The sequence below is a fragment of the Bicyclus anynana genome, chromosome 19 (genome assembly GCF_947172395.1).
Source record: "Bicyclus anynana chromosome 19, ilBicAnyn1.1, whole genome shotgun sequence".
NCBI classification, from domain to species: Eukaryota; Metazoa; Arthropoda; class Insecta; order Lepidoptera; family Nymphalidae; genus Bicyclus; species Bicyclus anynana.
The window spans coordinates 687,712-937,236 of NC_069101.1; the positions used below are offsets into that span (position 1 = coordinate 687,712).

The 249,525-nt window shown below is 37.6% G+C and overlaps 13 protein-coding genes across 24 annotated transcripts in view; 7 read left to right on the top strand and 6 right to left on the bottom strand.

Moving 5' to 3' along the window:
- Positions 1-140, bottom strand: part of LOC112055394 (calexcitin-2-like) — a 677-nt gene extending 537 nt beyond the window's left edge. The window contains exon 1 of the mRNA XM_024095477.2: positions 1-140. This exon is cut by the window's left edge and continues 537 nt beyond it. Coding sequence (XP_023951245.1) covers positions 1-140 — 140 coding nt within the window.
- A 2,370-nt stretch (positions 141-2,510) lies between these two features.
- LOC112055396 (calexcitin-2-like) lies at positions 2,511-3,243 on the bottom strand. Its single transcript, XM_024095479.2, has one exon. It carries the CDS (start codon positions 3,060-3,062, stop codon positions 2,511-2,513), a length of 552 nt encoding a protein of 183 aa, XP_023951247.1. The 5' UTR covers positions 3,063-3,243.
- A 15,130-nt stretch (positions 3,244-18,373) lies between these two features.
- On the bottom strand, positions 18,374-46,477 carry LOC112056436 (protein transport protein Sec31A). 3 transcript variants are annotated; one of them, XM_052887454.1, is made up of 27 exons: positions 46,398-46,477; positions 45,977-46,206; positions 44,091-44,227; positions 42,521-42,690; positions 41,977-42,059; positions 41,584-41,700; positions 40,134-40,278; positions 39,104-39,256; positions 38,439-38,597; positions 36,933-37,007; positions 36,724-36,824; positions 36,018-36,130; positions 35,260-35,342; positions 34,400-34,456; positions 33,571-33,652; positions 32,756-32,866; positions 32,136-32,333; positions 31,448-31,650; positions 30,717-30,875; positions 30,053-30,143; positions 28,789-28,863; positions 27,839-28,284; positions 22,428-22,556; positions 21,745-21,897; positions 21,106-21,225; positions 20,633-20,704; positions 18,374-19,636 (listed from the first exon to the last, which is right to left on the bottom strand). In XM_052887454.1, the coding sequence occupies exons 2-27, from the start codon at positions 46,177-46,179 to the stop codon at positions 19,448-19,450; spliced, it is 3,624 nt and encodes a 1,207-aa protein (XP_052743414.1). In that variant the 5' UTR covers positions 46,180-46,206; positions 46,398-46,477; the 3' UTR covers positions 18,374-19,447. The 3 variants fall into 3 exon arrangements, with proteins under 3 accessions (XP_052743414.1, XP_052743413.1, XP_052743415.1); XM_052887453.1 differs by having other exon boundaries at positions 30,053-30,146; XM_052887455.1 differs by lacking the exon at positions 34,400-34,456 and having other exon boundaries at positions 30,053-30,146.
- A 102-nt stretch (positions 46,478-46,579) lies between these two features.
- Positions 46,580-53,838, top strand: LOC112056435 (trichohyalin-like). The gene is made up of 10 exons (XM_052887457.1): positions 46,580-46,707; positions 47,530-47,699; positions 48,556-48,731; positions 49,285-49,488; positions 49,914-50,034; positions 50,416-50,586; positions 51,157-51,278; positions 51,452-51,595; positions 52,226-52,325; positions 53,301-53,838. The coding sequence occupies exons 2-10, from the start codon at positions 47,547-47,549 to the stop codon at positions 53,568-53,570; spliced, it is 1,461 nt and encodes a 486-aa protein (XP_052743417.1). The 5' UTR covers positions 46,580-46,707; positions 47,530-47,546; the 3' UTR covers positions 53,571-53,838.
- A 4,643-nt stretch (positions 53,839-58,481) lies between these two features.
- LOC112056434 (early endosome antigen 1) lies at positions 58,482-76,071 on the bottom strand. The gene is made up of 15 exons (XM_052887581.1): positions 76,063-76,071; positions 75,901-76,007; positions 75,592-75,727; positions 75,210-75,271; positions 74,924-75,064; positions 73,969-74,092; positions 73,665-73,826; positions 73,175-73,359; positions 72,484-72,607; positions 71,740-71,934; positions 65,988-66,148; positions 65,194-65,316; positions 64,556-64,662; positions 64,148-64,211; positions 58,482-63,867 (listed from the first exon to the last, which is right to left on the bottom strand). The coding sequence occupies exons 1-15, from the start codon at positions 76,069-76,071 to the stop codon at positions 63,765-63,767; spliced, it is 1,803 nt and encodes a 600-aa protein (XP_052743541.1). The 3' UTR covers positions 58,482-63,764.
- LOC112053101 (centromere-associated protein E) lies at positions 75,911-135,004 on the bottom strand. 5 transcript variants are annotated; one of them, XM_052887452.1, is made up of 26 exons: positions 134,837-135,004; positions 133,532-134,587; positions 131,319-131,965; positions 130,360-130,489; positions 129,869-130,012; positions 129,034-129,126; positions 127,470-127,532; positions 119,088-119,189; positions 101,043-101,155; positions 100,439-100,567; positions 97,695-97,951; positions 97,388-97,497; positions 96,702-96,829; positions 96,092-96,230; positions 94,871-95,038; positions 93,336-93,386; positions 92,431-92,790; positions 91,550-91,681; positions 90,954-91,115; positions 80,913-81,077; positions 80,226-80,343; positions 79,874-80,053; positions 77,579-79,284; positions 77,139-77,335; positions 76,514-76,624; positions 75,911-76,355 (listed from the first exon to the last, which is right to left on the bottom strand). In XM_052887452.1, exons 1-26 carry the CDS (start codon positions 134,879-134,881, stop codon positions 76,199-76,201), a joined length of 6,663 nt encoding a protein of 2,220 aa, XP_052743412.1. In that variant the 5' UTR covers positions 134,882-135,004; the 3' UTR covers positions 75,911-76,198. The 5 variants fall into 5 exon arrangements, with proteins under 5 accessions (XP_052743412.1, XP_052743408.1, XP_052743407.1 ...); XM_052887448.1 differs by having other exon boundaries at positions 97,388-97,494; positions 131,319-132,034; XM_052887447.1 differs by having other exon boundaries at positions 75,912-76,355; positions 131,319-132,034.
- Positions 135,005-135,932: 928 nt separating this feature from the next.
- On the bottom strand, positions 135,933-147,514 carry LOC112053105 (protein phosphatase inhibitor 2). The gene is made up of 3 exons (XM_024092404.2): positions 146,981-147,514; positions 144,942-145,054; positions 135,933-143,739 (listed from the first exon to the last, which is right to left on the bottom strand). The coding sequence occupies exons 1-2, from the start codon at positions 147,377-147,379 to the stop codon at positions 144,983-144,985; spliced, it is 471 nt and encodes a 156-aa protein (XP_023948172.1). The 5' UTR covers positions 147,380-147,514; the 3' UTR covers positions 135,933-143,739; positions 144,942-144,982.
- Positions 147,515-147,762: 248 nt separating this feature from the next.
- Positions 147,763-149,522, top strand: LOC112053107 (protein aveugle). The gene is made up of 3 exons (XM_024092405.2): positions 147,763-147,949; positions 148,161-148,274; positions 148,935-149,522. Exons 1-3 carry the CDS (start codon positions 147,911-147,913, stop codon positions 149,115-149,117), a joined length of 336 nt encoding a protein of 111 aa, XP_023948173.1. The 5' UTR covers positions 147,763-147,910; the 3' UTR covers positions 149,118-149,522.
- Positions 149,523-150,216: 694 nt separating this feature from the next.
- Positions 150,217-185,978, top strand: LOC112053104 (SET domain-containing protein SmydA-8-like). 6 transcript variants are annotated; one of them, XM_024092401.2, is made up of 11 exons: positions 150,217-150,545; positions 163,543-163,595; positions 177,889-178,028; positions 178,693-178,830; positions 179,361-179,522; positions 180,124-180,313; positions 180,880-181,080; positions 182,542-182,768; positions 183,459-183,718; positions 184,259-184,362; positions 184,990-185,978. In XM_024092401.2, the coding sequence occupies exons 2-11, from the start codon at positions 163,566-163,568 to the stop codon at positions 185,128-185,130; spliced, it is 1,593 nt and encodes a 530-aa protein (XP_023948169.2). In that variant the 5' UTR covers positions 150,217-150,545; positions 163,543-163,565; the 3' UTR covers positions 185,131-185,978. The 6 variants fall into 6 exon arrangements, with proteins under 6 accessions (XP_023948169.2, XP_023948167.2, XP_052743249.1 ...); XM_024092399.2 differs by having other exon boundaries at positions 150,218-150,545; positions 177,886-178,028; XM_052887289.1 differs by lacking the exon at positions 150,217-150,545 and adding an exon at positions 154,601-154,619 and having other exon boundaries at positions 177,886-178,028.
- Positions 185,979-187,822: 1,844 nt separating this feature from the next.
- Positions 187,823-193,917, top strand: LOC112053099 (SET domain-containing protein SmydA-8). The gene is made up of 10 exons (XM_024092390.2): positions 187,823-188,047; positions 188,449-188,712; positions 189,055-189,210; positions 189,596-189,850; positions 190,402-190,524; positions 191,119-191,306; positions 191,481-191,696; positions 192,124-192,311; positions 192,831-192,943; positions 193,720-193,917. The coding sequence occupies exons 1-10, from the start codon at positions 188,045-188,047 to the stop codon at positions 193,873-193,875; spliced, it is 1,662 nt and encodes a 553-aa protein (XP_023948158.1). The 5' UTR covers positions 187,823-188,044; the 3' UTR covers positions 193,876-193,917.
- A 1,248-nt stretch (positions 193,918-195,165) lies between these two features.
- LOC112053098 (toll-like receptor 2) lies at positions 195,166-201,147 on the top strand. The gene is made up of 3 exons (XM_024092388.2): positions 195,166-196,095; positions 197,419-197,683; positions 198,805-201,147. The coding sequence occupies exons 2-3, from the start codon at positions 197,444-197,446 to the stop codon at positions 201,145-201,147; spliced, it is 2,583 nt and encodes an 860-aa protein (XP_023948156.2). The 5' UTR covers positions 195,166-196,095; positions 197,419-197,443.
- Positions 201,148-210,357: 9,210 nt separating this feature from the next.
- LOC112053103 (protein spaetzle 4) lies at positions 210,358-225,158 on the top strand. The gene is made up of 5 exons (XM_024092397.2): positions 210,358-210,616; positions 219,442-219,618; positions 220,580-221,379; positions 222,617-222,778; positions 223,144-225,158. Exons 1-5 carry the CDS (start codon positions 210,452-210,454, stop codon positions 223,400-223,402), a joined length of 1,563 nt encoding a protein of 520 aa, XP_023948165.2. The 5' UTR covers positions 210,358-210,451; the 3' UTR covers positions 223,403-225,158.
- A 1,433-nt stretch (positions 225,159-226,591) lies between these two features.
- Positions 226,592-237,446, top strand: LOC112053100 (serine/threonine-protein kinase VRK1). Its single transcript, XM_024092394.2, has 9 exons — positions 226,592-227,003; positions 228,198-228,267; positions 228,769-228,965; positions 229,622-229,838; positions 230,410-230,580; positions 231,097-231,290; positions 231,880-232,078; positions 232,783-232,967; positions 234,066-237,446. The coding sequence occupies exons 1-9, from the start codon at positions 226,779-226,781 to the stop codon at positions 234,327-234,329; spliced, it is 1,722 nt and encodes a 573-aa protein (XP_023948162.2). The 5' UTR covers positions 226,592-226,778; the 3' UTR covers positions 234,330-237,446.
- The last annotated feature ends 12,079 nt before the right edge of the window (positions 237,447-249,525 follow it).

The window sequence follows — 249,525 nt, forward strand, 5'->3', positions numbered from 1 at the left end:
CCAGGCTCCCATCCTTTCGCCTTCGCGAGTCTCTCTATCGACAGCTCGAAATCTTTCTTCGTGATACTCCCATTGCCGTCGGAATCGAAGAAGATTTTGAATAGAAACATAAGTTTCTTTCTCTTGAAATCGGACACCATTCTTGCGGTTGTAATTCGGCAACTAATGCGTCACTGTGATTACCGTGTTATATATGACGATTAAAAGACAGCGATTAGAGATAATTTGTAATCTGCTGGAACCGCATCGTGATAAATTTAATCGGATTATCGCTGTTGCTGCATGCATTGTGCTTATAACCAACTTTTAAAAAACACAGATATGTTTTTGTGTTTTATAGTTCAAAAGCGAAATCCTACTAGCAAAATTCTCTCTAGATAAATTTCTCTTTCATTTGTGTTGTATATAGCTAGTTAAATATTATAATTTAGATAAGTGTAGTGAGACGTGGATATGACCTCTGCCTTCGATGATTCGGAGTGTAACTCCAACTTTTCAGTTATGTGCATCTCAAGAACTATTCAGTAACCAAGACAAATCCCAAAGAATCAGGATTGTATCAGTATTGGAAGCGCTCTTCCCAGTGGTAATAGAAACCGTAAGCACCCATACGCTGCGTCTCGTGCTGACAGATAGAGCGCATCTGTCATGGTCGCCGCCACACCCTCCACAAGGAACTCCGAATTCACAGGGCTTTTGGATAAGGCATTTGTAGACTGTGCCATAGTTTAATTTTTCTTCCTTCACATTTTTACATAAGCTAGCGCTGTACTAAGGCAGAGTGTTTCATATCTTTCGTCGACATCGACTTCTTAGCGGTGGAGTTCTCTGGGATGTCTAGCTTGAGTGAAACAAAACAAGTAATCTTGTTGTCTTACTGCCCGATTACTTGTGGTGTACCTATTTAAGTAAGCAACGGGTCGGCGAGCGAGATATGGCGGGACGGACAGTGCAGCGTGAAAGTGAAGCGTGTTAGCGTGATATAGATTTGCAAGTGTATTTAGTCCTACATACAAGACCCATATCTATATATACCTAAATAAAAATGGATCTGCAAAATGTATGCGCGCCCATAACTTTTGAACGACTGTGCCTATTTTTTTCTTGGTTTTACGATTCGTTTTTATTAGGACAAGGTTCGTAGCCTAACGGTAAGGTTTTTTTAAGATAGGGGTAGGGCAGAGTAGGGTTTTTTTAGGTTAGGGGTAGGGATGAAGTGCACATAAGTCAGAGTGAAGCTTGACCGTATATCCGCTAGTTTTAAATGTAATATGATCAATCAGGCTTTTATTTAATTGGAAGAGGTAACTTGGAGCTTCATTCCACAACTCTACTCTTATGCGGACCTTATACGTGGGCTTAAGGTGACAATTATAAATATTGTAACTATCAGATATTCCGGTGAATTTTGTTAATTAAATAAAAGCAAAGTATGCATCCTATACATTTTACCCTATACTTAAATAACTCAACATAATCAACCCTTTTATGAGTTTAAGCGAGACAAAAACAGCTATTAATTTTTTCGTAAGATAAAAAAATCAGCTTCATTTACCTTCTAAGTAGCTTAATGGCACACTAAATCCTTGAGGAATTACATATTTTAATGGCAACGGATCGGCCAAGTTTGCGCCAGTAAATCCATATTAAAGTCGACGCCAACTACCTCCTCATTCCCGGTTTAACAAGATTCCCTATCTTCTTACATCCGTGTACGAAGAGTAATGCGATAAAAGAGCGTTCTAATGGCGATAGCGGAGGGTGCGGGAGGGGGTGGAGAGGGCAGGGGAGGACACGCCACTCATTTGCCAAATTGTCCTGGATTATAGAATTTTTTATCGCCATTGCATCGGCCTAATGCGTTTACGGCGTCCACTCTATAAAATCGGTCGCAATGTCTGCATTTTATGGGGTCTGTGGCGGGAGATAATGCACCGAGCGTGGTAAATAAAGACGATCTGTAAATATGCGGAGCGGGGACGTAAATGCAGTTTGTATTTGATTTTTGTTTACTAAACCGACTTACTACTTGATATCAGAATGTTTAGTGCAATAACGAGTATATAAGAGTGGTTAATTTTATTCTAGCCTCAATAGCTCCTCGGTTAAAGTGCCGGTCTCATCACTGAGGGGTAGTGGTTCGATCCCCGCCCGCTGTCGTACCAACTCCAACTTTTCAATTATGTTTGAGAATGATGCCAAAAGATAATATGGCAAATATTCATAATAAAAAATATATCACAGTAATTTACCCTCTAAATCGTTAACATCTAAATAGAATTACTCGTATTATGTAATAACGAAATAATACTTTGTTAAAACTTTTATTAATAAAGTACATTTAATTTACATAACAAAATATCTTTTGCTTATCAATATTAATAAATGCCAAAAGTAACAATACTCATTTATACACATCACACTAATTAAATAGTTATTAGTTATAACCAAATTTCAATCCATACATATGTCAAAATAAGATCACGAAAAAATTCTGATTTTAAATCACACTAGAACTTTGCCTTTCCGAAAATGAAGTTTCCAGGGGCGTTGGGATCTTCGGTAGTGAAGTATTCCTTCCACAATTCCTGGAACTCGCTCCAGGATACATTAGGCTTGCCTTTTGACATGTTTCTAAAAGCCGCTAACGCGTCATCCTTGTTTAGTCCAAAGGAGGCGTAGACAGAGGAGAATTCCTCACCATCGATAGCTCCATCACCACTTGCATCCTCCAATTGGAATATGAACTTGCAGTACAAGGTTTGCCATTCGAGAGGGGCAGATGGATTCTTGGCATACTCATCCCACATCGAAATCCATTCATCCACACTCACCTCACCGTCTCTGTCAACATCTGCGCGGCTCTGCAAACCATCCCATATCTTCAACAAAGCAGTTTGCACTTCCTTATATTTCGCATCCCCGGCGCTCCAGCCTCGCAATTTGGATATATTCTCGATCGCTAGATCAAAGTCACTTTTGTCGATAGAACCGCTCGCGTTTCTGTCGAAAAATGAGTTGAAAACGTGCAAAAGCTTCTTCTTTCTGAAGTCAGACACCATTTTGAAGATTTATAGGATATCGATTAACACACTTCACTTGGAGAAGTCACTCTGTGCTGGAGTAAAGCTGGGCATCTGTTTTATAGTGAAGTGGTAACTGCAATTATATATCAGTTTTATCTTGTGTGTGAAGCACCGCGGGACGTCTATGACGCTCATCATTTATTATCACTTTCGCTATCTGTCGTCTGCATTGCAGGGAGTGTTTGTTTTTCTGATTAAATTATGACAGAGCAATGTGTTCTACAAATTACACATTGTATTTCCAAAATTGCGTAGTTCGTACAATTGTAGAAACAGCTTCTCGCTGCCGTTTTTAAACATCTTTAACATGGCGTTTACTAACGGGTGGGATAAATAAATTACTTAGAGGTCAGCAAAAACCTGACAAGGTCATGTTATTTACCATTACCCGTTAGTTCCCCTCGAGCACACCTCTTATCTTTGTTGGGACATGTTATTATACGAATTGAATGAATTATGTTTTTGCTAAACGAGTGGTTTATAAAAAACGTAATTTATATAAAATAAAATGAAATAAAAAAAAGTAATTTATATAATAATAACAAAAAAAAAATAATATCAGTTTAGAGTTAAATCGAAACTGATGGATATAAAATAATATTGGAGAGTATGTTCAAAACGCTGAGTTGGGGTTTATTCTAGCTTGTACTACTGTACGTCGCAGGGCATTTATTTATTGTTTTTACTGTTCGAGTGGTGATTTCCTATAATTGTATTGGATATAATTTAATAATGTTTAGCTAAAGCAAAACTTATAAATAGTTTTCTTTCTTTATTCTTAGATAAATGAGAAGCGTTCTGCGCAACATATCTTGTATAGCATCTCTGTTAATTAATTATCTATGTCGACAAGTATTTACACTGAGCACACTTATAGTTACAGCATAGTGATTAAATGAATACTGGAACTTAAAGACTCAGAAATACTGTAACTGGGCGCTTCTATAAGAATCTATACTTAGGTACAAATGTTGAGTTTTATGTACGCCTGAAAACTCAAAAAGTTCACAACTTGTTGAGCTATGAACAAACAACACGTCTCAAAATTTTTTTATTTAGAAATATCCGTTACTTTGTAAAAAAAAAACATCCTAATTCGGACAAAAAATTAAACTCGGATAATAATTTAAGCGTGTATACAATTATTATTAATGGCACAGTTATTTAAATAATTTCTTTCTGGCTACACGAATAGGGGGTTTTAAAATACTCATATTTAAATTATCATACTCTTGGGTTCAATCAAGTCCTGGCAGTTCAGAGTTGAGAAATAAGTTACAATAAGTCGGGCTCGGTTATAATTTAATATCTGATAGTATTACCAATCCGCATGGACGCAGAGTGTTGGGTTTAAGCTCCAAATCTCTATAAGGAGCGAGGCCTGGCGGTGTAGTAGGCTATTCAAATAGGCTGATAATTATGAACATTTTTTTTTATTTATTTTATTTTCTTACTTAAACAAGCTGTAGTTTACTATGTGGGCACAAGTTCTACATCCCACTTCTGATGTCAGAAAAGAGTTGACATCACAAGCAGATTTAAAGAGCAAAACACGATTATTGAATGGAAACCTATCAGTATCAGGTATAACAATTCCCTCTAAGAATGTTACCAATAAACCCTACATCCTTTGGTCACAAGTCCGGGGCTTCGCTCAAGATTATTCTCTGTCGCTCGAGGGTATTGGTTACATTCTAAATGGGAATTGTTAGACCTGATAGGTTCCCATTCAATAATCGTATTTTGCTATTAAAATCCGCTTCTGATGTCAACTCTTTTCCGACCACAGAAGTGGGATATAGAACTTGTACGAAGTTAAAAATACGTTGAGCAATCAGTGTTGACGCTTTCGTATCCTGGCGTGGTAGATGAAAAACCGTGCGATATATTTTACTCAACAATAACCATGCGTTCATTCCTACATGCATTATGTGTTTGCATTATCTTAAAACAAAAGGTTTAAATTAAAAATACACGTTTTCTTACGTACAACTTTATACGCACACGTGTAGGCATCACTTGCGTCTACTCCCAAGGAAGCAGCCTTAGGATACTGATATACTAAACTTAAGATTATTGAATTTATATTATATTATGAATAAAGAAGTAATTGTCTAACAGATAAATAAAATAATGTCGCACAACAATGTGATTACATACGTGAATAACGAAATAATAGTCTAACAAATAAATAAGAGAATGTCGCACAACAATGTGGTTATGCTAGATGTTGTTTTACTTTAACCTCCATTTATATTTTGCCACTTCTAAGATTTAGACGTTTGTAACCTTAAGGCACTCCAAGTCCATAGTTGCCTGCCGTACCGGGTAGCAACGACAGTGATTGTACAACCATGTAATAGGGGAACCCCCTCGAGTTCCCAGGACTTGTAGGTTTAAGCCTTTAAAGGATCCCTTTAGAATGCATTAACAGAAACCTCCCCTGACCGACATGTTCTCCATGCCCACACTAAACAATTTATGACCAATAATTACACCACAAAACATTACTACACACAGTCACTAACGCGATTAGCAGCGTGACGGTGTCTACGCTGCCTAAACAAAGTTTGTTCTTTGTTTAGAAACGTGAACACCGTCACGCTCTCAAATCATCATTTACCCTTTTATTTATACTATCACTGTCGTAGTAACTTTATACAAATAACTCATTTTTATAATAATATAAATAATTAATGTACTCAAGGAACTCATGACAATAAGCTGACAAACTTATAGCTTTAAAAAAGTCTGGTTATCACAAGCTATCGCTACGCGAAAAACATTGTTGATGATCTCGCCTGAGCTTGATGTAAATAATGAACTGTGTATCTTTGGCGTTTAGCTATCATCATCACATCAGGGCGAGGAAGGTTTTGTTCCTCCCGCGTCGGCCGGCTGATGTATTAGCGCGGCGCGGGCACGGACGGCTTTGAAGTGAGATTTCGAAGGATATAAGCGTGTACTTACTGAACTTAATGTTTTTTCTCTACGCCTATCCTTTGTCCGCTCGGACGAGAGTTAGGGCTCGTGCGAAAATTCCATTTCCCACACTAAGTATGTACTTTAGATCGTATTGTATAGGTAAATAATATATATAATATAATATAATAATAATATGTATTAAAGAACACTACAAAACATGTATGAACAAAAATACCACATCTCTTGTTGTGTAATTCTTTATTCTTTTTCTTTTCTTGGGATGGGCGGGGGGAGTAACTTGAGTGGAAAAGGGGAGTGTTTGTTAACAGGCAAAGGATCCTTTAACCCTACACACATCGTTTATAAGTGCGTGACTTCACTCAAGGTCCATTCTCTGCCATTTTAGGGTCTTATTTTGGTTACGGTTTGATTGTTAATTAAGTTGTCCGGACAAATGTTTTGAATCGTAACCTTTGTTTGACATTAGTTTTCTTATTTTTGTAATCACTTCTGAGTCTGCTAAAATAAGAAATTAAATATCACGTGTCTCAAACGGTGAAGGAAACACATCGTGAGGAAACCTGCATACCTGAGAATTTTCTTAATTCTCTGCGTGTGTGAAGTCTGCCAATCCGCACTGGGCCAGCGTGGTGGAATTGGCCTAACCCCTCTCATTCTGAGAGGAGACTCGAGCATAATGATGAAATGAAAAATAAGTAAACATCTATTTTTGTGATGTTTACTTATTTTTCATTTCATCATTATGCTCGAGTCTCCTCTCAGAATGAGAGGGGACTCGAAAAGATTTCCCTTTTCATTTATTTTCTATTTATTCAAATATCTTACTTATCTTGTACAATTATAGATTCTATGTATCTACACTTAACAGTACATAAGATAGAAATTACTAATCAAGGCAGGATCTTTAGATAGTATCTCCCTAGAAAAGTTATATGCAAGTAACATTTGCCCTAATAAAGAAGGCAGGATATTTAATGAGGCAATAACACCAGCTCGAGGCTTATCCGCAAATACCGTCGTTTTACGGCGACTTTACGGTGTAGGAATGTTTAATATGCGCCGCCGTAAGCTCTTCATAAATACGGTTTTATTTATACCATCGATTAAAACATTATTTATGATTAAAGATCATTCAAAATCAACTATATTAATATAACTGATGCCTCTTTTGACGCGGGGAAATCTTCAAAGATAACTCCGTGCCATTGGGGGGTGCGAAGGTTTTGTCGGATACTCACCAACTAAAGCCCCGGGTGTTTCATCATCTCCTTGCCTGGAAGCTGAGCTACGGGAATTTTGCGTTTACTGCCCACAGGGGCACATAGATGCAAAAATGCACTGACTACCGTGAGGAATGTTTACGAATCTACATTGGAGACTGAATTTTCCAAATTGTACAAATAGTACCTACATATAGTGCATACCCTAGTTAAACTTGTGCACACCACTGCGCAACCCAGACATCTTGTCGGCGGCTGGTTAGCGGTAGTAAACCAAACCCTCCGCTTAACCACATAAAAGGCGAGCCGAAACAAACAGCTAGAGTCGGGACCGTCTTGAGGACAGCACTCTATCGGGTTAACATTAATATCTGATAAAGATTGTAACAAGAGTTAGCTTTATAAAAGCAGAACCTCCAATCGATTACACAAAATACTGTCACAGAAAGTTCTATAACCATGGTCGAGCAAAAAAGAGGTTACGGTTTAATTTAAAATTCAAATTCGACCCCAAGACCGCGTATTTCAGCAGATCGTAGCCGAGTACCGCCATACGTCACACGTTATCTGTCGAGCAAAAAACCATCGCGCCTAACATATCGCAGTTCGCTAATTGCTTATTGTTTTATGAGTTGCCGGTTAACCCCACGTTAACCCTATTTGGGTTACGTACTTTGAATGAGTTTATGCAGTTGGGACGTTTTTGCTCAATTGCCGATAGAGGGTTATGTTTTTCGAGCACCTTTATTATTTATCTATATTTTGATCAAGCGAGTCGCAGGGATTTGCTGGATGCTGCACAGGATCGCGATGTTTGGAAGTCCCTAAAAAAGGTCTATGACCTGCAGTGGACGTCCATCGGCTGATATGATGATGATGATCTATATTTCTATGGTGAAGCCTAAACCGTTTGACAGATTTCAATATTTTCTTCTTGTTTTTTGTCTTTCTCTACATATGGTCATGACCATGACGTGTTGGCCATTGAGAATATATCCATTGATGCTAGTCCCTGCTGGAGTCAGTGGCTTGCCTAACAGGCCAACCAGGTCGATCGAGCCTATGGATTATTGCTGTGGAGTCCATATAGTAAACTAGGAGGGACTCTAAGCCAGTCATAAGATTATAATAAAGAACAGCCGTACAATAAACTACTCCAAACAATCTACATAGAACGTCGCACGGAATCGAAATGCAAATGAAAGCCCGTCATCCATACAAGCTGTAATGTACAAGACATACAGACAGATATGCCTCAATATTGTATAATATTTGTAACAAAACCTGCACCGTCTGAGTAAATAGCTGCGAGTTACTTGCATTTCATGTTTGTCTGTATGCCGCTATAGAACTTTGTCTAGAAGTGACATCGTGACATAAGCTATGTTATTTTATAAAGGGGAAAGTTTGACAGCATGGCATATCTTGGTAAATTCTTTATGCAACTACACAATTGGATCGTGGTGACTTTTAAAGGATGGACCTATATAGCAGTTTTCGAAACCTTCAATCATCCACTTAAATTCCTAATTATTTTATATTTCTACGTGATTTCTTAAGAAATCATATCACCAGTCACATAGCTTAGCGGCAACCCTTCGCTATATGCCCTAAAATATTGATTTTGAAACTGTTTTCCAAAGCCTACACCTACTACAGCCTACTTTAGCTTAACTTAGGCGCTAGGCAATAAGGAATCATACCTTTCTAGACTTTATATTTTTTTAATAAAAAAATCTTTAACTACTTACTAAAATTTTAACATAGCATTTTGATAATTAATTAGAAAATTATATTTAATAAATATTATATGACGTGTGTCATGTATTATTTGTTAAATATAAAATAATTTTGAAAATACCAGAAAATATCTTATCTAATTTAAGAATATGAGTCTTACTATCTAATCTAGGCATCAAATTAAGGTTTAAAATTATTATCTAATTAACAACAGTGTTCTAGAAATAACACGTAAGCGTTCGCCCATTGACGCAAACAGTTATCTCACAATGAATCATCTTATCTTTTGCAGTTTAGCGAATTGATAAGAACTTCTATATCATTCGGATTTTTGGGTAAATAATGATGATTTATGTTTGATAGTCGTAGATAGTGTATCTGTGTTCTACTAAATAGATTCTTACTATTCAGGAAAGCCTTAGAGGAGAGAGGAATTGAAACTTGGGCTCACTACACTGCTCCGATGCGGAGTGGTGGTGGTGGTGGTATGGTATTGATAGGGCGATATTGTTTGACACTTAAAAAATCACTATAAGTAGGAGCGAGTTAGGTACTTAGTGGCGTTACATCCTCTACAAGTCTACAGTATAAGCCTAATTTTATATAACTGACTATGACGTGACCTGGGTCTCAGCTGAAAGCTGAAGATATTGCATTTTTGCAATTCTGTGGTGTAAAAGCTCATTCTGTTTGGTGTCAGAGTCATATATTATGTAAAATAGGATGTGCCTACTTACTGTTTGTGACACTAAAATCTAAAATGCATTAATGTATTTTATTTCTTTCTTTACAGTTCTACACTCTATCTCCACCATCCTCCATAATCCATCTATCGGCTAATGATGATGATGATGAAGCAATAGTCTAGTTTATGACCCCTCCTGAAATATAGTCCTCAGTCCAGTCAGTTCTAGTGTTTATGGGATCTTTGTTAAAGTATTATTTTTAATACCGCTCACCAACCGCAGCCGCGCCGTAAGGCGACCTCGTTACTCGGGCTAATCCGAGACTGCAGTAACCGTGTCCATTGCTTCAAAGTTCACCGTCAGTAAACTGAAAATATTATTATTTTCTAGCAAAGCCCAAGCGGTTTCACTCACAAGAATGGCACTCATCAAACACCATATTTACTCCAAAAACTCTTTTGTTACCTACGTTCATTCCATCTTACTTTCATCCCTGGTCTACTACCTACGATCCTACCTACCTACGTCAATAGACCATTGGACAGGGATCTCAGCAGCTACCGCCGTATCAGCCGTATCAATGATACGGGGTCCCCGGACTATTGGGCCCCTTACTTGTGGAAGCAAAATTGGTTAAATGTAATCCACAATATCACTTAATCTGGTGTTTCGCGGAAAATCATATAAAAAACTACCTATAGAGTTTACTTCAGAAATGACAAAATTTAAAAAAAGCAATATTTTTTCCAGGATTATGGCTGCAGCCAAAAAATGGAAACATCCTGCATAGGTTAAGTCACTGTCATACGAGTATGTATTTTAAGCAAGCATTTACTGTTTATTTTTTGAGAAATCTTTACCGTGGGCCCAGCGGCGTGCACTTCATAGATGCATAAACGCAATGCATACCCTGAGAATTCATTATGAACTTGTATCGGAGGAGGAATTATCTGTTTTGTACAATTTGTACATATAGAGCCTCGTTAAAAACCTTGTGCACGCCACTACCTGGGCCCCCCCTAACTAATTTTGATAGAGGGCCCCTCTAAGGCACGCTACGTCACTGGATCTCAGGTTTGAGTCCTTCGCTTAAAAGTTTGAACTCCGAAAAAAAAACTGACCATTATTCTGGGGCTCTATCCATTGATGTTATCACGGGCCTCAGCCTCAAGTGGTATAGTTTCTTTTTTTTTTTTTTTTTTTTTTTTTATTGGTTTGCTAAACTGGCACAAATACTTAATCTAACATATATTAAAAAATAGCTTCTTCTCATCCTCACGTAATTGTGCCTACTTGAAGCAAACACAACATGCTTACATAGGGTACAACGCAAATTATTTACTTACTGTAATCAAAAAGGAAAAAAGACAAAGAAAGAAAAAAAAAAAAAGACACACAACAAAAAATAAATGCGAAGAAGAAATCCATTTAAGGAAACCTAGTCTTAATACTGCTAATTGAGTCACTGAAGATATCTATACGGTCTCGGACACTGTTTGCAAAAGATTGCATGCGGTATATTGGACTATGCTGACCAAGATTGGTCTTAGTACATGGCAAACAAAACGTTTTACGGTTATGTAGGCGGCTTCCTCTGCGAGGTACTATAAACTTTAAGCGTTCAAGCAACTCTGGTGCATCAATGAGACCTCTCAAAATCTTGGCCAAAAAAATTACGTCTGTAATTTTTCTGCGCTCCATGAGTGATCTCATTTTGTAATGCTTAAGGCGAGAGTTGTAAGAGAATAGTTGCCTACATTTCAGGTCCGCGTATGACAAGTGATAAAGAAAACGTTTTTGGATGCGTTCTAGTTTGTCACTGTGCACTTGATACCCTGGACTCCATACCGTACTACAGTATTCCAGAATACTGCGAACAATACTGTTGAAGACGAGTATTGACAAATTAGAATCATTGAATATTTTCATTTGTCTATATACCAATCCCGATATCTTAGATGCCTTTGATGTTATGTGTTCAACATGTTCACGAAAATTTAACTTAGAATCTACAATGACCCCCAAATCCCTAATACTAAACACTTCTTTAAGAGCAAAATTATTAATTTTATAAACATAATTAGTTGTTGTTTTCTTTCTGGTAAATTTAATGTGGTAACATTTATCTATGTTCAAAAACATGCCATTTCTAGTGCACCAGGAATAAATCATATCGATATCGCCTTGTAACTTATCTGCATCGTCTTGGCTATCAATAGTTTTGTATATTTTTATATCATCTGCAAACATTTTGAATTTTGAGTTTAAGTTTAAGGCCAAATCATTTATAAATATTAAAAAAAAGGTAGGACCGAGATGTGAACCTTGAGGAACACCTGATGGAATATTACTTTTGTAGGATTTATAACCATTGACAGCAACAAGTTGCGATCGATTTTCTAGATAAGACTCGCACCACCGTAATAATGAACCATGTATACCCAAGTACTCAATTTTTTTAATTAAAACACTGTGGTTAACCATATCAAAAGCTTTGCGAAAGTCAGTGTAAATTGCATGTACTTCTCCAGCAGCGTCAACAGTTTCAGCGACATCGGATATATAGCTAACTAGGTTAGAAGCTGTAGATTTATGAGGACGGAAACCATGCTGATGTGTATTTAAGCAAGGAGCGATATGGTAATAAATCTTTTTTTGGACAATACTTTCTAAAATTTTTCCACAAATAGATAATATTGATATGGGCCTGTAATTTTTAATATCTTTGGGATTACCAGACTTAAAGATCGGTGTGATATACGCAATTTTCCACTTGGTTGGGAATATACCGGATTGTAACGAACAGTTATATATATGGCTCAGTGGCTTAGCTAGCAGAGAAGCGCATCTTTTAAGAAAAAATGGAGCAAGAAGGTCTGGACCAGGTCCTCTGTTTGAATCTAGAGTAGATAACTGCTTTAACACTTCATTTTCAGTGACTCGACAATCACTAAGTGGTGCACCGGAAACAGTGTTAACTAAAAGTGGCATAGAGTAATTAACAAGTTGAGAGGTGCATGATTCCAGATATACTGATGCAAAATTCTTAGCAAAAGCGTCGCATATAGCTTGGCCTCCTTTAGCTATATTACCACTTTGCATCATTTCATTTGGAAGACTATTAGAACCATTTCTTTTTTGTTGTTTGAAGTACCTCCAAAAGTAGTCTGGATCTTTACGTATATTTTCTGCAATGCGTTTTTTAAAATTATCATAACATACTTTAATCATAACTGAACAACGTTCTCGCAGTAGCTCGTAGGTAACTTTATCCATGGGGTTCTTATATTTCTTCCATTTGTGATGAATTTTTGCTTTTTCTTTTATTGCTTTTAATAAAGGAGCTGTATACCAAATAGGGTAGTGTAAATCGCGTGGTTTACGCATTGGCGTATTTTTATATACAATAGGCATTATTGTCTCATAGAAAATATCTAATTGGGCATCGACTGATTTTTCATGATATAATAATGAGTACCAGTCAACTAGGTTTAGCTCATTAAATACACTATCATAGTCACACAAAAAGAAGTTGAGAAAAGGAGTACGGGACAGTTTCATATAACATTCATTCTTGGTGATTAGTAACTCAATTTCTAACGGTGGGTGATGATTATCGGGTGTAACCAAACCATTTACTTCCTTACATTCATTTATACAACTAGCTTTATTTGTAAGAATAAGATCTAAAATACGGTTGTTTGTGTTTGAAATTGAATTACATTGTTTAAGATTGTTAAAAGTCATATATTCAAGAAACAAGCTGTCGATATGACTACTAGTATGATCAGGTACTAAATCACGACTGTTATCATCTCGCACCCAGGAAAGGCTGGGCAAGTTGAAATCCCCTACGATAAGAATTTTTGATTCTAATATTGTTTTATTATTAAATATATTGGTAATATTTTTGAAAAAGCTTTCAATATATTCTTCTTTAACCGGTGGTGGGAAATAAACACCGCATATATATATGAAAAAACTATGACTTATTTTGATAGATAACCATAAGTCCTCACAGGCTGATTCCCACTCATATTTCCTCGTAACTTCATATTTTTTATTGATACCAATAGCTACACCACCACCATCTTTTTTTAAATTAGTAAGTGAACAAGAACTGCGATCTCGTCTGAATAAAACATACCTGCTATCAAGTATTTCATTATCAAACACCGTATTATTCAACCAAGTTTCGGTCAAAACTATTAAATCATAGTCATGCTGTAGGACCGCCGAATAGATATCTTCAGTTTTAGTGCGCAAACCACGAACATTTTGATAAAAAATATTTAACAAGAATTTTATTGTCAAACAATGTTAATACGTGCTTAACATAAATAGTAAATAAAATTATGCTACTTAATATTATTTAGTGTTTCATTGTTTTTTATCCACAATGCTGCGGCTTCATTATTTTTACGAACAAATATTCGATATAATATTCGTTTCGCCACTATGTAGGTAGGCCAAGTCTCTAGTGTAATGAGCATCTAGCAAATCATGTACCTAACCAGCAACAAAACAAAACCCTTCAGATCGGCTGTCTAAATTCTAAATGTTCCAGGTAAAAACGTTTGTGTTCCGTGCAATGGAGACAGTGGCTCGCGACGTCGATCTCCGGGACAATGGAGGCTTGTAAGGTAGACGTTATGTATAGCGTACCTCGCCGGTTACCTTCGCGGTTACGTTACTTCTATTATATTATATTTTAAACATAATTGTAATTAAATTGAAGCAAGCGATGCATTTCGGAAGATTAATGATGAATACCCATTTACTTAGTTAGGGCTAGGTACTTGGGGTTGTCGTTTTTAGTGTTTGATATCTGCTAACTTTTTTTTTATTATTTAATTTCTATGGAAAAACACCGGAATTAAATTCCAACAATATTTTGTTTAGAAACATCTTTATAATCAATGTCCTTATATTCAAAAAATGTATGCGAGGACAAAATTGGTAGGTATTATGATTTTTAGCGGAATGTACCTATGCAAAACAAAACAAATTTGTTCGAATTTACTTAGCTACCTATTCCCAGTATTCAAATGCGACGGAATTTTATTCTTTAACCTCATATTTATTATGGCTACGATAAAACCTACGCATGGCAAAGCAACACAATTCAGACAAAACAGTCACTTGTAAACTTTGAAAGTGAACATTGTCTTGCTAATATCCCCTGCGGATATCTACTCCGGTATCGAAGTGAATGGTGCATTGAACGTGTTTTATCGGATCTGTGACATTGGGAAAATATTTTTTTTATTTTAATGGTACAATAGGCAAGGTCCCCCTACAGAGGCTTCTTTGCCTATGGTGCAGGGGGTGCGATGCACCCGGGCGCCGCGATCTCAGGGGCGCCCAAGTAAGTAGGTAGTAAAGCAGTAGACGGATTTAGACTTAGATGTTCGCTACACAGGGAGTTTGTGGTAGCACACTTGAAGTGCTGTTTGTACCTACATATTCCATTATAACAGTGCTTGGCACGGTTAGGTACATAGAAGGCGCTATGATGATGATTGCACCCGGGCGCTATGTGAGTTAGAGACGCCTCTGTCTCCCTAAATCATATTTGCTATATGGATATGGAGCTAAAACCCACCACCCTGCTCCAATGCAATAGCGGGCTTAGGACAGTAATGATTGATTCTTACGTATATTGCTAACGTGCTCTCCGCAGCACGGAAGCGTAAACTACACAATACACATACACTTTCCAACTCCTGCCTAAAAATATTTAGGTAGGTACTAAAGAGACTTTCTTTGGTAAAAACTTAATATATCTGTATACATACTGTAAGTACCTATATTGGAGGTAGCGGAGTCCGTTACTATACGAGTAGTTTGCTGGTTCCGTATCATAAAATCATTATGCAAGTCTTCACTTACTTTACTTTAGGTGAAATCATAATTATTAAGCGCTAACTTGTCGATAATTAAAAAGAAATATTTTTTGCGTCGCCGATTTCAGAATTCCTATTATAGTAATCCAAGTTGTCATTTTCAGCTTTTAAATGCAGAAAAGCATGAAGAGATTTGTGCAATAAAAAGTAAAAGTATTTAAAACAGACTGAAGTCGTCGAAGCGTTTAGTCTCGCTGTCGTTCTCAAAAACTATTAAGCAGTCCTGTTTACATGTTACGACACGATAAAATGTAGCCTAAATAGAACCACGGATTTTTTTAATATGTACTAGCTATTGGTATACGATATTTGGTGGCTTACGATCTAAAGGTATCGTTACTTTACCAACATAAAATATGGCAAAACATAGTTGCTAATAGATACCTATTAAGAAAGAAAATTAAGTGACAACTTTTTTCAATATTATACTTTACAAGAAACTAAAAATAAAAATAAAAAAAAAAAAAAAAAAAAAAAAAAAAAAACATACATACAGCCGAACGTACAACCTCCTCCTTTTTGGAAGTCGGTTAAAAAGTCAAAGGTCATAAGCCTTGGAAGTCCCTACAAAAGGCCTGTCCTGCAGTTGACGTCCATCGGCTGATATGATGATGATGATAATGATGAAGAAACTAAAACGTTCTCTACAGAGGTTTACAGTCAATAGAATAGCTTAAAGATAAGAACTTTATTTATGGAAATAGTTACCTAGATGTATGGATTACGCCGCCACACACTTCATCACAATATTCCAAGTGGTATTAATGTCAGTTTGTATTACAATAGTTATTACACTCAAATTCAAGAGCTCTTGGTTTCAATTTCTATCTAACTGACAAAGTGACTAACTAGACTATTAGGTATAGATACTACGATTTATCTACTAATACCCCGTTAATTATTACATTAATATACTTTAAGTACGTACCTGTGTATTTTACGCTAGTGTTTATTTAAACACTGCTCTCGCTTGTTGCTCGCGTCGTTTGTCCACCGATTACAATTAGCCTATATTTTCACCGGATTCCGAAGTCCTTTTTCGATTAAATATTAAGATTTTCTTGCTTCCAATAAAATTCGCAATTCGGAGTTAGGAAGTTAGTGGTCACACCTAAAGGCCTCGGACAGCTCGTTTAACAGTAGCGGATTTGTACTCTTGGCCGCCCTAGGGTCCCAAAGAATCAGTTGTTCTCTCAGCACCTATCATATAGGTTTACTCGTGGCCAAAATCGAAACTAATCAAAAGTCTCTATCTATCTCTTGGCGGGTAAAAGAGATCACTAACGCTGGCAACATAATTGCGCCGCCATAGCACGCAGACTTACCTTGCGCGCACTCTAGTCGTTTAGGCATCGGTCCCGGCCATTTTTAACATATGATAGTGATTAGAGTAACAATCACCAATGATGTGATCGTTACAAGGGTAGGTATAATATGACATAAATCAACATTATCACCTTGCCCATCAACCCGTATTAAAACAGCGTGGTGCTCTGCTTTATGGAAGGAGTTATACCTGTTAGTAATGGGCCGTTAAATGACAAAACGCTAGTAAACATAAATATCGACAAAACTTGGCATAATCGTGTCGTGTGCAGTAAAAAGCCTCAAACTACCCTCTTGCTTGCTTTCCGCTATTCGAGCAATCATTGCAGCAACCATTCTGATAATTGCTGTTACAGGTTCGTTTTTAATGCACAAGTGTATTTAAAAGTGCAGTACAGCTAAAGTATACACGACGGGGAATAATGGCCTCAAAGTGCTCGCTCACTTTATTGACTCCACAGGGCACGGAGCACGGACTGAGCGAGCTTACTTTAGATTATTGAGCGTTTGTTTTGAAACACGACCTTAGTCCACGTATCTTTTAAAAATCTTTTTTAAAACTTCTTATAATATAGTATTTTTTTTAATAATTTAATAAATTTTAGTGCTATTTATACAAACTGAAGGGTCTAGTAGGCTTTGATTTTGCCGAACTTACTCGTATCAATAAATTAGTGATAACTAGGACTCTATAGGATAACTAGGATTTTTTTTTGTTCCATGTCCCTTTTTCTGTTAGTGTGAGGCCGTCAAAAATGTATTAAATACTGAACGAATAAGTCATTGCTTATATGTAGGTATTAATCCTACGAGTATATCTAATCCAAATCCTAGCTATTCAGGGGACCCCTACGGAGTTTGCTGTCCAATTTAAATCAGAGGCACATCCGAGCTATTCTCAAGGATGTCATAGCTAGTGCCTAAGCTACCGTAAAAATATAAAATAGTTCTATGACCAACATCAAAAACGTATTTTCAAAAATGATGCAGTGCGTAACCGCCCTAAACAGTGTGTGGAAGGGAGGAACATTTTATTAAAAAAAACCTTTTTTGTTTAAAAATATATTTCTCTATAGTATGAATATTATATTATGTAACTTATCATACATACATACATTACATTAGCCAACATGTCATTACTATAACTATTAGTACATAATAATGTGTATATTCACAATGGATTATTATTAATAATAAAAATAAACATTTTATATTGAACATACAAATCAATTGGAATAGCTGTCTTTGGACATTACATTTTAAAAGGTTAGAAATTATATTTATTTTTTATTCCCAAAAAGCTTTATTTTAACAGAATTGAAAATCGCAAAAAACAATTATAATTTTACTAAAAATAAAACTACCTACATTACCAATATAAAATTTACGTGCGTAATTATCTGATTTTTTTTATATTTTTTTAAAAACTTCAATTTATGACAAAAATAATAAAATTATTTATATATATATAATGGCGTTAGAATTTATTCGTAAGGCTTCTTACATGTAAATAAATATTTTTAAGTTACTATTAAGTATTGCATTTTAAACGTGTACTTATATTAACAAATTAAATGTAAAACAGACAATATTTTTAACTCACCGTGGAAAATTTTGATTGTCTGCCGAATAGATTGATATAAAATCGTACAATGAAACTATATATACCAATTTGGATATAAATCGGTTCACAAGTATGTTCGAGTATATTCCAAGTCAAAGTTTTCATGATAGAAATATTTTTAGAGCATTTAAAAAATGCACCAAATGCAATAAAGACAACCTTATTGACCTAACCTGTATTTAGTCTTTTATATTCTGAGCCATCTCATTACGCGTAAATCATGTTTCTCAATTTACTTTTTTTTTCTTTATAAGTTAGCCCTTGACTACAATCTCGCCTGATGGTAAGTGATAATGCAATCTAAGATGGAAGCAGACTAACTTGTTAGGAGGAGGATGAAAATCCACACCCCTTTCGGTTACATACTTAACAACAGCGCAAAATTACTTATTTTTATTCAGAGACACGGTTTTAGATATAAGCAGCACAAAGTAAAGGAATGTTAGCTCTTGACGCAGCAGAAAATATCAAAATAAAAGCGAAAGGTCACATTACGAAGTTGAAATTTGGCAGGGAGAGGGCGGGATTAAGGGGTCTAAGTGTCTTGTGAGTGTCCTCTAGCTATTAAACAATATACAGGGGGGTAGCACTGTGAAACCTGTTATCAATCAACCAATAATTGGAATTTATGCAGTTTATCGTATCGTAAAGTTACTGACTTGGAATTCTGCCTTCAGGAAGATGTCGGCCCTTTAACTGAGGTATTTTTATTATTATTGGCTTGACCCAATTAAGCATGTGAGAAGAACTTTATTTATAACAGATTACCAAGATTTCCGTTATGTTGTGCTATAAGGAAGAGGTTTTATTTATTTCTATTATCTTGCTATTATAAATCTATAGCCCCAATGACAAGAGCCGAATGCCTATGATTGGAACATGTGCAGGTAGATGTCGCCGGCGCCGTGCCCAGTTACCGTAAGCAGACCTGCAGCTGCTGAGCCATGAGGAAGAGCATCTTGAGGCCGGGCAGGAAGGCGGCCACGGCGGAGAAGTCCGGGCCGGTGGCCAGCGCGGTGACGGCGCTGAGGGCGCTGCCGTGGTCGTTCGCCTGCGTCAGCTGCGCGCACGTGTGGAGAGACGACAGCGCTGACTCTGATAGCTGCGGACAAATATATTGATATACTTCGTCCGCGTGGAATTTAGTTTTTCACAAATCCCTCGGTAACCATGGATTTTTCCAGAATAAAAAGTAGCCTATGTGTTAATCCATGCTATAATATATCTCAATACCAAATTTCAGCTAATTCGGTTAGGTAGAGTAGTCGAGGCGTGAAAGAGTAACAAACATTCATATCATTAAAATCATCAGTTTTCGCAAATCTCGGGAAACCATGGATTTTTTCGGGATGAAATGTAGCCTGTGTTAATCCAGAGTAAAACCCATTTCCATTTCAAATTTTAGCCAAATCGCTTCAGTAAAAATGAGGAGATCGTCCAACGAGTCGCGAAGCTAAAGTGGCAATGGGAGGGGCACATAGTTCGATTAGCCGATGTAGGTTAAGGGTCCAAGGTGCTGGTCTGGTGACTTCGCACTAGAAAGCGCAGTTTTAGTCGACCCCCTACCAGGTGGACTGACGACGTCAAGCGAGTCGCAGGGATTCGCTGGATGCAAGTGGCTCAGTATCGTGATGTTTGGAAGTCCCTACAAAAGGCCTATGTCCTGCAGTGGACGTCCATCGGCTGATATGATGATGGTGAGGTATAAACAATAAATACCAACATTTTCTATATGTACAGTGAAAACTTAACTGGCTTATTGTAATTATTAGAAAGGTAAAAACTATGTAAAATGCATAGATGTTTGTTTTTCAAATAAATGAAAAAAAAACTTATATTTTCGCTGACATCTCATCATCATCATCATCATCATCATAATTTTTGATCTGTGTCCAATATCCATGCTATGTTACTAAGCTCGAAACTTACTCAAACTTTGCGTACTTGCTTAGACTAGCTCGAACAGAGCTTATGTCGATGAATCTATAAAATTGTACTTTACTTAATACGTGATACATTTACATGACGTATTTATATTAATAAATGTATGTAAAACTTTCAAGTGTACATTGAGTATATCGACGGATGTAGTACGTACCCTATTTTCTCGCAGCATGTCGTAAAGAGTTTCCAGTCTTCTTTGAACGTCTTCCAGTTTCCTTTTCATTTGCTGAAAGAAATGGTTTTAGTTAGACGGTTAATAGAGTCAACTTTTTTTCACTACTTTTTCTTAAACCAGTTATTATATTTGTTAATTGAATGTCTAGTTTGAGGGTTTATTTATCCTTAATAAAGTATTTAATGTATAGACCGATTCTCGTTCCAGTCTGAAGTGTATGCCAATGAAATTACAGGCTAAAACCTACGCCTCGGTTTGAAGGGAAACTTGAAACGCAAAAACTCAAGATCAAGTCTAATTTGAAGACAAATCAGCAAATCTGAGTCCATATTAAGCATGGACCTCAGAGAAGCTTCAAATTCTCGTCCACTACAAAAGAAATGTCAGTTTGTACTTTATTGATTATGATAATGTTGTTGTTGGTGTTGTTGGTGGTGTTGACGAGTCGTTACCGGGTTGGCGGCGTGGTCGGAGCAGGCCGTGCGCAGCGCGTCGAACACGCTCTGCAGCACGGCGTGCGGCGCGGGCACCGGGCCCTTCGGCGCCGACGCCGGCTCTTGGGGGGCCTCCACCTGCGCACACAACGTTCGATACTGTTGTATGTAGATATGTCAATATGGGGGTCTACTTTTGTTTCGTCAAGGCGTTATGAGCGTAAGCCCCTTGATAGAAGCCCCATGCCTATGAATGGAGAGACATCGTTACTTATTTTTGTATGATAAAATGTAATGTTTCTTGCAAATAAATAATTCTGACTCAGATAGATTTTTAAATTTAACTTAAATTTTCTGTAATATTCTTTCTAATGATGACATGCATGCCAATAGAAGCAAAAAGAAGTTAAAGAATAGTTACAGTATAGATTTTAATTTAAACTGTCATATTTTGATTCTCTGCTTATATGAGTTATAACTCATCTTGAACTTGCCAAATTTGCCAAAGTTACTAACTAACACTAACATGGAAACGAACGATGTCACAACAATGTTACAGAATGTAGTTTCTAATTTTGGTACATTGCAGAAAATCTGTAGAAAAGTTCTATTTTCTTCACAATCATTTTTTTTCATTAGTTTCATTCAATACAATACCTGTTGAGGTGGATAGCCCGGCTGCATTCCAGGTGGGTACTGCTGATACTGCTGCTCGAACTGCTGGCCCGGGTACTGGTTCTGTCCCGGGAAGCCCTGGTGAGCAGGGAACTGCGCCTGTTGACTAGGGAGCTGCGTCTGGTGTGCCGGGTACTGGATATAAAGAGGAGTTTCGTATACTATTATTTTGACAAGGTAAATAATATAATAACAAGAAATCAAATAGAAAAAAAAATAAAAAATAATGTGCGTAAGGTCCGACGCACGAATGGATTTTACTCTTTCAAATCTGTCTAAATAGTGTATGTTGCCCCGCAGCAACTATGCTATGTACACTATGTACATCTCAATACCTACGCCTGAAAAGTGAAAGGTGCGCAACCGAGGAGCAGCAGGCCGTGACGTGTGCATCCTCCGACAGCATACGGTGAAAGGTGCGCAGAATAAGTTGCACACAAAAACGTAACGCTGTCAATCGTTCATCGAATTTTACTGCCCATATTTTTTACATACCGGGGGCTATATATGAAAAATCGATTCTTAAGGAGTAAACTCCAATAAAAATATCTTTGTCTTTGCATTTGATGGAACGAAAGAGAGAGCGGTGACAGTAACGGTGACAGTGACAGTGACGGGGTCGATAGGCTAGGATATGAATAAGAGCATAATAGAGACACCTGTACCTGTTCAGGCATGTACTGCGCGGGGTACACCTGCTGCGCGGGCGGCGCCAGCGGCACGTGCTGTGGCGGCTCCGCTCCGAACAGCGGGTGCGTTATGGGAGCCGGCGGCTGCGACACTTCTTGCTTCGGCTGCGGGGAACGAACATCATGTACATTCATTTTATTTGGTGATTTCTATCAGTACTTAATAAAATATGCTCTCGATCGATTCTTTTTTTGACAAGATCTATCCCATGTTATGATTAACCATATACGCAAGAGATATTATTGTGCGCAAACACAGGTGCACTCTCTATTCTCCCACTCTCATGTCAATAGAAACTACCATCGGTACAGGAGGTACAATGTCTTCTCGCAAGAAACATTTGAACAATATTGAATATTTTTAAATAATTATGTCGACAAACGAAAATAAAAACATCATGCAATAAAAAACAAAACTCAAAAACTTATGAAAAAATTAATGAAAACCATAAAACACAAGTTGTTGGGAGTTGACAATGCTCATCATTTCTAGTTCAGTTATTATTGTCAAAATAGTAAACTCATACCATACAATGATCAAATAAAATACGTGACTTTTGAAACTTTTAATCATAAAGATATGCAAGTAGTAACTGAGATCGTCAATGTCTATTCAGTTACTGAGACGTGTATTGTTTACTTATAAACATGTTTTTAAATTCATATTGTTAGTACAGATGTTGTAGCCAACTAGCGTAATTAGCCGTTCAATTAATAGCCTAGCTATTTTACTAATTAAATCCCTGAGTAACTTTCTAAATTATATTTAACAAGTCGTATACTGCCTACTTATATATTGCTATATATTAACTACTTAACCTTAATTTATTAGTTTAACAATCGCAACAACATGGCAGAAACCTAAGATAACTATGGCTTATTTTTTTAATGGCACCAAGAAATTTTCTGAAATACTGTCATTACAATTGTCTGGTCAATTAAAAAAAGTCATATTACTATCTTGTAGACAATATTTTCCTTTCCCCTAAAAAGGCGAAAACCTTGTACTAAAAATTAGATATTAAACCGGTTTGGAACCCAGTTTATTAACCATGACGAGTCCGTTCGCCCATCTGTAAGTTTGAATGGCTGAAAGAGCTATCGCGGTTTAGTAAAAAAGCTAGGCTTTAAGCTAGTTGTTACACATGTGTCGGTCATGTATTGAAATGGTATGTCAGCATGCGACACCAACCACGCTCGCGGTACCTCCTGTCGGCGCGCTATAGCGAGCCCCCACTGACGCGTGCCGGCGTGCAGCGCTGACATGTCTTCGTGGCTAAATTGCTGACGTCACATTTTCAAAAAGAAAACACTTTACATTCAACTAGGAAAATATTGAAAAGGTCTGAAGTCTGGTCCCTTAACCGTCCCTTAACCGTGCTTTATTCGCTTAGCTGTTTGATTGAATGGATGTATATCAAAAAGCTACCACAATTCATGGCGCGTGCATATGTATTCGTGGCTAAATTGTTGACTTTACATTACCAAAAAGAAAACAGTTTTAACACGACTGGGACTCCTACAAATTGTCTTTTTTTCTCATTGACACATAGAGTCTTGTATGATGTTCTGAAATCTTTGGGATATCTTCAAATAAAGAGTGAATATTCTAAGCAAGCGTGTCTCATCTTAGACGACATTTACAGTTACATTCAGGTAAGATCGTGATTAAACGCAACCGGAAATATCGCTATCTCGTTAATTGCGTTGGTACGAAAGAGATGGCCTGAACACCGAAAATTTTGTCTCTTTCGCTTCACTGGTCACATGTTAGCACCATAGAAATTCATTCATAAGAGACACCAAGTTTAAGTAGGACGCGATTGTTATTTTTATTATTTTCAGTGAATTAACAATAACTTTGTAGAGAAGCAAGCAACAGAAAACCAAAGTGATATACCTAAAGCAGCAAACAAGTGTAGTTATGCGAATATATAATTTATATTGAATAATAAATACCTATAGTCAGATCGGGTAGGTATTTTAAACAATGTAAATAAACAAAAACAGCTGACTCAGGGGTGCTCAACATTTTACTACAGCATTATTTACGAATATTGTCATGAAATAAAACTTCCTTTGATAACCAATATTTTTTTTATTCTATATTCCTATATCCTGTTATTTATCTAACAGATAATGTTTCACTTATATTCAGGGTTCCGTAGTCAATAAAGAACCCTTATAGTTTTGTTTTTTATTATGTATAAGCAAGCATAAGGTATCCTCGACATATTTAAACACATTAATCAAAACGGTTTTCTCGGAGGACGATAAGGGTGATAGCTTCGTACGTTTCTTTTTTGGTGACGGAAACGATAGCAATGCGGAATAACTGCTCCGGCTAGTACCAGGCTCCGCTTCACTCATTTTCGTACTAAACTAAATAAAATTAATAAATAAATTAATTAAACAAATAAAAAACCCGACTGCCTATATGATACAAAAACTGAAAAGAAAAAAAACAAGTTCAGTCCAGAAGTGTAGAAAAAAATTAGAAAACAGTCGGGACCTATTATATTGAATATAATGATTTACGTCTACATTTTTTAATAGGTCCCCACTTTAGTTTAATCAGTTTTTGTATCATTTATGCAGTCGGGTTATTCGTTTATTTAATTATTTTATTTCATAATTTTTAGTTAGATAGATGGTGAATTTCGGATTTATTTGTTACGTTTGTTACAAAGTACGATAGTGTATACCTACGTCCAATCGAAGATAAGTAAATATTCAAAAAAATCTACGGAACCCTCGGTGGGCGAATCCAACTCGCACATGTCGAGTTTTATAATCAATATATTTAATTTAGTCTATTTAAGGTATTTTATAACTACACTTCATAAACCTTATAGTCGTCCGCCTCGCGTATTATGTATATACAATTAATAAATAACGTTTTTCTAATTGTAGTTTTTTTTTGGCCATTATATACCATTTTGAAATTCTCACAAAAAGCCCTTGAATTTGATTCCCTTGTTGCAATATTTAAAAAAAAATCACCTCGATTCTATAGCATCTCACAGTCGTCTTGTTGGTTTTTTTTTAATTTCACCTATCTAAGAACACTTGGGTTATTAAAACAAATCTAAGGATATCTGAATTACGTAAATCCGTTCAGCGGTTTCGAAGATATGAGGTAATAAATAATACATACAAGATACGCGCGAAAAACAAACAACAAATAAACAATAATTAACAACAACAACGAAACGAGAACAAAACGAAATAATAAAAATTACAAAGGAAGAAAATACGCCCAACAGTCTGGATTTAGTTAACGAATACTGTGAGGTAGGAGTATTAGTCACAGACAACAAATAAAGTAGTGTTTTGTGCTGTGAAGTGTGTGTGTGTGAAATGTCAAATCTTCTTTCACTTAATAACACAAAATCAAAAAATTAATCATAGTATAGGGTATTTCTGCAATAAATGAAAGGTAAAATTCACATTAAAATAAAAGAAAACATCTTCTTTTGATATGAAAATACGACATTTATAAAAATTATTAAAGTTATTATTTAATTTTATAAATGCACATTTAATACCCATAAAACTCAATATCTTTATTTTTCATAATGGTTTGTGACTCATGTCTGCTTGGGTTCTTTTTATGTCGTTTGTATTGTTTTTGTGCAAACTCTATATATTTAACATAGAGGAATTAGAAATGGAAATGCATCGCACCCAAATGCAGCAACAAAATTGTCTGTCGTTTTTTGAAAGGGACGAGGTAAACTCAGTCATTGAAAATATTTAACAAGAATAAATAATAAAATATTTAACAAGAATAATATAATCTGTACACAGAACGTTAAATTAATGGATTGATGTTCTGTTCGTTCGCTCGTTAGAAGAATAGAATCGATTTTTCTTTTAGATATTGTTTTTATTACAAATTTATTATAAATTATAATTATGTTTTTGACGACCTCCGTGGCGCACTGGTACGCGCGGTGGATTTACAAGACGGAGGACCTAGGTTCGATCCCCGGCTGGGCCGATTGAGAATTTCTTAATTGTGCCAGGTCTGGCTGGTTACCACCCTACCTACAAAACGTATCGCTAAGCGATTTAGCGTTCCGGTATGATGTCGTGTAGAAATCATACCGTCCATCTTAGATTGCATCATCACTTACCATCAGGTGAGACTGAAATCAAGGGCTAACATGTAAAGAATAACAAAAATAAAATAGAAATATTTTCAAATTGAACGTCACGTCATCTTTTACTGAATTAGAAGTTGTTGGCCGTTTTTTATGCCATTGAACTACTTACTACACAAACCGGAATATTTAGGGAGTTTTTTAGACGATGAAAACGATTACAACAATGAAACATCGATACAATCGAACAATCTAACGCGTTTGTTAGTTTTTTTACACGCGTTAGCCGCTCAACTATCCCAGTCGATTTTACAAACACTTCTAAATGCCCCGCTCTATATAGATAGATCGTTGATTCTTTGACAGAGAGGTAACGTCTTGCGAGGTAGGTCCTTCTATTATTGGTCCGAGATAATTAATTTATTGTTTGTGAATCCGGGCTCAAAAGGGTTAGAACCCAGAGCCGTAAAGCTTATTATTAAAAATACAATGTATGTGAATCGAAACGAAAAGTGTCGCCCTAAAAGAACCTTTTTGAGAAGTGATATGGTTGTGTAAAAAGCCTAAAGTTGTGGACTATATGCAAATATATAAGAGTTATTATTAGCAAGCAATAGTATAAAATTCTTAATACAACAAGATTTTAAAAACAATACTGTTTGTAGCTCCGCGTTTATTTTACAAAATCAACCTCTCACAAGACTAAGTAATATATTCATATGTATATATGTAAAACCAAGTCGTGTTAGTACACGAACCCACAAACTATATGCTGAGAATGCCTGAGTATACCAAGTTGGCAGAAATATAGTCCACAATAGCACAAAGGCTACTTTTCCGATTTTCATACGCGTATAGAATCTACATGGATAGGACAACCGCCGAGTATAGCTAGTTTTTTTTTTTATTCTTTACAAGTTAGCCCTTGACTACAATCTCACCTGATGTTAAGTGATGATGCAGTCTGAGATGGAAGCGGGCTAACTTGTTAGGGGGAGGATGAAAATCTACACCCCTTTCGGTTTCAACACGGCATCGTACCGGAACGCTAAATCGCTTGGCGGTACGTGTTGCCGTTAGGGTGGTAACTAGCCACGGCCGAAGCTTCCCACCAGCCAGACTTGGACTAATTAAGAAAATCTCAATCTGTCCAGCCGGAGATCGAACCCAGGACCTCCGTTTTGTAAATCCACCGCGCATACCACTGCGCCACGGAGGCCGTCAAAAAGTATTTTATAGTAGTAGTATTTTATAGAATTTAACATAATTTAGTATATTCACCTTGTTTTTAGCGGTCATCATTGGGGGGTCGTTCCACCCGGGCGGGACAGGCTTGGCCGGCGTGGCTGCGACCGCCGGCTCTATGTTCTGGTTGCCATAGTAACCGCCGTTGAGCGTCGAGCTCATTGGGTTCAACTGTGGAGCTTGGTGAGGGTTTAACGGATTCATTGGATTCATATGACCCAACTGAGAATTCTGGTTTGACATTGGATTTAATGTGTTAATTGGGTTAATGGGATTCGATGGGTTCATCTGATTGATGGGGTTCGAATTGATGGGTGCAAAGTTGTGGCTAGGTACGCTGGGTGGGAATTGGTCTGGTAAGGGGCTGTTGTAGCCGAATGTGGGCTGTGATTGTATGGGGTTGTTGAAACTGTATTGGTTGTAGAGAGGCGCCGACTGTACCGATGGGTCCACTTTGTACTTAGACCGCCCAGGTTTGCCACCTACAAAACATTAAAAAACATAGTATACTAATTATTGTACTCCTACATTAATATGTCAAGTAATCTTTCCTATTTTTATTATAACTTTAAATAGTTTAAAAAACTAGAAAACACGCACTAAAAATTACAAATACTGAATTTAAGTCACGTGACTACTTTTTTCGTATTCCTGACAGCAGACCCTTTCATTTGATATTCATATCATGGGGGTGGATTTCAAACAGCCAGTCCGCCATCTTGGGGAGGCGGCCATATTGGATTTGTAATGACGTTTCTTAGGTAGTCATGTATTGTCATCAGCACTCAAAGTGTGTGCAAAATTTCATCCTAATCGAAGACCGAATTTTCCGAAACCGACCGATATTAAATTAAGAAAGAAGATTTGATTTTCTTACATAAATAGTTACAAGTGAAGCTAATGTAAGCGTGTTAAAAATAAATATTTGTTTAAAATTATAACTTTTTAAAAGTTTAATCGATTTTAATAGTATAAACAAGTCATACCGGGCTGCGACGAGACACTGGACGGCCGCGGCGGCATGTTGTTGGCATTCCACCCAGCCGCTTCAGTTGGTTGAGCTGTAGTTAAAAAAATAATTAGTAATCTATTTGAATCCTTAAACTTCCATTTAGTAATTATTATTATTTTCATAGTTCTTAACTTAGGTTAATTACTGCGCTATTTGGCACGTCCTAACATTTCAGATTTGGTTGGAACGTACTAGCTTCAAAGAGATGCTACAAATGCTACAATTTCGTGGTGCCATTTTTGAATCGCCAAGAATCTATTACCGATGAAATTGTCAATTGAGACCTGTACCTACCTACACAGATTAAAGAAGTAATCTGAATGCTATACCAAAGGTTAAAACTCCGAACATGTCAAGAATCATGACATCCTCTTAGTCATGTAATTTGGTTTGTTTACAGAAACCGTAAGAGGCACGAGAGGAATAATATACTTGTGCATCTTCCAAGTAAACCTGCTTCTATCTGACACTCACTTAACATCAGGTGTGATTGCAGTCAAGGGCTTTCTTGTCAAAGATTAAAATTGAATAATCATATGTCTCTAGGACTCGTAAAAAACGCTTTGCGTCTTTTAATATACGCACGCTAGGATTTGGAATGCCCTTCCCAAGTCTGTGTTTCCTGAATCTTATAACTTGGGTATCTTCAAAAAAAGTGAATAGGCACCTTCTAGGAAAGCGTATCCCATCTTAGACTGTATCTACACTTACCATCAGGTTAGATCATCGATTCCCTGGCGGGGGTCTACGTTAACGTGACATAAAAATGGGGGTTCATAATTCGTGAGCGGGGTCCACGAATATTTATCTACTTTCTTACCGAATGGGGAGTTTTCTAAATAAAATAATTTGTGAATTGATTGATTCCTTGTGCTGTGAGTAGATATCAAAATTTAAAATTGGCTGAAATAACTTTTTCTCTGGACAATAATTTCACTTTTTGTCATCTACTCACAGCATAATAAATTAACCATTCTCACTTTTTTTTAAACTGTTATTTCGTGGTGACTGTTGGTTCAGCTGCAACGAAAATTTCTATAGGTGAATCTAATTACGTTTTTTGTCGAATGTTTGGATAGAAATTTAGCAGGGAGTCCATAGGAACCAGTTAAATTAGAAAGTGGTCTGTGAAAAAAAAGTTTGGGATTCTCTGGATTAGATCAAGGTCACACGCGAGCCTATTAGCATAAAAAAAAATGAAAAAATAAAAAGAAAGTCTTCGGAGTATAGATAGTTACCTGTGTTGTACGCGTTGGTGTGGTCGTTGTGCGCGAACTGTGCGCGCGACTGCGACTGCGAGCTGACGGTGCGCGAGCGCGCCGCTGCCGGCTGCTGGAACATACGGACTTGGGTCACTGATCATTTGTTGGCTTTATTTACAGTTATTATGGCAATACATACACCAAATGTTATCGCCGCGTTGCAACGACTTGCGGTACGGAAGTCTTCAGTGTGCTCGTGGCGTTCGAGCCGACCACATCTCTTGTTGTGTAATTCTTTAGGGGTTACTTGGGATAGGCGGGGAGAGTGTGACTTGAGTGGAAAAGGGCAGTGTTTGTTAACAGTCAAAAGGTACCTTTAACCCTACACACAACGTTTTTAAGTGCGTGACTCAAGGTCTCACTGCCATTCTAGGGTCTTATTTTGGTTACAGTTTGATTTGTTAATTGAGTTGTCCTGGCAAATGTTGTAAAACATGCCCTTTGTTCGACATTAGTTTTCTTATTTTTGTAATCACTTTTGAGTCCGCTAAAACAAACAGCATTGTGCATTGTGTTTGATCTGATACGAACATCTGAACCGCATTTATTTACTTAAGCGATGGATTTGCAGCTTTTACTTTAACCCATGCTAGATATGATAGTAAATAACGAAAGGGGTTTTGATCTCATCAAGTCCTACCTGTGCGTGCGCCTGCGCCTGCAGGCCCAGCGCCACGGCCAGCCGCTGGCTGAGCTCAGTGGAGGAGCCCTGCACGGCGGCCAGCGCGCTCTGCAGGCAGCCCTGCGCCGCCAGCCGCGCGCCGTACTCGCTCAGCAACGTCTCCAACTTGCCGCCCGCCTGTGGAGATCGGCTCACGTCAGTCCTGGTCAGCCAGCTAAGCTTCTGAGTGAGCTTGGCCGACAGGAGATATATATATATATATATATATATATATATATATATATATATATATATATATATATATACACATATATCTGCAAGACAGCTTCACACTGTTGAGGTACCAAACAAGATGGTGACGCGAACTATCAATTCGTGCATTACGCTGGAGACGAACAGAAATATAAACGACAGATTTTGTTTTTTTCTCAACTTTTGAATGTTTTCTAAAAGAGTATGTAATGTCGACCCTCAGCAGGACACAAGTATCTTGTAAGGACGTAAAACACCACGGCTTGTGCCGCTTGCATCCAGCGGCTCCTTACAACCAGCTTGTCGTCGCTGGTAATGGAGAAGGTGACCCACATTACGCTCTTAGTTTATTATTTACCAATAATTACGAAGAAATGATGCAAAGCAATGAAAAGGTACATTTTCGTTTTGTATTTTTTTTTTGCGGAACTTCGCACATTAGGCAGCCAAATAATAATAAGCAGCCAAAGCCACCAAAAGTGGTAAGGAGTGGTGACCTGTACAGGGCGGCCCCTGGCGGCGGCGGCGGCGCGGGTGAGCAGCGCCAGCTCGGTGCTGCGCGCCAGCGCGTGCAGGTCACGCGCGGCCGCCAGCGCGCGCGCCGCTAGCGCGTCCCCGTGCGCCGCGCACACGTAGCACAGCGCGCCCGCCGCGCGCAGCGCCGCGTCCGCCTCCGCCGACAGCTTGTCGCCGAGCATCTCTGACATAGTCAATTGAAGCTAACGTTAATTCGCGAAAGTTCATAATGAACAGTTAAAGACTCATGTGATTTATTATTCTCCCGCTAGCCACCCGACGAATACAACAATTTTTTTCTTATCTACTCAGTTTAAATTATGTTTTAGTTAACGGATTATAGTTTAAAAAATGTGTTGAATCCCCGGGAAATTCAATAATACTAAAACATTCTCATTATTATTAAATCGAAAATTACTGAGAGGTAAATTTTAACGTGACCAAGTTCAGACAAGCAATAAAAATGAGTCTTCGACATTAAAATGGTGTTGTTTTAAAATGTTTTAAATAAGTACCTCAGACGTTTTAAAAGTTTATTTTGCAGAAAATATTTTTTCATTTAGGTATTTCACTTAAATCATTTTAGTATTTCACTTTTATCATTGTCTTGTTATTTCAGTAATTTCCCTGAAATATATTCCCTATAGCAGTCTTAAAATGATCTCTCACCGCAGTAATGTGCCAGACTCTCCCCCTCGCAGTGCGTGACCAAGGCCGCGAGAGTGTCCCTCCAGCTCGCGGGGGCGGCCGCCTGGATCAGCGTGTCCCATTTTGACCTCAACAGAGTCCCGGACACCAGAGACACGGGGTCCGATGCTGTTTTGTTGAGGTGGTACTTCTGCACTTTGTATAGTAGCTCTTGGCTGCCTGAATACAAACAAACAAAGTGTTAAAAAGAGCCCCCAGTTATTGAACAACAAACTGAAAATCTGTCAGAAACATAAAGTGGATGACAAAAACACAAAAGACCTGAGAAGTGGTTAATTTATGTGCCGAAGAAATACCAGCAAAATAACTCCATAACCTACTCGTACCTAAAAACTTTGGCCTCAATAGAGCTGCAGCAAGTTTTATATTAGATTTTTTTGAAATTCATGGGTGGAGGTGGTCACGACCCCTATACGTGAGGAAAACGACTGAAAGAGGATAACAGGGAAAACAGCACAAACGAAGAAGACTCTGCTCGGAGTTTTGCCCTCTGCCACACGACCGACTCGACACCCGTACGGTGAATCCTTGGAATGCTGAAATATTCGTTTTTCTCTATTTTAAGTTATAGTGAACATTACCCAGGGAGGCGATGATGAGTGCGTCCGCTATCCTCTGCGCCTCCAGGCACAGCTCCACGGCCTCCTCCAGGTTGCCGCACACCAGCGCGCGACATATCGTACTCGTCGAATCTGGAGAGTTTCAATGTATTACAAAACTTCTAGCAGAAACACATCAGTTTCACTATTAACAACCCATATTCAGCTCCCTTGTGAGTCTCGTCTCAGAATTAGTTGTTCAGGATAATAATCGATTGTCATGTCACTGTCCACGATTGTCAGGTGTGCAGGTTTCCTCATGATTTTTTTACTTCCAATTAACAATAATTGAATTCAGATGACTAACAGGTGTCGTGTCAAGACTGTTTATTTTTAATTTTAATAACTGATTTATATATTTAGCTATTCTTGGCCAAAACTAACGGATCGTTTACACTGAAAAACTATAGTTTTCAGTATCTGAGTAGTTTTGGACTTTGAAATATGTATGAGGGTATTTCATTAAATTTAGGTGTGAATGTTATTTGGATTTTACGAAAATTAGCAGTCTATTATAATTTTTTCATAATTATGGTCTTAATTATTAGGATCATGTGGTATTATAAATATTTAATTTTTTTGCAATAGTGTCATCGGGGATCATATTTTCAAACATATCTGTGTCTTCAACAGATATATTTTGTGAAACGCTAGAAGACTTATAAAATTAATACATACATACTACGAAAATATTAATAGAATTAAAGTTACCCCAAACGAAGACAACAATTAACTTTATCGTTCATTATAATATCATGATGGTCTTTTGTACATGTTGACTGTTTTGTTGATCTCACCTTCACCATTAGGAATGACGACATTGGCGACCGTCGGCTCCAAATCCACGCTTGCAAGTTTCCTCTCGATCAGTGTGGAATCCTGTAGATTCGTTTAAAAATTTGCATCACACCACGTTGCAATGTATGTTTTTCAATACGGGATGGAATTATTGTATTACTTTCACACCGTACTTTCCGATCCCTTAGATATATATGGTGATAAAATATAGTCTGTTACTCGCAGGTAGCTAGTCAATGTAGAAATGTTTTGGTAGTTTAAACGTGAAAGCGTAATAATTAAAACTGACATTTGCATTTGTAAAATCAGTTAGGATAAGTTCTTCTGTGAAGATGGAAGAGGAATCTTACTATAGAAGACTACAACCAACCTTACAAACGACTTTTATACTTTTTGAGGCGATACCTAATATCACCAACTTGTGCACGCAATAGGCCTAAGATGCGCACGACGACATATATCAAGACGGGAAGTAGACAAATGATGATCAATAGCGACGGAATCGGAAATACTGTTCTTTCTTTCCTCCAGACGCAATTTGACGGACAGCGATATTGGAAAATATTTAGTCTTTACCTGTTCTTGAACTATGTCATGGCACGCATCTTAGACATACAGGTAGACTAACATGCGACCAAACGTCGTATCTCGTGTAGATTAATAGACAAATGCCAACCAATAGCGGCGCAACCGGAAATTCCCATCTCTTTCGTTGCATTGAAACAAAAGCGATGGGAATGGGACTACTCCGCTGCCATTTTGTCTTAATCCCTTCACAGGATATGATATGTCGTTGGTCACATGCTAGGCTTACAGGTGAGGACTTACCGAGAGGTCAGTGCTGGTGTCAGTGGATAGTTCGGCCTCCGTCTCAGTGCTTTCCCCCTGCGCAGTTAGTGAGCGGAGTTAGACATTAGTGCGATATGTACAATGTACAGTAGGACTAGCATGCGTCAGTGACATAATCTCGTAAAGAGAAAAAGAGATTGACGACCAATAACGGCGGAGTAGAAATGTCGCTCTCTCTCTCTCTTGTTCCGACACAAAGAAAGAGCTATATTTGTGTTTCCACCGCTATTGGTCAATACTGCTTTTTCTCTCGTCTCAAGATAAGTCGCTGTACGCATTTTAGGCCTACTGTTATTAGTTTCTGAGACCAGGGTGCTATGCGGACAACAGTGTAAGTACTCAAGCAGAACGGAGATTAGAAAAGAAAGATTATTTCAAATTTGTTAAAGATATGAAATTAAACTTCCAGCTAAACTATTAAAGCTATTAAACTGAGGACAATAGTTTTCTTTTTAGATAAAATTCCCTAAAAAAGAATCATTGAAATATTAAGGGCAAGAAATAAGGGACCATTGAACGAAGTGGTTCAGTTCTCTATATTTATACAGGTCAAATATTTTCAAGCGATTGAAGTGAAAAGGAAGGTTCAAGATGGAGTAAAAATTAAGTCTGTAGGTTTGTTGATACCATAAAATCATACGATAATAATGTCAAGTGAGTTGTTAAAGAACAGAAACAGAATAGTTAAAGAATACAAAAGTAATTAATAAATTTAACACAAAGTTTATACAAACCAAATGGCTTGAAACTCTACTATATAATTAGTCACCAGTATACTTGAAATTTTGACATTTGCCATAAATGCTCCTGCATTTGTCAGGGTACGAAAGGACACTTACTCTGCTAAGTCCGGCCTGGCCAGGCACGCGCGCTTCACCGGCCTGACTCTTGAACTTTGACGGAATCTCGTCCTGTTTGAAACCTAAACACATAATGGATAACGCTGTAGGAACGAAAAACATTAAAATATGTCTGTGAATGCTGGCTAACAAATGGTTTTTTGGTTTCAATAGCACAAGCCTCCGTTGCTGAATCACTCTAAATAATTTAAAGTATAACAACTATACCCTCTGTTCAATCATGCTGCCTCTAAATACTACCGTTAGATGTACGAGTGGTGTACTCAGACCAATTATAGAAGGACCTGTATCGCACTCAGTCACGAAAAACATTGTCTGTCATAATCTGAGGAAAACGAGCTAAGATTTTGTATATATCTTAATATTAAACTAGAAGTTTTTGCCCGTTTTTTACACAATCCAATTATACAAAAATGTATTTTTCTTTAACCGACGAACACGATTACAACTATTTAACATCGATTCTATAGAACAGTTTTTATAATCGCATTAGATCGTTGATCATATACTTTGACAGAAAAGTAACGTCTAGCGAGGCAGGTCCTATAGAATAATTGGTCTGAGGTGGTGTATGTGGTAATGTGCAATGGACGATATTGAACAGGGGTGCGATACCGCTACTTTACACACAAAATGAAAATGCCACTAACAACGAAGTTGCCATGGAAACCAACGATGTCACAGCGCTGTAACTTTACGGAATGCAGGGGCTGGTAGGAAAGGCCACCAAGACTCACCAAGTAGGTTGAGGACTTCACTCCTGAACGAGGACAAGAAGTTGGCTCGCAGGAAGAACCACGTGTACCGCTCGTGCTGGTCTGTGGCCGCGTCGCCCTTCTCGCGACAGTACCTGGGACATAATAGTATTAAATAAATTGAACAAATTTGAAAACATGTGGATGTGTAGGATCACATACAAACACACAGGTACGTTTTATGTTGAATGCGTACCTAAGAAGATAAACAATAGTAAAAGGAGGATGGCGAAAGTGGGATTCACACTCAGAGGTGTCGTACACTGATACATTTGTATTAATTAAAACTATTATTTTATAAGATGTTTGTAAAAAAAATATAGAGATTTTACAGAATGGGAATCAAGATTACTTCTATACTTAGCACAGCTACTTGGTGCCTGAGACCGAAACCTTGTCTTATTTATAAAGCAATCACGCAGTTGCATATAAGCGGCGATGTTTTTCAGTATAAAATTCACATTTACTGGTATGAATAGATAGGGTACCTTCTAATTTTAAGGTATATCTCTTTTCTCCCTGCTTTTCAAGATTGGTTACCATTTAATTTTTTCTTAGTTTAATCACGATTAACAACTATTCATGGGTTTCCATTATGTACGCTACTTCTATCTGCTAGTCCCAAATTACATGCAACCTCGCCATTCTCCTTTTAAATATTTTAGACATGAATTTAATAAATTCTTACTCTGCCAATCTCTCCGCGGCTCCAGGCTCCTGACTCAGAGTGAGCGCGATGACCGAGTCCAACTCGAAAGCCTTCTCCACGATCTCCGGCTCGCTCACTACCTGCGATGTTAAAATATTTCATCACCAAAGTTTGTTAGTTTGATGAGGACAGACGGTATTTCTACATTTATTATGACATCAGGCGAAAATTATTCGTGTTTCACATACCTGACTGATGTAGACAAGTTTTTGAGATCCCTCCTCTTGCGGACATTTGTCGAACGTCACTAGTTTCCCACCAAACTGCAAACATAAAACAAATGACTGATGAAATACCATACAATGATTTTATTATATTAAACTAGCGGACGCCCTCGACTTCGCCCGCCTTTAGCCTTTAATTACCTCCTTAATCCAGCCCTTTCGCAAAATCCGCTCTTAGTGGACGTTTACTATTTATAAACTACCTTCCTGCAAAACTTTAAGTTTGTACGTCAACCGTTTTTTGGAATTTCGTGATGAATGAATCATTTATACAGTGTGTTATAGGAAATACCGTCCGGCCCTTAAGGGTGTACTTAGGTATCGTGTATACATTATTTTTATGCAGTCCTTATTTTTAAAGAAATACATTTTTTTCCCTGCACGAAATTAACATAAAAAAATGCAAAATTATAAAAACTTCATGGCAACACAAAAGTTGAGATAGGTTAATTATTAGTAGGCATTACTACAAAATAAAAACGCCGCCATCTATGTTTTGTGCTGCGTTTACACGTTTCTATTCAAAGCGATATTGAATGGGCAAATAAACACACAAGTACACACAACAAGGTGATGGGTTTGTCAAGGTGCTTTATCATCTTGTGCTATGTACAAGCATGCATGCGTGCTTGCATAACTCGCGTGTTGTGATGTGTGTAAACACGAAAAGTTAATTCACGCAGATGGACGATGGCAGATGAATTAATGGTTAGTGGATCATTTTCCACATTTTCCACTCCTTGAACATACATTACACCAGAAATTATCCCTTTTACTCTGGAACACAGTAATAGCTCTGTCGCAAATAGATCTACTACTACTAATTTAAGACTGCATTTTGGGCGAGTGGCTCAAGCAAACTAAACACAGCATTACAGACATCGCACGTGTCGGCGGCGGCGCAGCGTTTCAAAGACAGTGGGCGCCGAAAACGATGGTACCTACTACCTACCCTTTACGATATGCGGCGCGGCATTGTCAAAAGGCTTTCAATTTTGCCGACTTTTTTGCCACAGGTGTGTAGGTAGGAGGTAATAATCTAGATATACGTACCATAATTGATAGTACTGTGTTGTCACTTTTTAAATTTTCCAAGTTTTGGGACAATTTGTTTAAAATTAGAAACTTTATTATCACGATAAAAATACTTAATTATTGAATAATTTTTTTTTAATATTTTTTCTGTTTATAATATTATAATGCTTACACGCACATTTTGGATCGGACGGTATTTTTAAAACACACTGTATATTAAGCACGGAGTGTTATTGACGGTAATCTTTGTTAGCTTGTAGATGCCAATAAGTCATTCTACGTAATGACGCAAATACAATCTTTCATCTTATTGTGCGGTATAAGTCCGTACATTAGTGGTCCTTCGAGCCGGATAAAACAGATATGCCTTTGTGTGAGAACCAAGCTGCTCAGTCAAGAGTGCAGCATGTGCTACTGATCACCGTGACCGCTCACCGCGAACTTGGCGCCCGTGGGCCGCTTGAGCCAGCGCGGCGCGCGCGCGGGCTGCGCGGCGGCGGGCGGCGGCGGCGCGCTCTGCTGCACGGCGGGCAGCGCGGCGAACGAGTCCGCGCCTCCGAACGACTCCATGATGTTGCTTTGACTGCTCGCACTCTGAAAATAGCACAACTCAACTATACAGGACAACAGGCACCAAAGTATAAAAAATTTATTTTTATTCAAAGATAAGCCCTTGACTGTGATCTCACCTACTCGTAATGTTAAGTGATGATGCGTTAACTTGGAAGAGTTACAAGTTTACCCTAACCTAACCTCTGACGGTTTCTATGCGGCATCGCTACACAAACTGGTACACTTTGGCTGTACAAATATAAAATGGAATCGAATAGACAGAACTGCGCCACTTGGTCAATAAATAATAGTAATGATTCAATTCCTAAAATTAAAGCTGTTGCTTCTCATTAGCATTGGCTTTTTTGACCTGCAACTTTTAACTCTAACAATATAAAAAAAAATACATAAACTTAGTTTAGTTATTGTTCGCGATTTTTCAGATTTGATCTGGCTGTTGTCCTTTAAAGACGCCTGGTCATCACGGGCTCTTTATGCCTAGGCCACACTGATGAAGTCATCAGTAAGCAATGGCCAGTTGCACTGACCAGGTTGTGTTGCGTGCCGGTGTGCAGCAGGCTGTGCACGGCCAGCGACTGGTCGAAGGCGGCGGCCGACAGCAGGCCCGGCTCGCGCGGCGCCCAGCTCACGTCGAACACCCACGCCGACTGCCGGCTCACCTCCACCACCAACTCGCCGCCCTGGGGAATATCATCAGGCATAACAATCTGAAAACGACCGTAGGACCCCTTTGGATAAGAATAGCGGCAGACAGAAAACAATGAAAAGAGTTGGAAGAGACCTTTGCCATAAGGCATACTGAATTATGAGACATTCTGTAGTTTAAATGTAGCTTTAATTTTTTAATGTTACTTTAGTTTTAATATTTTCCCTTTGTATAATTGTAATGTTAATATTGCAAAAAATTAAACGACCGACAATGCATCCCAAGCAACACTGCGTATTCGACGGCGTAGACAAGGTCTCCAACATCTGACGACACCCAGACGTGAGTCTTTAACCCACGATCTCAAAGGCGCCCGGTCTGATAAATTCAGGCCAAAAACACCTTTCCAGAACGATCCTCTAAGCCGAGGTCCGAGTGTCATAGTCATTCAGCCCATATCGTGCTTCTGCCTTCGCTGGGCTGCAGCAGTTTCAGATGATACTTCTGAGCTCGCCCAAACCCCCCGATGATGCCACTAAGGTCACATTAGCGGCAGTTACACAACGGAAAAAAACATACAATCAAATAGTGATATATTTATCAATTCCGCCAAGTATCATCATACTAGTGTTATGACTAGCAGATCCCTGCGACACATTCATTTCGTCAGTCTACCTAATGTCCACCAACTCTGCAGATACAATATTAAATGGAATACTATCTTCACACTACTATCTTGACACTTTGCAAGGAACAATCTCTATGAACATATCCTCCAATGTGATACCTTCAATCATATATTTTAAACCTCATAAGATTGCAATTTCACCAGCAGCCACACTCATCATACAGTTTTTTCCAAAATCACAATTCCTAGGCCACAAAGAAAACAGCTAGTACGTACGACTCACCGGTTGAGTGTTGTTGGGATTCCACGCTAGTATCCTTCCGTCCTTGCCGCCCGACAGCAGCAGGTCGTGGTCGTGGGCGCTCCACGACAACGAGAGCGCGCCCTTCTCGTGCCCTTCTAGAGTCACCAGCGGCGACGCTGCTAGCCTGTAACGGCACATTCCATTTACTAGCACACTCCCGCGGTTGTGTTGTTCAGTTAGGCTATGAAATAGCTAAGCATTTCCTGCTTCCCCGTAAATTTGTCTGCTTGAAGGTGGAAAGTTAGTGATGTCACGTGTGCCGTATTACGGAGAGCACGTTCAGACATAATCACATTAATTATGTCGAAGAGGGACCTGTGGGCTAAATCTATCAAGATGCTAAATGATACGAAGATGTGTAGGTTATCTTAAGAGCGCGCAGCGCGTCGTTACGATATGCATAAAATTCGAAGCGCAAACGAGACGCCGAATTATGACTTTCACGTGAGTGAAAAGCACGGGGCGATTGACGCGCGACGCAAATTTTATGACGTGAGCGCCAAAACCATTTTTTCCTAATTGCAAGTAAATTAAACAACATAACGAAAAACAAAATGGCCATGTTCAAGATATATACCTAATTTTCTATACAAAACAAAAATTTAAGAAAATAAGTCACAAATTGTGTATTTTGTATAGTCATAACGAAGCTAACACTTTGAAATATCATTTACCCAAATATCAGGCTCCTAACTTTTACAGAATCTGAGATCGAGAACCATTTGTAACCACCAAATTACATATTGCACACTCTTAAGATTTTATGGGCGCCGAGTTAGTCACGAAGTAAAGAAAAAAATACCGAGTTTCCGAGACTTCTGACAAGGAGTGCAGAGTTGAGGGTATTAACACTAGTTAACACTTAGACTGCCAGTTTTATTGTCCCTGCCTAGTCTAATTTGATAGTATAGTAGGATAGGATTGTAGTTTATAAACTTAAGTACTCAAATTATAATCTAAGGTCGTAGAAAAATCCATTTCCATCACCATCCATGGAATCACCAGTGCAATGGTATCAGCAGTGCAATGGTATCAGCAGTGCAATGGTATCAGCAGTGCAATGGTATCACCAGTATGCTCTGTTAATATCAAGGTGACTCTAAGTTTTGTGTTTTACCTGACAAGCCATACTGTTAACCTGAGGTATTAATGATCTATCTAGGTTTGTCAATACGTTCAAACTTTGATAGTTTTTACAGAGCTGGCAGCATACGCCGGGCTTTTTCTGGACACATGGAGAGGACTCGCTGACTTCAAGACGGTTTACATATCCATTATTTTTGCATATAACGAAACCTATCTTTCACCTGGTGACATTGGTCTCGGCTTAGCGTAAAAACGTGGTTCCCTAGTATTGTATAGAGCGCTTAACGGCGTGCTTGTTGAGTCGCTGCCAAACAATATTTTACTGATACTCAGTGTAGTGTACCTCAGGTCCCACAGCTGTATGACGGGCGCCTGGTCGTCTTCCGAGGCGATACACAGCTGCGTGGCTACTGCAGGATGCCACGCCAGGGAGCGCCAGCGCGTGCGGAACTGCGAGTCGCTGCCAAATAATATCTTCACTGTATAAGCTTATACTATGATCTTATATAAAAATGTTTATGAAACTTTAAGTGGTGACCTATAATTCCGAACGTTGGTTGCAGAAATTAGGAGATCCGCAGAAGTGTCATAATCATCGCTGATAACATAATGATGAAGTTGGATTAGAAGAAACACGTAATTAAATAGGGGCTAGGTCAACTTTTTGGGGTAGGCAAATAAAATATAACAATTCGTTTTGAGGCCTTTTCTATAGATTTTATAAATTGTAACATACCTTAGTTTCATAATAGGTTCATTCTTCCGTAAATCCCAAACTAAACATCGTGTGGCAAATGTGGATCCCAGTATGTGTTGCACCTATAACAACCATTTCCAAAGTACAAATTGTATTTAATTACTACAAGGACTTCTTTTTTTTGATCTATTGAAATTCCTCCTCTTCTAAAAGGCTTTCTAAATTAAATAAAAAGGATGCTGTAGAAAAGTTTGTTTATTGTACTTATATGTATAAACTTTTATACTGATAGAGCCATCAAAGTTGATTCTAAGACGCATCGTCCATTAAGAAAACGCTGACTATGCATGTTCAAACAACTCATCAGGTTGATTGTGTATCAAGTACCTATAGATTTCGCCAAACTTTCGAGTCCGCTCTAAGCACGAAACATGCGCAATAAACAAAATCATATTTCAACCAGTTTAATAACAGCTTCAGACTCAAAGTTTAGCGCATAATATACAAGTTTTTCACTTATTTAGAAGAACATGGAAATTTATGGTTTTTGGGTTGTTTGAAAAAGACATGCTCATTTTTTTACCTGTTGGTTCCAGGCGAGCCCCTGCACGTGGTCGTAGGGCTGGCTCCTGTTGCCCGGCGCCATGGGCTGACTGGTGTTGTTGAGGTCCCAGATGAAGATCTCGCTGTCTGAGGCACCAGACGCCAGCAGGTTCTTCTGATATGGGTTGATGTCGAGGGCCGATACATTGCCTGGGATAGGCAAATTGACCATTACTGAATTGCCTATATTTAACTAGCGGACGCTCGCAACTTCGCCTGCCCTTAAACCTCTTAATCCAGCCCTTTTTAACAGAAGTAATACAGTAAAGTATGATTGAATTTGAAATTAGCTGTGTATTTGGCTATAGTTTCCTACTTAAGTTAAATAATATTTAGAGCTTATAATATTTGGAAATCCAATTACCCTTCTGAACAAAGACCTCCTAATCATTTTTATAATTCCCTGTCCCAGTGGCTCCCCCTAACTGTCTGTTTCTTTTTATTTGTTACACATACAGTATAGACAAAATTTCCCTAATTCATCACCACTCACCCATCCGATCAATAACATGATCATTAGTAGTTTCAAGTTATCCTCGTAAATAATGAGAGTGTGAGCAAAGTAGCTAAAGCTTTCTTCATACATTCTCTTATCTGAATTTCTATGACAACAATGGCTCAGTCATTCAAATCTGTACTGTATTTCAATAAATATTCATTTTTAATTGTCAGTGATAAGAACTGACTGTGCTTATCTTTGTACAGTAGCCATAAAACATTCATTGTGACAACTACACTGATAATAGTGACAACAAATACAATAATACTTTTAAATGTCTGACTCAGCTTAGCTTTAGCATAATTAAAAAAACCCTGGCTTGAGCTCAAATTTCAAGTAAGATTATACCTGTATCTTTGATGGTTTCTATGTGGCGTCATACCAGAACTCTAAATAGCTTTGCATACCGCAAAGCTGTCTGTTGTTAGGGGGGTGATTAGCCACAGCCCCTGTCAATATCGAAAATTCAAAATAATACATTGACCCAAACTGGGAATCACACCCAGGACCTCTATTGAATACCACAGCATTACTGTGTTAAAGAAGAAATGCTTAAGCAGTTTTTGGTTTTATGAACAGCATGCCAATTGAAATTGGTTTTTAATTTTACTGCAAAAATGCAAATGATAATTACATTTTAATGTTTAACTACAAATTAATCTAAATTGTAATTAAGATTTTTACATACTCATACAAGTTTAGACATTGTTACTTTATTACTATAGTATTTTTTAGGAAACAATGATAAATATTTCTTAATCATGGTGATAGAAATTATTGAAGACTTTAATGTGTGACTGATTTTAAAATTTTCTTGCGATCTTGGTTTCAAGTATTATATGAAACTGAACCATTAGTGATCAGACCCACAAATGTATAATTTAGCTACTTTACAGAGGAGACATAGCCATATATATTGTCATTTTATTTCCATATCATCCCCCTAACCCTAAGTCTGCCAACCTGAATTGAAGCACTAACCCACTAAGCTTCAAATACAGACTTGACCCTGATGTAGGCTAATGAAAAATTTGAGGATGATGACACCTACCATTATGTTTTGAAGTACTGCCAACAAGAGGATCATTGGCTTTCTTCAGCAAGTTATCTGCACTGTAGAACTCTAGCAGCCCTCCGTCACAGCCGCCCACAATTATGCCTGCCCCTGACCATACTACTTTCTGAAATCTGAAGCAAACAAGAATATAAATGTTAATCTGCAGAAATTTTATCATAAATATCTTTGGTCTTATCCTGTAATGTACCTCATTAGACCCTAAATTAAATTGAACTTTCTAAGCCTTGCAACTATTCCAAGCCAGAGGAATACTACGAGTAAATCTACTTCACCTTCAGAATGAAAAAAATACTTAATAATTGGACACCTTTATCTAGTGAAGACTACACTATATTAAACAACTATGACCAATAAGAACAGAACATCAATGAAAAATGGGAAATAACAGAGAGAATGCTTCTTTTTCAGAACTTCCATTGCCTGCACAGACTGTTAAAGTTACACAGAAAACATTTTAGACAAAATTATTTGTCAAAGGATTTAAAACAAAATTTGTAACAGCATAACTTTTTTAAAGATAACATTTGCCATGTGAACAAGTTGTAGATAAATATAAATAACTTTACTTTTAAGGCTTAATCAGAAATACATTAGGTGCTCAAAACTTGAAAGTCTTCTATTGACTTGGCATACAAATAGTGTATGTAATCATGTTAGAAGGCCTCATAGGCTTCTGATCATGAGGCACTGAGTTTGGCTAAGAAATATTGAGAAGTTCTTTGTTATAAATTTTCAGTAAGAGCCCAGAGTTGGGAATTGGTAGTTTAATACTAACAAGACCAAGTTATGTCTTAGGTTCCGTTGTCATTTATTTTCTCTCATTTATTTCTTTGTTCTTTTTTTAAAATTTTGATAATGTTAACATAATACAAAACACTATTAAAAATTATTAAATACATCAACCCTCCTGCTGCAGCACATGTGCCCAGGCAAGCGGTGATCAGGGCTCTGTGGTGGGTCTAAGGGTTCATTTACACAAGCAGCATGTTACCGTTGACTACTGTTGAAACACCACATGCAGTCGACATAGTGATGGTAGCAGTCGTCCACACCAGTTGCTTCTGCCGTTGGCAATGTGCTGCTTGTATAAATGAACCCTAAGCTAGAAATTTCCTATAAATAGTGGCGTGCACAAGGTTTTTAACTAAGGTAGGAACTATACATTATAAATATACCAGTCAGAAAATTGTTTCTCCAATACAGGTTCATACTGACTTCTCAGGAGGGTAGGCTGTGCATTTTCGCATCTATGGAGTGCACACCACAGACTGCAAGTCTTATAAGGAGGGAGTATGGTCCCATAGTTTAGTCATCAATAGGCTGAAGATATTGATGGTAGGAGAGTCAGGACACTTATGAAACATGACCAATGCTCAGATACAAAACTTCACAGATATTTTACATTATAAATATAGATAACATAGCAGTATTTATGTTTATGGAGTCTAGTATTTTTCTAAACTTACACTAATAATAACATTTAATTTAATTAAATTAGTAAATAATCATGTATTTTATATTCTACACAAAGTTTAAATAATGAAAGTTTTATTTAAATCTTATTAAAGTACAATACTTTTTTAATAGAAGTAATTCGCATATTCTAAATCTTAAATAATATGATAGGAGTAATTGAAAACAAACCAACATTAAAAAATCATTTCACTGGATTTTTAAACATTTTACCATTTTTTTAGTTGAGAACTAAACTCATCATCTAGATATGTAAATATATCAAACCTATAGCTCTAAATAAGAAACTAACTAACTTTAGAAGAGGTAAATCAAGCGTTTTTAATGAAAATCGTGCATTATAAGAAAATATTAAAAATAATCAATACTATGAAAGTTTTACTCACTTGTGCTGGGTCTGTATGCTTGATTTAAGCTCTAGGTCAGGGCTAGAGTCGCCCAAATTTAATGCATAGAGCTCTAAATAGGAGTTAGAGCTGAAATTGGCATCGACTTGCTGCGCGGCGGAGCCGGTCGCGAGCATAGACGGGTAGTGTCCCGCTGGCGACCAGCAGCTGTTCACAGTCCTCTTCAACTCTTTAATCTTCATTTTTAAGCACCAAACTCACTAAAACAACTAATACACACCGTTAGAGCCCGAAAAATTCATACATACAAACAGAATTATGTCACCGCTTTTCGAACACGTCACACGTAAAATTTAAGCATTTAATAGGTAATTTAGAACTCCTGGGTGGTAAGGGGTTTATTAATTTGTGGTTTTTGAGTGAAAAACATTGAAATTACACGTAAAATTAAGTTATTTACCATAAAAACACCGAGTTGGCACTTCCAACGTGGCTGACGTATTTTTATTTCTGATTTTGACAATTGATTGACAATGACATTAACTTGACATTTACGTTGTCAAATACTGATAATGACATTAGCACAGGCAAGAAATGCTGAAAATAATCTATGCTTTCAAAAGATTTTGACATAAATGTCACGTGAAAAAGAGCTTGAATAAATTGGTGCTAAATGGACACTGTATACAATCAATTAATTTCTAACATAAATTCAGCGATTATTTGCTTTTATTGTTATAATTGATCCATAATATTCTGATAAAAGTACTGTAAGTAACGTTACTTACTACCTTTTCGAATGTCAAATTATACGTAACGGTTTTTCCTATAGATTTACGATTCGGTACAAGTGGTTTTTCCTAAGTACGGGCTTTTCTTTTAATTTATAAACATCGAAAACTAATGGAGAAAGGACATATTTATTTAGGTATAATAATAAGCAGATATCCTACCTGGTCTCCACGAAACAAATCAATCTAGTGTGGAGACCTAGGCAATGTTATGATTTTTTTGAATCTATTTTTGGTTAATAAAGATTTTATTATTATTATATATCTCTCATGTTGTGCAGTGCGACTGCGAGGTCATGCCTTTATTAGGGTACTTAGCAGTTAGCACTGCCCTTAAGAAGCAGTACATCGGCTACCAACCCATTCTTCCCGAACCACAGCAAGGCTGCCTTACAAAAGAATTTAGACACAAATACATAGCTACGTTTTTTATAAATAGGAGGCTTGGGTCTGGATACAGCGTGCTTCAACACGCCACCAGTGCCGCAGGTCTATCTTTTTTGGTTCGTCTCTACGACACCCAAAATCTCTATAGCAACTGATAAAGTATCGATTCCATTGTAGAAACAATTTAATATGGTGAGTTTAGACCGTCATATTATGCACTAAAGGCTATCGACGGTTTATTTAAAAGGTAGATATTTCACTTTACTTAATAATGTGACACAATTTTCACTGTACCAGTATAGTTTCGGATGCTATATTACAAACAAACAAACCGAAATAAATCAATATTATATTTATATTGCTTTCATCGCAGTAAAGCAATGCTGCTGGAATATCAAAGAACAAATCTTGCAGGCCAGTTGTGAGCAAGTATGCCGATAGCGCTGTCTGCGGAGGAGTGGGCGCGGCTGGCGCGCACGGCGGGCGGCGCGCGGGACGCGGAGGGGGCGCGCCGGCGCGAGCACGTGCGCCGCATGAACGAGCTGAGCCAGCAGATGACCAAGTCGTGGCCCAACTCTTTGGAGGTGAGTTCTACACGGCGCTGAATCGAAGTATGTATTGCCATGCCATTGCCATAAGAAGGCTCAGAGTCACACAGCGGGCGATGGAACGAGCTATGTTAGGAGTATCTCTGCGTGATCCAATCAGAAATGAGGAGATCCGCAGAAGAACCGAAGTCACCGACATAGTTGCGAAGCTGAAGTGGCAATGGGCGGGGCACATAGTTCGAAGAGGCGATGGACGTTGGGGTCCCAAAGTGCTGGAATGGCGACCCCGCACTAGTAAGATCAGTGTTGGCCGACCACCAGTCCTCCTGGTGGGGGATCCCCCACCAGGAGGACGACATCAAACGAGTCGCAGGGATTCGCTGGATGCAGATGGCTCAGTATCGTGATGTTTGGAAGTCCCTACAAAAGGCCTATGTCCTGCAGTGGACGTCCATCGTCTGATATGATGATGATGCCATTGTTATCACTTTTGCTATCTTATAGGTGGTTTGAATTGATCCCTTTACCTACTTAAAAAAACCGTTCGGACGGAAATCAATGAAATCTTTGAAGGCACTTTGGACTGCCTCATCGGAGTTGAGTTTTTTTCTCTTGAAAGAAGTTATTAAAATTCGAATAATCTGTAGCCATGTGGCACGTCTATTTTCTTTCTACAAACGCCAACGCTTCGAAAACTAAGAAAATATATGGGAATGACACATCTGATTGAAACTTGTTCACGTGACCTGCCGGTAGCAAATGTCGCTATATGTTTTAACTTACGACGCGTTAGTCTTTGTAGAAAGGATAGAAAGACAGAAGAACAAGATTCGAGGGTGAGGCCTAAGTAAGTCTCCGTTATGCAGTCAGCTGAAAGTGTTAGCCATTTCAGAACGTGAACAAGCGCAACGAGGAGCTGCGGCTGGCGCGGCTGGCGGCGGCCGAGCGCGCCAACTCGCAGTTCTACGCGCGCTACGTGCGGCGCCGGCAGGCCGAGCAGCGCCGCATGCTGCACACGGCGCGGGACTCCTTCTTCAAGAACCAGGACGCGCCCAAAATGCTGCTGGGGTAACGGGAACATTCACTCGTGTAGAGCTAGAAGCCTTTTAAATTAGCGAGATAATTTCGGCCGAAATAAAGGAGATCTTGCTAACTTAACGAGATCGCACTTGAGCATGAGTACAACCGCTTTATCTCTTCCAGAGACATACGAGTATGTCATTGCAGTAAGATTTTTTAGAAACATTGACAGCTGCGTTCAAAAACCTATAGAAACAGAAAACTAACTATCCATTCGCTGTAGTTATTAATCAAACAGAAAACGAATTTATGAAAGTCCGAAGGATATCAAAAAGAACTTTAACACTTCGCGGATGACTACCTGAGATCTGTGATGTGGTGGCCAATTTAACTAGCATTGAAATTAGGTTAACAAGGCCAAGGATCTATACAGCAGCTGTTTATCTGGCCAGTGGTCAGGAAAATGAGACGCCGTTTAGCAGACGATTCTTTGGACAATTTCATAAAGAGCTTGACTGAAATTTAAAATAAGCTACCTATTTACCTAATTATAGTCAAGTATAATCACAATTCTTTAATTTCAATGGGTAATCTTTTCAAGGGCGGTAATAGAAACTGTGATACAAAAAGAGCGTGAGGAGCAAGTTAAGTTCAACAAGGAGCTTAAGAAGAAAGCCGCCGAGAAGAAGAAGGAAGCAGATGATGAGATCCTACGGAATGCGAAGGAATGGCACGCTTTGATGAACCTCAGGAAGAAAAGGAGATTTGAGGTCAATAAACAACACCAGAAGGAGATTTTGGATCAGTAAGTTTTGAACAACGCATTATTTGATCTACTAAACTAACTTAATATCTCCTAAGAATGCTCCATGTCGATGCTGCTTAGATTTCACGCGATGTAGCAAAATAAAGCAAAATATTCTTTGATAATAATTTTTCCGAACTGTCGCTACATTTGTAGTTTATGCCGCCGTCGCTGAGCTTTCTAAGTATAAAAATATATTGCTAAACTATATAGTCACCATTTAATATCCTCTACAAAAAATTGCACCCACACCTTAATTAAGCCCATAAAGTTCAATTATTAACGAGAGAACTAAAAACCTAATGTGGAGGCGTCTACTACCAAGCGTCTGTCATTTTGAGGTTCAAAAGAGGTATCTATCTTTTGAAGGCTTCTATTTATATCTTCCTAATAAAATAAAACTTGAAATTCATTTGAAATTTTAGAGCATACGAAGTATCAGAACGTAACCGCATAGAATATGAAATGGAGCTGAATCTGCAAAAGAATGACAACAAAAAGGCTCAGGAGCAGTTGGACACCATCAAGGAATTCGAAGAGGAATTCGTAAGTAACTTACGAGGTTTCCTCATAATCGTGCACTCTAGACAGAGTGGTCATCAGGGTCAACACGACTTTAGAATTTCCAATCCGCAAAATATTACATACTTCTAGAAAAAAAATAAAGTGTTAAATTAAAGTGGCCACCAACACCTAAGACTATAACAGTGTGGGGCTATACCTATTGTGTATATTGTGTGGGGATCATAATTTTTGAAACTAAAAACTTCGAGTACTAAATACATAGATAGAAAAGTACGGTATTTTCAAATATTTTATACAATAATCCTGAGGGGGACGGCCTTATGCATAAAAACTGTTAAGTAAAAACTGTCTTGCTTCCTTAAATCGGTCTTTCAGGTCTGATTATCCCATAATTTATTTTAGAGTAAGAAAGAGAAAGAGACCATCTTAGCGGACATGAAGCGCGCCAAGTTGGAGGCAGACATGCGACGCCGCGAGCAAGAAGCGCGAGACAAAATGGACGACCGCCTTATCGAAGTGCTGCAGAAGTCCAAAGCTCGGACTGAAAGGAAGAGACGAGAGACTGAGAAGAGGGTAAGGCTACGTTCACACGACTATGTCCTGCACGTATTTTTCTGGTTCGATTTTTAACGTGCAACCAGCTCGATGTTCACACGGTAGGCTTTCGTTGGTATTAGCTGGAGTTTTAACACAGTAGATGTCTACCACGTGCCAAGACTCAAGAGTTAAGTTCTAAAGAAATGATCTATTTGTCTCTTGGGATCACATCAATCGTACTCCAGGTTCGATGAGAGTCCGGTTGTCTGAATTTTGACAATGAGATTCGAATGCTTTTTGCTTTCTGCATAAAAACTATGGAAGCAAATTTAATTCAAATTAGATACTTCTCAACATTCCTCAAGGACATGTACCTACCTAAAGTGCTGAATATGTGTTTGAAAAAAGGATTACCTATCGCTTGAAAGGAAACCAAGCCTAAACCTCCAGAGTTTTTTTCTTTTTTAGATGTCCACTTACGGCTTATATATCCATAATCCACCTACTTGTTTATAGACTCTTCTAGCGACTACAAAAATATCAATACCTACCTACTTTTAAAATAAACCTCTGTAATAAGATAAAAATAATAGATAAAATTTGCAGATTCAAAAGGAGAAACAAGATGTGCTTGATAAAATAAGTCAACGGCTTGAAAGTGGAGACACAGCGCGCAATGCCAAAGAACAAGAAATCCTTGAAAAAGCTGTCAAAGAAAAAGAAGATATGTAAGTTTTGATCAATCAACATCTGACATCTGCGATCCTTCATATCACAACGATTTTCTAGGATCCCATTTGTTCAAACTTTGTTGACCGATTAGATAGTCTAAATTGTGTGGGCACAGCCGCGTAAAGTTAATTCTACTACCTACATAATACGTACTAATTACTCGGTTTAGTGAAGAAGCCCGTCGTCAGGCCGACTCGCGCCGCAAGCAGCAGTTCAAGCAGGACCGCATCGAGACGCGGAAGCAGTTCTTGGAGAAGGAAAAGCAGCGGCTGCACGAGATCGACGTGATGCACCAGTGGGAAGTCATGAACAGGTGAGTGCAAATTCAAATAAAACAATGTAGGAGAATCGACAAGGTGAATGGATGGGGTGTCAGAAAATGGTCACATTGTATTTTTAATGTTAGGTTCAAGGCCGTATTCTAGCCCATTTGCTAGCCTTGCATTCCCTTTATGCCACTGAAAGCAACCTCAGGGAGATGACACTTCAGGCTTTTATTGACATTGTTAAATATCTAAACCGAACATTTCCTATAGCTATATGCCTCCATCAAGTGCCAGTTGTCTCAGTCAGAAATTATGAAATAAGTGGACGTAAACATGTCATTGTCCTGGCAAGATACCTCCACACAAATACACCAATAGTTAAGAATTTATACGTCATGCGTCCGAAGTTTGAAGTAAGTAGGTTATCAAAAGGTAATTGATGTCATGTGCTAAGTAGTAAAGACAACGCAATGTCGTATTCAGACCTAGCGTCGAGTTAAGGAGATACAACATCTGGCAAAGTTAGTACCTACTTTGCGCGTCACGCGATTTGTGCTCTCACATGCACACAAAACTAAGAATGTCGCGCACCAGTTACGCAAAACTGACGTTCGTTTGTTCAATTGGGTAGAAAATAAATTCCTCACGATATTATGGGTTTCTATTTAAAATTACAGATTCAAGAATGATGAGCTGTACGCTGATTTTCAAGAGAAGCTGCGAGAAGAGAAGAGGCGCAAGACGCGAGAGTACAGAGACGACATCCTCAAGCAATGGGTCAGTAGTTCACCTTGTACATCAAACCGTTTTCAAGATTTCGTGACGAGCGACCTTAAATTAATAATATAATCATAGCTAAAACAAACTGAAGCCAATAACCATCAGCTGTCGTCTGGCAATATTCATTTGATAGCAGATTTAGATTCGTTCTTGTATCAGTTTTGAATTTTGTTTGTCCTCAGCAATACTCAATAATATATCAATACTAGCGGATGTCCGCGACTTCGTCCGCGTGAAACTCGATGTAAACTTTCAACTACCGCTACCCTACCCCTACCCTACCCCTACCCTACCTCTACCCTACTCCTACCCTACCCTACCCCAACCCTACCCCTACCCTACCCTATCCCTACCCTACCCCTACCCTACCCCTACCCCGTTTTCTAATTATTATTAATATGAACTTTATACAATAACAATAAAGCTCAAATTGACTACGTTTTAGTTACAAATCATTTGTATGTATAGTTTTTAATTAACAAATAAAATATAAGGGTTGATCGTAGAGGGGTGAAAATTTAGGGTTGTATGTATTTTTGTATGCTGTGTCATAAAAAAATAAAAACAAAAAATTTTGCCTAAAAAATAAAAAAAAAAATTTAGGGGTGGACTACCCTTAACATTTAGGGGTTTGAAAAATAGATGTTGGCCGATTCTCAGACCTACTAAATATGCACAAAAAATTTCATCAAAATCGGTCGAGCCGTTTCGGAGGAGTTCAATGTCGAACACCGCGACACGAGAATTTTATATATTAGATATCAATATGATCTCCCATCTCATTACAGCGACAACAGCGTCAGGGTTTTCGTAGAGATTTAGTTTAGAAAGTCCGAAATAAGCTCACCACCTCCCAGTAGTGTGGAGGTGTCAACGAGTAATTCCCCACGACAAAAAGCAATACCTGTTGTAATATTACCCCCATTCCTTTTAAGTTGACGCTGTTTATTTACCGAGTTAAAAAAATTAAAGCGTGAGCGAGACGAGCGTGAGTCGAACGAGCGTGCGGAATTGCGGTACTTCTACGGCACGCTGGCGGAGAGCAAGCTGCGCGACGCGGACAACAAGCTGCTCACGCACGGCGCCGAGCTGCTGCGTGAGGCGCGCGCGTGTGGTCGACCCGACCGCGCGCTACGGCAGGCGCTCGACGTGAGTGCATCCACAGCTCGTACAGTTCTACGGCTCGCTGGCGGAGAGCAAGCGGCGCGACGCGGACAACAAGCTGCTCACGCACGGCGCTGAGCTGCTGCGTGAGGCGCGCGCGTGTGGGCGACCCGACCGCGCGCTACGGCAGGCGCTCGACGTGAGTGCATCCACAGCTCCTACAGTTCTACGGCTCGCTGGCGGAGAGCAAGCTGCGCGACTCAGACAACAAGCTGCTCACGCACGGCGCCGAGCTGCTGCGTGAGGCGCGCGCATGTGGTCGACCCGACCTTGCGCTACGGCAGGCGCTCGACGTGAGTGCATCCACAGCTCGTACAGTTCTACGGCTCGCTGGCGGAGAGCAAGCGGCGCGACGCGGACAACAAGCTGCTCACGCACGGCGCCGAGTTGCTGCGTGAGTCGCGGAACTGTTGCGTGAGGTCGACCCGACCGCGCGCTGCGGCAGGCGCTCGACGTGGGTGCATCTACAGGTCTATTACTTTTATAAGTCTTCATCAGCATCATTATCATATCAACCAATTTACGTTGACTGCTGGACATGGGCACCATATATAGACTTCCAAACACCGCGGCTTTGAACTGCGTCGTACAATCTGTCTGATATCCTCGGGCTATCTAGCCGGGATCAGAAGGTAGCCATTGTAGCATTTTGGGATTCCAAAGCTCTTTGGTGACTTTGGTTGTTTAGCGAATCTTTTTATATGTGATTCGTCCGCGTAAATTTCGATGTCAACTTTACTACTACCCCTACCCTACCCTACCCCTACCCTACCACTACCCCAACCCTACCCAACCCCTACATCTACCCTACCCCTACCCTACCCCTACCCTACTCTACCATACCCCTACCCCCACTCTAACCCTACCCTACCCCAAACCTACTCCTACCCTACCCCTACCTTACCTACACCCTACCCCCATCCTACCCCTACCCCCATCCTACCCCTACCCTCCCCGTACCCTACCCCTTTCCTACGCCTATCCCACCCGTACCCCTATCTCACGCCTATCCTACCCCTACCCTATCACTTCCCTATCCTACCCGTACCTCTACCCTACCACTACCCTACCTCTACCCCTACCCTACCACTACCCTAAACCCGGCCCTAAACCTACCCTATCCCTACACTACCCCTACGCTTCCCTACCTGTACCCTACCCTACCCTGTAACTTCTCTATCTTACTCCTACCCTTAGCAAAATCGTTCCAGTCCTTCGAGAATGGTGGTATGACCAAGAGAAATATTTTGTAGAGACTTCTATGCTAATAATATAAAGAGGTAAAGTTCGTGTGGTTGTAGGAGGTAATCTCTGGATCTACTGGACCGATTTCGAAAATTGTTTTACCAATAAAAAGCTACGTTGTTTGCGAGTGTCATAGGCTATGTTTGATCCCCATATTCATACGGGAACGGGAACTACGTAAATGAAAGCGCCGGACGTCATATAGCGGAATTTCTGCGTCTTTTAGAAATTTTGTATTATCTCCGAAACTATTTAAGTAATTAACATACTGTAAAGGGCAAATCTTATCTCCATAATATCCTTGTGATTATTAAATAATTTATTTTAATAAGGATTAAAGTTTAGTTGTATAAATAATGACGTAAACCTAAGTATATAAAATAAATAATTTTTAAAACACAAAAGGTACTATATCTGCTAATATATAGAAGATAGATATATGGTGTCGCGGACTTTTTTGTAGAACTTTTAAAGATACATAAAGCCTCTATACATTAATTTCAATTTTACACAATAGTTAAGGCAGCGCATGCGAATAAGTCTGTTTAAGAGGATCTTCAGTCCGACCTGTATGACCAAAACTGTGATAACTCGGCTAATATATATGATACCAATATAAAATATAGCCTATAGCACTCCCCGATAATGTAGCATTCTACTGGTGAAAGAATTTTTAAAATCGGACCAGTAGTTCCGAAGATTACCCCATTTAAAAAATGTGACAAACTTACAAACTTACAAACTTTACCTCTTTATAATATTAGTATAGATTCCATCAAGCAGAGATCTCGCTTTGCTCGTGCTGCAATCATAGAATCCTCCGCTTGCTTGGTATTCAATACGCGCACTAAGAAGAATCAATTTCACAATGCAACCTAGCACAACAAAGAAGAACGATGTTTCATAAAGAATAGATTCCATAAACTACATTACACGGTAGTAAAACCGCCGTATACAAATACCATGGTGCGCGCTCGATAAGTTTAATCTATCTCTTGGCGGGAGAAAGAGATTACCAACGCAGCCAACATAATTGCGCCGCCAGTCACGCGCAGACTTATCTTGCGCGTACACTACAACACGTAATTTCCAGCGCTACTGCAAGCTGTACCGCCTGTACCCCGCGCCGGAGCTGCCGGCGTCGATGCAGGAGCACTTCCAGCAGTACCGGCCGCAGGACCTGTCGCAGCCCGACCCGGACTACAAGTACCCGACGGCGCCCGAGCCCGAGCCTGCTGAGGCTGAGGGCAAGCGAGATGGACTGCAGGACCCTGTGGTGAGTTTCTTTTTAAAGAATATTTGCCATATCATTTAAATATTATTAGTATTTGCATTCCAAAATGTCGGAAAAGTGTGGGTACAACAATAATTCAGCGAGCGGGGATCGAACCGCTGATGCCGACCCGTTGACGACTCGTTGAGCTATTGACGCTTCTATTTTTGACATATTAGCCCTACACTGTAGATAAGTATACCTATGTACCTACATATTAGTCATTTTAACAAGGCTGGGCAAAATACATTAATAGATACTGAGTATGTAGAATTACAAATTACAATTAGGTAGGTATTAAATTCAAATACCTATTGCTCAGCAAAGATATATAGATTAATGAGTAGGTTTTTACATTACGTTATATTTTTCGACGGATTTTGATAGATATACCTAATATTTTTAAGCAAGAATTTCATAGTCAAATCATACGTGGATAAACATCCTCACAATAGTTGAGGTAGATACGAGTATAGATTACCTTAGTTTCTCAGCTCAAATGTAAACTCAAATTAGAGGAAATAATGAAGGCTTTACCTGTTTTCTGCAGGCGGGCTCTTCAAAGGCGGCAATTCCATTAGCGGCGCCCTCTGACAAACAACCCGAGGACTACAAGAGGGCGGGGCCTGCTAACGGCTTGCAGAGACCAGCCGAATAGGTACATGTCTATACATAACATTATTTTCTATATGAAAGATCTTGAAGCGTAGGATGCGTGCAACAAGATATCTCGTGGCGAAAGAGACATATTGTCGACCAGTACAATAAAAATATAACTCTATTTCATCGTGATGGAATGAAAGAGAGAACAACACATATCGCTCCATATTGGTTTTGTTAGGTTGACAATGTCTATTTATCGTCATGAAATATGTCGTTTACGCATTCCTATTGTCTATTGTCCAAGTCTATTGATCTGGGTACGCATCGCCACGCTAGGTAGGTATCTATACAAATAAAATAATGATTTAGGTACTCGTTTATACTCCTTCATGATTAGTTAGCCTGGAAGAGATCACTATTAGTGATAAGGTCGCCTTTCACACTGCATTTTATCCTTAGTTTTTATATGTTTGTTGCAGTAAAGCCATTTAAATAAAATAAATAATAATGTCTGTCTGTCGAAAAAAATAGGGCGCTAGATAGTTGAAGTGCCATTATTTACACATGAAGTGACCTCGTAACTGTTTACTTTTCATTAGATCATTAACTGTCTGGGTGTGTGGTATTGCGACGGTAATGCCCAGTAACACTTGTACAAAGCTATAAATTATACTCACTTCTCTATTATCCAAATAAGAAGAGCAATGCGGTTAAGATGCGGTTGCGGTTGTTAAGTGGTAACTGGTTAGTACATTGAAAAGCTGACACAAAGAGCTATAAGTATGGGAATGACAGATATTGATCACGTGAACTGACAATAGCAAATATTTTTATAGTTTACATTATATTTTTATAGTTTTTGAAACGCTCGCAATCGTAGAAAGAGAATCGACGTGCCACTCAGGGTTATCATACTCTCGGATCATTACACGGCTTATCGTACTCTCGGAGGTATGAGGTGTGCACCTCCAACTCTATTTTGAAATGCTGCTCGGAATTCCATAGAGCAGCGGTTCTCAAACTTTTTTGGTGACGGAACCCTCTTGGAAGGCGAAATACTTCACGGAACCCTACAATAAAACAATTGTTTTTGTAAATGTATACTATAATAATTAATAATAAAAGTTCAATGTAACAGTTACTACTTAATACATACTTAGTAAGTTACTACATAACGGGTATAATAATAGAAGATATTAAAAAAGAAAATAAAACTAATGGGAGGTATGAAACTGTTTTTTGATTCATGATTCGACGCGTAAAAACGTTCGACCTGAGAGAGGTGTTTTGTTTATTTTTTTCTAAACTCTCGCGGAACCCCTCGAGGAGCTTCGCGGAACACACTTTGAGTATGGCTGTCATAGAGTATAGAACAAATCAATATTAATTAGCCAAACCAACAGCGCTAACATGTGACATGCGACCAACGAGTAATCTCGTGAAGAGACAAAATTCAACCAATTCCGTTGAATGAATGAAAATGAAATATACTTTATTGTACACCAAAAATAAAGAAATTATAAGTACGAAGTTAACTTCAATATTAATAACGGCCTCGCAAGCACCGCAACCGGAAATACCACTCTTTCTGTGCGTTAGGCTGAACGAGATGGGACTGGAACAACTCCATCGACATTAGACGATATTTTGTTTTTCTCTCTTCATTTGGTCGCATGTTAGCGCTACAGGTTAGCATGATTCAAAGTTCCGTAGGCTAACCACTTTGCCGATGAGGGATTTTGTTAGCAACATTAGTTGTATACATCATAGTAAATCTTATTTTATTTATTTTTATTTTCTAGCACGCTGCCTGCCACCACTGCTACGCGCGCGGCTGTGAAGTGAAGGGAAGCAAATGAAAGTCTCAGTACAAAATAGTCGTTTATTCTCATCAACTTTAGAATGTTTTGTGTTCTCCAACCTTTATGGCACCAGTGGGATGCGAACCCGTCTAGCTGTAGACCACTAATTATAACAACATAATTGAACTATAATTTGGCTTCAAACAACAGTTTTGAAAATTTTTAAAATTGAGGGTAATATAAATTTCTTTTTGGAAATCGGTTCAAATAAAAATAACATCTCCATTTATTTTCCTGTTTGATTTAAATGTTAAAGTTTTCCTACAATTAAATTATTACAAGTAGGTAAAAAGCAGAGATTAAAAATGGAATTCATGACATTCTTCAATTTACAAGTAAAGACCTCATCATAAAAAAACAGTTTTATTAAAAAAAATATAAAAAGGCCAATATATTGCCAACCAGTCAATACTAGTTATATACCTGTAAAAAACTGTAATTTTAATTCTACTATGTATGTAACTTTGGTTCTACAGCTAATACGGGTGCAGTTTAATGTTTTTGTGACTAGATATATAATGTGATGTTTGTTAATATTTTACTTGTTTTTTGTACAAATTTTGTCGTGAATACATAGATACAGCATAATCGATGGGAGTGTGTTACTTAAATAATAAAACTTAACAATAAATTTTGAACTAATTCTATCTTATTCAAATCTTTGGTCACATTGAGTGTAGATAGTCAGAGCGGTGGATTCATTAACTATACGCTTGAAGCACACTGGCGACGTGATCAATGTCGCACACACTTCATTTATAAAAACAAAAAATAATTTTGAAAATCGGTTAAGAAATGACGAAGTTATGAGGTAACAAACATTAAAAAAAAAACATTGAGAACCTCCTCCTTTTTTTTGAAGTCGGTTAATACATACAAAATATAAAAGAAATATTATTAAAGCAGCTTTAAAGTGTGACAGGAATCAGTCATATAACCACTGTAAATGGATAACTGCAAATAAGCATTTAACAAGAAAATTTCACAAAGAAAGTAATGAATTAATAGAGAATTCCAAGTTGAACGTTTAAATAATCATTATCTAAGATTAGTTTATAGAAAGATTTGACGGTTTTAATTTGTAGTCAAACAGAATTCTATTCTGACCCTTAATTTTAATTGTATAACAAATTGTGGTACTGATATTTTATAAAAAAAAAATGCTATTACAAGATCTTGCAAAAAAAAACATGAAAACTAATAAAAATAAGTTTAGTAGTACAGAGAAGTTTTTTTTATTAATTTAAATTACTCGTTTATTCAAGTCAGTAGTCGCAAGCGAGTGCGACACAATTGTCGCCAGTGTGTCCATGCCCTAAAATGTCAAAGAAATTCTAAAGTCAGACGATAAATACATCGCGAGTCAGTCGACACAGCGTAATACTCTCGTTAGCTTTGGCTTCACTAAGTATTGTCTATCGTTGTCCAGTTGTAACGATTGATATTATTAACGAAACTAATGTAAATGTATCTCGATCATTGACCTCTTATAATGAAAGGACGCACAATCATGTAGAAAATTTCACTAAAAAACTGGCCAATTTTGCTTTGACAGTTTTAAAATTATTGGTAAAGAAAATTATATCTAAAGGCCTTTAAATATAGTCCAATATTCAATAAAATCCCAAATTTAGCGCTAATTCAACCTTAACTATTGAGTTTAAGGTTGAATTTGCAAATGCGACTATTAGAATTGAGTGCCAAGAAGTTATGTTTGGCACTCATTGAGTGGGGACGTTTTTTGGTCGCTGATTGTGCATTCACTTTTTAATAGGAGATCGATGATCTTAGCGGACTTTTATACCTACGCATTTTGCCATGATGCAACATCAGAGCGATGCGATGTTTGGCGCGGAATAAAAAAAAATCAAAAATAACCAAGTCTACTTTGAAATGGACTGAAAAAAAATTAATGATATTTTTGATCCGTTGGCAATATTTTTATGGAATAAATATACCAACTTGATTTGATATTGTTACAGTTGCGTTGGCCGCGATTTAGTTGCGACTGACGCGGTGCATAAATGCACATAGAAGGAGACCGTGTAACAACTGATTTTACATTGTCTATAAATGTGCAAGACGTCATTTTTACATTTGATGCAGGGTCTCGTTTGCTTCATATACATTACACGAATCGTAATTCACAAACACTGTTTATTTATGTGTTGCCAAGTAAAATAAATTGACAGATTTAAAAACGATATCCATGTCACAATATTGTATTAAAAATGCACATTTTTTCAAGTAGCGCTAAAAATCTTATATAAAACATTCACAACACAACATCAATCAAAAGGGTTTTAAAAAAATTAAGGTACTTTTGTGTAAAATGTGTTAACGTAGTACAAATCGTTAATAATAACAACCGTTGTACAGAAAAAATACATATATAAAATTAAATGTCCTTCTTAAAAATAATGAAAAAAATCGGAGCCATATAAACGAAATCATAAAGTAAAACATAACCTTAATAATAGTATAAAAAACAGGTCATCTCTTTCTAGCATATACAATAATTTATCTTCTATCCTTATCTTAAAAGTCGAATGGCCCCGAAGGTCGGAACGTTCGAGAATGTTCGGTCGCTACTTTCGCATCGTCCTAAACTAATAGTCCCAGAGCCAGCGGTCGCTAAACCTATATTATAATTACTAATATATATTTTTAACCTAGCTCGTATACTACCTAATACCGAGTAACTTTCGTGTTCACAGATAATACTTATAACTGTTTACTTTTGATACCAAGACATTAGGCAATACATGAAAGAGTACTTGCTCTATAATGTAAGTGTAGCGTCCACTGTCTCTTGGTCCGTCACTAACTTACCCTAGCTTGTACTGTCGTGCCTAACAAATATATATATAAATTTACAAACAAACATACGAACTAAAGTTAAAGGATATGGCAAGGTTTTGTGCTTACAAGAAGTTTCCTAGGTAAGATATATTTTGATACAAAGGTAATTTTTCTCTTTGTATCCACTGTATAATTTTACGTTATTTTCTAAAAACTAATGCTAGTTATACTAATTAAATTTCTTGCGTCGATAAAGAAATTAAAAAGGCGTTCTTAACATTTTATGGTTTGTTTTAGGACATACTTAATAGTTATTTTACCTAAAACATAATTTTTACAAATAAATACTAACATATTAGAGTGTTACAACAGATCCAATTCATAAGAGGGAGGGTATTTAATTATAATTTGTAAAAAAAAGTTTAGTTCATAAAGAGAGATCTCAAAAATATAGTGCACATTTATAAACGAAGCAATACTTTTAATAGAGATCTTTGCAAATAATACTGAATAGTTTATTTCAATTATAACATATTTGTCAAATTTTATCTTTGTAAATCAAGCAGTTTTTGACATTTAGTGATGAGACCTTTCGCTTTCATATATTTAGATTTAAAATTATTGCATATTCATGTCTTACATTAAAAACGTTGCAAATCAAAATTAAGAATTAATTGACGCCATTTTTAACATTTCTTTATCGACGAGATATATAATTTATATTTTATTGCCATCATATTTACAGTTAAGTGTACTAAGGCAACATCGGACGTCAGGTCAGCAGGTAGTCTCTCATAGCCCACTCGGTACTTAAAGCGTTAGGGGTATCACCCTTTCACCCTAAACTAAATAATAAATAAATTAAGTAACACAATGGCCCGGATTCGGGCGAACCAACACCAAATTTATACAAAGTTATCACATTATTTTGTTCACAACCATATTGTTAAGTGTTAATGTCAATCTATTTTGGTAAGTCCATTTATATTTGAATGTAGTATTTAGATGACAGACCAAGCACGTCTGTGTATGGACTGCTAGAGCGTTATAGCTCATTTTACACACTAAAGGCTTGTCTATACACATTACCATAATATTTAAAGTCAAACTACATTCCCAAATATTGACTATAAAACCAAATATTTTAACTGTTAATTCTTATTGACGGGTTTTAGTTTTGAAGTGAGCTGGGATCGTAAATGATGTCAATAAAGTAAGATTAGTTAAGTCGTATCAACTAAGAAAATACTATGGTATTCCCGGGGTACTTAGCCGTGGTATGACTTTAGCCAATATTATGCGCATGCTTTTCCCGTCTCCCACAATTGCCTAAGATTTGAGCTAATAAGCGCAGAATTTGTAGAATAATCAAGGGCAATGTGATCAAGTTTAATGATTTGGCGTTAGTTCGACCGATCAGCGCCTAAACATAATACATTCTGAATTTGGCACTAATCTAACTTAAACCTAAACGTGAGGAAATGCGTTGGGATGTAACTAACTTGCGTAACTGCGAGCTTGTTGTCATGATTTGTGGAACTCATTTAGTAGAACCAGTTCCTGTCTCAAGTGGATTGGGTCCTAGACTGAGACTTGTGATATAGTACGCCGTAACCAAACATGATCTATGAGAACGGTTAATGTTTGTGTCATAATTTTTTTTTATCATTAGACACTGGAAAATTATGGCACTGTTTTATGTTTAGTGTCACATTATTAAATGGTGTCATTTGCGTCTAAAAATCCATTTTTAGTCGCGAATTTGCGAGCCTCTATTTGTGTAAATGTCAAATAGACCTTAAGACCTTAATATTGAGGTTCAAATATGCTGAAACATGCATGTCAGCAAATGCAACTTTGTTCATTACATCTGTGATCAATACATCCATCAGTTAAAACGGTCAAGTCTACATTTTTGTAACTATGAATATATTACGCTAAATTTGAAATCAAGGGCGTAAAGTGAGTTCTTCATATTTATAGCACCATTTGTGATTGTAATGTTTGAGGTAGGTGCTGGCACTTCTGTCTGTGATGTCTGTCTGTGATCTGATGCTGATCGTTTTGGTGTAACTTCTTTACGGTTCCATATACCGTGCGGTCGCAAACAGTAGACTTTAAAATTGTGGTCAAAATTGATATTTTAACCTTGGGAGAGTTGTTGTTCAGAGTTGTAGGTTAGCGTTTGAAAATGCTGCCATTCAGAACTTTGAAACTTAAAAAGTTGAGTATTCAAAATTCTTGGATAAGACTAACGATTCTGATCGATCTATCTGCGATGATATTATTACGCGCAAATGTAGAATTGCTGGTTGCTTTCTTGGCGTATAGATTTGAATACAGTAGGAGTGGTATATCTTCAATGTAGAGAGCAATATTCTGACCGTTTCGTACACGCAATGGTTGTGGTCCCGGAGTCTTGTCCATTGGCGTGAGCGTTTGTGTCCCGGCAGAGCTCGTCCCGCGCTAGTCGGGACAGGGAGGGGGTCAAGGGTTGTCCCGCGCGCTGTCCCGCGAGCTGGAGGCGAGGCGGCGCGTCACGGCATCAAGGCGGTGCAGGTACGAGATTGCGGCTTCGCTGCGCGGGGAACTGGAATATACGACGCTCAGGTTACCAAAGTTAACAAAACTTCTATACAATTTTGCACGAGTACATCGGCTATAATTTATCCTCGTATTCGTACAGGGACAATCGATTAACGTCAGGGCGTCAAGGACTTTTAAAAATTATTTAAACTTGAAAAAATAACCACCGGAATAGATTAATTCGATAAAAAAGGTTCAAATGGCCAACCCATTTCGTAATACTCTAGTCATTATACACTAACAAAACAACATAGTTTGTGACCTCTGTTCTAGTGCATACTGACCTCAATGCAACGTGTTCTTCGTGCGGCGAGTTGGCGCTGAACGGTGACCTGCGCACGGAGTCTCCTACACAACAGAAGTATCACTTGTAACGTACAAATGCTCTTGACAGTAACGACATGAAGAGTCTAACCCTAAAGTCGGCGGTCTCTCTAACCCTAAAATCTACATAGCGATTCAGATTTATCATACAGAAAGGAATCTTTTAAATAATATGACCAAATTTACCGTTTTCTCCCCCCCCTGAGTTAGGTGTGGGTACTACATAGTTTTGCGGTTTGTCGAGTTGACCTTTTATCGAAAAACTATTAAGGCATATACAATACCTTAACCATATATGCACAAAAATCTTCCGAAAATAGTAAGTCTAAAGTACAGTCTAAACGTAAGGAGCTTATAAAGTAAGTAACCTGAGGGCGAGGAGGGCAGCTTGAGGTTCAGCAGTCGTCGAGCGACGGGCGCCGCGCGCGCCGACGGGCCGAGCTCGCGCGGCGCGGGCGTCAACGGGAACGGGGTTCTGGAACACGTGTGTTATAAGTATATTTTGAAAACATCAAATCATCAAAGAGTTTGTCTGAAACTTTATGTCGTGAATGCAATTTCCTGTATGCGCGTCATATATTGTGAAAATAAAAATGTCAACTACAGTCTTAGCTCTTTCGCATTAACTCCATGAAACAGAGTGATTCCTGTTGAGCCGCAAATGGTCGATTTGGTCACAACTACTAGCTGACGACCTGCGCAACGAACAACCGACTGAATTGTCGCGGTTCACCTCGTAAATAGCAAGTTTATTTGAGGTATACTTGACCTTAAATAAACTTGCTATTTATACAGTTTACGCTGGCTTTAATTATTATTAACATCACATTAAAGTCAGAACGTTTTAAAGCCCGAAGACACAAGGCGCTGACCCCACTATACATCAAGAGATATTTCATAGCGCGCATGTCAAGTCTACCGGTCAGACTCACTGGAAATGCACTAGAAAACATACGGCGAGTACATGGGCACCGCCCACGCCACGTCAATGTATTGCACTACGTACATGGGCACGGGCGCGCTGCCGGTGGAGCGGAACAGCGCGTTGGCGGCCAGCGCGCGCGTGCTCTCGCGGCGCCGCACCAGGAACGACATGCGCGCCGCCGCCACCGCCGCCCACGCCACGCATCTGCACACAGACAACATTAGTCAGTCAGTTAAATATATGTATAGAAGAGCACATTAACCCATTACTAAGTATTTTGTGACATGACGGGTAGCAGCAACAGTGATTCTACTATTATTTTGTGGCAGAGGAAACACCTCGAGCAGGTCCCAGGACTTGTGACCTTGGGACTAGGTTTAAGGGATCCCTTTAGAATGCATCGACACTCATTCCTGCCCGACATTTTCTCCATGCCCACACTAAACAATTTATGATAAATAATATATACAACACATAACATTATTGCACAAAGTCACTAACACGACTGGCAGCGTGACGGTGTCTACGCTCAAGTCATCAAATACCCTTTTATTTATAGACATACGGAAGGAGGCCTAGCCTTGTAGTGGGTCACTTAAATGGACCGATAATGATGATGTACTCTTGGCAAGTTGACGAACTTGAACCACTTGAAGCCTCAAAAGATGTCCCACTCTCCATACATTGTATGCCCCAGACAAAAAAGTTAGTGCGACTCTTACCTTTGGGTTGATTATAATATCTAGATTAATAGAAAGCGGGGTTACTGCGTATTGAGTTTCATAACATCTCACATAATACCTATCTGGAAGGTATAATACAAGGTACATTTCCTAGATTTCTATATAACAAAACAGATATCAGACATGACTCACTTGAACCGCTTGAGGCCGCGCGCTGGCGGCGTGTGCGGCGGGCGCAGCTTGCGCTCGAGCTCCGAGTAGCCGGCCAGCACGCGTTGCAGGTAGCGCTTCTGCCACACCAGCGCCTTGCGACAGCTCTCCAGCCGCGACCAACGCCCGTGTAGGTAGCGGATCTGAAAAAACCGGAGAAGTCAAATCAGATTCATCATACTATCACACTCCACACTAATATTATACAGAGGAAAGTTCGTGTGTGTGTAAGTGTCTAAGGTCAAAACAGATTCATCACACTATCACATTCCACACTAATATAATAAAGGCAGAAGTTTGTGTGTGTGTAAGTATGTTTGTTTCTCCTTTACGCTGCGGTTTCTGAAGCGATTTGGCTGAAATTCGGAATGGAAATATATATATATCCCAGAGATACCCACTACAACATCACAATCTGATAAACATAGAAACTAACAAACTCTACGTCTTTAAAATATTAGTATAGATGTTTTATACATTGATATTTCCTAGCAAAGTACTTTCATAAATATTTAAGATCAAGTTCATAATTTTTAAGGGTCGCTGTTTGCGATAATAATAATAAAATTAAACATTTCATTACTTTTCCAAAAGGTTAATATAAAACTCATTGCTATAATTTCATGCCTTAAAAAGAGGTTATAACATTTTAAATTTGTTAAATGTCATAACAAATGAGAATAAAAAATCAATGAAGAAAGTTGACAGTGACTAAGACATCGGTCAACTCAATTTTGTGTTTGTACAACAACAAATTTCTCTTTTTCCATTTTTTTTACAATAAATATTTTCCATAATGAAACATTAGGAAGTCCTGTAAGATATTATGGATCCGTTAAGATGCGACGTCCCAAAGGTGGCCGATATGGTGTATGTAGTGTTCATATAAGTCGAATATTTTAGTAATCGTAATTTGTAGTCGTAGTATTATTTTAAATTTAACTGTGTTAACCTGTGGATGTGTGTGTGTGGATATGACCTCTGCCTCCGATACCGGAGGGCGTGAACTAGATGCATACCAGATAATTTTCTTAATTATCTGCGTGTGTGAAGTCTGCCAATTCGCATTAGGCCAGCGTGGTTGACTATTGGCCTAACCCCTCTCATTCTGAGAGGGGACTCGAGCTCAGCAGTAAGCCGAATATGGGTTGATTGAAATAATTTTTATATGCGAAGGATATTTCAGGAGATTGTTGTATGCTCGTTTCCACTTTAAGGAGTGTTTGGAACGCGAACTTAGTTAAAAATGGCACATTATCTTAGAAAATATAACTAACTATTTAAATCATTATGTAAATATAAATTGCCTATGCGTCCGCTGCATGGTTCGTAATTTATTATCACCGATTAAGTGGATTAAGTGGAAAAGATGTAGTTACATGGTGACATACTAGTCGAAAGAGAATCAATGTGCTTAGTTCTGTAGAACTATTTATAGATCGCGTATAAGTTACGTTTATTATAAATCTTGGATATTGCCTATTAAATGAAATAAAGACATTTTTTTAAGAAGTTTCTAGAGAACTAAACTTGTTATCAGTATGTGCGGCGATCACCCGTCGATCACCAAGACGGAGCTGAACGCTAAGGACGCCTATGCAGACGAGCTCAAGGAGAAGAATAGCGACCATACAAACACTAAGTCCTACGGCCGAATTTCTCCCTGTGTTAGTATTATTTCCGTTTTGAATTATCTTATGAAATATATGGCTAAAATTCATTCATTCAATTGGTATACAATATTTACATGTAACGCAAAGGGATGAAAGCCTCTTCGCATTCATGAAAATGAAGGTAGGCCATGGAAGAGATGCTAGGAGTATGCGAAAGAGGATATGCGGGAAAAGGAGTATCATCTACTCATTTTAGTTGACGAATGATAGAAGTAAATGACGAATGAAAAGATATTGACATATTTTGCCCACTAAGTGGAATAAGGACAAGATCATGAAGACCTGATTTAAAATATATGTATAGAGCTATTGCTAAGCAAGTAAAGGTCCGTTGATATTTACAGACACAGTGCGTGACAGACAAGTAGCGTGACAGACACCCACAGACACCGTCCATTCACACTGCCCAGCAGGTAGCTTGACCCTTGTCCTACGTTAATAAATACTGTATAGAAGAGTATTATTTTGTCTGACGGTACGAGTCTGCACGCTAAATGTCTGTAGATATAAACAGACCTTTAGTCGCTTTAGAGTTATTGCCAGCCTAGCTGGTAATGGATTTAGTACTCCCATTCTCTTCGTGTACAAAACTGACTAGAACTTTGGCGAGATATAAACAACGTGAATATAGAAAGACAAGAAAGAAAGAAAATAAGTTTATTCACTTTTTAGTGTCACAAACAGTACATCCTATCTTAGATATCACATGTCTGTCTGTGACACCAAACAGAAAGGGTTTACAGCTCAGCATTAGCCGTTCATCGCTGGAAAGCAATGCGCAGCGCTGATTTTCAGCTGAGACCTGGGTGACGTCAGAGTCAGTTATAATTATAAACTAAACATCTAATCAAACTACTTTAAATACATTCAAAATAAAAATTCATATAATAAGACACAAAATAAACCAAAAACAAAAAAACCTTGATAAGAGCGTATAAATAAAATGATAATAACATAAAGATAAATGCCAACATACAATAATTAATATGACATATATATATACATTCGTCATTAATATTGCAGCATTCGTCAAGCGACAAGCCGTTGGACGTCGAACGAGCACGTCTGCGTGCGACCTCCGAGCACGCTCTGCGAGCGCTCGCCAAACAACGCCGCTCCTTAGAGGCGCTGCACCGCCCCGACGTAGCCGTCGCAAACGGGAATAGGGAACTGGTTCAAGGTAAGACAGCCTCGAATAAGTAAATATACTACTCAGTTTGACGAACTGAAGTGAGGTGCGAGGTAGCGAGGTGCTCCGTGATCGAATCTTGAATCGCGATTCGCGACGAAGCGAAACGAAGTTTGTGTCTACACTATCGTATTCGATCAACTTTGCGAGTAGTGTATTGGGAATGTAACGAACAGCTCGGAACATGTTCTGGTAGCGTTTGCCAGCGAGCGGTCTTGAACGAACGGTTGATATAGGTGGACGGTTTTCTGACCTAATTTACAAGAATTTAACGAATTTGAACTCCCAAAAATGTTATATTTAAATGAATTTGTTGTTGATTTAATTTTGTTCTTATATTGCATACTATTAGGTATGATGACAGATAGAGATTTATGACGACGACTCTGATTACAATCCCTATAAATGAAGCAGCTATTAATTCACAATTTATCGTCATCATTATCAGCCAGTTCACAGCTGGACACAGGCCTGGCTCCCTGTTACCGGATTGATATTATCGGCCCACCGAGTTTCTGTTGGCATTCTGTTTGCGAGTTGTTTCCTATTGTTTATTTGTTTGTATTAATTGATTGATTGTTTCATTGATTGATAAATTGTTTGATTGATTGACTGATTGTTGGTTTGCAGCGGCTCTGAGCAGCTTCCGCTGGCCGCCGTACCTGGTGTGCGTGTGGGTGCTGGTGCTGGTGCTGACGCACACGCTGCACTGCGTCGTCGGCATGCTCGACCGGGCGCTGCCGGCTTTGCGGTAACCGCGTTCATTTACTGTTTGTTTTTTAAGTATAACTTCTTTACGAATTTTGAAGAGTAAGTTAGTAATGCGGTACGAAAAGTGTAATCGTTTGAGGCGAACGGACGTTGAGATGGATAGTCATTTATTGTTGTTTTTTGAATTACGAGTAAAACTTCTTTACGCGCTTTGAGGAGTAAGTTGGTAAATGCGTTACGAAAAGTGTAATCGGTTGAGGCGAACGGACGTTGAGATGGATAGTCATTTATTGTTGTTTTTTGAATTACGAGTAAAACTTCTTTACGCGCTTTGAGGAGTAAGTTGGTAAATGCGTTACGAAAAGTGTAATCGGTTGAGGCGAACGGACGTTGAGATGGATAGTCATTTATTGTTGTTTTTTGAATTACGAGTAAAACTTCTTTACGCGCTTTGAGGAGTAAGTTGGTAAATGCGTTACGAAAAGTGTAATCGGTTGAGGGGAATGGACGTTGACATGGATAGTCATTGATTGTTGTTTTTTGAAGTAAAAGTTGGTAAATGCGTTACGAAAAGTGTAATCGGTTGAGGGGAATGGACGTTGACATGGATAGTCATTGATTGTTGTTTTTTGAAGTAAAAGTTGGTAAATGCGTTACGAAAAGTGTAATCGGTTGAGGGGAATGGACGTTGACATGGATAGTCATTGATTGTTGTTTTTTGAAGTAAAAGTTGGTAAATGCGTTACGAAAAGAGTAGTCGGTCGAGACGAACGAACGTTGACAAGGAAAGCTAAACAAGTTTTACTTCAGGCGTGTGGTCTAAAACAAACTCGTTTTTTTATATATTTGAGCTCAATTTAATATATTTGGAATCAATTTACTTTAAGAAGTTTACTTTAAAGTAGTAGGGATTAGGTCCACTTTACTTTGAATTAAATTGATACTTAAATTATAATGTCTATAAATATGGCCGTTATAGAGACTTATTGATTCCTTTTTTTACTGGTACTGAAATAATAATTAATTTCCAGCAAAGTGTGCCAATACTTCAGACACTGGACCGAAGACAGCTGGAAGCGTGAAGTGGAGATGAACCAGCGCATCTGCCCCATCGCTCTAGCGTGTGTGACTGCGGTACTGTACTCGCTGTACTGCGTGCTGGTCACCATCCACGGGCTGGCACTGTGGGCGGTGGAGCCGCTGTGCGGGGAGGAGGACAAGACCAGCGCAGAGGAGATGCCCAGGGTCATCAACTACGTGGACATGGTGGGCAGCAAGCCCAGCGCTGGACTGAGGCAGTAGCAGAAACTGATGACTGACATTGATTGATTTTTGGAGCAAGCGTAATGATGGATAAATTATACCAAATTGACAGTGTTTATTACAAACTGTATAGGAGTACTTGGTTGCAATACCTACTAAATTAAATAACTGAAGTATACGCATAAATTGTTTTATTGTACAACATAAATCATAAATAGAATAAAATTATTAAGGACATCAAAAACTATTAGTATAAAATTCCATCCTTTCTTCATTTCTATCCATTTGTTGCTATATAATGCATGTTCGATATCTTTGAGTGCAACAGCATCATAAACTTAGTAAAACTTTAAACTTAACAGTATCAGGTAGTCTTCATGTAGTGAACAATTAGGCAGATTCTTAAATTACAATTTATTATTAACAAATGCTCTCAATATAGGCACAGTAACGGTGGAATGAAATCTTTGAAGGGTATTATAATCTTCAATTGGGAAATTTTCAAAAAGTTGCTAAATAGAACTACACCGGCGTTGTCTTCCGAACCGGTGACAGTCACTAGTCACTACAAACAGATAAACTTGAGACTTTCAGTAGTTGTAAACTTGAAATTAACAACTTCAAACAAGTAAATGTGTGCGGCCCGCTATTCATTCGCACCCCTGTCGTCATACCCTATTACGATAGTAATGTTTTTCTTTTCTGATCGTGTAAGTGCCGTAGGCTTCTTAATTGGACCTCGGCGGCGTCACCGAGGGGTTTGGGGTAGCCCAGAAGTATCACCTGATGGAGCCCGAAGGCAGAAGCAGAAGAAATGGGCGGAACGACTCTCGGCTTCTGCTTAGAGCCGTTCTGGAAGGTCGTTTCGGCATGAGGGTATCAGTCTGGGATTACTCACGGCTTGGTCCTTCTCGTCGCTGGAGAGCTGGTGCGCGCGCGCGTCGAGCTGCGCCCGCAGCTGCTGCACCTGCTGCTGCAACTGCTGCAGCTGCAGCTTGTCCGCGTCCCGCGCCTCGGGGCTGTCCACTGTGAGGCAGCGCCGCAGGGACGACAGCTCGCGGGCCAGCGAGCTCTTCTCGTTGCCGATCACAGTCTGAAGAAATGTGTCAATATATTAGCGTTGTAATCTTCCGATATGACCAGCAGGACATTGGCCCCCTGTTATTATTTACAAATTCCACATCTGGGTCAAAAAAAAAATACAAAAGATAAGAAACCGAGCAAAGCATTATCTGTGTGTTTTTCTCTTCCACAATGGTTATCTGGAAGAGATCGCTCTTTAGCGATAAGACCGCCATTTGTACATTAGTAGAAGTCTTATTATAAGTTATTGTTTATTTTTGTTTTTAGTGTACAATAGAGTATATTTCTTCTTCTTTTTAATCAGCTGGGAAGCAGCTGATAGACGTCCACCAGCCGTTCACAATGAGATGTTTTCTGTGCCCATACTTTCAGCTCCGTCCTCGTAGAGTTATTGTGGTAAGTTTAGATTCCTTTGTCGATTTCCACCCTCCTGATTTGATTACACCGATATAGTCCCATCGTTGTAACTTGTATGGCTCTATGACTGTTTACTTTTATTTAATTACTCCTGAACTTGTGAAATTACGTGTAAAGTTTCTGAAGTCATAAAACAACTTACAAATGTGTCAATGTTCTTGAGCTTCGTGGCCCCAAGTTTTTTCTCCAAGTGCGCGATGGTGGCGCTCTGCGTGTGCACTAGCTCCTTGCTCCGCGCCAGCTCTACGCCGGCCTCGTGCTTTAGTCTATGACAAATCATTTCATACGTTAAATCATATTTTCCGACCGCTTTTAGGAGACTTATTGATTGTATTTTAATTAAAAAACATGGGATATTGGCCTCAAATTGGTATTGGAAATGGGTCTATAAATGATGGTGTACTTATATGATTTGGAATAAGGCAAAACTAATATTATAAATGTAAAAATTTGGATTTATTTCTTCGTAACTCAATCACGGCTTAAAACGACGCAAACGCTGTGAATACAGCGCGTATGAGGCATAGTTTCATATGCCCATAATTTTAACAACAACTCACAACAACAACATGACAATAAGCGAAACCCGCTAGAAGAAGCAGCTAGTAGCAGCGACATTTCGCTGTTCTCTATCTGCCCCCAAATAAAGAACATTATGACGTCTCAGAAACTAGCTGCAGCTGTCGCTACGCGCAGATAGTGTATACAAGCTAAAATCGACTGCGGGGAGGAGGGAGGCGAGGGCAGCGCGATGCCTCGCCGCTACACCGCTAGTTTTTGTTGATACCTAAAATATTGCATGTTCGGAAACGACAGTTTTCATCGATCTATACCTCCTCAGCTCCGCGAGCTCGTCCTTCAGCTGCGTGCACAGCTGCGTGCGCGCGTCCGCGTCCCGCTGCGCGGCGCCGCGCACGTGCTCCAGCTGCGCCTGCAGCTCGCTGCTGCGCCGGTGCTCCATGTCCAGCCTGCACTTCAGCAGCGACACCTCGCTCCTCAGCCGCTCGCTGCTCTCTATCTGCACCCAGACAAACTGTCTCAGTAATGAGTTTCACAATACTGAAATATCCTCGAGTCTTTTTCGATCTAGACGGTGAAATAAACAGACAATTTTTAGCTAAAATGAGGTTCCTGATGACTGACTTCACCTGGTCTCCTAGATTATAGTTACGATCACAGAAACATCAGCATTTATTTGGATTGATCTCATTTAGCCCATACATTCCACGCGTTCGGAACAGGAGTGTCCCTGCTCCCGGTCCTTCACCTGTAGCTGCGACACATCGCGCTCTCCAGGCGCTGCAACAGTCAGTTCTGCGTTACCTCCTCCCGCAGCCGGTCCGTCGGCTCGGCGGGCGGCTGTGCGCGCTCCAGCTGGCGCAGGCGGCGAGACAGCGCCTGCTCCCGCTCCTGCACCTCCAGCTCCGACTGCATCGCGCTCTCTAGCCTCCGCTTCAGCATGTCGATCATACTCGTGTCTTGATTCTGTAAATTACGTGAAGGTTACAAAGATTCTGACTAAAAATAGAAACCCTGTTTCATCTAATTAAGGTTAGCATGTACATTAAATTGCTGAACAAACTTCCATAAGACGATTTGCTCTAAAAGCTCAGTGTATGATAATTACATGCAGCGTGTCGGCGGTGTCCTTGTGCGAGTCGAGCAGCAGCGTGAGGCGCGCCGAGTTGTCGCGCTCCGCCTCCAGCCGCAGCCGCGCCGACTGGCACTCCTGCGACAGCTTGTCGCGCACCCTGGGGTGATTGGCAAATATTATGTTGTTGCACAGTAACACTGAACTCAGAGGATATATTTGCGCAAGAGTTCAAATCAATATCCCCTCTGAAAGGATTAGATGCTATGCAATTCAAAGGAAGAATGGTCAAAATACTCTTAAATAAAGGATATTACACAGTAGCAGAGTTCCTTAATGACAAATTATTTTATATCAATAAAATGTTTTATAGTTTATTTTTATACTTTAATATACTTAATGTTTTGACAATATTACTTTGGTTTAATTTTATTTTATTATTTTTATTATATGACTTTAATTTATGAAATGACATTGTAAATAATTGACAATTCTAATATTAGTAAATAAAAAATATTATAATGTACTCGGCTTGCACGCATATGAGGCAGATTGTGTAGGAACATTAAAATGTAACAATATCTGTATATGACCACATTCTGGCAATAAATGATTTATGATTTATGAACCGGCTGAAAGCTAGTTGGTTACAAATGTCAAACGACGAGTTCACTAACATCTCTTACTAACAATTCTGCAAAATCATATCTCTATATCTAAATCGATTTACCATCACGAATTTTACACAGAAAACATCAAAAACAACCAGCGCCTATGAAATAATTATTCTAGTTGGTACAAAACAATTGGTCCTTCGAGCCGAATTTTTTATACTAACTTTGACACATTGAATACAATATCATCATTCATCACTATAAACCTATTTTAACGACCCTTTATAGTGCCAAGCTGCCCACCTTATAGGAGGAGGAGATACCTACAACAATATAAACTTGACAAATTGCAAAAATGCCGGTAGAGTCTTAGTCACCTGTTGAGTTCCGTGATGAGAGCATCCTTGTCCTTGAGCCGGCACTCGAGGTTGTTGACCTGCAGCTCTAACTTCTCGTTGTCGCTGCGCAGCCGCTGCAAGCGTTCTGACGACGACGAGTGGATCGAACTCGTCGACCGACTGATCCGACAACAGATACATGTATTTAATAGCCGTTTTTGAATGACAAAACATACAACAGAGAAATTTCCCGAAAGATTTGCTACCGGAACATTCAACCGGTGCCTTAATAAAATTTTTTAAATTACAATAAAAGTCTACTCACTTTGAACTGTTCAAGGCTAGTCTTGGAATGTCTTCTCTTTCGTCACTGCTCGCTGATAATATCTGCAATGAAAAACAAACTATACAAAACCGAACACAAATGTTATGTGAGTTTCAGATCATGACGTCTTGGTATGACTCTATCCTAGCATGCGTCAACAACATATATCGCTCGTCCGCGTCCAGACTTGGCGATCTGTTCACTCTACAAGTTATGATACAATACCTGCTCCATGATGTCCTCGTCCAGGGTGTGCGAGTAGAGCAGCGTGTCCCTCAGCGCGCGCTCCAGCTCCGCGGTGGGCAAGCGGACGGCCAGCGCGCGGCGCTCGTCCGCGTCCAGACTTGGCGATCTCTTCACTCTACAAGTTATGATACAATACCTGCTCCATGATGTCCTCGTCCAGGGTGTGCGAGTAGTGCAGCGTGTCCCTCAGCGCGCGCTCCAGCTCCGCGGTGGGCAAGCGGACGGCCAGCGCGCGGCGCTCGTCCGCGTCCAGACTTGGCGATCTCTTCACTCTACAAGTTATGATACAATACCTGCTCCATGATGTCCTCGTCCAGGGTGTGCGAGTAGTGCAGCGTGTCCCTCAGCGCGCGCTCCAGCTCCGCGGTGGGCGAGCGGACGGCCAGCGCACGGCGCTCGTCCGAGTCCAGACTTGGCGATCTCTTCACTCTACAAGTTATGATACAATACCTGCTCCATGATGTCCTCGTCCAGGGTGTGCGAGTAGTGCAGCGTGTCCCTCAGCGCGCGCTCCAGCTCCGCGGTGGGCGAGCGGACGGCCAGCGCACGGCGCTCGTCCGCGTCCAGACTTGGCGATCTCTTCACTCTACAAGTTATGATACAATACCTGCTCCATGATGTCCTCGTCCAGGGTGTGCGAGTAGTGCAGCGTGTCCCTCAGCGCGCGCTCCAGCTCCGCGGTGGGCGAGCGGACGGCCAGCGCACGGCGCTCGTCCGCGTCCAGACTTGGCGATCTCTTCACTCTACAAGTTATGATACAATACCTGCTCCATGATGTCCTCGTCCAGGGTGTGCGAGTAGTGCAGCGTGTCCCTCAGCGCGCGCTCCAGCTCCGCGGTGGGCGAGCGGACGGCCAGCGCACGGCGCTCGTCCGCGTCCAGACTTGGCGATCTCTTCACTCTACAAGTTAAGTAGATAAGAAGTTTAGAGATGAAGTTTCTCCTCAGCAGAATTTGTTAGTGGAGTGTATACAAACAGTCAGACATGACTTTTCTAAAGTAACTTAGTCTATTTAAAATATACGCAATTATTTATGAATGTACGGTTCGATACGTCACCTTTCAACGAGTTCCTTCATATTGATCAACTCCGCTTCGAGCTCGTGGCATCTCTCGGCTTTGGCGCGTAACTTCTCCTTTAGTTCGGATAAGTTTGACTCTTCTCGTAACCTGAATAACGTAAATAAAAAATAAATATTAAAGAGATTAATACTGTAAATGTATTATATCAAGTAGAACATATTTATTTACTCGTATTAAGGTCACATCTTAGTACTATCCTGGTATCAAGTTGTAATTTAAATGGTATATTCAAGTCTACGGTCACATTAAGTTGTGATATTATTTTGTTAAAAAAGCCAATTATTTTGCAAAAAACTGATGTCCGCACACTCTCAATAGAATCTGTACAAGTAGTACTTCCTGTTGGCGTAGAGTTATAAAATTTAGCAAGTAATAACGTTATAGACGTGTTAAATCTTAAAAATACAGTCTGTAACTTACAAAGCTCGACAAAAACTGCGCCATTCGATTTCGCAACCATTTATAATGGTATTGAACCCCCGGGAGCAGAGAATGACTCACACGTGTCAGTGTTAACACGACGGACAGATATTTAAAACAATCAAGTTGTAAGAACAGCATTACAGAATACCGTTACACAGTCCAAGAAACCACGTCTCACCTGGCGACCACCACCTCCAGCTGCTGGCCGAGCTGCAGCTTCTCCGCAGTGAGCTGGTCGAGCTGCGCGCGCAGGGCGCCCGCTTGCTGCTGCAGCTCGCTGTTCTGCGCCTCTTTGTCCGACATCTCCTTCGTGAGCTGGCTCATGTTGGTCCTCACTTCCGTCAGGTCTAACTTCGCTTTCGCGAGCTCGAAGGCCTGGAATTAATTAAGTCTGTAAGTTTATCGAAACTGAAACTTAAAAAAAAAATACTGCTGGCTTTTTTCATTAGATTCTGCCTGCCTGGTAGTTTATCCTTCAGTAAGTAAAGATAAAACATGAGAACTCTAAAATTTCTAGTCTTAGGAAAATTAAGATTTAAGAAACTATATTGCAAAAGATTTGCTAACACGGTTAAAAATACAACTTATTAAAATCATTGGAAAGCATAAATGTCATACCTTGTCATTTAATTCCTTCTTGTGAAAATCGAGCTCATGTTGCAACAGCGATATTTGTTTTTTTATTTTCGCTAATTGTTTCTTATCACTGTTCGCTTGCCGATCCGCCGTCTTTTGATCTTCGCCACTTTTGTTCCGTGGTGAAGGACTTCTTGATACCATTTTCAGTTGCTCTTTCAAAGCCGCTATTTCGTTGTGATACGAGTTAAAGTCTTCCTGAAGAATCTCTATTTCAGTCTCTTTGTCTTTTAATTTATCATTTAATTGCTTCAATTCCTCAATTCTTGAGACAAGGTCATTGTTTAATGAATTGACTCTGTCTAATTCAGTATCACTGTTCTGTAGTTTTAAAGATGCATTTTCATGTTCTTTTTCTAGCTTACTGAGTTGCAACTTCAATTCTTTATTGTCGGTCGAAAGTTGGTCGTTTTCTTCAATAACTTTAGCGATGTCCCGTGTTAAGTTACCAACGGAATCCTGCATTTGAAATAGTTCGGTAGTTTTCTCTTCTAAAGCACTTTTTATATTTACAGTTTCTTCATTTTTGTCATCAAGACACCTCTGTAAATCGTCTAATCGGTCTAAATGTTGATTTAGGCTATCTATTTGTTGATTCTTCTCAGTAACCAATTGTTCTAATTTTTGTAGTTCATTAATCTTATCTCGCAACTGTTTGTTTTCAATTTCACATTTCTCTAAAACCGTGTTTTTAGATTCAAGTTCACTTATTTTCATTTCTAGTTCAGATATTTTGTTCGTCAAGTTTCTTTTTTCTTTAGCAAGTTCAAGAATCATATTTTCTCTTTTTAGGATATCTTCTTTAAGCAAATGCAAGTCTTTTGATTTCTCACTCACCTCTTGAGACATTTCTGTGAGTCTTTTTTCTAAGAGTTTTTTGTTTGAAGAGAAACTCTCCAATTGGTTTTCATAAAACTTCTTGTCACTCTCCATTGTCGCCATAGCATTTTCTAAAATGCCTTTCAGTTCTTCTACTTCTTTTTTAAGAGCTGGAAACTCACACAGTTGCTCTTCGGCATTCTTTAGTTCAGACTTGCACACATCTAATTCACTTTTAGATTTCTTAATTTCATATTTCAGCTGACTCAATATGTCGGGGAAGTTTTCTTGTTTAATATCTAAGATAATGCCAAGTTCTCGCAAGGAAGTGAATTCTTCATTCTCAGTTTTATTGTCAACAGGTTCTATTGAAAAGTTTATCTTCTTTGGTTCTACATTTACCTCTTTACTTTCACTAATGTCTCTATTGGGGTACATAGAACAATTGTCTGGTATGTTTTGAGCAGTTGAATGCTTGACACTATTTCCAAGTTTGTCAAGAGTTCCGAATATAGTAGTTTCATTAGTATTTCTCGCGTATAAATGTCTGTTTTGTGTTGAAGTTAAATGTGCAGGCAATGAATCCGCTCGGGGTGTGCAGATGACGTCGAAATTATCGCCGAATTCCATGTTTAACGAACTCATATTGGGTCGCTGAACTTCAGGCGGCAATGTCCTATTTAAATGTGTTTTATCTCTGGATTCGTGTGCAGTTAGACTCGTGTTTTGTGCTTTTATCTCTGCCCGACGCATTTGCAAGTCGTGTTCGTCGAATTCGGATATGGAGACGATATCGCTGAGTGTTCGGGCGGATGCTTTGCCCTCAATGATCTCGCTCTTCTGATTCTGTTCGTCTTCCAATTTGAGCGCTGTGAATGAATCACGCAACAAATTAGTTGTTAGTTCTAGTCTAGACAGTCGTGTCAAGCTAATGCGGTAACCTAAATAGATGCAACTAAATTGGAGATAATCCAAAACGTAATACACGGTCTCTCAATATAAATATTTAGGTCTGATTTTAGTCCGTATTATATATCCTTATTATATCAGTACAGTTTATTAAATAAAGCCAACAAAATATCATCAAGTTTTCTATATTAGGTTAACGATAGCTTTAAGGATAAAACAGAAGAGAAGAGAAATCGAAAGTAAAATATGGAGTAGTTAATTATAAATTTAGAATATACGCCATGTACAATATACATGTAAAGAAAAGAGGATGAATGACAGTATAAAAATAACACGCTTAATTCGGATCTACTAAAGACTGCAAGTTCATGTACCTTGAACTTACATCATGAAAAGAAAAGAGAATGAATAACATTATGAAAATAACGCAAAATTCGATCTATTAAAGACTTTTTGCAGGATCATCTATTACCTTGGACTTTTCACGCATGAAAGTAAAAGTATTTGAAGGCACAAATAAATCTCAGGATATAAAAATTGCCCACTAACCCATAATCTCATTAAGCTGGTCTTCCTTTTCAGCAATCGTCCGCTGCAACTCTCGGACTGTGGCCTGAAGCTCATCTTTGTCACTCTCCAGGTTGCGAACTAACGTCTCTAGTTGTTCGATTTTAGTCTGAGCATTGGACAGCTCCCGTTCCAATATTATAACTTTGTCTTTTGGATTACCTGTAATATTTTTATAAATGTATGTGCATATTTTAGACGTAATTAATGTTTAAATTCTTACTATTTTAGGTAATGATGCTATAGGCTCAACATGTAACTATAAACACATTTGGCTTCTCTAACGCAGAGTTGAAGATCCAGCTAATAAGAAAAAGTAATTTAAATTACATACATGAGTTTCCATAGACAGATTGTTTTTCTTCGGAGTTCTTGTCTCGCTCATCCAATGTCTGTTTCAGCCTCGTCAATTGTTTGTCTTTGGATTCTAGCTCTTCTGTTAATCTTTGGACCTGTGCAATAATTACCATAACACTAAAATGAAGCTGCTTCTTTAGAAGGAAAGTGTAAAAAATAATTTTACTATGATGGACATAACTTATCAACTATAACAGTTAGTTCTTGTCTACAACTGCATGTACCTTTTCGTGTCATCATGCAGGGCTTTGGTCTAATAACGATGCCACTGTTCGGTAAGAGTATTCATCTCCCGCAAACAGATTTTACCCTGATCTTGAATGGGAAGCCATCACCAAACAGAAAAACATCTTGCAAAGAACATTTGCTAGAACGTATTCTTAAAACGTGTTGCACCGTTGTTTACCACTTTACTAAGGTATGTTTTAAGTGAGATAGCTAATCTGTCATTTTTAGTTCCGAAACCAGAGTATTCGTAGGCGTGTCTTAAACGAACACATCTATAGTGTAAAAATATAGCACACTAACTCCTTAAGTGATTGTTAATTATGATGTAGAGTGAAAAACTGTTTGGCGGCATCAAACACCACACCGTCACCTTTGGCACATGACACATAGCACATGAAAGGGATTGTTATGCATAAGCTACAAGTAGAGAGCGCACCTCAGCCTGCGTGTCGTGCAGCTGCACGCTGAGCTGGCTGGCGGCGGAGTGCGCCAGCGCCTCGGCGTCGTTGCGCTGCTGCTGCAGGCGCGCCGACAGCGACGAGATGCGCAGCGCCTGCTCCGACATGCGCGCCTGCAGCACATCGCGCTCGGCACGCACCTCCTGCGTATATCAACATGTACATGTTGCTTTATTTTGTATTACATGGATTTAACTTTGACACCCTAAGCCAGCCAACCCGCATAGGATCAGTGTGTAGGATCTATATCATCTCTCATTTATGGAGGAAGGCCTGGCCCTGTAGTAAGGCGTCAACATAGGCTGATAATGCTATCCGAGTGACAACTTATGATGCCGATATTCACATGGCGGTGGTTTTCACCTATAAGTTAGTATAGTAGTATTATAACTTAGTAGGAAAAACCCCTTATTTCGTGTCTACGAAGACATGTTGATCGAGTCGAAGAAAAAAGAAATTGTTCTTAAGAATTAAATGGTTTTCGTTTTCACGTCTGATGATAAGCGAACATTCAGCTTTCGGAGAAAAACGGATAGATTAAATATATACCTTCTAAACAATATAAGACCTACAGTATTTATTAATGAAGATAATACTTAAATTAGCTAAACTTATTATAAAAATAAAATATAAGGAAATATAACTACAACTACAAAATTAAAATAAAGACCTACACAATATTGGCTAAAACTCAGGCACTCATGTTGTTGATCATGAATCGTATGAATCAGGACCAGGGCATCAAAACGTTTTGATACGCGTCGAAAAAAAATCAACTACGGGAGATTACTGCTATGCCTAGCGGTTCAATGGAAAAATGGTGAAACAAGAACTAAATGGAAATAAACCTGAATACACTCGATGTATCTAGTACTGAACCGAGGACTAATGATCTAAATCTAACGATAAAAGTCGTATGATTTTTTTTCCCAGCGACCTCGAGTGTGTGAAAATTCAGTTTTCCGTTACAGTTACACTGACGAGCGCGTTTCCCGCTGCGTATAACCGCCGGTTAGTCGACGGAGCTATATTTATCGTTCGGCCCAGTTATACAGAAAAGTCCTCAAGATGACCGGATCAGTATAACACATCATATTCGACGCAAAATGTAAATAAATTCAAATATCTTTTAATGGAATGTGCTAACATATACTTACTTTAAGTGTACTCGTATTTTGGTGCATTCCATTTCTAAATTAAGAATGTTTTTAGTGAAAAATAAACATTATTTATGTAAACAGGCAACATGCCATATTTTCTCGATGTCTCTCTGATATGCTTTATTGCAATATGAGAGCAATATAATTTATAAACTTTACATATTATAGAGGTTCCCTGTCTGTCTGCTGTCTGTTCGCGATAACCTCGAAACTTCTGAACGGATTTTCTTGTGGATTGATGAGTAAGGTATCTATATAATTTATCATCGAAAACACTGCGTGAAAACATTCCGTTGATGGTGGGATATTCCTCTGTATGGATGAGTTTTACAGAAGCGAATGGTAAGATAGCGAATTTAAGAAAAAAATATCGAATGTAGATAGTAATGTAGACAATAACGTCTTAATTTCTTACGCACCCACGGATCATTATCGTCGAATTTTCCAACGCCGTTTCCCACGCAAATTGAAACCGTTTGTTTTTCCACCGGCCTACTACAACAATGGCACGTGCTATTGCAAATAACGTGTTACTCATTGTTAGCGCTATTTCCACGGGCTCCCTGCGCTGTGGAAACAAACACGCTTGCCAAATTGTGGATAATTTAAATCTATACAAATCCCACTAAAATTATGAATGTTTTGCTGTTGAACGTTCGTGTATTTGGGTTTGTTATTCAATCACGTACAAACGGCTGAACGATTTTCGATGTAATTAAGGACACAATACATAAACAATTAAACAGTGTATATTCGAAATATACATTTTATCAGATGTCTATCACCCCAAAAATACTTAACAGACTTTCTTTCTTCTTGCTACTTTCACAGATAGATTAGATCATCTTATCGGTCGAAAATTGGGAATTTGAGATATAGTATCTCTGAATAAGGATCTGCACCTGCACGGTTTTGAGTGCACTTGAAAACCCACTAGAGCAGGTTTTAGTCAGGATATCCTTGTCAAACTAACACCGTTTACCTTTCGTCATCAACTTGCCATAGATGATGCCATATTAAGTGAAAGACAATTGTCTAGAATAAATAAACACAGCAGGACAAGCAAGGGATATCGGTTAACACAGGTGCTGCCCTGTACCCCTCAATCAGAGGTTATATTTTAAAAATTAAAGTATTTACAGTAGTATTCAGAATCTTCCGTATTTTTCAAAAGCGTTGCAATGCTTTTTTAGCATTCTATTTTATCTATATATATTAACGACCCAATACAGTGTCAGGACTCTCTCCTAGTATAAGGGAGAATATTTGAGCTTAGATCAACCACGCAGATTCAATACGGGTTTGTGAGCGAGCTCCAATGCAACGGTTGCAATAATGTTAATATCTTCAATGAATCTGATAAATTTGCGATCAGGCACACAAATGGTCACAAATTGCACACGGACAAAGCGGCAAGCGAAGTAACGGTCAAATAATAATGAATGTATGAAAGTAATGATATGCTATCAAGCTCACAATCGCAACGAGCTGCAATTGGCATCACTTGACTCGGTGATGTGTTGCTACAATTGTCCAACTTTACTCTTTATTAAGCACATGTCCTCAATGACAAAGGATTGGTCGACTTTGGCAGTGCAATTTAAATAGTAATTTATCATTGAGACTTTCAAAAACAAGCTCTTATATATTTTTATGAGTTACTATGACCACCTTTCGACTCCATCATCAGACTAGCTCCATGGTATTATCATGGCATTATCACCTAACAGGGAATTGATATTGACATTAGGAGATGCGCATTAACGTACGAGAATTCTCAGTGCAGAACCAATAAAAAGTATCTGCGATAACCCTACGATTGTTTTACCTTTGCTTCTTATAAACACTCAAAATAATTAGTACAAATGTATCTAACTCAATTCACACATCAGTGTTGGATTCTTTCGTGTGCTACACACTCGTAAATACGTTATGTGATGGAGTGTTAACGCACGGGAACTGAAGCCTATAAACTGCGGGAGTAGGGTTCCAACGTAAATCCATCTATGCTATACTTGTCTTAATTACTAGGCTAAGCAATAAAACCGCTTTATCTTCTTTATTTTAATGGGTATTAGCACGGGTCCTTTGGTTTAATATAGTTACAAAACAAATGCGGTATAAGGCACACAAAAAAACTTATAAATTAAACTTACAATTTTCATAATAAAGTAGTCAGGAAATTAACAAAAAAAATTGTCTATACCTACTAATACTAGACAAAGGTAAAGTTTGTGGTGTTGGAAGGGATATATATCTCTCTATATCTAGATTTACTAAACTGATTTTGAAATGTTTTTACTACTAGTAAGTTATTTTCAAGTGTCATAGGCTATATTATATCTCCGTTTTCTCACGGAACAGGAACTACGCGGGTGAAACCACGGGCTAGAGTTTTAATAAATCGAGCCGCGATTTCCTTATTAAACTCCAATATTATCAACTGACACCTCACAGACAAAGGGGTTGTCAACGCTTTGGCTATTGGTTATGCCAAGACGAATGAAACAGCTATGCGGAATATTTTATATGGAAACTGACCTTAAATCAATATTGTAGCTTTTATTAAACATGCCCCTGTTAGTATACGTGAATCAAATAGTAGAACATTAATAAGAACGTAGAATCCAGTTCCATAGGACTGTTTGGTCTATTTACTTAACATCGCTGAGGATCTGGAGTCGGAAGGTGGTCATAGGAACTGCTTAGCTAAAGGTAGACTAATCGAGTTTAATCTCATTTGTCTTAGCAAACACTTGCTGCTACATGTAACGAGTTTTTATATTATAAAATTTACTTAGAGATTAGCTTGCTAGTTTAAACATAAACTAACAAACACTTCGACTATATGACAATATCTATGTATGCATAGCTAAAAACAATTTAAAAAATACATGCGAGTATTCTTATCGTATGTAGTACGCACACATTTCTGTCAATCACTAACGTTTCGACCCAAAAGTTTATTAATACATACTTCATTGTAGTGGTGATAACAGTTAATTATCTTAATTGTATAATCTAACCACGTTTTGGTTTACATAACCGTTTTTCGATTGATATAAACATCCGATTTCGGAAGATTTCGAACCCTCATAACTTCAATTTTAATTTTTCGACTAATTATTATCACCATTATCTGATACCTACCTGATATTTCGAAAGTGCTTGCAAGCTAAGCTTAATTGAAATAAATGTATTATAACTTTGACATTGACTTTGTAATGTGGTGAATATTCAGATCAGATTCAAACAACAGTTTTACCTGCAAACATACGAGTATACTTCAGATCCGAATGCTGCTTGGGGGGCTGAAATAAACACGGTGGTAGTACATTCCCAAATGAGCTACCACAAAGAGCTCTACTGATACTAAAAACAACAATCAACAAAACATCTTCAACGTTCAACGAGGCACCTTCAGGAAATGCTGAGTCAGTAATATTCAATCGCAAATAGATTGGAAAAATGTTTTCTTTTCACAAAAAATACCCAATTTTTCATTAATTGTTCACAAACATGAATATATGGGTACCAGGGGAACATGACAAACAAAGAGTTTGATAAAGCGAATTCTTCATACACTCACCGTCAAATCCGGCAGGCCCATAGCAATGTACCTCCTAAACTGACTATACAAAAACATCACATACACCCACACTAATAACACTTCATTACGCGAGAAATGGTTACATTGTGTCGACCTTTTGTGCTTCGAACTACTCACTAGAACGCGGAGGGCGGAATTGATGGAGGAATATGAAGCATCGCAGGGTGATTTTGTTGAGTTTTGTACGCGTGTGGTGATAACGAGACCTTTTTACAGCAGAGCACTCCGCGGAACATCGGATCAGACTGAAACTACGCGCTACAGCTGGCCGGGGAAATGGAGCGAGCGCGTGCGAACATTGGACGCGGCAAATTTGTTGAGAATTTAAAGAAATATTAAATAGAAACAGGCGTTTGTTCATGAAACCGGAGCATCTACAAGAGATTTTGACTCCACAACAGTAAATACTAAAAAAAAAATATTTCCATTTCCATATTTCTTTCAAATATGGCGAACAATCCCTTTTCCCTTTGGGTAAGTTAAAATCCTATGCTACAAGTGAGCACAACAATAAGGCGGGCGTGGATCGAAGCTTAGATCTCTCAAATTTGAGTCTGGCACCAAAGCTTATCACCTTATCGGTTTTGAAAAGACAATTCACCCATTGCCTTGAAATTGTTATAATGGGAATGATGACAATGCATAGCTTTTTTTACATCGCTGATGTAGAATCTTATAATTTATATTAAATTAAATTAATAAAATTTTAATGAATTATAGAACAAGTAAAGAAAAGAATCCACAAACTATGGAAGATTATTTATAAAAAATCTATATTTCAATCTCCTGAGCGGATAAAATCAAGTTTAACCAAAGATTCACAATGTTTTTTAGGTTGAGAATTACACAGACAGAAATAGATTTCCTCTACGTCCATTATTTAGGATATAATTTGTCTTAGAATCGACGTAGCGGGAATTTCTAGAAATACTTGCAATAAATAACATGCCGCCTCCATAAATTCCCTTTCTGAACGACATTATATATTTAGCTCGCGTGGCGTGCGCATGTGTGCAGTGTGTGTGCATGTGTGAGTGAGTGTTAATGCGACGTGTAGGGCTGACGGGTATTTCGACGCAGGCGCATGTTTTTGTATTTTTTTATTTTGTTGAAAACATATTTTTAAACGTTAAATAGTTTGTTTTTATATTATTTTTTGGCTGGTTTGAGGCTTCGGCCGTGGCTAGTTACCACCCTACCGGCAAATACGTACCACCAAGCGATTTAGCGTTCCGGTACGATGCCGTGTAGAAACCGAAAAGGTGAGATTGTAGTCAAGGGCTAACTTGTAAAGAATAAAAAAAAAATGCTGGCAGGTAATCGGATTTATCTTCACTTTCACTCATGAAGTGAAACAACTGTAAATGATGATTTTAAAAAAAAGAGCAACTGCTTTTATAGAACTGAGGAGTTTCTTCTCGGTAGAATTTGCTTTCTGAACTGGTAGAGTTACTAAATACAAATATACCTGACTTTTCAAAAAGCTTGTACAAAGCAGTATTTTACTGCTGCTTTTAACTGCTTAGTATCAGAATACAAAGCATGGGCAAACCAACATAAAGTGTATAACCAACATCAAGTGACATTTTGTGGAAGCCCTTCGAAAAACAGCATGCAACGTCCATCGGTTGAGACAACGATGACATGGTGTTGGGCAACTTATTAATCGGGTTATTTTTTACGGCGTGTTAAAACTCGCGCGTTGGATGTGTTTAGACAATGCGTCGTAATCATTAACAAACATCTGCAGCTCGCCGTTAAAAAATCGTAAAGCATCTCGCGTTGATTTCCGTAAAAGTACGCAGTAAATTAACTGTCATTGTTTGTCAGTCTCGCTAGTTTTATTGGATTACTAACATCAGCTGTTTTTACGATTTATTTGTAACCTACGTATAGGTACTCCCGTATAATGGTAATAGTTTCTGAAGAATAATTATCAATAATTGTGAATCTATTTAAGGGATGTTACAGAATAGGATTCTCTTGATAAGTATGTGAAAATAAAGCCATTTTCATTCAATTGGTACGTCAAGATTAAAGGATTTTTCAATTAACGATATAAAAAACATCTACTAAAACGGATTAAATTTTAGACAAAAACAAATTATTAAACCGGAAAATCATTCTACAAGTAGGTAGGTATATCAAGGAACAATACCGTTACAACAATCTAATAGAAAATGTAATGCACAACCTTTAAGACAAAGCAAACCAAATTGTTGATGTTGTTTGTAAAACGTCCTCGCCTGTCTAAAAGAGTAATCCTGAAAACGTATCTATTAAACTTATAAACATTATCTCCAGCACATGCTACGATGAAAGAGAACTTCAGTTTATAAATAACAGAACATACAGATTTACTATATGCACATCATCCCTGATTACCTACAATACACAACACAAGTAATCAAGAGTGATGGTCGGAGAGAGCTAATGCGGTAGGGTTCATAATGCCGACAATAAGCGCAGTGAGTCACGAGCGGGGTCACGCGTACCTATTAGGTAGGTAGATCTATTCTACTGTCTAGTTTACTATAACGAGAAACTATGCTGAAGTGTTGTTTTTTTTTGTGCGGATAGAAAAATAACCTCCCCAAAACTACTTAGCACAGAACCACTTATTTCGGGCTAACCTTTCTAGTTTTATTTATCATCTCTCTTTTTCCTCTCTTCTTTTCATAATGGCTCTGAGCATATGGGAGCACTTCTACCCACTCGTACCAATTTTGTGGCCCGAAAAAATATTTACCCCTTCGTTTGAAGGGTATTGTGTTGTTCCACTTCGTTTGGCAGTGATCTACAATATCTGCTCGTTTACATGTATCTGATACACTGTCAGAGAAATACCTTAATTGTAATAGTAAAGTTTTGATAAATACTTGTACAATATTTAACTTAGATTTGTACTGGTAATTTGCTTAACTCGCAAAAGCAAGTAACATTAATCGGGCACACAACCTTTGTCCTCTATTTATTAATTCTTTAGATTTAGAAGATTGTTGGTTTAATCATCTATGTCAGACTGGCGGACGTATTGCAGGTTTTGTAGGGTTTGCTCTTAGCTTAGCTGACGCCGCGCGGTTTCACCCGCGTGGTTCCCGTTCCCGTAGTAATACGGAGATAATATATATAATGCCTATAACCTTCCTCGATAAATGGGCTATCTAACACTGAAAGAATTTTCAAATAAGACCAGTAGTTCCAGAGATTATCGCGTTCAACCAAACAAACAAACAAACTCTTCAGCTTTATAAGATACTTAGTACTTACTACTCGTGTCATGTGTGATAAATAACAAATTGACTGTGTCACTTATTATCAGGGGTCGCATGTTTGCTCAATTTATTTTTTTATTCAATTCAACGTCATATTACTTCTTTTTCTACCTTTAAAGGGAATCTAAGAAGTACAACAAAAACCATTGCTAAATACTCTAAAGCTACTGCTCTAGAAACATAACCTCTACGATTTTCAATTTAGGATTTTGAAGGAAGGAAAGCAAGATTTTCGGTGCGATGAAATTTACGCAAATATAAAAATAGGTAGAAAATCTATCATCGCGAGTTCATTGCGTGACGCAACGCGCGTTGGCTCACAACTTGGCTCGTCGCGCCCGCTGTTAAATTATTATGACTTCACTATAAAAACATATTATTATTGGAAACTTTGCATAGAAATGTGATACTTCATAGCATGTGTTTCTTCTCACATTCGCACCGAAATAGCTCTATTATGTAAAATAATACAATAAGGATCTTGGCTGTATGAAAGAAAATAACGTCCAAATGGACAGTAAGAAAACGACTAGACATTCATCATAGAAAAGTTTAATTATTGCGCATTATGTTAAATAGGTTATTTTTACGTGCGATTTTTATTATTTTATACGTCACAATGCTTTCTTTTTTAGTAATTAATAGATCTACTAATAAACTAACAAAATTATGTAACTACTCCTTTACGCACTCACTCCGAAGCCGAATTGACTCGACATCTCTACGACTCCTGTTTCTATATAGTTACTTAACCGTTCTTGTTTACATAAATATCTAGCGTCTTGTCTTTCAATTGATTCTATCTTATATTTTTAATCACATGTTTACTAGAAAACAATAACCCTTGTTAGTGGACAAAATGAAAAAGCCGGAAAATAAAGATTACACTACACGAGTACCATCACCTTTTCAAATAAAAATGTATAATGTTAACGCTTTTTCTCGCCTGCGAGCATCCGCAAGCGATTATTTACATTCCAGTGTACAAGATGCCATGCGGGCACAGGGGATTAGACGTTATATTCCAGAGGATTAATGTTATTGGCACAGCTTGCAATGCCAAAAAGTCCACCACAGCAGCACGCCGCGAGCCCTTTGCTTGGCGCCAACCGCCATTAGTACTCGGAGATCAAACGCCAACAGAGTAGCAAAGTATTTGTGAACCAGTGACGAACCGTGGCGATGGACATTGGGAGTGTGCCAACTTTGACGAATGGACATCAAGGTCGACTGGGTACGGATGTACAGCATGTGAGATATGGGTGTGTCGACAAGATATCGATATAATAAGAATATGTTTTGAGAAATGTTTGTTAATAAATTGTTCTCAATAAATTATAGCATAACGTGAATCGTTATACTTGCATGGATCGAGTCTAACGCCAAAATAGTAGCTAACTAGGCATCTTAAATAAGATTAACCGATACTTCACATCGAAACAACTGCTTACTCTTTACCGGGCTCAGATCTACACAAGCATGGAGTATTGCAGTAATCTTTGGGATGGTTCTGCTAAATATCAGATCGATCGAGACTCGATTGTACGCCGCACTAAAAGCCTGATAATTGGCGAAGAATGCATGACACTACGACATGGATGTAAATGTCGAAAGCAGCATCGTCGCTATATCGTATGTTGGTCGGTTTTTTAACGAAAATACAATGTGGTGTGATCAGAAACTCCATAATCTTGCTATTGTTGCAATCGTGTACTTGTTGCGGTTCCAAACGACCCGCACCAAACGTTTCGCTTTATGTATGTTTCTTATCCTAAAGTGCAGAATGATTATCCAACGTCTGTATTTCTACAATCTACAATCTAAATACCTTCAAAGAACTTTATAGGCAAGCGAGTCTTATCCTAGACCTCATCAATGCTTTCCATCAGGCTTGATTGTAGTTAAGGGAAAACTGTTGACAGTAAAAAATCTATACCTTTATCATAGATCTATGTTAACAAATTGTGCACTGACCTGAGCGACATCCTTGAGCTGCGCGCGCTGCATTTCTAAATCAGCAATGCGCTTGAGCGCTGCGTCCTGCGCACGCGCGTGCGTGTCCAGCCGCTCCCACACGCGCGCCAGCTCCAGCAGCGGCTCCACGCGCGGGCTGGGGCTCGACTCCGGGGACTTCATCTGGTGAGAGGATACATTTTGACTTTCGACCATCTTCCCATAAAAGTTCTGGACTTGAGGAGTAAGTTGGAAATTGTAATTAGATGACGCGTGCTACCATCTACAGACAGCAAGCAGATAATGAAAGACGAGAATATCGATGGGGGTACGGGCCTGAAGGCTTACCCTCCTCCAGTCATGTACTTCCAACCCCTTTCAGGGCTGAAGCATTGTAGTCTATATCTACAGGCATATTGAAACAGGTTTTTAAACTACCAGTAGATGGCGTTGTTTGTTGTTTTGTATTTTACAAATAAGTTTTACGTCAGCCGTTTGGTCTACAGGCACGCTCGTTTTTTGAAGTGCAAGCTTCTTAAAGGAGTTTGGGCACTATTGGGAAGATAAAATAATAATAATTAGCGTGCTACGTAACAATAAATTAGCAATGTCCATACCTCGAGATGCGTGTCGTCCTGCTCCCGCAAGGACACGTCCTCGGTGCGCTCGGACGTGCACGCAGAGCTGCGCTCGTGCGCCCGCTCCAGGCGCCGCGTGCTGCGCGCCAGCTTGTCTTCCAACCAACGCGCCTGCACGTTCGGACCATATTTGATTAACATTTCAACCTCAATTTTTTATCAAAGATACGTGATAGCCCAGTAGATATGACCTCTGCCTCCGATTCCAGAGGGTGGTGGGTTCGAATCCGGTCCGGGGCATGCCAGCGTGGTGGACTATTCGCTTAACCCCTCTCATTCTGAGAGGAGACTTGACTTGACTTGACTTGACTTGAGGAGCAGTGATCCGAATATGGGTTGATAACGACGACGAAAGTGGACCTAATCACTACTATTTAAAGTTCACTTTAAAATCCAAAATCGTTTTATTGTACATACTTCTAGTATCAGTGCAATAAGTATACTTTAGTAATAGAAGACTGTGTTGCAGTTTTCGTCGCCATCTACTACTTTTATAAAAGTTTTTAAATAAAAGCTTCTTTTATCAATTACTAGTGAACTAAAGTATTTTTCTTATAGATTTCGTGGAATCTTATTGATTTTTGGTATAAAAAGAACACTGTCTCTGTACGGGATGCAATCGGCCTCCGTGTCGAATTCCGTCATGATTTATCGGCAATTAAAGCGGACACTTGTAATATAACCACGAACTATGATGTCGTAATAAACTATCAAAAATTTTAGTATAAAAAAAATATATACAGTCGATTTCAAAGTCGAAAAATAGAAACCTCCTCCTTTTTTTTTGAAATCGGTTAAAAAGACTATCTGAAAAAATTGTATACATAAAGATCAGGAAACAATAATACAAATGTGCTAACCTGTTCTTTGACCTTCTCTACCAGCTCTGTATACCGATCTTCCTCTTGACAACACTTCATGCAAGTCACTTCACTCTGGTCGACCTTTTCGCTCCTCAATGATTCCAATTCTCCCAAAACAGCTCTCATCTTGCTGTCCCTTTCGTCGATAGTGTTACGCATTTGTTCCAGCTGCTCTAACACTTCTGCTTCTCTTGCAGTCTTCTGTTCCAGTTGGTTCTCCAGATTAGCGATGATGTCTCGTAATAAGACAATTTTTTCTTCTGTTGTCTTTATTTGGTCATCCGATGCGGCTTTCTTGGTTTCTAATTCGGTTATAATTTGATTCATTTCTCGCGTTTGTGTTTCCAGCTGTTCCACCTGCATAATGTTAATATTATTCTTATTTTCAAGTTTCTTGAAATGAGTATAAATACAAATATTACAAACAGTTCTAACTACAATGAAATAACTAGTTATGCAAAGTGTTAGTTGGTAAGTGGCTGAATCTCAAGCATAAAAAATACAAAGCACATGCAGTCTTAATCTAAGAATGAACGTTTCCAGAGATAATAGAACAAACATTCAGATCAACAAACTATTTCGTTTTATAGCAAATGTAGCCAGGAATAGGTTAACTGACGAATAAACGTGTCGCTGGGAGCCGCTGGATGCAGGCGGCTCAGGACCAATGTGTTTAAAAGTCTCTACAAAAGGCCTTTATCCTGCAGTAAATGGCCATCGTCTGATATGATGATGATGTACATGATGAAGTATAGTCGATTAGCGAAACGCGAATTGAGCTGAATAAGTGTAATTATTCCTAAAAAACTACGATGTATTTGAACTAAACTACAACTAATTACAATAACACACAAAAGCGTAATAGCGTGCTACATGAAGAAGGAAAGTAAGTGGCGACTCACATGTGCATCGTGCTGACGACAGTTACAAGACGCGAGGCGCAAACAGCGTATCTGTACATATCCCACACCCATGTTAACATTAGTTCCACTGCCCGACGGACAAACCTTCTTTCTGTTACAGTTGCGTCAAGTAACTTTGGCTTTTTTTATGGTAATTTACGGAGCAAGCAGATGGTTTAGAGGATTCGCACCACAATATATCTCAAGAAGAGAAAAAGACATATCAAATAATAGCGTACCAAAGTCGTAATTATCACAGTATACTTTACTGCGATGGGTCGAAACAGGGGGCGAAATTTCTTTCTTTACCTCGTCTCAAGTTATGTCGAAGTGCGTATCTTAATCTTTCTGATGTTAAATGGAGAACCATCGCTAAAAAGCAGAGTGAAAGTTCGCAAGACATACAAGGAATACGTCCTACAAATTCCGCGCCTATGTCCCTCAACCTGAGGCAGCTGTTAAGTCTCATGTTTTTTTTTTATTGTATGACAAGGTAGCCCTAGACTACGATTTCTCTCAATCATAAGTGACGATGCAGTCAAAAATAGAAGCGGGCTTACTTAGAAGAAGTACAAGCTTATGTTAATTACGTGTATTCAGAATATCAGCAAAGTCGCACATGTACTATACTTCCACAACGAGAGAAATACTCTATACAGCTGTATTCATGTTTTTAATTTTTGTGATATCTTTTATCACAAAAATTAAGTGAATAATATAGATTTGAAATTCAAAATAGTAAACTTACTTCAAACAACCTGTTTGTAATAGCAATAAATCTTTATTGCTGGTGCATGTTGCAATTAGTGATATCTAAAACATGCAAAGTGTGACAGGGCATTGCAACGTTGGCATATCATGCAAAAGTGTCAACATATTAAAACGACTGCCGTGCTTCCACATGTTAGTTTAATACCATTTTATTTGAACAATATTAAAAAAAACACAAAGCCTCTTTATCTCGAGTTATTGACCGAAGTCTATATTGTAGTTTGTATTGATACAATTCATTAACTGGTACTACTACCAGTTAATGAATACCAGTACTGGTTTCAGACTCCGTATGAAAGCTACAATGAAAAGAGTCTTAAATCAAAATAATAGTTTTCTTGAGACCTTTACTGGATATTTATTTACTCATCAAAAATCATCAAAACCATTTGCATAGTAGAGAGCGGCAATTCTCTATTTATTACAGAGTCACATATTGAGAACTCTTAAAGTTATCCGTAAAATATATTACACCAATTTACCTTGACATTAATTTTAGTGTATGTAGTGAAAAGGTTTGTGCAATGTGACATGCGTTATTAAATAGAAATATTATATTGAAAACACATTCTTACAAAAATGTCATCAAAACAGAAAATAAAAAACAATGTCCAAAAGCTTATAAACGGTGTATTTTAATGACACAGGATATTGCTTAGTTGCAATCATGACAAACGGTGACTTTATAATGGAACGCATTTGCTTCTAGAAAGTGTACGTTCACCTTTATTTGAGATATATTTGAGGTTTTGAAATGTACAAACCTCGCCCAGTATCCTGGCGTTGGTCTGCAGCCGCGCCGCCAGCCTGCAGTTCTCCTCCCTCATGTCCTGCAGGCGCGCCGCGAACTCGTCCCTCTCCACCTCCCGCTCCGCCGCCTGCTCCTCCACGAACTGGCGCGTCGACTTCAGCTGGCGGTTCGCTGCCTCCAACTGTAGACAAGGCTCTCTTAAGCGAGGTTTAGACGAATAACGCTGGTGCCAGTCCTCAGACAAGGCAGCGCTGGCCTGGCCTGTGTTGTTTAGATGAGGCCAGCCTGACTTGTTAGAGCACTAGAAGGCAGCATTGACTTCGTCTAACTCTGAGCCTAGCATTAGTACGCAATTGTGACAAGAAAAGGTAGCGTACATTCCGCGTATGCTTTAGAACAGTTATGTAAAACACGGCCTAAATTTCTGATTTGTGCGATCCGTCAAAGTCTTTTAATCTACCTTTAAATGAGAAAATTTGATATAAAATTAAATCTGTATTTTGGTTTATTTAAATTGTGCAGTTGATTTAGTAATATACATTGATGCCTTAGTTCGGATCTGGGTTTGAAAGCCCTGCGTTAAAACATTGTCTACTGTAGAAAGAAATTAGAAACTGATTAACTGGACCCTGAACAAGAACGTCACAATTGGACGATAGAAGATTAGACGAAGAGCAACAGAACTTAAGAAATCAATTTAAGAATTATTTTCAATTTGTAATTAAGTAATGCAAATTTTCGAAATTATTGAAAATATTTTAAAAATAAATAGAAATAGAAAGCACTTTGAAGCAATATATAAGCTTATCAAATAAAAATCAAATATAGGGACAAATATCTGGTCAAACAGCATGTAACAAACAAGTTTTATTTAATCTTATATATACGACGCGGCAAGTGCTTACGGATACCTTCTCACAACACACGGCGTGCACTGGTGACACGGCTGTCAGCTCCTGAAGCGTGCGCCAAACCATATTTGCAATACATATTATAATATAATTATAATCTAATATAATTAGAATTATATATAAAGAATTTTAAATAAATAAATCATATAAATAGAGATATAATAAAAAAAGTATTAAACTCGTGAGACCAAATTAAATTGAAAGCTCTCAATTATTAGTAAATCCGGAAATACTTGATATATTTTTATTATTTTAAGTGTTCATACATTTTGTGCAAGGGGATATACAGCTTAGACCCACCACGCTGCTGTAGCGTGCGTTACCTGTTGCTGCACGTCGTCGCGCTCGCGCAGCGCGGCGTCCAGGTCGTGCGCGACGCGCGACTGCTGCGTGCGCGGCGACGACACGTCGTCCAGCGAGCGACACGCCGACACCGCGCCCGTGCCCGCGCCCGTGCCGTACCTGATGTTATATATATTTGATATTATATACAAATATCGTAACGAGTCGGATCGCTTCGGTTTTGTCTCGGCGTAAAACTGATAATGATCAGAAGTTCAGATTCAGATTCAGAGGTTCCAACAAGCGAGTACCTTTAATTAGTTTCAGTACATTTCCTTTTATTTTTACTAATTTAAAAATTTAAAAAATTCAAAATTTTTAATTTAATTTAGTTTACGTCCATACTAAGATGGATAGTTCTCTAAGGCCTTACATTAACAGCTATTACAGATAAGTAATTTATAGGCTGCCAACAGATTATAAATATTAAATGAAAAAAAAATAATTATTAAAATACAGAAACTTGAAATTTAAATTTATATACAAAACAATAATAATGTAAAAGTTCTCAGCAAACACAATAACTATGGAAATCACACGTAACCTCTATTAGGCTAGATAGTCTTTGGAATTTAATAAAAATAGACAAACCCCTCAGCAATGACATCCGACGGGCCCCGTTCACCCAGCAGTAGCGCGATCTTCACCAGCGCCGCCTCCAGGTCCGAGCGCAACAGACCTTCCCGCTGCACACTCTCCGTCATTGCCTCTTCCATGTTCTTCAGATACAGAGAAAAACAACACACATCAATTCATCTATTCCTATAACACATCAAATAAATTACATTACATGTACATTATTACGTCTAGGTGGTGGGAGGCTTTCGCCGTGGCTAGTTACCACCCTACCTATAAAGATGTACGGTATGATATTGTGACAAAAACCGAAAGGGTGTGGATTTTAATCGTCCCCCTAACAAGTTAACCCGCTTTCATCTTAGATTGCATCATCAGGTGTGACTTGCAGTCAAGAAAAAACATAATTATTTACAAAATATGATATTGAAATTAAAAAAATATATTTACGACAGAGAAACCAATATTTCCTCGTTTGGCGTTATTCTTCAAGAGATAATGAGCGCAGGAGCACATTGTCTCAATATCATAGTTCTCAGCTATGAGAAATGATAGAGTTGCTTGAGTGCATATGGAGCAGTTGCTGTTTGGTAAGTACGCAATATATGAGATGCTGCTAATATATATATATATATATACCTACCCATTCAAACTGTTGAGAAACAACTAACTACATTGAATAACATAAAAAGATTAAACACCTTTTTCAGCAGCTGACAGTTATCACAGTTCTTCTGTTTGCATTCTAAATCTTCCACTAACTCCTTAATCTGCACTTGATTAGTTTCCAGCATCTTTTCTTGACGAGCTTCTGGAAAATATACACTCTTATAAAATTCCATTCCGACAATGCAATTTCTTTGAAGGCTTATCATTACTTGGAACACGTGTAGAATAAGGTTAAAGTAAGATTAAAAAAACCCAATGTTAACTTCCCTTTTACTAATTTTTAGCATCAGCCAATTACTTCTTGACAGTGAATAATTTATATTCATTAGTGACACTCACTGCTCGTAGTAAGTCTCGCTGACAGCTCCAGCAAGTCGTGCGCCTCATTCCGCAGCCTCTTCAGCGAATGCTCCAACTCATTCTTGATGTCCAGGCTGATGTCTCGCTGCTGCTGCAGGAAGCCGGCCACGCCCTCCTCGTCCAGGGTCACGAGGATGGAGTCCAGGTCGGGCGCGAAGTGCACATGCTTGCCGCGCGACACGCTCGCGTTGAGGTCTCCTTGCTGCGGACTTGATGGACGAGACTCGTCGATTGACCTGGAACAATAAACATTTGTTTACGATTCGAGGAATGATTATAGAATAACCTGTTTTTAAAAATATATTCTATCCAGTCCATTAAGGCGTTTCCCTTCACTCCAGTTCCTTACACCTTAGTGGAGTTTCCATATATTTTAAACGTGTGAATATTTAATACTATAAAATTCCAATATATCAAATCTGGTAACGCGTTAGCAATGCCTCTGGTCCAGCAATTAGTTGTAAGATCATCTGTTCGCTACCTATTTAAGCGATAAAATAACTAAACAAACGATAATGCACAAAAATTCCCAAAATTTTCACCTTTTTCGTGGTCGTCTTAAAAATCTAGATAACTCAGGTTGATACCGAATATTTTCATAGATTTTTAGTTATCGAATTTGGTACGATGAAATATTTATAAGCAGATTAAGTTGATCTATACTACTATAAAGAGGAAAGATTTGTTTGTTTGTTTGCATTGAATAGGCTACAATATCACTGAACCGATTTAAAAAAATATTTCACTATTAGGAAGCCACACTCTCCCCGAGTGCTAAAGACTTTATTTTATACCTACGGGAACCGAAACTACGCGGGTGAAACCACGAGGTTCTGCTAGTAGGATATACAAGAAAATGTACTAAAAGTGGAAACAAATCATTTGCTAACTAGGGTTAGTAACTACAGATATTTATTTGTAAATAGAAGTTATATTCAGCTCGGCAAGTTTATTTGTTAAGTTCGCAAGATATAACATCCAGATGATACTCGTTTGATTATTATTCGCCGTCACAAGCACAGCTTGAGATGCACTAGACATTAGCATCATAATATCTGTCAGATAATTCAACAGTTGGAAGAAACGCAGCTCCGCCGCGCGTAAATGTGTCTGTAGGTGAGCTAAAGTTAGAACTTGTGAAACTTCACGCGGGCAATACACTGAGGATTTTATGTCCTGTCGCTTTCTGTGTATTGTGCCATTGGATCTTCTGCTTTGGTCTCGCCTAGTCCACTTTGTACGGGGACCGCTTTCCTTATCATCACGAGTCATCCGTCAGGCCTTTATCCTTTAGGTCAACCACGTTGCTTGTGGTATTACCCTCTTAGTAGCATTCATGGTAAGGCACTTTTTCTCGACATTGTCATTTTGTCGGAGTACCACATGACCGTACGATCTCGGCCTAGACTCCTTTGCTTTTTCAGCTATTTCTGCGACCTCGAAACCCTCTAATGTATTTATTTCGTACTCAGGCATTGGATATTTTTTATCAGTAGCTCTAAGATGCGCGTCAAGAGACAACTATCTACGTCGTTATGAACCATAGCAACAAAAACCGAGTACTATAGTCGTAAATATCGCTCTATCGCATCCCACAGAGAAAATTTAAATCTACAAGCCTTTATAAGTCATTAATTCAAAGCCAAAATTCATTTATTTCTTTAATTAGGCTTAGTTTACAAGCACTTTTGAGACGTCAAGGTCGATTGGTGGTAAAATGGTGATAATAAAGTCGAAAGCTTGAAAATTAAAGTTAAGAGAGTTTTAAGCGCGCCTTGATGCTCCAGTGACAAATAAACATACAAAAATTCTAATAATCAGATAGATATATTTTTATCTATGTAATGAAATTACTTTCGTAGCGATATAATTGTTTATATCACTAATTTATTTCTACATATAAATTTGCGTTTGACATGTCGCTAGTGTAAAGTGTGATCTTTACGCCTAGCGAATTGCATCAAATTATTATTAATTTGACGCTGGCGGTCTGCCAAGCGCATGCGTATTGAACGCATCCTATAATGCGAGGGTTTCCTAGAAACGAGTGCGGTTCACATGTAGCTAAATAACGCATTTGTATCTCAATAAATCCGCGTCTCTCAGTTTATGTTTGAACTCCAAACCAAGATATATGCACTTGTATACTGACGCCCGATATTGCTAGGTTGACATATCTACTTCAATTGGTTAGTGTAATAGTCAATACGTAAATAGCCAATAAGTTCAGTATTACTTCGTTTTTGTAATAGAATTCTTTTGGGACGACCAAAGCGATACCCAAACGATCAATATGATCGACGTATAGATTTCGAAATACAGGAGATCGTTTATCAATTGCTTGACCCCAAAAGTACACAGCAGTAGTCATCACAAAGGAAAAAAAGGCGATCCGAATGGTGATTATTGAATCCAAGGTAAGCTTTGAACTTAACATTCGCTCAATCCTTTCATTGAGAATTGAGGTAATCACGACAAGCCAATAGTTGGCTGCGTTGGCACGAGTTTCCTAATTAGGTTTATTGTTTGTATTACAGCATAACTACCCAGGCCATCTCTACTGGTCAGTGTTGTGTTGTGTGGTGTTGTGTTGTGTTGTGTTGTATTGTGTTGCGTTGTGTTGTGTTGTGTTGTGTTGTGTTGTTTTGTGTTGTGTTGTGTTGTGTTGTGTTGTGTTGTGTTGTGTAGTGTAGTGCAGTGTAGTGCAGTGTTACAGCACTCACTCGTCCAGCAGCGGGCCCAGCAGGTGCGCGAGCACGGTGCGGTTGAGCTCATCCTCCGCGCACGCGCAGTACGTCACCACCTGCGCCACGGCGCGCTGAAACGTCACCGCCACGCGACGCCACCCGTCTCTGAAAATTGACTCTAATTAGTTCTATAAGTTACTGTAACTCCCAGCTTTCTATTGTAACTGGATTACGAATAGGCTTCAATATTTTTAACATATACGTTGAGACAGGATAACCTGCCCGACCAGGATTATGAGAAAAATCGGTGGAAACTTCGGCTTTATAGACATCGATATTATAAATCCATGTTATACGTCTGTACGAAATGCCACGTCCGTATATAAGGTCAGACTGTGACCAAATTGCAGCGAAGATTACGACAAACGCAGCATTAAAAGACGTCTTTCAGCTTCGAGATGAGAACGGACTTCGCAACAAAATTAAAGGCGAGTACATCGCTAAGATATAGTTTAGGCAACTTACACTATACTTATTAATACAATCTAAACCGTGCGCAACTTGTTAGCCGTGACCTTAAGGAAAATAAAGCAAAACATGTACGAGTGTTAATGGCTCGGGAGGGAGGATATCAAATTACCTCTCCTTAGTGACGTCCTCGAGTTGTCGGTTCTGGTCGAAGCTGTTATTCCGCCGCTGGCGCCATTTGTCCGCCGCTTGTCCGTCGCCGCCCGCTTCGTCGCGGATACTCAACTGTTGACAAACATATAATGAAATTGAATTCACATGTGAGCAATGTAAATTTCGGATCTCGGGTTAGGGGGACGTTGGGTCCGATGGGAATTCTGGTCTGAATAAGGTAAGTCTTGACCCCTCATGACCCTGGTTAGAATTTGTGTATAAAATAAGTTTCGTCGGCTAAGACACTTGGCAAACTACGAATGTGTTCATGGGATGTTATCCAGGTCTTCGTATAAGCGTCGTATGTTACATGGACACTGTTGTCGAGGGTACTGATGAAAGAACCGTGGCCTTTACAAGCTTTCCTAGTTTGCATCGTCACTATGAGGTCGCAATTAGTTAACTAGCAGTTGAATGATCTGATTTTATGAAGGTTAGAACTTTGGCAGTCCGCTCTTACGCTTACCATAAATACCTCAGCCAAGTATAGTTTCGACTGGCTTGGCTTTGGCTTTGCTTATGGTTCAATAGCTCAGTGATACCTAAAGTGGCCGGAATCATCACCGAGAGTTGTGGTTCGATCTCCGCGCTGGACTATTGCGTCATCATCACCAGCATCATGTCAGCCAATGGACGTCCACTGCAGGACATAGGCCTTTTTTAGGGACTTCCAAACATCACTATACTGAGCCACCTGTATCCAGCGAATACCTGCGACTCGCTTGATGTCGTCAGGCCATCTGGTGGGGGGGTCGACTAACACTGCGCTTTCTGGTGCAGGGTCGCCATTTCAACACCTTGGGACGCTAACGGCCATCGTCTCTTCGAACTATGTGCCCCGCCCATTGTCACTTCAGCTTCGCGACATGTTGAGCTATATCGGTGAATTTGGTTTTTCTGCGGATCTACTCATTTCTGATTCGATCACACAGAGATACTCCTAGCATAGCTCGTTCCATCGCCCGCTGTGTGGACTATTGCGTACCCACTCCAAACACAGTCTTTTTCGATTACTTGGTGGGGAACAGGAATATTAATCATATTTAAAAGATATGGCAAATATTCTTTAAAAAAAAAGGGGGGCTAGATTCTGTAAACAACTGTCCATGTATAAAAAGTAAAAGCATGACAAACTTTCAAGTATGGCTATCGCAATCGCCAGATATAATTTTAAGAAACTAAAAGTCCGGCACAGGCTCCGAGTCCAGTAGTTCTTGACCCGACGAGCCCTACTATTTTTTTTTATTCAACGATAAGTTAGTCCTTGACTGCTATCACACCTGATGTTAAGTGACGACGCAAAATTTATATGCTGGGAATCGAACCCAGGACCTCTCTCTTGAAAACTGCAGTACTAGTAACTACGCCAACGAGGGCGTTAACACTACTATATAACCACTAAATAAACGTACCATAAATCTCCTCAGCATAACCATGGTGTAACAGTTACATCGTGAATGCAATCGTTTTCACTTCAACGAAGTCATCTCATTTCACTTCACTTCACTTCACTTCACTAGTGTCTTGTAAAAGTTCCACATTAGTGCAGAAAAGTTGTACTTTTCTGATAATCATTTAGTAAATAACACATTATATCACTCATTTACGAAACTGAGTTTTATATTAAAAAGTTATAGATAAAATTGATATGAACTGCACTCGAGTTTTAAAACCCCTATAAAATAAATTTAACTGTAATTTATAAACCGAACAAAGTAAGGTTTTTAGTAGATACGTTAGTTGTATGAGAAAGTTGTGTAGGGTAAATCAGCCCTAAAGATTATTGATGAAGGATTCATAATTTTTTGAAGAAATAGCTAATGAATGAAAGAAGTAAATTCAGTTATATTTAATTTTAACATTACAATTTGATTTAATATTTGAGTACCTAATTGATCCTGGTCATGTTCGTTAAACAACGTTTCACTTTATATTTAATATTATATTTCACAAAAAACGCGATGCCTTATTGTTAATGTTTTTATTAAGTTTTATGTTTATTTGTTTAACAGAGAATAATAAATAATACGCAGCATAATTCATTACAAGGGTAAAGATTTAACTTGAAAATCAGGTTGTTTTAAAACTCTTAAATCCTGATTATTTCAAAAGTGTATAATTGCATTTCATATACATATTTATATAGAATATCAGTGACGTATTTTTTAATCACTAACATATGTTAATATGCGAACGATAACATGTTAGGTTTACGATGAAGCTCTAAATAACTTTATCTAAGGTCAAGTGTTGAAAGTCAGTGTCAAGAACAGTTAACTAAAAGTAATGCATATCATATTGATTCAATGCCACTGTATGAGTTACATCTCCGGGCTAAATCAATTCTTACAACTGACTAACTTACGCACGAGGTTTCGTTCGCGTGGGATTCGGTTCTTTCCGGCTAACTTATAATTTACAAGCTGACGCCCCGCGGTTTTACTCGCGTGGTTTCCGTTCCCGTAGGAATACCGAGATAATATATAGCCATATAGCCTTCTTCGATAAATGGGCTATCTGAAAGAATTTTTCAAATCGGACCAGTAGTTCCTGAGATTAGCGTGTTCAATCAAACAAACATAAGGTAGACACCTGTTATTGTTATTTATTATCGTACTTCTTTTTAACTAAGTTACTCAAGTATTACTATACACCGCTAATTTTGCGTGGATATAATTGGACTGCATATTTAGTAGAGGTATATGGTAAAGTTGAGGAAAATAAATGCAATCATTATTCAACCACAATAAACAGAGGAAAATTTTATAGCCAATATATGAATTAGCTAATGAATTATTTTATAACAGAATGGTAAACCGAGAGACTTCAAAAAAGAAGCGTCAAGATAAAAATTGGTAAATATTTTTCAAGAAAACAAAAACCGGCTATTATTGACAAAAAAATTGCAGACATACAAAGACACATAAAACACAGAACCTTATTTGAAGATGGTCAAAGAAACACGTAATAAATCAACACCATAAAACGCTTTTAGATTTTCGCGGTTGGAAGTAACATATAAACTTTTTTTTAATTTCGTCCATCCGTCAGAAATGCAGGAAGCCGCGCCGCGTGTACGTAAACGAGTAACAAAATAAACGCAGCTGCGCACAGATACACGTGGACCGAGAACCTGCCGTACCCAGACATACCTGAGATACAAGACATACCTGGCATACAAGACATACCTGACATACAAGACGTACGACGAACCAAGCGATGGTAGTATTTACAAAAAGTCAACCTAGACGTTTCAAAAGTGCTTGTAAACTAAGCCAAGTTGAAATAAATGAATTTTGATACCTCATTTTAGAAAGGCTGAAGGTTGGTTAGCCTGCACTCCTGCCATATAAGTAAGTAAACTTATTATGGATTGTTGACTGTGGTGGCTTTGGAAGATAGTTGGTTTCAAGGATCCTTCTATTAAGCTTCAAACGTTCAAGTATAATCTTTTTTAATATTTTCATCGGCAGAATATGTGAAATCATGTCAAAAATACGTCATATATTTGGACAATTGAGGATCAGGAACCATCCAAGGTCACCACGGTCTAAATTTCATCATTGGCTAACGTACTAACATATAGTGACGACATGAGCTGACAAATCTTTCTAAAATGAGGCATGTCTAGCTATCGCAGGCTCTCTATATAACAGACGGAGAAAAAACCCGCGCCCATGTGTGGCCCTAAAACTGTGCCAATCGTATTGTTTCAAGCTATTTTAACATACAGCCCCATATGCACGTCACCACTTCGGTAAACTTTGCAAGGATTAAAATTTAGGTCAGCAAACTCGTACTATATTGTTATACTGTGTGGAAACGTAAAGAAATGTTGACTTCTCTTCATTGACCTCTTATTCTATACTTATTAATAAATCTGTAGAGAGGTCAATTATGTACATAAAATATATTTCCAAAATAACTATCAGGGGGTGATTAGTGATCAATACTGATGCAAAAAATGCAATCAGTAAAATTTAAGTCTGTCTGTCTGCCTCGATGCTTCTTGTTGTTTAAAAAGTTAGTCATTGTAGTGTACTAGAGCGGATATAAAATAGAATATTTAGCTGTATATATATAGCTTCTATTGTTGCAACGCTCTACCGAAAAGATAGGTTTCTTTTTACCTACCTACTTCGCCCCTTTGTACCTACCTATTAGTCCCTTGTTTAACAATCTACACAATTACCATATAGAATAAGCCACCTGATCCCACTTAAGTGGAGATCGTCGCTTATAGGTAACAGAGGATTATCTTATACGACCTTCTGTCGTGACGATGAAGTTACCAAAGTTTTTTATCAAACAGATGGGTGAAGGTCGTTTCTAATACGGATCTTACTACATATTACAAGTCTAAAGAGCGCTGTTTTGCACGTCGCGTCGGCGGCATACGTGATAAAACTCATGAGGATACCGTTATACGTAGATTTGGCCGCGTGAATTTATTATCACTAAATTACAGTGAAATCATTTACATTTGTCAGAATTATACACCACATTTTCGGTTTAGGTAGTGAGCGGAATTAGACGGAAAATAATTTTCTTCAGGGAAAAACAAACCGCCTTGATATTGTATACTAATTGGCTACCCTAAAACGCTCATTTATCATTTACATAATAAAAGATCAATAGAATAGAATCAGTAGTCTTAAGAAAATCAAAGATATTCCTACAGTTATAAACATAATTTTTGTACATAACCTCCTTCTGTCGGTTATAGGGGCGTATGTTTTAAATTCTAGTCTATATTGCCAACTGTGGAAACTATCATTCTTCACATACAACAAATTTACATTATTGCCCTAGTTTTAAAAGAACTGTTCTTTTAAATTCTCAATGGTTATAGATTAAAAGCTTACTTTTCCACAACAAAGTTGCGACCGGTATCATGGCCTAATTCAAACATAAATAAAACGAAATCTTTGGATATAAACAATGCAAACAATACCAGTCACTATATTGTCTGTATTAAGGGTTGTTATTGTACAAATAGTGACACTAATGAGGGGGGACGGTAGAGCGATGATGAATATATCACAGATCCCGCTTGGGCTCAAGATAAACAGATGTAAATAGTTTTAACACGTTGACGGACAGTACTGCCTGTAGGCGTCAAGCCAGTCAGAAGTAATACGACAGTACGCCCTTCGACGTCGATCTTTTGACTAGTTTAAACACAGTACGCCATACGACGTAAAATTTTACCGGCAATCATAAGGAAGGGCATGTTGTACTGTCACCGAAGATATATTTTAGACTTTGTACTGTCACCACACAATGTTAAAAAATCTGTTCAAAGAAAGTACCTGCACTCACACATCCAAATTTTATTGGCACCACCCTTACACACACTACGCCCATAGCCGTCGTGTTTTCATACATTTTGTTTAGTACTGCGCCACGGCGGTGCGCCGACAGGTCGTTACGTGATTTCGCGCGCAATTATTTTTTCGAACGTAAGTATTGTTTGTTTTCAACGTAATTTTATTGTTTTATGAATACAAAATACTAAAACTAGTATATTTGTTTATGCAAATAACTGATTTATGTTGCTAATGTATGTTTTCAATACCATTTAGTTGTAACACATTGTAAACTAATATTTTTGCAGATGGCATTTTCTCGCAATTCATATGAAAAAGAACAAAAGCGGATTCAGGACCTATTTGACGCTGTTTTGACTTCTGAATCGAGTCATGACCCCTTCGAAGATGATGGAGAATTCGGATCCGATGCCGATTTTCAACCATCTGGTGAAGTATCTACGAGTTCCGAGGATTCACGTCTATATCCGTTCTGTCATATCATGTGTTATTATAATAGTTGCGCTGTGACGCTACGCCTATGGGCAATGTATGAAAAATAGTACTGTCTCAGCAACCATAACATGTGAGAGAGTACTGTCCGTCAACGTGTTAAACGAAACAATACGATATTTTGTTAAGTAGACTGAAAGAAAGATGACACCTGTTGTTAGTAGGATGTTGAAATTTACCTACTGGCTCATCGTACTTGATAGCGACTAGAGTAAAAACGCATCTAAGGCGCAATGGTGTGTATCTAATTATAACTGGAAGGTTCTAAGTACTATTCCCAGCTCTCGTAAATTATATCCATATCCTTTAAGGAGGGAGACCTGCTGGTTTATTCATTACTAGCGGTGGAATTTAGTTTTTCACAAATACCTCGGAAACCATGGATTTTTCCGGGATAAAAATTAGTCTATGTGTTAATCCAGGCTATAATATATCTTAATACCAAATTTCAGCTAATCCGGTTCAGTAGTTGAGGCGTGAAAGAGTAACAAACATTCATATCATCAAAATCATCAGTTTTCGCAAATATCGGGAAACCATGGATTTTTTCGGGATAAAAAGTAGCCTTTGTGTTAATCCAGAGTAAAATCTATTTCCATTCCAAATTTCAGCTAAATCGCTTTAGTAGTAGGGGCGTTATAGATTAACAAACATCCAAACATACATCCAAACATCCATACAAACTTTCGCGTTTATAATATTAGTAGGATATTGGTCCTTATTATCAACCTATTAAAATCAACATCAAATCAATTGACAAAATGTCATTAACCTACTGTGTGATATCCACCAGTAAGCACCGGATGACATTTTTACATAGAATCTCAATTTCGTATATGTCAACTAGGAAACGTCAAAGATAGTGAATTAGCCTACTGGCCCTGTATTGGGCCGTTTAAATAGGTTGCTAGGCTATGTACCTATATGCCATCTTGTGTCAACGTAATGATATCCCAGACCCTTGATTGGCCCAATGCCCAACGAAAGCGTAGGAATCATTTTAAATCGGCTGCTGTAATGTTTAGTGTCTGAAAAGATCTCTATCTCTTATTAAAATTGTTTATGATTTTTTCACCCAACTAAATTAATAAAATAACCCAATAATTTTATCTTTCTACCATCTCCAATATTAAAAAAATACTATTTGGAATGTGTTTAACTTATCATCATTGTATTATTCTGCTCAAATCAATCGTTCTTTAGCAATAAAACTGCCAATTGTAGGTAACACTATATTTCATCGTGCCAATAATGTATATTTCATCCATAATTAGACAAATATCGAAACCTAAGAGATCACATCAAATCTCGTTATAAATTCTATTAACATGGTGAAACGAGTCACCGTGGGACCCCTCCGTAACAATTCGTAATCAATAACCAGGCCGGGGGCTACAGATTTCGTTTATGGGAGCTTGGACAAGCAACGGAGAGACGAAACGGGACAAATATTAGGGAGACAGGGACTGTTTGTTGTAGTCGGTAAGTCCCTGGGTACAGTTAAATCTATACTAATATTATAAAGCTGACTTTGAATGGTGAAACGACCTAATATCAGAAACTACTTTTCGAAGTGATTTTTTTTTTAAATTATTTCAGAATAATTAATCATAACATTAGGCGATAATTTTACGCGAGTGAAACCGTGAGACAAGGCTGGTTCTGTAAAGGTAGTTTATCCTTTATTCAAAGGATATGTTACGTTTTTTAGAATGTTATCCGTAGAATTTTTCATCATACATAATTTATCTAAACTTAATACTGATTTAAGTAGGTAATAATTTACGTAAAACCCGGCCCCGGTCCGACAAAACGGGCAACAATTAGCGACAGAATAACTATAAAACTATTAGAATTAGAATGGAATTCGGTGAATGAATGTATCAGTAGATAGGTATATCGCACATGGAAAAACTAGATCGACAATACAATTTACTGTAGGTGAATTAGGGAAATAATTTGTGTATTATGTAGAAGAACGCATGGTTTATTAGTCGATTTTACATCTAATTTTAGATAATGCTGATATAGACGAGTTATTGATATGGCTAATGCAATTTTACGCGGGTTGAACTGCTGGCAATACTACATTCAAAGTAAAAAACAAAGTCTGCCTGTCGACCCAATAAAGACACTGGTTTTTAACACTAACATACCAATTACAATAACAGTTATGATCATTACATTCTCTATCAGCGAATAAAATTGGCTATATTATTTCCCCGTATTCCCACGAACAGGAACTGCGCGGGTGAAACCGCGGGTCGTCTGCTAATAACCTACAAAAACTTCAAAGAAACGTTTGCTCTGTATGCTTAATGCACTAATTAAAACATGTAATAAACAAGACGACGAATTGAACACACACAGTATCCCATAGCACCGGCGCCTGCAAATCAACGCGCGAACAGTCACCAATATTTTTAGAGTTAGACGCTGCACTAATCATAACACTGCACATCTAATGAATAACGGTCACTTCACGTTTGAACTCAACGCACTCATCACTATTCACTTGTTACATCAAATTACTGCAGTAATAGAACAGTAAATAGTAATAAACCGCTTACTAAAGTGGACCGTATTCGAGTAACCGCGAGACCGACGTTCGCGCGCACGCAGTGACGTCACGCGTGCGTACACGTGCGTCCCTGTGAGCGGTCAACGCTGTACTAAACTAAAGGAAGTTCGCGTGATTGTTTTATGATTTATCCCTATTTTATTATGTTCTCCAGCCTCCTAGACTGCTACTTCTTTTATTCAGATAGGCCAGTTGATTGTTCAAGTAATGTTGACCAGTAACGTTAGTGCTTAAAGTATTTAAAAAAAAAAGATGTCAGAAATCTTTGAAGATCAAAAAATAAAAAGATATTCAAATTATAATTTATTATCCGCTTTTTTTTGATGGCCCAATGTAGGTTCTAGACATCTCGCCTTTTAGGAGAAAAATATAGAGCTTAAAACCGCCACACTGCTCCAATTCGGTTGAGCATTGGATTTAGGGATGTTTTGACTATAAATATCCTGGTATTAATAATCATGACCGGGACCTACAATGCTTCAAACTGCTCTAATCGAAGCACCAGAATAAAACCACCACCATTTCTTTGGGTAATTACTGAGAACGTCTATTATCAGACACTGTCGATCACGTAAGCTCACATGCCTGCAGCGCTAACGGCTTGACAGCCGACAAAATTGATCATAAAACTGATTAGTTTTAGCATATAGGAAGCCCAATATTTAATAGCGAAACCTATAGTGCAGTGGTAGTAGATTTATGATGTCGCACATGCTAGCCACTAGTCACTAGACCACCGAGGCAGTTCGTACAGAAATGATAAAATAAAAGCATTTAGATGGATCATTAATTGTTTTGTAAGTCGAGAAGACTGTTTGAGAGCATCGCCCCCGCAATGGTCACACGACCGTGCTTGACATGTGGTTGTCTTATCAACATGTAATAATATCTGAGCACTTCTCAGATTGTGTCTATACATAAAGCTCTAGTGACCCCAGTGTCTCTAAGTCATCATACCGTCTACTAAACGATCCGCAAGTATGATGGATTTTTTTCTATCTAAGATCGTTTCTTTTGAGTTTTGGATCTCGGAGGATGACATTGGGCCGATAAGGTTTGTGGCCTGCAACCATGCTTGACGCCATCATAACCGTGGCTTAAATTCACCTCTGGGTGGTTTTAGAAATCGAAGATTTTATTGATGCTAAAAGCCATCATCGTAAGAAAGACGTGTCAAAAATCCTTACAGATAGCAACACTCCTCCTTCTCGGTCGGTCTTGACCTTTGTGATACATTCGATTCCGTCAACCAGGCGTTATAGGGTAAGAAACTGTGTAATCAATTTTCCGTTATAAGTCAAAAATGTGCAATTAATTTTGTGAAGAAATTATGTTAATATTTAGTGACCAGAGGAGGTACACAGCTACTCACTGCACAAGGATAATATTTTGACAAAGCGTCATAACTAATGATGGGTAACCAAAGATTTACGATAAGATTTACAGCTTGCTTGACTACCACGTGTGCAATGTAATTAAGATGTTTTCAGGCAGTCACTGCTGAGTTATAGCGCTTGTAGTCAATCATGTCTTCGAGTCTTTGTTCGCTGATTCTCGGTAAAATTTAATACCCTGCACCGAAATTGAAAACATCCGGGCGCTTTTAAAATACCAAAGAAACTTTTCCAGGGAATCGGAACTCGTATGTACTTTTAGTTTGCGGATTTACGCTTCTTGATTGCCTCCCCTTTTTTTAGATGTTGAGATTTTCTTGCTATTTTTAACCGCCGACTCAAAAAGAGGGGTGTTATAAGTTTGACGTGTCTGTCTATGGCACCTTAGCTCCCGAACGGATGAAGCGACTTCAATTTAGTTTTTTTTTGTATTAAAGATGACTTACGGGCGAGTGTTCTTAGACATATTTGATGAAAATCGGTTGAGCCGTTTAAAAGTGTTGGGCAGACATTCGGTTGCAATGTCTGCATATACTTGAGTGGGGTCGCAAATAAAAGCGTAAATAATTTCATGACATTCGGGAGTTTTTCAAAATTTTCAATTCTATGTTTAAGGTAAAAAGGCTCGCGTATGACCACGATATCCTGGTGTAACGATTAACTGTAAGTCTTATAGGAGACACTAAAGCCATTTAGTTTTTATCGGGGGAAAGTCTTCTTAGACACCCGTTTGGGTAGTACTGAACTCCTACCGACTAAAAACCTCTCCTACCTCCAAAACGCTGGTGTACCTGCCATTCAGCCTCACTTCATTCACTTTCCATGTTCTCATCTATCTCTATTAAAGTTTTTATAAAATTCTTAATTAAGTCCCATTTTTCACTCGAATCTACTGACACGCAAACTTAAAAAACCTTAATGTGATTTCAAAAGTGCTCGTAAACTAAGCTAAAATAAATTAATTTTGAATTTCCAACGAGCTCCACTATTAATCTTGTTTTGTCTACAAGATTTTTGTTTCAAGATCGTGTAAACACGGTCAAGTAAAGCGGTGGGCCCAAAGCACCCCGCGTCTGTGACGTCTAATTATAACCCGTCCGTCCTCCGGAACCGACGATTCGCCACGGCGCGCTGTGTGCCGTTAATTACTCGACAGGACTTTCAATTAAAATTTTATTTCAAACTTGAGCTTGGTATATCTTGTTCGTAAAACATAGGCTCGTTAGCGATGACTCGTGTAATTAAACAAATAAATATTTTTTAAGGAAGCTGTATAATCGTCTTTAAATGATGTATTTATCTAGTATTTATCTTTCCTGAAAAATATAGAAAAACCTAATCCCTATATTATGATAAGTCGTTTTTAGGAAAATCATTTTCATACTTACATTTAGTATTACTATATTTAGTATACCTAGTATTCGTAGTTATAAAATACTGTGTGTTCATGGGAACGTAGTCGCAGTTTACTGATATGTTCCAAAAGCTTTAAAGTACCCCTTATTAACCCTAAAGTAAACATTATAAATTCTATAAAACTTAAACACTCAAGGGCTATTACGACCCCCCAGCTGGTACTCTCAGTATGAAGCGCTATGAAATATGAATAGTTAACTATATTACGCGTTGCGAGGCACTCCGTCTGTTTGTGGCGTGACAAAGGGCCGGAACACGTGTCCTCTCAGCACGTGGGAAGCTTTGTCGTATCCACTCAAGGGACGCCTGCTTGTGGGTTCTGACTTCCTGGTACTTTTTCGTTGAGAAAGTTCACTCGGTTAAAAAGTTCGCAACTTCATCCGCGTGTAAATCGATTTATTGTTTCGACCCCTATTTCGCGCCCTTCTATTTATATTTTCGCATGTTTATATTCATTTTAAAAATTCAAATTCAAATGCAAAACTACTTCTATATTTACCTAACTAAAAACCGCCGTTCATAAAAGTATCTACCTACTTAACTAAAACTTATAAAAATATGTTAGCGAGATTACAGGAGCGATTACTACTAGAAAAAAAAAATCTCACTAGATTAATATTGAAAAAAAAAGCACAATATATAAGAGTGATTTTTTAAAATATTATTACTTAAAGTCACTGATATGAGTCTATTAGATCGCTATTTTTATTTGTAACTAGCGGACGCCCGCGAATTCGTCCGCGTGAAACTCGATGTAAACTACCCCTACCCAGCTCTACCCCTACCCTACCCCGTACCCTACCCTACCCCTACCTTTTCCTGAATTTTCTTTGCTTTAAACCTTACGGAGCCCGAGACCTTTCCAACGAATGCAAAACCGTGGATATCGGTTCGTGCGTTCTGGAGTTATAGCGTCAGGAAGGAAAACCCGACTTATTTTTATTATTTGTAATTACGAGATAAGTTAAACAAATGTTTCTAACGGGGACAGCCAAAACTTTTTCTAATATATAACGGCGTTGAAATCCTTGTATCGAGGCAAAGAAGTGTAATTAGTTTTTCAAAAATATATTTAACACAACACCACACGGTCGTCAATGTTTTAGATCCCCCAAATATTAATAAATCAGAGCATCGTCGTACAAAATAAAACAAGGAAGTGCATTGAAGGCGCAGAGCGGTGGAATGCGCTGATAGTTTCGGGAATCGCGTAAACATCATTAAACGCGGTTTTTACTTGCCGGCTACAGTCGGCGTAAACAGATGCTTGCCGCATCCTGCTTAAAAAACACTACTTTCCGTCATCAAAAATAACACAACTACTAATAAGGGGAAAGTTGTTGTGTGTAAGTGATGTGGCTGAAATCTTAGTACATAGCTAATTAGGTAATTATATTCTATACTGAAATTTCAAATGCACATGGACTATAACTGCTATAACCTGCAAAAAATGCAGTTAGGCTTTAAATTCACATGCTTTTTATCATCAGCTTAGTGATTGTGTGCTTTATTGGTAACTTTAGCTCTTCTGCATATCTCCTCATTTCTGATTCGATCACGCAGAGATATTTCGAGCATAGCTCTTTCCATCGCCCGCCGAGTGACACTGAGCCTTTGTCCAGATCTTCTCTCAGATTCTACTGAGAAGAGCCAAATAGTAGTAGTTCAAGAAGTTCTACTTGAACTTTTTTTTAAACGCGATATTATGTTAGTAAACCAGAACAACAAAGATATGAAAGCTTTTAAATTCTACAAGTAGGTTACGATATAGGGCAGTGTTACACAACTAACAGCAGATCCTTATGCGTTGGTAAAAGCACTACTTCGGACTGTTCGAGTGATTCAAAATGTAATGCAATTAGTGGGTCATGTACACGTAATAGAAATTAGAGGCTAAGTACAGTCGAACACAACTAACAATAGTTAGTTGTGTTTAGTTTTAATTTAATTTAGTTTTAATTTTAAATTTTAATAAAACAATAGTTTTATCTGTATACATAAAAGTCCGGTTGACTTTTATGTATAGACTTTTATGTATACAGATAAAACAGATGTTAAGTATGTCAAACTCAAAGTCTGGATTCATTTAATTAGTATTTAAATTAGGCTAAGTTTTTATGTTTTAAAAAAATCAATATTATATTATTATTAATTTACAAGCATTCTTCAAATGTTAATAGTGATAATTAAAGTCGAAAAATTAAAGTTACGAGGGTTCTAAATGCGTCTTGTTCACAACAAACTCAGTCAGAAATCTTTTTTGTTGATATTGATCAATAAAATAAATATCAAACCACTGAACGAATTGCGCTTTTTCATTCAAACAGTTATTACGAAGTAGCTTAATTTTAGAAAATTGTTTCTTCCCCAAATCCACCCTCCAAAGGGCGTTTTCGCGGGATAGTAAAAATACCAAATTCAATTCGAGGACGCAGTCGCGGCCAATCCGGTATTTGGGATAAAAATACTCCACGTAAAATCAATTCTATGGCTGACTGATTCTTTTTGATATTTTGTGTGCATATCGGGAACGTCTGAGTTTCGGGTCATTAGGTTCGGTTCGGTTCGGTCAACATCTACTTTTCCTACCCCTACAGGGATAGGGCAGTTTTGTATAACGAATGAACCAAATACACTACTAAAACCAGTTTAATATTATTCATTAAATTAGAAACCTCACAAGAAATATTAAATTTGTAAAAGCTTTCGTTCACGACTGTCCGCCAGTTGGATGAATTACAAAATTAAAATTATCTCGAGTGCACTAACACCGCGCGCTCCACTACGAGTATGCGGGCACCATCTGCTCGTGGCATGGTGGGCGCAGCTACACGCATTAGATGTTATCTTCGTGATATGTACAAGGTAATGGGTTCAAATCGAACAGAAATGTGATCGTAATAGTAGCAAAGATAACTTTATACTATAGATCGGTTACGTTCCTACAAAATCACCGCAAAAGTGATCCGAACAATAGGCTACAAAACTGAGCGCACACATGCACAATTTTGTCTATATTTATTTATTTATATATAGTTTTTACACTTCCTGAACACACAACTCGACATTGTACATGGTATTTAGGTATTATTCGTATAAATAACGTTTTTTTTTTGACCACAAGTAACATTGAGACGTGGAAACCTCTTTTGAGCACTCTTTCCTATTTTTCATGACCTAGTAACACATCTAACATCATTGAATAGTAGGCACTTATATACAAGTACCTCGTGGTTCCATGGTTAATAGAACTTAATAAGGATATGTAATATGTCTGCTGGACTCAGGTACCTCCTTCTTTGGAGTCAGTTAAAAAATCATGTGTGGTTGTGTCGGGTTGCAAGTTGTAATGGCTTAACGCGTGTGTGGCAGTGTCAAGTAGTTAGGGCTTAACGCGACAAGCTCAACGTTAGGCGGCACTAAGTTTTGATCACACCGCGGCGGGCGGCGCAGTAAATAATGCACCGGTATAATTATACGCGGTTCACTCACCCGCGGCTACGTGTGAACGTGCGAACGTGCGAGATGCGTGCGCAAGAGCTACACAGCTATCTCCAAATGTTAGGATTCCTGGGTTCGATCTCCGACCACTGTAGGTCTAGGATGCGCGTTATCGATATATCCCGACCCGACCCGACCCAAGGCGGATTCGGGTCATCATAATCATCATATCAGCCGATGGACGTGCCCTGCAGGACATGGGCTTTTGTAGGGACGTCCAAACATCACGATCCTGAGCCGCCTGCATCCAGCGATTCCTGCGACTCGCCTGATGTCGTCAGTCCACCTGGTGAGGGGTCGACCAACACCGCGCTTTCTATCTTTGTATGTATGTATTGGACCAACGAGGCAGTTGAAAAGGCATTTTGTCGACAGCGACATCTATCGCCCTCTAAAAGAGAGAGATAGAGAGAGAGGGATGGATTGCATCGATTCCTCCGCTATTGGTCGAAAATGTCTTTTTCTCTGACAAGGTATCACATTGTTGCAAGCTAAGCTGTATTATTATCTATCATCTATTAATGATGATAATGATGACTTTTAACGACCTTTCTGGCGTAGTTGGTAGTGCTGTGGGCCTCAACTGAGAGGTCCTGGGTACCAGCACGGGCCAGTTTAGGACTTTATATTTTCTAAATTGGCTCAGGTCTGGTCTGGTGGTAGGCTTCGGCTGTGGCCGTTACCATCCTAGGGGCAAAGACGTACCGCCAAGTAATTTAGCGTTCCGGTACGATGCCACATATAAACCATCAGTGGTATTGGTGGAATATATGTCTCTTTCAAATAAGCCTTCTTCCATCTTAAACGTCAGGTGAGATCGCAGTCAAGAGCTAACTTGCCATTGAATAAAAATCTTTCATACAACTATGAATAAACAAAAAAACTCCTCATGATTGATTTCCAAAAAAACACGGCCTAATTTCGATGTAGTTGTTCCATAAAACAATCAGTATCAAGAGCACATCAGCCATCAATCCAGCGCCGTCTCACTCAATCGACCATCTCGCTCGCTGACGCTAATTCCTAAAGATTGACGACTCATTCGCCGTCAAATGCGATAGATGAACCAAATAAATCCATGGTGAGCTCCACACTATAAATACCCGCCACCCTCGCGTTCCCCTCCGGTGATATCACGAGCCCGTTGGCGGATTGTCGCTCGACTAAATGTTTTCACATATTTTAGCAAATATATCGAGTACATTGTATAAGAAATGACAGCTGATCGAAAATTTTAAGTAAATATTTGAGGAAAGCTAAATCTGTACCCTATACCGTAACACAAAATATTATGGGGACTGGCTGAGGAGTAATTAACTTGAAAGTGAGGAATTTCTAACATTTTTTGCAAAGTACATCCTCACTTTGGAAATAAAGGGTTCTTTTAGCCTCTCTACTCTTCAGTAAGTCCTTGGTTGGGATAAGAAATAACTATTGAGTTTCTCTTACTTCTAAAAAAATCAATAGTAGGCAGCATTTAGTAAAGCACGGTGGGTCCAAAATCCCTATTCTATAAGAAGGGAATCTTAACCCTGCATACTGCAGTGTGGTACTTAAATTGGTCTCATAATGATAACGAAAATATCAATTACTTGAATGCCTGTTCGTGAATAACTTTAATCAAATCTCAACTTTATCTCTCTCCTGGTGCATGAAAGCAGCACGACAAAAAGTTATAAAACAAAACCAAATAAAATTTCTACACTCCAGTCTGGATAACATTTCATATTATAGGCACAAAGTAGGTAAAACTAGTTATCACAGTGGTATCTATTGCTAAACAGTTTGTTTGCGTCGTAAACGACGTCTAACGGCTTCTTTCTATTGTTCTTTGATTATTTAACTGCTTCTTTATTAGTGTTAGAGGATTATGTTTAATTGACTTTTCACTACTCTTGCCCAAAAACACTGTCATATTACCACTCCACAGCGGGGCTAAACAAGCATTTCAGCCTCTAGGGGCTAAAGTAATTTTGTTTTTTTAATTCTTGTCTGTTACGAGTACTACTCAAGTACTAGCCTACTATACAACGGAGGAGGTTTTATTCGAAAATAGAATCATAATAGGTAAGGCCCTGATTATTTTGAAAAATAAATAAAAATCTTTAAATTGGAATGAAATGCAGCGTTCTTGTCTGTGGAATGCGTTCATTTTTTATTTAATTTTTATTGAGTTGCGAATAGAGCGAGATTTGGAAGACATGGGACATCCTTTACGGTGTAATACCTTTGCTTTTTTCTCATGTGAAAAAAATAAAATAAAAAAACGAGAATTTAAAAAACAATTGGCGTGAATAATACACACTTGATTTTTTTCCGAAATTCATTGTAAATTTGTGACCGTAACTTACATATTTTTCAACAATAATTGTTATTGTTAAAAATATTCTTCACCTAGTGCGAATGGTGATCCTAATTTAGAGATGGATGAAATTTTCAATCTGTTACCATCAAAGTCGAGACGCATTTACTTAAATAGGTACTTACCTACGAAAAATTTAATAAATGGAGAAAACAACAACGAATGAATTCACTTACGAAAGGAGTTTTTTAAACTATTATCTCCCACGTTTACCTCACATAGTCATTATTCATCTTCACAGTAGTCGGAAATTATGTTACTGGGTAAAAGCATCTCCCTTAATATCCAAAATTGTAGACTTTGTACATTTATTTTCAATTAAAATAAATCATTGAATATTGTACTAAAGTATTTTATTTTCTCGCAATCGTAGTGAAAAGCAGAGTGTAACACGTGGGGCTAAACCCATTATAAACTCTGTTTCTATTTAGGCGGTCCTCGCCTTACGTGTCGGGCCCTAAAAATACCTCGTATATAATGGGTCTTTTTAGCCCCCTTGTATAACAATCTACTATTTTATTTATTATGAAGTTTTCAAAAAGTGGTTGTTAAGCAACGCTTTGAAGTTAAACAGTTTATATTTAATTCGGTCGTTTTAATAATTTGTCAAGATTTTGTGTGAATTCATTGAAATATGACGAAATGTCGGAAAAGTCCACCTAGGAGTTTTCATCCGAAAGGCTAATTCTTCTACACTAAAATTATTAAGTAACAAATGATATCAAAAACTATATTATCGGACAGTAACATAGGCTATATCTTATCCCCGTATTCCCATTGGAATGGGAACTTCGCGAGCGAAACCGCGAGGTCCGGACGCAATTTCTAGAGCAATGCAAGTTCTAAAATAAAAATAGTCGCCCAGAATTTATAAACTAGTAGTTTTAGTAGTCGTAGTAGAAGCTTAGCATTGTTAAAGATTACCAACCTCGTTCTCCTGGCTGGACTTGTCTGCATGGATCCTGTCTCGCAGCGCCACCAGCTCCAGCGGCCAGCTCGACAGCTCAGCGTCAGGGTCGGACAGCAGCACCTGGACAATGGTGATGTTAGTGTGGTAACGCGTCCCACGGACAAGCTCATGACTAAGAATACCATATACCAGTACGAGTAACTTGGCGATACAAATGGAGCAAATTATTTTAACAGATCACTGGAGTTTTACCTGTTTGTCTATTTCAGTATTATGCAAAACACTAACAGTTGTTAGTTTTGTTAACCTATCTGAATTTATACACATTGTCCGGCCGCTCAGAAATTGCGTTTCTGACAGGTCGTGATTAAACGGACGATGTTACACGAGAGAGAGAAAGACAAAAAACGAGGCAATTGATTTTTGTGTTATATACGTTTGAATCGACCTATCAGAATCGCAATCTCTGAGCGACCGGACTTTAATAACAAATATTTTTATGTGTGTGTATGTTTGTTACTCCTTCACGCCGCAAATATTGAACTGATTTGGCTGAAATTTAGAATGCAGATAGATATTCCCTGGATTAATTAATACATTAGCCACTAATTCCGTAAAAATCCATGAAAAAATATTCCGCAGGATTTACGAAAAACAGAATTGTACGCGAACGAAGTCGTGGGTGCCTGCTAGTCTAGGTAATGTATGAAAAATGTTTATTTGTTTGTTACGCTTTCACACTTTAGGTATCTACTTTACAAATAATCACGAAATTTTGTATGATGATGTACTGAAAATTGATGCATAAACAATTTAGTATGTACAAGGCCTCAGTTTTACGAGTATGCAGTACAATAATCTAATAAACTAACTAACGCTAAACCAAATCAATTGCTTTTGAGAGAATAAGGAATACATAAACACTTGTAAGTGCATACACAAACTTTTAAATATACATACACTAATAGACGCCGCGCGGTTTCACCCGCGCGGTTCCCGTTCCCGTAGGAATACGGGGATAAAATATAGCCTATAGCCTTCCTCGATAAATGGGCTATCTAACACTGAAAGAATTTTTCAAATCGGACCAGTAGTTCCAGTAGTAGCGCGTTCAATCAAACAAACAAACAAACGAACTCTTCAGCTTTATAATATTCGTATAGATATATGTTTTTTAAATAATTGGCTATTTAACACGCTGATCTATTTTGTAAATAATTGGACTTGACAATATGGTAACACCATTTTGAAAACAATTGCCAATGGATCGTATAACACAACACAGAGAATTTTAAACAGGAACAATATAAATAACCTCTTATCACTTTCACAATTATAACACAATCCTCACTCGCAAACATGTAACACACGCCAAAATAATACAATTCCTATGTGTTTAAGAAAACTCAAAATATACTATTTTGTGACAAACCACGTTATGACCGAATAACTGTTATGAATCAAAAAATAAACTCAAACTTACAATCACGTCAGTCATTTTGTTCTGCGTTGCACAAGTCAATTTAATTGTCAAACTACCTTCAGCTTTTGTAACTTTTTCAAATACACAATAACTTACACTGAAAGTAACTATATATTCACTAGTTAATGATATGGAATCCACAAAAATAAACTTAAATCTAATAACATTTCAAATATTAAGTGATCGTAACAGAAGTCAACTTGAGTTTTAGAAATGTCGAATTTCGAAGTCCCTAATTCAACATTGAAATACCGATGTGATGTTTAACTCAAAAATTGTCACTCAAAACTAACTAACTTAATTTCAACGCACAAATCTTAGTCAGTGCATCAATGCAACTGGTGATAGTAATATGACACTATTGGTACAGTATAAGTGCATGACCCCATCCTTATCAGTTGCCCCTGCTGTTTTATGTAAACAAACCTTTTGCTATTAGATTTTATCCTTTATTCCATAGGTAATAAAGCTTTTAATACTTATGTAGGTTGTCTATTGTTATGTTTATACTATTTATGGACATCGCGAATTAGTAGTCTTCATTTGCTAATTTGTTTTTATTAACAAGCAAAACAAAACTTATTTTTATAAGCTGCCTAGTTGACCCAGTGGTCAGTCTGTGTGGCAATTGATAATGTGGTCTTGGGTTCGAGTCCTGAGTCGAACTATGAACATAAAGGGTTTTTTCCTTTCAAGAAATTCTCAATATCCTACACCTCGAAGAGCACGTTATGTCGCCTAATCCAGTTATTGTGATTAGCATCTGATTGTCATAATTCGCAAACGAAGCATATTGCGAAGCTGAAGTGGCAATGGGCGGGGCACATAGTTCGAAGAGCCGATGGACGTTGGGGTCCCAAAGTGCTGGAATGGCGACTAGTAAGCGCAGTGTTGGCCGACCCCCCACCAGGTGGACTGACGACATCAAGCGAGTCGCAGGGATTCGCTGGATGCAGGTGGCTCAGTATCGTGATGTTTGGAAGTCCCTACAAAAGGCCTATGTCCTGCAGTGGACGTCCATCGGCTGATATGATGATGATGATGTTGATGAGTCATAATTACAGAGTCAAATGTTATAACCCTCGTCAACACAATAGAGCAACATGGTGGATCTAAGCTCTAAATGAAAAAAATAAAAAAAAAATACGTTTATTCATTAACTAAAGTATTAACATCCTAGCTAAACATACGCCGCGCGGATTCACCCGCGTGGTTCCCGTTCCTTTATAAATATGGGGATAATACGGGCTATCTAACACTAAAGGAAATTTTCAAATCAGACCACTTGTTCCTGAGATCAGCACGTTCAAGCAAACAAACTCTTCAGCTTTATAATATTAGTAATAGATAAGTTGCTAAGGCCCCTACGGGTACTAGATGAAAACCTGTAGGATTGATATCGACGACCTCCGTGGCGCAGTGGCATGCGCGGTTGATTTACAAGAAGGAGGTCATGGGTTCGATCCCCGGCTGGGCAGATTGAGATTTCGTGATCGGCCGTGGCTAGTTACCACCCTACCGGCAAAGACGTACCGCCAAGCGATTTAGCGTTCCGGTACGATGCCGTGTAGAAACCGAAAGGGGTAAGGATTTATCATCCTCCTCCTAACAAGTTAGCCCGCTTTCATCTTAGACTGCATCATCACTTACCATCAGGTGAGATTGTAGTCAAGGGCTAACTTGTAAAGAATAAAAAAAATATAAAAAAAAAGAGAAAAAAACTCTTCAGCTTTATAATATTAGTATAGATAAGTTGCTACCCCTACGGGTACTAGGTGGAAACCTGTAGGGTTAAAATTACTATCTCCTAGGAAGAAACCTGTTAATTTGCAATTATGCCGATTGCCGTTTTCTCAACAATTAATCTATTTTCCAAAGAATATTATTGTTTAAAGCTAGCTGACGCCAGCGACTGCGTCCGCATGAAATTCACTTTTTCACAAATCCCATCAGAACCAAAACTTCAATAAACAGACAGACAGCCAGACAGATAAAAAGCTAGATTGTGTTTTACTACCGTATAAACTACAAGCAATTGAGGAACATAGTTATTTTAAAATCACAGACATACTCTTTAATTTTATTTATATGTATTGATTAAACGAGTGTCCGCAGACAGCGTGGTCAAAACTCAAAAAACTAGGGCATTCATGCGAAAAATGTCACTCATTTTTTGGCGCCACGCCAGTCGTAGTCTTCAAAACGAGTGCGTTCACTCGCCGATGAGTGTACTTCACTAAATATAGTGTGAATCCTGCAATGTTTTATTTTCATAGCTTTAGTGATTATGGCAGATTTAGCTGAGGAAGAATGGGGTTTATTAAGTTTAAGTTTATGAACATACTAGAAGTCACCGCGCGGTTTTACTTGCGTGGTTCCCGTTCCTATAGGAATATGGAGATAAAATATAGCCTAAGGCACTCGGGGATAGTGTAGCTTCCCAACAGTGAAGAAATTTTTCTAATCGGTTTAGTAGTTTCAGAGCCTATTAAATGCATACAAACAATCAAATCTTTCCTCTTTATAATGTTAGTATAGAAGTGTAGATAAAACAATTGGTATTTTTGTGTCTTTTCCCAGCTTTTCATTAGCTAATCATATTTTATTTTCCTTAATTAGCTTTTTAACATTTATAGCTTGACTTTAAAAGATCATAGGCTGCCTAGCAAGCTGGTTTATTATGTCCAGATAAAATAAAATACTCTGGATACCAAATTAAGAAAAAAATCTTAATGGCAAGGCTTATCCTTTGCAGATATGCGCAAACAATTAATGAATAATTAGCTGAGATAAAAAAAAACTAGTAGAACGATAATAATGAACTATTTAAGACCATTAAAAAAAATATCAACTAGCCTATTATCTATGAGACAAACGGTTAAAGTGATACAGGGAAAATCCTATAAAGCCGCTATATCAAGAAGACGAAACCAGCAAAACTATTTTAACGAAATTTTGTGGTGAGTTATATTGATGAATGGCGCTGGAAGCGATATCTATTATTTTTTTAAATTTCTATATAACGTAACTTATTTAAACGATTATAGAGTACTGACTCGTATGTCTGTCAATTATCAAAATAAAGTAAACTTACGCGACTCAAATATAATTGCAAATCACTATCAGGCATTCCTGTATCACATTGTACACACAAAAAAAAAAACAAATACACAGTTTAAATTATACTACACCACTTTAGTTCAGTCTTAAATTAGTATACATGTGTTAACTTTTTTTTTTAAAAATCACTGATTTATTTTTTTTGATTCCGATACCATTCAAAACGGCATCGTCACAACAACTGAGTGGAACCTTGCTCTATTTCGCGGCGGCAAGGGAGTGAGGACCTCATTTTTATTAATGGTGAACTTTTCTCCGGCTGGCGTCCGTCCAAGGTGTAGGTACTAAGGCGCGCTGCCCACCGCTCGCCATTGACGACAAACAAAAACAAACTTGTACGTTACAACGATTTGTATCACCCGCTATACACATTCTTTTTTATACAATACTAGCAAACGCGCCGCAGTTTCACCCGCGTTGTTTCAGTCGACGAAACACTTTAATCGGTCCAGTCAGTCAGTTTCGGATTTGAGGAAAAAGAAGCATATATGCTAGGACTTGGACGCACTCACTCCTGACGGTATTCGAAGATGTGTGACAAACAACTTACGGTGGAAAACTGTTGTCTAGGTGCCTGTTCATTCTTATAGATAAGGTTCAACAGGGTTTTACAGGTCGCAGCTGGTCATAATAATGCTATAACACTCTGATATAGCATGTTTTCATGCTTCGAAAGAGAGAGAAGAGAGAAAAAAACTTTAGTCCCATCGCAATGAAAAAGATATCATAAATATTGCTCTTTCTCTCATTGCTATGGGACGCAAAAGAGTACAGGTATGTAGACAAAACATCTCTTAGCGCACAGCTTAGGTCGAGGTATACCGAGACTATTTAGGGCATTCCGAAAGTCGAGTATACCCTAAATAGATATACCCTAAAACACAATACCGAGGCTTTAATGTGTGACAGATATTTAGCAGCAGGTAAAAGGTTAGCTTGGTATGGACATACTATGCGAAGGGATAAAAGTCATATTACGAGAAGAATGTTGAAATTGCAAGTGGAAGAACACAACAGAGGAAGGCAAAAGAAGAGATGGTTGGTGAAAAAGTGTGTGAAAGGAGTAGTCCTATTACTCGTCAACGTATCATATTTTGACGAGTAATAGGAGCGAATGGAAGTGCTTGACATATTTTTTTGTATAAGCAAGCGCTTAGCTGCAATGCTGCTATTCACTCTTGACTTGAAGGTACCCATGTTGTAGGAGGTGGGGAAAACGAAAGCTGGAAGAGCATTCCACATCTTTGCAGTGCGTATAAGAAACGAGGAACTAAACCGCTTAGTACGCGTTCGAGGAATATTGATGACGTAGCGGTGTAGATCTCTGCGATGCCTAACAGTCCTGTGGTAGAACGGCGAAGGTGTCACAAGATCAAATAGTTCCTGACCGCACTCCCCGAAGTATATCTTGTAGAACACCGATAGACAGGCAACCTTTCGGCGATGCTCTAAGCTTTGAAGTTTAGAGCTTGATAATGCCTCATTGCCAATGAGCCTTCTACCACGTTTATCCACTGAATCCAATGCAGCAAGCTGGTATTTGGCAGAACCATCCCACAAGTGGGAGCAGTACTCCATACATGACCGACCTTGAGCTTGATATAAGGATAGAAGCTGTTCTGGTGTGAAGCACCGCTTCACTTTATTAAGGATGCCAAGTTTTTTGCCTGCAGTTTTTGCCTTAGATTCAATGAACTGTCCGAAGTTGAGTTTGGACGATATGGTTACGCCAAGAAGCTCTAAACTATCAGATATTCCTACAGACATATCCCGGAAAGTAGGAGTCAGATGGAAGGGACTCCATTTCGCCGACCCCTGTTAAGTGAGATAAGGTAAAGGTGATAATGAGATATAGAGCAGGTGTGCCGCAGTCAACAAGTGCCCTAGGTGTCGCAGTGTCACTCGGGCCGCACGACCCCATTACATTTGGCAACACCCACAGTTCCGGGTGTAACGCACTGCAAATTTGATTGCGAATTGCCTCCGTGTTACACATATACACTTTAAGATATCACGAAGACATACAGGATATTCAAACGAGAGAAGAAAGAAAATATCTTTATTACTACATAGATAGTAAAACGAGAGAATGAATATAGTATGTCCAGCTAGCTAGACCTCACACTAATTACCTTCTATTGGACTTGTATCGCACTAAGGTCACCAACAAAATTGTCTGTCGTTTTTGAGGCGGAAGAGGTAAACTCACACATCAGAAATATATAACGCCAATAAATATATCCTGTGTCCTTACACTACACACAACTATAAATTGTAAATCCTAATACACACACGTATAATTTTAACACAACGATACAACGATTCTATACACGCAGTTTGAATGAAAAATATAATTTTAACAGGGGGGTGACTTAAAGCGAGGCATGACCTATATAAGGTAGTTGGTCTGAGAACTAGACATACCTCATTTTATCATGAATGAAAGTTTAATGAAAGTGAAAAACTTTCAGCTTTTATAAACTGGCCAAGGTCTGACTACTGCAGGCTTATTCCACAACCACTTTTGATGTTATAAATATCGCATAAAAATATTTAACAAACAAAATATGCCACATAAATCCGCCGCGTGTTTACGTAAGGCCAAGCCGCGTGTGGTATATTGGTGAAATATTGGATACTCGTAATATATTGCCTCAGACTCAGGGCCGGATCTAGACGTCTAAGCCCAGGCGAGTGAATCCTTTGGTGAGCTTTTATATTGGTGAATTTCTCAATGAAAAAGATACTTGGATCAGCTTCCACATTCGCACAGATAGTAAAAGTAAAAGAAATTTTAGTGATTTTAACTATTGAAAATTATAATAATGTGTGATTTTTTAAAAAGAGCAACTATTGAGTTTATTGCCTGCCCTTCTCAGCAGAACCTGCCTTCTGAAACGGTGGTAGAGGTTTTTACAAATAGTCAAACTTGACGTTTCAAAAGTACTTGTAAGCTAAGCCTAACTACTGGAAATAAATTAATTTTGATTTTGATTTTTTTGATATTTTACTACTATTACAAGGCTTCGAATTATGAGGCCCATGTTAAGGAGCCTTGAGAAATGAAATTGAATTTGAAAATTTTCTATCTTCTAAAAAAAATCCAGATCAAAATTGAGTAGTTGGTGATGTTACACCCTGTGCCTCGGATAGGACGTTAAGCCGTCGATCTATCTTTACTATTAACATCTGATAGTAGGTGTTAATTTAACATTTTCATATAATCCCGTCAACCCGCAGATGAATAGCGTGGTAGGTCTAAGCACCATATCACTCATACAAAGAGTGAGGCATGTCCCTTTAGTTGCCTGTTAAAATAGGCTGATAATGATAAATCGCGAAATTAAGTCGGCGTCCTGCCCTAAATTCGGCACTGTCCCGACCTAGAAGTGCCAATAAAAATATTATGATCTTTTATCGCCTTTACCTAACGGTTGCCACTTCGGTAACCGTGTTACTTCCGAATGTTAATCCTTATATAGGCTGGCATAAATTCAGATTATCACAAATCCCGCGTTCTGGAATAAAAAGTTGTCTTTATCGATATGCTGCTCCTCCTCAATAACCTCCTTTAATTCAGTAAATGGCTTATTGAGATCAGATCAGCCACTGTAGAAATTAGTCTGGGGAGACAGACAAGATTTTTATAATAGTTAGTGTAGGCATAGTATAAATAACGAAAAGCACTAAAAACACGGTTACTTTGTAATCACAGACAGACATTTCAATTTTATTTGTATGTATACATGATGATATACTTCGTACTATGTATAAAGGTAACAACAAGACGCACAAACCTGCAGCTGCTCCTGCATCTCTTGCAGCACCTGCTTGCGCACGCGCTGGTCCCGCGACGCGCTCTGTGACGTCACGCACACACGCGCACGGGCGGTTAGCAAGCGGCATACACATGCACCGGATACGTACATTACATTAGCTTACAGGGGGCCTGCTTCTAAGATACTTCTTCTCTATTCGAGTCAAATTAATAATCGTAAATTTTTACTCACTAACTGACTTATTGGCGTGATTATAGGGAGCAGGTGGCGAAAGAACCCCCGTTCCGAGAGTTCGTTTAAATACAGACCAGCCAGAGCAAATTATTTAAGGAATTTTAAATTCGTACTTTTAGTAAGACGTTAAGCACCTATACATATCCTATTCTCTACAGAAAAACAAAAGTTATTCTAAAACCTAAAACCTTATGAGTCAGTTAATATATTTGCCAAAAAAATAAATTAAAATTGTTTAAGATGTATCTTACAAACAAGCCATAAAGATTAAGGTATATATAAAGAAAAAAATATTAACAAAACAAGGGATATCTCAGTTCCCATTTGGTCCCAAAAGATCCAAGGTATTCAAGGTGGGTGCTCAAATGAGTATGTATGGTGGTGATACATTACATCGGTCGTATTTACACAATGGAAACATTCAACACCTTGTTTTTAGTATAGGACACACCATAGAGGAAATAGATTATACAGTCAACCATGGTAATCACAATTTGACACAGAAAACTTTGGTAAGCAAGTTATACCAAGAAAGAGGAAAGGTAAAGAGATGGAGGGTGGGTAAAAAGAGGGGAATGGCCACGTTGAAAAGGGCGGGAGGGCAGAGGAGGCGGAGCGAGGAAGGGTAGAAGATGGAAGAGTCAAAAAAGGTAATATTAAAATAACTTGTGGTTTAACATTGATACCTCAGGTAAATGTCTAAAAAAACATTGTATGGTATATTTCTAAGAGCCCTGCAAGACTATGCTCACCAGTAGAGGATGGTGATATGTATTTTCAGGGACATCAGTACATTAGTACTTAACAGTATATATAAAAGCAAGTCAGAAAAGAATGGGTAATTGATGGTTGACTGTACAAAAATGTATTGTGGATTATGTACCCTTAATGAAAGTTCCAAGCAAACAAACGTAATTCTGTAATTTTTGTATTGACCAGGATACTCTTATTACATAAACAAACTTTTCTTCTGATCCCAGCTACAACCGAAATAAGGCATAATTTTAAGGCAGATTTTGCTAAGAACCGGCAAGCTTTTTAATTGAGAAAATGATTTTATAAACAAATCGCAAGTAAATTTTTGGGACTTTAAATATACTTGAGAGTCACTTCTCACTAACAGACTTGACCATTCAAAAGTGCCTGTATTATATAATATGCCTACTTGCAATATATGATTTGCTTTGAATTCGTAACTAAAACCATCCAGCAAACACCGTTGTTGATATATACAGAATTTTGACTTAACGCAGTCACGTTTGTTGGCTTGGAACTTATATGGAGGCTTTGATATGCTATGGGGTCACCACCACGCGTATCATGACACCTAGGGGGTGGGGTCACTGACCTTCTCCAGCTCTAGGTCAATGTCCTGCTGGTACAACGACACGTTGGGCTCAGTATTCTCTGTCGTCTGAATGTCGGCTTTTAGGCGGATTATCTGAGGACAAGATAGTACAAAAATATTTAGCTTAAGAAACATTATCTTAAGGCAAGAGAATAGGTACAGTACAGAAATAGTATCTTCATTGTGAAACAGTTGCGATTTTTAAACTTGGGGGTAGATTTATATTAAATATGTAAAGTAGGCTCTGACTCACGCAGCGGCGATGGAGCGAACTATGCAATGAGTTGCTTAGTTCGCTCCATCGCTCATTCTGATCGAATCAGAATCGAGGAGATTCACAGAAGAACCCGTCACTGACCTCAGCGAGTTCTGAAGTTGGAATGGCAAAGGGCAGTTCTGCATACCTATACCTGCAGTATTGTAATTTCAAACTGTTACAATGTTGAAATGAGGAAATTCGCAGACGAACCAAAGTCACAGACATAGCTCAGAGAGTCGCGAAGCTAAAGTGCCAATAGGCAGGCCACATAGTTCGAGTCGCTGGACGTTGGTAGTCCCAAAGTACTGGAATGGCGGAATCGGATGTTGGTGTACTAAATGGACGAACGACATAGACCGGGTTGCAGGGAGCCGCTATATGCTAGCGGCTCGAGACCGTGGGGTTTGCAAGTTCATGCAAGAGACGTATGTCCAGCAGTGGACGACCCTCCGCAAATAATAATGAAAAGAATACGTAGGTATTAATATCCATCCTCCTACATTTTATGCGTCTATGCGTCGAGTAGAGTCAATTGAATCAGTAATTCAGTAATGTAATGTTTATAACATTTTGTACCTGTTCTTCAAAGGAAGCCACAGTTTCTCTGTGCCTCGTCTGCAGCTCAGTCACATAAGAGATGTGCTCGGATTTCATGTCCTCCAACTGCTGCTGCAGCTTACGATTGATCTGCTTCAACGTGCTCTCTACCGGAGTGGATGTCTGCACACACAATACAAGGATTATGTATACCTAGAACTACACAGTTACTTTATTTGTAGTAGAAATTAGTGTGAAAGGAATACCAGCAAAATATTTTTATTTAGACCTGCAAAACTGCAACAATTTGTTTATTTACTACCATATTTGATAGGGAGAACAACACAGGCAGAATAGGTGAGTGTTGTCATGTAATAATGGAAATCATTAACCCTACACGAGCCACAAGGCCCAGGCTCTGCTCATTGTTTTTTCTAAGTGACACACGATGGACCGGGTACTATAGCCAGCGAGCATGTCAGATGAGCTATATGACTGTGACTGTGAGTGAAATGCTGAAGCAAATGCACCTCAATGTTGAGCGAGCTGAAGTCGACGGAGCGCGTCCTGCGCCGCGCGTCTCCCGCGGCCGGGTCTGCCAGCTCGCACGACCCAGTTGGCGACATACGCGAGCGGGCGTGCCAGACGTCCTCGGAGTAACTGTGAATAGACGGAATAGAGAGATTATTATTAACTGTCCGAAATATATAGATTGTTAAAAAATAGTCTACTAAATATATATTTATACTATACTAGCGAACCCGGTCAAGCTTCGCTTTGACTTTTGTGCACTTCTTCCTTACCCCTACCTCTACCTACCCTACCCTTACCATACGCCTACCCTAATCCTACCGGTTGTCAGGGTGACATATCTGTCGTCATAACCTGTACCTACTACGCAGGCGACGACCAATTTATGTGATTTGTATGTGTTTGTTAAAGCTTTTACGTCATTAAGAAGGATACGTCCGATCCTACGTTTCGTAAACAAAATCGCACTAAAATCAATACTGCAATGTAATGGTGAAGGACAACGGGCGATATTAAATGAGAAAAAACGCGATATATTATATCAGTCAAAACCTCATTAAATTCAACTTACCCCTTTTTCCTGAGCAGCATTAATGAAAAGACAAAGATCAGTAAAATTTCAAACTCACTTTAAATTATATTATTAGATTGCAACTACAACCATTTGTGCATAGTATTATTATATTTTAGAATTTAAGCTATTGTGAGTATTATTCATATTAATTTATTATGAAATATTATGAAACAATGCTAAAACTCTCGTGATCTGAGTATGCCTGACTAATTTAGAGCGCATACGGGGCCCATAGTCATGAGCTGGTTTTTGCAACGCGGCACGATCCAAACTGCGCGTTGTGGTTGAGAGGTGGGGAGACGATGTATCACGTGAGTTTTAGTCATATTTCATAATTAATTAATAGTATTATTCTACTTTTAAATACAAACACTTAAATCATACCTTCGTTCCATATCTGAACATTTCTTCTCAAAGTAAGTCCTTAAATTTTCCATTTCTTTCTCATGTTTGATACACAACTCTTCCCTCAACACGTCGATATCTGCATTACCTGCTTTGACAGAACTCAAAAGTTCCCTCAACCGTCTCGACTCAATCATACCAGCTTGTTTATCTTGATTCATCTGAATCTCCAGCTCTTTTATGTCTGTGTCAAAATCTACCCTCACTTTACCAATTTCATCACTTAGAAGATTAATTAAGTTTTCGCGCAATTTATTCTTTATATTTTCCTCTATACCTTCTATGTTGTTCAATATTAAAGTAACTTTATTTTCAAATCCAGTGAAATCATCAGATGAACTAGATCTTAAATCAGATTTCGAGTAGTTCACAGTGATCTCTTCTCTATCCATGTCTTTTTCGCCATTCGAACTTTGTAAGGACGTAGTGCCACTCATTAAGGCTGAGTAGTATTTGGTACCGTCGCCTTTCAAGAAGCTTTGGTATTTGATGAAGTCAGAAAGGTGTGCCTTAATAGTGTCATGGTCAGATTGTGACCTTTCGCCTATGACGTGTTGTAGGCTCTGTACTTCGTTAGTGAGGTGGTCATTCTCGCGTTTGAGGTTTTCCTTCTCGTCGACGGAATGCTGCAATGAGACCGTTAGTTCCTCAATTAGATGGTCACGTTTTGACAGAGCTTCTTCCAAATGCACAAGCTGAAAGCACAGATAGTAAGCCTGTAGACACATTTAAAACACAACGTCAGAATACAGAAAAACGATAGACATTGATATGACTTGTAAGCCAGCCTCATACATTCTTGAGTTTCAACTCCATCAATTGAACGAGAATTTGTTGCCATTGCAGCATTGCTGTATTTTCGTCTGAAAGGTATAATTGCTTGCAAAATATGAAACTTAAAACCTATATGCAAGCTCTATCATAAACAGCTCTATACTAAAGCCATACTTGATGTGCACTGTTTAGCAACAACCAAATTAAAATGGAGTATGCATTTCACACTTAATAATAATTATAATTAACTTGTTCTGAAATCAATGAAAATAAATTTAATTATTGATTAATAGTAGTAGAAAAAGTAGAAAAATAAAATATACTTAGTTATTGTATTGTTATTAACATTTTATATAACAGTAATACATAAATAAATAAGTTATGAAATGACATGCATTTTCTACTTTCATTTCTAATTTGTTTGTTGGTAAACAGTGCACATCAATTATAGCACTATGGAATACTTTGGCTTTTATTTGGTTACTTAGTAAAATATACATCTATTGGTATAATACTAGTCTGGCTAAAGTATGACTTGTTATTCACAAGAGCTCAGTCTATCTTTTTTTGTAATCTGTGCACAACATAAAGCAAAACAACCAAGCACAGGTAAGAAAGTAAGTACTTCATTGTAGGCAATGGACATCCTTATTATTATAAATTAGAACTTAAAATCTCTCTAAAAATATTTTTAAATTGTTAACAGTTTTAATCAAATGACAATATTACTTTTTTATTTTTAGTGCAAAGGAGTAGATAAATAGTAGACAGAAAAAGCAATAGACAACTGATTTGCATCCTGTTAGTCAGTATTATTTACAAATTGACAAATAAGTTGAGGCTGTAATTTCATGCACAAAATAAGTTTATTCTTATTTGGATTGAGTACATCTGCAGTCACCAATTTATACTTGGATGGTCTTGTCTTTTTAAACAGTCCTTGCCTTAGATATAATATATATAAGCATAGATTTACGATTCGGTACAAGAAGAGTATCTACAGTCCTTGCTCTCTTTTTTAGAGTAAAGTGGATACTCTCTTTCTTTTCTATTTCTCTGTCTACAAGATAAACAAAAGTTTGTCTATGTTTTTAAATATTTTTTAATACAACAAGTGTTAAATAAAATCAATAAAATCAATAAAGCACACCAAAGAAATTATAAATTTTTTAATAAATAAATATTTTTATTTAGGATCATAGAAAAATTTACATGAATGCCATAATTAATAAAGTATTTTAATTCACAAGGATAATGGGCATGCAATCAACCATTTTACTATACAATACATTAATCATGCAAACATAACATGCAATAGGCGTTAGGATTACAAGTAAAGTAGCATAGTACACTAAGGTTAGACAAATAGACACATAGATTAGACAAATAAAGCAACAAGACCCATCAAACATCAATACCTTTGCATTAAATTCCTCACAAATAGTTTTATAATCTGTGCTCATTGTTGTAAAAGACATTGTCTCATCTGGAATAAAAGATTTGGGTGTTCCATCTTTGCTACATTTTTCCTTCAAGTCGTCCTCAACTATTATCTCTTCTACTAAAACATCTTGTTCTATCTTCTCACTCTCCGTACTGGGTGTTAAAGATTTGTCTGGGGTACACTCTTTTGAAGGTGGTGTAACATCTTCGAATACTTCTTCAATCTTAACCCCATCATTCGCACCGACCAAGCAGGGTGATAACAAGTTCTGAAATACTGGCATATGCTCTAAAGTTGGTCCAATAATATTACTACCACTTGGTGGAGGACCAAATATAATTTTTGCAGCTTGCTCAGGAAACTTACGAGCTGCCTGCCCTCTAATGTCTAGCTTTATAACCTCGTCTGAACCAGAACTACATTGTTCAAGGAATTCTGGACTTTTTGCACTTTTTTCTGACGATAGGCTGGATTGCTCTGGTAAGTTTGTCCCATCAGGGTTTTCATTTAAGCTAATAGAATTGAGAGAATCTATATATTCACTCCTCGGTGTGTCTTGAGGACTATTAGTACAAGATTCGGCAGATACAGGTTTACTTTTTTGTACATCTTTAGATGTGTCCGAGGATGTCGCAAGTATGACAGGACTTTCTTCACTTATATGATTATCAGATTGATTGGTCTCTAAGTTCCAAGATGTACTGTGGTGGGATGAGTCTTGCAGATTTGGGCTGAGTGTAGCATGGCATATCGGTGGGTTTAAAGTATTACTATTTTTGGAAATATTTTCACTTTGATGTTTCGTTAAGTCTTGTGATCGTGACGGACCGGGTTCTGACTCAGTGATGGATTCCACTTTGAAAGGAATATGCTCGGATATCGATTCTGTCGTAATAACATCGCTATCGTGGGATACATCGCGATCCACTTCCTGCTCACTTTCTCTCGTAACAATTTTCAATTCTGTATCTTTGACTACGGTTTCTAGAGTAGGAATTTGCTGTGAATGTACGACATCCGGAAGGAATTGCTAAAAATATACAAAAAATTTATAAATAAATCTTCGAAATTTCGTAACTTCCATAAACGCGCGAACGATAACTTTGAATTTGTATGATCAAAAATGCGGGACCGTAATTGATTAAAACCCAAACTTTACTCTTCAAGTATGCGGAGATATCGAAATACCCCTATCCTTTTCGTATAAAAATAACTTTACGAGAATAATGATTTCCCCCGATACAAAATTGAGAGAAGTAATGAAAATGTAAACTGTTACCTTATTTTCCGACGATTGTGGTTGATCTTTTTGGGTTTCATCCATAATTTATTAAAATCATAGTAATATCGTCAAAGTAATACATAAAAAAGTCAGTAAACCTGTCGCCAAGACGACGTTTTTTCAAACAAAATACAACAGACAGAACAACACAAACGCCAGCGCCATTTAAACTAGCACGTTCCTTTCATCACTTTTACTTTGTTTATATAAATGCCATAGAAATGTTCAGAATCATTTCAATGAAGAATATATATTTTATTTATTGATCTCATATTTTAATACAGTTATTAACATAATACATTTTTCATTATGTCTTTTAATATCCTGATTAGTTTTTTTTAAACCAGTATTATTTTCCCGTATATATATATTATCGTCGAACGAAACGTTTAGGTGTGTAATTGGCGGATAATATATTAGGTACACATTCAAAAAACAATTTTAAGTACTTAGCAATAAGAGTAAAATTTTATTGCAATATCAAGAATAACCAAGCTTAAAGGAGTAATTTATCCGAGAACAAAGGAATGGCGGGAAATTTCAAATGTTTAAAGTTACGAAATGATTTTTATCGCTTTAATTAACTCAAATGCATTACTTACATTACATAAAATTATTAACCGACTCGTAAATCTATGCTTTTCACATATATATAATATAGGTTATATTCAATTAAGTGGTTATATTTTTTAAGAAAATCACTTTCGAAATTTATTCGTATAGCTTTTTGCGACAGAGCTCGCCCGGGGAAGTATTAACTCCTAGCTGCAAAGCGGTTCAGTCTGAATGAGTTTTTTGCTGCGATTAACAGGTAGTTAACAGGTTGGCTTTGTATAGATTAGCCAATGTCAAGTTGTTCGTCACATGCTGTAATAGGTAGTGTTGCTCTGAATGAAGACGATTTAAAGGCGATGGTTTTCCAGATACAGGTAGGTCCTACCATCATGTGGGTCTCATGATGTCATCATCTTGGTCCTTCTCTCGATTATTATAAAAAATGTAGGGATTTTATAATTCTGATGATGATGATAATATATTGTGATCTATTTAGAGGATAACATTCTAAGAGATTAGCAAAAATGAAAAAACACAGTATAATATAATGTAAACTTTATTGCTATTTACAAAATGCACAATATATTTTATGAAAGCCATTTTTACAAAACACAAGTAGGTAAGTAATATAAAATGAACATCTACACTAAAAAAAAATCATACATACAGCCGCACATAGAAGAACCGCCTCCGTTTTGGAAGTTGGTTATTAAAAAGAAAAAATATTCCACAATACGAACTCAAAAGTTCTTATAGCTTAGCAAATTCGTTCGTAACACTCCCGATAATCCGTTGTAGCGATGACAGAGAAACCCACAACCGATGCACGCCACTACCAGCACAAAAATCACACCCGCGCAGTCCTTCCCCCCGTCGCCCGCATATCATGGGAGTGTCATCAACAAACTTGCCAAACTATAGTCATGTTACTGTAACAAAATTTTATATCTATAATTAATATAACTTTTTAATTTCATTTTTATGGGTACAAGCAAATAATTGTGCTTTAGTATATTAATTATTATTTATAAATACTATAAACTCATGTCTCAACAATTATTTATTGCTATAATTTTGTTGCATAACCTGATATAAAATTGTCTGTTCTAATAATCCACTTTAATTCCATTAAGAAATAACTAGTTAGATATTAACATGGCACTAAACTTTTCGACTTGAAAATCTCAATGTACCGGTCAACAAATTATTTTAAGGTCTGTGTTCTTCAAAAAAGCACTATTATTTTTATCTGTTTACTTGCAATCTGATCACAGCAACGGCACCTTAAAACCGTTAAAATAAAATTAAGTAGATTATTTCTCCTATGAGGAAATAAGAAGGCATACTATTAAATGGATATCATAACAACATAATTCTATTTCTCGTTTTATAATAGAAACCTCTGGAAATATAGAACTGAAGTCTGACTCTGAACCAGCAGGGACAAAGAAGAGGTACAAAAGATAACGACATTAGTTTGTTTAAATCACTCTCTTTTTCTATGTTTTGTTGGCAAATCTTTTGATATTTTATTCAAGACTTGGGTTTTCAAACGCCATCCCATTTAGTTAGCGATATTAATGAAAGCGACAGCCTAATTGTGATATCAATCTCGACGATAGAAATATTATAATTTGTCTACAATTTTTAAGTCTCTGTCTACCTTTAATAAGTGTACAATAATATATGTGAGTTATAGATTAGATCTATGAAAGAGAGAGCGTAATACAGTATAAAGCAGATGTCCCAAAACAGCCCCAGGTGAAATGAAAAATACCAAGAGACCTAATAATATAAATGTGCTAAAGTTACCTTACAAGTTTTATATTGAAAGATATAAACAAAAATCTACCAAATAGCGGTGTTTTAAAATCATTTTAACTTGTACCTTCTAGAAAGGGATTATGTGAGATGTTATGAAACTCAATACACAATAACCCCGCTAACTAGTATCAAAAATAAAATTTATAATTAATCTAGACACAACCCAAAGGTAAGAGTTTCATTGTGAATTACATTGCGAAGACACATTAACTTTTTTGTCTGGGGCAAACAATGTATGGAGAGTGAGACATCTCCTTTGCGCAAATTCTTTGCGTCCTCACACTTTGTACCACGCGGTCGAAGACTGGTTCTAGAAACCCTACAAGTATGTTCGTTATAGAAACCATTTCTAGCGATTCCTTCAGGCCTATATTCCAGTGATATAATCATGAGTACCTAGACTTTATTTGCGGTTAACATCACATATGATTAGGAAAATATAACTCAACCAAGCCAACTAGACAATTCTTTTAGAATATTTACATGTTTTTACACTGGTATTTTTTTTATATAACCTCAAGTTATAAAAATATTGAATGGCGTAAATGTCACCACAACACAACAAACGTTCAATTACTGTCTTTTAAATATAGTTTTTATTTTATTTGTGCACAGCAAAACAGTACATTTTTAATCTTTACAAATTAACCCTTGACCACAATACTACACTACACGACATCGTACTGGAACGTTAAATCATTTGGTAGTACGTCTTTGCCGTTAGGCAATCAGCCCAGCCGGGGATCGAACCCAGGACCTCCCTCTTTTAAATCAACCTCGCATAACACTGACTTTACTTAGAGACATCTGTAATCCAGACTTTACCTTGGTATTTCGACTATGACAGTCATCTACTTGGCTTGGTCACATAAATACTATTATAATGCTATAACATTAGATATTTCTCATTTATATTACAATAATTATTACCCTATATGTAAGATAATCTGATAATTTAGGTCTCTCATAACTCTCTGACCTATAACTATAACTTTTACGTATCAAAAATAATCGAATATTAGCGATCTACATTAAAGAGAAATCTATAATAAATAACGCAAATACTTTAATCGTTAGATATCTAGGCAAATCCAGCAGGCTAATTCACTAACATTGACGTATGTTAGTTGACATAGACGAAATTGAGATTCTATGAACAAATGTCATCCGGTGCCTACTGACAACCCTTCGTGGATATCATGCAGTAGGTAGATGAGATTTCTCAGTTGATTTGATGTTTATTTAAATAGATTGTTAATAAAGACCAAATTAGTGAATAAGCCAACAGGCCATGTGGGAACAGTGATCGGTGAATTGGCCCTTCTATGCGGGCACAGAGAAACTGGCACTGTTTTTGTTTGATTCAGTGGGCCCAAGATACGGGAATACATAAATATCTCGAGAAGAGAAAAAGGCACTCGACCAATAGCGAGTGAGCGATGTTTCGATCCGGAAACATCGCTCACTCTTTAGTCTCATCGCAACGAAAGAGATATGTGGTTGCGCACATCTCAGGTCTACAGAACTCACACGTTGAAAAAAACTCAAAGATACATAACGATCAAAATTTTTGCCCAATAGTAATTTTCACGAACATGGCATAGTCGTATACGAAATACTGCATATTTGGCTAAAAGTTGCAGGCATTTAGTTAAATGCACCAAATACTAATACCAATCAAATGACCCAGGGTATTGGTACATGAAAATCACTATGGTGGACTAGTCAATGTCTCTAACGCTTCCTTCATCCTATTTTACGTACTACTAAAGGTTCATAGCGAAAGAAAGTAACGCACGACTATCTTATTCATATAAATAAGGTACCCGTTCGTTCTCATGGCAGAACATCAGCCAATAGGAAAAAATTCAAGCGCAAAATAATTTATTGCTTTTCGTTAGAATTATAAGCGGAATAATATTTGCCTGACGTATCGTGTCGTGACACATCAGAACACAATCGGTATCATACATTTTGTATGGCAACGTTTACAATTATGTGCTGTGACATTTCGTGGTGGCTTTTGATATGTCACGACACGACGCGTCAGAGAAATATAATTCCGCCTTTACTTTCGTCTGTCAACTATAATTCTAGATCTACTTTAACATGTATAATTTATAGTGACGATAATTTGTTACTCATCATAGGGACCTAAGACACTGTCAACGCATGCCATCAATGTGCATGTTTCCAAATATTTATGGCTTCGATCAGCCATTTATACCATCAGTCACTTTTGTCATTTCATAACTTAAGCCAGATTTATGTTTGTCTGACGTGTCGTGTCGTGACGCTTCAGAACAGAATCGGTATACATTTTATATGGCAACGTTTACACTTATGTGTTGTGACATGTCGTGATGGCTTCTGATGTGCCGCATACAAAATGTATGAAACCGATTCAGTTCTGATGCATCACGACACGACACGTCAGACAAATATAAATCCAGCTTTATGGAAGCCCTGAAATGACAAGCTATAAGCTCTATTTCATTTTAACATCGACTTTGAATAGTTATAAAGTAATAATTTATTTGTGATATTTAATAAGTTCAACTTCAAAATTAGGTGAATCTAATAGTTCTCACTTCACATACAAAAATTGACATAAATGTACAACAAAAGATATTAGGGCCATTCTATTTTGAATAATAGTTATATTTAACTGGCACAGTATTGAACAAAATATAAGAGTTACAGGTTTTAACTGACTTAAGCTTTTCAAAAAAAAAAATCAATATGTTTAATAGCTAATATCAGCTATTTATTTTGTACTGTATCTTCTATAAATTCTCATTTACTCATTTTGTTTCCTAATTAATGAATCATGCTGTATATGTTAATAAAGCCAAGCGCACATTTTTGCATTCTACTTTCGACCAAAAACATATCAATTCAACCAACTTGACCTTTACCTAAACAATCACACCACAATCCAATTTAAATTCGAAATTTTAAAGCCTATTATCATAACTTGTTTTTAGAATACAATTTCATAATTTCTCGTACAAAGAATGTTAAATTACAAAATAAAAGGACATCATCAAGTCACACGATTTTTTGATAAAAAATATTATTTAGGTAATAACTTTCTTTTTGTTGTTATAAAAGATTTTATGAATTATTGTTTATAACAATAAAATGAAGGAGCCTAATATTAAAATATTACATTGCAAAAATATATCCAATTATTATGATGTCCTTTGGAGTTTAGAAATCATTCAAATACACTTGATTTTTTAACAAATCCTAAACTAATTTAAGAGCAAAACGTTTGGCTTACTACAATCTCATCCAATGACTAGATATAGATTGAGTGTGGATTAGCGAACAATTTAGTTTTTTTATCAAGTTCAGTTTAGGATTTGTAAATAATTTATTAGATGAGCTCATTTGTTGTGCGTACGACAGTTATATTTCTATATTAATTTAGAAACATAGGATCATTTTTATTTCTTTCAGTTCACGTCAAATAACCACCGCTCTAAAGTGGTCTCCGAAAATCCGCGCAGTCACGTTATGACTCAAGTTGGACTATTATTAATGTGGATTAATTTGAACCAACTTCAGTCGCAGAAATTAATTGACGTGAATCGATTTAAAGCTAAGTTACACCGGATGAGTTTCTAGAACTCGAGTGACAGAACTTTTTATAGTATATTGACGGAATAAGTAAAGTCACCTCATAGTATGTGGAAAACAATCATCTTTATACATAAGAAATCTTCATGGGGCATGCAAGGAATACTTCCATTGGCGTATCTAGGTATTTCCTAGAGTGGGCCTAGGCCCCCCACTTCAGGTCTATTATTAGTATCTTAATACAATTCGATATCGGTAGCCCAGAATCCTAGGGCACAGGTCCTTTCTAGGATCAGGTTCACCCCCTAATACATCCCACAAAATTCCGCCCTTTGTCAATCTGACGCGTAGATATTAACCATAATGTGCTTGTAAATAGACCAGCAAGCATAGCCTTCACACAGGAACATAGCAATGATACTTCACGACAGAAATGAAAAAATCTCCTTGTGTAACTTTGCCCTAAAGGATAAACTTTTGACATTTCATAAATCATTAGTACATTGTTGTATGTATAAATAAACACTAAGACTAGTTAAGTGTTAGTGACGATAATCTAAGCGTGCAGCACGAATAAATAATATGCTCTAAATTAATAACAAATTACATGTTAAGGTATAAGCATTGTCACATACCTAATCATCATCATATCCATAAATGTTTATAAACCGAGATAAATTGTAACATTTTATGTTGCATAAGGTTATTGCAACAATATTATTATTCAACAAGTTCATTTTGAATTGTCAATATTTTTTTTTTACATTATTGCTGTACAAGTACATAATATAGATGTCGTTGGAACATCCAAAGGCATTTAAAAATCAAGCCGCTTTATTTTAGTAGTAAATGCCTTTATAGTAGAATAATGTAAAAGTCGTGAGTTGGCAACACTGGTGTTGTAAGTTAATTGCGGCGTGTTGAACTAATTGGACAAACGCGCGAGCTGTGGCCTTCTAACAGGCTAGGTCAGTCGGTAAACGTGAGATGGTAGACAACTATCTAATTGTATCTAGGGTTGCCACGCTACTGTTTTTAGAACGAAGAGCAAAGGTACACGCATACATGGCAAAAGTTCTTCAAAGTGTTAACCTACATTTGAATCAAAATACATCCATCTACATCGTGCTTGGACACAAAAGTCGGATACTTCTGTAAACTTATATTCAATTTATTTATTTTAATTTTACTACCCTTTCAAATTACCAGTGGACACAATGGTTTAACAAATCTTTGGTTATAAATGGTTGTAAATGGTTTAAAAAATAGATGATGATTATAATTTATAACAATTTCTCACACATGCCTCGGGATTCCGGAGTCGCATGTGTGATGTGATTCATTGTAAATAATAAATTCAGATTTAATTTGTACACGTGATTAACTTTGATTAATACAATTGCAACTTTACATTTACAGTGATCCAGATATAAAACTGCGCTCACGCGACAGCGATAAAAAAGTATACATAAACAAACTAGAAATAAATGGGTGATGGTGGCAACCCTGCTGTATAAACTGTCTGTGTTATTCGATGAGTAAGAAACAATTGATTTCTTCCCACATGTTATCTCATAGCAAGGGTACTTCAAATGATAAAAGGTGCACTTCATTTGCCACGATATTTTTATATAATGATATCAGTTTTTGCATACTTACTAAAAAAAATGAGAAGCAAGTGTGTTAAGTTGTTAAAAATATGGATATTGAAAGAACCAAAATCAGGACTTACAATTTATCTCAATCTGATTTACATGCAAATATTATGATAAAATACATATTTAAATCATAATCAAAGAATCAAACAGCCTCTTTTTAATTCACAATAATGTACAAACAGATACACAGATAAAGTTTAAGGATTTAAGCTCAATTACTTGCTAGAACCTAAAGCCACAAAGCCAATTATTGAATAAAAGGATATGTTATCAAGAAAGCTCTTCAAATATAAGTAATAACTAAAGGCCACTTGAGTTTTCAATCATCATCATTCAAATCCAAACATTTTCAAAAGAAAAGTCATACTTCCCTAAGACCATAACTTTTCCAGAAGCCACGACTATGGCGGCAAATGTAATTTGCTTGAAAAGGCTTTCCGCGTAAAAAGCCATGGCCCATGGGTTACATTACACCATGAAATATTTATATTCCATCATTCGCGCCTATTACACCAATAGACGCGAATGATGGAATATTAATCTATCTATCGAATCTAGGATTATTTCTTAGGGTGGGCCTGGCCCCTCACATCAAGTCTATTATTAGTATCATAATAGAATTTTTCATTTCCAGAATTTTCCATTTTCCAGAATCCTAGGGTGGGCACAGGTACTTTCTAGGGTGGGCACGGCCCACCCCCAATAAATACCTGTGTTCGCACCACTACACAACAACGATAAAATTATTATCAATGCAAAGCACTTCGCTTCGTTGACGCCACAAAAATTGCCAACGGCGTTTAAAATTAATATGATAACAATTTTGAGGGAAATGTCAAAATTACGATACTGCTTGGCTATGTTGGTCGCGTGCTAGTGGCTACAAATACTAAATAGACAAACTTGTCGTCTTAGAAATATTTGTAAAGCCTGCTTAAAATTAATTTTGAATTTTTGAGCTTCTATGGTTAATAGCGACTATGGTCGAAAAGACTTCCACAATATTTTGTTCCTCGTTCCATTCCAACTGGCAGTGTCATAATTTCTGACAAGTACCTCCAGTCTTAGCGACTATGGTCGCATTATAAGGCCCATTATTAATATTCCAATTACAGCTCTATCAACAAGGTACACCTTGTTTTCAATTATCATTAAAGAAATTTTACCAATTAAACGCTATAAGTAGTGACAATAGAAACTAAAAACATTATTATGACGTAATTAATCAACAACTTGTTTCATACCAAATATTGTCTGCTAAGCCGGAACTATCGAATCCTGAAAAAGATACAATTTTTCTTTTAAATTTTAAATATTTTTTTTAAATAGGTACATGGTATAAAATATTGTTTTAAATTCTATAAAGGGGTGGACTAAAGATGAGATTAAGAGGTAGATACACTTATATCAAACAAAACTGATTTGTATAATAAACGGCCAGTCTTAATCTAAGCAAACAAACAACTATGTTGTTCTAACTTCAAAGATATATTATATACTTGCTAAGATTTTCAATCCCATATCGCGGAACCGATTTCAAACAAATGCAAACAGATATGGTTACAAACTTTCTAGTAGAGCAAATCTACTGGAAAGATTTCTCCTAGTTGCTCGGAAATGATATCTTTACCCTAACAAATCGTAATAATGCTAATATTATTAACGCGAATGTGACTTTGTTTGTCTGTTACTCTTTCGCGGATAACCACTCAACCAATTTCATTGTGAAATTTTCGATACACATTGTCAGTATCAGGTATACAAATACAGGTCGTGCGACAATTTATGAGAAAGGAGTGGAGCATGTATACAAAGAAATGAATGGATGTTTCAGGGGTACCCTGGAAACCTGCTACCTTCGAAACCACCACACTCCAAACCACCACCACATTGGCCACCGTACATACCTATGGAAGAACATAGGCACATAGACAAATTGATATGTCTGAAACATCATAAATAAAATACTAGAGTTCATGAGAATGTGTATTAGCTGTGGTAGCTAGTAAAACCGAACTGTTACATTTTAATCAGCCTACAACTTACTTAGATATGCTTTATATTATTACAAAGTAAAAATAATCTGTACTAAAGACCACTTTGCAGTGTTCCTAAAATGCCACTAACTTTCAATGGTCCTAACACAAACTTTCAGTGTACAATGAAGTATGACTGGACATTGAAGGCTTTCGGTGTGATACTTATTCCACTTTAGCAAGTGCTTAAAAACCTACGCGCTATGTGTACCTACATGGTTTTGAGATCCCAAGACAATATAGCACTTTTCGTTGTGGTATACTTTCTAGTATAGTATAGACCATTTCTAGTACATACTGACATTCCAACACGCCAAACTTTGCTGTGATATGTTCTCTTACACTGCACTACTTCAAAGCAATTTCGAAGTCTGGTGCATACTACATGCAAGTGTAATTTTACAGATATTTCATGTCAGAAAAGTTAAGGCACACAAGTCTTACCAGTTGGAACACTTAGCGAATAGTTAGCTAGCGTGGTGCAGTCAAGTGGCAGTCCCCGCGGTGTCTTCGTCATCCTCCTCTTGCGCCATTAACTGCCGAGCCAGCTGTAAGGCCTGGAAATACCAGTAACAGTTATTTCTGAAACAGTTGCATAATCATAGTCATTGACAGCTGGACCACCAACAACACAGGGACAGAAGGCCTAGTATGGCATGGCTACTGCAGTTTTGATGGGCTCTTGAGATTAAAACATGACCTCTCAGTGGTGAGTCCATCCCATTTACAAGCTAGCTATTGAGGTTCGATCACATAGTAATGTCTCTCCATCGCATAAAGTCCAAGTAATAAGAGTTTGTAAAATTGGTGCAGTTAAAAACAAACAAAGCAAGGGTAATATGGGGTAATAGTCACAAGAGTTTTAAAGCCAAATTATATGCCACTTCATATTCTATCCTGCAAAGTATTGCTTTTTTCAGGGGATGCCAGTAATCTAGAGATAATAATTCTCACATACTCAATCCTTGTGTAATTTGTGAAAATTATATATTTATCTGTTCAGTACATTTTGGAATCATCACATTTACATAGAGATGTGGCATGATTCTGTTTTTTTAATTAGTCCATATGTATAGCGATATCCTAACAATACATAGTTCCATTTATAAAAAACATTTATCAAGTGGTATTATAACAGTTTGAAAAACACTAATCAGCCATTAGCAATAAAGTATTTAAGTGCAAGTTGATAAAGCAAAGTACTTTTACAGATGTGATAACTTATACAACATACAATCATTTCAAGATTTTATGTAAATGCATACTATTGTAAACGTTAATGTGCATTTTTTTGTTGTTCTCATGTGTTAACTGCTCAAATGATCAACATGAAGTTATGTAAGTCAGAGGTACAGAAAAATTGTTATTCCAAACTCCAGAATGAAAAAAAAATCTATCATACGAATACACACCAATTGTGCGATACAGAGCTATGAGCAGATTGTGGAACTAAATGGTTGTTGGTTGTAGGTAGATTGTAGATTTAAGGGGTATTTTGATGTGCATTAATTTTCACTGCTTGTTCTTCTCTCCCAAGTTTGGAACTGCTTTGGATAACCATAATAACATGAAAGAAGCCACAATCAAACCCTAGTATAAATCAGTCCTTATCCTAATCTTATCTGATTATAAAATATATATAAATACATACTTATCTGATTTAGATATTTGATTGTTGCGAGGTGATTAGTCTGTCAAATTTAAAATTAGGTCCAGTGGACTGAATATCAAAAATATCATATGTATTCTCAATGTAATGCCTGCATTTTAGATAGTTTAGATTTACATATTTGGTCATGGTGCAGTGGTATCCGCAAAAATCAATCCACGGCTGGGCAAATTGAAGTTTCAAAAAGAATTGAACTGACTTCAAAATCACAAAAATAAACTAAAAAGCGAAAAATAACATTATGTGCTACCTTCTGATCACTTTGAAGGCGGTGCCAACACTGTGATGCACTAATTAAAGCCGGTTACATCATAGTTTTACGATTTAAAGACAGTTCATTCCCAGGGATGTGACAGAAACAGCTTTCATTAGTAAGTCACTGGCTTGGCACCACCACCAAAGTGATCAGAAAGTAGCACATAATGTTATTTTTCGCTTTTTAGGTTATTTTTGTGATTTTGAAGTCAGTTGAATTTTTTTGTTAAGGTTTTAGTTATCTACAAGACAGGGATAACTTTGATTAATAGGATTGGTCTCTTTAGGGACTAGGTCTATAACCTTACAAATATATTATAGTTGCTGTGTTTATGTAAAGAAAATAAACAAACACATTTTGTTATCATATTTAAAATAACAAGACTTTATTCTGTTCTGTTACCATACCACTTTATATTTAGAGTTTGTTAGTAGTTATTCATTCATAATTTGTTTACACTTACAATTTTTCAAGTAAGTGAATGTAATTCTTTAAAATGTAAATCTATTTATAGTGATAGTCATCAACATAACTTAGACCTTAGCAATGATACTATACCTGAAATTCATTATAGTGCATTTTCCTCTTCTTCTCAAACTCGAGCCGCTTCTGGCGCGCTTCTTCAGATTCTTCCTCGTCGTCGCTATCACAGGACTCCGTACACTTCGGCGGCTTATTCATACTCGCCGCAAGCTTCGCCGCCAAGATATTCGCGTCCAATTCATCCGTCGGCTCCAAATCTCCGTCTATAGCCTCCGAATAAGGAGTCTTGGGCTCGTCCACCTTCATATGCCCGTAATCCTTATTCGGAGGGTGAAATGTCTCCATTATATTCATCTCATCGAACCTTTGCTCTTTAGCCCGCTTGCTCGTCGAAGGCGTCCCATCCTGGTGGTCGACGCTCCGGGACGTTTTCAGTATACCCTTTGAGGGCTTTTTTTGCAAATTCTGAGCCATAGCTATTTATTACTAAAACATTTTAATTGGCACTGAATTTCACTGTAAATTCATTTAAAATTTAGCAAAATGAGAAGGAATGACAACTGCACCGTCTATCAACTTCATTCGTGAATTTTTGACAGTGACAATTGAATTGACATTTACTTGTAGCTGCCCTCAGCCACGTAGATTGTACAACATTTTTAATTGATGCATCTAAAGTGTATTTAGAGATTAATAGAACTTATTAAAACAAATAATTTAGAAAAGCTCTAATGGATCCATTGGCTTTCCCACACATCTTTGTTAGAACCACGTTAGCACCATTGTTATGAGATGGTTAAAATTGTACACAATTAAAGCGTTAATAGTCTGTGCTCATTCGTTTTGACAGGTACTTATAAATATAATCTGTGTTTCTGAGATTTGTTTCATGTTTGTAAACAATTTAAAACATTAAAAATCTTAATAAATAATAAATACAGTTTATTTACATGATTAATATATAAAATAATTCTTTATTTAACTGAAAAGAAACATTTAGTCAAAATGGTTGAGGACACCAGTTTAAATTCAAACAAATCAAAGGTTAGACACTACACAAGAAATATTTTTTGCAATAAAAATAAAAACACAAATCACTCTAATTTATTTTATAGCAATTTGCTCCTGGAGCTCGAAAAACTCACCAGATGGTGAATGAAACAGCGGCTAACGATGAAACGTGCCTTGGTTTGAAAAAAAGTCCACATCAAACTTGTGTCAAGTACCAACTTCTTAGCATTTTAATAATTTTCAGACTAAAACTACTCGTCCGAAAGCTGTCTACTTGTGGAGTGAGGCAGACGTGCAGAAGTGGCTCCGTCGACATTGTAGTGATTATTACAACTTGTACTGGGAGAGATTTCATGAGGTAACTTTGCCGGGAGTAACTTATATACATATTGTTTTCTTTGTGCCTTATTATTGATGAAGATGATGATCGTGATGACGACTGCTTCTAATATTAATTTAATATGAGAGTATAAAAATACTAAGTATAATAATAAGTATGTACTTCTTGGTCCAGTAGCTAACAGTGGTTTCGAATCACATAAATTTTTTGTCAAAGCTAAGCTCTTAACCCTGCATTGGGACAATGTGGTATAGGTCTAATCTCTAAATTCCCTATCCAAGGCTAAGGAAAGAATCCTTGGCCTTTTTCAAACTTGGCCAATAATGCTGGCCTATGTGTGTGTGTACTATTCACCACTGGAGTCACTCCAGCCAACCGAGCTTGCTACAGAAGCTTAACAGACCACTCAGGTCTCTTAATCGCTAATGGAGTATTGCTGGGGAGCCAGTGTGTGCTGTGGGTTATTCAGATTTCCTATCATATTACAATCCAGTGGGCCTTCTTTCTAAATAATAACACTTAAACATATCAATTAGTTACACCGACTATGATTTTTGCCGAGTAGCCGACTTATGGGATGCAAAGAGACAGACTAGTTGGTTACTAAGGTAATTGCCATCTCTAATATCAATGCATCTGACATTTCATTCACAATATTTTTTAATTCCTTGTTTGTAGCACGATATAACTGGCAGGGCTCTTGTCCGGATCAATGACAACACCTTAATCAGAATGGGAGTAACCAACAAGGAGCATCGGGAAGCGATCTGGCGCGAGATCCTCAAGCTGCGGCTCAAGACAGACATAGTTGAGATACGAGACCTGGAGAGGCGCCATTACTATTTCAACTATGAACTTTAAATTTTACCAAAATCCAGATCACAATGCTCAGCATCTACATTGATTTCATTGGTATGTTGTAATCTTTATTTGCTAGCTATAGCATACGGCTTCACCTGTATGTATGTACTTTTTCTATTCTTATACCGGAATAGTACTATTATATGGGTGAAAAGTTACACTTGACAACATTCATGGAAAATTTTATGACGATAAGTTCAGTAGTTATCAATTTTAAGTGCCTATTTTATTTTATGTACATGATTTTGTAATTATAATACTTAAGAGAGCATTTTTAGAAATAAGATTAGTAAATTATTAAAAAGTTATTTTCAGAATGTTATAATCTTTAATAATGTAATTTTACACTTAAAGTTTATATTTATTTCAGTAAATAAAATAATAAATTAGTTTTCTAAATAATTATGTGACTGTCTTTCTTTTTATAATAGGTATAGATAAAAATTGACAGACAAAAAACTGCCTACTTGACAGTATGAAAAAACCATTGCCTTTAAACAGAGCAACACTTTGCAGAGCATGCATCCTACAAGGTGCTTCCTTGTGTCCATCAACCTGAGACAAAAGTGTTAAACCCACAGAACATAAAGCACTTAAGCTACGCTTAAGCGGTTAAACCACAAGTGCTTGTTATTACACTGGCAAGTGGCAACCGTGTGTCCAGATATTTAGCAATGATTACAACTTATATTCATAGTAATTGATAAGTACATTGACTATTGATTTGTATTGATATAAATTTTAAAATGTATTATGTACATAATAAAGTTAAAAGGGGGTTGAAAATTTATTTGAAGGCGTATTACACTGATTTTTGTGGCAGAACAAGACGCGGGCGTGCGTTCGTCATGTCAACCTATAAAAAACAACTAGTCTTACCACATAGCTGAACAAAATAAAGTAGGCATACTTACCTAAGTCAGACTTAAGTAGGTACTTAGTTGACAAGTTTTATAGAAAAATTATCTTTGATGTAACAGTAATGAACGATACCTAGCAACGTTTTTACGGCTTCGTCTACTTAACTTCCTCAGTGCAGTCTTTAAATAGCATCAGTTTCTTTATCGGTACTTTACTTGAAAGGTGACTGTGTGAGAAGGATGTAAAAATTGAATTGAATTGAAAAAAACATGAAAATAATTTCTCAATGTGCCAATAAAAAACTGAAATTCGTTTATTTCGAGTAGGGTAAAGCTTCACCTCATAAAGTGTCTACCTGCCTGTTGAAAAAACATCTATCTATAAATTGTTGATACAATACAATTCAAATTTAATAGAAACAAGGTTATATAATTTACCGAAAAGTGAATATAACCACTAGTAGATAATTACTTAGGAGTATTGATCAAGAAGTAAAAGTGATAGGTAAGAATCTGAAGAAAGAGCTGGTTAGATGATAGAAAAAAGAAAACATAATTGAGCTCTGAGGTAAGTGCGTATTTAAATTAACGGTTTATTCGTCTTTGCAGCAGCTAGGGTGCCCATACCACCATACGAGATTCAACCCAATTTAGAGGAGATTGTTTGTTTGTTTAGTTGAATGTGCTAATTCCCAGGACCTACTTGCTTCGAATATCTTTTTTTGTTGGGTTGTCCATTTATTTAGAAAAGGCTATATAATATAACGCTACGACGAATAAGAGAAAAACCGGACAAGTAGGAGTAACCTAGGACTCGCCCAACTGAGTTCCGTACGTAAGATCATTATAAATAGTTTGCGCAGCTTTGGCCGAGCTTTTTTGAGATCCAATCATGTGTATCACTACAGTTTTGAGATTTTTGTCTTGTACTTGTCTATAACGATCTAAATGACAAACGGAAAGTACCCTAAAATATTAGGGAAGTCGACAGGGATGTCGTGTGGCCACGTTAAGACCTGCCGGCTGCCGCATATCATGCCTTTTTTATATTCTTTACAAGTTAGCCTTTGACTATAAACTCACGTAATCGTAAGTGAGGATGCAATCTAATATGGAAGCGGGCTACGAGTAACTTATTAGGAAGAGAGAAAATTCGCACCCCTTTCGGTTTCTACACGGTATCGTACCAGAACGCTAAATCGCTTGGCGGTACGTCTTTGTCGGTAGGGTGATAACTAGCCACGTACGAAGTCCACCAGTTAGACCTCGACCAATTAAGAAAACCTCAATCGGCCCAGCCGGGGATCGAACCCAGGTCCTGCGTCTTTTAAATCGCGCGTCACACCACTAAGCCACGGAGGCGGTTGAAATCATTCAATCAATTTCAATCATTCTCCTTTGAAAGAACTAAAAGGGTTTCCTCGCAGGCGAAGTCGCGAGCTAGTAACGTAATGAACGCGAAAGTTTGTATGGATGTTTGTTACTCTTTAAAGCCGCAACTACTGAACTGATTTGGCTGAAATTTGGAATGGAAATAGACTTTACACTGGATTATCACATAGGCTACTTTCATCCCAGAATAATCCATGGTTCCCGAGGGATTTGAAAAACTAAATTTCTGCATCTGTTAGTTAGGTAATAGTTTACGTTTACCTTGCTATTCTCACTAGGCAAGGATATTCGTGGGTGAAATCGCGGGATAGTTAAGTAGATAGGTAAAGATAGTAGCTTAATAAACACATAATGTAAAAAGCGGTTGAAAAAATATATTTTCACAAAATAATTTGTAATCTTATTGTCGTCGGTAATTGTTATGTATTCAGTAATATAAATACATTAAACATGGCATACATTAATCTCATTGGCGTGCCAGCAATGTTGCGGTGCAAGTCAAAAGTGACGAGCTTCAAAAAAAACATTACGTTGGATTCGATAAAATAAATAAAAGCCCGGAACGACCACACAGTAAAGAAGAAAAGAGTTGTAGTCGACCAATCAAAAACCGCTACTAGGTCGGCCTTAATCACGTACCTAATATATAACTGCGGAACCCTACACAGCGCGTGGCCACGAAACGCACATTGCTAGTTTTTTTCTAAATGAGAAAATGTAAATGTCTGATATTAGTATAAAGAGATAAGGATCCGACAGTTTCCCGCGTTTCTCTTTCACCCTGCGGCACACCAACTGCTTGTTCATCTATAGTCAGTCGCGCAGAGTTGAGCAGACACTCAGAAATAGCTGTTTTAATGACTCGGCTTTGTTTATCATTCTTCCTGCCTCAGTAGAGAGGTTATAATGGTAGCGACTGGCATGAACAGATAAATATAATGAAAGGAATTTTCGCCGGCAATGTTAACAATAGCACGCGCTGAAACAGAAACATTTCATAGTTCGTTCGCACAAATAAATGACAGGTCTACCAACTCCTTATAGGAAGGATGATAAGGAGCTTAGACCTACTTAGTACTTAGTAGATGCCTACCAAGTACTTAGAAGATGGAGTAGTGTACCTACTCCAATAAGATAGGCGGACTTGGTCGCGCCTGTTACTCCATTGCCTTGCCGTGGACCGTTCAAACAGGCGAATAATGATCGTCGTTGTGGTCATAAAGTGGGTGGACTATTATTTCCTGAAGAACCAATTTAACATAACGTTTGTATCCATGATTAGTTTAGTTTCTAGTAGTTGGTGCCTGGTGCGTGCTTAACTCAGTTCTCAACAATATTACTTCCTCGGTAAGTATTCTCAGTGATGCTAGTTAGTCAGTGTTTCACTGATTCTAGCCAGGTAGTTTTTGGCTGCCCTCTTGAGAAACTCAGTCATAAATAAATTCTTCCCTGTTCATTCCCTCAGTCTACGAGCGGAAACTGCCATCAAGAAATGAAATAATACTTCCTAAGCATCCTCTTTGGCTAAAACGTAATTTACTACCAACAGAAATTCCTTGAAGAGTTGATTTGTTTATTCATTTAACGATAATGTTCGGATATAGCCATATTTCATTAGAAATTGGACGTTAATCGCACTTTCGAGGAATTATTAGTGCGTTTTGTGCGAACGATCGATTGTTTGTTGTAGGTGGTAACCCCACCGTAACTCATTGGCTGTTTGATGGTTTAAGCCTGTAAATTACGCGCATAAAGGTACGCGCCTACGAAACGATACTTGATATAAATATTATTAATATTGATACAAATACTTCTTTAATTATGTAGTCGCTTATCGTAATCAACTTGTGACCAGTCCGGGAATCTTGGTATCTTAGGGTCATCTGTCCTTTTTGTTCTCTCCTATGAGAAAGGAGGCCTAAGGAAGGAAGGGAGGATAAGGCAGTGAAGGCAAGGAGAAGGCAGGGAGTGAACAGACTATACTTATGGCATCAGAGCCTGCAAGTCCTTTGTTTAACTGTGATTTCTGTCGGTTAATGCGACGATGAACACTGAAAATAAGTGAAACAATATCTTTACCCACTCGGCGTCATTATCCGTTAATTAGCTCAAACAATCTGTTAGATTATGATTAGACTGCTATATTGTTCATGTAGTTCAGACCCAATGGTCCGGTACTTTGTCTGAGGGGAAACACTATGTAAGCCATCTTCTCGTGAAGGATTCTCGCTCACAGTATCCATCTTGGCCGGCTATAAGAACAGCTGAGCTTTGATATTTAATAAATATTTGCAGGTTCGAGATTTACGTTTTATACAACCGCGCTTTCGTGATCTTAGGAAGAGATTGCATGCGTCGATGGATTTAATATATCGGAATACTATAATGGTGTGTAGAATAGATTTCAAAGAAAATACAGCAATAAGAGTAGGTAGGTACATACTTACCAAATTTTAAAACAAGCACGATTCATTTTACCTACCCATATCGCGTGCAATTCAGTTTTTCACAAACTGTAGATATTTCCCATTAACCTCTTTAAAAATCGATATTTTTTCCGGAAACTACGTATTCTAGGTATACGTTGTTCAATAATCTCCACTGTCTTTCAAGCAAAGTCCAATATTTAAAATCATTACAACTATACCAGAGATTAGCCCTGACAAGGACTGTAAAAAAAATATTTATGTCTTAGATTCGTAGAAGACAGGCGTCGCGTTTTCACCAGCATAGTTATCATTCTCGTGGGAATGTGACGTATTTTTTACCTACTCGATGATAATGTAGCTGTCCATTGGTTTTCCTTTGGTTTGTTAGTGGGTGGTGGATTCGTGTTTATTTGGAGAAGGCTCTGAAACTACAAAACAAAAGCTCAAGTATTTGAATTTCAGAGCCTACTACAAACAAACGAAAAGTCAAATCTTACCTCTTTATAGTATTGGTTTCGATCTAGATTAGATTCGACCATCGATGCTTGCAAAGTGCCCAAGTGCCCAATCTCGTAACTCGTAAGTCATACTAGACTCAACAAGTGGTAAATGAAAACAAACGTATTGTTGGCATCATTAGCAAAAGAAATGCGCGAAAGGCAAATGTCTTCGAACACTCAAATCGTCTGGCTGCCGGCAGATTTGCTTTGCCAAATTAGATGCTCAAATAAATACACTTCGTTGTTATATTGGATGTGAACTATGTTTCACGATGTTTTACGATGGACTAATTAGATAAGTTAATGTTATTTTTTTCAAATGTAAGTTCTCGTCCTGTGTGATCCTGATAATTATAAGTTTGCTCATTTGTGCATTTGTCCTGCCGACTTTAGAGTAACCCCTATGCCGGGGACCCGTTTGCCAAATCGATCCCGACCCGGGGTAGATTTGGGAAACGGAATAAAGCGGTTAGTTAATATTAAAGGCCTGTAATGATAAAAACATTAACAAAGTTGCCTGTATCCGTAAATGGTAATTGTAGAATGTACCTACATAGAAAGTGGGTTCGTTTATTTTTAAAATAAAATTAATAGAAGGTCCTTGATTTGACTCCTTAAACGTAAATATACGACCTTGGAATGTACGTACCTATGTTTGTAAATGCCAGTAATTTTCAAAAAAACTAAAAAAATAGGTACATAATAGTAGGTATATAAGTCAAATTTACTAATCCGATATACATAGACGGGGTTCTAAAAAATGTTCTAGTAAAACCGAATTTCTAAACGAAGTACCTATTAGACTCAGAAGTTGACGCTGACGATATTGTAATTGTAGTGAGATATTTTTATTTGAACATATTATTGTATTATTTGTGATGCGTGTGTTTGAAGCTAAAAACAAAATATCTCGCGATATCGTAAGATTACTGTGAAAACGCGGTCCGACGCGGTCTTTCTTTTGGATGCTTAAACTTTATTGTGTCAAGTCCCGAGACGGCATAGTTAGCAGGCCGTTGTGCGCGCGATTCGGTTGTGTCGGCCATATTGGAAAATCTCCCGCCATTATTTTCGCGGCATTATAAACTTTTTTAATTAGAATTCAGTGTTTTATGGTTTTGGACTACAGAGGATTAATTTGACTTTGATGTATTTCCGGTGATTTTGAAGGTGTGTTTGCTTTTTACTTTCAAATGATTTTGTTTGCTAAAGTTTTATTTTTCACGCAAGCTGAATGCTTGGTTGGAAATCTGTTGATTAGATTTAATTAATCATACCTAGGTTTTTATTGAATTAAAGTAAAGCTAGATACGTACATGACAGCCCAGTGGATATGACCTATGCCTTTGATTAGGAGGGCGTTGGTTCGAATCCGGTCCAGGTCATGCACCTCCAACTTATCAGTTATGTGCATTGTGCATTATAAGAAATTAAATATCACGTGTCTCAAACGGTGAAGAAAATCATCGTGAGGAAACCTGCATACCTGAGAACTTCCTTAATTCTCTACGTGTGTGGAGTCAGAGCCAGCGTGGTGGATTATTGGCATCAACCCTTTCACTCTGAGAAGAGACTCGTGCTCAGCAGTGAGCCGAAAATCGGTTGCTGAAAATTAATGAAAAAAGTAGATATCGTACTTAATAAATTACGGTGGTAGCATGCAGGTACTCTCACGTCCATCGTGTAAGAATTTGTAAACTATGTAACTAGGTACTAGAAAGTATATACATATGATTAGGTACCAATATTTATGATACGAGGTACGTCTGACCATCGCAGGCTGATGTTTATACTAGCCGACGCCCCACAGTTTCACCCGCGTAGTTCCTGTACCCGTGAGAATACGGAGATAAAATGTAGCCTATACCTATGACATTCACAAAAAATGTGACTTTCTACTTGTAGGTAAAAGAATTTTCAGAATCGATTCAGTTGATCCATAGATTACCCCCCTACAATACCACAAACTATATACCCCTATATAATACCTATTAGTTTAATAAGATAAAAGTAACGTTTTAGATTGAAATGCGATGCTATAGGCTATAAATAAATCTGTAAGACTGACATAACTAAGAAATAAATAAGTGCTTAAGCTAAGCTGTTTATCTGTTTTGTAACACGAGAATTTTCTTCCCATATCTATTTTACAAACATTTTTTTATATTATTTCAATGAAAGCCACCCAAGCCATGTATCCGTAATATTCCAATGGATACGTCCTCTGCCACCGATTCCGGAGGGTGTAGGTTCGAATCCGGTCCGGGGCATGCACCTCCAATATTTCAGTTGTGTGCATTTTAAGAAATTAAATATCACATGTCTTAAACGGTGAAGGAAAACATCGTGAGGAAACCTGCACACCAGAGAATTTCTTAATTCTCTGCCTGTGTGAAGTCTGCCAATCCGCATTAAGCCAGCGTGGTGGACTATTGGCCTGACCCCTCTCATTCTGAGAGGAGACTCGAGCTCAGCAGTGAGCCGTATATGGGTTGATAACGAATGAAAGCCAAGACAACAATGATAAATGCATTCACGATTCAAGGATTCTTTTCTTTTCAATCTTTCAGTATTGCATTGATACAGAATCCTCATGGTGAGAGCACGTGAGAGTTAAGACTCGCACTTTATTTTATTTTAACACGAAATCTAAATATACCTACTCGATAATGAATCGTGATTTAAATCGCTCAATTTCTATAAACACCCGTTTCTTGTTAACTCCAAATGTTAAGAGACGTACCCAATATCCCGCGCGAAATAACCGCATCAAAAATAAACTAAAAGTTATAGTTTATTTTAAAAGTTATAGTTAACACTAAATCCGCCAATCTAATCGTTGTAATTTCGTCTTCAATCCGCGCTTGCGCTGAAGCCGCGGAATAATTTAATAGCTTAACAAAACAAACGAACAGTCAAATTGAATCGTTAATGTTGTAAATCTGTTGGAGGTTTGAGCTTTATTCCATGTTTAGATCTGTGGGGGGGTTTAATTGAACCAGTGGCGTAGCTTGCCTTGAAGGGGCTCCGTATCAAAGTTAGTTGGGGGCCCTATTGACGATCGGCAAATCCCGAAAATCTCTTGTTTTTCTTTCCTCCGGGAAACATTAAATTAAGTGAAAATGTGGTTTCAATTTTACTAATTTTTGCTTTCCCACTTAAGAGGCCCCTATCGCCCGGGGGCTGTATTATTGATACGACTGATACGACGGTAGCTACGCCCCTGAATTGAACAGAAACTCTCCATCATTGTTAATTATTTTTTATTTTATGACAAGTTAGTTCTTGACTGCAATCTCACCCAGGGTTATTATGTAACTCTGTGTACCATTCAACCAATCACTCACTACATCGTTTTTCATCGTATTTTCGGTGTTGTATTGAACTACCACCCGTCGGTGATGAGTCCAACCGCTCTTATCGTTGAGATATTGAGGCTCTATCGCCCTAATCCTGCCAACCCGCATTTGAGCAGCATGGTGAGTTTAAGCTCCATATCCCCTCTCCTATAGGGAAGCCTAGTCTTAAATATGCTGATAATGATGACTACCTAACTGGTATATAGTTCAACATTTCAATTCCGTGCGCTGGTTCCAATGTTTTGATAGCTCCTAAATTATTGTACGGTTTCGACTGAACACCAGTTGAAGACGCCATTAACCGATCCATTGGGCGATTTCGTGTCGGCTATAATTTAGTTTAACTTTATTCCGATACAACTAACACGCAATGAAAACATTTGGTTTTTTATTCGTTTGTGTTTTGGTAGATACACTTTCGAAGGTTGTGCCAAAGCTAACAGGTCGCTTGACTGCTTGAGTACCTTTCATGGTACTCCTCCATCCATTAGAAAATCATCATCGTCATATCACCCGATAAATGACCACTAAAGGATCCTGAGTCACCTGCATCCAGCGAATTCCTGCGACTCGCTTGATGTCGTCAGTCCACCTGGTGGGAGTTTGACCATCACTGCGCTTTCTAGTGCGGGGTCGTCATTCCAGCACCTTGGGACCCCAACGTTGAGCTTTGTCGGTGACTTTGGTTCTTCTACGGATCTCCTCATTTTAGATCTCTCCTCCGAACAAACTGGATTCCAAGATAGAAAATATACAATCCTACAATGACCTAGCTAGGAATCGAACCCACTCCTCTTTGAGTCCCACTTCTACCAACTGCACCAGAGAGGCCGTCAAACCTTTAGGAATCCCCTAAGCATAGTCTGCGACTCAGGCGGCCAATTCCTCACACAATCGACGCGGCTATTATCTGTGTGCCAAGAGCTGCAAATGGCTCGCACGTGCGGGATTTATGCGCCCGACGCCAGCTTACTACGGCAAGCAAACAAACAGACATATATATGCACGGATTATCGCGTCGACAATCTCATTACATTGATTTGTACACCTTCTTGTGTTTAGTAGGATCTAGAAATATAAATAATTATTCTATGTAAGCAATAACTAATTTGTGGATGAATATCAGTTTAGGACGGGTAAATCGATTAAGAGTCGTGATAGCCCAGTGGATATGACCTCTGCGTAGGTTCGAATCCGGTCCAGAGCATGCGCCGCCGACAGTTGTGTGCATTTTAAGAAATTAAACATTACGTGTCTCAAACGGTGACGGAAAACATCGTGAGGAAACCTGCATACCAGAGAATTTTCTTCATTCTCTGCGTGTGTGAAGTGTACCAATCTGCATTGGGCCAGCGTGGTGGACTATTGGCCTAACCCCTCTCATTCTGAGAGGAGACTCGAGCTCAGCAGTGAGCCGAATATATGGGTTGATAATGAAATCGACAACAAAAGAAACCTTCGTGGTCGGGTTGAAACAACGAATCAGAACCCATTCGGTACTTGGAATATGTATCTAGCTATTTACATAGCTACTTACGAGTAGGAAAATATGTTCTTGTGAAACGTTAAGTAGTTTTCAGTTGGACTGACATCAGAGAGCCGTGAAACACTTTACGATGTCATAAACCATAACTAACAAAACTAACTAAGGCTACTCACACACAGACCATAATATCTATACCTATTTGTATAAACAGGGTGCTGGGGAGTATTTCCCATAACTTAGTTGTCCATAAAATATATGGAAGATGAAAATTGCATCCTAGCAATTACACTATATACCTATATTTAGTATGTACTTAGGTTTAAAGTCTCGTACATAATTACCAGCCTAGTCGAACGTCATACAGGGTCAGGTCTCCCTTTATTTGAGCAGCGTGGTGGGTCTACGCCCCATATCCTACAAGGAGAGAGGCTAAATTGATAAATTTAGTTGTCTGGACTGGTGGTGGACTATTAGCCTAACCCCTGAGAGAAGATTCGTGCTTAACAGGCAGCTGAATATGGGTTGTTATTGTTGGGTACGACGAGAAGCACGACACGCGACAAGACGATTAACCACACTACGACCCTGCCTCCTTCCCTCGCTACTTTCTATACTACTCGTTACCACTCGTCGAGTGTGTGGCAGGCCCATCACGAACAAAGCTGTTTGTGTTTCACCTTGTGAAACACGTGCCAATGGGCTATGGCGCTCTAAACACATCGGCATGTCATAACTTTTTACGATATCACCTACTAAAACACAAATAGAAGACAAAATCATTAATTTGGGAATGTTTTATAACTTACTTTTGTGTATACGGTAACGTATTGATGGCGTTTCGCTTTTTAATTTGATGACAAACTAGATTGCTCCGTTTAGCGGTATGCGTAATAGGTTCCATAGAACATTACGTTTAATAGCTACATATAGGTATATAAGACCAATTCACAGTTTCTCCATTCGCATTAAATTAATTAGCAATTGCCCTTTGACATAGGACTCCCATATCGATATCCAGTTTTCTCTGTCCCTTGCCTTTCTAATCTATTCAGGACTAGCGATCTTCTTGAAAGGATTTTCCCAAAGTTTCACCTGTCTTCCTATATTCCTCTTGCCATCCCATTAGTCATGCATCATTTTTCATTTTCGTTAGTCATTTTACAATGATCTGAATGAATGAGGGAGGTAGACCCCAAGAAGCTGCTTCATTCAGATTGGAGCGCTTAGCATGAAATATTTAACTTAGTAAAGGTCACATTCACCACCATCATGATGATTCTGAGATTTTTTTAGAAAATCCAATATTGTCTGCTTGACCCGGAATCGAACGCAAGATTTCATGATCAAGAGCTGAATAGGTAAACAGCAACCGAGATTGTTTACCTACGTACACTCTGTACTTACGAGATTGTTAACATACGCACTGATATTTTGTGGGCGTGAACATTACACTGATGACGGGTTTAGTTTCCCAGAAAAATTATTAAAAACGTAAACAAAATGTAAATTCCTGCGAGATTCTGTGCACACCCATATCCGGAATGAGACCGGACATAGTCATTTGAGAGGAAATTTATGGGTTTCCTGCCCCCACTTGCTCGATTTAAGGTTAAGCAAACACCAATGTCAATTTATCAACACATTTATTTTTATGACGAAGAATATAAATATCCATTTTCCCAGTTATACTAACTACGATCGTCTTTTAGAAAACTTTTCATGCGCAGTTGCGTGGCTTTATAAATGAATGTTTGTGTCCCAAGGTGTAAAATGGTGATTTTGAACTGAAAAGCGCAGTGTCCGAAATATCCGAAACTAAATCAAAATGACGGCTGGTAGATAAGCCAGATTGGATTCGAAAATTATAAAAATATCTAAAAAGATTATCTGTCTATCACAGACAGCAGTGCCAGATCGCGAAAACCCATTAACGCATCATTTAATTCTATTTCCACTCATCTAAATAGTCGTGACTCGTAGTAATCTCGATTCTCGGCATTGCAGCGTTGTCTTAGCTCAGAAACGCAAGTACACGCATAATTCAAATCAGGCCCTGCTTTGAATGGTTGCCAATATGTAAATAAACCGATCTGCACCCGAAATATGGACCAACTGCAGTATTCGCGCCGTCAGAACTTAAATAACTGCAATATTGCCATTTGATGTATTGCTCAGCTCAGCTTTGCTTTGAGTTTACCTCTCTACTTACAACTAGCTGATAGCTGCTGCAACGAATTTCAAACTGTTACAATGTTCAAATGAGGAGATTCGCAAACGAACCAAAGTCACTGACATAGCTCAGAGAGTCGCGAAGGGAGAGTGGCAATGGGCAGGCCACATAGTTCGAAGAGCCACTGGATGTTGGTAGTCCTAAGGTGCTGGAATAACCGGAAAACGCAGTGTTCCGGAACGGAAAACCGGAAAGCGGGGTCGTCCCCCCGATCAAGGATATCAAACGGGTTGCAGGAGCCGCTGGATGCTGGCGATTAGAGACCGTTGTGCTTGGAGGTCCGTGCAAGAGGCTTATGTCCAGCACTGCACGTCCATCGGCTGATAATGATGATGATGATGATTATGATGATGACAATTCACTCACCTTAAATTTTGTAAAATCCTTTCTTTGTAACACGTAGTTTTACCTATAAGTAATTATTTGATAACGTGAACATGGAATTTGTACGATCCCGCAAGAACTCCCTTAGAAGGCAAAATTTCGAAAATCCTTTTTAAACGGGTGCCTACGTCATACAAATTAGCTATCTGCGTGCCAAATTTTAGCCAAACAAATTCAAAGATGTCCAAAACCGACAATTAGGAACATGCTGCTTCAGTAAATGACGTTTTTAATTGATGCACACAAAAATATCGCAATGGACTTGAACATCTAGAAATAAGATTCAAAACCAGATTTTAAATCAAATTGTAATAGGGAAAAAAGTAGGCGATATCCAACAATGTCCATCGAAACACTTAAACTCTTTAATTTGAAAGCAGAAAAATCACGCACACCTAACGATTTAAGACAAAACACGCCAACTCGTGAGGTGAGAAATGGTGGCTACAAATTATCTGACAGGCTTCCCCGATCTCATTTGTTTATCGCACAATTCTGAATATCCCGCAACTAAAAGCAACGAAGCTTTTAGAGGAGAGATGCTATTTGAATTGGCTTTTTCTTCCTCAGTTCTGGACCAAAAGGTCGATGATGCTTTCATTCGACTTTTATTTTTTAATCTGAAAATCTTTAATTCAATTTTAATTGTTTCTCCTGATAGACTAGACTTATGAGAACTTTGTATTGTACTTAGTTTTTACTTTATTTTGACTAAATCGACTTCTTTAATAAGAACTGTAGACTAAGTTTTATATTTAGATTTATTTATGTTTTTAACCATGCCTATTGTCTGTTCACAATTATTTAATACGGACAAAAAGGTGACAAGCATGAAGTCATCGTTAAGCATTTGTAAATTTTGTGATTGGTACCTAACCATTTTCCTAAAAGGATCAATGATCATACTCACCATCTTCTTCCACTTACATTTATTGTCTCAGTGTCATGTCTAATCGTAGCCTCTCATACATTTATAGATATTTTAATTATTATCTTTGTTGATAAAAAGTAGATGAAAACAATAATAGTATTTTAAAATAGATACAGCCTATATCTTCGTAACATGCAGATATCTACTAGTCTTGTTTGCTAGTGAAGTCCGTAGCTATCCGGCATTTCGCAACACCTCCCAAATGGTGGCCCAGTTTTTGTCTCGGCGTCATGTTTAATTAAATCGTCGGCAGGAATCCGGGATTGTGAACCGGACAAAAGCGACGCGGTTAAAATTAAACAGTTTCGGTGCAATCACATCTATAAAATGCCTACCTACTCACTAAAATACATGAAAATTTTAATGTCGGTTTGAATTTATTTTGGCGCTTGATGTAAGTAAATCGACACCGGAAATTATTTGGCATAACGAAAAATTGAGGAAAATAAGCTTGACAGCCGATTTATGTTTTTGTTTTTGTCATGAGTAATTATGAAAAGGACACACGTTTTAGTTTAGATGTGTAGATGTCTGATTATTTATGGTTAGGTTATGGTTTATCACTCAATCAAGCATTTTAAGGATTAGCATTACATTTCAACATAACTCATATTATTTATCTAATTGTGATAGATGTACCTAAATACCACAATATTATTTAATGTAGGAACGTGGGAATAGAACCTTGTACTTTTCGCATTTGATTTATTCCCGGTACTTCGTATACCTATACATATATCAAATAGAAAATAGTTCAGGGCTATAGACATAAACACTTCAATTTTTAACAAATATTGGTATGTTTGTTTTCATTAATTTGTACAGCAACAGTTCAAAATAATCCTTTGTTCCAGATCTCTAGTTCGGGCCTTCCATCATGAACAAGAAGTCTCATACTAAAAAGAAGGTTAGTTTATGGTTAAGCTGACCAAATACAGGACTTCCGCCCAGCATAAAGCTGAAGCGCTGGTTTTAGTGGGAGCCCTTAAAAGTGTGACATCACGGATATAGGAAGTTCTCTGTAGGCTTTGTTTACTTTGAAAGTGTTAAAATGCGGCATGGACCGCTACATTGTGCGATTGCGTTAATTACGTGATTACAAACTGAAAACTACTTTAAGTGATTACAAACGTAAAGTAATATACCTCCATGCGTTCCTGAGATTTACAAAAACTTTTAAATGAGAGATGAGAACGAAATGAAAGCCTCCAACAATAAGTGTAGTGGAGCTCAGAGATATACCTAGGTAGATAAATTTACCCATTGTGATGAAATTAGAGAGTCAGCAAGTACAGTTATAGCGGTAATACAATTACAGCCCCTTATAAATCCAGACTATTAAATCTTATGAGACAGCGTGAGACCTAACGAAGGTAAGAATATCCGCTGGCACGCAGGCAGTGTTGGCTCGGGCCAGTTGACATGTAATTGATGGCTCTCTATCAACGATGCGGTGCTGCTGTGTCTATTTATTCCGTTTAATGAGACCCACTTTCCACATCGCTGTCGCAACATTGTCATTCGCAAACAGTGGTGTCAATGACTCACAGTGCGCATGCACTTTACAGAAATAAGATGTCTTTTGATGCTTGATTTGTGAAGCAGGTATCGCTATTTATTAGGGATATATTATTTTCAAATTAAAGAAGAACTGTCATGTGTAAGAATACTACTTATTCATTATTATGATCTTGTTGATATTTCATCACAAGACGATTAATCTGACAATGAATATGCACAACTAATTGGGACCTTGTTCATGACAGTATTGTGGAATGTTGAGTCAACCCAAAGAACAGAGACGCTGAAGATGACGGTTCAACCATTATCGTTCAGCGCTATATTACGGGCTTTAACTATGTTCAGATTTCGTTTCACTCACTATGCAGAAAGCTTCAACCAATACCTTTAGAAGCTCTGCTTTCGCTTAATCGGATCAAGGGTCTGACACAGGTCCTCAAACTCCACAAACATTCTTGATAATAGAGATAAACAAAGAGTTGTTTTTAAAACGTTGTTTAAAATCAAAAGCCGTGTAGGTACATAATTAAATAAACGATAAAAATGTTGAATTATTAGCTTTATCAAATTTAACGCGGTTTTCCCGGCGTATTTCCCGTTCCCTTGAGAATACGCTGATAAAACATAGCTGGCACTCACAAATAAAGTGATTTCCTATTAGTAAACCGAGTAGATCCAGAGATTACTACTACAACCGCACAAACTTTACCTCTATACAATATATAGTACGCAAAGATTACGTAGTTGTTGATCAAAGACTGTCAATGTTTAGTTTAGTCAAACTTCAATGTGCATCAGACTTGGCTCCAGTATGAGACGCATTATTCATACGAAGCATAATATTTAGATGAGCACGTCTGATTTAAACGTATGCTTATACCATCCTTAGCCCTTGAGGCGGCAAGTTCATCTATTTCCAGTTGGCACACATTGGCGGGTAGCGGAGCTTGGGGGGAGTCTTTGGAGAGATCAGTTTAAACCCCCTTCCGTGTCTTCTTAATTCTTCCTAATCAAATACAAAATTCATTTATATCAAATAAGCTAGTTTACAAGCACTAATGAAATGTCAACTTTGACTATTCCTAAAAACCCTACCACCAGTTCTTATGTCAGATTTTGCTGCGAAGAGCAGGCAACTAACTCAACAGCTGCACTTCTAAAATCATTGTTTACAATGTTTATTGCCAATACATAAAATAATTGTTATGTGATGATGAAAGCCGATATAATTACCATTATGTTTATTATTATTTTGATATAATATAATTACCATTATATTATCATCGAACTTCACTTTGGTAAGTTCGTTTGATTTTTAATTATTCATTCAATTTATTCATTTTATTCATTTATTTAATGAATTCATCAAGTAAATGAGCTTGGTGTAGGTATTAGATGTGTTTTAGTGTCTAAACTTAATGCATTAGTAGGTCCATAACTGTCTTGGGGATCTTGATAAAGTAACTGTACCCTACAAAATTATAAAATTATATTTTTTGTATTTTTGAGTGGATATAACTAACTTATGCCCGTTTCTAGAAAGATGGGGCAAGTCAATAACGGTTTGATGCATCTGACTTTGAAACGGAACATTGTAGAGTCAATATCTCCTAAGGGTAATCCGGTTTTGGGGTGAAAAGTGCATAGAGGATTTACTGTTGGATCTGGGCTACGTAATCGTTTTGATTTCCGTTTTTCGCGGATAATAGCAAAAAAATAATTACACTACAAGTAATATCAATTATTAAGCCCCCCTCCCATAAAATGCTAGCTCCGTCCATGTTGACAAATGACAAGCGCTAGGTATTGGCTACCGCGAACGATGATTTGTGTGAAATAGTTTCAGTGAATGTTTAACGTAACACATTAATGAATAAATTTCAAGATTTGTGGATTATATTCAAATGAAATGGGCGTACAATAATTAGTGTAAACCTTCATTAATACGTTCGTGAATATCCACGAAATTAATTGTCGAACCAATGCCAAGAAGATGCCTTAAATGATCTATTGATTATTCAGAAGAGTTTGTCTAGGAGAACTACGAGTATTTCAATAGTTACAAAAATCTAGCGTTTTGTATCTAAACTTCAAGAGTCCGTTAATATCTAGGTCTTGGAATAATCATTATTGTCTCGAGTTGCCTTTCCTGATATTCAAATGTTATTATTAACAAAGTTTTCTAAAGTTAGTTGTTGTGTTATTTATTTTTACTACGGGTACTTAATTCGACATCCTCCATTCATCCATTTTAAATGTGGCTTCATTATATTATATTCAGTTATTCAATTCAGCCAAAAAAGCAGAATAAATACTTTGCATAATTATTCTAGTACCAACATGTTCAAGTTTATATCCTTTTCAGACTCAGAGGATGAAACTTAGCTTGTACTAACCATATGTTATTGCATTCAAGATGTATATAAGTGGGCTTTGATTCATAGAGATTATATCTTGCAGTCATATATCTTTACCAATATTATCGAGTTGAAGAGTTTGTTTGGTTGAATGACCTAATCTCGGGAACTACTGGTCCGATATGAAAAATCATTTCAGTGTTAAATAGCTTATTTATCGAGAAAGGCTATATATTATTCCCGTATTCATCCGGAAACGGAAACCACGCAGATGAAACCGCGCGGCGCCAGTTAGTTGATCATAAGATCAGTAACGACAAACTTACTTAATCCGAACTGCACCAAAAATGTATGCTGTAGTTTTTGTTGCTGTATCTTCCTTGGTTCACACCAATATAAATGCCAAACGCTTGTCTGTACACCTTGCTACATGTAAAGCCAAACCGACTTCCGAAAGTAGAAAGACTATACTCGAAATAGGATTGACAAAAAGACCTCGAGTTGGCTCCGTCGTAGCCACTTGGCGGCGTGTCGAACACCGTGTCACGTCGCTTGTCTGTCGTCGTCTGTAATTGCAAGCTATTCATCTGCGATATTGTCTGCGCTTCTGATTGTTGAGACAAACAAGTATACTTACCATTCTTTTAATTAATTATAACGTTGTTGACTATTATTTGATTACTGATTCTATTATGCAGAGAAACTCCAAGCATAGCACCACCTTGCACCATCGCGCGCTGTGGCTTTGAACTGTTTCACTATTTGATAACTTTCGTCTTCATGCTTTTGGATGTATTCTCGTGGACCTCGTCGTTTAATCTTAAAGGGTTTAATTTAAAAGGAAATGAACATTACTGTGTTCTACTCTAAAGGGTATGGTTAGCAGTGGCGTAGCGTGTCCTGTATCAAAATTTCGAGCCCCAATGTGAAGGGTAAAGACTTCGTATAACAGAAAGATGTTTGAAGAACCTGTGTATACAACGTGTCCCAAAATTCAACGATAAGCGGGCGCCAAAAGATTGACCTGCTCATGAGCACTTAAGGAAAAATAATAAATAAAATATACCTAAATTTTTTTTTTAGTTACAAAATAAATTTTAAAATTCTTTGAAAATTTACACCTTGTATGATATTTTGAACTACCGCAGCTACAATTTCTTAAATATGCTTAAGATTTTTTTTGTATCGGAACCTAAGTAGTACTACTATTCACCACAACTCTTAAAAACACCACAATGCCCGCAGTTTTTACACAAAAAAATATCAAAATATTTTTTTTCCCTCAAATTTTTAAAGATTTTTACTTTCAGTCTACTTTGACTCATGGTCTTGCAAAAAAAAGTATGAACACCGCTATGGCAAGTTATTTTCAAAGTTGACGCAACTAATCAAGATTTCAAAATAGTATAATACCCTAGGATAACTAGTCGCAAAAAAAAAATATGCGTACCATTTGTAAACAAGAACTAAATTTCTAAAATGTTTTTGCTCCTAGAAATCACTTTTACTTTATGCACAAAATGATGTGAGTCATACGTTGCAATTTCCTAGAATTTTAATGGAACGAACGATAACATTTAAAAATAAGAGAGAGAGAGAGAGAGAAAGATAGCGATAAGTATACGTTAGAGAGGGATAGACAGATGTTCTTTGTTGAATGACAATGATGCAGGTAAAGAAAATCCTGTTCCCAGCAAGTCAGTACGCTCTGCTCCTTTGTTTACTGCGCAACTTTCCGTATTCAATTGACGTGGCTCTCGTACTAACGACTTTTGGATTTGCATTTTGGACTGGACTTAAGTGATCTGCAAACTGAACTGACCTGGCATTATTTTGGACTGTGCCTGTGTTTTGTGAATTGGACTTTTGGTGTATTTTGGACTGTTTAGCGTTATCATGCCGCAACCATACACGCCGATGGAATACGCTAACATGCATCTCATTTATGGAGAATGTCGGTGCAATGCTAACGCTGCTAGCAGATTGTATCGAGAAAGGTACCCAAACGCTCAAAGATATCCAGATTATCGGGTATTTATGAATGTGCATCAAGCGTTTTCGGAGGGTCGTTTGCCGTCAGCTAGAAGAAACGCTGGAAGACCTAGATCGGAATGCGATGAAGAAGTTCTCAATGAAATAAACATTGATTCAACTACCTCAGTGCGTGCCATAGAAGCAGCTACGGGAATCCCAAAAAGTTCAGCACATCGAATACTAAAACGTCATCGGCTACACCCATATCATTACAGACGTGTACAAACGTTACTATCACGGGACTATCCACTGCGGATCGCATTTTGCCGAGTGATGCTTCAAAAGCATCGGGAAGATCCTCAGTTCTTGGATAAAGTACTATGGTCGGATGAAACAACCTGCAAGAAAGATGGCTATTTAAATCTTCACAACCTACACAGCTGGAGCAATGAGAATCCGCACCTGATGAGAGAAGACAAATCCCAATATCAATTTAAGGTCAACTTATGGACGGGCATTTTAAATGGAAAAGTGATTGGGCCTTTTGAATTACAAGGAAACTTAGATGGGGACAGTTATTTGAACTTTTTACAAAATGATTTGCAAGAATTACTAGAAGACGTCCCCCTAAGCGACCTTCAAAATATGTGGTATCAAAATGATGGTTGCCCAGCTCACTACGCTCGTCCTGTGAGACAATACCTAGACCACGAGTATCCGGGGCGTTGGATCGGGCGACTTGGTCCTATCCTATGGCCACCCCGATCACCCGACCTAAACCCCCTGGATTTCTTTTATTGGGGTTGTCTCAAAGACAGGATCTACGCAAAACCGATTACGACATTGGACGAGCTTCGGCAAAAAATCACTCAGGCTGCGGCACATATCAATGCTAGAAGATATGCGCGAAAAATAAAACGGTCGTTTTTAAGGCGATGTCGTGCCTGTATTAATGCCGGTGGAAAACAATTCGAACATTTACTTTAATGTTGTGTAATTAAAATAACAAACACATTTTTGGAACATAGTAAAATTTATTACTAACAACAAGAACAATTAAGAAATTTGGTTCTTGTTTACAAATGGTACGCATATTTTTTTTTGTGACTAGTTATCCTAGGGTATTATACTATTTTGAAATCTTGATTAGTTGCGTCAACTTTGAAAATAACTTGCCATAGCGGTGTTCATACTTTTTTTTGCAAGACCATGAGTCAAAGTAGACTGAAAGTAAAAATCTTTAAAAATTTGAGGGAAAAAAAATATTTTGATTTTTTTTTGTGTAAAAACTGCGGGCATTGTGGTGTTTTTAAGAGTTGTGGTGAATAGTAGTACTACTTAGGTTCCGATACAAAAAAAATCTTAAGCATATTTAAGAAATTGTAGCTGCGGTAGTTCAAAATATCATACAAGGTGTAAATTTTCAAAGAATTTTAAAATTTATTTTGTAACTAAAAAAAAAATTTAGGTATATTTTTTTTATTATTTTTCCTTAAGTGCTCATGAGCAGGTCAATCTTTTGGCGCCCGCTTATCGTTGAATTTTGAGACACGTTGTATATGGGAATTCATAGGTTCTTCAAACCAAAGGAAATTGAGGATTACATTTTAATGGCGGCACGAGACTGTTATGCTTAGAGGTCCATGCAAGAGGCCTATATCCAGCAGTGGACGTCCATCGGCTGATAATGATGATGAATTTTAGCTTTCACACGTAAGGGTCCCCTGCAGTCCCGGGGTTCCGTATCATTGATACGGCTGATACGACGGTAGCTACCTTCCTGAATTGCAGTCAGCTGATGCATCTTCGCTACAGGTTAATCGATACACGGAAGTTGCTTTGTAGGACAAGTCCCATATTGAATCAAATTGTTAGGCCCTGTGGTGTCACCCGCGTAGTTCCCGTTCCCGGAAGAATACGGGGATAAAATATGGCCTATGACACTTACAAATAACGTGCATGCATCTCCAACTTTTCAGTTGTGTGCATTTTAAGAATTTAAATATAATTTGTCTCAAACGGTGAAGGAAAACATCGTGAGGAAACCTGCATACCAGAAAATTTTCTTAATTCTCTGCGTGTGTGAAGTCTACCAATCTGCATTGGGTCAGCGTGATAGACTATTGGCCTAACCTTTCTCATTCTGAGAGGAGACTCGAGCTCAGCAGTGAGCCGAATATGGGTTGATGATGATGATGATGATGATGATGATGATGATGATGATGATGATGATTATGTGAAGTTTGCACAAAATCGGTCGAGTAGTTCTTCGTTTAGGTATCACATTTTTGTAACAAATGATAGGGTAGGGTGACGGCGGATAGGGTAGGGTAGGGATAGAGAAGAAGTGCATATAACTCAAAGCGAAGCTTGACCAAGTCCGCTAGTAGGATATAAACTATTAAGTATTAATATCTCATCTTTCAGTGCTTCCTGCTAAATATCTGTTCTCGCCTTCGTTAGCGCGTGACAAAGGCGTTGACAACCCGTCATCAAATTCACTTTGAGCAATATCACTGAACTATATATATAACATATATACACTAAAGTATTTTTTAGATAGCATGGGTACGGTGACAGTTCGTTTCACTCTTGAATGTTTGCCGCGATTCACGACAATAGTACCTACGTATTACGAACGTCATAAGGCAACTGTCACCGTAGTCCGTACCTGTTATCTGAAAAACACTTTAACCGTAAACAAAGAAGCGAATATATACATACATATAATAGGGATGATGATAGTTTATTAAACTGTTTATAAATTAAGTGTATGCTAATAGTAAAGCAATTTTGTAAAAGTAACAGGGTATCTGCGATCATTCCTTTCGGAGCTACAGGGATTTAAAAGGTCAATTTTGCGGCGCTGCCGCGGATCTCTGAAAAACGCCCCATACAAAATGGTACGAATTAATGACGTCGTAAGTACATAATGATCGTTAGATTTGTATGAGCGTTTAAACAAAATTACCAATATCTTTGTTATTGGTGCATTTATGTTTATAGTTCATTTATTCAAAAATGACACATTTAATGTAAGGAAGCTAAAATTTCATCTAATTACGATAAAAGATTTTTAATAGATTTGGAAATTTTATAATCTTATTTATTTTGCAAATATCCATATACTCTTTGCTTTAGTTACCCGAATATGTCACAAAAATCACAAATCAGTATGTTCAAACCTAGTCTCCATCCCCATTGATTAACGTAAGCGTTGAACAGAATATAGAATGCATTTTTAGATAACATTACATTTTTGTACCAGTCGAAATATTTGTCAAACGAATCTTTGATGATGCGAAACGAGAATAATGACTCAGGTCGTGTAATAAATGAAATTAAAAGCATTTGAAATGATTCCAAGAGACGAGCGGATGGGAACAATAGTGTCGTTTAGTATTTAAAAACTGTAGTTAACTGACGGTGCCAAGACATTACACGGCTATCAATAGCCTGCGCCTCAGCTCAACACAAGAAATCGTGGCCATTGGAAATTAATTCATACAATCATGTATGTTTTTATCGATGTTTTTAGGGATCCAAAAGGAAAAAACGGAACCCTTATTTTCGTTTTGAGATCTAATAAGGGTTCCGCTTTGTTAAAGGGTTCACTTTGTTGTCTGACCGTCTGTCTTTAAAAATCTTTTATTTCAGGATTGCGTGGAGGTACCAAGTTTTTAGGCCGTATGTCAGCAAATAACCCATATTTCGACACCTGTTACCTGCTTTCAGTTGAACTAGAACTATGAAATTTGGCAGTTACCATCGTTAAAAACCACAACAAAATTCCATGTAGGAAAAATCTCAAAAAAAAATTAATTAAATCTTAAAAAACAAGGTGTGTTAAACTCCGGAAAAGTCCGACAAAACTGCGCAATTAGATTTTGATTATGATCCTATGTAAGGAACCCTGGATGGCTGGGCGAATCCGACTCGCACTTGTCCGGGTTTTTACTAGTAATTTAAATGATTAGCAATCAATCTAATTTGCTAATATTCGCGAAAAAGTGACAGAATGTGAATCAGATTCAACAAAAAACTCTCTATGCTTGTTTCAACCGAAACCTCAGTCTACAACGTTAAGATTCTTAACTCGTTGCATGCAGCAATCATGGAATGAACTTCCACAAAATAATGCCTGGATCTATTCAGTTCTATTAAATACTGTTTTATGTTAATTAGACATCCTTATTTTATAGGAAATGTTGCTCTGTTTGTATGTGATTGTTTTTAAGTTGCGATCAGTTTCACTGTCAATTAATAAATACTTAGCGCAAAGGTCAGCCTGGGTGTCCAAGTCGGAAATGCTACCAGTATTTACTACTTGTACATATGTACCTATAGGTAATTATTAGGATGAGTTAGCTTACGAGTAAGTTTCATGTATTCTTTCTCTTTATGAAAAATAAAGTTGAGTCGGAAAATTAAGCTTTACCTAAGACTTAGACTTATAGCGGCTAGTTTGATTAGAGCCCACAAGCAATTCAGCCGGGTTTTTTTCGTCGAATCGATCATCTAATGAAAATAACAAAATATTAGTGGCTATAAAAATATTAGCTATAAAAATAGGCGGTGTGGTATACAAAAGCTAAATGTAGAGAAAGCAAAGATCAAATAATGTTCAGTCTTTACGAGTTTGTTCCACAAACTGTAAGTGGGAATAGAAACGAAACACATTTTTCTTTTTGGTACATACATATATTATTCATCGATTGGGATGGCGAGTTCTTGGTCATACGGTAAAAAAATACTTATGATATATGCTAGAAGACGAGGAGGAATGGAGAAAGTACTTACACATGCTCAGACCTATTATGATTCGGAGAGACGAAAGAGAACGATTCGAAAAGAAAGAGAGAGAGAAATGACAAATAGAAAGTCAGTACGAAGAAATGCATAGCGGTTCCGTACTGACCGGAAGATAACAGACAAAAAAAAACACTTAAACTATAGAGAATCTGAATCCTTAAAACCTTCCAAAGCCATTATTTTCCAAACGTGATCCAAATAATGTCATTACCTACCTTACATTATTCCATATACGCACTGCAAAGATATGGAATGGCTTCCAGCTTCCATTTTCTCTAACACCTACCAGTGGCGTGCACAAGGATTTCAACTACGTTAGGCACCATAGGTAAAAATTGTATTGTACTAAAACTTGAAAATTCTTCCTTCAATACAGGCTCGTAAAGAATCATCTGGGTATGCAGTGCATTTATGCATCTATGAAGTGCACGCCACTACCTACAACGTAGGTATCTTTAAGTAGAGTGTATATAGACATCTTCCTGATGTGAAGTGGTATTGTTGAGTCTTCGTTACAGTCGCCTCCTCGTCTATAGTCTGGCAAGTTCTTTGATAACACTCCCATGATATGCGGGCGTCGGGCGGAAAGACTGCGCGGGTGTGAAATCCTGCGTGCGGGGAAGTAACGTGTATCAGTCGTGGGTTTTTCATTCATCGCTACACGCCCCCCCGTCCTGCGCGCCATCGGGAGTGTTATGAACGAACTTGCAAAGCTATAGCGAACTATTGCTTCACTTCAACTATTTAGTGGGGGTCAAACAACACTACGCTTTCCGGTGCGGGGTCGTCATTCTTGCACCACCAAAACAAAAAACCCAACTACAACATATTATGCATATCGTCACTACATGTCAAACACTAGGAATTTGTGGAATACAAAAAATACAATTATTGAAATAACCCCGGACAGTCAGTGAGTGTATATGTAGGTATACTGAGCTGTTGTTTTAATATACATACGAGTACATCATACTCACGTCCAATATTTCATATCAAGCGCGTATTATCCGACATTTTACAATAACAAACATTCCATTCTAGCGGTTGAAATAAAATCGCTTTGCACAAGTATTGTAGTAAGGTTTATTATTATATTTATAGGATTTTAAACGCCTCTTTGGTCCAATGGTTAGCAACATTCTGAGAAGACTCGTGCTCCAGAGTAAGTCGAATATGGGTTAATAATGATGAGTTATCCACGTGTCTCGAAGAAAGCACGTTAAGCTTTGGTCGTGATCAATATCATTATAATTTCTGATAATAATGATCACTCATATCCTAAGGCCTAAGCGCGCAATCCCAACACCTATCCCTTGATGTTTTGTGATATACAAAGCGTACATAATTCGTAGTAAAAGGTTTACTACGAATTATGTACGCTGGACAAGCTTAGTCAAGAAGAGTCTTTTCTTTTATGAAATGTAAACCTAGACATATAGAAATGTCTACCAAAAACTAATTAAAAATGAGGGTATACCTCATTTTTACTTTGTTTCTTGGTAGACAGTGCACATCGAGTAAAGCTGAAGTCCTAAAGGTCCTAGTTTCATTTCTACATGAAACCTCTTACGTATAAACTTAAACACTGATTTGTTTTACACTGTTTTGTAGTCAAGAACCAACGCCATACTGTGTTTTCCATCAAAATAAGAAGTAGATATATTAATTGAAATAAATATGCGCGCAATATTCATTCACTTTAAGTTCTATCTGCTCGTACCAATAAATATAACATTTTCAAGTGTCAATATGTCCGCGTGCCAAAAGCTAAAGCAGTGTTCATTTCAAAGTCAGTTGGTACGTTTATAATTTTTTTTTATTTAATATTCTTTATTTGTACACCACATAATTAAGAAAACAAGCAAAACAGAAACATACGAAGAAGTAGAATACAAAAGGAAGCCTTATTACTTAGCGATCTCTTTCAGGCAACCGTATGCTTAGGAACCTTAGGGCTCATAATGAAATATCCACATGAAATGATTATTATTGTAATAATTTAGCTATTATCCTCAGAAAATCGACAAATACAAGCAAAAATGTCACCCAGATCCGAAAGAAAATTAATTGCAAGTATTTTTGTAGTCAACATCTCTTGAGAATACATCAATTTCGGAAATAAACGTAGGTAGGAGGGGATTTCCTGTTTGATCTCGAACATTTTGTTTCTTGGATTCTTCGGCTTTTCCCAGAGAATAACAAATACCTAGAAAGACATAGATTTTTTTTTTTAAAAAAGCTTGTTTGTGTTTTGATACGGTGTAACTTTACACTTGTTACGGTGTACTTGAAAAAACATAGTTATCTTGAAATCAAAGACGGGCACTCCAATGCACCTCCTGTTTTTATTGAATTCAAAATATGTAAACTATAATATATTATGAATATATTTACTTGAATACTAACGACCCACTGCAGGTTTCAGGTTGTACCAAACACTCTAATCTAATACGTGTTAGCCATGATACCCATAAAGATGTAGGTATAATTTAATTTCTATTTCAAAGAGAAATTAGAAATGGAGCATTGTACGCTAACCTTAACCTCCATTTGACGGGCATTCACAACAGGCGCAGCGCACCAACAAACAAGCACACTCAAGTGGCAAACAGAAATACACGCCGGAGCGCAGACATTTGCGGAGGCCATAGAGCGGCTAATAGGAACATTCTAATACTTAAACTAATGCCCATATAGGCAGAAAATATTATAGTGCAATAAGAGTGTATTATACTCTCTGTTTTCATTTCAACAATCGTTTTTTTTATTGGCTTAAAGTTAAGTAAATTTTGTTCACGGCTGTTAATTCCATAAAAATGCCGTTACGGTGCTCTAAAGCCTGCGGAAACACAGGTGTAGTCTCTGTGTCACTACCAATCTTCATCTTATTATCACATTCAAAGTATCAGAAGAGAGATCAAGGACAGGACAGGTAGTTTTACGTGCTCTCTAAAGCAGGAAGTTGCAATTACTTCGCCGGCTCCCCAAATATTTGATATTGATTGTTCTTGAAAGATAAACATTCTGAGGCATTTCACAGGCAAACCTAAGAATTTGTAGTAACTTAACGAGTTACAATTTCGTAGCTGTAAGTGAAGTGAAGCGGCATAAAACAATTAAATAAACATGACTGACTGTTTTATAGTTGCCTTTACACATCGTATTAGAGATTATTATGATTTGTGGTGGTGATTCTAGGGACAGTTACTTAATTTATTGAAAAAAAATTATATAACATAACTTTTGTTTATCGAATGCTAACGTCCTATCTGCTGCACAGTAATGTTTAAATATCTTGGCTGAAGGCACTCACCGCCTGCAAAACTGAAACTACTCATTCATATCTGTTATGAATACGTCATATTTGTCTCGGATACCGCGAAGAGCGAACCACTCACAAAAAAGCCAACATCTCGCGCCGTGTGAATGCTGGGATGCGTTACTTGTGTAAGATTTACGGATTTTTTAATTTTTTTCGTTATTTCAAGGTTATGTATTTTTTTTAGTTTTGACAACAGTTATTTGCGGTTTCATTTTGTTTCGTTCTTTGTGCTAAAGTGAAAGTGTCTCTTAGAGTAAAGTGAGAAACGGGAAACGCAGAAATAATTCGTTTTTAATGCGGAAGTTTAAGTCACAATTAATGAAAAACTTCAAAATTAATTTACAGTTTAGTTTACAAGCACTTTTACAATATGAGGTTAGTTTGTTAGTAGTGACTAGTGACTCTAACACCGTTTCGAAAGAAAGGATCTGCTGAGAAGATGGGGCAAAAAAGTCATACATAATAAAATGTTCTCTTAATCCGGCCGTTCTTAGTAGTCTAAGATCCGTATTAGAAACGACCTTCACCCATCTGTTTATTGGATGAAAAGCTTTTATACCTATACAATTTAGTATGTTAAAAAACATATTGCAAGTATGGTGCCTCAAAAACTCCTGGCTAAAGTATCATTCTTGATAGTTAATAATGGTTAATAATAGTTTGGCCAGGAAATTATCAGGAAACCTACTCGCAATATATTTTTGAACGTAGGTACTAAATCCTACTAATATTATAAACGGAAATGTTTGTATGGATGTATGTTTGTTATTTTTTAACGCTTTGTTGATTTGTCTGAAATTTGGAATGGAAATAGATTTTACTCTGGACTAACACATAGGCTACTTTTCATCTCGAAAAAATCCATGGTTTCCGCGGGATTTGTGAAAAACTGAATTCCACGCGGACGAAGTCGCGGGCGCCCGCTTGATTGATATAAAACACTTTTCATCCAATAAACAGATGGGTGAAGGTCGTTTCTAATACGGATCTTAGACTACTAAGAACGGATTTTGCGATAAGACTGGATTAAGGAGGTCCAAGGGCGGACGAAGTCGCAGTCGTCCGCTAGGTACTCATATGTATATGCGAACATTTAATAAATAAAGAAAGCATTTATCGCTGCGTCTGTATCTCAAACTCTGTGTTCATCCTTCCGCGTGGGAGAGGACTCGGTTGCAGTTATCAGAGAGTTAACAAATGTATATTTGCAGCAGAAGAGGCGCGCCAGGAACGATGTTCGCAATAAGGAGAACATCATCGAAGACTGCGAGGCGGGCCAGGAGCCGCCTGAAGATGAAGTGAAGACGAGCAAGGAGCTGTGCTATGAGATCAAACACTCTGACGTTATGGGGAGGTTTGTGCCTCTTACATGTAAAACATAGTTACACCAACCTTGCCCGCGTCTTACTACTCGCGTTCTTAGGTACTTGCCGACGCCTCGCGGTTTTGCTCGCGTCGTTTTTGTTCTTGTGAAAATACGGGGATAAAATATAGTGTATGATACTCACAGCTAATGTTGCTTTGTAGTGGTAAAAGAATTTTCAAAATCGGTTTAGGTTAGGTACAACAACACCACAAACTTTACCTCTTTATAACATTAGTTTAAATATAGACTTTATCAATTCTAGTATATCAGAAGACTGTCTGGAACTTATACCGTACACACCAATACCTCGTCATTAATATGTTTTGTGTCTTTTTCTGTACTTCCGACTGTCCGACAATGTTATTCGCAAAATAAACTTGTACCTGTTCCAAGTCTTTCCATTTTAGACTGCATCGTCTCTTAAAATATTCAGTCGAACCTGCAGACATTTGTTCAAAGTCCTTTTTATCAAATAAGTCCCCCAGACGCGGTGCTAATGTCTTAATTGCGCTCATTGTCATTTGATAATGGCGGTCTTATTGTCATTTGTGTAAGGCGCTGTCAATTTTAGTTCAGGTTTTTTATCCGCGCGGGTCTTCTTTCATGAAAAGGACTCTACTTGCGTTCAATATAACATCGATGCGTATTGCAGGTATATAGTAGCTACAAGGGCCATCAAACCTGGCGAGGTGATCATCGAGGCGCCCGCACTAGCCGTGGGCCCCTGCGCCGGCTGCGCGCTCATCTGCCTCGCCTGCTACCGCGAGCTGGAGGAGAACAACTTGAGCAAGTATGTTGGTGTGCTCTACATTAGATCCCAATCTACGGGATCAGGGATCAAAGATTGCAAGCAGAAAAGACCTGAGTCTTACCACAAGCTCTTCAAATATTAGCGATTACTTAATGTTTTGACATTTCGTGCCCTGAGGGCCATTAAGCTGATCGCAGGATTGTTTCATTAAGCGATTTTGGACGTCATCGACCATTTCTTTCACTCAATTTGTACCACTGACTGAGGTAACATCATTTACGCTCTTAAATAAGATGGAAACATATCATAATGGTTGTCTTGTGGTTAAATCAATTGAACGAAGTGTAAAGCATACCAGACATCTAGATAGTTTGAATGAAAATAGACGGTCGAATTAGTGCTAACAGTTTTTCAGAATAATTTTACTAAGAAAGAAATCTGATTTCACTTCGAAAGAAAGGACGTCAGTATAGAAACTCCTAAATTAAATTAAAATTCAGGAATAAACTAAATACTAATAGAAACATAAATACCGTTAAAATGAACCTTGGCACCTCCTTTGTTCCAAGATGCTCTGGCTGCCAGTGGCCGCTATGCAGCAGTTCCTGCTTTGGACTGAAGAGGCACACGGGACACTCCACGTACGAGTGTGAGGCACTCAAGGCCAACCCACCCGACTACAGCCGGCTGGAGGACTTGAAGGACTCCTACCAGGCACTTATGCCTTTGCGGTAAGTGTATGCGACTTGCAGTGTATTCTTCTTTTCTTTCAGGGAAGGTAAGTGGTTAGTTTTGTATAGACTTCTTTTGTATAACTTTAGCGAGGTGAAATAATTGTGCGGCACTCGCGATACAAGTATTTCGTAGCTAGGACTTTGCGGCGACCAACACTTCTTTTACGGGCAACTTTTCCCATCAAAATAAACTCCAGGAAGTCATACATCTTTCTGTTCAAAATTTTCTAAAAAAAATGGTTCTGTGACTCGTAATCCAGAAGCGTGAAATTGTGCATCCCGTTAAAATCAGGAAAGTCCCATACAGTCGTCAGAATGTTGAAATTGCAAGTGGAAGGCCACAAGAGGAAAGGAAGGCCAAATAAGAAATGGTGTGTGTGAAAGAGGACATCTGTGTAAGAGGAAAGTTGATTGATAGACGCGACTTCCGAGCACTATCTGAACTGCCGGAATCCAGCGTCTCCCTTGATATCGTTGGAACCCACTAGGACGAGGTCAACTAAAACTTTACCCTTCTTAAAAGACCTATAGTTTGCTACTACCAATAATGCGCCTCACAGCATACCATATTAAACCCACTCTTAACTTTTCTTTTCAGCTGTCTTCTTTTAAAAAAAGCAGATCCAGAGAAATGGGCAGCGCTCTCAGCCATGGAGGCCCACAACAGCATGCGGCGCGCGCGCGGCGACATCTTCCCCAACAACGAGCGCCATGTGGTGCAGCGGCTGCGGGGCTGGGGCTTGCAGTACGAGGACGACGAGATACACACCGTTTGCGGTATTCTAGAGGTATTACAGTGTCGACCGTCAAGTGCGAGTTTGTACCTATTCGATCGCGTAAAAGTAAACTGTTGAAACTGCGCCATCTAGTTATAAGAAGAGGAAACACATCTCTTGAGTAGTTGACTCTATTTCTGTTTGTTATAAATTCAAGTTTACGCTTTCGAACTGGTACATACAACGCGTACTCACCACACTGCTCTGTCAGCAATGGAAGCGAACAACGGTCCGGTTGAAAGATGCACATACTCGTCGTCGTTATCAACTCATATTCGGCTCACTGCTGACCTCGAGTCTCCTCTCAGAATGAAAGGGGTTAGGCCAATAGTCCACCACGCTGGCCCAATGCGGATTGGCAGACTTCACACACGCAGAGAATTAAGAAAATTCTCTGGTATGCAGGTTTCCTCACGATGTTTTCCTTCACCGTTTAAGACACGTGATATTTAATTTCTTAAAATGCACACAACTGAAAAGTTGGAGGTGCATGCCCCGGACCGGATTCGAATCCACACCCTCCGGAATCTGAGGCAGAGGTCATATCCACTGTAGGTAATAATAAAATGTTTGTCCAGGTGAACGCGTTTGAAGTGGGTGGCAGTGGTGCGAACGCGCGGGCTCTATACGATGCAGCATTCCTGCTGGCGCACGACTGCACACCGTCCACCACGCACACGGACGCCGAGCGCGCGCCCGCCAGGCCGCTCGCCGTGCGCGCCGCCGTGCCGCACGCGCCCGGCGACCTCATCACGCTGTGCTACGCTTACACCCTGCAGGTGACTGCCGCTGACTGCCTCAGACTAGCCACATACACTGCTGGCGCACGCACCCACCATACACACGGACACTGCGAATGAATGCCAGTTTAAAAAAGCGAGTGTTCTTTAGACCACACAACAGAAGTAAAACTTCCAAAAGCACCATCTATGAGCCTCAGGCATAACTGCATCGCAGTTCTTGAAGTGTACAAAAGGGATTGTTTCAAAGTTCTCTGAAACCGCCATCTACTGGTAGTTTAAAATAACAAATACGTTCCACTATGCATTTGCCATTTTAAAAGCACCATTCATAAAGTCTTGCTCGAAGACACCTTTCGTAACGCATTCACCAACTTACTCCTCAAGTCAAGAAGTTTTAGTTAAACCAACAAGATAAAGTACTTTGAGTAGTTCTATAAAAATTTAAGTGTACTTATAAGCGGTCGAATATGTATAAACTCGCACTAGAGAAACTGACTTCCTCGCCTTCCTCATCGAACAGTTTGGTCAATCGAGAGGTCGAAATAGAGAACAAAAAAAAAATTCTATTGTGATTTCTAGCTTTTTCTGTCAAAAATTCTTGGTGGCCGAAAACAACAGTAGGTCATCATCATCAACAGAATGTTCCTTCTCTCCAATAATAATATTTATGATGGACACGGTAGATTTTACACTACTACGAAGTTTCGATTTTCACATGACGAAAATTGTCTCACACTATTCTAACAAAAAATAAAACTATCATTCAAAACTTATTCTTATTCTTCATTTTCTTAGCGAGTGAATATAATTTATTAAAACAACGACGTTCAGTCCGTTTGTCCACTCAAGCAGAACTCAAGTTTTCATAAGAGCGTTTATTTAAAAACTGTTTCGCTCGTGTAAAGAATGAATTCTCATAATATTTAAAATGATTTATTTTGCACTGAATTTCCCTTATTCAACAGCCTACACTATACAGATATTTATAACAAAAACCGGGATTGACTGTTTAAACTCGCAGTAGACAACTCTGAGGGACATGATTGTACCACTACCAACTTCCCAAGTTCGAGCTGAGAATTTTTGGAAAAGTTGAAGTTACATAACCAAGACCGGTATCGAACCTATGCCCATTAGGCTATCAAGGCTCTGTCAGTTAAATGAAACTATTTTTAACCCCTGACATAAAAAGTGGGGTGTTTTATGTTTGACGTGTCGGTCTTGCGATTTCAATTTAGTTTTTTTTTGTATGATAGGTGATTTAGGGGCGAGTATACTTAGATTTGTTTGATGAAAGTCGGGGGGTTGAAAGTAGGTAAGAATAATCGAATATCTGCAAATATACTCGAGTAGTCTAAAATGAAAATGCACTGAAGGAGAACAGTGATGACTTAATAGTCATCACTGTTCTCCTCCTTCAGTCCTCCTACTTCAGTCTCTCAGTCAACTCTCGATTAGAGAGTGTAATGAATAATTTCATGCCGTTTTTATTACCAGGGCACATTGCGTCGTCGTGAGCACCTCAAGTTAAGCAAGTTCTTCGAGTGCACGTGCAAGCGCTGCTCCGACCCGACCGAGCTGGGCACGCACGCCAGCGCGTTCTGCTGCCCCAAGTGCGCGGGCCGCGTGCTGAGCAGCGCGCCGCTGGTGGCTGCTGCCCCGTGGCGCTGCGAGCGCTGCCCCTACGAGATGCCGGTCAGCGCCGTACAAGTACTACTCAAAAGGTGAGGCACTGAATGCTGTACTTATATATGACAAGTTAACCCTTGACTGCGATCTCACGCCCTAATACCTACTTTCAGTAGAAAATACATTATTATTATTATTTATTATTATATATTAGCCCAGGGCCTCCTCTCTCTCTCTCTAGTCGGTCCCTCATGACTGAGGATCGTGACCACCTTGGCGAGTCATCTTTTTGGTATACAATGCTCCTCCATCGAGTACGGTTTCTGGCCATTTGGACGGCACTGTTGCGTGCGTGCGCACAAAAGGTGCGGGCTCCTTGGTTTCCTTGAGAAGATCCGACCATCAAGTTGGAGATCTACCTCGTGGTCGTTTGCCTTCCACATTTCCCACCACAAACGTCATAATTACCAGGACTTTTTAAACGTCATAAGTAGGTATCAGTCGCTTTTAACGGTCTACTATTATAGGGCTGCGCCCTCTCACTGTAAAGTCAAATTCGTACCTCCGAGCTGAGAAGTTTCTTAGTTCGACTCTTTCTTGAACTAAACACTGGACCACCAGGCAGAGCATAAACCTCATTTGCCCGTAATTTATTCTGCATCCATAGGCAGGTAGGTAGGTACTCTTCAAACCCTCAACAATGCTTTTTCGACGAAAATATATTTAGCGCCACTCCCCGAACAAACTCTATCACAAAAATCTCTACCAACACCTCTTCGTTTCAGATTAACCGAAGAGTTTGAACAAATAGACGCCAACGACGTTCAAGGCTACGAGAGCTTCCTCACCAAGTACCGCAACGTGCTGGCAGACAGCCACTACCTGTGCCTCTCCGCCAAGCACTCGCTGAGCCAGCTGTACGGGAAGGTGACGGACTACATGATACACGAGATGCCGGAGGAGCAGCTGCAGCGGAAGGTGGAGATATGCCGCGACCTGATGAAAGTGTTCGACGTCATCGAGCCGGGATACTCCAGGTTACGAGGTAAAAATCAAAAGATCAAAATTCATTTCTTTACTTAGGGCTTAGTTTACAAGCACTTTAAAAACGTAAAGGTTGACTTTTGTAAAGACCCTATCACCGGTTCGGAAGGCACGTTAGGTAGTTAGTTAAGTATATCAGACTATTTCTCTCGTATATCCGCAACTGTTAGGCGTCTCGACGATCAATCTAGGCGACCGACAATCGCAAAAGAATTGATATTCCTTTAAATGGTCACAATATGAAAAAATAGGTAGGTCCTACCTACCTAATTTTTTCATGTTGTAACCATTTTTAGAAGATAATTTGTAGATCTACACTAAGACTAGAGAAAGAATAGAAAGAGAGAAATATAGAGTGTATCACATGGTGCAAATTCGGTTTAATAACTCATTAAAACTCGGTTTTTAGTTTTGCGCCACAACACGTGCAATTAGATGAAGAAAAATGTGATATATGTGAAATTGCTCCTGTGAAATAATAGTAAAATGTTTCAACTTTCAAGAGATTCAATAAGTTAACATGTGTCATTCTTTGTTGCAGGCATAACTCTGTACGAACTCCACGCGCCTCTCATGGTACTCACTACGAGGGACTTTGAAAAGAAAGCTATTACAAAAGACAGTTTACGAAATCGACTGAAAGAGGTGTGTATCTACAGACTACGAGTGTAGCCCACACAGTCACAATATCTAAAAATTTATACATTAACAATTCATATATATCCTGACTCCTGACACATAATATGACAGTATTTAGAACTTAGGAGCAACCTTTCTTTGACGATAACATTGACTGTGTGCGGGCTCTCTAGGAAATACATAAGAAGTACTAAGAGTACAATTTGTCGTTTATACACGCTTGCTAATGTTTTGTCGGTAATTAGATGAGCCGTGATAGCCCAGTGGATATGACCTCTGCCTCCGATTCCGGAGGCTGTGGGTTCGAATCCGGTTTGCATCCGGGGCATGCACCACCAACTTTTCAGTTGCAGTGTGCATTTTAAGAAATTAAATATCACGTGTCTCAAACGGTGAAAGAAAAACATCGTGAAGAAACCTGCTTACCAGAAAATTTTCTCAATTATCTGCGTTTGTGACGTCTGCCAATCCGCATTGGGCCAGCGTGGTGGACTATTGGTCTAACCCCTCTCATTTTGATAGGAGACTTGAGCTCAGCAGTGAGCCGAATATGGGTTGATAATGATAATGATGATGATAGCAACTAGTCTACTCAGGCTAGTTACATGTATAACATGTATGATTTGGTGTCAGATCGTGGGCTACCTGAGCCAGTCGGCCCTGATCCTGAGCTTCGAGCCGCGCCATACGCCCGAGGGTCTAATGGCGGGAGCGGCCAGCGACGCGCTGCGCAAGATCAAGACCTGGGAGCAGATCATCGGCAAGATATCCTGAGCCTCCGACCTGTCCGCAGCAGATAGTGTGACATTCGGTTGTTAACTCATAGACTAATATATCAGTGACGATGTTTTTATAACTCTATACTGTGAATCTCGTATAAATATCTATGCTGTTTTACATACAGTCTATATGCTCGCAACACAATTGTTCTATTTTTCGGCTACGGCGGCTAATTTCATGGGGGATAACCATGTACGCAGGTGACATTTTGTGCACTCTCTTTTCCCTCATTCCCATAGTTCAATGGGACGGCAGACTGACACAACGGGTGAGAGATAAGGCGCAAGACCGACGACTTTACGTGCTCTCCGAGTCACGGGGGTGTGCTAACACCGCCAACTTCCCAACTCTAGGCTGTAAGATTTTTCTTCCCCAGTAACGTTTTTTTTGTCGGCCTGGCCCGGGATTCTGTACCATCTAACCACCATAGATAATGGGAGATAGAGATGACTTCGAGTTATAATAACATCGTTGCAAAATAGATGTACAGTCTTGTACTATCATGTATTCTGTGGTAGGTACAGTACAGTAATGTTCTGTAATAATAAAAACTCGCTAACATGTTTCAAATTCCCCTCTATCTATCTTTGTCTATAGTATTGTGTTAGTTAGGAATAGAGACAATTTCGAGACTCTCATTTAAATCGAGTTATAAAAACTTCGTTATAGAACAGCGCTAGTTTTCAAGAATCAACATCTGTCTGTAATTCGTCGGAGAGTTACTTTGATCTGATTTCTTCTCAAAATAAAGAAAAACATGAAAACTTTTGAATTTTCAATTTTATTTTAAGTTGCTCACCGACAAGTTGCTGATACCTACATATGTTATGAAAACGGATGTATAACACTAAGAAAAATTTTTATTAACAGAAAAAAAATGGGAAAGACGTAATTAATTTTTATTTAAAAAATATTGTACAAACTAATTAGAGATACCTACTGATGATGTAATGTAGTAATGTATAAAAACTTTAACAATACTTACTTTTATATAAATTAACATAATAGGTAATAATATAACAAAAACAAAAAAGTATTATAATTTCTTTATTTAATTTTATATTGTAATTCATTCCTTGAAAAAGACATTGAAATTATATCAGATATTTTTGCGCAACATATTTCTATATTATTTAAATATATTGAACTGTCCTTTTACAACTACTTGAACAATAAATAAAACTTGTTAATTATTAATTAATTATTAAAATTCATAGACAAAATATACTGACAACATAAATACATTTACTTAATAAATTAATATTTACATGTAAAAATTTGTTTTCATTTTAAACTACTTGTGTCCCGAAGTTTGAACCTCGTAGACCAGATTTCTGTCGAGATATCGGAATAATAAGTGGTTTAAGTGCCACGTAGATATCTAAACCCAATGATTTTGTACTAAGTACATATATATATATATTGGACATCAAGGATCAATTGAAGAACTAAGACCACTTTTAACAAAGATCTTCAACGAAACTCCTTATACCGGCAGCTTTCCAAAGCAATGGGCAGAATCACACATAATAATCCTACTTATGAAAGGTTCAAAAGACGAAATAGGAAATTATAGACCGATTTCAATTATGTCAAATGTATAGAAAGTTTTCGCTAAAGTGATCCTGGTCGAAATATCACTAAGGAATTCGGGCTGATGACGAGTATCTTGTCTGTCCAGAGATCAGCCAAGGCTTTGGATCGTGAGCTTTGGCTTGAAGTTCTGGGGTGGGTTGTGAAATTGATTGATTTCCAAAAAAAATCTTAATCGAAACAAACTGTGGCAGATGTGAAACATGTCACTCTAAATTGTCACGGTCAGAAATTTTATTATCAGAAAAATAATTTGTTTTCAAGTAAAACACAGGTTATGTGTACTGTAGTAATAAAGTATAGGTATCCGAGCTCAGTGTAGCGAGAGAGGTGGCTTAACGCCGGATCGAGTGGGAGAGAATCGCACAGTCGATTGCGCATGGCGACGCGTCGCCACACCGTACACACTACTGCAAATATACTGTATACATACCATCATAAAGCATGACGACGTCGCCGCGGCATGCGTCGTCACGCCAGAAATCGGTTTTACGTGCGACTATAGATGTTTCACATCAAAAATTGATAATTAGACCCCTGGAGTACGTTTATCTTTGGCTAGCTTATCTTTACGGAGTGCTTCGGAAACACAGAGTAGGTATGTCATGAGAAATCTGGAGTGTGATTCCGCTATTTTATACTCGTCGATGTAATATTCGCCTATAACCAGTTTTATTAGAATTTGAACTTTATTTTTATGGGATGCCAAAAATAAAATGTCACTAACAACGAAGATAAGCTGTAACTTTACAGAATGCAGGTTGATAGTTGATAGATCGTAACAAAGTCAAACATTGTCTATTAGTTAATGACAAAGATTTAAGGAAGCGATTGGCTTTTCTTACTACTGCACACACGAAAATAACGTGAGTGGATATTTAGGTACAAATAGTGACGAACTGTTGAGTTTCTTGTCGGCATTTCTCAGTAGAATCTGTCGATCTGGGAGCTGTGAGTAGAAATCTACCTCATATTAACTCACTGCTGTCTATGTGGTGATTAATAGTGATGATGATGATGATAAAAATACAATTTCACTGACTACAATTCTTCAGACCGCAACAAAGCTGCGTTAAATAGCTTCCAATAGTAGATCAATCCGCACGCTTCATGTTTCACGAGCCGGCAGTTTATTTATACCTCAGACGAAACGTGCGCGCCTCTCGCTGCTGCCTCGGAACTCTTACTCGTGAACTAATTAATTTTGTGATTAAAATTCAATACTAGACAGAACAATATTTGATTTTAAAATTGTTGAAAAAGACGTCTTCATTAAGTTAAATCTTAGTTTTCACTTTTCGTCCAGACAAAACATATGGTGAGTTTTTACTTTTGCAGCAGATTTAGGTCAAACGGGAATTAGTAATAGATTCGTACTATTTCATAATAATAGGTTATCAATATGTAGCTGAAGATAAAGATTTGCCATCACAAAAAAGGTTATTTAAAAGTTAGTAACCAGCTAGAAGCCGAGCTGGCGGCTCGAGACGGTTGTGCTTGGAAGTCCATGTAAGAAGCCCATGCCCAGCAGTGGACTTATCGGCTGGTAATGATGATGATGATGATAAGGATAACCTGGTAAGGATTTGTTCATACGAGAAAAGACTACAGAAAATTACAAATAATTACGGGACAGTCGGTCTCATTATTTCACACTGCAAAGAACTAAGTAAGCAAAGGTTAAGCAACTTAAGAAATATTTGTTCTTGCTTGCATAAGGTTCATCAAACTGCAGATATGACAGAACAGGAGCCTTGCGAAGTGTGCTCATCCCCGACAGTGCACAAGTGCTCGAGCTGCCAAGCTGTCCACTACTGCTCGCGGAACCATCAGAAGCAGCACTGGAAGCTGCACAAGCAGTACTGCGTGCCTGTCAGAGTCAAGGAAGATGCTAAATACGGACGGTATCTAGAAGCTATACGGAGTGTGAAGACTGGTGAAGTTATTATGAAAGAGGCGCCTCTTATTACTGGACCTTCACAGGTAAGTCTTTATAGTCGGAATTATTTGGAAGGGGTATCTCAATCGGTCAGTCTATTCCTGTCCAAACGGACTTCTCTAAATCCGTCAACGTAAATGCACATTTAATTATGACTAAGAATTAAAAGAATAATAAAATCTAAATATTAAATAATACACACACACCATCTAATTGTTCATCCATAGTCGAAGTACCCAATACAAACCTAATCACTCATTTAATGTCAGGTCTAATGAACAAAATGTCCCAAATTGTATTCAAACGTAAATCTGTTTGTACAAGTGTCGTCTGATCCTGTATCCTGACAAGAACAACTTGATATGATGTGTGTAAACACATTTCAGATGACCCCACCAGTGTGTCTGGGCTGCTACAAGCTGCTGGAGGCGAACAAGACTGTGTCCTGTGAGAAGTGCGGCTGGCCGTTCTGTTCCGACGCATGCACGAGGAACGTGGTGCATGCTCCGGAGTGCTATTACACGCAGCAACGGGGTGAAAAGGTAATCAATTAATCATCATCATCATCATCGCTATCACCATCATGAGCTGTAATGAGAGCACGAGATATCTCTCATTATATTAATATACATTCACGCTAAGGTTTGAATTTATTTTTGTTACTACCAAGACGATGGACGTCCACACAGGACATAGGCCTTTTGTAGAGATTTCTAAACATTAATCCTGTGCCGCATCCATGCCAACCATCCAACAAATCCCTGCGACTCGCTTGATGTCTTTAGTTTACCTAGTAGGATCGACCAACACTGTGCTTGCTAGTGCGAGGTCGCCAATCTAGCACTTTGGGGCCCCCAACGTCCATCGGCTCTTCAAACTATATGCCCCGCCTGCCACTTCAACTTCACCTAAATGCATTGCTTATAGGTGAACATCACAAACTTCGGCACACCGCATCCGAACTACCAAAGCATCACCGTCCTACGCTGCTTGTACCAGAGGGACAACAACCAGAAGCTGTGGGCAAAGCTGCAGGCCCTCGAGACGCACAACGATGACCGCAGAGGAACTGAGAAATGGAACTACGACAGAAAAATGATTGCGGAATTTATTTGGAAGTTCTTCAAGCTTGAGGGGAAATTTAACGAAGAGGAAATTATGACGTGCTGCGGAATTATTCAGGTAAATTAATGCGATATTGAAGCACTACAATAACAACGTTGTACCTATCTCTTGAAATAAGATATTGTTCAAGTCAGCCCTTGACCACCTGATGGTAAGTAATGATGCAATCTAAGATGGAAACGTTCTAACTTGTTAGGAGGAGGATGAAAATCCACACCCCTTTCGGTTTCTACACGATATCCACCGCAACCTATTCTAAATCGCTTGGCGGTACGTCTTTGTATGTAGGGTGATAATAGCTGCAGCCGAAGTCTCTCACCAGCCAGACTTGAGCCAATTAAGAAAACCTCAATCGGCCCAGCCGCGGATCGAACCCAGAACCTCCGTCTTGTAAGTCCACTGCGTATACCACGACGCCACGAAGACCAAAACTACAATCAGGCAATAAATCTCCCACTGATTACATAAAGGAATAAACTAAGTAAATCTTGATTTCAACGAACTCAGGTTCATTCCAATATTACAAGTGGCGCAGTCGGTAGGATTATTTTAGGTGTTATAATTGTTTTAGTAGAAATTTATATTATTATTTATAATGGTGGTTTCAGATAAACGCCCACGAGGTGCCGCTCATCGAGCCGGACTACGTGGCGGTGTACGACAAGGTGTCCATGGTGGAGCACAGCTGCCGCGCCAACTGCAACAAGAGCTTTGCTTCCGACGGACAAATTGTGAGTGACGACTAGATCTATATAAAGAAACTTTTGCCAAGAAAAAGTTGCTGATTTTTCAAAAGCTTATACAGATTTTCATAAATTACAGCTAATTACGATCTAATTACGTCAAACAATACACAAAATCAGTGCCATGGAAATAATATTAATATTCTGTGATCAGTCCTTTTTAATTTGATTCTGTTTCATAGTACAAACTGACTAAACTTGGCTAGCACTTGGCTAGCTAGCCTTCTTCGAGTTTTCTTACTGTAAGCTGTCATGCAAATTATCATTAGCATAATTTGAGAGTATAAAGAATCAATCACTCTACCCTACTGCCTAAACTCGACATCCCTTCCTTATAAAGAAGGAAGCCTGGTTATTTTTATTTTAAAATTTAATTTAATTTAATTTAGTTATTGTTACTGATTGTATTTATATTTTTCTTAATTTTATTTCACTGTTTGTATTTTTTTCTTTTTCACCATGTATTTGCACACTATTAATTTGGTTGAATGCTGTAAGGAACGGTAATTCTTGCAAATAAACGATATTATTATTATTATTATTATTAATGGGTTAAAGTATATGGATAACTACGATGTTCAGATTCTAAGTGCGGGGGTCAACATACCGAGCGGGTCGCACATATCGGTGTGCTACACGGACCCTCTGTGGGGCACGGAGGCGCGCCGCCACCATCTCTCCGACACCAAGTTCTTCGAGTGCTCCTGCGAGAGATGTTCCGACGTGACGGAACTCGGGACCATGTTTAGTGCTGTGAAGTGTAAGAAAAAGTGAGTTCATTTATATGTACGGTTTGAATATTTATTTGTGAGGAGGACTCATTAAGCCAGATTAGATTTTGATATTCCTGCCTGTGTTAAAAGTAGGTTCTTATTTCTTCCTTGTTAAATTTCGTGAACATGAAGTTGCTGAATTTTTTCACACACACTTTTCTTTATTTCCAGAGATTGCAAAGGCTACCTCTTGCCTGACACATTTATCGTCCCAATTCTACATAAAACCAAATCCCCAGACCCCAAAACCCGAGGTTTGGACGACAAGTTCTGGAAGTGCGGCAGCTGCAAGGATGAAGTGTCGGATGGGATCATCCAGCAATTGCTGCAGGACATTGGTAGGGAGCTGAGTGTAATGCCCAAAGGTGAACCGGATGCCTGCGAAAGGTTTGTTTACATTTTTAGGTTTTCAACACTGTAGTGCTTTTTACAACCGCGTAATCTATAACCTTAAAGGGATGTCTCGATTAGATTTGCATTGGGAATGGCAGAACATCATGAAATACGAGTTAAACTGTCACTAGATATCTAAATGATGATATTATGACCTTCTAAGTACAATATCGATCAAGAATCGCACTGCTGCAATCGGATAGAAACCAAAATCAAACTATCGTATCGCAGGAAGACCAACTACGAGCGGTGCCCGAGGCTTTATTATTTTTTCATATATATATTTTTTTTTTGCATAATTTTAAGTGATAGTTAGATCAAGCAAATTAAATGTCTCTCGAATGAGGTAACAACAGTTTCTTGAAATAAAGAACGAACAGAAGAAACCCTTGGAGTTAGCGGTAAAATATTTGCCTTCCAGATTCATTGGGCACTGCAGCAGCTACCTGCACCCCTCGCACTACTACATGACCGACGTGAGCCTGGCGCTGGCGCAGATGGTCGGCCAGCAGTGCGAGATGGGCCTCGCGGGGGTGACCGAGGACCGCCTCTTGCTGAAGACTCAGCTGTGTAGGAAGATTGCGGACCTTTTGGAAACACTGGCACCAGGTGTGACGCCCATTAATTTATTCCCTAAGTTTCAGCGGTAATGGGGCCGGACTTATCACCGAGAAACAATTCAATTCCCGCTCGCTGGATTATTAACGTATCTATTTCTTCTAACAGTCTTTTCCTAAATGAAGGGGAATGGGATTATTGGTTATACATATATATTTCAAAATATATGGCGAATATTCTTTAATGCAAAAAATCGTGGTATTTAGAAAGACAGAACGAATGCAAGAAAAAACATTTTGATAATTTTATTGTCCCAAACTGTATACCTATATTATACTAAGTATACCTATTAAACATTGGGCCGTGAATTCGGGTCATCTTAAAGATCTGATTTTTGTTAAACGTTACTGATTAAGTTACCAATGTACTTTGATACTACTTGATCACCCTTGGGATTTTTTTCTAAAATATTCAAATTAGTTTTAGATAATTAGGTGGTGTGTATTCAAACCATTTGCGTTTTATTCATTAATAACGGGACACCCTGTATATACTTCCTATGTTTTCCAGCGGAAGCTCGTTTGAGGGGCTCGCTGCTGTTCGAGCTGCACGCTGCGGTGGCGGAGACGGGCCGCAGGAGGTCCCTCACCGACGGACCGGGGGTCATGCTGGGATACATCACGGTATTTAAACTTGGAGCCGTGGTAACCCAGTGGAAATGACCTCTGCCTTCGATTCAAATATATATCATTAACAACCAATATTCGGCAGATGAGCTAGACTAGACTCCTCTCAAAATGAGAGGATTTTTGGTATAATAGTCCACCAAGCTGGCCCAATGGTGATTGGCAGACTTCACACACGTAGAGAACTAAGAAAATCTGGCCTATTCACTATTTTGGTTTTTATTTACAACCTATTAAAAAAAAACATCAAATCAACTGAGAAATGTCATCTACCTCCTGTATGATATCCGCAAACTCAATTTCGTATTTCAACTAACATATGTCAAAGTTAGTGTATGCAGGTTCACGATATTATTCTTTCACCGTTTGAGACACGTGATATTTAATTTCTTAAAATGCACACAACTGAAAAGTTGGAGGTGCAAGCCCCGGACCAGACACCGTCCGCATGAAAGGCAGAGGTCATATCTGTGCTATCAGAACTCTCACTCACACCTTGGCCAGGCCAGGCCTTGTAGCCAGGTGGCAATTAAAAAAAAATGTATAAAAATTACAAGTGTTGTCGACAGGTCACATGAAGTTTTCGATTGGATCTGTCATACTCATATATTTTTTTAATTTTCGAAGCGTTAGCGTTTGTAGAAAGAGAATCGATGTGCTACTTGGCTACAGACCCTGAGTATATGCTTCTACAGCAAATTAAAAACAAAGAGAATCTCAACATCCTCTATCTGTGGATATATTATAATGTTAATGATGAACCAAAATTCCAGGAGTCCCGCAAGATCCTGCTGGAGTCAGCAGCGCTGCTGGTGCACGAGCCAGCCGAGCTACCGGAAGGGCGGCTGGGGCGACAGGCGCGGATCAACCTGTTGCACATGGATGAGCTCATACAGAACCTATCCGCCGCGCTGCCGGCGCCGCTGTGATCTATGAAATATAATAGATTATATATAGATTGACTGATACAACTAATTGTTTCTTTGATGCCGATATACAATGCTCCTCGCTGCTCGCGCTGCCGCGATATTGCCGCTATGTTGCACTGGTACGCAACTCAGCAGTGCAAAGATTATGTATGACAGGGTCGTTCCCCTTTTTAAGTTTTAAAAGTGTTAGCGGACCCCAAGGGGACATAGTCACAATATTTGAAAACGGGTCGTACTTTACCACAATTTGTTTCAAAACCAAAATATCTGGTCCATCTTATTCATGGACTTAGGTAAATAATGTTACCTCAACAAATGGTACGAATTGAGTGTATGAAATGACGTCCAAAATCGCTATACGAAACAACCCTGCGATAAGCTTAATGACCCTCAACTGAACTCAACGAAATGTCGAAACATTATGGAACTGCTACAGATTTAAAAGCTTTTGCTAAGGCCCAGGTTCATAATTTAATGTAAGGATACGCAGTGCATGACGCACCAATGAAGTGCACGCCGCTGGCGGTGGTGCAAAGCGGCTAACTGTCGCCACAACTGGACCGGGTTCGATTCCTCGAATCCGCCGCGAGCGCCCCAATTGTCCAACACCGTCACTTGTAAGGCAACTATCTATACTGGTTTATAAAGATTCCGTGCCACGTGTCCGGGCTGTGTTTACCTTAGTAGATTGCTTTGACCGTTTCCCGTATGCAATTTGGATCGTATACTATCTTTTATCTCCAAAAAATAAAAAAAATATATAGCTATAATAGCGGGCAAACGAGCGTGCGTGTCACCTGCTGGCAAGTTATAACCACGGCCAACCACATTATATTTTACCTACGGACCACATCATATCCTGATTCCTGTACTATTCATCATTAATCATCTTTAACAACAGATACCTTTTATTCATCTCTTAGACACTTGATGCCATCCATAACGAAATTTGAAAAGATGTTCACTTATTAACATTAGCTTAAAAACTTCGGCTAATCTAAAATTAGCTATTGCCATAAATACAGAGGCCCATAAAGGCTCTTACACATATACATCGGGGTTAAAAGGAGCTACGAACGAAGACTGTTTAAACTTATAAAATAATATGTACCCAGACGATGTTAAGTACCATCAAAATGTTAGTACAACCTACCAGTTAATCCCTCTTATCTAGCAGTTAAATTTTCCATATTGCATAATGAGATAAGAGCAAGATCAAAAGCACATAATTGGGCTACTTTATTAGAGTTGTTTTTTTTTTATTTAATGACTAGTCAACCATTGTCTGCGATCTCACCTGATGATATGTGACGATGCAGTCAGATAATGGAAGCACTCTGACAGTTTCTACGCGGCATCGTACCTGGACAATAAATCGCTTGGAGTTACGTCTTTGCCGGTCGGGTGTTAACTAGTCACGGAAGAATCCTAACACCAGACCAAACCTGCCAATTTAGAAATTATAAAATCCTAAACTAACGCGTCAAGTCCACAGCACTACCAACTGCGCCAGAGTGTGAGAGAGTGAAAGTGAATAGGCTGACCTAAGTCAAGCTATGAAATACTGATTTTTTCTGTCTTCCAAGAAATTTTCGAGTATAAGTTCTCATCCCGGAGTTTGGGAGTTGGCTTAACGTGCCTTGGAGAGCACGATAAGCCATCGTTCTGTCTTTATCATTAACATCTAATAGGAACCGTTAAAAATTCAAGCTTTATCACTCAAGCCCATCATTCCACATTGGAGATGAGGTTGGTCGAAGCACCATATCCCCGCTCTTAGCCTGGCCTGGCCATGTATGTATGACGTATGATGATGAGGTAATAAGAAACGTTCCAAGAACTCCAATATCAATACAAAACACCAAAGAGGTGCATGAAAAAAGATTTCTACCAAATCACGACACCGCATAATGCTATCATAATGAAATTATCACATACAAACACGAGTATGACAGGTGTTTGGTTAAAGAAAATCTGAATACAGTGACGGAGATGAACACGAGGAGCGAGACGCGAACAACTGCGCACGCGCATATAGTGTACCGATAAAGTGTTGCGATTGTTGGCATAACTTGTACAAAATGGGTTAAAATATTTAATTTTGAGGCTATTATGTACATGCTTGAAGAGTATCAGTGATAGTTTATTATGATAGTAATAGTCTGTGAAAAGAAAGGTGATTTTGTGAATTGAATAAGGATCTAAAGAGCATAGATTGATGTGAGTATGAAATCTAAAATAAAAATAAAGGATAATTAATAACAATTTTAAAATATCTAAATGGCTAAAAATGGCAATATCAAATCTAAAATCCAATTCTCATTGGATTAATTGTTTCTTGTCCCTTTAAAGTTCGTATAAAATTAGATTACTGTAATTGGTCGTGGCCCTATAATAAATAAAATTATTATTAATTCATTCACAGTCATTTTATTTCACCACAAACTTTTTTAAGAAGTGATTTCAACCAACAATAGTGAAATGAATTTAAAAATCAATAAACTAAAGACACAGAATTTTATAGATCATTCGTGAAGAAATAAATTTTCAATTGAGAAATATCTATAATACAATAAATAAATATGTATGATTCATCTGACGTTATCAGAATTGTTCTTCTGCTAATGCAAGATAAACCCGATGCTTCAACAATCTTTAAGCTTATGAACAAATTAACAATTTTCATGGATATCCATGCAGCTAACAGAACCATTGTCAATGAACATGACATTCATTAGATATGTAGTAGAAAAGTTTCATTTACAAAGAATGCTCTTCTATTAAAAACAAAACTTTAGTATGTAGATGATGACAATAAAATAACTCAGTTAGAAACAGGCTGCGTGGCTAATAATAATGAGCCTCTTATAGTCAAAGTCAACCAACAAGCACTCCGTTTGTTTGTATTTGTAATTAACACCCTGCGCTGTTCAAACTAAATTATACGAGTAGCAGACAGTGAAGTAACACCTCGGAACACAAACTGTTAGACAGCATTCATCACCAGGATATGCCTTTGATATACAGATTAGCGATTGAAAAGTTTGGCAAGTAGGTATCCAATTGATTTTGCGGTTGATATATATCAGGTCTAACTGACAAGAAAAATAAACAACCTCACCGTGTTGTACAAATAAGGAACTAGTTTCTTATATTACCATAATGAATTGAATAAATAGGCCATCGCCGAGATGAGATGAGGGTTGATCCCTGTCCCCTATAGATTAGAATCGGATTAGACAAAAAGTAATGCACAAGTACTGATAACCAGCCATGTTTCCAAAAATAATACAGTCGTCGTAGTTACTTAATTGCATCAAATTCAAATCATTCTTAATCATAATCAGCATCATAGATGTCCACCGTAGAATATAGTTATTCGTAGATCTTCTGTAAGGACTTTCACACACCATGATTTTGAGCTGTATTCAAAGAATTCTTGAATCCCGAGAATTTCGAAGATTTCCTCAAAATTCGAATATTTTTGTTCCATACATAACATAAAGATCGACTGCAGACATAAAAGTAAGAATTTATTTCCAGATAAACGTGGTCCCATGATTGAGCAATGAGGTTGGCCCTTACAGTGAGCCTTCTATTTTGCTACGCTCAACACGCTAAATGTAACCTTCTAGAAGAATACGAAGAGCTATCCCGCAACATTCTGTATCCTCCAGAAGATCACACCGCTGCTGCATTGCCTATAGAAGTAGAGAAAGACAAAACTTCTGGTTGTATTTGCAGAAGTACTAAGAATCGAAGGGTTACCGTGTGCTTCGGCAACTACGCATGTCGAAGGTTTCCAAAGGTATCAAACATTGTTGAAATTTTTGTCCTCTAACAAATATTGATGGTCTCAACGTAGACTTCCTTGCACAACTCGTTTTTCTGAAAATTATCCTTATTAGCTTAAGGAACTTTGGTAAGGAAATAAAACTTGGTGAAAAACAAAGACTTGATTTATACAAGATAATTTCTATGTGAAAATCTCATGAAATTTTTATCGTTCTGAGCATTAATATCGTTAATTTACAGACAGGCAATAAGCTACGCGTGTTTCAAATTTCATCAAAAACTGATCAAACATTCAAACGTCAAATCCAACTTTTCATATCAATAAAATCATTTTTGGAAAGGTTAAGTTTAACTCATCAGAATTTTTCCAAAACTAAAGTATTGGTTATAGCAAGCAACATAACAGCATTTTACTAGTATGCCGGGCGCCTGTCAACATGTTTGTATGAACCGTATCAGATGGAAATTTACATACCTTAATCCCTGTTATGAACACAAGGTTTATAATGTTATTGTAATTATGTTAGCCAACTATGGTGTTTACTCAATCGTTCTGTTCTAGAATTATAGATAAAACATTTGCATAATTTTGGTAAGATTCGTCGCAGATAAGTTTGTAATTGATAAAACTATAAGTCAAGTTCATTATATGCTCTTAACTTGTAATAATTATGTCCCTTGCAGTCGAACGTAGAACCTCCTCATTTTTAGAAGTCGGTTAAAAGCTCACACTTGTGTTAAGTATAAAATACATTTACATAATTATATACGTTCAGGTTTTAGTCCTACTAGAGAAAAATCATTGTTGGAAAATACAGCTTTACTGAATAGACTACACGTACTATGTGGTATAGACTGTCGTCATTGCCATAAACATTCCCAATCCATTAATATTGTGCATGTATGGGACACCTAAAATACCGTACATAATTATGTAGTCGTATCTATCAAGACATTCTATTTTCTATTATTATCTCATGTATAAATTGTATTTTGTTGTTTTCCATCTCTATATTTAACGTTGGAACATCACGAGATATTTTTTCATGATAAGATTCGTTTTGTCAACAACTGTTCCATTATTATTTGTTCCTTATACACCTACAACAAATTCATCCGTTTGTTTTATTACAGGTTAACGTTCGTAATAGTGAACTATTTGTAGTCAGAACAACAGTTTTACCCGATATACGAGTTGGTGATTTGGATTCGTTGCAATACTTGACGGCTTTGAAAATAGACGCTAATCACCAACTGAAGTACTTGCAGCCCGGACTATTTAGAAATCTGACTAAATTACAACGATTATCAATATCTTACAACACTCAACTTCACGTGATCCACGACGGTACGTTCTCAGGGTTGAAGAGTCTGAAGGAACTAAGTCTAGTCAACAATGGTTTCACAAATATTTTAATGTTAACTCCGGCATTAAAACCTTATATGTTACCGTCCTTAAAAATGTTAGACATATCAGAAAACACCTTTGAAACGATACCTGAAAACGCTTTCGAGCCTATGACGGGAACAACGCTAACAAAGCTTTATATAAATTTGTGTCGACTTGATTTTATTCATCCTAATAGCTTTTTAAGTTTGAAAATGCTCCAAGAGTTAGGTGTAGGTGCGAATGACTTCAATTCTACAATAGTAAGTGATATTCTTATCAGCCTAAAGAAGCATAATATGAGCTTGAGAACTCTCGACTTGTCTGACATGGGATTCCGCAAACATCCTCCGAGAAGGCTAATGGAAGTTATTGCAAATACAACTGTAGAAAAATTAACTTTATCGGATAATCAATTTGAAATAATTACAGATGATACCTTTCCAAAGATGCCTAACATAAATGTCTTAAATTTACGGAGAATAAGCACTATGTTAATTGGACCAAAAGCGTTTAATCCTTTTAAGTTTCCAAATCTCCGTATCCTGCTATTAAGTGGCAACAACTTACCTGGTATTCATTTCAGGCACATTCCGAATCAACAGCTAATACTTTTGGATTTATCATCTAATAAAGGAACTAACTCTAACCCTATGTACTTTGAAATCGACAGAGGAGCATTTCTCGAATGCAAATCATTAAGGGTTCTTAATTTGGCTTTTAACAGAATGAAATCAATCTTTGATTACACATTCATGGGCTTAGAAAATCTCAGGATGTTAAATTTAGAAAATGGCACAATATTTTACATTGGCAACAAAACCTTTAAACCTTTGAAACATTTAGAAATACTTATTTTAGCTAATAATCCTTTAACTGCTAATCAGAATTTAACAAGTGAAATGTTTGACGGATTAAATGAACTGAAAATGTTAAATCTAAAGAATTGTGGTATTAAACATCTTTACGATGATGACAACATGTTTGAGATGATGCCAAGTTTGACTCATCTGATATTGGCTAACAATGAATTGTATTATATTACAACGGAGTTATTGAAACCGATGAAATTTTTGCAGGTATTAGACTTAAGTGATAATCTGATTATGTCGTGGTGGAAGCCCTTATTTTTGTCATCAGGGGTCAAGCCTCACACTTTGTACTTAGGAGACAATAAAATTTCGCAAATTACGATAAGCATGATGCAGGACATCAATTACTTGCTAGAAAATAAAGGAAATTATTCCATCGAAATTGACTTTATGGACAATGTGTTTATTTGTGATTGTTTTTCTATGTACAAGCCATACATGTGGTTGCAAATAAATGGTTCGAAAGACCTCCTTGATTATTTTGTAGAGTCTAATTTTTTATGCAGTAGTCCAGATCTATGGGAAGATCGAAGAGTAGCAGAATACCTCTCCTCCATTAAGAATTTGCGCTGTTTGATGTATGAGAAAATCTCAAATTTAATGCTTTTAGTGTGGACGGCGCCATCCATAGTGACATTAATAATTTTAGTCATAATAGGAGTGTTCATTTACAAATATAGAATTTACATTAGATACTGGCTGTTTTTAGCCAAACTAGCATTAGGAAGAAAATTTATAAAGAAATCCTTGAAAACCCCACCCGACCAAGAGACCATTCATAAATACGATGCATTTGTGTCCTACTGTAATGACGATAGAGAGTTTGTTTCTGAATTGATAACTCAATTAGAAGGTACACCACCTTATTTAAAACTATGTATATATGAGAGAGATTTTGAGATAGGGTCATTTATATCAGAATCAATATTGGCTAGTATTAATGAAAGTAGATATATAATTTTAGTTATAAGTAACAGTTTTGCGAAATCCCAATGGTGCAGATGGGAGACCCAGTTGGCAGAATATCACAGATTATTTCTCGAGGACGGTACCGCTTACGATCCTTTAGTACTAATAAGAATGGGTGACGTGGAGAGCAAATATTTAACAACGACTTTAAAGTATCTATTGAAGACAAAGATATACTTATCGTGGGAGGAAACGCAAGCGGAACAGTTTTGGAAGAAATTAAGAAATGTACTCATTAAAAATAGATAGAGTGTGTTATAAATATTTTGTTACTTAGTAAAAAATGTTTTATACTTTTTGTGTTTCATTAGCATTCACACCAATATTTAATATCTTTCCATAGGTTTAACAAATAGCTACTATTCAAATAATTTAATATTTAGATAAATTTCCAATCGATATTCTGTATACTTTACTGTAATATTTGTATATCCTATGTCAATTTCAGAATGATAAAAGTAAATAAAGTCGAACGAGTATTAAATGCAATAGAAACATACGCTGGGGATTTCCGTGTACTAAAACTAATAATGCATTGTACTAACTGCTACGCGATAGAAATTTCATTCCATAATGCTTCTTAGTACGTCTAATTCTTATGTAGTCCTACACGTGGTGAAAGAATATTAATCGTATCAAAAGTTACTGACTATCCTCAAAAGAGTCATTATAAACTATAGTTAAAGGTTGTTCCAGTGTTTAGTTAGCCTTTACCTTTGTGATTACGAGTCACGAGTTCCTGGGATTCTAGGTTCAAGTCTGGGACAAGCTATATAAAATACGGTACTATTCATTCTTCCAAGAAATGAAATATTCTCTTAGTAATGGACTGTAAACTATTGGGACGTTGGTGTTGTTTCACCCCTGTGTCTATGGCTCCACCTTATAGTTTCTATGACTCCTCCTACATTGCGGTGGAAATTACTGGTACGTCGTGCAAAAATTACCAGAATTCGCGAGAATTTCCAAGAATTCTCAGGTCTGCGACGGTGATAGAGATAGTTCAGAACTTTAACTGTCAAAACAAAGTTCGGTATGTATCTCTCCTCCATTCTTACGGAAATTTGAAAATTTTACATATCAATGGAAAGACTTGAGACAAGAACTTCTATGCTTACTTAACCGGTGAATGTTAGGTAACCTATATTTCCATTGAGAATGATTTTTGAGAGGGTAATTTTTGCGTAGGTAAGTTTAAGGTAAGTTAAGGTTAATAATCTGATATTGCTGAACCTCAAGAATATACCTACTGCATATTGCATTGCTTATTAAATTTTTGCGAAGCCAACAAAAGTAATGATTTTGGCAGATTTGGCATGATCACGGCTCTGCCATGTAAATTTTTGTACCTAAGCATTTCTCTATTTCAATCTGAAATGTTTTCTTGTTTCGTTCTTTTCGTTTCGTTCGTTCGACGTAGTCGGGTTATAGTTTTTTAAGAACATTTTATTTTTGCAACGGAGCAGCGTAGTGGTTCCCTTTCCTACTGACGAGGAGAAAGCCTGGCCCTACCTTAGGTTATTAAAATAGGCTGATTATTATGAAAGTTGTATTCCATTAACTTAACCAGATCATTTAATTATAATTAATTATAATAACGAATACACGGTGGGTATCGGGTGAAATTACGTGAAAGTAGTGTGATTGAGCCGGGGACCGGGGTACCTTCTCTGCATATAAACCTGCTCTCGAGAGACCTGCGGTAAAAAATAATATACAATTCACACTTTCACTTTCATTGTATGTGGACAGAAATAAACCCAAACACAGTTAATATTTAATTTTGCAGTATCGATGAGTTTATTGTGATTTAATTAAATTATCAAAATTGTAAATGCCTCATGATTATTTATGATTTTCGTCGGATAATTTCAAAATAGCAGTGTGATGTTGGGATTTCGGCGGTGTGCAAGTTAGCCTTTGATTACAATCTCACCTGATGATAAGTGATGATGCAATTTAAGATGGATGCGGGCTAACTTGCTAGGAGGAGAAATTATAATCCATGGCTTGGAAATACGTCTTTGTTGGATGGTAGCTAGCCACGGCCGTAATCCTTCACCAACCAGACCTGGAACAATTACGAAAATCAATCAGCCCAGCCGAGGATCGAACCCAGAAATCAAACCTTCGTCTTGTAAATCCACCGCGCACCACTGTGCCACGGAGGCTGCCTCAATGTTAAAGCGGACTACTCGGAATAGATTGGCTAAAATAGAACAGACGTACCTACCTACATACATAGAAATGTAAATAATTAAGTTTTCTATAACTCCATATTCCACGTAACCCCATCACACAACTCGCACGTAACTCACAAATGTTTTACAGCCCACATTGCGAATGCGCCGCGTGTGCTGAGCGAGCGCTTGTTTCCGCGAAGGGCGCTAATTCTAATTTAGATTTGTAAGGCACCGTTGGTCCAGTGGTGGATGCTCCACAACACTGAGGTCTAATGAATGACGCCTCCTTTTATGAAAAGTATTGGCGAGAATGCCTTGAAGTGAGGCTGACGCTTTATAAATTAAACGAAACGAAATATGCACCTCTGTTCCAAAACAACGGAAGGATACTTATAGGAAGAAAACAGCGAACGAAAAAACAATGGATGACAATATACCTACTCGTAGCAAAGGAAGCATAGCAAAAACACAGGTGGATCTACGGCTAAAAAGAAATTAGGAGGTAACGTATCTCTATCCTCTTTGACGCACGACTTATAGGTATGTAGCTACCTTGGATTGAATGGAGTTTGTTAGTTTGTCAAGGTGGTAAAAAATAAGTTTCAATATCCAAGGCGGTGGTTGAACCGTGATGGCCCAGTGGATATGATCTCTGCCTTCGATTCCGGAGGGTGTGGGTTCAAATCCAGTCCTGGGCATGCACCTCCAACTTTTCAGTTGTGTGCATTTTAAGAAATTAAACATCACGTGTCTCAAACGGTGAAGGAAAACATCGTGAGGAAACCTGTATACCAGAGAATTTTCTTAATTCTCCGCGTGTATGAAGTCTGCCAATCCGCATTGGGCCAGCGTGGTGGACTATTGGCCTAACCCCTCTCATTCTGAGAGGAGACTCGAGCTCAGCAGTGAGCCGAATATGGGTTGATAATGATGATCCAAGGCGGCTAATATTCTATTTAAAAAATAAAATATATCTAACAATATATCCCTCTCTAGCTATACCCAAAGCCAAAAGAGAGGAGGCCTGCACCCAGACGAGGACCAGTATAAACTTTGTCCAAGTATTTAGTTATCGTTAAACAGTTGGTAAGTTGAAGCAGCTTCTATTTGCACAGTATAAGAAAGCATACAAGTAACTGAATACGCTAAGTACCGTCAGCAAATTAAACGGTTGTCGCCAAATAACAAATGATCAATTTGAAAGTGACGGTATCCTTGAGAAAGTCAAATATTGAGTCGAGTGCATTATCGCCGCCCGCCGGTTGACGCGCACTTTCTACTGCCTTTGATACCTTTTATATCAGACGATATCTTTTTTATTGTAGGAGAAAATCCTCATGGATGACGTCCATGCATCCAGTATACCCTGGATGACGATACCCGACTTCATCGTTGAGTGTGATACTCGGCGCCCTAAAGATTAAAACCTACATCCTCCGACCATCCTTCCCGGTATAGATATGAACATTGGGAAGGGGTTGACTTTTTAGGCCACAATTGTTCTTTGCCGCTCCCATTCATCTTGCACCCGCCTGCCTATAGGATTGTCGAGCCTATAGTCCCTAGTACACACAAAATAATTGTCAATTCAATCGTCACTATCAGCCGAGCCACTGTTGAACGCAGGCCTTTTGTAAGGTCTTCCAAACAACATGGTCTCGAGCCGCCCGCATCCAAAATTCTAAATGTAACCTGCTTGATGTCATCAGTCCATCTAGGAGTGGGAGGTCGATCGACAATGCTTTCCGGCATTCCAGCACCTTGGGAACTCAACAACTAAAAAAAGATAAAAATATAGCTTTTCATTGGTTACAGTTTTCAGTTCATTATTGTATAGGTACTGATGTATAGGGTTAGTAATTAAGTATGTACATAATCGAATTTAGATTGTAGAGTGTGGTGTGTTAATTAATTGTTGACTGTACTGTACTCAAAATTCAGGCTTCTGGTTTCATCCATAAGTTATAGGGAGTCGAAAATGGCTTGAATTGCTTCAAGAAAAGAAGGTTACGGTCGTGCTGCTTTTTTTGCTCGACTTGACAGCGGCACTGCCGTGCCCTCAGATACCTGATATTATGTCGCAAAAAGACAGCAGCTAAAGTTCATGGTTTTAGCAGACTCAAGGACTCAGGGCAACTTAATTAACAAATGAAACTGTAACCAAAATAAGACCTATAGAATGGCAGAAAATGACCTTGACTGAAGTCACGCACTTGTGAACTTTGTGTGTAGGGTTAAAGATACCTTTGACTGTTAACAACACTCCCCTTTTCCACTCAAGTCACTCTCCCCGCCTATCCCAAGTAACCCATAAAGAATTACATAACAAGAGATGTGGACGGCTCGATAGCCACGAGCACACTGAAGCCGTCCGTACCGCAAGTCGTAGCAACGCGGCGATAACAATGGTTACATTTACACATCGTGGTCGCATCGTAGTCGTGGGCAGTGTGCGCCTCCAATGGACGAGACACTGCATCTCACAAGTGGGCCGATACGTGATCCATATGCTAACAGTAACAGTCGATACATCCATTTGCATATTGAAGAGACACATCACACACCCGATGCAAACACAAACCAAAATTAAAAAGTTATGAATGAAGAAGAAACTAAAAATGTAGGTGTAGTGCGCTAAAAAGAAAAATAAGCTCCCCTAGCCAAGTAGCACGTCGATTCTCTTTCTACGATCGCTAACGCTTCGAAAACTAGAAAAATGTATGGGAATGACAGATCTTGATCACGTGACCTATCGATAGCAAATGTCATTCCCATACATCTTTCTAGTTTTCGAAGCGTTAGCGATCTTAGAAAGTGAATCGACGTTCCACTTTGCTACGGGGGCGGAAAGAATTTTCCGAGGTAAGTATTTATTAACCGACTTCCAAAAAGGAGGAGGTTCTACGTTCGGCTGTATGTATGTTTTTTTTTTTTTTTTTTTTTTTTTTATGTATGTCCAGCGATAATTCCGTCATTTGTGGACCGATTTTGAAAATTCTTTTTTTGTTGTGAAGGGTTTGATTCCAGGGTGGTCCCATTTTTTTCATGTCAGGATCTGACTATGGCATCCTGGAGAAATCGAGGGGAACTTTTGAAAATCGTAGAGACGGCTAGTGCGTTTGTTAGTGTTTCCATAAGGTATTTTAAACCACTACAATTTTATGAAGGTCTGGAGTTGGTCTGATGATGGAGCCGATACACAGACGATGGAACTCGTCAACGATTTACAGCAGGTACCTTTTGTTTGGGCTTAATTTATTTGTATTGATGAGAACTTTCCACCTAGATGGGTTGTCACTGTATTAAGGGTCTGATGATGAAGACGAAGGACAGTGAAGAGAACTCCTCGACGGTTCACAGTAGCTACCTTGTGTTTGGACTTGATAAATTTGTATTGATGAGAACTTTCCACCTAGATGGGTTGTGACTGTATTAGGGGTCTGGTGAGGAAAACGAAGGATAGTTAAGGGAACTCCTCGACGGTTCACAGTAGCTACCTTGTGTTTTGACTTGATAATTTTGTATTGATGAGAACTTTCCACCTGGATAGGTTATGACTGTATTAGAGGTCTGGTGATGAAGATGAAGGAGAGTTAAGGGAACTCCTCGACTGTTCACAGTAGCTACCTTGTGTTTGGACTTGATAAATTTTATATTGATGAGAACTTTCCACCCATATGGATTGTGACTGCATAGGGGGTCTGGTGATGAAGACGGAGGACAGTCAGTTCACACTCAGTAGGTGTGCTAACACTAAAAATTAAAAAATAAAAATTTTAATAAAAAAAATTCAACCGACTTCCAACTCAAAAATTAACCTAAACTAAAAAGCAAAAAATAACATCTTACCTATGTGCTACCTTCTGATCAGTTTGAAGGCGGTGCCAAGCCAGTGATGTTTTAATTCAAGCCGTTTAAATTACACAATTTCTGTGGTTCTTTCAGAAACAGCTTTAATTAAAACATGACACTGGATTGGCACCGCCTTCAAACTGATCAGAAGGTAGCACATAGGTAAGATGTTATTTTTTGCTTTTTAGTTTAGGTTAATTTTTGAGTTGGAAGTCGGTTGAATTTTTTTTATTAAAATTTTTTTTCAGAGTCCAATTTGACCCATATAATTTATTACTAACAGCAGGGTAATTCACTAACTTTGACTATGTTAGTTCATAATAGACTATGAAATTGAGATTATATGTAACAAATGTCAACCGGTGCCTAGTGACAACCCTTTATGTACTTATGTGTTAGGATTAAGCAAACTAGATTCATAATTATATTACATTTTTATTATCATGCTGGCAACTTTGTTTTTAAATGATCTCTCAGTTGTCATTCTGTGATTGGTTGACGCCGGTTGAAGTAAAATGGCGGTAACCAATCAGATTTATTTTATCCAAGCTTGAAAACTACAACTTGACAGGAGACATTATTGTTTTCATGTTGGCGGTCGATTATTCTCTGTTGAGCGAATCACGAGTTAAGTCGAGCAGAATTGAAACAGTTTTGATAACCAACATCTTTGAAAAGAGCTACTGTAGAGTTTCTTATCGATTCTTCTTTCTCTGCAATGTCTGCAATTCCGAATCGAGAGTAGTTTCACCACCAATAGAAATATCATAAAGTAATTGAAATAAAAGAAGGTATTCAAACAATCAAGAAGTTATTATTACCTGAATCCTGAGTACGCCTACATTTGTCATACAGTAAGTAGATGACATCTCTCATCTATGTAATGTTTATTTTAATATGTTTTTTTTTAAGATGGAAGCGGGCTAACTTGTTAGGAGGAGGATGAAAATCCACACCCCTTTCGGTTTCTACTAGGGTGGTAACTAGCTACGGCCGAAGCCTACCACCAGCCAATTAATATTATTAATATTGTTGTTAGAGTTTGTTAAAATAAGACGGAATATGGTATCATTGTAATACAATTGTACTTACGAGTATAAGTGAGACCGTTAATATTCAAATTACGGTATACATAAAAGAGAACTCGCAACAATTACAACAGCAGTGGTAATGAGCACAATTAAATCTAATTCAACTGCGCCTTTCGATTTTTAAGTAGCAGCTTATTTGCAACGAGGGTTGCCATTGTGAACAACATATGTCGGACATGCACTAAATCTTAAATTTTTGGATCTTGATTACTATAAGTAGGAAAATAACTGACAATAGGTATGTATGGAACCTTCAGTTAAGTAAACATAGGAAAAAGGGTAAATAAATTCCTGTAGGGAAAAAACTTCAATATAGTTTTTTTATAATTTGTCAATAAATTGTCGATAAATGTACAGCTACCTAATAGCAATTTCAGATAAAATTCATTTGTTTTTTTTTTTGTCGTTTGCGTAGATCTGAAAACTAAAATATATAGGTATGCCTCAAGTCTGAGGCGTGATTTTAGAAAATTTTCCAATTATTATCAGGTGATGTAAACTTGAAAGCATTAGCTATCAATATTTTATGGTAGGTATTATTGTTTTTTTTTTTAGTTCATGACTTCGTGTGCTCATAATATGTACGTCTAAGGCGTCATAATCAATGTATGTGACGTCACATAGCCTTTAACTTGTAAACTATTATGACGATACATTATATTAGTGGCAATAATGTAAAGCCACTATGGGGGAGACACGTCAATAAAAATGAAATTGTCATTTTAGCACCCAACTCACGTGCATTTCATTTCTTTTCAATACATACATTACATTCATACCAGTCAAGAATCATATAGTACCATCTATATGTAAAATTACCAGGGAAAATCCATGGAAACCCCATCGTGCGGGCACCGTACTAGCAACGGGCGCCGACGCCAGCGGCCACTGTTTTGGCTCGGCGGGAGAAAACACCATTTTCATTCAAGATATCGCCACGGGATAACGGTGCAGCGCACGCGCATCTCCCCATCCCGTTCCCACTGGCGCACTATCGCCTAGTGTGAGACAGAGACAGCACGGCGACCAGTCGATAGACGGCCAGCACACGATTACTCGAGTGACCTACTCATCGTAGAGTCAGTAGCTACTAGCTAGATAGTAGGTGTAGTCTTTCTCAGAGAGCGGAACCTAATTTTTCAATCGTATCGTAAGTACGTACAGACAGTGCGACGCATACTACGTATCGAATTAACGTGATCAATGACTGATGAACTAACTTTTTTGCGCTTGTCTAAGCCATTGTGAAGAGTCACAGGTAAACGAAACGCCAGTTCCTGTAGCCAAGTTGATTCTCTTTCTACGATCGCACACGTTTCGAAAACTAGAAAATTAGTAGCGTACGACGCCTCAACCACCTGAGCAAGGCAAGACCAAAGTAGCAGAAGCATCAAACACCACAACCGTCATGTTTGGCACAACCTTGAAAAAGGTACCAGATCCTTCAACAAAAGAAAAGGTTCTCAACTTTTCAGTATTATGCTGCGTACACTCTGGTCTTCCAAGCGATATCAATACTTATATTAAGAGGTAAAGTTAGTAGTTTGTGGTAATCTCTGGATCTACTGACCCATTTTTAAAAAAAGTTTACCAATACAAAGCTATGTTATTTAGAAGTGTCATAGGCTATATTTTATCCCTGTAAGTATTCCCTTGGGAATGGGAACTATTCGGTTGGAACCGTGAGTCATCTGCTAGAGCAATATTATGAGACTTTTCTCAGGTTGACAATCAGTCAAAGTTTACGTTTCTGGTTGACGATGTCCCAGTACTTCCACATTTGTGTACATTCACCAGTGGCCAGTAATAAAGCAATAATTACTTACTTCATTAGCCCGTACACGGCACGGTAGCCCGAATCCGTCAATCAATCAATTACTGCAACTCTTTAATTAAGTGAAACGCTGGTAAAACAACACCGCGGCACTCTTCATTAACAAATAAACAGTAAAGTGGGTAAACCAGCCACTTTTCTTTTGCCCACTTAGGTACCTATACCTATACACATATACGAGTATCATCCTTGTCTCGGGCTGGATTGAATCTACAACTTCCTAACTCCAGGCTGAGATATTTTCCGAAAATTTCTTAGAAGAAAGAAAAGCTCAGTATTGCATAACGAATTTGCGGACCCACGATTTCGTCCGCCCTTAGACCTCCTTAAAGACACCCTGTCCCAAAATCCCTTATTAGCTGGCGTCTATTAATCTATGTGCGTCAAGCAGTTTTCGATAATTCGTGATGATTTTGTAGCTATATTTTTCGAACTACAAATAAGCACATACCTACTCGTAAGTACCATGCTGGTCTTTCGTCTATATTATTTGCAAACGGTAAACGTTTAATTGCTCTCACACTGTTCCGTGCTTCCACTAAGCTATTAGCCCCATCACTGGACTGCACTACAGCAGTGAGCAGTCCTTGACAATGGCATTGCGAGCCGAGCCGAGTGTCGGCCCCAGTGACCAGTCGGCAGTCCAACTCCAGTCGGTGTCGGGACGTGGTGGCGCGCGGTACCACCATGCGCTTTCCAACCGCGACAGTGAAAGTTCGTTGAGAGAAATGCGTCTTGCGATCGCCTTTCTGTTTGTGGTGAGTGCTAATTATGGCAACAGTGCTAATTTGTCTGATGACGCGCTAATTATGGCAACAGTGCTAACTTGTCTGATGATGCCGACGGATCCGTGGTTTATGTGATTTAGTATGGATTTCGAGATGGTTTGTTTATAGGGAATTAGGTCATTAGTTACTTATTAACCGATAGAAAAGATTTGTTTTAAAAGTGTATAACGTAGCGTAAGCCTTCTTGATAATAACTAATTTGATTTTGATGCTTCTATAGCGGTTGAGAGCTGGACTCAACTCTGAGAGGTCGTAGATTTCGAACACTACCTTTCCAATAGTCGTAAAGACTGTTAGTACGATAAAAGTCCAAAGGGATCGCTTTGGACTTTTATCGTACTAACAGTCTTTACGACTATTGGAAAGGTAGTGTTGGTCAAATTTGAACTTCTAATTTGGCTCACGTCTAGATTGTCCATCGTCCAGGGCTAGTTATGAAGTTACAAACGGCAACCTAACACCAAGCTACTGATATAGCGATAAGATACTGGTTGAATTTATAAGGGCTTTGGGGATAAAACTACTCTTTTCTTGTTCATTGTTAACGTTATCAAATTGAAGTTATAGAAATCATATGTATGGATAAATTTAACTTGGAAATAAAGCAGTTACCCATTAGCTTGTTATGTTATTCCTAATCCGAAAGAACCACCTAAAAATTTGGTTAGGAAGAACTAAGATATGACGGACACTCATCTTGCTTTGAGTCTATTTTATGTTCACCTATATTTATTTAACCGATCCCAAACGAAATCTGAAAAAATAAAGAGTTTTCGGTGATGCTTGAACAAACAGATGCAGAATAACCGAATACCTAAAACACATAATTTTAGATTTTGCTATAGGAATATGCATAGATAATAACATAGGTAAGAACCTTGGTAATTCATTGCCAAGTCGTGATTTAAAAGAGGATGATAGGCATTACCTACTTGCTTAGATAAACGCTAACATTGTAATGTAAGTAGGTAATAAAGCCCTGTTCACGAACATTAACACAGATAGTGAAATTATCTGCAGTTAGACCTAAGAACTATATAATATGCTAAGCACTTAACACGGCGGAGTTAAGAGCGGTTTGTATTAAACAATGCTTCCCCTCATTTCGGACTTGTTAAGATAATGAGATAGCTGTTATTACTTACTTAAAATACCACAGAACAGTTTAAGGGCAACGGCCTTAAGGTAAACACTTGGCTTTAAAAGATAATTATGATTTAAGTAAGAAATGTTGCTTTGACAATGATGATTATGGAATTGAAGAAAGCAGTCAATTGTTCACTTTCAAATTTAGGTACAATAAAATTTATACAAACGTAATCAGATTAACCTCAGTAGTTCTCTCTTACTGTATCACCATTCAGAGAAAAGGAATCGACAACTTTAATTTAACTTTAAACTTACTTTAACACAGTAAGCAATATCAAAAGGAACATTTAGATCCACACTGCATATTACTGGACTAATTTACGAGTTTCATCTGACGGATATGAAGAAAAATAATTTACAAAAATGTCTATGTTAACAAACGAAATTGTTATAAAGAATATACTGCATATATGTGCATTGGCTTTTTTTCTGCTGAATGTAGATAGCGATGTAGGTACATAATAATGGAATTAATGGATCAACAGCCATACCTTCCTTTTGGGTAAGATTTTATAATTTTGACAACATCTTTGCTTAAGCATTGGGTATCTAAAATATGGAATCTGGGAAATCTTAAATCTAATTCTTACGATATACGTTTAAAAATTAATAATATGATCTTAGTCGACTTAGATCTTAGTTTTAAAAATAATACTAATACTACAGAAGACAATCGTGTTAACACTTAAGTAACATAGCAAAGCAAATTATAATAATGTTCACATTTAATGTAAAACGATCAAAAAATTTATCAGAAATTCCTCTGACATAAAGTACCTACTCAAAAGTTTAGTATAGAACAAGAGTATCGTAGACAGAGAAGCAAAAGAGTATCATTGATCTTGGTCAATACCAAGACCAATGAAGAGTACTGTCTTCTCATAGACGTACAGCTCGTCGAGTTGCCTGCCGTCTATGAAAGCAGGGCGAACGGCAGTCTACAAGAACGTGGGAAGCGGGTTAGCCCACTCACACCAACACATCCATTTTTTACCGAACGAACACTAACCAAACAAAATATTACGGCAAGCGATTAACAACATTTAGCTGTTACGAATTAAGGTTTAGATTTGCGTGTAATGATTGAATATGGAAATATTGCAAGCGTGGAATTGATAAATTCGATGTAAACATACGGAAGAGGTTTGTCCACACTTATGCGATTTTATCTTCGTCTTGACCTGTCCAATCTAATATTTTATTTCCATTGTACCTAACTAGGTACGAAGTTGAAAGCAATTATATATATTTTAGAATAGAATAAACAAAATGCACTGCTAATATAGACACAGTTATGTTTGTATTAAACTGAGTGTATGTTTCCTTCATGTCGCATCCCGAATAACAGACAGACAGAGATTTGTGAAACGCAGATTTTTGCAGAATACTTAACAGTTTTTATCAAGTGCTCTAGTAATACCACAGAACACATATGTACCTACAAGTAATTATAGTTATAAACCTAAGAAATAGAGTAACCTAGGTACAACAATAATGTTAAAGTACAAGGTACATTTAAATTTAGCATTCATTAAAAAAACTATTCACGTTTACATCTTCTAGCAATCTTAAATCTTGCTATAAGAAGATGAACTTTCATTGAAAATTAGGTAAAGTAAAATCCATTAGAAAAGAATACTGGACCTGTGTGAATAAACCATAAACACGATAGCCATAATGGTTTCTAGACCGTACCGAGAATAATTATTTATTTTCACAAATTTTCACAAAAGAAACGTCTAAATGTTCAAACTAAATTGATGATTTCTAAGTGAAATTTTAAACTTTCTACATCTAAATGCAATATGCAAATACCAGATTAAAAGTTCAAAAGCATAATTTGCATCACGAAACACAAAACTACCTAACTTGAGAACGAAATAAACAACTCGATGATGTTATCGCTTTAATTATTTTTCTTTACAGTCTGATTGGTATAATACAGGCATAATTTTAAACAATATACATTATAATCACTGCCTTCTTTAAACTAAAGTTTAGCGGTCATGTGCAGAAAACTCTTTCGGTCTTTTGTAAAAAAATTAAGCTGTGTGTAGGTTAACTTTGTCCATTCTTTGACAATATCTTACCACTCTTTCTGCTGTCTTTCTGGAACACCTTTTCCAGGTATCTTACCTGCCTAGGCTCAACTTATGAAACTCTTAGAGGGATTCCCTTTGCAGATGCCCGAAAAATGCGATTTTCCTCCTCATGATGATTGTCATGAGGTTACAATTGACTCTTTTTAGAACATGAACATTCGAGGCGAAGTGTTTTTAGGAAATTTTAAACATTTGCCTCAGCCCCCACATCAACCAACCATCATGCAACCATCGACAGCACTCTTTTTATGGGCCCATGTCTCGCAGCCTTATAAAAGGCCATGTCTCGTAGCCATAGGATGCCATATCTTGAAGAGAAAGGAACCTTGGGGTTGCAAGGATAAGGTAACGTAAGGATGCCCTCCGAATAAAAATTGAAGAGTAAGGGGGACAGTATACATCCTTGCCAGACTCCAGACAGATCCTCTCTTAGTTGGTCTCCATTCTGACAGCTTACCTTCAACTTTAATGGCAGCTTCCTGGTATCAAGTAGATTCCCAATTAGTCAACGGGCTTTTTCATCTGGTCCATTTCTATCGAGAATGTAATCAACGATAAAATCAATATACATTGAATATTTAAAAAGGTACTTTTACAAACTAAAAAAAGACGTGTAGAGTACAATAATAAGAAATGAACAGAAAAAGTTAAGGAGAATTGATGTAAGAAAAAAAGTTTTAAAAAGATAGAGGAAAGATAGAGTAGGATAGATCAAATACATTGTGTACCTACTAGAATATAGGAAAATGATAATTAAAGTTTCATAAAAAGCAAAACTTTTCTTAAATAGATACATTATCGAAATCGTCTCACCTATTTACGAGATCTCAAAAATAGCGACGTCCAAGTTCATTTACGTACGAATAATACGACAGATATAATATATTTTATATTATTTGAAAATACAGAATAGTGGAAAGATCACATAAAGGATAACTTAGGTCAGCTAACGCGGTTAATAGATTGCGTTTGCAGTGCAAGAGATTCCTAGAACGCCGGAAACTGGCAACATTATATTGTTGATTGATTTCTTAAAAAGGAGTAGGAGTGGGTTCTTGGACACGAAGTGTTTTCTACGATAGTAATAGTGGCAACACAGTACAGTTTGTTTGCTTCTGTATCTCTCGTAGATCAGTGGCTCGTAGTTTGGTACTACGAGGTCCTAGAATCACGTCCTGTGTCGAGCAGAATTCAGAATCCTGGTACGATGTCGTGCAGAAACCGAAAGGGGTGTGGATTTAATCCTACTCCTAACAAGTTAGCCCGCTTCCATCTTAAATTGCATCATCAATTACCATCAGGTGAGATTGTAGTCAAGGGCTAACTTGTAAAGAATAAAAAAAAATAAAGGCTAATTTGTTATTGAATAAAAGACATTCTGCACCTATTGTGATCTTCTCTAAAGTTATTAATATTTAAAAGAATATATTTACGATGATGCAATGTTCACGGCTGAACTTTATACGGTAGAGAAAGTTCCGGTCCTTTCACATCCTTCGGAGGAGTATGTTATTATTATTATGCAAGAGTTAAAACAACTTTCTATTACTGATTTTCTTGTTTTGCAAAATTAAAAATCATTATAACATTTGTTTGCACTCTCATATCAGTAGAATATGCTTTACAAGACGATGGTTATAGTAGAATGTAAATGAAGATGATCCGAATTAGAAACGACCTTCACCCATCTGTTCAATCATCATCATCATCTCCTTACCCTTAAGTGGGGTCGGAAAAATATGTCAATCTTTTCCATTCGTCTCTCTATTACTCGTCAACTCAGCATCCACTCCTTTTACACACATGTCCTCTTTCACACAATCCAACCATCTCTTCTTTGGCCTTCCTCTCCTCTTATGTCCTTCCACTTGCACATTCAACATTCTTCACCCATCTGTTTAATGGATGTAAAGTGTTTCAAATATAGTACGTAAAAAAATATATTAACAAACAAATTATTAACAAACTATTAACTATCATTAATGATAGCTTGTCCAAAAGCTTTTGAGGCAACCTACTAGCAAAATGTATGGGAATGACAGATCATCGACAACTTGATCAAACCTGAAAAAAACTAAAAGGACTAAGTTCACTCACAATCGCAATGTTTTCCATTGCACAAAATCAGATGCTAAGTTAAAACGCGTCACACATTCGATCGCTATCGTACAATGGGGTGTGACGTCACACAACCTGCTCCCAAATACGAATACCATCAGTCACTTTCACTCGACCGTCTACATGCACCTAACTATGAACTGGCGATGCGACCTCTAACTCTTTGTTAGCCGATACTTATATAACGATTATGTTGATTCTGTCGACACCATCATTCATAGCTACCTCTGCTTTATCGTGATGCATAGGATTAGTTTTTTATTTTCTTTCTCTTTTAAATACTCTTTGATACCAACACGAATTACCACTGGGTAGGTCGTAGGTACGGTAAAAATTTCTGTAAGACTCGGATTAGATAATATCAGGATATTTTAATGGCCTGGGGCTAGGCCTTCCTCCTTATAGGAGAGGGGAAAAGGATTATAGTATCGGAATTAGAATCCATAAAAATGGAAGAGTCACTTCTTACTACAATTAGTACTATTATAAACTATTTTCAAGATCCTGTGAAACAGGCGAAAGAAAACGAAAATTGTAACTATGTACAATTTTCGTTTAGCTTTTGAATTCCAACTGGTGTTTAAACTTAAAAAAGAGTAGTGGATTTAATAATATATGTAAGTCTTCAAATAAAACCAAATTATTTTATTTCAAAAGGCATTTGTGCAAGCACATATGATAAATCATGTTTGAGACTATAACATTGTTCGCAAGGCAGATTTGATCAATTTAGATCATAAAAATACATACACAAATAAAAACTAACATCTAGTTAATTTTAATGAACCAAATCAAATGTACAATTTAATGTGGTTGAACCAAACGTATCCATCTCAATCTTTTAATCATGTCAGAGGAATCATTTCTAATGCAAAGCTTCTAATGAGCTCACAGAAAAGAGTGATCTTTTAATTAAAGTTAAACTTGAGGTGTGATAAAAAATAAAGTTTGAGACTATAACATTGGTCGAAAGGCAGATTATACTGAGCAGATACAAAAACTCAAATTTGTTCACTTTATATCATAAAAATACAAAAAGACTAGATGTCTGCGACGAAGACGACTGCGCAGTCTATCTCGATCTTAATCAAGTCTGAAACATTGCAATGCAAAGCTTCTAATGAGCTCGCAGAAAAGTGTGATCTTTCAATTAAATTTAAACTTGAGGTGCGATAAATGAACCGTAATGCAAATAATGTGTTCATTAGACGAATCGGGGTCGTTCGCCAGTTCCAAACACCGGCCACCTGTCCAAACGAAAGTAAACGCCCACTCTTCTTGAAGATATCATTAAGCCTAGGTTTCACTTTTAGTACCGACTTTCTATTTGAGGGACGGTATTGGCTTGGACTGTTCGTTGTGATTTCTAGACACAGTGTTTGATTATCGAACCGGTGGTAGAATCTTGACAAATAGTCAACTGACGTATCAAAAGTGTTTGTAAACTGAGCCTACTTGAAATAAATGAATTTTGATTTTTTTTTTCAAACAAGAAAAGCTTACACAGGAGGTATATCGCAATTCATCATTGTTTGAACATATATTCAGTAAAGTTCAAAACAGGGTCATAACTTTTTAAGTCATGCCCTATTTGAAATTAATTCCGAATAGGGCATTACTTAAAAAGTTAACTGTTTTAAGTTTGAACTTTTGATTAATCTTTACCTTAGCTTTTTTCTTTTTTTTTAATGAAACATATCAAGCTAATATTGAGCTCCTACCTTGAGAGAACTACGTCAAAAAACAGCACTATTACCTAAACACGTGTATTTTTTGTAAATCCTCGTTGTATTTTTAGTTATATTTGTGACATTAGATCTAAACATTTGACAAATAAAAAATATTAATATACTTATTAGATTTTTTAATTCATGCGTAAGCTACGCATAAGCGCTTAAGCTTTTCTTTAGAGCTAATTCCTAATTATGTATGGATCACGTAGCTTCAAGGATTATATTATTGTATCTATGAATTACATGGTATACGTTACCAACATCATTGTTGGTATCAGTAAAGATAAATTCATAAAACTTGTTATTAACTTTAATAATGAAAAACCAATGTACAATGGTATTTAACAGAACATTCTTAGAACCAGCATCTAAAGGAGTATCAAATAAGTTCAGTAATTTTATCATTCTTCTTATATCTTCATCTTCATCATCTGTCGTTTTTGTTTTTTATTCTCAACAGATCTCAGAACACCTATCTCTTCTCAGCATATCCTGGCTTCCAAACCGGTGGTAGTCTTACTAGTCACTCTACTATCAAACATAATTTTAATAACAAATATTCCAAACTGACTTTTGGTAAAAATTTTAACATGTAACTAACTTGAAATTGTATTTGTATTAGGTTTAGGTATTTAGTGTAACGGTAGTGCAGGCCCCCACGTACTCGCCTCACGTCAAATATACATCTCTTTGTTCCACATATGGCACCCAAAAATGTCCTGCGATGACCTGCTTTACATTCACGCCTCTAATGTAGTGGATCTCAAAAATATTTACTAGTGTAGGTGTAGACAAGATTGTAGACTTGATTTAAATCTTCACCATGAAATAGAAGTTCATCGGATATCGTAAAATGCACTCGTATTTTAATGCCCGCCATTATGCTACATCATTCATCATCATCATTATCAACCCATATACGGCTCATTGCTGAGCTCGAGCTCTCAGACTGAGAGGGGTTAGGCCAATAGTTCACCACGCTGACCCAATGCGGATTGGCAGACTTCACACACGCACAGAATTAAGAATATTCTCTGGTATGTAGGTTTCCTCACAATGTTTTTCCTTCACCGTTTGAGAAACGTGATATTTTATTTCTTAAAATGCACACAATTGAAAAGTTGGAGGTGCATGCCCCAGACCGAATTCGAACGCACACCCTCTGGAATCGGAGGCAGAGGTCATATCCACTGGGTTACCACGGCTTCACACAGTTGCATTACCTACTATTAAATGCCAAATTTACCACACAGAAATGCTGGGTTAAATATTTCTGCGTCGTCGAATAATAAATCTAAAGTCACTAAAGTCGTAAAACACGTTACATATCCTAAACATTTCTTGAAAATAAGTTTAGTTATGCAGAACACGTCCTTAGGTAACAAATACCTGAGAACGTGTGGAAAGTTGCTTATACCTTTTTATAGTGTATTAGTAGTAGTAGTAGTTACCCCTATATCACTTACATATTATCGTAAGAGCATGGACTCTCACATTCCAACGGCTGACTGCCATCATAGGCTCAATAGTCAAAGTCAATGTCAATTTATTTCAAGTAGTCAGTTTACAAGTACCTTTTTCCGATTAATAGGAGGGGAAAGAGAACATTGGTCACATTCAAAATATAATGCAAATATTCTTTTCTTTTAAGTTAGTAAGTGTCATAAAGTAAAATGTGTTCTTGTTCAAGTAGGTGACATGGACAGTGGCACACGGCTACGACTACGCGTCGGCGTGCGCGCGCCCGTACCGCTCCAAGCGCGCCAAGGAGCCGGACGTGCCGTGCGACCTCAGCACGCAGAGCTACTGCACCAGCCCCGGGGACAACTACCCCTGGCACGCGATACGACGGTTCATCAGGGAGAACCAGGTACGTACAAAGTGTTCCTCAGATCATCCATCAACACGTCATTTATTTAGGGATCTACCCTCAAACGGTAACCCGGAGTTTTTATAGGATCAATTGTCAGTGTGCAGGACTTAGTCGGTAGTTTTTAGAAAATAGACATACGCTTCTATAAATTCAATGACGAAGTTTAACTTGTCAAAGTGCAATTGATGCTTGATCTGTGTCACCGTTACCTGATTATTTTGTATGGTTTAGGAGTTACGACTAAAACTCCGAAGATCAGCCAAATATACGTAGGTATACCTAATTTCTCATTAGATCACGCAGAGATACTCCAAGCATAACTCGTTCCTTCGCCCGCTGTGTGACTCTGAGCTTTCTTATGATACCCATGGCTAGCGATCAAGTCTCGAAATCATAGGTCATCATTGGCAACACGCACTTTTCGAAGACTTTTATCTTCAGGCTGCTTTCAGGGAATTTCGGACGAAAATATATCGCGAAGTTTTCCGAATGCTGCCTAGCCGACCTGAATTCGGCGGTTCACCTCTTTCTCAAAATTGTACCTAGGTACATATCTGGACCATATGTCCTACACGAACATTACACATTATATTCACCTGTCGAGAAACTCTACTGAGGATCGTGATCGTTTGAAAGTTCCTACAAAAGACCTATATCCTGCAGTGGACGTTCATCGGCTGACATATGATGATGACGACGATATCTAATTATTTGATCTATGGAGATTGGAGAGTGAAATCCAACTTCAAATATACGAGTATCACCAACCTCCCACGTATAATTTAGTACATTTTTACAATAATTTAAATGCTCATAAATATATTTTTTCTAGAATAACTACGATTCTCGTGACTTAAACTTACATTGTATTTTTATTAATTTCTTAAATGACGACTTTTCGTGGTTATTTTCCTTGATAAATAATATTTTAATTGATCTCAACGTTATAAAATTTCAGGGTCTTATGAGAAGAATGTATGGTGAAGAACGTCACATTGCTGTTCTCAAAGCTGAGTTGGAAAATTTTATCGACGATGATGATGATGAACATGACAGAAAGAACGACTTAGTTGAAGACTTCATCAAAACCAAAATGATGTTCATGAAGAAAAGCTACGGTCGTGGCATGAAAGACAAACCACATTTTAGACCGATTCAACAGAATCCTGAAAAACAGAAAAAAGTAGATAGTGAACATCTAAAAGTAAAACCGTTAAGAAACACTACAAATACCTCTAAAAGAACTGAAAACAAAACTGAAATAAAGAATGAAACAGTGAATGAAGATAAAGGTATATCATACAAAACTAAACTGGAAAGTATAGCCAATATTGAGATAAACAACCTAGATCCAGATGTAATAACGTTGGAAGCAGTAATCAAACAAAGTATAGAAACTAACAGCATATATCCGAACTTCTCTGGCACTTCCAAGAGTGAACCACTGACAGAGAATAAAAACAAAACGGACAGAAATGCAACATCTACTACTGAAAACGTGGTCAACACTACTGAAAACGTATTAAATGTTACAGAAAACATTGAAGAATACGATGATTTAACAACAGAATCTGGTAAAGATGCATGGAAAAGTAATGTGGACACGTCAACTTTACCTCCAACGTTACTGTTTTCTGAACACGACAAAGTGAAAATAGACCGCATTGATAACAAAGAAACAGAAAAGAAAGAGGAGTTTCACCCTAAGCCAGCGCAACAAGAAACTATGCGACCTGCTGTTATAAAATTGCGAGGAGCGTAAGTTTTTACATAATTATTTTTTTTAAGTCTCCATAATATAGTACGAGTAGAAGCTCCTTATTCACGCTTCCTTTATACGCGTTTTCACTTTTTGCGGGTTAACAAATTGCAACCCAATTCCTACATTCGCGCCTAAAGAGCTTTTACTGTATATTAAAGTAATGTTTATTAGGTACGCTTATCTTACACCTTGATGTTAGAAATCATTGCTTGTTTGTATTTTTTCCTACAGCTCGTAAAACTTATAATGAAAATAATCTAAATATTAATTAGTTAAGCAGCAAAAGCTCTGCTTCAGTAGGCTCAAAAAGTGAGACGTGTGGGTATTTATTTATTTTACAGGTGTGCATTTCTAAGTTAGATTTTACTGGTAATGAAAAAATATGGATATGGAACTTGATATTTTTTAAAAAGAAAGAAACCAATATAATAAACAACGTTAGATCATCACCCGTTTCTAATTTGAATGATAATTAGGATGAAGTCAGACTAAACATTGTTACCCAAAAACTGGTTTCCATATTTGCGACACGTCTCGCACATTCAATGCTTTCACCCAGACGCGAATATATTTACATTTTATTTGTCATATCATGCCTTGTTAATATTTTTCCGCGAGATTTATTGTCACAAATATCTCGGGAACCATGGATTTTTCCGAGATGAAAAGTAGCCTATGTGTTAATCTAGAGTAAAATCAATTTCTATTCCAAATTTTAACCAAATCGATTCAGTAGTTGCGGAGTTAAAGACATCCAAACATTGAAATAAACATCCATACAAACTTTCGCGTTTATAATATTAGTACCTAGGTAGGTTATTATAAGATAGTAGGATTTTCAATAAGAAGCTCTAATTTGTTCGAAGACTATCGTTTCATAATCATCATCAACTGATGGGCGTCCACATTGCGGTGTTTGAAAGTCCCTGGACTTTCAAACACCGCAATCTTAAGCTTCTATAAGCTTGATGTCGGCAGTGCATCTAATAGAAGTTGAATCAACGCTGCGCTTTCCGTTCCGTCCAGTTTGCCATTCGATACCAATGCTGGCTCATATTTGAGACTTATTGAGCTGTGTTCTGATTTAATAACGTAGAGATGCAGAAATGCAAGCATAACTCGCTCCATAGTCTGCTGTCTATGATAGTTAGCTCCATAGTTCTGAGGCCCATGCTGACTATAGATGATTTGATATTTTATACTGACAGTCGTACCTTTATTCTCTTGTGCCAGGAATGCGTGTGAAACGAAGGAGGAGATGATGGCGCCGTTCTGGGCGAACAGCACCCGCGGCGAGATGCTGGCGCTGCTCAACATGTACCCCTTCGAGCAGTACATCCACTCCGAGACCTGCGTGCACAAGCACAAGCAGATGTACTGCAGAGAGGGCTGCAGGTGAGCGAAGGAGCTATGCTAGTGTAGTGTTTGCGCGTTTGTACGTAGTTACTCTGTAGAACAAATTCCAAAACTGTATAGTCGCTTTCAGACCATTCAGTACAAAATCATGTGCCTTACCATGGACTACAAAATAACCTCCCTATGTTACCCCTCCCTCGGTCTGCCCTATGTTGGCATAATCTATGATGCAGCTATCGACAGGTTACTTTCAAAAAGCTGCCAGGTAATAGTGGCGCCGCTTGTTCTTTTAACACTGACTCTAAAGATTACAAGGATTATTTTACACTATTAGATTTTATTTTAGGTGAAAAATACGTCTTACAATCCAGATGATTGTCTAACTATAGAAATATCAATTCCAGATGCGAGCAACAGTTCCGCCTGCACCGTCTACTGGCGTACGACCCCCGCAACGAGTGCCGCGGCATCTTCGCCGACTGGTTCAAGTTCCCCGCCTGCTGCGTCTGCAAGTGCTACGACGTGCCGCTGGAGTTCCGCGCGCGCTCGCCCAGGATCCTCCACCCGCAGTATGATGAAGAAGTCAAGAGACTGATCTATGAGGATGTGGCTAGAGACTGGTACACCATGTCGTATGACGAAGAAGACGACGAACTGTTTTGATGTTTTTCAAAAATAGAATAATATAGACCGACCACAAACTTGAGCGAAAACTAGAACTTGCTAAGTTAGGGATGCGTAAAGGGCTCAGACCAATTACATATGAACTTGTATCACATCCAAGTTCACCATTGAAATTATGTCATGTTTTGAGGGGGACGACACATTACGACGGGTAAACTCACTCATCGAAAATATTTAACACCACTTTATTTGTGTAAGGACGCAACACACATCTACACATTACTATAACTACAGATTATCGCTTTGACACATTCCACAGAATATTTGATTACTTGATTTCGTCTGAAGAATCGATTCTTTTGAGATAAGTATTGTTTTTATTACATAAACTTAGAAATACTTTAAACGTAACTTCATCTTATTTAACTATAAGCGGCCTTTTTTATATAACCGGCATTTTTAGGGAGCTCTTTACATGACGAATATGATTAGGTACAACAATGAAACATCGATTCTATACAAACTGTTCTTATAAACGCGTTAGATCAATGATTCTTGATCTTTGAACTTCTAGCAAGGCAAGTCCCTATATAATTCGTCTGAGGTAGAGGGAAGATGGATACAGTTGTTATGCTAGCTATACACGTACAAGTATATAACGTTTTGATTGCGCAAAATAATTGCGCAAATTAACATGATTTCGAAAATACTTGCTACAGATGCCTTGAGTATGTTTGGAGCAATACTAAATATTTTCACAAGTTTTGAAATCTAAAATTGATCCATTTTTCAAAAAATCAAATATTAAGTATCTTTCAATACACGTTACTTACGGTATAATATTTTTATAGTTGAGCAATCTTTGTGTTTAGTTACCGGAGTTGGAGCAGCGAATAAAATATTTATTCTGTATGACAAAGCACCAGTCGTTTGTGCTTCATCATCAAACTTCTATTGAGATTTCTTCTCAGAAGTTTCAACCTCTGCTGTACACTACGCAACCACACGCTTTATTCAGATCGGTCTCAAAAATTAATATATCCAAACCAATAAACAAACTAAATATTGCGTTAAAATTATAAAATTCTGTTTTCTACAGAAGTTACAATCTCCACATCAAACTACTGACTAGTAGTACTAGACTGAATAGATAAGCGCGTTCTACTATACTAAACTGTGTTAAATTATTGTGCTTGCTGAAAGTTAAAAAAAGAATTAGTTTGAAAATATTGCTCAAGAAAACATAGACTTACGATAGGCACTCGTACGTTTTGAAAATACAAAGTTAAAAATACAGATAAATGTATTCAATAAAATTAATTATAGTGAACGGAACTATAAAATAAAAATGCTTGATTATTGTATTATCCAATTAAACAAATTCGTTGCTGTATAATCAAATTAAATTTATTAAGTCTTTAATAATGTGTCTCGAATTTAAAACCCACCACATTACTTTGTTTTGACATACGGTCATTCATTTTGCCTATCTGTTTTCTTTTTGTCATATATAATGTTTACAGTTACTTTAAAAATAAATTAATTTAAATTATAGAATACATCATAAGTAGGTATTTATTATTAGACGGTTAAGTAAAAAATAAATAATGTTATTATTAAATCAGAGCACACTGATATTTATTTTTAATGGTACCTAGGTAAATTTTAATTACTAATTATTACGTTTAAGGCTAGTGAAAATTGTAAATTAATATGTAAAATATAATGGAAATGTGTTTTTAAATATTATGCAAAATTTTATTAAAGTTCAATCGTTACTATAAGGGGTTTTATTTTCATATAATAGCGGACGCCCACGACTCTGTCCACGTGGAATTCAGTTTTTCATCGCATCCCGCGGAATCCCTTGATTTTCCGGGATAAAAAGTAGTCTATATTTAATTCAGAGTAATCTCTATTTTCATTTTAAATTTCAGCCAAAACGCTTTAATAACCGCAGCGTAAATGAGGAATAAATATACTTAAACACTTACACACAAACTTTTACCTCTAAAATATTAGTGTGACAGTGTGAAGTGTGATATTAGTGTGATAGTAGATTCTCTATTAATGTAGGTATTTAAAAATTATTAAGTAGATAAATATAGCACATACGCTTACCTACTTGGTAACAAGTTGATTGGCACCTCATTCATCAAAATCGGTTCAGTAGCTTAGGTTATATAGCCCGACAAAAAACAATTTCGGAGGGCATTCCAAATATTGGAATAAGTCAGGTTGAACTTGCATTTTATTTTTATTTATGTATGCTGTTTTTCAACAAAATTTAGTAATCTTTACTTTCAGCAGCCAAATAAAAAAATTAAAAAAAATGAGTTAAGTTACACCAGAAATATTTTAGTGACTATGACTAGATGGACCGAAAACCGTTGGGTGCTGGCTGCTCGAGACCGTTGTTTGGAAGTCCATGCAAGAGGCCTATGTCCAGCAGTGGACATCCATCGGCTGATGTTGATGATGATGATGAATCACATCTTTGAATCACTTAAACGTCTAATATTGGTATACATTAATGCGAGATGTTACACAATATCGCTTATTTTCTTAAAAAAATTAATATAAAATCTCGCAACACAGCGAAAATAACTAAAATCCTCCTGCTTAACTGCTTCACCAATTTTTATGAAAGTATTTACATTTTTTCGTTACGATTTTATTATTTTGTATGAAGTTCAAATGACAGAACGACGTTTTCCAGTTAATATTAGAGTTTGATGTGGTTTGATCATGTGTGGCTAGCTTATCAGTCAAGTCAAGGGTCTTTTTTATTTTTGTCTATGCTCTATGGTCTATGGGAAACTGATAACACAGTGAGTCGTTGCCAACTTGTAGAGCACTCCCCAAATTGCGGGGAGTTTCAGTTCAATAATTGTGGAATGGTGTGAAAATTGGTTCATGCGGGTAAAACGCGCTGAGTTCTAATTCTTCATTCTACATGTACACTTATTAACCGAGAAATGACGTGGAGGATGTTATTATATAACTATGAAATTAAAATTAAAAATATAATACCGTAATGGGTTAATCAAAATCTATAAAATCTGGGTGATTTTCAATTCAATCGACATTCCAAAGGATAACATCTGCATGCACAATATTATTTTTATGTTTTTTAGTAATGGAAAAGTGACTAATATGGCGGATATTTTTTTCCCCAATTTCGCTTCGATTTGTTTTGTGGGGAGTAAGAAAATTTGATATTGGCAACACTTCAAGTGAAGTCAACAAGACGCTCAGTGTGATTTAAATAAAACGTAAAAATAAAAACTCAATTTCTAATAACTTTAATTATTAATGATTATTTTATTTCTAATAATATTACCCCAACAAGTTACTTACTTACGTAATTGGTTTTTTTGTACTAGTTAAGGAATATTTCAGTCTACTGTACATCATGAGCGGCAGGGTAAAAAAACCCGCGGCACCAAGAAAAAAGGCCAATGCATATAAAATGCCTGCCCCTATACCCCTCGGAGAGGTGCTCACAGATACGGTCTTCAAGAAAAAATGGCGCATAGGCCCTTCCATAGGTGTTGGCGGCTTTGGTGAAATATACTCCGCCTGCGACCACAACAGTTCACCCAAAAAGGGTGGGAGCTACCCCTATGTGATAAAAATTGTAAGTATATTACCAAACTAGCAAGTTATTAGTAATTAGTGTTTATTTATACATGCTACAAAGTTGTAATATGCATAGAACATTGCTTTGCGGTTGCACTGGGCTATAATCATTGTTTAGGGTTATAAATTCATACCAATACCTAATCTTCGTAGTGGATTTTGTCTTTCGAATCGTAATTCTTAGTTCTTTAGCCCTTATAGTAGTTGCACATCAAGTGGTCGTGCAGTTTTCAATGTAGTCCTAGCAATATACCTATGGAGCTCCTGTGACATAATATTTGGTGACTGGTGCTTCTGTGACTGAGCACATCTCCCAAATTATCATTTGAAAGTATGCAACACTACGCGGCATTAAGCCTAAGCTAACCATTTTTATGAAGAGTAAAATCCTTTTTGTATGGGTGAATTACAATAGTAATTGACATAACCGTTGCTGGGTTAAGCTTTTTTAGCTGGGCCTTTAGGTCAATGTATTTATATTTCAGTGGCATGATCATACCATCATATCATAAAAATACAAAATTTGTTTTGCCCTAAAGAATTTATTTACTATTCTACAAAATACATATTACAATTTAAGCTACTTTTTTAGTTTTTAGAGCAAAGCGAACAAAATATATGTGCAAAATAAAATGTATGCAAAAAGTTACCTGTATTCTTATGGCTTTTTATTAACCATCTGTTATCAACCATATTCACTCGTGTAAAGTTATTATGTATTCATTAAACATAATACATATCCTGTGTTATGTAGTCTTACTCAATGAATGTATTATACAACACCAAAAGAATTTTTCAATTCCTGAGATTAGAGCACTCGACAAAACAAACTCTTCAGATATTATTAATGAAATATTAATATGGGATATTATGAATAAAACCATACAATTGTAATACAAAAGCTGTCTTTTTCTTACCAGACATAAAATGCTCCTTCATTCATCTAATCTTTCATACAAGTTTGTTGGTACTCTTGACCTAGTCTAGGGAGAACAACACGAGGGGAGCAGGGGAGTGTTGATTGATTGTCAAGGAATTCCTTAACCCTACATCCAGTAGTCACAAATCCAGGCTCAGCTCAGCATTTTTCTCTCTACCACACAATGGATGGTGAATCCATGGAATGCTAAGATATTGGTCTCAGTTTAGAATTTCTTGATTTCCTTATGATAATCTCTTGTCTTATTTTCAGGAGCCCCATGAAAATGGACCACTGTTTGTGGAGGTACACTTCTATGTCAGAAACTCAAACAAAAATGATGGCAAGTAACTTATACTTATTGAACGACAAATATAATTGGCTCATTTGGCTAGTCATCCAGTGTATCACGTAAAAGAAACATGAAGTGGGATGATGGGAATAGTCACTTAAAATTAAGATGTTTGTGGTGGGCCTTTTTTGACTGCTTATATGTATATGAATTAATCTAATTTTGGTGGTTGGTTTTTATGGCGAGTGGTGTAGCAGTCAGAGAAAAAAGGCTATTTATTTTTATTCTTTATTTTTTATTTGGTGTATGTTAGTAAAATAGTAATGAACATAATCATCTAGTAAGTTTCAGTTGAGTAGTTCCTGTTGTGTGGGTATACAGGGATTAAATTTGCCTGTGTTACTTGGTGAAGATATGGCTCTCTAATGATCATAGAACATTTTTAGATTGGTTAAATAGTTTTTGAGTAAATACAAACAAATAAATATAAATCTAATCATACCTCTATAATATTAGTATAGATGAATAATATGAATATAATTCTTGCTGCAGTTGCAAATTTCATGAAGGACAACAAGTTATCAACGCTGGGCATGCCTTTGTACCACGGACACGGTTCTCATGTGTACAAGGGAGAGAAATATCGGTACCTAGTGCTGGAGCGATACGGCCAGAACATATGGAACCTCTTCCTGGAGCACGGACGGCAGATGCCACCACACACTGTCTTCTTGTTGGGCTTGCAAATGGTAGGTTGCTTAGCTACTTAATAATAACAATAAATAATAATAAAGCTTTATTTTTCCCATTTTAACTAGTCTATATATTAAATAATTAATTAGTTAATAATGGGCCCCTTCGAGTATAAGCCTCCTCCATCTTTTTCCAATTGTCCCTTTCTTTTGTGAGTTCCATCCAACCTTGGCCGGCCACTGCGATAATGTCGTCCACCCACCTTCCTATAGGCCTTCCTACTTTCCTTTTTCCAAGTGGACCTTTCCAATAGGTAATTTTCTTAGTCACCGTTTGTCCTTTTGCCTGCCAAGGTGGCCTGCCCATCTCCACTTAAGTCTTTGTGCATGGTCCAGAGCATCTGTGAGATTAGTATTTTTCCTAATAATTATACTGTTTATTTTGTCAGCTTTTTTAGTTTCAAAATGCTCCTTTCCATTGCACGTTGTGTGGTGATGAGTTTATACCTCAAACATGTGTTGTAGACCCAGGTTTGGCAGGCGTAGGTTAGGCAAGGTAGAATAGTTGTCTCCACTACAACCCTTTTTAAGTTTACAGTATAATTGCCCTTGAGGATTTCTTTATGTGCCCAGAACTTTTGCTTAGCTACTTACTCAACATTTTTCCTTTTTGAGGTACAAAACACAAAATAAATTTATGACATATATTCCAGCTAGACGTGCTACAATACATACACAGTCGAGGCTATGTCCACGCGGACCTGAAAGGCGCGAACATCCTGCTTGGTCTGAAGAAGGGCTCAGAGCAGCAGGCTTACCTGGTGGACTTCGGCCTCGCTGCGCGCCTCAATGACAAGGAGTTCAAGCCCGACCCGAAGCGGGCACACAACGGCACCATTGAGTATACAAGCCGGGATGCGCACATAGGAGGTGAATATATTAATTATGGATCCTCATTTGTGATAAACCTTAGCGAGTTGGCGATAGTACGCAGTATTTTAGAATAAAAATGTGCCATATTACATACAGACAGTCATCATCATCCATCATCGTCAGTTGATGGACATGGATTTCCAGCACCTTGGGACCCCAACGTCCATCAGCTCATCGAACTATGTGGCCTGCCCATTGCCACTTCAGCTTCGCGACTTGCTGAGCTATATCAGTGACTTTGGTCTGCGGATCTCCTAATTTCTGATTTGCACACGCCGATAAATGTAGCTCGCTGAGTGACTTTGAGCATCCTAATATGTATGTAATATGGCTAAAAATAAGTACCTTGTGATTTTTATTCCCCTACATGAAAAGTTTCAGATGTAGACCTCAGCATATAAGATTTTTATTGCAACTTGATATCTCCATGTGTTTTTGAGATTACACCTGTTCTATCTCTGTGTTTTATCTGCTTAAGATAAAGCAAACAGCAAACAGTGATCTTATAAGGGTTCGTTTTTCCTTTTGAAATACCCTAAATAGTTAATCTGTATTGTTTGCATCCCAGTCCCAACAATGCGGGGAGACCTGGAGATCCTGGGCTACAACATGCTGCAGTGGCTGGTGGGGAAGCTGCCCTGGGAGAGCCTCAAGTCGCCCGATGCGGTGCAGGCCATGAAGGAGGCCTTCATGAAGAATGTGAGGAAGGAGATCGCCAAACTCTCTGCCAATGTACCTGGTCAGTGTACTCGTAACTGTCGAATTTATAATTCTGGAACTGTTTAGTTATATCAAAACAACTTATTTGTGACCATATGAACTATTTATCGTTTTGTGGTAGAGGAAACACCTCAAGCACATTCCAGGATTTTTGACCTTGGGTGTAGGCTTTAGGGATCCTTTTAGAATGCATCAACACTCACCTCCCCTGGCCAACATGTTCTACTGCTCACAGACCACAAAACATTATTGCACATAATTACTAACGCAACTAGCAGCATGACGGTGTTCACGCTGCGTAACAAAGAACTGGACTCAAATCATTAAATACACTTTTATTTATATTATGTCACTGTCATATCAACTGTATACAAACATCTCCTTATAATATAATAAAATAAATAAGTCTCTATTTTCTTAAATTTACTAAGTTTGAATTATTAGTCTTGAAAAATTAAATGAATCTTTAAAGTCAGGGTTCTTATTTTGATGAAATGGATGGATGGAAACGTTATTTTGATATTGTAATTTTCAGAAGCTATCATAAAATTCTTTGAATACATAAACACACTGAAGCCCAAAGATAAAGTAGATTACGTGAAATGCAAGCAAATACTGGAGAGCTACCTGAAGGCGCAGGGCGTCGCCGTGGGCAGCAAACTGGAGTTTGTCAACAAGAAGAGGAAAGGGGACGATGTTGACACTAGTACTGAGAAAAGTACTGGAAAGGTAAATTCAAATACAAAATTAATTTTATTTATGTAGTAATATCTAACCGAACTCATCATTGGGATGCAGTATCCCTGCCTGCCCTGGACTATTATCATACATCATCAGACACCTATAGCTTGGCAAATTCCTTCGTAATATTCCCGATGGTCAGCTGCCCCGCGCGCACGACTTCATACCCGCGCAGTACTTCACCTTCAGCTATAACACTGTCTTTTCCAATGAATTGGATTGGAACAGGTATATTGGTCATATTATTTAATTATTTCATCCTACTCTTAACAAGTTAGCCCGCTTCCATCTTAGATTGCATCATCACTTACCATCAGGTGGGATTGTAGTCAAGGGCTAACTTGTAGAGAATAAAAAATAAAAAAAAATACCTCTCGGACATCCGAAGTGACGAGAATGTCGACGTTTGCGTGACATGTCTGAGGCGTAGTAATGAGTTTTGACCTTTATAAGGCCTATGTTAAACAGTGTAAGCATGATGGTTGTTAATGATAATATAGCTCATTCCGTCCACATAAAAAAAAACTTAAATTATATTGTTCATCTCTTCATTTATCATATTGTGTATTCCGAACAGGTACTTAAAAAGAAAAACACCACAAAAGAAAATGGCGACGTCAAAGCAACGAAGCGAGTGCGAAAGACTAAAGCAGTGGTGGAGGAAAACAGTGAAAATGAGGAGCCTGAGCTCGTCAAACCCGACAAGAGAGGAAAGGCGAGGAAAGCTGAGCCGGTCTCACAGGAAAGCAGTGAGGATGAAGAAAATACGAATACAGGTGAACTCTTACAAATTAAGTACAAAGATTTGTAGACAAATAAACAAAACGCTGCCGTATGCGTGAGAGAAAGGGAAGCCAAGCATAGAGGTGCCGTAACGCGTTACGTAACAAAGCGATTTACTCTCCTAAGAAGTTATCACATCGAAAATCTGATTTATGGGATACTAGCGAACACCCGTAACTTCGTCCGCTTGGAAATCAATGTAAACTTTAAACCCTTATTTCACCACTTCCGAGATCGAATTTAAAAAAATTTTGACGTACGAAATATAATCGTATTTTTTTATGATTTATGAACAAATTTTTATAACTGTAACTCTAAAAATAATAATACTTTCACCCCCTTCTATTTTTATTTTAGAGTCAAAAAGAACTCTATGTTTGCACCAAGGTCCCATCTACCTTTATACCAAAATTCATTTTGATCGGTTCAGCCGTTTAGCCGTGAAAAGGTAACAGACAGACAGACAGATTTCCTTTAGCATTTATAATATTAGTATAGATAGATGAAGAAGAGCAGTTGTTCCTTTCGTCTATGTATTATGGTCCTGCAAAGTAAGCATAACACCTTGCAAGCTATTTTACAAGCAATACTTACAAAAAAAAAAATGCTTTTTTAAAAGTTTCCATTTCTATATCACTCTCATTGTTGTGTTGTCTTATTTGACTTCAAAATGAAATTTTCATTTTCAATTTTCCAGCAAAAGCGAACAGTCCTCGCAAACCTATAGGCAGAGCCAAGAAGAGAAAGTCGAGCGAGCCGTCAGTGGTGGTTAAGGTTAAGAAAACAAAAATGGCGCCCAAAGCGACGCCGCCCGTCAAACAGAACCACGTCAACATCGCCACACAGACCTCCGGACAGAAATGTAAACGGAGTCCCAGACAGGTGTGTTGGTATTTATTTTTCATCATCATCATCATCATCATCAACCCATATTTAGCTCACTGCTGAGCTTGAGTCTCCTCTCAGAATGAGAGAGGGGGGGGGGGGGGGGCTGAAGAGGGGATTTTTGCAGTTACTCGAGCGCGGCAGATGAACATAAGGGAGTATACATTGCACGTTGTTGAGTACCTCCACCAAATATGAGCCCTTAGTATGTTTAGGGCAATAAAAAATGTCTTTGATATCTGTAAAAACCATTTATTCTTACTATCATCTAATCTACCAAATCTAAGCGATTCCAATGACGCTGTAGTAACTGCAATTTAGCATCCCGGGCCCCCCTACTATATGCCCAATAGTCCAACACGCTGGCACAATGCAGATTGGCAGACTTATGACAACGTTGAAATGTGTTAACTTAATGCATGGCTTGGGTGTTAGGTTTATTTTCGTTACGGAATTTCTTGATTCGGTCGTCGCGCTCAAAGCCCGCAATAAAAGCTATGCAATAGCTTAAATTGAGCCGTGATACCCCAGTGGATATGAGCTCTGCTTCCGATTTCGAAGGGTGTGGGTTCAAATCCGGTACGGGGCATGCGCCTCCATCTTTTCAGTGGTGGGTATTTTAAGAAATTAAATATCACGTGTCTCAAACGGTGAAGGAAAACATAGTGAGGAAACCTGCATACCAGAGAATTTTCTTAATTCTCTGCGTGTGAAGTATGCCAATCGACATTGGGCCAGCATGGTGGACTATTGGCCTAACCCCTGTCACTCTGAGAGGAGACTCGAGCTCAACAGTGAGCCAAATATATGTGTTGCTATCAATGAATTAAATTGAAGTACTTCTTAAAGACCCCTTAAACGATCAAGCTTTTCATCAAATTTAAAATGTTATTCAAACAATAATTTTATCATCAGCGTGTAGAAACCAAAAGTAGTGTGGCTTTTCATCCTCCTCAAGTTATCCCGCTTCCATCTTAGATTGCATCATCACTTACCATCGGGCGAGATTGTAGTCAAGGGCCAACTTGTGAAAAATAAAAAAAAACTCCCCAGTAAGTTTTTCCTTAAATATTTTTCTTTCTGTCAACTCCACAGGTGTCATTCGACAGTCCCATCAGTGAAGTCATAGGCGAGGGCTCCAGAAACGGCAGAGACAAGTCGGCTAACTCTAGCGGCGACATATTCGACGACTCCTTCGTCATAGAGGAGAAGAAGGTGAAGCCGAAGAGGAAGCTGCTCTCGCAGCAGGAGGTCACCGTCAAGAGGGTGGTGAAGAAGAAGGTGACCTCCGTCAAACCCAAAGCCAAGTCGTGGAAGGACTCCTCGACTATAGTCAATGGGAGGTCACCACCCAAATAGTGAAGTGTGTGCCATACTTTGTGTACTTAATATTCAGATTTACAATAATATCAGCCCTTGTAGCCAAGTGGAATATCGATTCTCTTTCTACGATCGCAAACGCTTCGAAAACTAGAAAAATCTATGGGAATGATGTTTGCTATCGAAAGTTCACGTGATCAAGATCTGTCATTCCCATACATTTTTAAATTTTCGAAGCGTTTGCGATCGAAGAAAAAGAATCGACGTACCACTTGGCTACAGGGGCTGGTTGGGTTTCACCACCTGATGGATTGGTCTAAGATCCAGCATTAGAAATATATACCCTCATCTGTTATTCTAACTAATGTTTAGTAATGTAAAGATTATGTTTGTGTGTTTGTTTATATGTTTGTTTGTGTAATCGAGCTAATCTCTAAAAATTGTGTAAGCTCGGGAGTATTTTCCGTAACTTCAAGGTGTTGACAAGCTCACCTATAAGAGCCGAACTGCATAACTAATTTTTTTTAACTAAAAAAACTTTTTATATTTTCATGCAAAGTAATTTAAACCATTCCGACTATCCATGTACACGCATTTATCTATCCTTGCATTTAAAAATACGTAATCGTAGTGGTGAGACTGTTGATATTGAAACTGGTACTCCGCACTTTACTAGTAAGCTACTTCATGATATTTATCAATGAATAAGTTTGGCTAGGTCATAATATAAGGATAATTACAAAAGAAATATTTTTTACTCCGAAAATATTCATTTTAGAACACGTGTTCCTTAAAGTCAAAGTCAAAATTCATTTATTTCAAAAAGGCTTAGTTTACAAGCTCTTTCGAAACGTCAGGTAATAATATTAAACTCAAGATAATGGTGATAATAACTATTCGAAAACTTAAAATTACAGTTACGGGGTTCCAATCGCGTCTTGGTCCGAGAAGAGCCCACAACAAACTCGGAGACATTTTTAATTAATTTTCCGTAAAGAATTATATAACCTTAGAGTTATGAGAAGTACTCCCGAGCACCCTGTATAGTGACAGCCAAACTCATAGGGAGTGACAGTCTTTTACTATAAATAGGAGGGAGGAATAGGAGTAGGAATTTTGTACGAAAGTTTTACAAATACAAATACAATCCTTTATTTGCTGATACAGTTTACAAGGTCAGGTTTTCTTTTCAAATTCAAAGCTCAGAGGTACTCGTGTTACAACTTGCATGTTAAGTTTTCAAATCAAATCAAAAATCATTTATTTCAAGTAGGCTCAGTTTTCAAGCACTTTTGACACGTCAGTTGACTATTTGTAAAGATTCTACCACCGGTTCGGAAGGCAGGTTCTGCTGAGAAGAAACTGGTAAGAAACTCAACAGTTGCTCTTTTTAAAAAAATCATACAGTATTATAATTTACAATTGATGATAACATTACAATTTTTAATAGTTTTACTTTTTGTGTGATGGTGGAAGCTGATCCAATGGCCTCCAAGCGCTTTTATCTTTAAGGGACTCCTTCCTTTTCTAGTTTGTTTACTAGTATCACTACATTTGTTGGATGTATGTTTATAATTGTTTATGATGATTAAAGTTATAATAGATAGCTTGAATAGAACAGTTCCTAAACATTAAAGTTGACCCTTAAGGACTAAATTGAATGATAGGTTTATTAGTTATTGGATATGGAGAAAGAAAGGAGAAGAAACGTTGGATATATAGGAAATATAAAAATTGTAGCCAGCGAAGGGATGATGTAGGAATTCTACCACATCTATTAGTAGAAGTAGAATTTTTGTGACAGAGTTAGTCCAGGGAATATTGGAATCAAAATCTAAACGAAATAAATAAAGTCACCAAGCGTTGCAGAGCTATCGAGCTTGCTCGTCGAGCATGTTGGGCAGTCGAAAAGCTGGGACTTAACAATTGTACAATTTGTGTAGCAGTGTGTAATACACTGTTGCATTGCCATATATTTTCTACCCACCAAATGTTTAAAACCTGTGCTTTACCAAAATACACTGAAACCGTAAAATTTGTCTTTTTGTCTGCTTCAAATCAAGTTATGGCAACAGCCTTTTTACGTTAAAGCTTATTTTGTTATCATTTTATATAATAACTTTCTTCTTTGAAATTGTTTGCAAATATCGCTCGTTTGTACATAAAATTAGTTGCTTAAGCGTATTTTTCTCTTTTTTCATTTTTCACTTTTGCTTTGAAGCAGTCTCTAAATGTTATATGATGTTAGGATGCCTGCACACAGTCAAATATAAATAAACAAATGAATGCCTATGTCATATTTTTATTGTAGAGTTAGGCTAATGAAAGTAGAAACTGAAATCAACCCAAAAAAAAATCGAAGTATATTCTGAAAATTATAGTGCAAATATTGGCATAACTGAGTTTAATACTTATTTATAGGTAGTAATTTAAAATAATTATGAAAACGCATGCTTTTTTAATTCGTTTAAATGATTTTTTAAATTTAACGGGTGATTTCAGACTACTTTTATTAGCCAAACTCTACGCATTACGACGAGATACTTATTTACCCATTGCTACAGACGTGCAGTTTGTGCAGTTGTTAATTATAGTTTTTTTCTGTTGATTCTGATTTAAATTTCGATTAGATAAAACTTTACAGTTAAAACTGAACGTCTGTAGTGCAGGGCAACCTCATCGTACATAAATAATATAGTTGAGTGTGTGCGGGCAACATTAGTAAAGTAAATCCTGTCTGGATTATTGCTGGGAGACAGCAAATTATAAGTTGTTATACCAATTACATATTAAGTTTTTAAAATACTTATTGATAATAATTTGTTCAGTATTGTGAAATGAAATGAATTTAAAAAAAATCTTTTATTGCATTTCATTATAATTAATTAGAATTTTAGTATTATAATATCAGGTTAAAAACTAATATTTGAATACAAGGTAAGTTCTTTGAAAGAAGTCCGTACATGGGAAGGGAAAATTAAATGAATTAATTTTATAATAATACCATTAATGATAGTTTCAATTTCTCATTTTTAATGTTAATGTTATTGCATTTTAATTTATTCATTTATTGAAATGAATGTATTTGCTCATGTTGATTTCCATGTTGTATTTGTAACTATTTATATACTGTAAATTAAACTGTATTTTTAAAAATCTCTTTTATTTATGCTACTAAAGCTTGCTAACGTAACTATAGTCTGGCTTCGATGATGACACTCCCATAATATGCCACGCCTCCCACGCCCCCCGGCCCGCGCGGACCATCGGGGGTGATAGAACGAACTTGCCAAGCTATATAGTTGCCCACACTAAACCATTTATGTTCAATAATTACAACAGAGAACATTATCGCTCAAAATCATTAAAGCGTGACGGCGTTTACGCTGCCTAACAAAGAACTGAACTCGTCATCAAATACCATCTTAACTTCATACGTTGGGAAGATGACATGAATAGCCGGTCCGGAGTGGAAGCGCATTACCAAGGACAGAACAAAATGGAAAGCCTTAGAGGATGCCTTTGACGAAGGACAAACTATAATAGAAAACTCGTTTTAATAATAATCATTAGTGTCATCGTCCTGGGGATTCCCTCAGGCATATTGTGTCTGGGTGTTCTCACCTTGCTAACGGCGAATACTTACATAGACATAAATCAAGTAGCCAAAATAATCCACCAACAGCTTGCTCTTCAGTCTGGCCTTGTTGATTCTGAGATGCCTTACTATAGGTACGACCCAGCATCAGTTCTTGCTCTACTGGGACCAATTATCACTGACAAGTATATTGTAGCCAATAGACCTGATATAGTGCTAGTCGATCGGTCAGTGCGTCGTGCAATAAGTGTTGATTATTGTTCCACATGACGGTACTTGGACCTCGCTCAGATTACCGCCATATGGATTGTTGAGTCAACTATTATTGTTCCGATAGTTGTTTCAGTCAATGGTCTTATAGCGAAAAGCTTCGACCAACACCTTAAGAAGCTTTCACTTAACTGTTGGATCAAGAGTCGAATACAGAAGGAGGAGGTTCCTCCGTGGCGTGTCGTGGATTTACAAGATGGAGGTTCTGGGTTCGATCTGAGCTCGGGCTGAGCCGTTTGAGGTTTTCTTAATTGGTCCAGATCTAGCTGGCGGAAGGCTTCTGGGATTAGCATAAAGCAAAAACACCTTCAAATCCAAAGCTTTTTTTATTTACAATATAATCGTAATATGAAAGTAAACAAAATGTAACGTACCAAAAATTACATTTACAAATTCAATAACCATAACATCGGCGCGTGCGATGCCACAGTCTAGAAAACATACAGTTCAGAAACTGACGAACCACAGACTAGCATAGTCTGTGGTATCTATGTTTAAAAACTAAAAATATGGCGGTCGTATAATGACCGCTGTACGTTCTCTAAATTGTGGCTTATAATTCACAGCTAGCGCGGCGCCCTCTCGCGGACAAAACACGAGTTACAAAAGCTAAAGTACATCTAAATTCGTGTCTAACAGATATTTCCAATCGTGAGAATCTCTTAAATTCTTGACAAACCACATTGACTTACTCTTGAGTGTGCATTGAGATGGAAGTTGCATTGCTGGAAGTCTTTAAAGTACCTACCATGCTAAAAATGCGGCAATGTATTATCAGATAAGTAATTCACCATTGCACACGTTTGGAAATGTCTATGACCGTTGCTTATTCAATTATCATTATTACATTTCTTGAGTGATGTTCGATAAATAGGCTCATTGTGATGCGGCGCCATTCTTTCACCCCCCTTTTCACTCCTAACCTCACATTTCCATTACCCCCTTTCGGGCACCTTCGTGTTATAATAACTTCTTCACAAGATTCCATACATATTTAACTAGAGATCACTCACATAACAATCCGATTTAGAAAATTATAGACTGACCAGAAATTAAAAAAAAATCCAGGGCACCACAGTAGTTACACGCCATCTCTGCTTAAATGGTATTCTAATGGAACAAATTAGTTTCTTTTTTTTGCGTAGTAGCGAGGTTTTTTATTTTTCTTGTAAGAAGTTGTTATAACGCAAAGTCTACGTCGACAGATCGAGAGCGAATACGCGATCAAGCAATCATATTTGACTAAAACACAAAATAGTAGCACCATTTGTTAAAAAAAAATAGAATTCACATTTTCCATTCTAAACCCAACGGGACCTTTTAGCGCGCATTGAAATACCCACGAAGCTTGAGTGTGAAATGTTCAGTAGCCGAGAGGTGATACATAAGGTTTTGTTAGGAAAATATATTGCCTTTTTGGCACACTTTGGCCTATCCATTGAGGGTGAAAATACATGTAAAGGCAGGTAGGTGATTTAACTACTTGCCTACTCACACCGATAATCTTGCCCTTTCGGCAATACCTTCGATGTCGATATCATGGGTGAAATAGGTAGGCAACATCTAACATAATTTTGGAGTAATTTCAACAATTATGTTCACCATTTATTTATGTTGAGTGGCGAGCCAATTTATAAACAAAATCATCAATAAAGGTCACTTTTAGAAGTGTCTTAGGGTGATATCACACCTGACATTAGCGAGACGAATATCTTAGCAATCCGTGGATTCACCGTGCGGGTGCCGGGTCTATCGATTGGCAGAGAGAAAAACTCCGAGCAAAGTCCAGGACTTGTGACCAGTAGATGTAGGGTTAAGGGACTTGTGACCAGTGGATGTAGGGTTAATGAATTCCTTCATTGTTATGTGATTTCACCCGTATCTTCATCCCTCGGTTACAGAGTTAAGCTTGTTTCGTACGCTTACAAATTCACTATCGACAAACATGTTCCGACAAGCACATTCTTCCCAGTAGCAACATTAGCCTTCAAGCCGGACTGACGACGATTTAATTTATAAAGCAGATGACTGCGATTTTATAGTTGTATATTAGATATGAATTGATTATTATTCTACCTCTGGCAGATATTACTATTAAATTATTATAATTATTTTAAAGAAAGTTTTATTAGAAAAGAAGTTTTATGCAATTTCCAAAATTTTCATTAAATTTGCCTAACGCAAAAAAAGTAATCAATTAATTTTTAATTGTTACGATAATAAGTATATAGTCAGAGTCAGAGTAGAAAACTGATGCTAAAGCATGTGAAACTTTGTCAATAGCTTACAAGCTATGTGCTAGCAGCCTGTCAGTCCGGTCGCTCCATAGACATTCACCTAACCATGTCATCACGTACTGTTCTAGACAATATACATAAAGCATAGCCATTTTAATAGTCCACTTTTGACTTTATATTAAAAGTCAGTTCACATTTATAACAACTTGTCAAATATTGGCGGCGTAAGCAATATTCACCTTGTCTTAATAAAAATTGTGTTTTTTTTTCGTTTGTCACAAAAATATTGCAATATATGTAGACGTGCGATAATTCTTGGGGAAATTTTTAATTTAAATAGCGTTTATTTACTGTTTGTAGCTGTTCTTTTATAAAAAAAAAATATTACGTCAATATATTTAGTTTATAATTTTTTTGACAAGTGTCAATATTAAAATCTGTCAAAAGTAACCCATCAAGATGGCCATACTGCAAAAGCTTACTATTAAACATTATAAAAAACCACTATGTTTACGGCGTTACAGGAACATTTGTATGCAAAATCTGCAAACTTGCAATGGGACTAGTATACAGTTGAACTACACTTTTGTCATGTGCTCCGTTTTTGCGGAGTTCCTTACATCAATACACAGAACAAGATGACTTTGCTTAACAATATAACTTTTACTGCAAATAACTAATTACAATTAGATGGTGTTTGTCTCAAATAAAATCCCTGGTCGAGTGTGTGCTCTTCTCGGACATAGGTGCGTTTGGGACCCTTGTAACTTTAATTTCAAGTTCTCGACCAATTATTATTATCACCTATTATTATTGACGGCCTCCGTGGCGCAGCGGTAAACGCGGTGGATTTACAAGGCGGAGGTCCTGGGCTCGATCCCGGCTGGGCCGATTGAGGTTTTCTTCATTGATCCAGGTCTGGCTGGTGAGAGGCTTCGGCCGTGGCTAGTTACCACCCTACCGACAAAGACGTACCGCCAAGCGATTTTTAGCATTCCGGTTCGATGTCGTTTAGAAACCGAAAAGAGTGCTCCTCCTAACAAGTTACCCGCCTCCAACTTAGATTGCATCATCACTTACCATCAGTGAGATTTTTTTTTATTCTTTACAAGGGCTGACTTGTAAAGAATAAAAAAAAAACACTAGGCCTAATTGAATTAAATTAATTTTGACTTTGACTGATATCTCGAAAACCCAAAATGAACATTTTTTGTATTATTTGGGAACGGGATATTAAATAATAAATATTGCAATTCCAGTCCAGTAAACAAATGGGCAATTTATTACAAACAAAACCCTCTTGTGTCCAAGGTTTCAGAAAGAGTCATTGAAAAGCAAAGTATCCTCATCTTACGGTGCATACATAATATTCAATAATATAAATTGTATGTTTTAAATAAGGCCGCATTCACACTAGCGTTCGATGTCTTACTATTACAATGTCTCACCAATGCAAATGATGCCACGATTATTTACGCTCCTTTTAGAATACGCGTTTTTTTTAACAATTTAATTTATTTTTATTATTTAAACCTGTTTTGTGACCTTGCCGTGTGCGGCGCTATAAAACGTTTGTGCTAATAAATAAATAGGTATATATTGTATTTTTTTTATTCAATTTGGTATATTTTTTCTATAAAATATCATGAGCTGGGCATATTTTAAAAGGAGATATTTTTCAACGTTCTACAGCATAAAGCCGGCACGCAAGCACGACAAATTGGATTTTATATTGTTTGTCTCACGTTAAAACGATATATGAAACACATTACACATTTGTCGTTCGTGTGGAGCCGGCTTAAAATATTATTCTATCCCTATAATCCGTACCCGTCCAATCTTAAACCTAGTGTAGAATAGAATCAACTCAACGTCTTACGTCTATGTGGAATAAAGTAATAGTTATTTTACGCTATTTTATGTTAAAATGTATACTAAATCGTAAGATCACACTAGCGATTTTTATGTCTTTTGGATGAATAATTAGGAGTTTAAAAGTTAATTGTGTTGCGACAGATTTGTCGCACGACTAAATGTCGCTAGTGCGCTCCGACGGTAAATGTTACTATATAATTGCGAGGTGGCACTATATCTATCTGCATACTGGCTTACCTAATGAAGCTGCCGATAGAGTTGCCACTTACATACATTTGCATACAATACATTACACAAATAAATACATTTGAATACATCACTGGGGCACAATCTGTGGAATACACTGGTATTCTTAAGCAATAAGGAAAATGTTATACGAAGTATATCTAATCAAGGCTCTTGGCTTGTATGAAAGGCGACCGACCATTTTGGGCCCAGCAAATTACAGAAAAAAGTAAATGAAGTAAATCCTTTATATTCTTGATAACAAATCAAAATAACCAAAATTAATTAAAATTTGTCAGTAGTTACTACTTTTTGAAATGTGTTTTTTTGTTGAAATCGCGCATTTTATAATGTAAAGATACTTGATTATGCAATTGCCTATCAAACCGAAATTATACCATCCATAAACTGATATTATTATTTAATAATGACACTAATTTGGACATTGTAATGGATCATTCATCAAATCTGAGCCCAGAAATGTATGAAAATGTTCAGTCACCTTTGTGCAAATGGTCATTACAACTCTTTGAAAATGTTTTTAAAATGTTTGGAAAATGTTTTAAGTATTTTTAAGATTACATTTGGCATTCGGACAATAAGTGCATTTGACTTTAATGTATTCAATTTGTGGCAAGGTCATACAAATATTATCTTTATTTCCAAAGCATAAATAAATTTTAGAAATAATAGCAATACAACTCTGAAGTTGTGCTGGTAATGCTTACGATATTTATGATATTTTTACCATTTTAATAAAAATAGAGGAACAACATGTTTTTTTTTGTAAATTGTAATCTATACAATTTAAATATTTACACGTTTTATTATACAAAAAAATAAAATAATAAAAAAAATTACACAGTACTCAAAAACACTGGGAGTTAATTATCAGTAGCAACTTTCATGGTATAACTTACAACTTACCTTATTCAAATTACAATAAATTAAACACTTATTTAAGTGACAACTCTTCGGGGATGTTTATTTTTTTTTACAAAAAAAAAACAATCTCTAAACGGGAGCGCATTCTAAGAACATAATACATATAAAGTAAAAATTTACAAAAAAAAAAACAAAATGGCTGTGCCAAATTGTACTACTTCGTACACAGAGCAAAGATTCTAACTTGACATTTCTAAATTGCTTTGATAAAAAAATAAACAATTTAGATTTGATTTGATAAAACTAAAAATGAATATCGTACTTATTACGTTGCATTTTCAGTGTAATATCGTTACGCTGTGGATTACAAATAAATAAATTAAATAAAAATTTATGAAAGAGCTTGGTCTATGCTATAAAGCATTGCTGTTTAAAGAGATTCCGGTGAAATTAGAGGTACGTGACCACTATAATAAAAAAAAACGTGTTGTTTAGAAAACAAAACCGAATCTCACAGATAGAAAGCTACATTATCAGCTCGTAACATGCTGTACTTTACCTCCGTGTTCCCAATGGAATAGGCAAACGGGAAACGGGAAGCGATGAAATAATACGATGTCTATATTAAAATCTTTGCTCTCACACGTATTCAGTTCAAAACTGAGTTTAATTTGACTACGCTAGCTTTTATTGCCTTGCAGACTGTAGATCTGTTTGAAGATCGATTGGCTAACGTTTTGTTATAGACAAAGCACATAACTGAGTCTTCGTCCGCGTGGTTCAGGTGTAAGACACGTGCACTGGGCGACCATTAAGGCTGTCCACCAAAGCGGAGCAAGGCAGCGGAGCGGAGTGGAGTTACATACTGAGTCTGTCCACCAGAGAGGAGCGAGGCTTGTTTTTTATTCTTTACAAGTTAGCCCTTGACTACAATCTCACCTGATGGTAAGTGATGATGCAATCTAAGATGGAAGCGGACTAACTTGTTAGGAGGAGGATGAAAATCCACACCCCTTTCGGTTTCTACACGACATCATACCGGAACGCTAAATCGCTTGGCGGTACGTCTTTGTCGGTAGGGTGGTAACTAGCCACGGCCGAAGCCTCCCGAAGGCTGCGGAGCGAAGTGAGAAAGTAATGCGAAACCAAGTTGCAGACGTGACTCCTCGCTCCGCTTACCGGTTTTAAATCAATTTTAAACTAGCTTGTAAATCTCTGTCCACTGAAGATGAGCGGAAATTTTGTGCAATCCTATTGGTTAATAATTCTCAGTTTCTCGGCTCCGCTGCCTCGCTCCGCTTCGGTGGACTGGCAGCCTAAACGCGACAGCACGCTGGCTTTGTACCATGCGGGCAATATTCACTACGATGTTCCAGTATATGAAACCTTTAATGTCAATGTAAAATGAACTTTCCCTTCGCTTTAAGCTTCATAATACATTGAAGTACCTAGTATTCGGTAATTGAAACTAATTAGTGCTTGCTAGAAATTCAACACTATCGGTACATAAGTTATAAAAAAAAGTCTTAAGTAGATATATGTATATGTACCTAAGTAAGGTAAATTGTTCCTAATTGCATTTATATAGAAGATAAAACCAGAAGGAGCTTTATCTAAGAAAAATATATCATATTAATGGTATTTTCATTAATTGGGAATTGCTATTTGATAAGATTTTGTAAATCTTCTTTGATACTTTAGTGTCAATAACTTACGAAATACGCAAAAATATTTATACTGCGTTACTGTATCTCAATAAATAACATTTAAATTTATAGTTTTAATTATAAAAATTTGGTGTTAACTCAGTCAGGCATTCTTATACAGGTCCCATTACTTTATTTAGTTTATGTGTTTTGATCATTCCAGTAGGCCGAGAATACACATATTATCGCTGTCTCCTTCGTACAATGGCATAGAAAGAGATAGCATGAATCGTTCAATTGCGATGGGAAAAAGCGATAATCTCGTTATCATCTTAGGGCTATTGAATAGCCAAATCGCTCTAGCAATTAGTTTTAAGTAAAAAAAGTTTTTTTTTTTTAAATAATCCGCTAAGGGCGCTGTTCATTCTCCTGCATGTTTGAACACAATTATTACATTGTAATAATCTTTTTCTCTTATTACCGTTTGATAATAATTTATACTTCTTTCAAATTTATAAGAATTCTGAATCAGGACCAACAATAGGTATGCTCTAATTAAATAATAATATTTTTACAAAAAGTAGACTTTTGGCCCTGTTTGTCGGCTATATAACAGAATGGTTTCCAAACTGATATGCATATTGCTAACTGTTATATATGGCATTATATTTACATATAAATATTTTTGATACTATTGGTAGGTTATATGTATATTTTTTGATAAATATGCATTAATATAATTTCTATCTATCAATGTAATTTCTTTATACGGAGAGTCCATCATCGCTATTTATTTGTCTATGGGACTATTCATTAATTATGTCACTAAAACTTATGTCATCAAATACGTATAAATTCTCTAGTTCTATTATATTAAACATTTGATAAAACCCTGGTGTATGCGTAAATTAATTACGACATAATAATTTATCCTAAATTTGAATTCTATTTCAATGTAGATATAACGAACAAGAAAATAATTACCACCTTTGTGTTGTTTTAATCTCAAAATCGTGTTGCAAAATACACTTTGTATAATAAAAACTTTTTGTTTATGTATATATGAATTTGAGGGTAGGCTCACAAAACGACGTAATGGTAAGCGATCAAATAAAGACTTTATAATATAAAACAAACGGTTTACATTTCCTTAAAGTGTTAATCTTATTGGTATAATATCTCTTGTTTAAGTATAAGCTCATGATGCTGTAAAAATGAGGTTTACGCGAGGCCTCCTTTATCCTTTATTTTCGATTGCGTAATTTATTCGGAAGGTATTTTAGAATAATTGATACTACTTAGGGAGAAACGACTCATTAGGATAGCACTTCACTTCAGGTAAGTTCGTTTAATCACCAATTATGTTAAAACTGTAACGGAAATACAGTTTTGTTTAAACATGCTTCGTAAACACATAAAAAAAACAATCGCATTCGTCACAACAGTCGAAAATGTGAGCGAACCCTTATATTAAATTAAAACCTGTTTTTTGAACACATAATTTCCTGAGCCTGTACTTTATTGGGTTTTAAGCCGAGTCCACACGTACATACATGTTCGACGATCAAGACCACAGTCTTATTATGAGATGAAATTTGTTGAACATAAATCATATAAAGTACCTACGCTTTTATGACGAGCAGAAGATTTTTCTCGTTCAAATTTCATTCGAACAACGAGTCATACCCGGCAAATTAAAAACGAATCTAATTTCATTAGATTAACGATGCAATAAAACTTAAGCAATTTAATAATAATATGGGACACTATCCGGTCTCGAAGGACCAAAAAACAACAATTATTCGTGCAAATAAAATAACCATAATAAAAAAATGTGAAAATACTTTCGACTGGGTGGGGTCACTGTTACGAAAACAGATTGCTACAATATAGTTTTAGATTAATAGTAAAATTGTTTAACAATATTAAAATTATAAAAACATTTCAGTTTCTAGAAGTTGATTACAATAATGGTAAATTAATTAGTTTTGCTTATACGTATTTTTTTTTTGTTAAAATGTATGCGTCCAATATTTTATATACACTACTATTTGCTACCAACTTAAAAAAAGTGACCTAATAATAATAAAAGTAACTAGTCGAGGAAATTCTAGGGACGATAGACAATGACAAAACAAATAGTTCAGATATAATTCTCATTAACAAACTTTTTCCACAAAAAATGTAAAAAATTGAGTTTTATATGTTGTGTAACATACAAAGATAAAGATAAAACATACGCGGAGCATTGAAAAATAAATGTTTAATAATGGAGCAAAAATAACAATCAAAATCATTCGATTGCTGGAAAATAATTCTGTAACTGATCTATTCTGATCCACTTAGACCTCAATAGGTTTACAATTAATGGATCAGAACTCGGAAGGGCTTCCTTAACCAATTGGATAAGATGGTCAATATTCATACAAAAAAATATTTTGACGTCTAATTTTCCTCGACTAAAATACTTAACTACACTAATAGGATTTGGAATACTAAACCTACTCAACTACGAAACAAAAACAATTGTATAATTACGAATAGTGAATAGGAACAAATAAAATCTACAACATCCATCAGTGTTACACACAGATTAAAAAAAAAATCTTCTGCATCGTTCTATTAGGTGAAAACAAATGATTTTACCATATAAGTAGTTTAAAACTTGTAGATGGAAAAATATTTCATTCACTTACCTATAATGGGAGGGATGATGACAGTTTTTTTCAATTGTATATAAAATATGTGAAATAAATAAATTTTCTAAAAGTAACATGATATCTGCGATGATATCTAATTTCGGAGCTTCAGTGAGGGATTTAAAGGGTCAGATTTGCGGCGCTGCCACGGATTCCTGAAAAACTCCCCATACAAAATGGCATGAATTAATGACGTCGTTGATTCGCTGCTCGTTACATTTGTATGGGCGTTCAAACAACATTGCAAATATCTTTGTTATTTGTGCGTTTGTTTATAGTTCATTTCTTGAAAAATGTCACGATTAATGTAAGGAAGCTAAAAATGTATGAATTTTCATCTAAAGTTGAAAAATTTTAGTACATCTTTTGTAATCTTATTTATTTTGCATTTAGTCAATCTGTTTTTTACATATTAATTAGTTGATATTATTGACCTTACTTACCCGAATATTTCATAAAAATCAATATATTCAAAACTAAGTCATCATCCCCATTCTGCAAAAGCATGTCAAAAAAAGATAAAATTGAAAAAATAGAAACAAAATTTTCGTTTTTTTTTTATCTATTAACATGGATTTTTTTTATCAATTAGCACATCCTAAGATTGTATTCGTCATATTTGGAACATTTCATCATTAATCATCTATTTAACTCCCCTACCTATCTTAAAATAATATAACGAAAACGGAAGGTAATCAATATAAAAATTCTTCGTAACTTGTACTAGTCGAAAATGTATATAAACCGATTTTTAAGAAGTAGATAGGGAATCTGCGATAAATAGGACCTAATTTTCTCATTGATTCTACCATAAAAAGTATTACTTTATTATTAAGGCACCACATCAGATTTGCCTTAAACCAATTGCGTACTTTACTTATCCGTACATTTTCATTTATGTACAAGTACTATAAATATAAGCCATTTAAGGCCTATTATTTATATTGACAGATGTACATCTTATTATTCAATATTGATACGTCATTACCAAATTCAGCATTTCATAGGAAATTGTATTCAACAAGAAATGCAATATATTAATCTTGATAAAATGCCTTGTAAATATTTTCTTATCTGTTTTCGTACAGATAGTGTATGCAACAAATTAATATGTATTTACTTTGTGTTTGAAACGATAAGGTGCAAGCTCAAAGGACGACTTTTTTCATCTGGTCTACGCGATCAAATATAATTTGGAATCGGGTAATTTATATTAGTCGCCCGATCGCATATATACTCTTATTATGAGTTTTGTGTGTTTTTTTTTAATTTTCAACAACACTGATAATAATAATTATCTGTCGGCTCCTTTGAAGGACTGATATAGAGATATTTAACTTTTTACGCGATTACTGAAAAACTTGTGACACAATTTGAGACTAAGCCTGAACTTGATACGGTACGACGAATGATACTAATGTGGACCCGACTTAGTGTATTTTATCATTTAAATAGAGTTTGTTTGTATAAAAATTATGACATTATTTATATAGATTTTTGTTTAATTTGAAAAAAATCAGTTTTGTTTAGATTCTACTGATTCCGATTCATTAGTCTCTAAATCGCCCGTTTGCAATTTTTATTAGTATGTGTGTTTTGACACTGAATTATTACGCCGATTATTATTAATAAATCCAAAATACGTAACGCCTTAATAAATACCGTGGATAAACAACATACTTTGTTCAGCTTTGATTTAGATTTGTAGCACAATATTTTTAATATAACAACAAATGAAAAAATCCTACCCTCTATTCCTCTATCTTGTCTGCTTATACAACAAAGAAAAATGCCATTACC

What these genes read in the sequence shown, in the direction of transcription:
- LOC112055396 (XM_024095479.2), bottom strand. Translation starts at nt 3,062, where the DNA reads ATGGTGTCTGACTTCAGAAAGAAGAAGCTTTTGCACGTTTTCAACTCA.
- LOC112056436 (XM_052887453.1), bottom strand. Translation starts at nt 46,179, where the DNA reads ATGAAGATTAAAGAGTTGAAGAGGACTGTGAACAGCTGCTGGTCGCCA. An exon ending in ATCCCAACAACACTCAACCG is followed by an intron (nt 39,257 to 40,133) that starts GTGAGTCGTACG and finishes GATATTCCCCAG; the next exon opens with GGCGGCGAGTTGGTGGTGGA. An exon ending in CCAGGGGCCGCCCTGTACAG is followed by an intron (nt 30,876 to 31,447) that starts GTCACCACTCCT and finishes CGATCTCCACAG; the next exon opens with GCGGGCGGCAAGTTGGAGAC.
- LOC112056435 (XM_052887457.1), top strand. Translation starts at nt 47,547, where the DNA reads ATGCCGATAGCGCTGTCTGCGGAGGAGTGGGCGCGGCTGGCGCGCACG. An exon ending in CAGAAGGAGATTTTGGATCA is followed by an intron (nt 49,489 to 49,913) that starts GTAAGTTTTGAA and finishes TTGAAATTTTAG; the next exon opens with AGCATACGAAGTATCAGAAC. An exon ending in GTCAAAGAAAAAGAAGATAT is followed by an intron (nt 51,279 to 51,451) that starts GTAAGTTTTGAT and finishes TACTCGGTTTAG; the next exon opens with TGAAGAAGCCCGTCGTCAGG.
- LOC112056434 (XM_052887581.1), bottom strand. An exon ending in TCAAGAACATTGACACATTT is followed by an intron (nt 71,935 to 72,483) that starts GTAAGTTGTTTT and finishes ACATTTCTTCAG; the next exon opens with ACTGTGATCGGCAACGAGAA. An exon ending in GGCAGCGCGCCCGTGCCCAT is followed by an intron (nt 64,663 to 65,193) that starts GTACGTAGTGCA and finishes CACGTGTTCCAG; the next exon opens with AACCCCGTTCCCGTTGACGC.
- LOC112053101 (XM_052887447.1), bottom strand. Translation starts at nt 134,881, where the DNA reads ATGGATGAAACCCAAAAAGATCAACCACAATCGTCGGAAAATAAG. An exon ending in AGCGAGACTTACTACGAGCA is followed by an intron (nt 97,498 to 97,694) that starts GTGAGTGTCACT and finishes TATATTTTCCAG; the next exon opens with AAGCTCGTCAAGAAAAGATG. An exon ending in TCGGATGTCATTGCTGAGGG is followed by an intron (nt 96,231 to 96,701) that starts GTTTGTCTATTT and finishes ATATAACATCAG; the next exon opens with GTACGGCACGGGCGCGGGCA.
- LOC112053105 (XM_024092404.2), bottom strand. Translation starts at nt 147,379, where the DNA reads ATGGCTCAGAATTTGCAAAAAAAGCCCTCAAAGGGTATACTGAAAACG. An exon ending in TGCACTATAATGAATTTCAG is followed by an intron (nt 145,055 to 146,980) that starts GTATAGTATCAT and finishes TGGTATTTCCAG; the next exon opens with GCCTTACAGCTGGCTCGGCA.
- LOC112053107 (XM_024092405.2), top strand. Translation starts at nt 147,911, where the DNA reads ATGGTTGAGGACACCAGTTTAAATTCAAACAAATCAAAG. An exon ending in TAAATTCAAACAAATCAAAG is followed by an intron (nt 147,950 to 148,160) that starts GTTAGACACTAC and finishes AATAATTTTCAG; the next exon opens with ACTAAAACTACTCGTCCGAA. An exon ending in ACTGGGAGAGATTTCATGAG is followed by an intron (nt 148,275 to 148,934) that starts GTAACTTTGCCG and finishes CCTTGTTTGTAG; the next exon opens with CACGATATAACTGGCAGGGC.
- LOC112053104 (XM_024092399.2), top strand. Translation starts at nt 163,566, where the DNA reads ATGAACAAGAAGTCTCATACTAAAAAGAAG. An exon ending in AGTCTCATACTAAAAAGAAG is followed by an intron (nt 163,596 to 177,885) that starts GTTAGTTTATGG and finishes GTATATTTGCAG; the next exon opens with CAGAAGAGGCGCGCCAGGAA. An exon ending in CACTCTGACGTTATGGGGAG is followed by an intron (nt 178,029 to 178,692) that starts GTTTGTGCCTCT and finishes TGCGTATTGCAG; the next exon opens with GTATATAGTAGCTACAAGGG.
- LOC112053099 (XM_024092390.2), top strand. An exon ending in TTATTACTGGACCTTCACAG is followed by an intron (nt 188,713 to 189,054) that starts GTAAGTCTTTAT and finishes AACACATTTCAG; the next exon opens with ATGACCCCACCAGTGTGTCT. An exon ending in GCTGTGAAGTGTAAGAAAAA is followed by an intron (nt 191,307 to 191,480) that starts GTGAGTTCATTT and finishes CTTTATTTCCAG; the next exon opens with AGATTGCAAAGGCTACCTCT.
- LOC112053098 (XM_024092388.2), top strand. Translation starts at nt 197,444, where the DNA reads ATGAGGTTGGCCCTTACAGTGAGCCTTCTATTTTGCTACGCTCAACAC. An exon ending in CATGTCGAAGGTTTCCAAAG is followed by an intron (nt 197,684 to 198,804) that starts GTATCAAACATT and finishes GTTTTATTACAG; the next exon opens with GTTAACGTTCGTAATAGTGA.
- LOC112053103 (XM_024092397.2), top strand. Translation starts at nt 210,452, where the DNA reads ATGGCATTGCGAGCCGAGCCGAGTGTCGGCCCCAGTGACCAGTCGGCA. An exon ending in CGATCGCCTTTCTGTTTGTG is followed by an intron (nt 210,617 to 219,441) that starts GTGAGTGCTAAT and finishes TTGTTCAAGTAG; the next exon opens with GTGACATGGACAGTGGCACA. An exon ending in GGTTCATCAGGGAGAACCAG is followed by an intron (nt 219,619 to 220,579) that starts GTACGTACAAAG and finishes ATAAAATTTCAG; the next exon opens with GGTCTTATGAGAAGAATGTA.
- LOC112053100 (XM_024092394.2), top strand. Translation starts at nt 226,779, where the DNA reads ATGAGCGGCAGGGTAAAAAAACCCGCGGCACCAAGAAAAAAGGCCAAT. An exon ending in TGAAGAAAATACGAATACAG is followed by an intron (nt 232,079 to 232,782) that starts GTGAACTCTTAC and finishes TCAATTTTCCAG; the next exon opens with CAAAAGCGAACAGTCCTCGC. An exon ending in GTAAACGGAGTCCCAGACAG is followed by an intron (nt 232,968 to 234,065) that starts GTGTGTTGGTAT and finishes TCAACTCCACAG; the next exon opens with GTGTCATTCGACAGTCCCAT.